At 41.5% G+C, this 238,366-nt stretch overlaps 4 protein-coding genes across 26 annotated transcripts; all 4 read right to left on the reverse strand.

Annotated features, from left to right (window-relative positions):
* Window positions 1-29,776: 29,776 nt before the first annotated feature.
* Window positions 29,777-123,075, reverse strand: BIN1 (bridging integrator 1). 13 transcript variants are annotated; one of them, XM_068195461.1, is made up of 19 exons: window positions 122,886-123,075; window positions 84,374-84,454; window positions 78,565-78,619; window positions 78,020-78,114; window positions 76,116-76,211; window positions 72,103-72,210; window positions 69,364-69,456; window positions 64,159-64,244; window positions 62,744-62,819; window positions 60,626-60,708; window positions 57,851-57,895; window positions 53,033-53,183; window positions 48,784-48,912; window positions 45,829-45,936; window positions 44,258-44,281; window positions 40,127-40,219; window positions 39,225-39,335; window positions 38,320-38,421; window positions 29,777-35,334 (listed from the first exon to the last, which is right to left on the reverse strand). In XM_068195461.1, the coding sequence occupies exons 1-19, from the start codon at window positions 122,967-122,969 to the stop codon at window positions 35,227-35,229; spliced, it is 1,728 nt and encodes a 575-aa protein (XP_068051562.1). In that variant the 5' UTR covers window positions 122,970-123,075; the 3' UTR covers window positions 29,777-35,226. The 13 variants fall into 13 exon arrangements, with proteins under 13 accessions (XP_068051562.1, XP_068051566.1, XP_068051563.1 ...); XM_068195465.1 differs by lacking the exon at window positions 69,364-69,456; XM_068195462.1 differs by lacking the exon at window positions 44,258-44,281.
* Window positions 123,076-137,564: 14,489 nt separating this feature from the next.
* On the reverse strand, window positions 137,565-156,089 carry CYP27C1 (cytochrome P450 family 27 subfamily C member 1). 7 transcript variants are annotated; one of them, XR_011000760.1, is made up of 10 exons: window positions 155,647-156,089; window positions 150,865-151,055; window positions 148,973-149,172; window positions 147,015-147,224; window positions 145,601-145,764; window positions 142,872-143,038; window positions 142,035-142,113; window positions 141,155-141,358; window positions 138,537-138,746; window positions 137,565-137,777 (listed from the first exon to the last, which is right to left on the reverse strand). XR_011000760.1 is itself a non-coding variant. In XM_068195477.1 (10 exons), exons 1-9 carry the CDS (start codon window positions 155,968-155,970, stop codon window positions 138,630-138,632), a joined length of 1,656 nt encoding a protein of 551 aa, XP_068051578.1. In that variant the 5' UTR covers window positions 155,971-156,089; the 3' UTR covers window positions 137,565-137,777; window positions 138,585-138,629. The 7 variants fall into 7 exon arrangements, 6 of the variants coding, with proteins under 6 accessions (XP_068051578.1, XP_068051577.1, XP_068051579.1 ...); XM_068195477.1 differs by having other exon boundaries at window positions 138,585-138,746; XM_068195476.1 differs by lacking the exon at window positions 137,565-137,777 and having other exon boundaries at window positions 138,427-138,746.
* A 6,924-nt stretch (window positions 156,090-163,013) lies between these two features.
* ERCC3 (ERCC excision repair 3, TFIIH core complex helicase subunit) lies at window positions 163,014-189,254 on the reverse strand. Of its 2 annotated transcripts, none has more exons than XM_068195483.1 (15): window positions 187,567-189,254; window positions 182,524-182,729; window positions 181,359-181,595; window positions 180,679-180,728; window positions 179,654-179,789; window positions 179,280-179,444; window positions 178,114-178,318; window positions 176,803-177,117; window positions 175,470-175,654; window positions 172,702-172,904; window positions 169,284-169,380; window positions 168,978-169,095; window positions 167,703-167,821; window positions 164,292-164,444; window positions 163,014-163,933 (listed from the first exon to the last, which is right to left on the reverse strand). In XM_068195483.1, exons 2-15 carry the CDS (start codon window positions 182,563-182,565, stop codon window positions 163,799-163,801), a joined length of 2,160 nt encoding a protein of 719 aa, XP_068051584.1. In that variant the 5' UTR covers window positions 182,566-182,729; window positions 187,567-189,254; the 3' UTR covers window positions 163,014-163,798. The 2 variants fall into 2 exon arrangements, with proteins under 2 accessions (XP_068051584.1, XP_068051583.1); XM_068195482.1 differs by lacking the exon at window positions 187,567-189,254 and adding an exon at window positions 182,813-182,950.
* A 437-nt stretch (window positions 189,255-189,691) lies between these two features.
* MAP3K2 (mitogen-activated protein kinase kinase kinase 2) lies at window positions 189,692-233,737 on the reverse strand. 4 transcript variants are annotated; one of them, XM_068195487.1, is made up of 17 exons: window positions 233,396-233,737; window positions 217,087-217,156; window positions 214,611-214,729; window positions 212,999-213,039; window positions 210,536-210,635; window positions 208,681-208,794; window positions 207,972-208,071; window positions 206,939-207,069; window positions 204,853-204,932; window positions 202,894-202,961; window positions 199,842-199,934; window positions 197,127-197,333; window positions 196,250-196,398; window positions 194,306-194,437; window positions 193,047-193,176; window positions 191,768-191,945; window positions 189,692-190,024 (listed from the first exon to the last, which is right to left on the reverse strand). In XM_068195487.1, exons 2-17 carry the CDS (start codon window positions 217,088-217,090, stop codon window positions 189,799-189,801), a joined length of 1,872 nt encoding a protein of 623 aa, XP_068051588.1. In that variant the 5' UTR covers window positions 217,091-217,156; window positions 233,396-233,737; the 3' UTR covers window positions 189,692-189,798. The 4 variants fall into 4 exon arrangements, with proteins under 4 accessions (XP_068051588.1, XP_068051586.1, XP_068051587.1 ...); XM_068195485.1 differs by having other exon boundaries at window positions 199,842-199,937; window positions 233,396-233,736; XM_068195486.1 differs by lacking the exon at window positions 233,396-233,737 and adding an exon at window positions 233,045-233,144 and having other exon boundaries at window positions 199,842-199,937.
* Window positions 233,738-238,366: the final 4,629 nt, after the last annotated feature.

Below are 238,366 nucleotides of genomic sequence, written 5' to 3' on the forward strand. Positions count from 1 at the left end.
CTGCAGTCTGGGTGGCTAAATGAGCTCCAGTAACTGTAAAATAAACAAACAAAACAAAACACCAGCAACTAAACCAAACAAATACCACAAACAAACAAACAAAAACCCACATAAACCTCTTTGGTATTAACTCTTACGATCATCATAGTGCTGATTCCACTGGTCTTTACTGCAAGACTTTACCACAATCGATTTTATAAAGGGAGTGGGAGTAAGAGGATTATTTTTGCTTTAATTTCCTTGGCCAGGCGATCAGCTCTTTGAGGTGAACTAGAGTAAACGTTGAGGGGAGGGAATGTATATACATAGGAGGGAATCTTCCACCTTGAGAACTAATCAAACCTCTGCGGAAGTTCAGAAACTTTCCAAAAGCCTTTTCCAGTTTTTTGATCATTCCAGAAACCTTTTTTCAGAAATGCACTGCAAGTCTGATCTTTAAATTGGATTGTTATACAAGCTTTTCACTGCCTCTAAACAAAGAAAGATACAATCCTGTGGCAGTCTGCAATGTACTCAATGTGAAATATCTGAGCATTAGCAGAACTTGCTCTGCAAAGGCAGATCTTTTGGGAGCTCGTAGGACCACCTGAACTGTCAATAACCTGGAGCAGCCTGGCAAAACACAGACTGACAATTGCTACTAAGATGTTTTATCACAGTTTTCTATTGAAAGTCTTAAAAGCTCAACACACCCATTAGTATGAAAATTGGACTCACTCACATTTGCTCAAAAGCAGGCTGGGGCCAAGTTGAAAAGGCATTGTGTGCATTACACCTCTGCTTAGAAACTAAGGCTTATTGGTAAAGTCCATTTTGCAGTAGTAAAGAAATAAAAAGAGAAAAATTCCCTCCTCAAAGTCCCTGCACAGCCTCTGCCTGTTACACACATAGTAACTCCTTCAAAAAACAAAAAATGTTCTATCTTCTCCTAAGCCAATGCTCAAAAAATGTAGGCTTTAGTTCATATTTGCTTTTCTCTCCTGCATCTTTTTTTACAGTTAACATATTAAAATCAGAACTGGAAATGTAACAAACATCTCAAACTGAGCAGAAATTTGAGAATATTGTCAAAGTCAGTTCATAAATTCAAACAAGTCCCTTAAATTTTACTAGGATTATTTGCATCTTGTATGTGCATCTATATCATAACACTGTGAGACACAGGGCCTCACATTTGATTGTAACACTTAAACATGATTTGTCATGTGACCTGGCAGCAAAAAATTCCTTGTTCTGGTAATTTAAACAGCCTTTCCTTTGTTCTTATTCCTGTAACAACTTTATTCCTTACTTCCTACTAAACAGATAACATAGCCCAGAGATGTTATCCTTACGCCAGGACACGGGAGTTTCCAATGCCTCTGAAGTGGCCAGGGCCGTGGGAAATTGGGAAAGGACTGGAGAGAAAGAGGGCAGAGACTCATTTTTCTCTTTCAAAAGTGCAGTCTCAAGGCCTGGCACACAGCATGCTCAGATGCTCTGAGATGGGATGCAGTGCTACCAGGGCTTTAGAGGAAGGGGAGAACTTTGAAATATCTGGGAAAGAAGCCCCCCTGCATTACCAGCATCAAACAGAGCACTATTCTCAGCAGGCAGGTAATGAGATCATACCACATTGAAAGTCAATGAAGACTTTGAAGTTCTGACTTTACAAAGACATACTGATTCTTACATTTTTTGCCTTTCCCAAGTAGCAGTTCTGGCAGACACCTGAAAGGAAACGGTAACTAGTCGTAAATATAAACAATTACTATATTTTACCCCTGTGTTATCCCAGTGGTACTTGGCATTTTAAGAGTTTAAAATTTAATTACATTTTTGGTTTTGGTACATTGGATAGCCATTCACCTATGAAGAAAAGCATCTGAGAGGGTTTCAAGCTCATTTAAAACATTCAGAAGGAAAAACTGCTGAAGCGTGTGAGGTTGGCTCTGTGTTTTGATGTACTATAGAATAATGTATGGAATTATTTATACATTCCCTAAGTGGTGCATTTTTCATTGTGCTTTCAGCTAACTTGCAAACTCCACTGGTCCCATCTTAGGAAAGCTCTCTCTCCACACTTGTTAATGCTTCAAGTAATATGCTGAATTTTTCCTTGCCCCATAGCACTATTGTTTGGAATGAGATATTTGAAAGTCAGCTCAGATTGCAGTGTTACAAGAAAGGGGGAAAGAGATGATCGAGAACATTTCAATCACTTCATTGCTCACAGAATTTCTTATTTATTCAGATTATCCACTCCCAGCTTCCTCCAATTACCTTGGTTTCTGATGCCTTTCCTACCATTGCCTCATGTTACAGGAGCTGGGGACCCTTCATCTTGAATGTCTTTGAATTCATTTATCAGCAAGAAACCCCCGTTACAACATTGAGCTCCAAAGGTCATGTCCGCAAGGTTGTAATGTGCTCCCCACAAAAAGCCTGTCAGGGCAGGCTGTTTCGAGGGACAGAAATGGCCATGTAGAAGGCAGCTTTTGATCTTCATTAGGTGGGCAAGGAGCCGGGGGAATGGCCACCCCCAGAATCACTGCAGAGGTTTCCTACTTGCCTGGTTACATCCCGAGTTCCACCACCCTCATGTGTTTGCCTCCTCCATCTCTCTCACGCTGTCCTGAGCATCCTCCTGCTGCCGGGGCATGGAGCCCCTGCTGTGCTCAGCTGCACCAGCCCGCACTCCGGAGCAGGGGAATTGATTTTGCTAACACCATCTGAAAACACAGCTTCTGCTGCTGTGGTAAATCAACACAGTGCCACAGGATCGGAACAATAAAACACACAGCAAGCTGGGGGTCTATTTCCTCTGCCTGAAGGGTGCTCCATCATGCCAAGCTATGATTACTACATCCCCACACCAGCAATCTCCTCCATTTCTCAGGTCCAGTCTCAGTAGTTTGGTATAGGAGTGCACAGTTGTTTGTTTTAATTTAATCACTATTTATTTTCAGTTATCCAGGAAAATGAGAAAATCTTTCACAATACACAAAGCCCTGGGTTTCTTTACCTCTGGCTCTGAGTGGGCTGGTTGCAGAAAGACAGGACCTGGCCACACAGGCTCTGATTTGAGGAAAAGATAGAAAATGTGTCAGTGAGCAACAAAAACATAAAACACAGCATAAAGAAGCACAGGGAAATATAGGATCAAAAAAATCCACTAAATAGATGGTCAAAAATTTCTTATACATACATGTATACATATATGACTATATTTATATATGCAATCACTGTGTACTTATGTATAAAAATATGCATGTATGAATAGAAAATGCCTCCCTCATCACATGTGGGCTTCACTAGAAAACCCATTGTTTTCATTCTAATCTGTGAGGGAAGTACATAGCCTGATGTGATTTTTCAAAGAAAGAGGGGGGAGCACCTGATGATGCTGACTCCTATACTGCCTCCTGTAGTGAGGCATTTTTCCTCACTCAAAGCTGTCCAACGGATTCACACATGCACATACAGACATATGCTTCTGTCTTTGCTCAGATGCTTGAATGATTGTTCTGGCCAGCAGTTACCCTCTCAGTCACAGAGAAAGCTTGTCTTTCACCAGCAGACTTTGTCAGAAGCCTCTGGACTTCCTCACCGTTGTTTCAGGTTTTGTTACTTTTTCTTATTTAGCTGCAGAAAATTGTTAAAGAGAAGAAGTCCAGCTCCCCATAGTGCCTTTCAAAATAATTTCAAATACCTTACTGGGTTGAGACAGCTGTTTTTATCTTCTTAGGGAAAAAAAAAAAGAGAGAGAAAGAGAGAGTTCTTTTGCTCATTTTTTTCCCACTCTACAGACTCTCTTTTAAAAGGCACGTGTGTTTCCACTTCTGACCAAGGTTTCACAGCAGGAAGACAGCATGTGTCCTACAACCAGCAGCCTCCAAGCCTCACTCGGCAGCCTTTCCCTTCCACATGGAAAGGCTGCAGAGCTTAAGGTGTTACCTCTGTTTCCCTCTGCAGTAGCTGGGGACAAATCCCAGGGTAGCATCACACCATATTGCTCCTTGTCACTGAAGAAGAGAGGTTACAAAGACACTTCCATTTCAGGATCACAAAGTCCAGTGCACCATGAACCAGGACCAGTTTTTGTTGACTCTTTGGAAACCTTTCTGGGAAACCTTCCATGGTGCCTGGGCTCCTGATCCATACATCCTAAGCCACACCGTGACTCCACATGCTCCTTCAGAGCCGCTCCAGAGAAACACCCAGGGTTAGGGGAGCACAGTGACCACCTGCACTCCCAACTGGACAGTCCTACCAGGTCTTGCCTCAGGGACCCACCTGGTATCAAAACAGAGTTTCTCACAGGTTTGCAGAAGGAATCAGGTTGTCTGCAAGACGGAGTTGTGTGCAGGCCAGCTAGACAGGGCTGGATTAGACTGTGGCAGTACTCAGGCTGCTGAACCTGAAAACATTTACAGAACCAGGAATCTATCACCTCACACAGGGCTACCAGGTCGATGAGCAAGCTATCTCCCTGCTACCCAGCTTTCTTTTCTAGCATGGGATGTCCCCAGCTCACACCAGAGAGAAGAAACTCAATAATTATGGTTAAGTCAATTAACCTTTTGGACTCCAGCTCTAATGGGGCTACTGCTGACATCAAGAAAAGGGATTAGGGTTGTTGTGGGATCAAAGCTTGCTAAACCAAGGGCCAGATTAGCAGAATTTTAAGGCATTGGAAAATTATATCAAATATAATTTATAATCATAACTGTTACAGAGCAGATCCAATAAAAAAAAAAAAAAAAAACAAAAACAAAAACAAACTCCTTTGACAAAAATAAAGGCAGCTACCAAATAACCTTTCTGAGGCACTAGCATTCCCATGTAAGAGTCTGAAACCAAATCTATACTGCAATGAAATAGTTTTCTGCAAAACCATGCTGCAGTCCATTGGTTAGGTCATGCACATGAGCTGAACTGTGACTCTGGGATCTAAAGGCATCAGTCACTTCTGTCAGAGCAGTGTTAGTAGTTGTGAAGCAGGAACCAGGATCTGATCTCTGCAAAGGGACATAGACAAGTTCAGTCAATATATTATTTACTGTGTCTACACTGACAGCTGGATTGGATCCAAGCCCCCTGGCCACCCTGTGATTTACTGGAGCCTTTTAGTGACTGCATTTCTGCTTTAGCTCAGTGGTGAGCCAGAATTAGCAAGTCGTGCTGAGATCCCCAAAGAAGGGTGGTGGTAGGTCAGAGCAGCTGTAGCCATGGGGAGAAAAGGCAGGTTTCTGTCAGCATCCAGTCAGGGATTGTGGCAGCTCTGTGAGAAAATTTTCCTAAGATAAAGTAGGTAAACATCTCATTAAGACCCTTTCCTGTTGGCCTTCAGTGGATAATCACTTTCTCATCTTCTCAGAGAAACTCCTATACTGGATTGCCATAGGACCAACATGGAGTTCAGCTATGTCATTCCTGCTGAGACCTGTCTTGGTTCATCATGTCAAAGCCAGCGTGGCCTTCCTGCAGGCTCTCATATCCTCCAGTTTGGAAAAAGACAGCACAGAGGGCAGCAAGAAAACAGATATGTCTTAGAAAGTCCTCCCCAAGCTTAAGTAAAATACAGTGAGCTGTGAACCCACTCAGGGGACACTCAGACTGAATCACACTCAAAGCTCAGGCTCACAATCAGGCTGGAGCACATCATCATGTTGATGATCAGTGTACTATTACACAGCAGCTGGGCAACAATAATTGTACTCCTCCTTAGCCTTGGTAGCATCCCAGATAATGCAGCATGGCTTATCCCCAGGAAAAGAAAAGGTTGCATCATGCTGCTCCAGTCTCTGATTAAAACCATGTGAACGGAGGGGCAGTGAGCAGTGCCCAACTGCCTCCCAGTGACATACTGAACAAGTTTAATTTGGAAAACTGTCTAAGCCCCATATTTCATGGTATTTCTTTTAATATGCATGCTGGAGGCTGTTGTCATGTTAGGCTGTGTAGCTTAGGGCTGATTTGTGGTCTGTTATAGTGCACAGCTTGTTAAGGTTCCTGTGCAGGTGCTGGGGAAGATCACAAGCATTACCCTCCATGACAGGGACACATGCACCACTCCTCTCAGCCCATCTCACCAGCCTCTCCAATTGTACAGGAGTGATCCCTGTGCTGTTTTATACATTTTGAAATCCATTAAGGCTGACACTTATGCAAATGTAAGTGTCTCATCCTTATTAAAAGGGATGCTTAACTTTGAGCTCCTATAAGAATATGTGTGTGCTGTAGCCATCCAGGAGCCTCTCACACCTTCTGCCTACTGAGACAAATGGGGCATTTCAAGCAGCCACCCATCTTCTTCCCTGTGAGATCCCTGTTGGCACAATGGGCACAATGAGGAAAGCCAGAGCCATACTGACACCGACTGACTTGTTCTATGCCTGCACCAAGGACAGACATTTTAATCATCAGCACAAAGCCCTGCATCTCAAAAAAAAAAAAAAAAAAAAAAAAAAAAAAATCAAGCACAAGGAAAGGGCAGAAGAAGCCTGAAAAAATTAACACAGGGCTACCTTCCCACCCCTGTCTTTTCATATGAAGAAAGGATGTTCTATCAGGACTGTAAATGGAGCCCCCAGTTGTAAGAGATGCTGAGATGTGCAATTTTCCTTCATGCTCTGCCTCTCACAGATGTCACTAAATGAGAGTCATGGAAAGCTAAGCTGTCATCCCTTTCCTGGAGTGATTTCCACTTACTTTGCCTACATGTGGGACTTAAGGACATGGTTGGCAGTGTTAGGATAATGACTGGACTTCTAACCTAAACTGTTCTATAGATGTATTTGGTCACATTGCACTGTTCATTAAATGATCTCAAAAACCTTTTTGAAAGGTGGCTCTTGGCACTGACATCCTTGCAGAGAGGGCAAACTGAAGTGTATCATGGTGAGGGACCTTGCCTGTGGTCCCAGTGATTAGGAGCAATTGGAGATGGTTTTGAAGCCTCAGATTAAGTCAGGCTGCATAATCCAGGCTGGTACTAGATAGCTGCTGGCACTGTCAGCTCTTGTTCCTGCAAGGAAATAATTATTTGATCATGAGATTTCTCATACACATATATCTGGCATGAACACATGGAATTAGTTATAACTGCTTCAATTCTAAGCCACATGAACTCATTAAAATTCATTTCAATTAATGCCAATGAGCCGAAAACAAACCCAACACCTGCAAGCCAGAGAGAAATCAGCAGTTACAATACTTTACATATGTCACCCTACCTTGGAAGTTTTGCTGGAGCTTTAATGTTCAGGCTGTGAATTGAAAATGAGAATTTCTCTGCTTAGACAGATCTTTACAACTAAGGAGTTGAGAAAGTTAGGGAAGCCAGTGCACAATTAACCTCATTGTGGCACTCCACATGCAGCTGGTCCAGAACTACCTGCTTGCACAAGTTTGGAAATCATTCCCTCATCTTACAGCGGAGGAAAGTGAAGCACAGAAGGAAAGACACAATGGCACTAGAATTGTTGTCTTGTGAGTCCCAGCTCTAGGAAGAACATGCACACAGGTGTTGACCCGATCAGGGTTGAAGAGGCAGAGTCTGCAGTTCCACTGGCCCACGCTGCTTCATCAGGGAGCTCGGAGACAGGAGTATCCTAGAAAATTGTCTGCCAAAAGCAGGAACGTGCTGGTGGTGAGAACAGCCTGACAAGCTGCTGAGGTCCAGCTGCAGCTGCCAGCCTCTGCCCAGACCTCTATCAATCAATTACAGCCCTCTGGGTAGGGAAGAGAGCTTGAAAGCACAAGAGCACACAGGTTATTCTCAACAGCCCAAAACATCACAAAACCTCTCCCATTTCTGCCTCTGTGCTAGAGGAGATAGAGCCAAGTCCCCTCCACAAAACCATTTCCCTTCCAAGGGTGCTCCACAGCTCTAGAAAGGTTTAGTCATGGGGACCTCACTTTGGCCTCATGCACAGGAATATGCAAATTGCAATGACAGTACTGTTTCTTTGTGTCACATATAATCTGGGCTGATGGAGCTTCTGGGGCAGGAGGCAAGAAAACAAAAAGAAAAGATAGAAACTTCTGAAATTCATGTAAACTATTTCCCATGTTTCTGTAATGCAGCAGCACTTCAGAGACAGAGTGTGCCTTGTGTTTGTTCCTTCTCCTATCTGCAGTGTTGATATTTGCTTTAATGATTTTTTTTTCATTTCTTCTCTAGGTGTTCACTGGGAATTGTCAGCATCTCTTTTTCCCTACCAAGAGTGAATTAACCACAAGTGCATTTTGTATTCAACTTAACAGACTGATTGACTTTAGACTAAGTTTCACTATTTCCCACCTGACTTTCATTACCTAGAATAAGATGGTAAATCAACCTGAACTGAAAGTAATTAAGGGAGTTTTGGAAGGGGAGGGTAAAAAAATTAAAGAAAAAAATAATTCTCTCTTCAAACACATAATTGTACAAAAATAACACAAAATGCAAATTACTTATAGATGTGCCAATCTGGCTCACTTGTTGTCACTTTGAAGATACTAACTAAAAAGGGCTAATATTTGTAATCTACTGACACAGTAGTACTGCTAAAGTGTGCTATTTAGCATCTTCCAAAAACACCTCCTGGGTTGGCCTAAAAGTATCTGAAGGAAGCTTAGAAGTCACTTCTCATTCAGATATTCCTCAAAATATCAAATCAGGCAGGATATGGGATAGACGTGTGAGTTAACATTCCAGCTCTTGAATTTCACACAAAGTACAACCCCTTTGTCAGCATGACTGGCTGCAAGCTTAAGGGTATATGGCTTTAAGAGCTCTGTTCAAGGCCAAAATATTTCAAATGTACCTTGTCCAAACTTGGATCTGCACATGAAAGGCAGGATTTCTTGTGTAGCCATGACCAGTATTAGGAGCTTTCAGTATTAGTAGATAAAAAAAGGTAAAGTCCCAGGGAGCTGTAAGGGACATCACAGAATCATGCTGGAAATTATCTAAATGTACTCCAGTCTGCTTTGGAAAAAGAACCAAACAGACTCGTAGGGACAACCTGAGTGTTAAGAATGACACTTTGTAGCTCTAACTACTTTGTAGTTCTATTTCATCCAATAAAATTTCACTTTTCAATAAGTGCCATTAAAACTCTGGTATTTGATGGCAAACCAGGAATTATTTTGGATCAGGATCAGGGAAAGGGCAAACAGCAGGGCATGGTGCACTTTGCCTCTAACACAATATAAATTGCACTCCTTCAAAAAATCACTTAATGCTGATTTCAGCCTAAACTTTATACTGCTTAAACCGCAGGAAGAGATAAGAGGCTCCATATATGGCCCATCAGTCCCACTAGCAGTGAGAGGAAGCAGCAAAGACAAGTGGTAATGACAGCAAATCTCCAGGAATGAGGCAGAGACCAGCAGTGCAGGAGGAGGGATACACGGCACCACCCCTAACAGCTGATAAATGCCTGCCATTGAATCACCTTTGGTCACTCATCTAAATAATGCTTCCCACAGAGCAGAAGATTTCAGTGAAACAATAACTAAATTCTGACATGGAAGACTTTCTTCATCTCAGCAGCACAACAAATGAATTAAAGATAAAAATTGGGCCAGCACAGAGCACAGAGGTTTTCCTTTCCCCAAAGTTATAGGACAAACAACAGCTGTGGCTGCTGTGAAATGTCCATGAAAACAATAGATTTCTGGCCACTGTGTTTTACTGATGGTGCACAGACTGGAACCACATTGGATGTGTGTCCATAGCCTTTGGGAACTTTTGGATGAATGGCCATGAAAAAAATATTTTCTCTCATTTCCAGATAACTGTGCATTGCAGAAATTTATCCTCTAAACAAGAGGTTTATCCTCTGAATAAGCTTCTCTGTCACATTAAAAATAGTGAAACCTCTTAAAACAAAGAAGAATGCAGCTTTGAACAGTGTATTTAAGCATCCAACATCATGAAAGAGGATAATTTATGCATCAAATAAGGAGCTGTCACTTTGTCCTGTGATGGTGAACAGTGTGAAATTCATCACTGATGCTGCCTCCCAGCAGAAACTGTAGGGAACATGGATGTGAGTAGAGTGCCCTGGGTAGCTGGAGGCTGCAACTAGCACTCTCTACCAGTTTTCTGTCAGGCTATGAGACTCCAGCATGTCCCTTGGAAATTTACAAGCAAGAATTTCCATAGATGAGAACCAGGCAGAGGATACAGGTGTAGAGCTGTCTGCTCACCTGGCTTGTTTATAGGCTCTGAGTCTGCTGCTGCCCACATGCCTTCCTGCCAGGTGAGAAATAGTCTGAACCCCTCCCATGCTGGATCTTTCATTGGTGCTTAAGAAGGAAACTTATCCAATGTCTTGCTTCATCAGGAATGTGTTTTCTTCTGAGTTTTAGCAGGAGAGCAAGATCTGGTTTATCAAAGCTGCTGCAATATGGTAAGAGCACTTTATCCTCATAGCATATCTGGCCTCCAGTGATATCAAAACCATTTATTAAAATTGAGTCTCTCACAGTTGCATGGAGGGGGGAGCATTATTAACTCTGAGAAAGCCAATAGTAACAGTCTATTTTAAACCCTACCCACAAATACCAAATGTATCTATTTCTCTACCATCCATCATTAAAAGTCCTCTGTCTTCAGGCTCTCTCTAGGGTAGAGCTGAAGTTCCAGCTCACATGACAAACAGCCTTTGGACAGCATGCCACAACACTGTGTGTCCATGCACTGACAGTGGCCAGAAACCCTTTCCCACTACCTGCTAATTTCTAGTGATGCCAGGTCCAGCTGAGCCAAACAGACATCAGCTGTTCATAGCAGTAGTTCTGGAAGCAGTGGGTGTTGATATTTTTTGCAAAGACTGTCTTTTCCTTCTACCTCTACAGCTGTCCTGTGACCTAAAGAAAAAAAAAAAAAAAAAGAAAGGAAAAAAAAAGCTTAATTCTTTTTTCATTATTTTTTTTTAATTCACTCTGTTTTCTGATCCTGTTCCAGCGCCTTTGCACAGACAGTGCTGTCTGTGCAGCAAAGGTAAGACCAGGAACAGAAAGAGAAAGGAAAGGTTTGAATGTCTGATTCAGTATCATCATGAATGCTTAACTTGGGAAATCAAACCTGAATGTTCCCACCTGTTTCTGAGATTTTAGCAACCCTTTTTGCTCTAATTGTTTCACTGATGACTGTAATTAAATCAAAGTATGACAATTGTCCCCAACATTTATTTACCTGGAAGCTGGCTGCTTTTGCTTTAGGCCCAAAGAAAGTCTGTTGTGCCCACCAGTTCCTTCAGTATTTAATTTTTTTCCAAATATGGCTCTTGATCTAATAAGAAAATTTATTATCCCTGTCTGCCAATTTTATCTCAAATATTTATAGTGATTATGTTACTAGGGGATGTAGAGTTACTTATCTGTCAATATATGCTCACAATTTATATGTTCATAATATTTTTTTTTATTTACCTGCAAGACTGATTTTTCCTTTTTCTTTTAAGATCTATTTAGCAATAGATATTTTTTATGACAGTGTTTCCAAGCATCAGAAACAAGCAAGAAGGCTCACAGCATAAAAGCCTTGGTTTTTGGCTGCCTTCATGATGTAAGGCCAGAAGATGGGGAACATATTTCTTTTGCTTTTTCTGGTACAGCAGTTTTTGTGGGTCTGTGCCCCATTTCCCTTGCATCCCTGTGGTGTTCACTGGCTGCTGCAATCACCCACATCTCTCACTGGGCACTCTCCTATGGAGAAATGTGATTTCCTCGGGATTTCAACTTACAACACTTACCAGAGGCTGGGTTAAACTTAATTAAATCTAAAGAAGCCAGAGCTGGTGCAGAAGAAGAAATCCCTCCTCCTCACATTCCCTCTAAATTGTGTAAGTGCAAACACAGAACAGCTGCAGAACTACATTTATACAGCTGGTCCCACACACCTCTTGGTGGCTCCCACCTTCAGAGAGCTGACCCAAGGTCCAGCGGTGGGGAGAAGCCCACTGCAGATCAGATCCTGCACTTCTGAGCAGGACAGACACAGCTGGCAGCCACAGTGGTCTCCTCACAGAGAGTTAGCTTCATAAAGAACAACTTCAAAGTTAAATTCCAGGCTAAATAATTTAAAAAAAAAAAATCAGGCTGAAAGCACTGCTGGAGTTAAAGACAAAGGCAAGATAAGAATTCTATGAGAATCTGGTAGGTACAAACACAAAGCCCTTGGGATAATAAAGGAGAATCTCCTGTCAGATCCACCAGGAATCACCTATTTGACATTATGCAAATCTAACAGAGTAAAATTCTGAAAGATCGAGTTTATCAATGTGTAGTCAAAAGGTTTAGTGCTGTCTCTGTCACACAACAAACTCATGCGATCCTTGGCCCTATACAGGCTTGAGCAGAACCTTCAGCTGGAGTTTTACAGATTAGAAAATGTTCAAGTGAGGGGTATATCACCCTTTAAGGTTGCTTGATGTGCTCATGCAGGGAGACAGCTCTTGACTGCTGGGTGCTTTATCTTCCATTCAGCTCCTTCATGCTCCTGGGGAGCTGGTCACCCTTTTCCCACCTGTCCTATTTCACAGTCTGACAGCCAGTTTGGTCATCTGGGGAATGTTTCAGCACACTTTCAGGTTCTTCCAGCAGAGATAAAGAGAGAGAGACTTTTAAGGGAAAAAACAGCTCAACAAAAACACTGTCCTGTTTATTTTTGTAAACACAAAAGCTCCCCAAACCTTTGATTTGTATTTGCTTTTAGAGGACACTTGCATGTCTGCAAAGCACTGCTGGAACACCAGAGCTGAGCAGAATGGACCCACATGCTGGGCAATTACCCAACTGCTAATTTGCACAAACAGCCTCTGATCTGGAATGTGCTGGAAGGACGGGAGCTGCCAACCACTTTGGGCACATGTGGGAGCTTTGTTCCTTTAACTTCAGAGGAGCCATTTTATCTGGGCACCCCAGCAGCGAGCGAGTGGGGCAGCCCTGTCAAATGCAAAATAGAAATGAGCAATGCCTATAAAAGAGAGATATCATGAGAACCTGCCACTTGGGAATAATGAAAGGCTCGGGCAGGTTGCGCTGATTGTGCAACCTACCCGGGGCCTGTCAGCTCTGATAACAATGGCAGCCATCAACTCCTGCAAAAACGGCAACAGCGGGAATTGGAAATTGTGAAGAACCATTCGGGGTCGAAATGAGATTTTCTTCAGAACGCATTTGTCGGCGTGTTCCCGTTCACTTGAAAAGCTCTGGACAGAGCAGAACGAACATAAAGTAGCCAGGGTTGGGAGCTTTTTTTTTTTTTTTTATTGTTCCTCCTCCTCCTTACAAAGCAGTTTTAAATGACGAGAGCTTTCACAAAACAACAGTGGTTTCAAAGCTGCCAAAAGGCAATTTGAAAGTGAAAGGTATTCTCTTCAAATTACCTTGGAAAATGATACATGTTATGAAAGGGGTTTACTTTTTGGAGTGTTAAAAAGATACCAAAAATCCAATTCTATTGTCAGATTATAGAGGCGGGCAGTAGGGGACTGTGTAAAACTGCCAGATCTCCTCTTTAGATTCCACAGATGTCTATTTGTCTTTCACTGGCACCTACCATGAGGTATCAGACAGGACTGAAAGGGACAAAAGAGTTGTGGTTGTTTGGAAAATCTGTTTTGTTAGAATATTAACAAAAAGAGTCACAGCTTACACAATTGTTACCTATTAATAGTGAGGAAAGCACAGCTTGAGACAATGCTGGTCAAACTCCCTGGAGAGACAGGAGCTACAAGAAATTTTTGTATTGGTTAAAAGAAGGTTGAGCCTGAAGAGGAAAATAAGTCTGTGACCCTCTTTATCAGATTTAGATAACAGTATTTAGAATGCAGGTTTTTAATAGGGTTTTCTCCCCACACCCTTTGGTGCATGGAAAGGGTTTTTTTCCTTTTCATTTTTCTGAACAGCATGACATCTATTATTCCCCAAGGGAAAGAGCAAACATAGTAAACCAAGTCAGCCTCCAAAATGTATGTTTTCTAACTTGTAGAATGGATGGATGGAAAATAACAGCACAGGCCTTTGAAAAAGGAAAATTGAGTCTGAAATCTGAATAGGATGAACATAATCACTGTGTTCAGTGCAGAGGAGAAGGCAAACCTCAGGATTGAATTTTGCCCCAAGATGAGCAGGGAAATGTAAACCTGAGGATGGGTTCAGTCTTGCTACACAATAGACTCCTTTTGCTTATAAGTCCTAGTTCTATTTTCCCTCTTTCTTTTCCTGAATTGGTTTTTATCCTTTAGAGAAAGATGGATCAGTAAAAAAAAAAGCTACTTTGCTACTTTTTGAAGAGCCTAGCACACTTAGTTTCCAGAGAGTAGATAGTCCTTTCTCTGAAATCACTGAAGATTTCTTTTGTCTCCTGGTCTAGGCTGACCAGTGACAGCTTTGTCCCTGGGGGCAGAGATGATGCTTATCGATCCAAACCCAAACATGACAGTAATGGATGATGCTCTCTGATAGTTTCTAGAAGAAAAATTCTAACTCAACTAAGTCAGAGCAGTCAAATCCAGCTCCCACTGGAGCCAGGGGGTCCACACTGTGGTTTAAGTCCTTCAACAAGCACCTGGCAGTCAGGTGAAGACATAAGACTGATGAGAACTGGGAAGCCTTTTCCGTCTCTGTGTTTCTTGAAAGCAGGATGTGACAAGTTGCTTCTTCTTCCTGGAGAGTCCCTTTGCAGGTGGAACCAAATCTGATGGACCCTTCCCAGAGGACTTTTCCCCAGCTGTGACCTTTTACTTGTGCTAAATCACAAGCCCCATTAGAAGCTTTTTGAAGGTGGAGTCTGTGACTGCACAGAATTTAGGATGCACTAATATTTGCTTTGCATAACAGGCAAGGAGCCACAGCCTGGGGTAGTGCTCACTCTGAGCCCAGTGGAAGCAGGGGCTGAAAGCACACTCACCTCTAACTTTCTCCTCCATCTGTGACCCTTGAAGGCACATCTGCAATATGGAAGCAGAGCTGGATTTGTGATATCTTTGAGCTCTAACACTTGCCTTTGAGGGAGAAAGATTGCAGTGTGAGCCCGTGTGAAACACACTGTGTTCATGCAATCCAGGGTACTGCAAAGAACCATCAGGAATAGTAACAAGCTTCCAACAGCAACTCACTGTATTACTTCTAACTTGTCCTTTCCTTGCTAACTAAGCTTCTACAAATTCAAGAGTGTTCACTGGAGAATTTCTTTATGAATCAGAAAGGCCAAAAGAGAAAAAAGGGGAAAATTTGTTTCACATTTCCCATTGTTGCTTGCTTTGCTATTGAGGCTTCAAAGCAGGCTTCCAAGCAGGTGGCAGATCTGTGTTTTCTGAGGCTGAAATGTACATGGATGCACACACACACTCACAAAATATCAATATCTGTCAGCTGCAATGAGCTCTTTCTGCCTGTGTTTTTCAGAGAAGGCTGATAACCATGTCCCTCAGCCCATGCTGCACTGAGCTGTTATGCAGCTGAGATAACAGAGTCAGATTAAGGGGGATTGAAAGCTTTTGGGGGGAATTTGCTACCTTAGAAAGATTTGTGAAGTTTACAAACCAAACACACCAAAATCAGGAGCTAAGTCCTTTTGGAAAACAAGCCCTAATTTTTTTGTAAATAACATGTGTGTATGTATGCATGCACATGGACATCCTCCCACCACCAGAAGCTCTGATTGCACCTGCTCTTTGAAAGCCAAAGTTTGTTGCTTCATAACTGCTTCAGGGAGTAACACAGATTTGCTATGTTAATTTGCTGCAATAATTTGACCACTAGTGTGAATCATTGCCTTCATGATTCACATTAGTGGCCAAATTATTGCAGCTTTAGGGGCTGGGGGCATAGAAGGGCCATTTCCTTGGGTGGAATATTGAAAAGCAAGGCAATTGACCATTTGTGGCAAGCATGGTTTACCAGAGCCTTACCCAGAGAGGGCCTGAGGGCTGGTGTTCCTCTGGCTGGTTCTCAGCCTCCCTGACTCCATGCTGCTGCCCACTGGCAGCTGCAACTGGAGAATTTTTTTTCCATTCCTGTTTTATCCTCAGATGCTGGCTTTTCAGTCTTACCATGTGTAGGCAACTGATGCTTTGCTTTACAGTGAATAACATGTTTTGCAGGTAGAGAAGACAGCCTGGGGGAAAGAGCAGCTGCTTTTCCAACCAGAGTCTTTGGGGAGCATTTGTTTGGAGCTGGTTAAAGCCTTGGGTATCCACCTCACAGGAAAGCCCAAAGACACTCAAACTGAAGAGCTGGATCTTGGTGACACCCACAAGTGAGTGGCACTGGGCTGCCAGTGCAGCAGTCATGGCAGGAGCCAGGGTCCCCTGATGGTTCATCTCTGGTAGTACTTGAACACAGCAGTTCCCTTCCAAGACACAGTGTCCTGTGCCACGCTTTGGTTGTCCCCTTCAGATCATGGAGTGATGCAAATCCTGCTTCCTTCCTCTGCCAGGACATTTCTATTAATTTTCATCAATATCATAAACCATCTTTCAGTGAATCATTCCTGCTGGGACCAAAAGGTTTAACCCTTCCTCCTGCCCCTGCTTCCCCATCTGTCACCTGTGGTGGCACAGTGATAAAGAATGCATTAGAGCCTGGGAGATGCTCACAAGCTAGCAGGATACAGGAGAAGGCTGGCAGATCTTATTTGGCCAGCTGGGAAAGGAAAGCCTTAAAAACAGCTTGGGGCTTAGCATGTGCTTCCAGAACAGCAAGAGCATGTGCTACACTATTCACCCATCTTTGATATTCCACTTTTATCATCATCACGAAGAAGTAATTGATTAAAAATTAATATCCCAGCTCTGAGACAAGTGCTGGAGACCTTCATTCATCTCCAACTTCTGGACAGAGAATGAGATGAGGAACCACCCATGGGGATAGACCTGTCCCTTGCACAAGTGTGTGCATACATCTGGTGAAATCCTTCATCCAGCAGCTCAGGTTCCTCCAGGTGCTCCTGGCCTCTGCCAGTGTCCGACAGCCCCGTGAGAAACTCGGTTCCGTTTTACACCGGAAAGTGGCAAAGCTGAAAGCAAAGATGACCAAGGGCAGAGAGAGGATCCAGCCTCCCAGGTGGCAGCCAGGCTGCAACACAGCAGCACACAGAGCCCAGACCCCCTGTCTCTGAGCCCTCTGCCTAAACCACAGGGCTATTAAGCTAATAGGCATTAGTGTATGATTTTTCCCACAGGAGCATTTATTTCCTTGTGTGGTTAACTGCTTTGTCTTGTATTTCTCACTGTCATTGCTGTGTTGGCATTCTGCAAACCTCCTTATTTGCTGTTCTTTGCCCTTCTCTCCTGGTTTTCTGTCTGCACTGGGATTGAGGTAGACTGAGGCGTCTTTCATCTCACCTGCTAAAGTAATGATGTTTGCCAAAAGAGAAAGGGTTTGATCAGTGAGAAGGAAGGGGAGGATTTAGAAGGAGAAAAACAGTGAAAAGAACATGAAGGAAAAGTAATTCAGGCTGAGAGAAGAGATTAAGAATGTTGGTTGATTTGACATCTGATGCTTTGGAGAAATTCTTGGCCATATCTACTAAGCAGGAGCCTTTGTGCTCCCTTTCTAGGGGCAGCAGGAGAGACACAGCAGAAGAGACCTGTGCTGTAGACAGGCAACAGAATATCTCATCCTCCAAAAAAACAACTCCTGTCCTAGTTCTTAGGGATAAAATACCCTGCCTGGATTTTGTGGGGTTTTCAAATCCTGGAAAACTGTATTTGGCTCCATTTTACATATCACTACTTCTCTTTATTTTTTGTGCTTTGCCTTTTCCTAGTTCCAGCCAAAGTCTTTATAGCCTTAGTAAAACACCCCTGCTGTTTATGCTTTGGGGAAACGAACACAGGACCAGAAAGCAAGTCTTTCTGATGGAGCTGTTTCCCCTTAGGCAACACAGGATTTGATTCCACATAGCCATAGAGATACAGAAACCAGATCTGGAAGCGAGTGGAGATGTGTCCACCACTGTGACCTGCTGTGCCCAAGCACTGCTGACACTCGGCTGTATCGGCACGACCAGCCCAGGTATGGCTCAGAGGTACTTCTTCACTGTACAAGGAGCAGATCCAAAGCACAGCACGAGGAAAGGATCTGGTGAGGGAAGCCTCCAGCTGGATGAGGTAAAGAAATAATGATTCCAAATCTAGCTAGCTGCCCTGGGCAATACCAAAGCTTGGGGGAAGCCCTGATGCTGTCTAGAACAAGTGGAGACGCTTTGATTCCCAAATCACCAAAGCTTCAAGGATATTTCAGGCCTTAAACCTGCCACTTCACCAGGATGGGATGTTACCTCAGGCTGGGGTAACCCTGAGTGATGTATTACAGAGAAGAAGCATGGAGATATACACATGTACTCACCTGTATGCTGTGCCACCCAGCAGGATGCCTGTGACAGGACACCTCCCTGCCAGGACTCCTGAGATTCTCCCCTGCAAAGCTGACAAAAAGACACTGTGAATAGCAGTGGGTAGATTCATATATAGACATGTAAATGTATTTCTGAATTTCTTTATACATCATGAGGGCTGCCTTATTTCTGTCTGGGAGCCCCTGGACACATATACATGCTCTTAAGCACATGGGCCACAGGTTTCACGTAAAAAGCACAGAGCATCCACACAGCAGATATGTTGTCAGGGAACAGGTAACAGTACAGCTTAGGTACCTTATGTGACTACACTGGAAATCCAGGAAAAACAAGCAAAATTCTTAACTTCAAACTGAACAATATTTTTTGTCAATAAAATGCCTAGGAATACATATAATGTTCCATTGCCTTTATATTTATTTATACAACTGTGTCTACTTAGGTAGGTATGTAAGTTATATGGGACAAATAGATTTGACAGATAATAAATTGTACAGGAAAATAAATTAAACATACCAAGTAGGCAGATTTTACAGCCATTTATCAGCTGCTTGAAGTTCTACAAACCCATGAAATTCTGTCAATCATCCCCAGGAGACAGGTCAGTGCTGAGAGCACAAGTGAAACAGCAACCAGCAGACCACGAGGCTGTGTCTGTTCCAGATTCATGTGCCACTGCTCCCTCTCAGCCAGACAATGGGAGGATGAAGAGCTGTCCCTCAAAGGCAACACTTTCCTTTGGGACTAGACAGTGCTAATGATCAGTGGGGTGGCATTTTATAGTGCTCCTTTCCAGTACTTCCTACAGAGGTTACACGCTTTCTACCACTTACAACAGAAATGTGTGTTTGGCCACTGGTCACTTGAACTGAAAAAAATAGAGAAAATAGAAATAACCTTCTCTTTTTACATGGCAGTGATTTAATATTGCCAGGTGTGAGCCCAAACTCAGTCTTGCCATAAAGCCACTTGAATCCCAACACAGTGTGACTGGAGAAAGAGAGATGTTACAAAACAGGAACTTTTCCAGAGTGCCCTCAACTAAACCCAGCATGGCAGGACACAGAGTTCTGCAGTTTGCATCTGTGGACTATTTTGTATGAAACCCCCGATGCTCCTTCTGGGGATACAATTCCCCGTGTGTCAGCAAGAAAATGGAATGAGCACAGGGAACAGTGCAAATCACAGAGCAACACTGCCACCCTGAGCTGCTCCTGCGGAGCTGCACAGCAGCAAGGCAGCAAGAAGTTCAGCTGCCTAAGGATCTTTGTGTAGCCCGGTTTAGGCAGGAGCTCCCACAGCCTTGAAGAAAGTTCTCAAACTGCTTTTGGCTTCAGCCAGACAAGTTCCCAAAGTGGAATAGATGTATCTCATTCCTAAAGCCCAAGTAATATGTTAACCAGGCATAGCACTCGTGGCTGTGCTGTCCTGATAAAAGCCTGTCAGGTGTCAGCTGTGACACCAATCCATCAGTCCAGATTCCCTGTGACAGAGCCATTGCTGAGCCTCCCAGCCTTCCTCACTGGGAGGAATGTTGCAGTAAAAAAAAAAAAAAAACACCACAACATGGAGGGTTTGAAGGACAGAGACTTTGCTTGGCATCATGATGTGGACATTTATCTGCAAACTGTGGCAGTGTTTCAGTCCTGACTGTAGGATCTCCTCTCTCCCCACAGTGAAATTCCTCTTCTGCCAGGGCCACCCTTCAAGCATCCTTCCTTGCTCATAACCTGCCTCCTGCAACCTTCCAATGGCTGAGGGGTCGTGGTGCTCCCAGGGGACCTGTCCACCTCACAGGGACTCTTTTGCTTCCTCACAGGAGGTGAGCCACCTTGAAGGAAGAATTGTGCCCTTTGCACAAGCATGTCAGTAACACACAGCAGTTCCCTGAAGTGTTCGTGGAGATACCCTGTCTGCAACGCTCTGTGCAACACTCAGCACACTGACTCTTTAACATTAGCATGAATTTAAGAGGAAAAGCTATTCTGCTCTTTATAATGCACAGGTCAGTGCTATAAATCTGGCTTTTATAAGTGCCTGGTGTGATCAGTGCTTTCACAACCTTTCAGTGTGGCTATAACCAGTCCTGTGGCTTTCACTCACCACAGGGTGTTACAAATGAAGTACTTTGGTCCAGCAGCCCAGGCACTTTTACATCACCAAAATTTGCTTTGTCGCAGAGTCCATTAAGGGGAAATGGTGCTGTGCTGCAAAGCAAGTCTTCTGTACCCTGTGAAATCATATAAATCTACCAGTCTCACTGCTGGGAGTGACTGCAAACAGGCTGAGGGAGTTCTGCAGAGAGCCAGGGCTATTAAGTGCTATTGACTGGACTTTAAAAAACACAGGGAGTTGCTGGTTCTTTTAAAGTTCATGTTAATAACTTTAACACACCCACCCCAGCTCCTCATCAGAGAAGTTGGCCTTGTCTTCTATTTGCTGCTGAAAGATCTGCCCAGCTGCCATTATGCTCTGCCCTTCTCCATCTGATGGCTGGCCCACACTCCTGGGTGTGATCCATCCTCAGGCAACAGAACTTTTATCCTCTGAAGAGTGGGTGATACAACTTGCTCCCAAGAGTAAGAAAGCAGAAAGGAAATAACAACTCTGGCAGCTGTAGGCTTTATCCTAATTACAAAACTCTTTTCCCCAGCTGAGATGGGGCCTGTTATCTTTCTTCCATCCCATCCCATGGACCAGTGACACCTGCAAGACAATTTCCAGCCACAGCAGGAGACAGGATGCAAGAAGCATGCTTCCTGCTGGGGCTCCATAGCCTCCATCCCACTCCAGTTTTTTCCCCTAAACTCAGAGCCAGGCTGCAACACCGCAGGGCTGAGGTCTTTGTGAGCTATTTCTGCTGAAACAGCAATGCCTTTCCTCAGCAGAAACAGCTGCATGGTGGCAGGATCACGGCAAAAACCCCAAATGCCACAGCAACACGCCCTACAAGGGCTGTAGAGAAATGGTTTGCATGTGAGGACTCACTGCTGTCAAAGCCAGCTCCTGAGCCAGCCAGGACCCTGGCTGTAGTGGGAAAGCAAGATCTGAATGTCATAAGGAAGAATGGAGTCTGGAAGAAGCCATAAGAGGAGGGCATTACTTGTTCTCATGCCCAACATCTGGCAGCCTGTTGCCATGTAGTATTGAATTTGAAGAAGCTAAGTCATACAGTGCTGTCCCTAGTAACACTGAAAGACACTTTGTCCCTTCTGCAATGGCTGTTAAAAGACAGACATCTTCCTTCCAGGCTGTCCCAAAAGGAAAATCAACCCCTAGGAGACATACCATGCTAGCCTACTGTGATACTGGACTCTTGTGACAGGTTTCCTACTGAGAAAACATGAATAAATAGTACTTCTGGAATGAGAAGAAGTCTATCTCATTCCATAGGAAGCCAAATATGTTAGTGATTTCAGACAGAACCTGAACACAGTGGCCATCAAAACCTGTTCAAGGAGCAGGACATGGGGTGAGAGACCTATAAACCAGCCTCAGCTGCTGTGCTCTTAAGAGCCTGGAACTCCATGACCTGCTGTGATTATGCAGCAAATCTGGGGCAGGGCAAGGACCAAAGCCAGCCCTCCTGAAGCCCATTCCAGCTGAGCTTCCTTTCCCAACACACCTACCCTTATTTAGAGATGATCTTTGATGTTCCAGTGACAATCCTTTATCAATGGCAGGAACACCAAATCGTACATTTATCTTGTTTACTCTGCCTTGGCACTGGGTATTTCTGTAGCTGCCAGCTCTCTGTGACAGGTGACCAACATTCTTGAAAATGGGATTTCTCAGAAGTGTCTTGGCACCTCTGAAAGCAAAACACCCATGATTTCAATAGGATGTAGGCATGGAGGCTTCTCAGTCAGTCCCCAAAAGTATTTATCTCAATCTTCCAGCACCTAAACACTGTAGAAAATCCAGCCCAAACATCACACTGCAGCCTCCCACTAGGATGTCTGAATAGTTGCATAATTGATATGAAAACCCAGCAGCCTCTGTGCAATTTCCCAGCTGACAGCTGCTTCCACTACAGTGCCTATGTTTGTGTGAGTATCAAAGGGGGACAGCTTTTGTACATCATCACATTTGGCCAGAAGATAACTAAGCAGCTATCAAAGCTGAGACATTTCAACACAGATAACAGAAGATGGTTTCAAAGTACAACACAAATCACCCTTTTCGCCCTCATTTTCTTTGCTTATTTTTCCTTTCTTTTCCACCCAAGCAACTGCCTAGACTAACTCACAGCTGAAGACAGGTGAAGCAGAGGTGCTTTAGGAGTACTGCTGCTGTGAGACATTCCATGTGTCACAAAGGCTTGGCCTGGCTACCTGTCCTGCAGAGAAGGGCCACTGAAACATTGCTCTCTTTGCTACTCTTGTGCCAATGTGTCCCTTCACCTATAGCCATAGAAAGCCCAATTTTGTTTTCTGCAGCTCAAGATCTTTCTGCTCAGCAAGTGTGATGGTTGGCACCATCCCTTAGCACAAAACCTACCCCTCAGTTTTAAAAACCAAGCTGGGTCTGGTCCTTCCTGGAAGGTTGTCATGGGTTGTTGTAGCATCCGTGTCCCTAAGGTGCAAAAACTGCTTGGATGAACATTACTGTGCACAGGGAGGGGAGATGCAGGAATCTCCCTGCTGTGCACACATACTGTGTTACATACACACACAGAGGCTGCAGTTCAGTTGCTACAGACTCCCCAAAGAATGGTGCAGCCACAACAGCAAATACCTTAGGAGGTTAGGTCTTCTTCAAACTACATTTAATTCCTTCACTTATAAACCTACACATTAATAAAAAGGGGGTATTGGAAGAGCCATTCATCTCCCAGTGCAAGTGTTTCAAGAGAACATAAATGAGGCCTTGCAGGAGTTAAAGAGCACCAGAACAGCAGAAAGTTCAAGTGGAAATGAAAAAAAAAAGTCATTACAGATTAAACTGGCTGTGTAAAACCCCCAAAGCTTAGAATTAAAAGCTTTTAAAAAGCTTTGTATGGACTCACTGACTCATCAAAATTTAAAGGCAGAATTATTCCAAAGGAGATGCTAACAGACTTTTAACTCAATGATGGGGAAAGAAGTGAAGCAGGAAAGGATTTTTAAGAATAAATAAAAAAAATTCCTTTAAAGCCTGATAGATTTGAGCTGGTCAAGCCACTGATAGCAGCAGTGCTGAGTGGCTGTAAATCCCTTCTTCGTTGTGGAGCATGAGGCACATGCACAACTGGGAACTGCACGGGAAGTTGCTGCAGAAGGCTTGAGCACACTGGATCCCTCACACTGCCTTCTCCCAGGCAGCTCACGTCTCAAGGGCTCGCAGCCTCAATGCCTGAGGCAGAGGTCCCAGAAGGTCTTTAATCCAAAGGTGTTCCTGCTGTATCCTGTGCTGTATCCACAGCTGCATCGAGTCACAGCAACAGGACTGCTGCTGGTTGTGACTCTGAACATTGGCTTTCATCAACTCCCCTGTCCTTTCATGCTCTTTAGCCTAATAACTGTAGGGAGTGTTGCATTTCTGGCCTGGATACATATTTCTTGAGATTCAGAAACAGAGCTCAGAGAGAAACAGAGGTACAGAGAACCCAACTTTTACACCTGAGAAACCTCCATAGGAAATTTTCTTTTGGGCATCTCGATTCCTATTGAAAAGCTTGGGATTTAGCTCATTCTTTTTCTGGATGTGTTAAGAAGCTCACAGCAGTTGCACTTTCTTTCCCCTTGAGTTTCTTAACACACACTAAGATCTACAGGATTCCCTCCTGCTGCTGGAGATAAAAATAGTGCAAGGCAAGGGCTCTGCTTGGGAGTGCTCCATATCTAAGCTAAGCAAAGCTGGTCAACAGCTGCCTCACCTTACACCAAAAAAAGAAAAAGCTTAATTAACAAAATTGTAAAATTTGTACAATATTTGTAGTAGGAATATTATGTTCTAATGTTTTCATTTTCTACTTTTCACTTCCACAATAGCACTGTGTAATTAAAATCAGGGAATAGATGTTTATAATAAATATGGAAAAAATGGAACAGGAAAATACAGAAAATAGGAGTTCTGTGTTTGGCAGACTGGTATTATGCATCAGCTCACTGAAACTGAATTTTAACTTTTAATCTCAATCTGCTTTTAAGGCAAATTTGAAAGTCTCAGGCTAGCCCAGAAAAAGAAAATCAAACTTGTTTTAATTACAAACCACATTCATTCCTACATCACCCAGGACTTACTGGAGCAGAACAATAATGGCAGAGGAAGACCCCATTCCTGGCTTTTACCCAAATTTCCAGCATTAATAGGCAGTTCTTGAGAAACCTGCAATTTCTACAAAGGGACTTGGAAAATACACACAGAGCTCTGAGTCTGCTGCTATGGCACCTTAGGGTAGTCCAGGTCCTTTGAATTGCACCTAACCCTGCTGCAGATCCCACAAGAAGCCCACATAAGATAATACTGCTTATAAAGAGCTTGAGTATCAAAATTAATCACAAGCAAGCAACAGGCCACAAGAATGACACCTGGAAAGAGGGAGTCAAAAACTTAGTCTAATTCCAGGCAGAGAAGACTTTCCTGGCTGTCTCACACACTCATCAGGAAGCCATTTGTTTATTCGTTATTATTATTATTTATGATAAATGAAGTGTGCTGTAAACCCAAGGCCAGAAGAAGCTGTGCAGCTGGAATAAGATGCTACTCAGATGGCTGCTCTGGGGAGACTGAAATGTTTTTGCAGAGCTAATTGCCTCATAAATTGGTTTTATTCTCCTGGCTGAGGCTAATGTCTTCTTTTAAAGTTAATAAAAAGAACTCAATTTGCTGATTGTTCTGGACTGGTACTAGGAAAAAGAGCTGCTCAGGGACTCTGAAAGGGCCCAGACAATTCCTCAAAGCCATTGCAGCTTGGATGCTAAGTGGTGACAAGCAAGGTGTTCCCTGTCTGCTATTTAATCTGCTTTCCAGTGATGCTGTCACAGTGTGTGCCTTGGGTATCCCCAAAAACGTTTGAGGGGGAGAGATTATAACTGACAGCCTCCTGTAGCAGACTCCAGGGCTTGGGGATTGAGAGAGCAGAGCAGGTGTTTATGCCAAAGAGTGTGTTATCAGCAGGCACGGGTGAGCTCAGGTCCCAGCAGTGCTCCAACACGCAGCAGCCCCAGGCAGCCTCGTGCCGTGTCACAGCCTCCTCACACCCACACATCCCATGGGCCAGGGCCACCAGCACAAACTCACCTCTTCCAGGTGCATCCCTCTGCAGATCAAAGTGTGAGCAGCTCTGCAGAGGCTTGTCAAATGGGGCCTGTAGAGTTACACCTAAAGCTGGTGCACACTGACAAGCCCCATCACAGGCAGGTACTGTGTCCTGCCCCACCACCCCAGAGCCCAGCACAGGTGCAACAGCGCCAGCATGAACATTTTTGTCCTGGTCAGGTAAGAAATGAGCTATTCCCAGTGCTGATCCTTACCTACCCCGACATCCAGAGTGAAGTGTGAGCCCCTCACAACACAGACTCCCTGCCTTCCCAGTCAGGAAGTAAAGGAAATCCCTATCCGTGACCATGCCCGTGCAGTGCCTGCATGCTGCATGCGATCATTGCAGACACACCAGCTGCAGCCACCACACCTATGGGACCTCTTTGATAACCTGAGATAACTGAGAAGGTCACAAACCTACAGCTTCTCAAACCAACACGAATTTCTCAGGAGTTAAGCAGGGACTGACTCTGGAAAATTTCAGCTGAAAACTTTAGCAGATATCCAAGGAGGCTGCTTATAAATTGGTGCCCCTTGGACCCTCACACATTGAAAGGATCAGATCCTCTGCTAGTGCTGAGCACAGAGAACTCAGTTCTGATGCTGAGCTTAATTAAATAGAAATATGAAGTAAGAAAGAAGGGCTAATTAGATAGAAATGCAGAGTTAGAGGATGTGAATGCTGATTAACCTAATAATAGACAATAATGCTGTTAAAGGGAGTTCAATGGATTGCTTAATGGATGGAATGATCTATAGTATATATTACATAAAGTACTTAACAGTAAACATTTAATTACCTCTTCAGTTGCATTTTTCTTTACTGTGTGGAGAAAAAGTGCTTCATAAAAGAGTTATTGGATGGGAGTAATTTACAGTCCTGCAAAAACATCTCTATTGAATGGGAAAGAGCAACAATTTGCCAGAGCCACAACAGAAAGCCTGAGACACAGAGAGCAATGCTGGGAGCTGCCAGATAGGGCAGAGCAAGGCAAATTAAATACCTGTCCTCCTGGTATGGTACATCACTGCCTGTGTGGGGCAGGAGGCACAGCCTTCCCCCAGGAAGGAGGGCTTAGCAAGCACTCGTGACACTTCACGAGATGGCTCCAGGTGAAACTTGCTGAGGATTTAGGAAGGTGACCACTTGTCACAGAGGAGCAAAGCCAGCTTCTGCTGTGTGTTATGGGGAAAGTTCTTAGAGGGCTGGAAGCATCTCTGGTTAATGTGACCATCAAGCACAATGCCATGGCCCAGCCACTAAACACTGCTCCCAGCACAGATAAGCTTTTTTCAGTTTGAGCTTTTCCCAGATTTCCCCAGGGGAGCCAGCCAGAAGTCTGGCATACAGAAGGTGTTTTTCAGACCGTTGGGATGTTTCATACTGAGACAGGGAGCTCATGGATGTCACGAGTGCCTCCGTGTGGCCAGCTCACTCCTAAAGCAGCATCGCCCTCAACAGCAAATACAGCACTTTTTGCAAAATCAATAGTCAGGTCTCTCCTGGAGGCCTCTAATAGAGATGTACAGAGGCAATCCTGGACATTAGAGAGGGGAGATCACGCCAGGAGGCTCTCACAGGTCTCTGAATTGGAGATAGGAGAAATTACAGTCTGTGGCACAGGGGTTTCTAGACATGCTTCACTTCTGCTGTAATAGGCATCATTGTGACTGTCACAGAATGTGCCCTAAAGGGGCACATGATCATGTCCCTTTGGGACAGAGAACAAGGCTTGCACTCCTTACTGGCAGCACAGCAGCAGTCTCAGTCCCATCACATTCATTTCACACCTTGGGCTGTATCATGTTGCTCAAATGATGAAAATGTGTGCAATTTAATTTCTATACCTTATACTCCTGCTAGAGCTTTTCTTTCTCCTATCTTATTGCTAAGCAGCTGGGACAGAGGCAATCACTTGCACTTGGTGGAGCTCAGCCCTCTCCCTGGCAGGGTCACTAGTGGAAAAGATTGCTTCCTCATCACTTGGACTTCAAAAATCAGCCTTGCTTTCATGTCCTCGTTCCAGCACAGCTCTGTCATCTCCAGTGCCTGATGCAGCATAGGTGGCACCTGAATTTCTATATATTAATTCATGAGGAAGTGCTGAGACAAGCACAGTACATGTGAAGAAGTCAGCCTCAGGAAGAGGGAGCACAAGCAGGACGTGAGGTAATACCAGTGCTAGGGGAAAAAAAAGCTGATATTAGGTTGGGGCTGTGCCAGAGTTGCCTACCTGACTTTGAGAACTAACAAGTACCCTTACAGATCTATTTCCCCAGCATCCAAAGAAACAATCTCCCCTCAAAACATCTCAGCAGCACATCAGAACAGCTCACAGAGTCTGCCCATTGCTCCTGGCAGGGGGCTACGCCTCGTCCAGTGGGAAGCGATGCCTGTTCCATTACCTGCACCACAGGGCCAAGGAGAGCAGCCTGGCCATTAACTGCCTGTGATGAGCTAATTAATCATGGGCACTTGCTGAATTCCTGTTCCCACACCGTTATTAATGGTTCTGTGGATTGGGCTGCGCAGCAGAGGCTCCTCCACGTGCTGAAGCAACAATTCTGCTCTGCAAAGGGCACCAGCTTCACCCAGCCAGCAAACAGGAGAAATTGCTGAGTGCTGCCCCAAACTCCCATCTCCTCCTCACTATTGTGGACTGACTCCTAGCTGCCCACAGGGGCTCAATTTTCCTGTCATGGGGCATGGTGGCATGGGCTCCTACAGAAGGACAGCCCTGGTACCAACTTGTTCCTTGATGTGGGCATGTCATGGAGTGACTGACACCAGTCACTGCCAGTCCATTGCAGCACAGAATGCCCTGGCTTCCACCTTGCCACTCCCAGATACTCCAGTCTCACCTGGTGCCACATGTGTCTCCTCCATCTTAGAGGCTTCCTTCTCCAGCTGTGCTCCCAGAGGGAAGCCCAGTCTTCCCTCGGTGTTTTGAGGTCCACTGAGGTTGGACCATGTGTGTGTGATCCAGATGTGCTGCCAGGACTTACGTGGCCACAGCCTGCACATGGCTAATGACACCAACTGCTGCTTGTTTGGAGCAACAAAACTTCACTGGGAATGAATTATGCAGCTGAGCAGAGACTCTGACAATGAATTCTTCACTGCTCCCACTGTTGTCCCACGGATATCTTCTCCCCTCCCATTTCCTTCACATTTCTAGGTGGGAATGAAACTGTGTGAGCCAGGACAAGCAGAAGGCATGCACAGGGTGCCTCTGGGTCTTGCTCCTGCCCTGTGAGCTTCCATCTGCAGCAGGGCTGGCCCAGCTCAGGAGCCACCACACCAATGCAGAGCCTGAATCGCCATCTGCAGTGATACTTCCAGGGGCATAGCCTGCCTCTTGCTCTCCCTGTGCCACAAGAAGTGACTTAGGTCCATCCCAAAGCCATAGAGGTGAGAGGCTAAAAGGCACTAAATCCTCCAGGCTGTCTGGAAGTAAAGGAATTGTGCAAGCACAGCCTAGACAGCTCCCTGAGCTGGATCCAAGGCTTGTGGAGCTGCATCTAAAGCAGTGGACTCTGGCAGTCCATCCAAGTGCTAACTGGCACCAATTTACAGCTGTGCCAAGCCTGTCTGGAATCAGGCATCCGAGGGAGAGGCCCCAAAACCAGTCAGCTATGAACTGTGAATCCCTCTAAACCTGTCCCTCAATACCTGTGGCTGACAGGCACAAACAGCCCTTTTCTACCTACACAGGAAATGTCCGATTTAAAGAGCAGAACCCAAAGCCAGGCTGGGAACTGAGCTCACACAGGTGTGGCAGCAGGCCAGACGGAGCTGAGAAAAGTTTGGCCAGGTGGCATAGAGTGCCCTTGCAGTATCATAATCCCACCAACAGATCTGCCTTAGAGGATGAAGGTCACATCACTTTGGGGTCAGTAGTTAATAAAAAGGAAAGATCTCAAATCCTTCTTTACACGACATTCATTTGGCATCACAATCAACTGGAACAGAGAAGGCTGCTACAAGAGCTCACTTACCCTGCTGTTGTAAGCACCAGCATCACCTGCTCCATCCCATGTATTTGTAAGAATTCCCAATGTTAAAGGTGCCTGGACACCAAACATCTATGAAGCTACTCACCTCTGTTGAGAGAAAAAATGTCCCGAATTGTTCCAGCTTAGTATAAAGGTAGGAAAAAAATAGAGAGAGAAACTGACACAGGATTTAGGATGACACAAATTATATTTCTGAACATCACCAAGAAACAAAATGGGACAAATTCATCTAATACTTGTGGAACTGGGTATCACAGCTCTAAATACAATGGGAATTGTTCAGCTTTGATTAAACGAAACAAAAATTAATTAAAAAAACACTCAACCCCCAAACATGTTTCAGGTCATTGTGATTAAACTCAGAGACTGAATTGACAGAAGGAAAAGAGATTGCTAATACACTGCCAAAGTCGTTCCCACTTAATTCAGCTAAAGAGAAGCAATAAGCCCAGGACTGCATCTGGCAAGTTTCAAGTAGGGACCTTCTACATGAAATGCAGACTAGGGTCACAATAGCAGAATAAGCTGCAAAAGGAGGTGAAGGAATTATAGCCATAGGACACAACAAAGTACAAGCTTATAAAGACCAGTCTTCACAGCTGTAGTTTCTCCATTTAGTTTCATAAGCAAAATTTCCAAAAGAGCCTTCTAATCCTTAGCCCCCATGTGTCAACTAGACCCGATGGTTTGTGAGGGCTGGTGACACAATCCAGCTCTGGGCACCACCCAGGACTCCCTTCCATCAGGAGTTATGCAAAAAGGTGTGAACCAGAGCATGCAAGCAGAGAGGTGTCTGCACCAGTACCAGGTGTGACAATACTTCTGTGGCAAGGAGTAGATTCTCTTTGGTGGCCCAGAAAAGAAAAGCTGTTGCTTGTTTTCCTGATATCAGCACTATCAAGCTGCATTGTGTAGGATTTGCTGATGGACACGTTTGTGCATCTTCTAGCTTTGCACTTTTTGGCTGACAGGCCCAGTGCTGCCATCATCCTCAAAGAGCATGAGAGAGGCTGGGAAGTGAGAGGAGCTGGAGAATGGGGCCAGTGCTCAAATCAGAGGCAACTGTGCTAGATGCACACAGGCCTTGTCTGTGGGAGATCCATAGGTCTTCCTAGAAAGGCTGAGAGACACCTCTGCCTCCTTCAGACAAGGACATTCACTCTTTTGGGGCATTGACTGCACAGCATCCAAAATATCTGTGGAAGAGCACTGCTTGTGTCTGGCACAGGGCAGGAAACAGGAAGCTCTGAACTCAGTGCCACTGGCAGGCAAGAAGCACCTGTTATCAGATTGAACATACACATCCTGGCCATTCATCTTTTGTTCTCAGCCCTACAGAGTTTGTCCCTGGAACTAAGAGGTGAGGGAGTCAGTGCATCAACCCAAAATGAAAAAGATAACTAATCATCCCTCCATCCTCCTCCATCTCCTTAGCTTTGGGCCTTTTCCCTCCAAGAGGCTACTGCAAAACCTAATTGAACTGGCATCCCAGTTCCAGGTAGAATTTGGAGTCCTCACACCTGCTCCAAGTCCCCTTTGACTTGGGGCTGTCTGCCTTGGCCACAGTCTTAGGATAGTGGGACAGGAAAGGGTTCTGCAACAGTGAGCAAAGCTTCAAGGACTGTGGCACAATTCACACAAAGCAGTACCAGCTTGGAACAGCTGGAAATGAACCTGCACAACCCCATTTACTGCCTCACCTCAACAGCCAAGCAAAACAAAGGTGATAAAAGCAGACAGCTGAGGAATTCCTATGGAAAATAACACAGAGTATGTTGGAGTCTCACCTGGAACACCATACCCTGGGACTTTTCCTTAATTCTATCAGATATATTACTGACATTGCTAAGATAGAAAAAGGGGTAAGAAACAATGCCTTATTTCTTCCTCATCAGTTGCATAAATATTAATTCCCACTTCATATTAGGATTAGGCTTAAACTGGAGTAGTATCATAAATCTGTAACCAAACTGAAGCCAACAGAGCAAGAAAGTCTTTTTAAGTTCAGCTACAAAACCAGTCAATGGCACGGGATGAGAGATGCTTTTATTTGTCACCCAGTAGAACAATCAAGTGGAAGATTATTAAATGGGGAAAACAGCAGCTTTGATGGGCCAGATACCAAGTAATCCCTGAAATGTGTCCAGTGTATCTGTCAGTGGAGCAGAACTGGGCTTCTTTGGGTTCTCTTCAGTGGATAATGTATTTGCAAAAAAATACAGCTTAGAGTTAACTGAAACCAGTCATCAGATTAAGAAAAAAGGCAAAGGCAAAAGGACTATTAACATTACAACATTTTCTTTCAGCATTTTCAAAACAGAAGTTTTCACATTTTTGCTTCAAAGCAATTTGTTACAGCCCAAGACATAACATTTGTTAAAATGCAAGCCTAGAAATTAATTTTTCATTTTGGTATGAAAGGATTTGTTTGTTTCATTTTTTCCCTTTTTCATTCCACTGAGAAAATGGAAAAAAAATTGTTCCAGGTGACCCTTACGCTTTTTCTCAGATTTTTCAGTTCAGCCTGCAAACTGAAAAACCAGAAGGGCACAGCCTACTTGGGAGTTTACTGTCCCTCTTTCTATTTGAATCAGATCTAAACCAAAGAAAAGAGGAAGTTCATTTCACCAGGTAATATCAACCAGAATCAAGGTATTTAGGAGATGTAAAAACATTGAAAATGGGAAGAGCCATGGCTGTTTACAAGGGGCTGAACGACCCAGGAGACAGATCTCCTGGCTCTAAAGAACACTGCCATCTACGAGTTTCCTGCTATGCCATCCTACTTTCACATAAGGCAATTTATAAACTGTGGGTCTGATCCCGCATTTTCAGAACCTGACTGAGATGTGCTGAAACCACTCATCTGTGAGCAATGCAAGATCCAGGTAACCCACCCTAAGTTGCTCTAGGCCAGGGGGCTTGGGGGTTTTGGGGTCGGGGGAAGCAAATGGAGAGAGACACAAAACTCTCTCCACCAGCAACACTGGAGCATCACTCACATGACCTGAAAACAACATCCCTTTTTTGCAAAGTGCTACCACTTCTGCAGGGACAATACAGTACTGGATAGTTGCTCTGCAAGCTCAATAAAATGAAAAGGCCTTACAAGGATCTTTGTTGGGACAGTCATCTGGTTCAAGCACAGCAAAGGACAGCAACAGCAAAAAAACCCTCAATAAATTAGGTATCAGCACAGCTTTCTAAATGGTCTAGAACAGTTACTACGAGACAAAAATCACAGCTCTGGTAACTTAGAATCTTGTCCTTTTTTTAAAAAAAACAAAGCTATTATCCACAGGTTTTGCATAAAAATAAACATTTTAAGCTGACAGCATTATGTTAATTGGATCAACCTGCTTTTTTATATATATATATTTCTATGTATATTTAAATGTATATTTTTATATGAATAATCTTTAAGGAGTAATGGGAGTCACAAATGCATAAAAATAGATATTTTGAAAAACAAAAAAGAGTAATAATAAAGACAACCCTGATGAAAAAGGAAAAAAAAGTCAAACCAGTCAGTATTCTAAAGCAACAGCTCACCATACTATAATTTGTGGAGTCCAGTCCTTCTGTATTGTGAGCAGTTACTCCTAAACACTATTGGGGTTTCTAACAGTGATGCAAAATAAATTCCTGCACATTTTTTCTTTTAAAAAAGAGAAGGGATTTGGGTATATAGGACAGATTTAATGCCTGTTACATTGCTGTAAATAACTAGCATGGATCATCCCCCAAACTGAAAGCAGGAGGAACTCAAACAATGCTTGCAAGTATAGGAATATATTTTCTAATCAAAATCAGATCTGTTCCTCCAAACTAAGTTGCTGTGGTTTTTTTTTTAAACAAAATTTTTGCCCTACAATGTTTTTCTGTTGTTCTATAAATAATCCAAACAGACTGGAAAAGGTGACATTTTCAGTACTTTGTCAGCATTTTGTGCAGCTTTGACAAAAGCCAACTCCTACCAGTTTGGAAGATTATTTCAGAGTGATCCTGAGCATGGCATAACCTCACTGTTAAAAATCCCTTCAGGGCAAAATGATCATGGGGGAGGAGAGGAAGCTGTAAAAAATTAAAATAGCCTGACTTGCTTGCCAGCTGCATCAGTATTCAAGTAAAGTTTATAAAGTACCTTTGTGGGACTTTAGAGTCTTGGAGAGCCAGACTGGCTTATATTAACAAGTGTAATATGCACTTAGAATATGCCTTGTCATCTGCTTGTCTAAACTAAAAAAAAAAAAAATTCAAAAACAAACAGAAGCAAAGGAAAGGTAAAGGAAAGGACTCAGCATCAGTATTAAATTGCAGAGTGTCTTTCTTGACACTGACACTTTGATATTCTTGCCTTCCTTTCTAATGCATTACAATAGCATGAAATCACACAGCCATTTTAAACAAGCATTTCAAGAGTCCAGTTTTCATGGAGGTTAACTTGATCATCAGCACAGCACTGGAGAAAGCTGATCTAACGATATTTCACTTACGGAACTCTTCAAAGGAACATAAGAAATACAATTTCACAAAAAACAACGCCAATGAAAAGCACAGAAAGTAATTTGTTTTTATCAGTGTTTTCTCTTTGATATTCTTACAGAAAAAAAAAAAATCTTCCCTTATCTCTGTCTTTAAAAGCAAATTTTCTATCCAGTAGATTTTAGAGCTATTTTCCATCTACATGAATCTAAGCTTTTCCGAAACCACCAATAGGTTTGGGGGTTTTCTGGGGGGGTAGGGGATGGGGATGTGTGTACTAGAGGATTCCCTCTCCTAAATTTCAGAGACATCCAAATGGCATCTGTTTGTTTTGTCTTGTTTCAACTCTTGGATTTGTCCATTCCCCTTTGGATTTCAAAGGCCAACACTACTGTGAGAATTTAGGTGTCCGCATTTGAAAGAACTTTGGACTGAGCACAGCTTAACATATTTCACCTTCTTCATGCCCTTTCCATGTAGTTTCTCCTATCTTTACATGTATAAAATCACAGTTTATGTAGCACTGTTTTAAAGGAAGAAAATAAAATACACACACACACACACATACACTGTAGTGGTGAACACTATACACTAAATTTTTTTTCAACAGCATAACAGAAAGTTTGGCCTACTGTAGGTTGAAGATGTAAGGAAGGCTGAATTTTTATGGTTGCCATGCAAGCCACCTTCAAGACAAAACAGATTAACCCACCCAAGAGCAAATGCAGCTTCTACTTTCAAGCCATTTGACAAATACTGCCTTTCCAGGAATCAGACTGACATCTGACAATTCAGTCAATGCAGTACTTGAAGAACCTCACTGAGTTGCTTCTGCATCAGTCCTTTGAATCCAAATGCTGTTTAAACCAAAGGGGAAGAGGGTATCTGAATTGCCTTATTATTATTATTAATATGTATATATTTCAATAACACTTCGAATTTCAATTAACTTCTGAAACCTTGCCCTTTAAGACGAACACATCCTTAAAGGTGCGTCAGCTTAAAAGTTGACTTTTTTTCAGGCTTCTATTCCTTCATAATTCTCTCTTCATTTCCTTTCGTTGTTCTTTTTCAGTTATCTACCAGAAAACTTGCTTTCTTCCAGCAGAAACGCAGCTGGTGGGCTTGGACTTTCACTGCACCCGTTCTGTGAAATTCTCAGGGAAAACCCCTCGGCATTGGTCAAGTTCCTTATGCTGGATCCAGTCAGACTCCTTCACACCCATCAGCCATCCTTCGTCCTGGAGGAGAAGACAGAGATCAGATGTTAAGGGACAGATGTAAGCAGGGATTTTTCTTATACAGTGCAGGCCAAGGAGGTGTCAAGACATTACCAAAGCCATGCTCTTATTTGGCTTGGAGACAATCCAGGAGGAGTATGGGGGAGAAGGAAAAAATGCTTTTGTTTCCTTTTATACAGAGAAAAGGCTACATCCCAGAGTTCATACCAAAGCTCTCATCTGACCCAGAATGTGAAGACACACTAAAAAATAAGCAAGTGTAACAGAAACACGTCATAATTTACACCCACTGAAACAGGAGGAATTCTGCCAAAAGAGACTCCAGAGCTACAGGATGGGAATCACCTATCTCACCCTTCACAATGCAAACATGATGGGTCTAGCATTCTCCATAGCCATAAAAAGAGACAGGCACCTCCAGCGTGTAATTCACCCCATTCATCTCAGGCACATCTCAGTCTTTGGAAAGGATGAATCAGCCCCAGGAGGTGCTCATCCCTGATCCAGCCAGAGCACCCAGATGATTGGCATTTTAGAGGTGATACAGGCAAAATGAGCCTTATTTGGTGTGCTGAAATCCTGATCTATGGGAACTGGGAGCTGAGGAACCCAACCCATCTTCCCAAAACTCAGCAGTCTGTTTGGTTTGATGCAAGGTGAGGTTAGCAGAACTCCCAAATTTTGGCTACATGTGATTTAGATCTCTCAAGAAGGTCTTCCCTAGTCTCCAAACTATACATCTATAAACACAGTTGAATTTTCACTCAGGCAAAAGGAACCCTGCTTGGTAGAACCTGCTCATGAGCAGAACCAGACTTCCCACCCTCTGCCTGTAGGCTGTCTGGCATTGAGATTTCTGCTCCATCCTAGGCACATGAGGTGCCTATATTCAAGGTGGGAGAGCTGCACTGAGACTGCAGCTCAGGTGTACAACCACTCTACTCTCTGCATGCCTTGGAGCTGCCACCACGGAAGCTCCCCTTCCATGCACATACCCCACTCATTTGCAGTGGGGCAGCCCATGGGTTTAGAGTGCAGCATGAGGCACAAGAGCTGCACAGCTCCCAGAGCCCGCAGGCTCACTTAGCCCTGACTGCTGCCTTAGATTGGAACATTCAGGAGACATGGGAATGACACGAGGTGGGAGCCCATCTGCAGCAGCCAGCTGCAGGGGCTGTGGAAGGACTGACATGCCATAAATCAGGAAGACAAATGACAAGGCAGAAGACATTGGGCCCAAGTGTCTAGAAGGCAGCTTCCAGCTCACAGAACGTCAGGCACAAAAGCTCATCCATTTGCACATAGTGCTGTGCCATAGAGCAGGCATGCATCACTCCCAACACATCCTGCTATGAAGGGTCTCCTCGGCTGTAGGGATTAGACACAAGGATCCAGACGGGGCCTTAACAATTTTAAACCATATCACTTGAAGTGCCAGCTTAGAAGTGTTGCTGCCCTCAACCCTTTTTTCTATCAAGAGAGATGAATCCAGGCCTGGATGTACCCACAAACTGACACCTAAGCTGCAAGGTAGGAATGGGAATCAGTCTAGTATCCTAAGCTCCCTCCACTCACGTGCACAGTTCATGCACATGTTAACAGCCAGCAATGCCTGGCTGGGTATGGTTGAGGTTAGGGAAATGAGCCGTAGCACAGGATACACTGTCGAAGGGTTAGAGGGCTTCAGTGCAGCTACAGAGTCATGTTAGCAACACTCAGAGCTCACCCTCTGCAGCTTGGAGAGTCTTGAGTTCATGGCTGTTGCACCCACATCCAGCTAAAGTGCAAACACAGGGCGTTGAAAAACTGATCCAAAAACGCCATCTGCTCCACAAATGCCATCTCCTACCACAGAAACTGGGGGAGCTGACACTCATTTCCCATCCAGAAAGCTTTCTGAGAAAGAAATGTTTACAAATGCTTGTGCAGGGCAGTCCCACCCAGTGGGGAGTCTTGTCTCCAGAAGGAATTAGTGCCTGTTTCCCAAAAACCTTTCCTCCCCTAGCTGTGTGGGAATTGTTGGCATTTTATGGCTCCATTTCACAAGCATCAGCATGATATGTCTCCATAAAGCCAACAGCTGGGCCACAAAGAGGATCCACATTTTCTCAGTTAGTGAACTACATCACCTTCCCTTTACCCCTTGTGGAATCCAGATTTTATCTGAACTTGGCCACACCCAAAGAGTTGATGACTGTTCAATCAATTTGGAGAATTCTCTTTCTTTTCCAAACAGAAATCTAGAGATGTGAGCATTAATTTTTATAAACTCACCACCTCTCTCAGTCAAAGCAGTAAAACTGTTGCAGATTGTCAGCTGGGTGCCCTCAAACACAAAGTGAGGAGGACTTACTCAAGGCTTCTAGAAATAGCTCAAATTAAAGAAAAACATAACCAAGTAAATTCAGGTTGAAGATGGGCAGCAAGACTTGCTCTCTAGAGCTGAGACCGGTTCTAGCCTTTGATTCTGCTGCCATCTCCTGACCAAACATAGTCATTTGGAAACAGCCACTGCTGTGCTTAAGTGCAAGACATCGCCCACCACCAGCTGCTTTCTCAGAGCTCCAACATATCTCAAAAGAGAAGAAAACATCATAAAGTATGAGTCACTTCTTTCAATGCCACAGTCTGTACTGTAGTGGTAATAGGGAAAGTGCATCAACTTTAGGGGCAGTGAGGAGGCAAAGTATGGGCTCTATTGGGCTCCCTGATCAAGAGAGCCACTGTATTGGCTCAAATGTTTTGATAGGGACAAGAACCCATGGCTACTCCACATGCTTTATGCAGGAAAACGTCTCCACTTTCCAGTAACAAGCAGAGTCCTCCCATCTGTTGCAAGAAGCCAATCTCAAGCTCAAGGCCAACTGGCTCTCTTGCCAGCTCCCAGCCACAAACTAACGGCTCAGGATTCAGCCAGCCAACTGTTAGTGAAGAAAGAAGCAGCTCAGGAAACCCCCTTGGTTCCACCTGGCCTCCCCCACTCACCTGCTCCTCAGGGTTCTCAAATGGAATCACAAGCACCACGTCCCCGGCCTTCAGCTGCAGCTCGTCAGTGTCAGTGGCCGTGTAATCGTGCATGGCCTGGACCTGCAGGGTCAGGAGAGGAGCACTTTGAGCACTACAGCCTATAACGCCACCTGAAACCACCCTAAATGTTATGAGCCTCCTGTCATTCTTCAGGGCTTTTCTATTCTTCTGCTTTCAGCAGAACTCACACAAAAAATATGGGAATGACTAAAGCAGAGATGTGTTTCTATAGTAAGATGCTTTAAATTCTTACTTTCAGGAGAAAGTGCCTTCTGGCTACCACACTCCCTTATGCACATTAAATATGTGGCTTATCCTCACCCAAAATCACTCCTTCCTCCATGCCTTTGCTGCAAGTGATCTTTGGCATGCTCAGAATACCCACCCAACTTCCCTGTCTAGTCCTGTACTTTTCTCTGTTAACCCCAGCTTTCTAACTTCCCCAAACACAGAGTCCTCTGTTCCTGCTGGTGTTCCCAAATCTTCTCAATTTGTCACCTGCACCAAAGTTTAACTTTTCCTGTCAGGAGCACAACATTTAAACCAGTGTCCAGAGTCTGTGACCAACACCACCATACCACCAAGACAGAAACCACTGCAGCAGAGAGAATGGGTTTTGCTGCACAGTATAGCAAGATCTTTAGATGCTGATGCTCTTACATAATCCTTTGAAACATCTGGAACTGCATGAAGCTGTGCTGCTGGAGAGGAAAGCTTATCTCTCCTTCAATTTCTGTTTTGACTTTCAATGTGGCCTAGCCCATGGCTATACTGAGTGCAAGCAGTTAATGCCTTTGGGATTAACTGGGAGGGGAGAAAAAAACCCTCACCAGGAACTCGATGCCACACAAGCACACACTCACCTTGAACAGAAATCCTGGGGGCATGTCAGCTCTCTCAGATGAAGCACCTCCTTCCACAGTGCCATTGACAGTTGCAGGGAAAGTTTCCACAACAACAGCAGGCAGAGAGCTCTGGTAGGCAGTGGCAGCCAGGGAAGGAAAAAAAAAAGCCACTGAGAAAAGATAATCCAAAACTGAAGATCCAAGTCCACCCTGGAGGATCCAGACCACAACCATCCCATGGCTTCAATGGGTTCTCCCAGCACATCAGTCAGCAACAAGAACACCCCAAGGGACAGCAGAGGCAGCAGCAGGAAGGCAGGATTGGTGACTGCCATCTCTCTGCCTAAGGCTGCAGAAAGGGAGGGATGGGTTGTAGGTTTCCTGAGACCATAATGCCTGGCATTTCCCAGTTGCTGTGGTCACAATGCAATCTCATAGAGCCCTCCTGGAACAGCCAACTCAAATTTGACAGCCTGTAGGAACAAAGCTGCCGTGACATGGGACCTATCCCTGTCCCCTAAAAGGGCAGTAGTGTCACCAAAAAGAGAGGAAGCCTAGATATTCAGGAGACACAGCCAGAGCCCAGAGGACAGGGCAGGTAAAGTAAATGGCAAGCAAGGGGGAATCCAGCTGACAACACAGCTTAGGACAGTGTGGGCTGTGGGCTGACTTCACAACATGGGAGAAGGGACAATTCTTTTACTGACTTTTCCAGCAGAACTTCTCCCACTTCTCCCTAAGCATTACACAGACGAAATGTTAACAGCTAAGTCTGGTCCCTGCATGAGAGCACTGTAACTCCAGTGGCAGAGATGTTTTTTTTCCAAGCAGCTACACAGCTCTTTTCCAGTCCAGCCTCCCACATGTGCTGTGTAACAAAGGGATAGAGAAAAGGGATTGCTGTCCCTTGAGCTGTTTACCGATCCTGAGTCAGCTTCAGTTTTAGATGCTTCAGCTCCAGCTGCTGCTTCTGATCCAGCTGCTTCAGCTCCTGCACGGGCTGCTTCTGCAGGCTGCAATACAAAAGTCATCCCAATGGGAAATTACTCTCATTCCAGCTACACGAGTGTGCAGCAAAGTGCAGCCCAGCCTGCCCAAGTGCTCTGTGCCACTGCCTGAGCCATCTGCTGACTAAAAGGTGAGATACTGTAGGGTCTGGCTGCATTTCTGTCTCCCCCTTTCTCTGCAACTCATGGAAATCACAACAAAGTCAGAAACCCTCAACTCCAGCCATGCAGTAGGCAACAATTCAGAGGAAATCAATGAAACGCCAAAAATTCTGTGTGCCTCTTTCTCTTCACAACTCAAACTGCAGAGCTACTTTACACACACACAGTATCTATTATTACACCTAGATTGCCCACTTGTACGAGAACACAAGTTCTCTTGCACGCCAAAGAACAAGGATCTCTCCACAGTCTACTTCCAAGGATCAACAATCACAGAATATTTAAGTACTTGTCTACTCCCAGAAACAAAAGAGCACGGTAATAATGTGTCCAGATATGGCATTTAGTCCAGGCCCAGCATCAACATGGCATTAGGACTGAATCAAACAGGACACTGTGCTAACTTTCACTCCCCTCGATTTTGGACAGGCCCAAAGAGTTGTGAATTTAGATTCTGTTGTGAATATTCTATTATTAAGAATTTTCTATGAGTATTCCAGATGGGGTGTGTAACACATTTGTGTTGATGGAAAGTTTCTACTGCACAAAAGCTGCCACCACCAAGGAGATTCAGTATCATCCACAAATCACTGTCTGGCAAAACCTATTCTAAAAAGCCTGCAGACAGGGGTTTCTGTGCACAACAAAAAACCAATCAAACTCCTATGACAGGCTTCCAGCAGTTCAAATTTTTATTTTCCTTTGTCTGGAGTCAGATTAACTCTTTTTAACACAAAATTAAAGATATTCATTTGCCCCTCCCAGAAACTGCAACAATGCAGGAAGTACATTGGATCTGGTAGCACCAAGGCTGCAAATCAGCCCCTTGGGAGACTGGCCAGGCAGCATCTGGGAAGATTCCCAAGATTTGCCATTTTCAATACATGGCAATACCCATCTTCAGCATGTGTACATGCCTCATACATTTGATAAAAATGTGCTGACCTGCTTCAGCTGGGATAGTTGATTTTCTTCCTAATAGCTGGTACAGGGCTGTTTTGGATTTAGGATGAGAATAATGTTTCCAGTGCTGATGATGTAGTTGTTGTTGAGCAGTGCTTACACCAAGTCAAGGACTTTTCAGGTTCTCATGCTGCCCTGCCAGCAAGGAAGCTGGGGGGCACAAGGACAGGAGGAGACACAGCCAGGACAGCTGACCCCAATTGACCACAGGAATATCCCAAATGTCATCATGCTCAGCGTATAAACTAGGGGAAAAGCTGATCAGGCACCACTGCTCAGGAATGAAATGGGCATCAGTCAGCTGGTGTTGAGCAACTGTTTTTCATTTGCCTCGCTTGGGTTTTTTTGGGTTTCATTTATGTCTGTTATTTTCCTTTTTATTACTATTGTTATTATTTTGTTTGAATTAAGATGGTCTCATCTCAATCCACAAGTTTTATTACTTTTATCCTTCCAACTTTCTCCTCCATCCCACCAATGGGAGGGAAATGAGTGAGTGCCTGTGTGGTGTTTCACTGCCAGTTGGAGTTCAATCAAGACACATACATCCCTGCATACAATCATATTCAGAACAAGGCATTATCCAGATTCCTTAATTTTGCAGTTCTCATAGTACCAAACTTATAAAACCCCAGAGTAAAGCAATCACCATGGAAGACCTTAAATGTACACCCATCTGGCTACTAACCATGCATTAGCACAATGCTCCAAGCAGTATTCTAATAACAGCAGCAATAACAAAGAAATAAATCCTTGATTTAATAAAAATCCATTCCTTTACCTTCAGCTGCTTCAGTGGTGTCATCTAACACATGCTTTCCTCCCCTATCACATCCTTCCTCATGTCTCCCAATCACCATGTCCACAGGCCTACACTGCCAGAAGATATTATAAAGAGCAGAACTGTTCCCATCCTACAAGGATTCCCTCAGCAGCTTTGGTGGAGCTAAGGTAAATATATGCAAATGAAATGCTACAAAGGATTCTTCTGTTTAATTGGATTCACTCCCAGGTTTTCATTTGGGTTCAGTGAAACTGGAACTGGGACAAATGCCAGGTCAGCTCTATCTGACCAAGCATGAGTTTTATATGGACAAGTGAAAAGGAGCTCAATGTGAGGGTTTGGGTTTTTTTTTTTAAAGCAGCTAATTTGCAAAAATAGTATGGAATAATCAGAGAAACTGGATCTAGATTAATCCACTGATTTTCAACAAAGGGCATTTTCATGTCAACTATTAATTTTTCTATTTTATATACCTGTGGGGCACCCTGAGGCCTATAAAAGCATCTACAGTCATGGAAAGAGAGTACAGGGAGAAGAAGAATTGCTCACTGCTGTTACCAGGTTTAAAAGCTTTGCTTATTCCAACAGCAGCATCATGCACACCAAATGCACATTTCCCAGTCTGCAGAACTAAGCCAGCTCTGCTGCACTCAACTTTTTATGCAGTTGTTAACCTCACGGCCTATAGGACTAAGGAGCCCCAAAAAATGTCTCCTCTCATCAACAGCTAAGAACATTTATAACAAAAACACTTCAGAAGACTTGAAGAGGAAGATTCCCCAGCTTTAGGAAGCTCTGTTCTTCGTGTATGGCATGCCAAGGTGAGAATTGGTATAGCGAGAACACCTTGACCAGTAGCATTTCCTGGTTGAGCAGGTTATCTTTTGGGTAAAATCAGTTTGCAGGATGAAAGAAGTGCTCCAAAACACTTCTTACAGCCAAGACTGTAAGCACAGCTCAATCAGATACAATCATACCTTACCCCTGGCCCATTCACCTGAAAGGAATGAGATTTTTCCTAGCTAAACCGGTCTCTTCTTCCCTATGACAGACTGACAATGCACCAATGCACATACAGGGGAACGACAGATGTTAAACACTGGTGGCTGATAAAACACACAGGGGAAACTTTCTTCCTTGACATCACCCAAGCTCATGTGAAGGAGAGTAGTGGCCACAGTGAGTCCTTAGGCCAGGGCTAAGTTGTGTCCTTCCAAGTGCACTCATTCTAGGGGGTGATCTGGCCCTTGGGAATGGAAGGTTGGCAGGACTCAATTCTTCTGCTTGAGCCAAGGCCATGAGCTTACTCGGTGAACACAGCCCGTTCCAGCAGCAGGCCTGAGTACCCAGACCAAGCGTTTTCTGTCCACACTGCTGGTTGCCAGTCCAGAGGGACTTAAAAGTAGTTGTGCTTGAAATATCTCTCAAGGGGCAATCTGCAGCAACCTGAGACCTGCCCAGGCCACATATGTAGAGAGGGCATAAATGAGGGTCAGGTTTTTGTTCAGATGCAGGGCATGTGCAGGGTCTCCCTGTCAGCAAGCTCCAAAGCTGAGGTTGAGGCAGATGCCAGGCAAGTCTTGGGCCTGCAGTTAACTTCCAGTGTAGACACAGAGTGAGCAAATTCACATCAGCCTTTCTGACAACGATGGTCATGAACAGCAACCACAGACAATTCCAGATGTGTACATATCTAATGGTACAGGCAGTAATACATTGATACATTTATGATAGCTGAGATATTTACGCACTGCACGCGAGACCAACAGGATGCAGAGAGTTTAGGAAATGCTGTGTTGTGGAGAGTGAGGATGATGCCACAGTGGTATTAAGTATGAGGTGAAGGTCACAGCATTAAGCCAAGGGAAGGATGAGTGGGATAGCAGGGAAAGGCAATGGGCACGTGCATTGTAGAATCATAAGTCTTAGAGTGCCAGACTGACTTGCAAACATGTGGTTGGCCCTGGGACTTCATACAAGGTGCACAAGTGGGTCCAGCAGCACATAGAGCAACTTTGGCCTGGGGTGTGCAGGAAGGAGAAGCAGTGAAGGAAAGGAGACAGACATGTGAACAGAGCTGGCACTGGCATGTGAACAGTACATGATGAGAGACAAAAGCCGTATGAATTTCTTACCTCCCATAAATCCCAAGGTAAAGACTAAGCATGTCAAAGAGCAACAAAAATAAAACATGTTTATACGTGATTATTTCAGTGAGTACAAACATTACAGACACTGATCAGACTGAAGCAGACATACACATTCAACAGCACTTATCTCTGCATGTTCTGAAAATATCTGTTAGTATATGAATTTATACATCCCTGGGAATAGAAGATCTTTAAGGTCCCTTACAACCCCTTAACGTTCTATGATTTGGTGGTGTCTTTGGATTAGCAGTAAAATACCTTAACTTTGCCATACTGCCCACCCTATAGGAAACAAATCTGATTGTTTTGATAACTCGGTAGAAATTATTGATTTTTGATCCTCTTTTAATGACTTCTGAAACTAATAATAATTAGGTTAGAACACTAAATATGCTATTGCTGAACACTTTTGAAAAACCCACTTAGTGTAATATTTGTTGCTTGCTGGAAGGATAACAATTCCATTTTAAGTCAAATTTATACTTGTATCCTGTGTCAGTATAACCAACTATCTGAGTTCTAACTGGTGATTCAGGAAAAAAAAAAGTAATTTTTTTTTAAAAAAAGCTTATCCTGATATGCAGCTTGTCCTGAAGGAAAGTAGACACAATACCCATGTACCCACATAAAGTTCCAAAAAAGGACAGCTTTGCCATATTGATCTGTATCAAATTATGATAATGACTAGTATCTTGCAGATACAGTATTTTAATTTAGAGGAATCAAATGCCTAATATTTGATCACCCTGACAAAAAAAGTCTTATTCCAACAAAAATCTGTGCCATACAGACCTATTCACCATGGTGATACTGTGTACCATAAACAACCCAATTATGCTTATTACAAACTTTAGTGGCATCCACAGGCAAAAAATAGCCAGTTCATACATATAAAATGGAAAAATCTCAGTGAGGACAACAACCATATTCAGGATGCACTTCAAAGCCTCCAGTCATGTAGATATAACACAAGGCACAGTCCACCTGCCTCTGACAGAGGAAAGGACCAGGTACAGGCCAGAACAGTATTAGGCATCTTCCTTTTTGATACCACACTGTGATAGGCAGGAAGCTGCTTCTCAACTATGAATGCAGGCTGTGTCATACACAGCAAAAGAAGTGCTTCACATCATTTGAATATCCATTTACAGCCTTATTCATCTTAAGTAACTGCAGATTATCAAAGTGTCTTGTTAATTAAAAATCCATTTGAGAGCAATTTAGAGCAGGAGCACAGAGCTCAGGCTGAATTCCCATCCACAGAGCAACAACTTCAATACATACAGCATACAGAGGATGCTGCTCCAGGGAGGGACATACATTAAGTGGATCATCAGAGCAAAGCCCAAGCACCCCACAAACACCTCGTGCCTGACTGCGGCCAGGCCAGCAGCCACCTGATTCTTCCTGGACTTGCACATCCAGCAGAGAAGACCAAGGTCCCCATCCTGGGCACCCACACCCAAGGCCCAGCCACCCACAGCTCAGGTCCATGTTATCCTTTAGGTGGGCACAAGTCAGTTATGAAGGGAGAAGGAATGGCGATATGAACCAACCTGGGAGGCGGGTGTGGGGGTCTTCCCCACAGTGGCATCTGGTTTAATGGGATCAAAATCCAGATCCAACAGGCTGGCTCCCTCCTGGAAGGGCCCAGGGGCATCAAACTTGGCAGCAGTGAGGGAGAAAAGTAGTATGAGCATTAGACATGTGCGTGTGCACGGTGGAGGGAGGATGTGTGATATCCCAGAGCTGAGGCTGCAAGCGCAGAAGAAATGGTGGCAGCGCAAACACCGGATGCAAGTCCTGACTGCCTGGTGCCCACAATCACAGGCAGCTCACATGAGGGCCCTGCAAACCAAATCTGAGCCTTTTCCACAGCACTCATTCATCCTCCCACCTGGCCAAATGAGCTGACATGGTGTGAGCACCTGATCTGCTGTGGTCAAAGAGACCATGGCCACTGATGAGTGAGAAGGGCTGCTCCTCTATTCCCCACAGCTGCCTTTACACTGACAGCCCAACTTCCTCACCTACACATAAAAGACCTCCCATCCATACAATCCATCTCAGGAACAAAAATCCAGGCTGAATACCACTCAAATTGCTGGAAGGGAAGTCTGAGAGACCTCAGAGCTAATTCCCAAAGCTGCTAATTTCTCCTGCCTTCTCAGTCAAACACAAAATATGGCAGCTCATCTTAGCTAAGGGATTTGAATCCCCACCCCCCCAACTCAAAAATGCTGTTTTCAATAGTTTTCATTTCTAGGCATCCCATAAACTTACACACATAAGTCTTCTATATAGCATACATTTGAGAAGCTTTGCTACTTTATTCAAAGTCATCAGAATAACTCCCTTTGAGTGAATAATGCTCTACCTAGAGACAATGATCCAACATTTGATGATTACCATTAATAAGAAGTCACTACAAAGGACACAAATTATTAGCATTTAATACTGGACTATCACTTTGGTGGTTTAGATTTAATCTAACCACAATATACTGCTTTCTACTCAGCTTCAGAGGAAGCTGCTGTCTCCAGGAAGTCAGGAAGACTTGCCCCTGTTTCCTATGACCTCCCAGCCCCTGTTTCCTATGACCTTCCCACCTCCCAGCTAAAGCAGGCCCTACTGCTTCAGCTACCTTTTCAAAAACAAAAAATTAGTTGTTCATGTAACTCCACAGTTATATGAAAATCCCACAATGGAAAAGCTTCTGGAAAGTAGCAAGCACCACCATTTAAAGTAAGTCCTCTGAATACCACCAACATCAACACCATTTTCACCTCTTCTAATTTTCTCTTACCCCAATTTTCTTACAGATTTTTCTCTGCCTTATGATCATGCCTTCTTGAGACCCACAAGGATGAGGACAAGGAACCAAGCTCTCATCTCACAATTACGAGCCCTGACCAGCATGCAAAAACCAACTAGCATTCTAGTATGCTCTTCCAGCACATCCAAGCCACCATCAGAGAGGTCACAACCCCAATCTTTAGCTTTGTTTAGTAATGAGACCTCAAAGGCTGCAGCCATGGAATAGTCTTACCTGTCATTCAAGACTTGAATGCAAGGGCTAACACTCCTTGCATTTACCCAAATCTTCCACAAGACAGCTCACTGGAACTAAGACATCTGACAGGAATAGCCCTGGGCAACACACTGAGTGCCAGGAGCTGCTAGACCCTTCAGTGAAGATTGTTCTGGAAACCAGAGTCCTCCCTCAGAATTCCCATCTGGTCAAAAGTCACAGCAGATCCCATCCTGGCTCAGAGCACTGATCAGGTGCAGAAGAATATGTCTAAGGGCTGGCATTCACATGGAAATACATGATAGAGACCACGGGGCAGACAGAGCTGTCCATTACAATACAGGAGAAGGAAGCACAGATGATGATAAGGAGTTGCTCAGCTGCCTGCAGTCCCCGCCTTCCAACACTGATGTCAAATCATCTCTCCACTCTGCAAGTTTTATCTATTGCCATGCCAAATCTAACATGGATTTCCTTCCCTCCCCACTTCATCTCTGCCCCTCAGCAGCTGGGTGGAAGGTGGCAAACCAGAGGCAATGGAGCAGCGTGATGCAAGGAGAAATTAGGGAATGAGTCACAGATGAGCACTGATAGAGATATGATTTGTGTTTCAACAAGCATTTAGGGAAAATACATATACACATGTGTATATATATTTAAATAAAGTAGATGCAGGTATCTCATGATACAGCCAGAAATCTGGTCAGGCTCCTATATACATAAGGATTGCCATTCTCCTAGATCCAACAGAGAACTCCCCACCTCAACAGCTTCTCTGGTAGTGACATAAATCAAAGAGAAAGTGAAGAGGAAAATCCAGAATTTGAATTTTTTTTTTCCTTTTTCAGGGCTTCAGAAGGTGCCAGTTGACAATACTGACAGGCTGTGTCAGCAAACTTAACTACAGGCACAGTCCTGCCTATCTAACTGCATCAGCTACTCTTTGCACAGGGAACTTTGGCAATTCCTTTTGGCCTTTCCTGTGCAGACATGGGCTTTAAACCACAAAGCCTATGGGTGAAGGCACTGAGAGCACAAAATTGTCTTCTCCAAGAACTGGCAGAGATGCCAAGGTCAGCAGTTAGGGATGTACATGAAAAGAAAAAAAAAGTTTCATCCACACTCAGTATTAGTGGGTTTGGAGAAAGCATAGCACACCACAGGATATGAAGAGAGTCATAAATCCACGTGCACTGCTGCTGAACAAATGCAGCAATTACTTCCTGGTATCTTGACCAGGTGCATTTCTCCTGTTTCTTCTATGAATGAAAGCTCTCAAAGGGCAACCTGTTATGCCTTTTAGGTACTCTCCCCTTTAAGTCAGCACCTAAGTAATCCTTTGCCTTCTGAGGTCCAATGCTGAGCTTGCCCTTCCTTCTTCACCTGACCAGGTTTCATGGCTTGACACCTCCAAAGAGAAGAATGGTCTGAAGGAAGAGTTCAGAGGCAGAGAAAAATTAGGCAGGGCATAGCAGCTAACCTGCGAAGGGGTTGTCACACTTATCTCGGGGACAAAATTGTCATCAAACAGACTGATGATGTTCTCCTGCTTGATCTCCTTGGAGGGGGTGACTTTTGGAGGCGGAGGCACCGGAGGCCCTTTCCTCAACTGCATGCAAGTGAGCACATGGCCACAGCACAGACGGCGACACCCAAAAAAACCAAAGACAGGAACCAGGTTAGTCACAAAAACTGAAGGTGAGGGAAATCACAACCACTGGCACAGAGCAGGGTCCAATCAACTCCATCTGAAGAGAGAGAGGAAGGGGTGAAGGGCTGAACTGAAACAAAACAAAATAAATAACCACACGCCTCCAGAGAAGGTTTGGCATCATTAGTTACACTTCAGCCGTGGGCAAGTTTCCCTCTGCAGAGGAGAAGCGTAACACAATTAATATGCATTGACAGGACATGCATACATAATTAAAGCATGTGCAACCTTCAAAAGAACCACTGGGAAGGGAGCAGATCAATTACTGAGAACGTGATCCAACAGAACAGGCCAGCACTGCCTCCCTCTGCCATACTTACCGTACCTAAGGGAATGAGAGAACAGACTCCATTTGTCCCACAATGGACAGGTGGCCATGAGGACAGACTGATCTGCCCAGTGCTGGCTCCCTGGTGCACTGGTTTTCAGTGTGCTGGAAGAAAGGTCTGCAGGAGCTCTTGATGGCATCTCGGCTTTAGACAAGAACAACTCAAACCCCTGAGAAGCCATGACTGCTGTGAGCCCAACTCTGCTCTCAGTTTCACCAGTGAGCACTGACAGTAAGGAAGTCATGTTTCCCAAATGGAGACCCCAGTGAATACATAAAAACACCTTGCTCTGTAACTGTAACCATGCTATTACCCCTCATCATGCTAAAGATTCAGCCTGACACTGCATCCATAACCCCATGGAAGTTATGGTAGGCCCTGCCTAGATCAACCCATCCACGTACTTTTCATATTTTGCTGTGAACAAGGCTTAACGATAATTTCTAGATCAAATCAGACTTTTGAGGAGCTGCTGCTGTGTTGGAATAAATCAGCCATACGAGTTCCCAGCACCACAGCAATGCTCAGCAATGACAATGCCTTCCATTTATAATGAAGTTTTCCAGCTACTTGATCTTCTTACTGCATTCAAGGCAGGAGGACCCAGAGACCTGACAATATGTACCCAGTGTATCAGTATTAAGACCAGATCTGAAACACAGAAATCCATTATTCCTAGGTCTGTGTTCACACTCCTCCAGCACATAACTGAGTTCTACACAGCCTTTATTCAGATTTCTAAGGACATGTCCCGTTTTCTACAGGATTAACCTACTTTAGACAGAGTGATTGTGTATGAAAGCACACTTTCTCTCTCCCAAACAGCTAGCTAGGGGAAATAACGGAAGCAAGTGTATTCACTTCCAACTTTTCACTGTTTGCAGAAGGTGGTGTGTCCATATTCCCTGAGAACAATCTCTTCCTGAAAACCTCCTGCCTGCCAGTTGCAAGATGGGACCAGAAATTTCAGGGAAATGCTGTTTTCAGAACAGAACCACCCTCTGCAGAAATGGATGGCTCCAATTACTAACTCTCAAGTCAAAAATATCACAACTCTTCTACTATTATTTAGTAGAATTAGTACTATTTAGTACTATTACTCTACTACTATTTATTCCCCTAATATGAATAGTCAGTCTCCTTCATTCCAATACAATAGTGTCTTGGAAATGGCCACTTTCACACTATCCAGCATTATTTCCAACAGCAATCTAAAACCACATTTCAAAGACAAGATGATTGTATACTGACGTTGGGTTATACTCATAAATTCATCATGCACTAACAACTTTGTTGCCTAGAATAGAACAAATCCTCTAAAATTATTCTGCTGACTTGGATCTCACAGAGCTTTATCTGCCCAAATTCCACACAGTTGCACTGATTTCAAAAGTCACATTACAGAGTTTCAGTGGTGTAACTGAGAGCAGAAGTCCGACCTTTTAAGTTTCCCAGATCCCCTGAAGTCTTGTGGCATCATGAAATTATTCTGCGGAGAGCTGAGAACATTCACTTCTTCCAAAAGACAGAAATAAACTGTTTTTAAAAATTAAATGACAGTAAAAGAGTTTGAGGTTGTTTTGGGTTGTATAGGGAACAGTTCAAAATTTAGTTAGTATTTATTTAATCACTCCTGGCCTTGTCTTTCTCTCCACAGCCTTTGCTTACATTCTGCATTGGTATTTCAGATGCAGAGAGGCCAGACAATTGTTCTTGCTTGTTGCTTTGTGCTCCATCCTCCCAAAGAGGGTGAGACCTCTCAGCCTCCCTTGGAGGACCACTGAACAAATCACTTACCCATAAGTCAAAAGTAATGCCACCTGTGAAGATTTCAGTGTTAAAGTTGGGCACTGTTGAGAGAGCGGACACTGTTCCCAGCTGCCCGGCAAGCTGACACACACTTGGTTTCTAGATTTTATCCATACAGACACCAGGCTCGGCTCTGAGAGTGAAACTCCTGCCTTTGTCTTCCCTGCCTCTGGAAACAGCTCCAATTCTTAGCAGCTACTGTGAATACGGAGTGGAGCTCTTCATAACGCCTGGGGGATTAATTAAACACAGACTGGGAAAGAGGTGCCAGGCGGTGGCAGCATTCGCTGCAAATGTCATTTCAGTCTTGCCTGTGGCCCATCCATGCCAGGGCTGTGCTGGAATATCCTGCTTGTTCCTCAAGGGGTGCCTCCGGCCCCATTCCTGCGGGCAGGCAGGCAGCAAGTGAAGGAGAAAGCACTTTCAGGCTGGCAAAAACAAGGGTTATGTGTGCTATTTAAAGGAAAAGGAAGAAACCAAACTCAGCAAGATGAGTCCACAGGCAGGGTGAGTGAAGACTGTTGTGAACAGCTTCATAAATCTCTATACTATATGATTTCTCACTCCAAATTTTAGTCAAGTTCTGGAAATCTCTGGGGGAAAAAGAAAAAAGGGAAAAAAAAAAAGAAACCTGCAACAGAAGTGCAATTCTGGATATCCTATCTTGTCTCCCCCATATGCACAGCCTACTCGACAGGTCCTAACCAGGTTGGTGGTGAAGCCACGGTTAGGCTCTGCACTGCCGAGCTGTTCAGAAACCCTGAAGGAGTCCTGAAAATACACTGCCAGGCATCCACACATCTTACAGGGCTGGAAAAGAAATTTTGCCACACACCCTCTTCCTGTCCCTCAAAAATCCTAAAAATCAAATATGCAGTGGAGAGAACAATATAGTGAGAGGCTGTCTAGAAACAGGAGAAAAACTACCCCACAGGCTTGGATTTGGAATCACACTGTTATGCATGGGAACACCAAGGAAGTTCTGGGTTGCACCCATCTCTTTTCAGAGGCAATGGGTTTTCTTACCAGTTTGGCCAGAACCCCTCTTAGCTTTAATTCTTCCTGGAAGACTTCTCCTAGTGTCCCACTTACCGAGATACAAGGATTGGAACACAACGTAAATTTGACCTAGTTACTGCTTTTCCTTACTAAGCTTTTCCCTCACTCAGCAACAGAGGGACAAGAAGACGAAGTAGATGTTCTATCTACCCACAGTAAAACACATAGATGATATGCTGAGTAGCTGTATCTACTATTTTGAACATGCTGCTGGATATTTCCTATGCAAGGAAAGGCCTAATGAAGGCCATATGGAAGGTTCAGACTCCATACAATGGATTATCTTCTTCCTGGAACCCACATCATTTCTTCCCAGTATAAAAATATAATCCTTTTTTTTTTTTTTTAGCATGATATTGCATCTTGATAGTAAAGTGAAACATCATCCAATGTACAGATGTTCTTCTTATAATATTAAGCTTTTTTATTTTAATCTTTCTCAACTACAGAAGTTCTTGAGAAGAAGCTGGACCACTGAACTCCACAGGTTAATTCAAATGTTAAGAACAAACCTCCTCGCCTAGCTACAACTCCATCCTCCCTGGATATTCTTGGCCATCCTGTCAGACAGCAGAAAGTATCACTGGCTTTCCCCCTGTGAAACCATTCAAAGACACTCAGTTCTTATAATAGAAAGACGGCAAATAAGCAACTTGCATTCTTAGGAACTTTCTCAGGAACCAGTGGAAGAGAACAACCATCATGTGATATTCTGCGTGCTCAGCAGCGGGATGAGGTCTAAAAAAACAACTGACGGATGTCTTTGACTCACAGAGCTTGTGCCATCAGCAGAGACATGGTCAATGTCATGGGGACACTACCTGAGACGGTGACTTTGGGATGCTTGCCCCAGGTGCTTCCAAAGTGGATGGTTCCAGCTCATGGTTGACAGTCTTGTTCTCAGGGCTGGTGATGGGAGTTCCATCTGGTGGAGGCGAGGGGCTTTTATTTGCTTTCGCTGGGGTGCTGTCACTGAAGGACGTGGAGAGAGGAAGGGGGAGACAGGGGGAGAGAGAGGGGAAGAAAAAGAGAGAGAAGTCTGAGCCAGGCCTAGGAGGAGCTGTGCTAACCAGCACAGTTCAGTGGCCTCCATTATCTCTTTGGTTCACTGCCCAGATACGCAATTAAGACATTTGGAGCTCCTGAGAAGCATCTTTGCTGAGTCACTTGCAGTCCAACACACTGCAGCAGCATTACTTTGCAGCAGGCTACTCACTAAATGCCTACAGAATTTATATACTTGCTTCAAACACAGAAAAACAAAAACAAAACAAGCAGGCATCCTTAATTTTGCTAGATTTTCATATAAGTTTCTGACATTAAATTATAGTCTTTAATACTGGGGAAGCAGATGGGGAAAGGAGTTCAGTGCTGCTCATTTAGTTTTAAATGCCACAGATTAGAATTTTTCTGTGTGGTGGTCTAATCATGTCTGCGTGGGTTATGACTTATAGACTCTCAACACCTGAACTAAGGCTGTAATCACAAAATATCTTATTCCTTGATGTTTTATGAACTGAACAAGCTAGTAGAGAGGCAAAGTAGCCAGAGGTTTCACAGATCATTCCAGACAGCAAAGGAACAGTGAGGCTCTGCCTACTAATAGAGATTTCTCTATTAGGAAAGGTGTCACTAGTTGGTCTTTATTCCAAAACTGTTTCTGACACACAGTCAAGAGGGATTCTTCAGGAAATCAAGATGCAAGAAGCATATGCCAGTGGCATTTGTTGGTTCACAGCTTGGACAGATTTGGGAGATTTTTCAAAGGAATGGCAAGAGGTACATGCCTTTCCCTACAGGTGTGCCCTGGCTGGGTGTCAAGTCTCTGCTTCAAAATACAGAATCATGAGAGATTTTGTAAAAAGTTGGTTACCAGAGAATTTCAACAGGGAAAATTCACTGCTGGGGGATACTTTAGCAGAAGTGATTACAGTTTGGCAAAACCATACACAGATGAAAATATAATATCAGATCATATTGCAAAAGGGCTGTGCAACCTCATCTACAGGGAATGGTATTTGACTCCACTTCAAGTCACAGTTCCTGTGAAATTCAAGGCCTTGAGAGAAGCTGAAAGAAACAGACCCTTTCCTACAACTTGAGACACTAAATCCTGGCCTAGAGTCAGCACTAAAGCACGGCAGATGATTCTGCAGGGAGATCAAGTAATTTATTACTTTGCTCTGTCCCAAGAGAGCCCAGAGCCTCAGATACGTACACCCACTCACACTTGGATGCCTGAGTTGTGGTGGTCACTGGCCAACATGCATGATGGCCTCATTCCTAAACATTTGTTTGCAAGTTGGGGATAGCAAGAGGAAGAAGGGATAGCAAGGCATTTCAACAAACTCCTCTCATAAGCAAGCATCTCACTCTGCTCAGCATTCCAGCTTTCAAGCTCCCCATCCCATTCCCTCTTCATTCAGTTTGCCCTCAACCATTCCCCCAACTTTCTCCCCCCATATCCACACCCCACACACACATTTCCCCACAAAGCACTTTTTCTCAGGTCCACATGCAGGTTGGATACTTCTGATGACACTGATGCCAGCAGCACACCAACATGATGCAACAAACCCAGTGACATTCTCTGCCAGCAGCTCTCAACCAGGGGCACACACACCAAGGGAGAAAGAGGGACATGAAGAAGGAAAAGGGAGGAGGAGAGACTAAAGAACATGTATGCCAACCACTGCAGCTCTAAAGTCTGACTGAGCAGCGTCCTTCCACAGAAGTTCTCAGAAATCACTTCAATACCTGGGGTCTGTAAAGAAATTTACTAAGTTGTGCTACAGATTAAAAGTAGTAATTGTAGGAGGGTGAAGGTAAAGTCCTGATCTAAACAGGAGTCACCAGGAAACGTCAAAGAACATCCTCTAATGCCAGAGTTGAGGGAAAAACAAGTACATGTTACCTCCCTTAGAGTTGAAAGCACTTTGGAGAAAATGGGGGACACAGTGATATACATCTGGAGTGCCAGGACTTCCCAAATGCCCAGAGTACACTGGGAATGCTGGGACTACTGCCTATCAGCTGGCCTACCAAGACAAGGGTAGACTTTTCCTTCTAGGGATTTTAAAAGTCCAGTTCTCCCAGTGAGAAAGGAGTTCAGGCTTATTTTCTAAAGGCCATGGAACAGTTTTGCAGTGACTTATTTCCAGTGCCTGGCAGTGACTTAATTTGGAGATATATTGGTAAAGACTCCCATGTGAGTCAGCCCCTGTAGGATGAGGGGAAGCATTGGGCTGTGAGGGCCCAACACTAAAGCCTTCATTAAGTCACTACTATTTACAGCTTGTTTGATGTCTTGGCCAGTCCCCCTAGGAAAATGCCAGTGCTAATTTTGGCTGAGCCTTTTTCAGCCCCTGAGCAGCACCTTCATTCCTGCACTTGTTGCTTTGCAACTTTGCTGAATTTAGCCAGTGCAACCAGCATCAAGTGAGATGGTCACCAGGATCCTCTGTCCTTCACACGTCCCCAGGAAGCACACACTGCCCACAAAGAGCAAAGTCTGCTCTCCAGAGAACTACTTGCTCCAGGAAACACAGGAAAAAGCAAGAGTGCGGGGACTCTACCTACTGACCAAACATGAGCACCACAGTAAAAGCAAGCCAAAACAACAAGGTCACTGCTCTTTTTCCTTCCCATGAGCAAATGGGAAGTGATGCCAATTCCAGGAATATGGGGCAACAAAAGGAAAGGGGTGTCAACTTTCTTCTGCAAACAGAGAGCTGGAAAGAGAGCTGGGTCTAATACAGCTGAAGGGAAACTCAAAATCCCCCAGCCTCTTTTAGTGCTGCTGAGCTCCCAGACAATCCATGGTGCTGCCTCATTTGTTCTGGAAGGGCAGAGTAACATCCGCAGACGAGTTTCCCTTGCACTTGTAACAATCCTACATCAGAGGATAAACCTACTTTCCAATATAGCAAAAACAGATCAGTCATGTCCTGCCAAGTTCTCAAGTTAAAAAAGAAAAAAAGGTTGGCATCTCAGTTAAGGCTCACACTGGGCCTTTTAGCCAAAGATAATTAATTTTTTACCACCAGAGCATGCTGGAAAAATTATTTAGAAATAATAAAAAAAAATTAAAAAGAGCAGGTGGGAGAAAGATGGAAAAAAGAATCTACATACCCAAACATATGGTGGCACAAATGTACATTCTTGCTGCAGATCAAAGACTGACTGAGTTCCAGATCCTCCTTCCCTGCACTAGGGATTGCACATTTCTCTGTGACTCCAGCAGCTGCTCTGACAGCAGAAACTCCCAGCAGAGCCCAGGTCAGGCACCTTAACTACTGGGGCAGTTGGACTTTACCAAGGCAGAGCAGGAGCCCATTGTGAGTAGAACTCATCAGAGGGAGATTTACTAGCTCTCCTTCTGTTGTATAATCCATCCATTCTCAGTGACTGGAAATATTAGACCTCCTGCCTGGTACAGATACAACATCAGTCCAGCCAAGACCAGAGACAGACATCCAGAGAGGTACTCCAGTGAATCCTCCTTTTCCTACAGTAGAAAACCTCAGAATAGTAACAACACAATATAGTGCTTTACCACTTGCATTTTGCATTTGAAGATATAAATATCTAAGTTTGCCCATCAGCTTCCTTGTGAAATTACCACTCTTCACTCTCCAACTTCCCACTTTACAAAGTATGCACAGCAGACACGAAGAGAAGGGCTGCATGACTTGCCCTAGTCAGTGGGAAACCAGATCAGGAAAAACAAGGACCCCAATGCACCAGCACTTTCTTTTATTGCTGGCAGGACACCATCTTGATTGATTATAATTTTTTTTTTCCTCCCTGTAAGGATCCCATGGAGGAAGTACCAACACAAAAAGTAAGAAAAACAAAAATCAGAGGAATTTTCCATGCCATTATGCAGCACTTCCCACTTTGCTCCAGAGCATGTTCTTGTCAGAGTCCTTGACCTATCGTAACTCCAGGATTGTAGCAATCCAGTTAATCAATGCCATCACTGTTTTGAAGGCAAGATGCAGACATTAGTCTTTATACAAGCCAAGAGGCTTCCTTTTCCTCCAATCCTGTTCAAAATTTTAAATGGACAGAGCAAGATACTGAGGATCCTCAACAACAGAGCAAGTAAGCAGCAAAGTTGGAAGTATCTTTCTTCCACCTCATCATTCTCTCAGTTGCAACAGGTAGATAGGATAGGACAGGACTTCTGAGTGTGAAAGACCTGCCTACTGGTCCTCCCTGGCTAGACAGGGGATGAGAATGCAGCATTTCGGACCTGTTCAAAAGGACAAACCCACCAGCTAAAACTAGAAGCTGTTAAACACCAAAATCGATTATACTTCCCATGGAAAACCCAGCACTGCATTTTCCATCACACAAAAACAACTGGACAGACAATGCCTGAGTTTTCACACTGCCTTCTTAGATAGGAAAAGAAGCAAGGATTCAAACCAGGCACACAAGCAGTTAATGGGATTATCCAGACACAGAGAGATCTCAGCAGGACCCAGCAGGCCACAAACACATCATATCATGCAAAGGACCCCTCTCCCACCACAGAGTTAACACGTGCTAGGCTGTTAGAGTCCAGCAACAGCCTCTCCAGTTTTAGGAACTAAATGAAACATGTATCGAAATGCTGCTCTGCATACCGGTACCTGCTCATCTTTTTCCTCAGCCTGGCGAACAGTTTAGTTTTCTTTCTGTTGAGGATGGCACGCAAATCATTTCAGTTACAGGATGGCACAGTCAAACCAGGGAGGAAAAGTTAAGCTTCCAAGTACCCATTTAGTTGGTGCCACAAAACTCACTGTAATTAAGATGTCAGGATCTCTTCTCCCTCTCTCACACACACACATACACACTTCCCTTCATTACTAGAAAGCTATGGTCTGGTTTGGAGAAAGTAGAAGAAGGTTCTTTATGCCTGTCAAAGATATACATCTATATCTATATATATAAGCAAACTAGAACTTTCCCTGCACTTTGGAATATGGGGACAGGGTGCAAATGGAGAAGAAAAAAAAAAGGAAACTGTACAGACCATCAGAGTACTGTAAATGTCCTTTCACAGCTCCTCACTCTCCCCTGTGAATATTGCTGCAAAAGAAACAAGCTCCCCATTCTTCTTTTCTTATGTAGTCTGTGCAGTCTCATACATGGAACCAACTCAGCAGCTTTCCTACCACATCTTTTTCCAGTTTGCCCAATCATACCAGGATAATCCCACAGATCTCCTCAGTCTTTTAAGCATCTGAGCCCTGAACTCAGAGGCTTCTCAGAGTTCAAATTCTTTCAGAAGCAAATCCCAAACTGAGGTTCCCAGAAATATACCAGCTACTGTGCTACGCTGCCAGCTCCAGATGTATCAGCCACAGTAGTATTTCTGTAGGGCCTCACATGAATGCCATAATGATGTGCACAGATAACTGCCTCTCTTCTCACACTTCCTCATTCATTTCCTGCCATTGTATCAATCTCCAGTCCCCCTCCCAGTAGAAAAGGGTCAGGGAAGCATCTGCTCCTGCTGCAGACCACAATAAGCTATCAGATGAGTGAGGGCTATTCCTTCCTGCACACTCTCACCTCAGCCCTGCACCACAATGAGAGGCCAGATGTGCAGCAGACACAGAAGTGTCTCACAGCATTTCCTGGTCACTGCAGAACTACCCTGGCAAACCTCTGCTGTATCCTCCTACAACACCCTGCTCCACTGTTCTCAGGAGGAAGACATTCACTCTGGGACAGGTCTGGCACCTCAGCTGAGATGAAGGTGAAATGCAGGTGATGAAGCAGCAGCACTCAGACTGCTGCCCACACAGGGACCCCTGTGCATGCACTCAGCTTTGGGTTTTAGGGCCACGTGGTCTCCTAGCCAGCCAAAGGGCACAGAACTGCAGCTGAGACAATTGTTACAGCCCCAGAGGAAGCTAGCAGGTTTTGGGGGGAGGGTGTAGAAATTGTACAGAGATGGGGCAGGAATTGTAAAAACAGGTAACTTGTTTCTTGAAAGCTCTTTAAGGCCAGAAACTTTCTGCCACAACAGCAGGAACATCTCTGGGCCAGGTGTCCACTACTGCCTACAATCAGTTCCTCAAGGAATAGAGAAAGGAGGAAAAAGAAGCTGGGCAAAACAATAGCTACAGCCTTCATCTGTCCTGCTACCTCAATCTCCTCCAGGGCTCCTGGAGGATGCTGCTAACAGAGACAACACAGCCCACGGCAGCAAGAGGATGGCCACCACAACCTCCTCACAAGGCTTCAGTCTGGTTGGGTTGTGATGACCAACAGACACCACATGGTAACTTGGGAAGAAGACATCATTTTCACAAGTAGCATTCCAACTCATATTACTCAAATCTGCTGTCAGCAATCCAGAATAAAGGGGCCAAAACTCAAATCAAACCTCCTCTTTCTTTATAGCTGGCAAAGACCACACTGGAAGAATTGCTGGGAGAAGACATGCAAGTCATCTATGCATGACTGCAACAGGTTAAACTGGGAGGAGACACAAGGGAACACAGAGGTTCAACAGCTGATCTACTCCTTCTAAACCAATGCACTCAGACCACAGCTTGCTCTTACTTCATGCTGACTTCACCACGTCCCTCCATCAACACACCAGTTGAGGACCTGGGCTGTGCTCCTGCTCACCCAGCACATGGGATTAGCAGCAGCTGGAAGCCAGAGCCCAACACTATTTCATCACTCGTGCACTTGGATGGGAGCCAGTCAGCCTAATCCAGAGCCCAACCCCTCCCTTCTCAGTGCTAGGGAATGTGCAGACTTGCACTTACACATGCAGGACAGGACCCAGCTGAGGAAAGAAAACTGAAGGCCCAGAGGACACTCACTCCTTGCACACACACAGATTTGGAAGTGCTCTGAGTTCAGGAGACCTCGTATTAGTGATGCTGCAGCTACTTCCACAACACACAGGAAGGAGAAACTCACTGCAGCTGGGTAAACAGGATGGGCAGAAGGCTTTGGCAAAATGGTGATTCCAAGTTTGGAGGGCCAAAAAAGGGGCTGGGGAAATGGGCTCTAGGTGCTCAAGCTGACAAGCTGCAGGTACATGGTGGGAGCTTTTGAGGGAAAGAACAGGACTGGGCAATTGGATCCAGAAAGAAGGGCAGCTCAGTAGCTGGAATTAGATTTTAAAAGCAGAGCTGAGAGTCAGTTGCCTAAATATCAGGACCTAGTAAACATACAGGCCTCCAGATGCTATCCTAGAAAGGTAAGAGGCATTGGATTACATCATGCAGTGCCAAGTGTAATCCTGGGCATGGCTCTAGGAAGCCTCTGGAGGGCACTGGCAGGTGGGCAAATGACTTGCAACTGACAGCTTGGAGGTTTCAATACCCCTGGGTAGGTAGAGATATCCCTGTCCCACCTCCCCTGCTGAGGGAAAGACATTACCCACAGTTACTGACCTGGGCTGTGCTTTAACAGGGAAGGCATTGCCTGAGTACTGCTTGTCTAGACCCAGCAGGACATCATGAAGATTTTGGTTCAACTGCAAAACACAAAAACAAAAGACAGAAAAAGAATGAGAAAGCAGTTTGGATGGCAGAAGAGAGCCTGGGCTGGCCTGCACAGACTGACCAAACACAAGCTTGTGGCAGGACATGCACAGTTCCTCAGCTATCCCAAGAGAGGACAACTCTAAATTTGTTTCCACTTCTCCATGGGCTATGCAGTGCTACAGCACTTGAGCTGTCAAAGAGCTGCTGGCATTTCTGGGAATGCTCTTTCTCAGAGACCATCCTCTTTGCTTCCCTATCACCTGGGCCCACCAGTGTGCTGCCAGGTACCACCGCAGAAGCAGGCTGATTGTTTATCTAAGATCTGTGTGCTTCAGCTGGAGCTTCACTCAGGATTTGTAGCCAAAAGCTGTTTCTCAGGCCTGCTCACCAAAGCCTGGGACATGGCCATTTCCACTGGGGAGCCAAAGGCAGCTGGCCTTCAGGTGAACAACCCTTAACTTCACCAGCTGCCTGGGCCATCTAGGCTTGGGCAGAACCTGGATGTCTTTGCAGAAATGCAATACTAGGGGTTAAACTCTCCCTGCCACTGAAGGCTCCAACAGTCACTCCAGACACTCCTACTCTGAAACTGCCAATCCATGAACAAGACAAGACGCCAGATTTATCACTGCTAGGAGGAGGGATCCCATGGAATCAAGGTTGGAGGCACTGTGCAGGCAACACCAGCAATTAACTGGATGCTGTAGCAGTAATAAGAAACAGATGGTTCTTATGGAACAAAGCAAAAGCCCGGCCCTCATACAAAATTTCTCAAGAAAGAAAATATCCTGACAAGAAAAATCATACAAGAGAATTCCTGTCTAACAAGCATCTTTCCCATGTTTTGTTGAATGTAAGTTAGCAGCAACAAACTAGTAATTATAACAATCCTCCTATTCTTAACACTTAGTTCATCCCTCAGTGGAGAAGAGCAGGCTATTAACTGGAAAAGACCCCAAAAATGTCAGCAGGGCTCAAAATTGATGCGTTACACCACGGCAGAGGGCCCCTGACTGCTGGGAGTTGAAGGACTATAAAGTTTCCTGTTGCTTAGTGGCTGTTTTGTTGTCAGGATGACATTAGGGAGCAGAGGGAATATAAGGGTTTTCCAGCTGGGCTCTCAGTCCCGCCTCAAGATTAGTGCTACATTTACATTTTCAAGCAGCATACAGACCTAAGGAATTCAGGATTTCTCTAGCTCTTAACTGAAAGAACAAGATCATATTTGTAAATGACAGTGGCAATGGCGGAGTTTCCCACAGACTGGTGCTGAGGTCTCCTGTGGGTGCTGCCACACAGCACCAGGATCTGGCTTGCCAACACTGCTCTCTGTTGCGATTCCCAACTCAAGGCACACTGGTAGCCCATACAAGGCCCACGCTAAGTACTTAAATGCCTTCTTTTGGGTCACAGGGCAGGAAAGAAGCCAAAGCACAGAGGTACTGTGGGGGAGAGCCTTTTTGAGGGACTGGAGTGAGGCATGTCTCAGTCTTCAGTCGACTTGCAGAGTCCCTGCTGGTTTTAACCCCACACCTGGCTACAATGAGGGTACACAGCAACTGGCAGCCAGGCATCAGAGGGGGAGGAAAACATGCTTAACCAGGTTATAGGTCACAGATTCATAATACAGATGAACTAAAAATGGCAGCAAGAGATAGGTCTAAGAGTGGCTTCCCTTTCCTCTGTGGATCTGGAAATGAGTTCTGTCAAGTGACATGAACTCCCCACTGCTGCCCATAGCCCTGTGGTCTCTTCCCTGTGCTCCATCCCTTTACATTACTATGTCAGACTGCCTTTGCCCGAAGTGGCTCAGAAAAAAGCTAAGGGTTTGTATGATGCTCCAACATAGGGACATTTTCTACAGCTGTTTTTCAGCTTGAGGTTTTGGGGGTTTTTCGATTGGTTTGGGTTTTTTTGCTTGTTTTTTCTTTGGTTTTGTTTGTTTGTTTGCTGGATCTTGGGTTTTGTTTTTCTTTTATTAACAGTGAAGAGACAGTAAGTAGGATAAGCTGTTGGTTGCCTTACCTTGCTCATTTCTTTATGGAAGTTCTCTTCTAGGCCAGCTATACTCTGGAATGTGTTGACATAGAAACCAACACGACTGCCAAATGAAAAACAAGACAGAAGAACTTAATGGACACAGTGCTCTCTCAAAATCTTTCAATCCTGCCCTTTCTGCTACCTCCCCACCCACCATTCCCATGCAAACTCAACTCTGTCAGATATGGTACATGTGAGAAGAGAGGGTGGCAAGGAAATGGAACAATGAGCAAAGGCCAGACAAGTCCAGGTGAAAGAAGAGACTGAGAATTTATGCTGGGTAAAGAGAGAGGGAGGTATAGGGTGGGGAGGAAAAAAAGAAATAAAAAGTACAAAAGAAGGCAGGGGAAAGCACCAGCAGTAGGAAGATGGGAAAAAAAAAGGAGAGAGGCTGTGATGCAGACAGAGCTGGGAGAATTAGCAGGGGGACAGATATTAATTCATCCAGAAGTCCCTTAGCACCAGGGAATCAAAAAAAGCATGAACTGTTTGCTTCATGGGCAGAAAGAATAAGAAAGCAAAGGACAGCACAGAGAGCAACAGGGAAGCAGAAGGATCAGGTGGAAAGCAGGAGCCTGTGAAAAACCTGTGGTGCTTCAAAATGCCAGCAGCTGCCTGTAACCAGCCTGCCAGCTGCCAACAGAGAATGCTCTACCATCACCCAGCCGAAGGGGCAACAGCAGGAGGGAGAGGCTGTCCAAGGCCAGCAGCAGCAGGGCTCTGCACAGGGAACCACCCAGATGGCTCCATCCCTCCCAGCTCCTTCCCCAGCCAGGCCTGAAGGCTGCTGTGAGCAAGAAGTCCTGACTCAGGCTGGTGGAAAGGGGACTGAAGGCAGACATTAGCACTTTTGCTTTCCCACCCCACTGCTGCTCACTTTCTCAATCCTCACAGACCAGCACTGTCAATCTGGACAAGACCACCACATTTAAAAATAAGAAACTGGGACACTGCTAGGAAGATTTTGCCAATTTTCAACTGTGTTGTCCCCATAAATCAGCTTCTGCTGCCCTACAGTTCATCCCCCAAGCTAAATATTGGTCTTTGTTTCACCTCCCTTTTCATCGCCACAGTCACTGATATGACAAACCCATGGTCTCTCAAGTCTTTCAAGAAAGTTGAGCAGAGTTGGTAGGGCAAAGGGATTAAACAGACAAAGCAGAGAAATACAGTTTCTCTTTGTGGTAAAATCTTGTTTTTCAGGAAAATCATGAAGTAAAGCACAAGAGTGAACCTATGGCTGGGGGGAATCCTAGGGCAGACAGAGATGATCCAGAAAAAAAAAAAAAAAAAAAAAAGAGCAGACACACAGTCTAAGATAAGAAGAGAAGAATTGTGATCCAAGAGCTTGGATATTCATTTCCTTCCAACCAGCCCTTGGAAAAACTTCCAACACTCACCTATTCCATAGTGAAGGCAGTTCCTCCTGCAGATCAACATTCATCTCTTCAAACACCTTCTGAGCCTTTACTAACTCCTCTTCAGCCTTAGCAACAGAGAAGGGAGATAGTCAGCTCCAACACAGACGAGTACCCTGCAGGGCTGGAACAACTGTGACTCTTTTGACTTCTCTGGGAGACCAGGCAAAATTCTGGCATGAAGTAACCAGCATCCCAAATGAGTCTACCAGGAACCAGGGTTGCACCACAGGTGACCCTTTAGTTTGAATGTGTTCCTCTCAGGTTCTCTCAATGGATTTCCCCATTTATACACTCAGCAAGTAATTCAAACAACCACTAATGTGTTTTGAGTTCTTTAAATTTCCCTGACTTCAAAAACTGAATGGAGTTCGTCAGGCAGTTCAGCCTCCATTGGATACAGATGAAGGTAAAAGGGATCTCTGTCCCTTGCCAGATCTCAGAAAGAGTTGAAATCCATCCCAGATGGCATTAGAGAAGAATCCTCCCTCTTGGGGACTCTCTGCTGAGGTAAGGTCATGCCAAAGCCCCGTCTCCTGTGAGGAAGAGAGGAGGTCTGCATCCTTGGCTGATATGGCTCTCCCACAAAGCTGCCTGGAGAAGCAAGGAAGGGCATGCAAAGCATGAGTTGTGCCAGAGGGAGGCCAGGCTGCAGGGCTTCAGCAGCACGTCTTGGTTTCTGTGGTCTCACACAAGCGCAATCCCTGGCTGGCTGTCGGCCCCAACTCCAGAATGGACCTCCTTCTGCCAGATGAGAGTTGAAATTTGATCTGTTCATTGGACCTAGACACTGAGAGATCCCAACACTGATGGACAATTCTGTCAGGTTTCAGTGACAAAAGGATGCTCCTGGTTTCTGTTGCTGACAGCAGAAACCAGCAACAAGCACATGCCCTTTCCTACATCTGTCCTAGGTCACCTCTTTCTCTTTTCAGTGCCCTGACTAAACGTTTTCTAATTAAAATGTTTCTATCCTGTAATCTACAGCAGCACAGCATTCTGCCATGCAGTAGGATGTAGAATGAAAAAAAAAAAAAACCCTGCATGAGCAATTTGGAAGGTCAGCACAAGTGTCTATACAGCAGGAATTGCACAACACCACAGGCCTCTGCAAAGAGGCCACAAGCTGTGGAAGCTGGATCTCCCTACCAGCCTGCAGTCCTATTCCTGCACCTTCTATGAAATCAAATTTTGTCTTCTTTGTGTCATCTTAATTAAAGAAATCCAGCTTACTGCTCCTTAGTGACAGTTATATAGTGACAGGAACGATGGGAGAAAGGGCTTAAAAATATTTTGCAGTTCCGAATCCTGTTCTTCAAAGGAATCATTTTCCATTATATAGGGTAGGATCCTTTCACTCTCCCTTTCTCTCCTGACCCAAGAGCAAACCACAGGAGCTCCTACTTTCCAGCTAGCTTCACCTGTCAAAGGGTTGCTCATTGCTGCCAGAGGCATGGCTAAGGCTCTGTACTCAAGACCAGAGGAAAAAGAGTCCTCCATAAAAAGACATCTGGGAGTTTAATTCAGAAATTAAGACCTGGTGAGGAACAGGCAAGGGGAGAAGGGGTCATGATGCTTCCACCCAGAAACCCCTGTTTCGCTGCTACACTCACTGAAAAACTCAACATTTCAAGACGGTTTGCACAAAACAAACAAAAAGTCTTTTAAACAGAGACACAGTTTATGCTGAAAGACAATGATCATAAAGACTCATTCTGCCTTAAAACACCTTTATGAATGAATGTTTCTAATGCAACCATTTTAAAGGGAGTAAAAGAAAAAAAAAAACAAACCAACAAGTCCACCCTTTGGCTTTATCTTATTCTAACTTCCAAACTATACTGGAACCAGAATCAACCCAGGAAATGTGAAAGCTGGGAGATGAGGCATCATTGAATGCTGTTAGTTTTTCAGATGTGGTGAATATCATTAGCATTCTTTCCCTCTCTCATTTACTTGTTTATAAGGTCAAAGAACCTAGAAAGCAATGCATGAGTATTGTGACATCCTAAGGCAAAGGCAAAGCCAGTAACAGGCAACGTTCACTCTAAAGTAGTTGTAGGAATCAGGGATCCATCCAGCAGGGCCTGTGGCTCAGCTAGTGCTCTCATCCCCAGGTAGAGCATTGAAATAATTCTTCAGTCCTTAGTCTGCCCAGGGATCTTCTCACCAGTGGGATTTATTTTGCTTGGAAGCCGGAATACTGGCACTTGATAGCCCCGACTGCTTCCAGCCAGAGCCAAAACCAGAGATCAGCCTGGTGACAAGCCCTTCTAGAGAAAAAGCCAGCTCAGGGAGTGAGGTGGGGACAGGCAGAGACAGGTTCCAGGGCAGAGCCCACTGCCACATCTGTGCACTTTCTGTTTCAGCTGCCATCCTTGCCACTCTGAAGGGAAACTGAGGCAGAAGGACTTAATGCCCACACCCATGAAATAGGATCTCAGAAAATCTTTCTTTCCTCTCCCTGCCTGAAAGGGGGAAGGTTTGAGCAGATGGACAACAAATACTTTCCTGACCTTCCACCTAGCCAAAGCTCAGAGTGCCAAGCACGAGTTCAGCTGTGGCAGGGGACAATTTGTCCACTCTATTTCTGCTACTACCACACATCCGAACCCTCCTGAGTGTCTGGTTATGTCCAGCCTCCTGCTTTCAGGCAGTCTGGTGATCATTTCACTTCAAAGACTATGTTGTGAACTGTGGTAATTAGGCACTGCTCAGTAAATAGCTTAGATATCCAAGAGGCAGGGATAAGGAAGAGAGCAGGAAGACTCTCTCCAGGCCCAAGCCCCACCAGTCCCAACCAGACCTGCCTCTCAGAAAGACTCAACTTGCTGACTTTTTCCTACAGAGATATTGTTCTGTTATCACTGCAGCACCAAGGACGTTGCTTTTTAGTCTGCATTAAACATGCCAGCAGAGCTTAGTCAAAAGGCAAGAATTTGCCGTTCTAAGCCATTTTCCTCTTTGTTTCAAAAAGCACAGTCACTGACATTTCTAACTGGGAGTGTGCAATAGCAACTCCCACAGCAGACTTAACAAAAAATCCCCACTGTGTTGTTTTTGTTTTTATCTGCTAAAGGCCTAAAGAGCCAGAAGTTTGCACACTGGAGGGAAGGACTTTACAGTAGAAACACCAGAAGTTACTGACCCCATTTTTGCATGGAGGCTGTAAAAGTATCAGGCAAGAAGAGACAGCAACACAGCTGCTGGTAAAAGGAGACATTTTTTAGTCTTAACATTCTGAAGCTTCTCAGTAACTCCAGCGTCATCAGCCCTCCCAGTTTTATCAAGAGGTTAATGAGATTTAGGGCTGTCATTAACACCTTCAGTCTTGAAATCACACAAATGTAAAAACAGAAGCCTTTTTTTGCCTACCTACTAATGTTTGTGAAGGCAAGCTGGAAAACCTACAGGTTCAGAATACAACTAATGTTCTTTATTAGGGTTTTTTTTTTATTAGTCTCCAACCAAAAGTAAAATTAAAATAAAGAATAAAAAAAACAAAGAAAAAAAACCCCAAATACTTACACAAATAGAAACAAAAAATTAGGGTTGGCAATAGCATTATTTAGTGGAGGAATAAAAGGGGGTGTTTTGAAAATATCTGTGGTCACCAAATACATTAATGCCATGTACTGGGAGATTAACGCCCCCACACCACAGTGGGTGGAAAGATTACACAGTCCCTTGCACATGCTGAGCAAAGTGACCCAGTACAGTGAAATTATGGAGTAACTCTTGGTATCCTGTCAAAGATCCATGGGCAATGGATGAGGGGACACTCATAGGTACTGCCTCTCTGGGCAGCCTGTGCGTGCTGCTATTATAGCCATCACCACAGCCAAGTCTGAGGAGAGGAAAAATGCCCAAGAGCTGATAGATTTATATATTTATTTGTGACTTGAGAAACTTCCCATACCTGTTTTCTAGTCCTCCAGAAAAACCACCAGAGACCAGTCAAGAACCACAACTGTGCAGGTAGTTCCCAGCTGGGCCAGCAGAGGCACAGGAAAAGCCCCTGGCAGCCTGCCATGTGTCCTTCTCCCTTCAGTCAAGAACGAATTTCCTCCCTTTGCTCTGCATCTCAAGCAGGGCTGCTAACAGCTGTTCTTTCCCCGAGCTTTACTGATGTGGTAATGGAGTCTTTTACCTGATCCAAAGTCATAAAGTGACTGGGAAAAACCCGGGGCCTTCATAAGGTGAGAGGTGTTTCTAAACTGCAATTCATTCCCTGGACAAGGAATGCGAAGACATGGGAGCATTTGAATGAGAGCAGATGAGCTCACCAGGAACTTGTGAGCAGATAACTGGTGCTTTCCCAGCCTGGGTAAGGATTTATTAGCCCTTGCTCACTGAAAGCATTTTCTTCTCACTGACTGTCTTCTGACAACTCCCTCTTATCCCTTAAGGTGCTCCAACAGAAACACTGATCAAGATTTCATCAGAAAGTCACACTTCTATGCAAGTAGGATTGAAGTTTTTTTCCCTCAAGCTCCTCTGAGCTGCTCATGTCTCTCAAGATGCTATAACCTAAGTTCTGCCACATGACACCACCTTGATCTTAGCCTGTTCAAACATGTCACACGGGGTACAAAATTGCCTGATCTGGGCCCATCTCTTCTCCTGTGCAGATCAAAATTGTATCTAAAAATGGCTCTTTTAAACCACAACAGCCAGGACAGTGCTCATTTGGGAATATCACAGGAGAATGTTGCAAGCTAACTCAGCAGCCACAGAAATCACAATGTTATTTTTTTGTGACTTTACTCAATGACATGAATCCATAGGCCAATTTTTCAGCATTTCCTTTTTTCTTTTTTTTTTTCAAACAGCAACAATAAAAATGCACTGCTTCTCTTAGAGCAAAATGGAAGCAGTAATTGGAGGAACTGTGTACTACATCACCCTCTGCCTCCAAGTTATTCTGCAGCCTTTCTTCATCTACATTTCATTTCATGGGGAGAAAGCCACCGTCCAGTATTAACACACCTGACTAGAAATCAATTGGACAGGCACAGATTCATTCACTGCTCAGCAACTTCCACGTGCCCACTGTGGCTAAGGCGTGTCAAGGACACACTTATCAGACAGGACTAGAGTGAACGTTGCCTAGAGATTACTGGCGTGGTACAATCTAGAGCCCAAAATAGCGCATGCAGGGTTAGAGCCAGGTAGATCAGCAGTCACCTGATTTCGGAGCAGATTAGTTTGTGCAACGAGGTGAGCTTGTAGCTTCCCTTGACACCACTGAGGCGCAGCTTTCTCAAGCAGCGAAACAGGCTGGGGGAGGGAGCATGTTTGAGTGGGAAAAAAAAGAAAAAAAAATAAACAGAGAACAAGAGAGACACAAACATATACCTTTTAGGATAAAAAAATTAAAATCACAACAGAGTGTGTATTTAGAGGCTGGGCCAAACCAGTATCACCAAGGCGAGAGAAAAAAAACAAACATCCTGGGACTGATCAGTTATGAATCCTTTGAAGCATGCCAAGTTTAGCAATAATTAATGTTCCCATGTGGGCTGGATACTGCAGACCAGCCAGGCAGCTGTAAGAGCAACAGATACAATTGTTAGTGACCTAGCACACAGACAACCCTACTCCAAGGCATGGCTGTGAAGTTGGAGCTCCTTAAAGAGAGGTCAGGATTAATTAACCACCATAATTATATGCATGCAACAGCTGAAAGTCCACAGTGATTTCTTTTAATAGCAGGATGCAAGTTTAGCAATAAGAGGCAGGGATCTTGGGTGGGAAAAGAACATCCATATATTAGAGAAGAATAAAAGAGACCATGTAGTGCCAAGAAGTATTTGCACTGCTGTTTCTGTTACTATACCATGAAACCTTAGTCAAGTCAGTTCCCACTTGTATCCTGTGTCAGAAACATGATTTCTCTTTCCTAGGGGTCTGTCATCATATTCCAAAGTAACTTACACTGGAACAACCCTACTTCAAAAGGTCACAGGAGCAGAACTCCAGGCACAGAAACAGAGAGGTGAACTACCTCCAGCAGCTGAGTGCCCGCTGAGCCCTGGCTGCTGCCCACAGCCCTGCAGAGCTGCGTGACTGCAAATGCCAGATCCCAGGCTGGGCCGTGAGAACTGCCCACTTGGGAAGGCCATGCATACATAACTCCCTGGGACTCGCTGCTCCCATCTCTGCAGGATCAGGACAGTGCAATGTGTCACGTATTATCCTGCGTGTGAGCTTATGGCCTAAATTACAGAGGGTGGAAAGATCTGATCCAGTGCACACTTTGGCTAACAAGAACAGTTTGATCAGGTACTGAGAGACCCTTTCACAGGCTAAATCATGACTAGAACACCAACTCCTAACTCTCAACATTTCACTCTTCAAGCTGTACTTTTTTTTCATACCTGTTGTATCATCTTAGCTGAACATTTGGGGCAACAGTGAATGCAGCGGTGATAAAGGCAGCCAACCTCTGCTGCAGAGCACCAGGTGCCAACCTGAGTAGATCAATTCCTACAAAATCCATTTCCACTGCAGCAAAGATCCCACTGGCATGCACCAATAAAATAACATGCCCCAGGGAAATTCTGCTCCTACCCCAAACACAGTGAATTACTGCTTTGAACTGAAGGCACAACCAGCTGGGCCACATGCCTTGCATACAGAATCAAGACTTGCTTTGCCACACAAGTGATGCAATGACACTTGGGCCATCAATCTCTCTCCCCTTTTGTCTGTCAAGGTTAATCACAGTGCACACGGTGCACTGTAGATGACTGATGACCTGTAGCTTAACAATAAAAGCATGTGGCCACTAAACACACATCTTTTACTCAGGGTAGAAATGCATCTTAATTTTTTTCTATGCAGGAAAAACACCAGCATCTCTTACATAACTCATATTCCCCCTCTACCAGAAATAACCCTAAGCAAAGGATGACATCTCTTGTCAGCCTGGTTAAGATACATATCCAGGGTCTTTCCTGTACTTCTTCTACCCTGAAGAGTCACAATTTACCGTGAAGAGAATAAAAGATGTCTCCCCAGCCCTGGACTATTCTGTTGTGTCAAGAAGTGTCCTGTGAAGGGAAGCACATGGGTTCAAAAACACTTAGGGTACAAGAGGAATTCATAACTCATTTTAGGGGCAGTATTCAATCCATGCACCTACTCTAGAACAAAATTTCTATTACTTTTCTTTTGCTACATTAAAAAAATGTAAACTTTATTTTTAATTAAAATAAATATCATTAAAAATAAAATCCTTCACTTGAATATTGGGCAAGCTATTCAGAAGCAGGAAAGAAACCTGACAAGAAAAAACTCTTATGCTTTCAGTCATATTTATTATCCAGTAATTGTGACCAACAGACAATAGAATACATTCATCAAGTGTGCATAGAGTGCATTTCCATCTGTGTACTTGTAATTCACACTCTTAAGGGTCTCTCTCCTAGGATATCAGAGAACTTCACAAACACAACCAACTTCAAGTTGGTTGAAACAAACCAACATTCTTACCACTGCTCTAGGATGGGGACAGAGTCCCAAAGAAGCAGACAAACTGTAACATTTTTCTGGGGCACTGCAAGATTTTGCTTCTCCAAGGGGCACACAGGCTTTTCTGCCAGAGGTTACTGGTCCTGTTCATGTGATGAAACCCATGCCCAAGCATCTGGCCACCAAGACATGCAGACTGATGATGGTGGGTCTGAACCAACCCAACAGAGGCCATCCTGCCTTCCAGAAAAACTAAACAAATGAGAAGGAAATACCTAGCAAAACCTCACCAGTTCACAACACCTCAACGATCTTAAAGGTCATTTCCACTATGAATGAATTCTATAAAAACACAATGAAGAAGTACAGGTGAACTTAAAAGCTGCTCAGCTGGCAAATGCAGAGCTCCCAAAAAGAAAGGAAGGCTGCATGTCCTCCTGATTGCTTTACCTTTGCGATTTTGGTTTCATCCTTCTTCTTTGCAGTTTGCAGGGCTTCAAAGTGGTGTCTGGCACTGTCATAATCCACAAGCTTCCTTCCTCGCTTTGCGATACGAGACTAGAGAGACAGAGAAAAGAGTCACACCAATCTTCCCCAGCAGCCAAAACTGCAAAACCTCACAGGAAAAAATCCCTCCCAACTTCCAGAACACCCCACACTCTGCCCATGCAAGGACTCTCCCTGGATCCTCCACACAGGCTGCCCAGAGAGGAGGCCCTGGGAGTCACCTGTGGCAAGCACCATTTCAGAGGGAGCACCTCAGGAGGAGAGAGGAGCCATCAAGGGAAGGTGAAGGATCCAGCCAACAGGTCCCACCTCTGGGTGCCACGTGTGTTTTCAGAACTTGAGCTCCACTGCTTCCTAAGCCCCACAATGTGCCTGCATCCTACATCCCTCATTATTTTCAGGGCTTCCTGAGGGTTGCAGCCAGTCTCTAACTAACCAGCTCATTAGTTTGTGTGGAAGCCTGAGAGATTAAGTTCAACAAAAGAAGGCATTTCTGCAGCCAGCACAGCAAAAGCACTCATCCACATGCTCAGGGATAGGCCATGGACAGCCTTTTGGACCCCGTGACAGAAGCTGCAGGCAGTAGTGACTGCAGCCACAGGCAGAGGTCTGCTGTCACCAGCATCCAAGCAAGGGAAGCACAAGGGAAAACCTGCAGCACTGGGTCACCAACATGCAACACTGAAGGCAAAACAAATACAAGGAGGGTGCTGTGTACCAGATGTAGATTCAGGAATGGAGTCCTGACAAATCCATGACTGAGAATCCAGGACAGGCAGTCAGGCCTGTGGCCTGATCCTGTATTACTCTTCTTGAACTGAGGAGCCTAAAGCTCTCTCTCTCAGCAGAATTGCACTTCGCTGGGGCTCTGGCCCACTGGGTTTCCCTGTTTTAGGAACTATCCATCCCCTCAACCCCCTGCCTCCCACACTGTCTGCAAACGCCCCAGACTATCTGGGCTGGAGCACACACCTTCCCAGCCTTACCATAACACTTCCCCCCCTGGATCAGAGAGCCTGGACCAGCATCAGTAATGTAATTTGCAGTCCAGAGACAGGCTGGATCAGAGAGTGAAAAGACATGGCAATGAGCCAGGAGGATTTCTAATTAATCACAAAACCCAGGGGCATTGTGCAGAATGAGGAATCAGCACTGGGATTTACTCACAAAAGCAGAATCCCCTTCTCTCCTGCCTTGGCAGGGAGCTGTGGTTTCCTCTCGCCAGGCTCCTGCAGATATGCTGCAAAGCCATGCTCAGGGTTGATCTCTGCCAGACTAGCTGGAGCAGCTCACACATCTCCCACACAGGCTCCTCTGCTCTTCCAGCAAACGCTGCTGCAGCTCCGGGTGAGGCACAGCAGATCTGCAGGATCTCAGCCACATGCACACCCAAACTCTCCTCCAAATGCTCAGCTCACTCCAAGAGAGGAGTCACAAAGAAGCTGAGCCACCCCACAGTCAAGGTCACTAGAAGACACCTCCCAAACACCGCACTGCCAGCCAGGAGACAAGGTATTGGAGGGGGCTGCACAGCAATCTGAGATGCAAGTTAATGCATCTTACAAACACACCAGAGGAAACATGGCCCCATCTGGGATTTAGAGATACCATTTTGCCTCCAGGTCAGCCTGGTAGAGACAGCTGGAGTTTTCCCCACCTCTGACATGACCACACAGCCACTTCAGGTGTTTGGGTCACCACACCAGGGAGTCTGATTCAATGTCACCCATCTTTCAAACAAAGTCACTCCTCCATGTTTATATGCAGCTCCCAAACTTCTATGTTTTCCCACCCCCATGTTTCTACTGGAGTACATAGAAATGCTGCAAGGTACAGATCCACAGGGTGTGAGCCCTCCTGGAGTAACCACTGAGCACACAACTGCCAGTGATGGCACTAATAGGATTTAGCCCAGTCCTGGAAGGCTCAGGGCTCCATTGTATGACTCTAGGACAGCTGCAGGTACCCACTATCACCCAAACACAGCAGCTGAACTCGAGCAGACTTTACTACTTTGCAACAAATCCATCTTAATTTGAGCCTCCTTGAAACAAACAAACAAACCAACCCAAGCCATCACAAAAAACTTTTGCCCTCCACACTCTTCTTTACTGCTGTTTGGTTTTACAGCTAGTAGAGCACCAGTTCTAATGCAAGACAGAAAATCCCCAATTCCACAGCTATTCAGAACTTGGGCTGTAGTTTATCTTCTCTGGCCTCACTACAGAGACCTGTACTATTATTGCAAATTGTGCAAAACCAATCAAAAACTCACTCAGAAATATCAAAGATTATGCAAGAAGAATCCTACTCCAAGAAGTACAGACACTGACCTACAAAGAAAGCTTAAAGTACTTTTTGCATTCCCATTTTTCAAGTTAGAGAAGATGGAGAGGCTTTGTTCAGGGGTGAATATCCAATTATTTTCTTTAACACACAAAAATTCCTAACTAAAGGCATGCTCTGTTTTCACATTCCTGCTGTGGATCCCTTTTCAAGTCCAAAAAATCCAAGGGAATTTTTACAGCCTCTCAAGTACAGATGGATTGAGAACACGTTAGAATGTAACAAAAAAATAATGTGTGCATGATCTAACTCATCACACATTTTAATTACTGGGCCATTAATAAAAACGGGTCTTTTAACAACTGAATTAAAATCCTCTTCTCTCCATTAATCAACTTATTTTACCAGAGTAATGCCAGAATTCCAGGAAAAGCAGAAAATTTCATTTTGTGGAAAACAAAAACCAGAAAACAAATACCTCAACAAGAAAAATCAACTCAAATACTCTGTAAGTGACATAAGGCTGGAGCTTTGTTGGCCTGCAAGTCTTAAGAACTCTAATTCCTTATGTGAAGCCTAGCTATACATCTGTACAGACATAGCAATGTTCAACAACTGGTAAAATGCAATTTAGACCAAAGCAGTGCCAAAGTCTAAATCTACAGCAAGCCCAAAGTAAGCCATCCTGCTGAAGAAGCAGCACAGGTTGCATTTCTGACTGAGGCACATGGCATCACACCCCCGAGAAATCAGCCCTACAGCCTTCAGTGGGTGGAAAGCCACAGTCCTTCCCCACTCCAGACTTCCAGGGGCAGAAGAGGCTGGAAAAATGAAGCAAAACCAGGGAGTCCCAGGAGACAAGGCCACTGCTGTTCAGGGCTCATTTTACAAGCCTGTGACCTGCCCCCATGTGATACAGCACAATCCTCCTTAAGCAATAAATATTGACAAACGTTTTAAGAGACGTGTTGGGGAAAGGGCTGCTTTCACTGGAAAGTAGCCAAGCTGATACTTCCCATATGGTGATATCATTACCAGTGCTTCCATATGGTGAAGACATTTCCTGCATAACCTTGAAACAAATAGAGAGGAGATAACTGTGGGGGAAGGGAAGGTCACAGGCCAGCATTCAAACACAGGCCCTTGGATACAATCTCCCCCCAAAAGACACTTATCCAGCATTCTCCCCTCCCTGAAAAAAGCTGATTACACACATAGCAGGACCTCAAGGATTCACAGAAATCTGCCTTCCACACCAGCTTCTACTCATAAAGTACATTTGCCACTAACTGCTTCATCAATGTTTTCTACTTACAAGGAAGTTATAAGACAAAAGGACCAAAAAGAGAGATTGAGACTTTCTGAGCCGCTGCTGACACTGCCCCCCTGCACTCTGATGCAATAGGGAATTTCATGAATCCTTCTGTTTCACACTTATATTTTCTCTTCAGCATCTTTCCCCTGGATTCTTCACTCTTATGTTAGGCCCAAAAATAGAACAAGACATTTTCAATTAAGCCAGAGCTGGCAGAGATCTTGCTACTTTCAAAGAAGACCTTGGAGAAGCACAGCACACATTCTCCTAAAGCAGATGGGGATATAAGAAATTGATCTTCAGAGCTTTTATCTGCTGTGACTCTGTAGAGCAAGTAGTTCAAAGAGAATCTTACTTTAATATCTGGAAATTGGCCAAGGTATGTATCCATGGTCAGAAGTGCTTGATCCACCAGCTTCTGATGGAAATCCGTCCATAGGAGATCATTGTTCTGAAAAACAAAAGTAATGAGTTAACTATTAAGAACACAAGGCTCCACATTTCTGTTTTTCTCTGTGAGTGCTACAGCCAACAATCTTGGGCATTCAGAGCTCTTAAGAAACAGTAAATTCTTTGGAAAACTAATGATAACAGATGTTGGCAGAAATGAAGAAGCCTGACGCTGCTAATTCAGGTGACCTCTCCAAGGACAAAATGCCTTTGAAGCCCTATCTTTCCCCTGCAATGTTAAACTCAAGTCTGTACAATGGAAGGCAATTGTCAGGCTGGTTTTGCCTCCTCCTCCCAGCAGCTACAAAAAGGGACACCTGACATCACAAGGCACCATTTTCTGGTTTTATTACAATGCAGCTTTCTGGACAATCTTGAACAACAGAAAGCTATACTAGCAGTCTTCAGCCCTCACAGCACCTGCCTCCACAGCCCAATGGAAGACAAGGCTTGCACCCTGAGCTGTGCCCACTTTATCCTTGACCTTAGCTCAGGCACAGTAATTTCCTATCAACACCTTGAATTAGGTGAAAATTAACCCTCTCTCCTGTTTTTCTGCTTGAACAAAGGGTTTTGGCCAAAACATTCAGGAAAAAAATCCCATTTTATGCTTTCTATTTGGCAGGAATAACTCATCTCTCTCACCTGTCTTTTCACAAGCAAAATATAAACAAGGAATTAAAGGGGAAGGTGGAAAGCTGGAAATATTCTTGCAGACCCAAGGGGTAGTACAGTTAGTTCTCAGGATTCATGTCCCTTTTGATCTCTCTGGCTCAAATTTTCTGAAGGGTGAATCTCTCAGGAGGCACCACAGTGGCTCAGGAAAAAACAAGGCAAACAGAGACTGTGAAGTAAAACCAACTGAGATATAAAACTCCATTATTTACTGCAACAGCACTTCCTAATGCAAAGTTCCCATGTTAATGAAAAAATTGACCTGGAAACTTCAGATTTTGTTTGAATTATCTGCTTTGAAGTCATTATTTCCTGGGCAAGATACAGATGTTATTTCAGGTGAGATTTTCTGCAGGGCAAAGAAGGAGAAGGCGAAGAAGGAGAATCCTCCTCCTGCTCTCCTGTCTACTCCATCACCACTTCTCCAATGGCACAGACAGCTGCAGATAAGCCCAGTCCTGCAGCCTCACGGCAAATGAATCCAGAGAGCTGAACTGCCACAGCTGCTGCTCAGCAGAACAGCTGAGCAAGAGAGCAGAGAGTGCTGCCTCCAGCTGGACCCACCCCAGGCACAGACCAAGGGGATCCAGGCTGCCAAATGACAGGCTGTGGCCTGAGCTCCACAGAAAATACCTGGGCAAGCTGCACAGGCATCACCTCGCCAAGGCATGAGAACATCAGCAGTTTGGGTGACACATGGCTCAGCCAAACAAGGGAGCAACTGAAACAAGGCAGCTGGTGGCACTGCCATGAGGGGCTGCTGCAGCTACACAATTGGCTGCTCTGACTTTAGCCATAGTTCTATCCGCCCCTTTCTCTTGCACAGAACATAAGCAGTACACCCAAGTTCTCCCTACGGAGTTTCTGCCCCCATTCAGCCACTCTAGGGGGCATAAACAGCTTCTGGGCATAAGTGTATAGTTCTGTGCAACATACAAGCATCTGGCAACAGTCTCCTACAAAAATACAGGCCACATCCTTTCAGCCTTCCTTTCTTCACAGTGTTGAGTTTGTCTCCAATTCTTCTGCAAAGTCATATGCCTGAAGAAATGTGGTACACAGACACAGCTTCCAAAGCTCATCTCTGCTGACAGAGCAAGTCTGGACATCCCCACATCCTGGACAAAGTCTTACCTCTGCTATTTTATTTGTATCATCTCTCCCAGGCCAATCTGGCTCATAAACTTCCTGCAAACACTCTGTCAGCTTCTTGGAGGCCTCATGCATAGCTAGGAAAGAAGAGGGAACTGTTCAGACAAACAAGAAAATAATGTGTTCCTCACAGTTTAACCCTTATCCTGAGGAATGGAGGCACAGGAGCATTACAACAGATGCTGAGGTCTTCCTTACTAAATGTCTGACCCTTGATGGACACAGAGATGGAAGGTAACCAGAGGGAGAAAGGAACCAAGGGTGCAGTTGCATCAAGCCCTTTGTGTTCCTCCTCCCCTAGAAGAATACGTGAAGATCCATCCGCTAAGGCAGCACCACGTGTTTGGCATCAAAGCACAACCCCATTCCCAGCTGGTCCCAAAGGATTCTGAAAGATTCCCCCCCTGACAAGCTGACCTGTCCTGCAACTCATGCCTGGGGAAACACCAGGGAGGGGAAGGCTACAGAAACCCCACTGTGGAGGAAAGCATTAGAGGGGAACAGACCTGTGCTCGTGCAGACCTTACCTTTGACAGAAGCCAAGTAAGTTCGGAGGTCCTTCTGCAGCCTCGTGCCTTCAGACTGTGAACGTAAGGGGATCATCAGTTATTCTCTCAGTTGAAGAGAGGGTAAGAAGCACTCAAGCATTTCCAATTAAAGAAAACTTGCAGACAGGCTACACACCAGTCCTATGATCACATGAAACTTCAAGCTATCTTTTTTTTTAATTTTTTTTTTCCCTGTGTGTTCTAGGAACTTCTAGGACTTTTGCAGCAAACGTAATCGTAACTCCCTTCCTCTTGTACTCTCTCTGGGTCAGTTCCCAACGCTTCCCCAGACTAGGAGACTTTGTTTGTAAAACTGGCCAGCTTTTTCCAATCCCTCATTTCCTTTGCTGATGGCAGTAGGAAAAGAACAAATGTGAACTCATCCAGAACTTTTGAGGCATGGAAAACAATTTGGGCCATGCTGCTGGAAGCAGATGGATTTCTCACAAAGCTGTGCTATCACTGCCACCTCAACAGCTGGGCAGATTTAGCTTCTGCTTAGAGAGCACAGCTGCACTGGGAGCACAAAGGATCTCAGCATGAGCTCAGTTGAGACAAGAGGTGCCTGAGTGGTGGGGAGAGCTGATGGGAAACATCTGCTTTTGAAGTCAGTAGCTCTGAGGCAGCTGTTGAAGATGTCCTGTGAGCTCCCTGTCTCTGGAGTTGGCTTCAGCTGTCAAAATTCATTATGCTGGGGTGCTCCCTCAATGGGGCACAAACTGGGAAGAAGGAAAAATGACAGGAGGCTGTGAGGTGCAGTGGTCTCTTTTTTGCATTCTCGTTTTGCAAAAGATATGCAAAGTCCCACCAATGGATACATTATCATCCTGCAGCTGTATCATTTTTAAGAATAACTAAATTTGAACTCAGAATTTGGAGGCTATCAAAAACTGTCAGCAGGGTAGGTCCTCTGCAGAACTTGCCCACTACACACTTGGGCACTGCAATGTCTGGAGCAATAACATTCAAAACTGTAGCATCTAAAATCAGAAGCCACTTCTAAAATTGTGTCCATGATTGCCCTAATCCTGCCACAGCAGCAAATGACCCAAGCCAAACTCAGAACTCTTCAAGTCTCAATACCCAGTTCCAGAGCCATGGAGACAAAAGTAACCTCTGAGCAGAAAACTGGCACCACAATTAAATGCCTAATCAATATTTTTTAGATAGATCACCTGAAAAACCTACATGTCAGGGCTGAAAACTGGAGCACTCAATTGCAGCAATGCAGAACCAGCTTTCTGGGCTCTCCAGGCATCCTCACCAGTATGTGCTGCTGCCTCCTGCACCTGGAGTGGTCTCAGTCACCTCTTGCTGATGTTCAGACTCAGCTGATCTCCGTCATTATGGAGTTACCTAAGTCTCTTAAAAGTACTGAGCCTGACAAAGAGAGTGAACAGACCTTAAAGCCTGTAAGATCTGCAAGCAGAAAGATTTTCAGTGAGAGACCTGTGTTGAGAGTTTTGCCTTGAATCCTGTTTTCCCAGCTCCCCTGGGTACCTGTGGTTCCTGTCCAGTTCCCTCTCTGGCATTTCTGTTTATTTTTTCTTGTCCACCAGTAAAGCAGCTCCCTTGGCACAAAGGCTTTTAAAAAATTATTTTAAACATTAATGCTTTCCCATAAAACTTTGGGTTAACTTTGAGATCATTGCTTTCTGTCTATGCATGCAGCACCTGCTTTCTTCGAGCAGCCTTCAGTGAGCTGTCAGGTACTGCCACAATTCTGCATAAATCAGAGAATCATTAAGGCTGGAAAAGACTTCCAAGATCCCCAAGGCCAAACTTTGATTAAATATCACCATGCCCACTAAACCAGTGCCACATCTATGTGTTTCCCCAATACTTTCAGGGGTGGCTTCTCTGGGGAGCCTGTTCCATGCTCTCTCCAAAATACCTCTCACAATGCAGCTAGACACTGTCAAGTACTATACAAACCAGAAACTTTCAACACTCTTAAGTGCACATTTAAAAGATGCTTCTTAAACTGAATGGTAAAAAATGTAGGGAAAAGAGTCAAACTGGAATTAGAAAGACAAATCCACTTCCCAGTTATCAAAGAGCTGAAGGGTGTGCAGAGGGAAGTTACAGAGGTATGGCTCAATATGAAGATGTTTAAACACACAAGTGTCATCTTGTTTGAGCAGATACTGCCACACTTGCAATCACAGTGCAATTCAAGCCCATGAGCCTGTAACACAACAAGGTATAACATGAAGGACAGATGGATATTTAAAAATAAAAATGCTATGCTTGGAAGGCTGGAAGACCTCTCTCTTCCCAAAGACTTAATGAACCACCTATTACTTACAGCTCTGTAAAAAAAGAAAAAAAAAAAGTAGCTTGATTCCTTTCTGTGCTTTCTTATCTTAAAACCAAGCCCTAGCTAAGTGTGTGATTTTCTGTAGAGCTGCTTCTTGGTAGTAGATAGGTTTCCTAAAACCCTTTTTCCCCATTCTTAAAAAAGAATTATTTCATCCTAATATTAGACTGCAATCCTTTTACATAACCTCTCTGGTTTTGCAGTTCTAGTGGGAAGAATTTTATTGTCAGCAGGGATGTTTGACATCTGAGGGAGCAGGAGGTAATGTCCTGTTCTGGATTAGATTAACGTAGGGCTGGAAGAGCAGACTGTATAATTACAGGGAGGGGAAGCACTGAAAAAACAGCTCCAGGTAAGCCCCCACTCAGCAAAACTTTAGAACTGTTAAGACAGAGCATGAACAACTGGTGGGAAGCTCCACCCTGGGGTACCACAGGGAGGCTGTTAAGCTTGTTTTGCCACATAGGGCTGAAATGGGAACTGCTTGGTATGAAGGGTTCTTGTCAGGGAAGAAACCCTCTCTGAGCTACTGACTGTAATGGGAACCCACTATGCAAGAGCCAAGGTGCAGTCCCCACTGCCTGCCCTGCAGCAGGGGCTGTGCCCAACACAGTGTGCTGCAGGCAGAGGTGGATGCAGCCTGTGCCACCCTCTCATGTGCTTGGCGTGGAAGGCTGTAAACCAGCCCAGAACTTCCACACAAGTGGCAGCTCATGAAGGTTATCAAAACCCAGCTGCTCTGCCAGGCAGAAACACACACGGTGCCAGGTGTAAGAGCTGCCACCAGCCTCACACTGTCTTCTCCAGTGAGTACTTCAGCACAGGGCAAGAGAAGCCAAAGCCTGGCACACCTCAGGCAGTGGCTGAGTTGCACCTTTACAGGAGGACTCTTGCTCCCAGGTCAGCAAGGACAGTATCTGGGACAGATCCTTGTGCCAGTGACTGAACACAAGTGACACTGGCAAAGGGAAGGGGGAGGGAACCTTCAAATGGCCATTTGGGAAGTTTAATAGCCAAAGAATCTCCATGAGGGAGTAATGAGGAGCAGTTCTGCTGGTTGTCAAGCCTCCAGGAGACACAGGCAAGCCCTGCACCTGCATGGCTGTGCCCAGCTCTTTTGCCACAAAGCAAATCTATCTGAGTCAAAAAGTTCATACCATTTAGGGACCTCAGACTGGTGCTCTTATATGAGCCTGATGGACAGAGAGTTAGGAAGTGCAATGCCCTCCCTTATGTACACTCAACCATTATTTGAGAGAACCACAAATACCTTGGTTGAAAATGATTGACCTGCACTCCATTCCTCAACAGACCACACACAGAAACGTGTCAAAGTGGTCCAACACAGTCATTAGAGTTAGAGAAGCCTCTAATCAGCCAGTGAACAAGGTCACTGCCTGCTCACACCCTAGCCAGCTCCACAAGAGAGCAGTGCTGGCTTGTCACCAGCCTGCAGCAAAAGGTCAGCTTTCCTCCAGGCTTCCATTCCCCACTGGAGCAGACTTTGTAATGAAGGGCCATAGAAACCTCAAAGATAACTATACTACACACACCTCATACATATAAAAATATAAAGAAGTGTGTATATATAGCCGATTTTTTATTCCCCTAGCCCTCAGCTCTGGATATCCTAAGAACCCAGCTAACTCACACTCATGGTCTGCCCCATAAAACAAGCATTGTCTACATTTATTTTAGTAATAGGGAAACTGAAGGCCTAAGCAAAATCAGCAGACCCCAAGCAGCAAATGCAGAGCAGCCTCCAGCTTCTTTGATTAATTATTTGGGGAATTTAGTTCATGGTCTGCTCCACAGGACAGGAAAAAAAATTCAGATGTAAGGGATACAAGATGCAGTGCTTCTTTAACAGGCTCCTCACTGCACCACTGGAACGCGTGGCTTTGGAAATTGAAAAAGCCAGCCCAGAGAGTCACATCTAGAAATCTGGATTTGAGGGTTTTTTTAATTTTTCATTTATAAAGGTTATTTCTTAATTGCTTAAAAATTATACCCAAAAAGTCACATGTGGTAATATCATGTTGTCAGAAAGCAGTTAGAATGTATTCTGCTGTGTACAAGAGAATATCATTGCTGGACATGCTACAGACTTGCTGCATGAACTTCTGGAGCAATAGCTACTATTGCTGCCAAGAGAACGAGCATTAGTGTCCAGGAATCTGCAATCAGCTCTGGTTACACATAAGTCAAAGCCAGACTGAAGGATTTTCATTGCATTCAGCTGTGGCAAATCCCTACTCAGCTGGTTTTGCGACACATAACCACATCTGCTGGGTCTCAACAGACATGATGCAGCTGCCACTAACAGCTCTACAAAAAGGTCCTAAATGTGTCAGGCCACAAAAGGGTAACAGATTTCTTCATACCACCTGAGCTATGCTGTGGCACACACTTCCTGCCACAAAACGGAAGCAATGACCCCTAACAACAAGCACCAGCAAAATCCACAAGGTAACTGGTTTTTTTCCCTTCTGGGAGGCTGAAGGCTCTAGATAAAAAGTAAAACAAAACACACCCAAGTTGAAGATGGAAACCTGCTGCTGTGGAAGTAGGAGGGTGGGGGGAAATTGCTACACTGTTAAAATATTTCTGTACACTAAAATCGTGGGGATGAGGCAGACACGCAGAAGAAGAATGACTCAGGCCTGACACAGTGATTGTGCAAGTATGGGGAGGAAGTCAGATTTAGGTTTTAGCCATGGAAGGATGTTCCCTTTTCACCATTTGCTTTCTTTGTCTCTTCTGCCCTACACTGTGCTTAGGAAACTGAAACTGCCGTGTTCCATTTTATTTTTGTATTTCTAATCTGTTTCCCAACCTATCCCTCGTTCAGGGATCCAATGTTGCTCTTATATCTCCACTTCCAGCACAGCAGCAAAAATTACATTACAAAGCAGCTGCTAACTGAAGAAAGCGTTCCACTTGAGCTATTCCTTTTTTAAAATTGGGTCTAGAACAAGTATTATTTTTACTGATCTCCTCACTCTCGTGACCAGTGACAGGACTAAGGAAACAGGATAAAGCTAAGGCAGGGAAGATTTAGGTTAGGTATCAAGAAAAGGGTTTTCACCCTAAGAGAGTCTGGGCACTGGGACAGGCTCCCCAGGGAAGTGTTCACAGCACCAAGCCTGACAGAGTTCAGGAAGTGTTTGGGTGATGCTCTCGGGCACAGGTGTGACTCCTGGGGTGTCCTGCACAGGGTCAGGACTTGGACTTAGGATCATGATGGGCCCCTTCCACCTCAGCACGCTCTATGATTGTCTCATTGATTCCATGAAAGGGGCCCTGGAAGTCAGTGTCATTTCTTGTAGGTCAGAAGTTATGAGTTATGGGTCACTTCAATAGGCCTGTGCCATTGTTTAATTTAATGGCCTTTAATTACATTGCAGCAGATGACTGGAGGCTAACACTGAAACCCAGGGTGCAATTACATATTGACAATTATCTTACCAGCTGTTTGTTGAAGTTTTGCACACACTGTTCAAACTGCTCATCTTTTGTTTCATCTGCTTTACCAAGCTTCTGAAGGACCTGGAGAGAGAGAGAAAAAAGCAGACTTCAAACATAGCTACAGCAAAGCAGAGAAAGAAACAGTTGCACATTTTTGGTCCTGAGGCCAAAGTTAAAAAGTCACCCTTATTCTTGCATTCAAGATTTTCAGAATATTTTTCCACACAGTCATAGCTTGAAAACAGGTTTACAGATGAGTCAGGAAGAACTTGAACCTCTTACATTCTGCTGTACTGAAGAGCATGACTGAGGCTTCTCTTTCACTGATCTAATGTTTTTTGCAGACAAGGCAACAGCAATCCAGATACCACCTGAACCAGCAAGACACAAACCACATCCCTAATATGCCTTGTGTTATGCAGTTACACTTTTCCTGATTTAACACTAGTGTGTAGTCCAGACAGGGTGGGGTTCTGCAACCAGAACAGCTGGATGGTCCTCAAACACAGAGAGCTGTACAGAGATTTCAAGGAGCAGGGGGTGGCTGGAGCAGTGCAAGTCCCACCTTCTTTCCACCTTTTCTCACTATGCACATGCTTGGCAAGTGCTGGCTGCTGAGAGCCACTGGGGACCTCACACCATTAATCTGTGTGACACTCAGTCCAAGTGTCACTTCTGAGAGTGTCAGCAGCCACCTCCCTGCACGGCACAGCTCCCCACAGCCTGTAAAAAAATCCTTATCAAACTACTTCTCTTATCACCCTTCTCTCTTAGTTCACTCTCCGTGCAGCTAAGTGGATTGCTCCCAGGCTCAGAACAAAACAGCATTTCATGTTCTGGACTGGCAGGTACATTCATCACAAGAAGTCTGGACAAACCTGTGGAGGAGAGCAGCAGCTATTTGCCATGCCCCAAGCAACTCCAGCCGCAGGGAGAATGGGATATACTCTGTAATTGGTTAAGGCCAGTTATATCATCTCTGAATGCAAACCAAAACCTAACCATGCCAAAAAAAAAAAAAAAAAAAAAAAAAAGCCAAAACAAAACACAACCCAAAAAAACAAGCCTTGTCTCACAGGGACAGTAAAATCAGAGAAAAGCCCAGCCCTCAGCCACGAGAGGTTTTGGTGAGCCAGAGGTGAGCTAGAAAGGGAACTGAGGGAGCACCTCAACAAGCAAGGCAGCCCTCTCTGGAAAGAGCACTTCAATTTGAAGTGACCTACAACAATAATTTAGTCCAACTGGCCATGCACCTACTGGCCCACTCTCATGTGGTTTTTTTTTACTGTTTTTTATATTTTATACTGTTGAGGTGGAGAACACCTGTTATGTCTATTTCACTAATCTCAGTTTCTCTCTCCCCCATACATGAATGGATATTCCCATCTCACCCCTGACTACAGAAACTGATTGTAGTGGAACATGGGATCAATCAGTGCAGTCATTCAGCATCCAGCTCCTAAATTTCTTTATTTCAGCTGGGATTAAATGTCTAGGAGGGAATCACTGGTTTTCATTCTCCCTCTGTTCAACAGCTTCTCTTCACCTCCAGAAATTCCTGAGGTATTCCAGTGTCAGCAAAAGGAGGGAAAGGGACACACAGACAAAGAGTGTCCTCTTTGTCACCAATAGTTGAATCAAAAACTACCACAATTCTAAGTACAACTTTCTACAGCTCAAATACCAGCAACAAACACTGCAGCCACAAATGCCTAATGTGCTTGGTAAATCTGTCTACACAGCAGGACAGAGACAGCATGAATATTCCCTTCATCCTCACAAACCCTTGGCACATAAGAGCTTGTTGGAGAGAGAAGAGGCAATGTTGTTTGTACTGGCAGAGTCCTGTACACCAGACACTGGTGTCTCCTGTGCCCATCCACTCTAGCAAAGGGGAGCACATCCCATGGCAACACTGCTGCTGAGGTCACACATTCCTCTGCCACGCCAGCAGGAGACAAGCATTCAGTATGGCCTCATCTTTCTCATCAAGTGGTATCTCCTTCAGATATTGTTCGGCTGCACTCCCCTAGGCTGTCAGATCTATGGAGCAGGGGTTTTCCACCTACTGGGTGACTTACTAGGTGTCCAAAGAGCAGGCACACCAATAGCACCTATCACTGATAACAATAAAGTATGCAAGCTGTAAATTCCAAAGAAGAATTACATTCTCACTCAATGTGCAGATCAATAGAATTACTGGAGATACATAGGAGATTTTTACAGGGCAATGCATCTATCTGGCTATTCAAATGATGTGATGCTTTCAGGCCTGGAGGGAAGGGAAGGAGGGCATTTAACTGGCAGGAATCTGGAGTATGTCACCAGGGTCAAAGATTTACAAGAGCCTCAGTGCTTCCTGGTGTAAAACACTGAGCAGCACTCACAGACTATTCATTATGGAGCCACATGCCTGCTTTCATCATATCCAAGGAGTTAATTTCCAGTTCTACTGCCCCTTGGGAAACTTGCACACTTAGTCTGGGATCATGTGGCCAGCTGGGAAAATCTTGTTCCACTGTGCTGAAGTGCTCTCCACAATCCCTGTAAAACACTGGGCACTGCAAAGGGCTCTAACTCCCAGCCTAGCTCTAAGGAAAAAGCTCCTGCTATAACAGGAAAGCTCAGGTGAGGAGCAGCTCTGTATGAGGAGGGAGGAAGTAAGAAGAAACCCTGCGTGATTCCACAGTGGTGACAAGGGATCGGTGAAACAGATGACTTGGGGATCCCTGCAGAGAAATTAAGCAAGGAAAACAAAATCAGGTACAAGAGAGAGCCTGTGAGAAGTGAATCCCTGGCTACAAAAAAAAAAAAAAAAAAAACACAAAAAAAAACCCAAAAAAAAAACAAAAACAAAAAAAAAACCTGTTCTTCCTTCCTACACTACTCCCTATGTGGTAGATGAAGGCTTGTGCCCCACGTTTACTGGCCCTTATGAGCAAGCCTCACCATACAATGACCCCCTTTTTTTACCTGCTGTGATGCAGCAGAGAGACAACAGCCCTGAGCTGCAGCAGGACAGTGCTTATCTCCTCATAATGCCCTCCCTCATAACAGATCTGCTCCACATGAACAGCCCAGAGGTCAAACCCCAAGTCATCTGAGCAGCACAGAGGACGGTGCCTCAATGCTGGCCCTCAAGCCTACTCCCAGCTCCCCCATCAAAGAGCTGTGCTGGCAAGTCATACTAACAAATCCCTCTGGACTCCCTGAACCAGGGAGGATGGAGTAGCTGGCCCTGGGTGTGCTGCTGACTGCAGACATGTCTGTGCTCACTGCTAATAACCCGTGAGCTCACAGGACAACTCCCCTCCCCAGGCTGGTACTGCCGTCATAGGTCAGGCTATTCCGGGTGAGCCGCGGCTGCTCCCTCCCTTCCCCTGCGACAGGTTTTAATCCTCCAGCTCGCTGCAAAGCCAGATAAAGTTCGGATGGAAACTTCAGGCTCTTTGATAGCTATTAATGGAGCAGATTTACCAGGGTAGGAGACAGGACTCCACCGCAGCTCCCAGATCTCAGGGCGGATCAGAGATGGTGTGATGTGTCAGCTGCTGTCTGGTGGCAAACCACACCAGAAGTGGGCATGGATCTGGCATTTAAAAGATTAAGCAGCAACCATGGCTAGGCTCCTTGGTCTGCCCTTGACCTCAGGAGTCCTGGCCCTGCATAAGGATAGGGACCATTTCAAGATGGTGCAAGATAGGGTGAAGGAGGGAATACTTTGTATGAATCCCACAGAACACCTTGTGAAACAGATTTCAGAAGTGGCTCTAGTGTTGCTGTGGGTTTCAGTCTTGATTTACTATGGCAGTAGTAAATTGGTTCACTATGATTTATTGATTTGCAGCCTTGATTTACTATGACAGGATGGAGCTGTCATCCCAGCCAGTGTTTTTGGCCTCAGGCACCAGGTATCTTTCCCAGTGTTTCTCAGAAACCAGGTCTCTTCTAATAATTATAGCTAGACCAGCAAATGTTTTGCATACACTAAGACTAGCAGTCACAGACCAGCTACTGTAGCATCTCCAAAGAGAGTCAAATTCAACCCATGGTGCCTCAGTTTTTCCTGCATTTGAATAAAAGCAACAAACAAGACAAGGAGACTCAGAGTTCAACCAAAGTCTCAAAAGCATTTTAAGAACCTAGAAGGCAAGATGCTATTAACAAATCAGTAAATAATCACATTCATATCACAGATGTGTTTGTAATCTGTTGCTGTGGGCAGAACCATCTGCAGTAAACTTGGAATTGTTACACTTCAAGAAGTAACACAGAAGAAGTAAAAGGAAAATATGAAAACCCTCATACCAGAGATGTGGCAGTTGCTAGCAATGGTCAGAAGTCAAGGCATAAAATGGCTTTAAGAACAGCAGCTATTCCTAGCAAATTTGAAAATTTGCTTTGAGCTATCCAAGTTGCAGGTTTTCCCCAAAGACCATTAGATTCACACAATGTCTGATCATTACCTAAATACCACAACTTTGTGGTATGATTTCTCCAAAACATATATATGATTTCTCCAAAGAAATCATCTTATCTGGCTGCAGTTTACCCTTTTTTTCCCAGGTTTGTACAGGTGGAAACATTCCTGAAGGACAAGCCCCCAGTGCTGATTAGCACAGGGTCTTCAGTGCTCTGCTTCAAGCCCTGGGGCAGGAAGGGGACAGAGATCTGGGCACCAGCCCTGTGACCACCAAATTCTGATACAGAGCAGCAATTCCCAGTAAGGACAAACACTTGCTGGCAGTGCAGCAGCTGTCAGCATCAAGAAGCAGTATCAGACCAACTCAAATGCAGTTCTGCCTTGTTCATAAAAGCAACTGCAACCACATTTATGCTTTCTAATAAAGAAATATATGCCAGCTGCTTAATGCAGCCAGAGTTCTCAGTCAGCACCTTCCCTCACTCCCTTTGAAATATCAATGCCACAACACAACAAAAGCCCTGAAACCCCAAATATTCTCCACAAACCCCATGTAGACTCATTATGTGAGCCAATAACCAAGTAAAAGTCTACCTTCCATGGCATATGGGTCACCCAGACCAAATACCAGTTTAGGGAATGCAAGTGATGAGCAGGAAGGCTATAAAATAAATGCATTTATTTTGTGGGTCTCAAACAAAGCTAAATCTGGCTCTGAAACATCTGAATTTAGAGCGGTCCAGCCCTGATGAAGGGGAAGTCATTAAGCCCACAGCCAGGGAACTTCAGCCCTACAAGTCCACATCTTACTCCCCCCTCACAGTATCAGAAAGGGGCTGCACTTACATCTTACTGACATGGGCCCACTGCCCCTAAATTACTCCATCTCCTGACCTCTCCACCCCTTATCAACAACACCTCTGACTGTTGCTGTGTCTGCCAGCTCCAGTGCATAATCTCCAAATACCAAGTGGGCACTGAGCCAGTAACTACTGTGACTAATTTTGAATTGCAATAAATTGGCATATATCAATGGGTCAACTAACAACAGAACAAACAGACCTTTGATCTCAGGCTGCTGCCTGTTATTCCGTGGAAGACATTCTACTCAGAAGAGGAAGAGAAGAAAATAGTGTCCAAGTCAGATGGAAAGCACAAAGCCACGTAACTGAATAAGGTACAAACAAAGGAAGTTTCATAAGCTTTTTTAAGCCTCATTTCTTCTGTGCCCAGATGCAATGTGACTTGTTCACTTAAGTAGATTTGTGCTCATGGAATACTTTGGTTATTGCATTCAGATTTGGGGAGAAAAGCATGAGCAGCAGTGGGAATCTACTCCCCCTCCAGCCCTCTCCAGGAGAAGGGCACGTCCTCCTGCCCTCCATGCCTGACTCCAGGCTGGTTTTGGGGACAGCCTGGCTTTCCTCATGCTACCCTGACACAATTAAGTCTTTCTTTCAAACAACTGGACAAAGGAAGATGGGGGTGGAGAGGAAGAAACTCCAAATATATTAATGCTTAATTTTAAATTGAGGAAATTATTCCCATAGCTGAGCAATCACCAAGGCCCTTGGATCACCGGAAGATGGGAAAGGGCAATGTCAAACTTGGCACAGACAGAGCAGTTCTTGTTTGTTTCTTACTTGCTAACAAGGTTCAATAGATCTCACAAAGACAGGACACTGCCTCTGCTACAGAGCTAAGTGTTGGGAAATTAGGGTCCAATACTGCATTTTGTTAGCGACTTCCCAAATGACCTGGAAAAGCCATGTCTAAGGTCACGTCCATCCAGCTGTAAGGAGGAGTGTTTGGTCAGCATGTCAGAGTCACCAAATTTATCTCTAGCATTTCCAGCTGGCAAATGGGAAAGAGGAACAGAGAGATGAGATGACCAGTTTTCAGTGCTCAGTTCAAGGCACTGCTTGATTTTTACAGATGTCCCTACAGTTTAACTATGTGAGAATTTACATGCTTAGAGCCATATTCTAAAACACAAATTACTAAAAAGACAATTTTCTGTACACACCCCCTAAAAATATGTTACCAATGAGGAATTTAAATCATTAGGGTAGATTGCATGAAAGTCCTTTGCTAATGAAAGACTTTAAGGCAAGCATCTCAATTGTGATTTAAGCCAGATTGATCTCACTCTACAAAGGGATCAGACCTTGTAAGGCCCTTCCAAAGCTATTCTTTCCCAAATCCAGAAGATGACAGCTTCAATGAAGGTCAATCACTTCATCTCCAAACAAATATCCTACTCAAAAAATCTCATTCCTTCTTCCATACAACATGAAGTGTAACGTAAACCCAAGTGTGACTACATACAAACAACATGCACAGCCAAAGAAACTGCATGTATGTGTCAAAGAATCATCATCTCCCCTAAATAGCACTATATTAAAAAATTTCTGTAAGAGCCAGTCATGCTGCATTGCCTTGAAGACTTATCTCAAGCATTTGCCTCTGACAGCTGTTAAACAGCAGCCTCACCATGACCTGCACCTTCAGGACACACCTCTCAAGTTTAACATGACTCAGTGTGGTCATATTGCAGTGTCTTTCATGCTTCATCCTCTTCTCTCACTCTGTAGTCAATATAGGAAAAAATCAAGTTCCAGTTTTCTCACTTAGAATTATTTCCTGGAAAACCTGCTTCCCCATAACAGACTCAAGAGAAAGTTCATGGCAACAAGTTTCACCAGGCTGAAGTCAGCATCTTAAAATACACAGGACATCGAGTGTGCTTAAGACCATAGGTGACCACAATGAGAAGAACCAGGTCTAACCCCAGTTTTTGGACATTCCTCCCACAACTACCTCCATGGGTTTAGTGGATCTCAGGCTGTTCCTGCACCTGGAGCTCAAGACACTGTCCTCCATGCTATTGTTGGAGAACTCCTGACCAACCTGGCTGGTCAAAATTGCTATATCCATAGGTAGAACCCTATGCCCAAGATAAAAATCCCTCTTTTAACTGGGCTTTTGACCCCATGTCCATCTTCTGCTCTAGGAAAAAGTCCAGGATGATTTTCATTTACCTGGTTACCTCTTCTCCTCTTTCTACTGCTCTCAGAACCTGCTAACCCCATTCTCTGTCTCAGCAAGACCAATGTCCCTGAGGGCCCATTAAAAGCATCTTTGTTTTTGGAGTAGAACCTAAGGACAGTTTCTCCCCAGGCTATTCCCACCCTACTGACAATACTCAGTTTTTCCTGAAGCAGGTACCAAACACTTTCAACTTCCATGCTGTGATCAAATCACTTAGCTGAAATGGGCTTTGACATTTCCCTGCCTTAATGCCACTCCCACTCTGGGAAGCCTTCACTATCTGCTAACACTGTCCCTAACTGTGCAACGCTTTAGAAAAATGTTCACGGTCCTTTACATTATTGCAAGGCTTCACTGCTACTTCCCACAGAACTGGCCTACAGAATCTAAGTGGGATGGGCTGATCCTTGGCTTCCCAGAACACAGCAGTGGGACTTGCGCAGGTCAGAACTCTAAACCAAAAGGCACAGTAAATTCTCTACAGCTAATCTGTGCTGATTCTAGTCTCATACAGACTCATTAAGGAAAAAGATAAAGATGGCACTCAAGTGTACACAAAGCTCAGGAGCTCAGTCAATTTTTTGCAGCATCAGCTTTGGCAAAAAGCCTATAAATAACCAGCTCTTTGAAGAAATGGGCAAGCTCTATATGCACTCCCTTGCTTTTACTTCAGACAAGCCCTTTCAGTGGGAAAAAAATTGTTCCTATTTCTCTTGAATAGCTCCAATTCAGTTCTAAAGAAAAAAAAAAAACAACAAAACAAAGTACAAACTTAAAACCAAAACCACAAACTCAAGAGCTCCCCAATCACTGAGATATATTTAAAAACTCCACCCCAAGCTCATTATTCCATCTAAAGTGTTAATTGAAGTATTTTTTTAAAAAAGAAAAGGAAAAAGCCACAAATAGAATTGCTCCCTTAACAGCAGCATGTCCTGCATTTGTTATTAGCTGTCCTAAGAAAAGTTTAAAATTTGCTTGCAAGGATTTTTAAAACTGACAGTGTAGGAGCCTTCTTTTATTCAAGATCCTAAAGTAACATTGTCTCAGTGGTCAATAGTGAAAAGACATTTCTGAAGAAATTAGCAAGTTTTTAAAGTCATATGACCAGTCCCCAGATGTTCTTCCATCTAAGAAAAGGTTGCCAAGCACAAGCTCCCTCCTTCCAGCAACAGCTCCTGTGAACACATCTGCATCAAGCAGATTTGCTCTGTTAGATACCAACAAGATGAACCCTGAAATTGGAGATCTTTAGAAGGAAGATACCATGAAGAGACTAAGTCAAGACCACCTTTTTGGCCTGGCAGCAAATGCTTTCATCTTGACAAAGAGCATACCCAGAATGCGCCACTGTTTTCTCCCAAACACACAAATCAAGGTGAAGGACATTCACCACACCTGTATCAGGTACAATACAAATGACATTTAGTGATTGCACCATTTGGGGAGAAGAGGGCCCTTCCACATTTCATTGCCTACATCAGGTATGGATTTCCCAGCAGTGTGAAAGGAGACGCTGTCCCCATGCTACCAGTCACGTATGTTCCCAGAGCAGACAACGACATGAGTTCAGCTGCCCCCCTCTTCCCAAAGGATCACAACTATGTCCTCAACACAGAGCTGTGCAGACTTCTCAAGTGTCTTTCTTTCATGGAAGAAGATACCAAGAGCTGCTGAGAGATCCCAGCTCAGCTGACATTAGCACAGGGCAGCAAGGGTGCTGTGCTGAGGTTCTGTCACACCTGCACCAGACAGCAGGGACTGCTGAGTGTCTGCATCTTGTGAGTTTGGCAAATGAAGCCAGAGTGGGAGAGGCACCTCAGGGTGCTTTTGCTTTTTTTGTTTTGCTGTTTTTTTAAAAGAGAGAAGGCACCTTCATATGCTAAAGCAGCAGCAATTGTTTGCTAAATCCTTAAACATGGTACATGGCAAATTATGCTGTGCTCTGAGTTATCAACTCAGTCACTTCTGTCCTTCACAGTTTCCAGTTCTCAGATATCCAGATCTGGTTCAGCTCAGCAGCTTTTATTTTTGACAGCAGTCTCAGAGCTCAGTTACCAGCCTTGGACAAGATGGCTCTGCTCAGCTTCATGCTGGAAGGGTGTCGACAGATGCGGAATATATTATGAACAAGTGGACCTGAGTTGTCACTCCCTAAGGAGAAGAAAAAGGCACACAGGAAATTTGGTCACTGTAAATCAGTTGGAGGGGGGGGTCTGTTAAAAGATCCTCAGATTGTTGATTGTTTTTATTCCTGTTGTGCACCATACATTCATCAACATTAAAACAGGTCCAAGAAACAACATAGCAACAACAATTTAAAGCTGCTGCAAAGTACTTCAAGGAGAGCACTATGCAGCTAGAAATGGTTCAAAACATCTCTTTATTTGATGAAGTGTGGTGGAAAGAAAAAGTATTTCCTTTTTTTTTTTTGGTCCAAGAAAGGCAGTACCAACTGAAGATATCTTTATAGATAGACAGATATCGTAGATATCTGTATCTATAGGTGTAGATATCTTTCCACTCATAGCTTTATTGATGTCACATAGAATGCCTAGGGATTTTGGTACTACCCCATACATAGCTACTGAAATAACAAGATTCATCAACCAGCAGAACTCAGTACATTTCAATCACAGGAGTGTTGATGGATCAACTCTTCTCTCTCACCCTGGTACTCCACGCCCCAGAAAATCCCAAATCCAGGCAACCAGGATTACTGATTACAGCATCAGCACAGCTGCAAAAGCTTGGTCTGCTTAGTATCTTCATTCATCGTATGCAGCCTCAAGGCAGAAGGCCTTTCTTGTTCCAGATTTGTTTATAGTGGGATCCTGACCCTGGAGCTTTACTCTTCAGAAGTGCTGCAGTACTAATGCACTATCAACACTAACAAGAATGAAACTGGACCATGTGTGCAGCTTAGCAAAGGGCAGAAGGGCTGCAAAGCATACATAACTGAAAATCCTCAAGTCTCCTACAGACAAAAGATGCAGCTCACTCCACAAATATCAAGTGACAATGGATAACATTGCTAGCACTGCTTACATGTAGTTTTGCAAACTTGAAGAACAAGGACTGAAAGAAGTGGAAACAGAGGGGAAAAGGAATTATAAGAGACCCTTTCGAGGAAGTTTTTCCCACCTGTCATAAGCATCCAGTTGTTTCTGACCACGAACACAGAAGTGAGGTAAGGTAGCTACAAAGACATGTGGACTGCTAACATGACAGAACAGTTCTGAGGGGGTTGATGCAACCCAGTCCCTCTACCCTGATTGTACATTTGCATCTTCATTTTAGACAAAAGGGAGCCAAACCAAGGAGCTTTCCTGTCTTATAAAGAAGAGATAAAATCACTTCTCTAAATGTTGGTGTTCTCAGTTCACGTGGTTTGTGCATATGGCTTCTCTGGACACCACTCAAAACCACACCCGTCTGCCCAAGTAACTGTCAGCACTGTCTGAAGTGACAGGTCAACTCCAGAAACACAAGGCCAGTAAGTTGTTCATGATGTTCACAAAGGGTTAATGAGTTCCACCAGCTTTTATAATACATTTTTCACCATAATGTCAGGGGAACATTAGTGCAAAGCCTTCACACATCTAGTGGAGGTTATGGAGCATCAGGGCCTACTTGAAGAGACAGACATTTCTATTTGGGTTAAACACCTGCTGCCAGACCAAGCCTTGGAGAAGACAGCATCAGAAGAAAGTCATGTTCCTGAAAGAATGAAAGCATACCAAAGGTAAGGAAAGAAGACAAAAACATTCCTCTTTGGGTCATTCACCTGAAACAACCTTGTATGCAATAGTGACCAACAGGTGCTCTCACCCAAGCATCATTTAATGGTGTCAAGCTATGCATTAGCTCAGGACATTTCTGGCTCAGCCATCACTGGACAAGGATCTGCTCCTGTCTCCCTGTGCTACCACTCGCTTGAAGATTCAAACAGACCAGGCTCCCCCGATAGTCCTCATCCTTCAAGGCCACCTCTGTTCTTTTGGTCTAGCCTGCTGTGGGAGGCAGGAGAATTTTTGTCTGGCAACAAGGTTCATTAACAGGAGACTCTTCTGAAAGAGTAACAGGGATGCAAGGCAAGGAATGACATCTCAGCAGTCAGCTAAGAGCACATGCTATTTCCAGATGGCTTATGGACATACACCCACAAAACACATCATTAGCTGTGCACAGGTGGGGCCAAGGCTACCAGCCAACTCTAAGCTCAGCTTACCCAGAAAACCCTAAACCACACAGGCATACTGACAGCCTCAGAGTCATGAATATTTACCACACACTTCAGGACAGCAAAGCCAAAGTCCCAAAATAGGTAATAATCTTTCAACACTCCAATATCTTAAATGAGAAACTACGACAACTAGCCCATGAAAATCCATGAAGGTTTAACACCTCCGTCTTTCACATTCAGCCATAGTTTGAAATTCCTGATACATTTTCATTTGCAGAAGGCCTCCCCTGTTTTTGTATCTTATTAAGCACACACATGCAAACACAAAATCACCACCTAAACTTAGACCAGAGAAGTTAACTCTGCTGTAAATGTCACCAGGTTTAAGCCATGGCTGGGAGGAGAACAAGTTTGTGTTACTGTCAATCAAAAGCCAGGCAGAGACATATTGCTGTATCAAACACCATTGTCAGCTGTCTCCCCCAAAGCAAACACAAGGTCTATTCTCAGAATCTGAGAGCCCTTGCTGTGGCCATTAATAACCAGGGAACTGTCAACAACCCGCAGCTCTCCCAAAGCCCAGCTCCACATGCCTCCACTTGATGTTACAGCCTCACTTGGAAAGGGCTGAAATTTCAAGTGGATTCACAGAAAACAAGAACATTTTCTATATGAATCAGTGCAGCTGCCCCTGGTTTACAGAGCAGCACACATGAGTGGACTGAGCCAAGCACAGGCTCAGTTCACCTGCATCATCACTCAGGGAGGTGTCACAAAGAACCAGCATTTGCTTTGCACCATCCCAGTCACATCCTATTACAGAGTGACACAGAGGCAGCCTGGCACTCACAGTCTCTCATCTCTCCAAAAGGGCTCACTGAGAATCTGAGATTCTCTAGGAAATCGGTGGATACTCAGTAACCTGGGAGCAAATCCCCCTCCTTTTTATTTGATTCCAGCTTTGTGGCAGTGCTTGTGGACAAAACCAGGCCCACTCATTTCGTTTTGCATCTAGGATATGAGTGCAAAGAAGGAGATGCCTTGTTATACACTACAGACTTTAAATTTCCAATACAAACCTTTTAAAGCAGAGCAGAGACAATACCTATAGAAAAAGTAGAGCAACCAGAAAGAAGATATGATTTGTGGTATTTTGCATGGGGCAAAGCTGGGCAATACCTAAAGGAGAGGAGTTACATCCCTCACCTTGGTCCCTGGGTATGTGTATCTCTGGAACTACAGCCACCAGTGCCTGAGCACCCCCTGCCCACCACATTACTTATCTTCCTGTTCATCCACTAAAAAGCACCTGTATGTCTACAAACATGATCACCATTCCTTCAATCCTCTGTCATAACTGAAGTGATACAAGTATCAGTCAGAATCATAATGGTTGCTAAGACCCCCACATGCCCAGTGATGCCCCCCTGCTACACTGTCCTGGCCTCACTCTTGTGTTCTGTTCAGCATCTTCACATGCTTTTTGTATACATCTGGCACCACAGCTCTAAGTGGCACCAACTCCTGCAAGAGGAATCAAGCACACAGTTCTCAGCCTCCCTTGCACAGCTGACTTCACCCTCAGCACACTTTCAAAAAGTGTTTAAGGGGCCTCTTGGAAATTCAGGGGTCAGTCTAGGTTTCTCTGTTCACTCCCACAAAAAATGTGCAAATCAAATTCCTCTGCAAACCTCTTGAGCTGTTACAATGAAGAGCCATAAAGTTACTGTGCCCAGATAATAAGCAAAAAGGGGAAATATGTAAAGTTACAAGGAGGACAAGTTACCTTGCCAGAAATTCTTAACTCCAATTGCATTTTCATTATCAACCCAGGATCTCAGCTTTTAAAATACAACTCCCATTACAGTATCTGATAAGCAAAAGACACCCAGTATTTACAAAGGTGTTTCTCATTTTAAAAGGATGGGATTAGCTTCATTTCAACATAAGGAAAACTCCAGAATAGTTTCAACATGACATATGAACGGATATTTTCAGGATGGTTCTGATTTATTCCTTTGACTTTGTCAATTGTGCTGTTGACAGGAAGCTTGAAATAGAGACAAAATAAAGATATTCTAGTCTGGATCCGAGCTCACTCCTGCATGGGGCAAACTGCTGTGCCCTGTGGTCTTGCAGCATAAAGGTCAGCCACAATCACAGGAACAGTTAATACAAAAGGGACTATCTCAGTTGTTAAAGCATAAACTTTATTTAGCATAGTCTTCATTTATTATGAAGATTCACCTAATTTTTAATACTACAAACATTACATCATGCTGGAGCAATCACTAGGAGCTTGCAATCTATGGGTACACAAGTGAAAGTATCCCAGCAATCAGAAAGGAACCTGCACTCCAAAAGGAAATCTCATAACTTGTAGCTTCAGCTGTGATATCCACTGCCCTCTCAGTCAGGAAGTTCAGCACCACCTCTGGATTCACCACAGAGATTCCTCTTCCACCAAAAATTTTAAGAACTTCATGGGTTCCCTGTGGGAATTTTCATCTTTTGGAAAAAAAAAAAAAAGAAAAAACCCCACCAAAAAAAAAAACCAAAGAAAAACAATCAAATAAACACCAAAAAAACCCCTACAATCTTTCAATGTTTTGTGTTTAATAAAGTTGAGAGTTCCCACAGAAAACACTTGTCACTGAAGACCTGATTTTGTCAAAGTTTTCAGCCAACATTTGTCATGGTAATGAAAATGTCTTCATACCAACCCAGATACAGAAGATTAAAGACCACCTGGCTTGTTCTGTGAGTCATTTGGTGCTAATCTTGTTATGCAGGCTAACAATAAAATCATAATGTCTGTCTGGAGCCCAAAGGCCTCGCTGACCTTCTGTGGTTAAAGCACACTTATTTCATTGCTAGCAGCACTCACAAAAGGAAGGCTGGAACTGCATCTAGTTGCTTTTATCTCCTCTTGCCCAAGAGTTTATTTGTAAAGGGTTACCAGGAGCCAGCAAGTCCAGATACAACTCAAGCTGTCTCTGGATCACAGCAAGCCTATTTAACCACATCACTCCTGTTCAGATCTCATGCACATTCACTGCTGCTCACCTTTGGTTATGCCACCACCAACTGCACAGCTTTGTAAACAGTCAACTTGTCTGCAAGAACCCCATCAGGACATCTTTATGTCTAAAGTCACTAAATCTTCTATGCCAAAATTTCTGTACTTCACAAACTTTTTCTGGATTGCCTTTGAAGTACCAAGAGCCAGTCCCTTGAAACCCCACCTTACACAGTTTTTAAGTCACACACACAGAACAAAGAAGCCCCTGCCAGTATCTAAGAGCATTCACATCCTCTTACATTACATTTCATATTTCAACTTGTTGAATTGACATGCAGTAGACACCCTTGCACTATGCTGGATGACCAGGAAGGATTTGAGTGCACAATCTACTTAAGAAGTTGGACCAAAGAACCTCCTAACACATCTCTAGTCCTGGACTCACTCTGCAGCAGTACAGACACCTATGTCCCAGCCTTGCAGCAACTCTGCCCCCAGAGCAAAGTGGCCAGGCTCCTTTTCTGCTCTGTGCTGGCTGTGCAATGCTGCTGCAAGACTCGATGGCACTGTAAAGAAAGACAAAAAAGCTGGCTGCACACACTGGAACAAGAGCAAACTCAGCATAGTATACTTTCTAACTCATACTTTGATTCATTACAGCCCTGTCCAGTAACCACTCAGGCTGTGATCTGAGTTACTGTCAGTACAGGTCACCACCACAGTGACAAAAGCACCAAGCTGTGACCTTCAGGTAGATTCATCACTGTAGGAATACTTACATGACAGTATTCCATTCAACTCATTCTGCTGCACAAAATTTACCATGAAAACCAAATAAAAAGAAGGGGCCAAACAAGTTTTTGTGCTTCTGTCCCACAGGATACATTTAAATGCTTTGTTACAACAAGCAGGACAAGTTATCTGTTCTAAAACCTGCCTCACTTAAACATTATCCATCTCCAGACAGTCATGTATAACTTTGTGTAGTAATGATCGGTCTCTCAAACAGCTTTCTGAAAAACTTGTCTCTGGAACAGAGCCATGTTTGAATCTTTATAGTAAAGTCAACATCTAAAGCATTTTTATTCCATATAATCACATGCAAGCGATTTTGCCCTTCTTAATCCCACACACAAAATACAACAGAGGCCTTTTCCATTTGCCCAGTTCCTCGCAGTAGATTTTTTTTCCATAGGTAGCATAAGATAAACTTTTGTTTTGACATAGACCCCCCCCCTTTATCCAGGTGGTTCCCCGAGCCTGCTTCTGTTCTTGCTGCTGCTGAAGTGAGGGAAGAGCAAGAATCAGCAAAAGAAGGGAACAAAGATTTCAGTGACTAGAGTGATTGAAGGTTTTGTTCACCTACCCAGAAAATGAAATTCCCAGAGAACAAACCCTGCAAAGGAGAGTCTAGATCTATGCTCAAGGGGAACAGGAAGGGCAAAGGCTCAATACATGAAGTAAGGTAGAAACCACAACAGATGATCTGGCACTGTAGGAAGTATCAGAAAGCAGCCACATGGAAGCTGCTGTAGAAGTTACTCCTTCTCTGATTATCCATAAAAGCAATTTTCAGTCAGGACAGGAGATGAACAGTGAGAGCCAGGCAAACATAGGCATCAGCCAAACAACCTCCACCATATATTACCAAAAATCATCCTTCTCAGAAGAAATAAGGGGATCAACAAGGGAAGCATTCAAGTGTAAAGCCATCTCACCACTCTGGGAGCCAGATCTGAGCAGGCAGTTTTACTTTGCTCATGTTTGGATGGGAGTGTCCACCTCTCACCAACATACTGTGTTTCTAGTGGTTCAACACAGCACGGGTAGGGGGTGCCAGGGTTTACTTAAGAAGTACCCCAAGAATACAAAGGGCACATGAAAGGTACACTGTCATTCATCCAGCTTCTTCAGAATGGGGAGAAAACCCCACTGAGTTTTCAGACCATTGCCACAATCAAATCTGTTACATCAGCACAGGATTCCAGATACAGGAGACCATGTTAGGAAAAAATGAATGTCTGAGCTCATTCTGCAGCAGTCATGCTAGACTGTGGGATGGTGGTTCAATTTTTTTTTCCCAACTGTAAACAGCACAGGGAGTTAGACAGCAAGGACAGAAGATACTGGGTTGAAATTACAGATCTGGCAATAAATACAAAATAATGTCGCGTGATTTTCAGCATGTGGTCTGCAGACTTCAAGGCCAATGAAGAACAACTATGGAAATCAAGCTGTATATTTGGCATTTACAGAGAAGGCCAAATCCCTAGAAAAGAAAATTAAGGCCCCATGACCCAAGAAAAGGTTTGAAGCCCTGCTCTAGTTCATCTAGAATATGGATGTCACTTTTTTCATGAGGTACATTACACTCCATAGGTTTAACGTAACCTCCTTCAATACCACTGACACATTCACATACAACTCAGCTATGGGAATGGGAAAAAAGCCTCCTTCACCTTAGACACAAATCACAGTCTTCCAGGTCTAACCCCTCCAACAGGAGCCAGTACCTGGTGTGTCTGAAAAAAACCCCAAACACCTCATTAAGACTAACACAACACAATCTGCTCCAATTATGAATAAAGACTTAAACCTGAAGTGAGTGTGGTATGAAACAAAACAACCATAGTGATAAAATTCTTGCTCAAAACCTTATAAAGGCTTCTCTGTTTTCCGTAACTCCCAAGCAGAAGAAAGGGGAACTAAGTAATATTTCTTTCTTGGTCTTTAAACACAGAGCCATGCCAGGCCTGCCAGTACAGCTGTCCTAAGTCAGGTATCCAGTAAGGCTCCTGCCTCAGCCACATCCAGCCACACCAGTGTGTCACGGCTGTGGTCACTGCAGCTCAGCCCTGGGTGCTGCAGGCACCAGCACGAGCTGGCTCACACGGGTGTCCTTCCAGCACAGTCACACCAGCCTCCTGGGCAGCTCCCACACACTAATTTTGGCTCAGCGTGGTTTTAATAAAAATGAATCATGACAGCAACCAGCAAGCATTCCACGGCTGCAGCTATCCACACTGGTAGTTCAGGAAAACAAAAACAGAATGTGCACACATCTCTGTGCCTTCCTTCCCACGAGACAAGTGCCATTGCCTAAATACTTCTGCTGCCACCTGCAAGAATGTGGGTAGGCACTGAGGCTGCTGGCAGCAGCTGCTCCATTCCCCACCACCCTGGACAATGCTGCAGATATCTGATGGGCACAGGACACTTACAAAACCTCCCTGCTGGATCCTATCCTGCCACAGGTTTCACTTCCCGCTCCTTAAACAGCTCTGCGAGACAACAGCCAAGCAAGGACAGGAACTGGAGAGCTCCCATGGAGGGGAACAGAAACCTGAGAAGGGAGGAGAACTTCTCTTAACAGGTGGGTGTTCCCCAGCTCATTCCAAGCCCCAACCTGATCCTCCAACACCTCTCCCCACCAACCACCACACTTGAGTTTCAATTATGTGCAGCCTGCAAAGTTTCAATGGTGTTAAATGCTACTACTGAACACAGTGCTACTACTGAGTTAAATGCTACTACTGAAAAACAAATCAAAACCCAAAAACAAACACACAACTGAGATTAGCAGCATAAAGTATCTTTAAGAGTGAAGGAAGAAGATAACAGGGAATGTCTGTCTGTCACTGTCCATTCACTGTTTGTTACCTGCACCTGGCCACAAAGGGTCACATTCACCCAATATTTAGCTTCCTCCTGTGCAAACCTCAACCTCATGATGCCTTTTCTCCTCTCCCAGATATGACAATAGGAAACACTCTCTGGTCAGTGTGGTGACTCCAAGCCAAGGCACACGCGCATCCCAGGAGGCTCCGAGATCCCACTGGAATCGCTGCGGGATGCCCCAGCAAGAGGCAAGTGCTGAGAAGCACGTCCATGCCCCGGGCTGCAGCTCCCAACAAAAGGAGCCTTTGTCCCCCGGTGGCTTTCACAGGACTGTGCCAGAATCAACAGGGATCGATTCCAGCAGCGCTAGGAAACAGGATGGGGCAGGAAAAAATAGGTTGGGCTGCTCCTACCTTCTGCTCACCTCCGACTTGCGCTGGGGGGAGGGGGAGCTGCATATCAAAGGAACCTGGCTTTTAGAAAGAGTACCATCCTACAAGCCTTCAGGCACTTGAGACACAGGATCCATCTTCTGTAGACAGTTTAAATACACAAATCATTCAAAAGTACTGCCCCCTAATCACTTCCAGGCAAGACACCTGATGGTAGCAGTTTCCAAAGTTCTGCTTTAACTCATCTCTGCAAGAAACAATAGGACCTTCCTTTGATGTACATTCCCCAGCACAGATGGATACAGCATCCCCTCCACCCTCATTTCCAGAATGGAACTATCCTGCTCAGGGGATATAAAGAAAATCTGTTTTGGACTGGGGAAATTCCCAAAGCACAGAGGAGTCTCTGCAGAGGCCACAGTTTCATTAATACTTAAAAGCTTTCCCAAGAAGGCCACTGAAAAAAACCTCATTTCCCCCTCTCTCTCCTGCCTCTGTATCACTGTCCCTCCTTGTGCTTCCCCAAGAATGCGAGAGCTAAATGCTGAAACAGGATTGACAAGCAAACCTCAACTCAAAATAACAATTTAGGTCGGGTTGAAAGTAACCAATGGTTTCTGATGTCTCAGCCTGGCTCACAAGGGGTGCAATTGATTTTCCAAGTAGCACTGCAGCTCTTATGCCCTCTTGTTGGGCCTTCGTTTTCTCTAAATCACACCAGTGAGGGTGGATTTTGGGCTAAAGGACTAGAAAGGTCCTGGGCTATTTCAGCAGAATATCCCGTTTTATCGCTCTGGAAAACACCAAGCTTTAGACTTGCTAAACTTGTATAAACTTGCATTTCAACACTAAACATTCCCCACCCATTCCTAAAGAGGGAGAATCACTGCCAAGCCTTTTTGTTTTTCAAGATAAGATGTTGAATTCCGGTCTCAGCATTTCAATTTTTTTAAAACTCTTAATTATACAAGGGAGATGCAGATAAGTCAGCCACAATTTGAGACAAACCCATTCAAATTCAGTGGTTTAGGAACTAGTTTATTGACTGAAAACTTTGGCTTTGCTCAACAAGAGTAATTTCCAAACCTCAGTATTTACATATCTTCCGTAACACTTGAAGTTCTCACTGAGATTCAAGTGTTAAAAAAAAAAAGTGTGAATCTTCTGTTCTAAGCAACACAGTATGACCCAATATTATGGAGATAAAACTGTAATGGTAAAGCTCTAAACCAACTTTACCACATATCTTCACAGTTTGTGTAACTTCTGGGGTAGGTTTTGCTGTCCAGTCAGGACAAACCTCCCAAGAAACTGAGTGCTGGGTTTCTGAGACTTCATCACTATCAGATTTTTAAAGAGACACCATCTAAACTATTACAAAAATATTTTTATATCTTAACTGTTTTTAAAATTATGTAGCTTTTTGAGACAGTTTCTCAGGCTGATGAGGCCACTCTGCAATTGGAGTAGCTACTCTCAGGATGAGCTTTGGAAAGCAGTTAAGAGGTTAAAATGACTGTATATTATCCAAATCACTAATTAAACTTTTGAATGAAAGAAGAGCCAATGCACCTTGTAATGTTATTTCCTCAGTAAGAACCAGAGCCCTATTATTAAATGCAGGCTAGGATCAAAGAGGCAGCCCCATCTGGATTCTGGTCTGATTGTACAGCTGCCACAGGCAAAGGTTAAAGATGATGGGAAGAGAGAAAAAATAGAACAAGGAGGATCCAGATCAACAACTAAATACATGTTACTGTGGAACACCACAGAGCCCGAGACAGAAGCCTTAACTTGGAGGAAGAAGGGCCACCTGTGTTTCGGCTGGTCTATGATTAGAGGACAGAAAGCTCTGAGGAGTTGTTTGATATGACAGCTTCAGGTTTTCCAAGAGCAGGAAAACACAGTCAAAGCAGTGGCACTCCTTCTGACACCAAAAAGGAGCTGGGAGCACAGACAGGCTCCTAGGGCTTCCCTTGGAGCTCTCTGGGAAAAGCCCTTCTCCATAGCTGAGGAGGGTATCCCGGCCTTCAGCACTTGGCTGTCTGCCACCTATGGAGATGGCTGGGGATTACCATGTGGGATTGAAAGGAAGGTGGGATTGGAAGTAGGAACTTTAACGATGCACAGCTGATGCTATCTAGGCCTTAGGTGCTTTACTGAGCAGATGAAAAGAAGAAATAAATGCAGAATCAGAGGTGATCACCGGTTTCTTGTGAAGGGGAGGGTCCAGCTGCAGCTATTTTTTCCACATGCACCTGCAGGCAAGTGTAAAATGCTTGGACATCTTCCTCTGAAACAAACACAGAACCTTCTTCTGTATCAAAATAAACAAGCACATCACACAACAGCACTGGTACTGCCCCAGTGCAAGCACAAAATACTTTCTTTCTCATCTCTGACTTCAGAGCAGGGACACAAATAAACCAAAGATGCTCACTGAAAGCAGGCACTCTGTCTGTGCCAATCTTCACCAGCACAGACAACACAAACCCAGAACACTTCTGCTGCAGAGAGCAGGGCAGTCTCACCCACACCACAGCAGCACTGCCAGGAAGAGAGCAGGCTACGTGTGAAGCCTTGGCACGCGTGTGCTCAAAGACTTTTCACCCCGACACAGAACCACTTCCTCTCCATTATTTGAAGAAGTCAGCATGAGACCTCTGGAGAACAAGTAACTTGGCCATAGCTGTACAAGGAGTACACAACAGTGCTACAAAATAACCCTACATTACAGGTAGGTCAGTAACAAACAGTAACATTTACCACAGAAGGAATGGAGAAACTGTCAGAGTTCCCTTCAAACCCAGGAAAATCTGCACTGAAAACTGCCTCTGCCACAGATGCACTGTTTAGTTTTGTACAATTATGCCCTTCTGCATCATTACCTTTCCTTTCTGTCACAGGGGGGCCAGTATTCTCACACAGCTTCCAAGGAAGCATGATATAAAAAAAAAAAAAAATCAGGTGCTTAATTTAAGAATTCCAAGCATTTTCCCTTACCACTGCTGGGGCCATTGTGTATGGTAGCACTAAGCTCATGCAAGATAAGATTTCTGTCAGGTAGACAAGTCCAGCTGGCTTCTTCAGCTCCTGCTGAAGGAGATAAAGATATTGATTATATTCCTGGCTCTCTTTCAGCCTTCCAGGTTTGAAACACTGGGTAATGGCGAGGGTGGAACAAAAAACTGTTTACTTCTGCAACCTTGAGTCAGCTTTGCATAGGCTACATCTCAGCCACACAGGGGTTTTTCCTTCTAAAAAGAAAGGATATCAAGTAAAAAAAAAAAAAAAAGTGAAAACCAGTCTAGAGTGTTCAAAAGAACATTCCCAAGTGGTCATTCTCAAAGTGAGATTTCCTGCTTGGGCAAGACAGGATTGAAGCATCCAGGATGCACAGATACTGGTCCCAAGATATACTAACACAGGTAAATAAACACAGCTATTCCAACCCTTCTCTTTTTTTCCTGCACCCACATGTTACTAGCAAGAACTAGTTCTGAAGCCCAAAGAAATGAGTTGCACTGGTGCAACATGCCCCAAGTAGAAAGCACAAGGACAGGGGAACTGACTGACCTCACATCATCTGCTCCTCTCCTCACCCCTGCAAGACCCTCCCAGACAAGTCACAGTTGATTGAACAAAGGATATCCTGACTTGTACCTTTCTTTTCTTTACAAAAATGGCAAAATCAATCCAAGCATGACTGATGACTAGAAGGAAAACTAGAGAGAATGACAGCAACAAACAGAAAGCAGATCAATGGGTTTTAGTAAGGAAGCTGTAGAGCCAGACAGCAAAGGCAGCAGAAAGCACTACACATGAATTTTCATCTCTCAGCCTGTCACCACAAAAACAGATTCTGTTTTCATACATTTTCCTCATGTTTCCAACAACTTGTTAACATCCCTGCTAATCCTGGCCACAGTTTCGGGATAACACACTAAAAATCCATCTGGGTCGGTACAGGCACGTGGGGTTAGAGTAGCAGGGGTACCATCACTACTGGAGACAATATCCTGTGAATAAAAATATCAGAAGGTTACTATACTCAGAAAACTAAGGGAGGCAGCAGCAGGAGGAAGAAATTAAAGAATAGTTTGTTGTCTCAACACACAGCCTTTTTCCCACATTTTAATCTCCCATCATCCAGAGACTCCTTACAGGTGAGTGTTTTAAACATTGCACAGGTGTCTGCACATCTTTCAGACCCCAGGTTTCCCCTTTTTGCATCTTCCCCAATAGCTTCACCACAGAAAAAAATCTTAGGGATGGAAGGAAGGAACAGGGTGAGGGGGGACAGGTGAGGGAGGGAACAGGAAGGACTTACAAACAGCCCAACACCAATAACCAAACCTACAGTAACAGACCAGAGCAAATGAACAATGCTCTTTGCTTGAACAGCTTTCCCTCCAACTCCAACCCTACTTTTTTTTTAAAAAAAGAAAGGAATATTACTCAAGTCTTTTGATTTTCCACGTGGGAGGGAGCTGATTTTTACGTTACAAAGTCATGTCTTAGTGCCATAGATCCACCAACAGCTCAAGGAAGAGCAGAGGAGGAAGCTCTGAAGGCAGCAGGTTCTAAACATGACAATTTTACCTCCAAAAACAAGTACCTTTTTTACCAGAAGAAAAAAAGCTTTTTTTCTGTTCTCCATTCCATGAAACAAGGAATTCGTCATCCCTTAAAACAGACACCTGGCTCCTCAGCACCAGGAGACAAAAAAAACCACAGGAATAATTCTTTTTTTTTCTGACCCCTTCAATCCTTGCCACTACTCATTCTGGCTAAAAATATCCATCAAGGCTTTTGATACCCTTCCATACCTAGAGCATGTCTGGCTTCGGGCCCATGCCATCCCTGGGCTCGAAGAATGTGCTGCAGGGTTCCTCCCTGAACACAGGTCAGCTGTCCCCTTCCTTCCCATCACTGCAGGCTGGCAGGCAGACACTGCAGGCTCTCAAGAAGGGCTTTATTTCCAAGGCCTGCCACTCCACTGTCCCCTCCTGGTTTTCATTAACAGCTCCATTCATGATGGTGAAACCTTAACTCACCCAGACAACCAAGCTGTGTAGCTGTTCCTTGCTGACCGGGGCCCAGGATCCGTGTCTGCAGGGCTCTGAGGACAGGCACGGGGCACACTGCACAGGCAGCCTCCGCCAAGGGCAGCAGTGGGGTTAAGAACCTGTTCAAGAGCAGGACTTGGCCCCCACCAACACCTGCTGCAGAAAAGCAAGGCAGATCATCACACTCTAGGGATTTCTTTGGCAATCCTTTTCTTTCCTGTCCTTCTGAAAGTAGCACTTTTTTAGATAAGAGCTGGCACTAGTGCCATTTCCCCTAAAGCAAAAAGCCTTCCCTGGAAGCCCCAGTCCAGCCCTCACTCTCTCCTGTTCTTCATTACCCCTGGTGCAGCTGGACTACTGTTTTTCTATTCAGCTCCCTAAAACTCATTTGTTCCTTTTACACAATCAGATCTCCTGTGACAAGGAGAACATTTCCATTCCCTACCTCAGCAGCCTGTGCAACTCCCAACCCAGTGTGCTGCTCTCAGACACTGAGCACCAAAAGGTTTCAGATGGCCAGGCCACTCCTTCACCCCCTTCTGCCCCTGGGCCTCCTCTGCCCACCACAGACACGGCAGCTCCTCACCGAGCCTGCCCACCCATGGATGGCAGAGCATCCAACTGCCTCCCATCGGAGATCCCCGTGTCCCACCAGGTGGGACTCTGCTCCTTCCACCATGGGAGAGGGCTGGAGCTAGGAAACAGAGGTTTTAGAGCAATTCCAGTATAGTTTCCAAGATTTGGCAGGGCAGAAGGATCTTTTATTTTTCTTCTGTTTTATTCCAGAAGACTTTACTGGGTGCCTCAAACATCACCACAACTCACTGGTGACAGTTTTAATGACACAACTTCCCACAAGCACCTTACTATCTGTCTCCTCAAGTTCTTCAGGGCAGAGCAGCTCCCCAGAGCTGCTTCTTTGGTTGACTTTTTCCCAAGCAGAACTGCACTGTTTTGCTAACAAGTCTGCCAGGTCAAATTCACCTTCTGAGCACCTCTCCCTTCTTTCCTTCCTCAAGTATCCATTAATTCCCATTAATCCACCCTCCTGGATAATCAGAATAATGCTCTTTAAACATGCAACACAGGGTAAAGCCACTCTCTGTCTGCAAGTTGTGTTAGAGGGCATGGTGACCCTGCAGGTAATGTGACTGGGAATATTATGCTCCAGAGCTTCCCAATAATCCATTTGTGGAGAGGGGTCCCCAGAGCAGGACACGACTACTGCAGAAAAGGCACTTTTGCTGAGTCTCCTGGCATACTCAAATACACCTGGCTAAACAGCAACTTACTGCAGTCCCAAAACAAAGTGTTCCCTCCCCTCCTCCAACCACCCTGGACAACATCTCACCTAATTTAAGAGTGACATTGGATGAATCACTTCTGTCTGTGTGAAAGAAAATCATCTTGAGAAGAGCTGGCAGCACGATTTTCCCCTCCTTGCCTGGTAAATTGTCCAGGTCATTAGCAGCCACACCATACAGCACTTGTCAAAAAGTCAGTGCACTGGAACACCAAAGGAGAAGACACTGGGACTCTTCACCATCACAACAATCTGCTTTTCTGCCTCCTTGACCTTGGAGCAGGAACTGAAAGAAGGAGGCTTTGCAGGAGAAACCAAACTGGTGCACCATGAACCAGCAGAAATGGAAAGCTGCTGCCAGCACCTATCAAATACCTTGGAATTAAGGGGCAGGGAACTGTAACATCATTTAATTATCTTTTGTCCCAGGAAAAGAGCCAGTCAGATTTCATCAATCGGGGCTGTTGTATCCTCATCCCTCATTCCCCCTTCTGTGCAGTAAGTCACAGTCAGCTCACCACACTCATGAACCTGGAAGGGGGGCAGGTTTCCCACCCATTCCTGACAGCCTGAGAACCTCAGACTGAGTGAATTCAACAATCAAGGATAAAGTTTTTCATCCAACAGTAAAAATTGATTTTTTTTTTGCTGTCGTTTGACATTATAAACAAAACAAACCAAATTAGATTATGACATTAACATTAAGGATGTGGCTTCTTACATAAAAAAACCTCAAGTGACTTTCAGAAGTGACTGAGATGTAGCACTAACCTCTGAAACTGCTCCAACAACAACAAAAAGGCCAGTGCAAATGGGAGACTGGCCCAACAGCATGTATACAAAAAGCCAGCTTTGGAAATAGGTGAACAGTAGTAGTTTGACCTAAACTGAAACCCGAGTAGAAGCAAAGATCTATCTTAAAGTCTGTATTTGCTGTCATAAGAGAAAATTAATGCGCCTTCTCTATGCCTGATATCAGCTTTTATAAGGATCACTTTTCTCTAGAAAACAGCCATACTGACAGCTTAGGAAAACACAAGAACAGATCTCCAGGATGCAAGAGTTATTTTCCTCAAAGCAATCTACAGCATGTTTACAGAAAGATACAAATAAACCCCCGGTTCTCCGGATGTTTTGCACGCACTCTTTGCACATGGCCAATCAGTTAAGATGAAAGGTTCTTTTACCTGCAAAACCACAGGCTCAAGCCAAGCATCTCCTCTCCCACGGAGGGCACTCAGAGACAAGACAAACCTCGAGATGGTGAACTGGCTGGTGTGCAGCTAGTACTGACACAAATCCTGACATTCCAGGATTTTTCTTATATGAAGGTTTTTGTCCCTTCACTATGTTCAACATTTTAGGTTGTTTCTCCCTCGCTCTTCACCCACAGTTTTTGGAGTTTAGCTCCTACCGTCAGTCAAGTCTAAATTAAGTGATGCTACAGCAGGAGTGGGGCTGTGACAGACAGCATGGAAAAGCAATTCCCTGTCTCCCTGGCAGGATGCTTGGTCTCTGCAGTCACACTGTGCTACACTTGCAATGCAGTTCAGTGTCTGCCTACCCCGAGGCCACTCAAGCACTTCCAAAAGTAGGTTCCTTTTCAAGGCTCCTCCTACATTAGTCGATTTATCTTAATACTCCTTTCTCTCTCATTTCTTTAGGTCATTTTGCATTATGCCTGCTGTGCAGGTACAGCCCAAGGACTGTGTTTGTACTCCAGCATGAATTCTCAGTTATAACCAACATTATATAACAAACTGAAACAAGAGTTATTTCTTGTTTTTTTTTTTTTTCTTTCTTAAGTATCTCTATGTTCCCACCCTCCCATCCATCCCCAAATATTCAACTGATAGGTCACGCTCCCTCCAGGTCTAACTTACTCTGTTATTTAGTCGACTTTTTTCTCCCTTCTATAAATGCATGAGCTTGCCTTGCTAAATAAAAGCTTATTGTGAAAAAAGTACTGGGTTTTATTTATTTATCTTTTCCTGTTCTTTACAGATTTTAGCAGTTAAAAAGAAAACATAGATATTTCCCTCTTCTATCCTTTACTCTTCACACTCCCCCTCTTCATTTATCTTCAAGGACATGAAAATATCCTTTTTCACCACCCAGGCTTTTGAGAATAAAAACAAATCCTGAAAAATGTGATTTAAACTTCACTTCCCATTTTTTCTTCATCTGTTTTATAGCCTTCAGTCAGGGGTTCCAGAGAGCCAAAAGATAAACTAAAGAGAACATAAAATTAAGAAGTTGGGTGCTAGCTACAGGTCTGGTTGAGCTGAGCTGGGACAGAGGCCAATGCACCAGCTCAGGCACCATCCCACCGCCCTGTGGTTCTGTGGACTGCTAGTCTTTTCCCTGTTCCCACACTTTTTGCTGCCCTCTAGTCCCCCATCCAGAATTTACCATCAAAACTACCCATGAGAGGAGAGATTTAAAAGAAAAACAGGTAAAGCAGCACAACCAGAGGGTTGATAATGGAGCAGCAGAATGCAGAATAGAGGAGAAAGAGGTGCAGCTAGAGATGACACATCTCAGTGGCAGAGGTGGTTTGAGAGTGATGTGAAACAGCTGCCCCAGCAGGAGTAGCTGGGTCAGTTTAAACTTCAGTCTGTAAAGGCAAGACTTTATTTAAGGCAGGCAGATGGAGACACAAAGAAAGTGCTCCAGCAGCAGAAGACAGGGCAGCAAGACAACTATTCAGAAGTGGTCACTTCTCCCACCAGAACACACCCAATGCCAGAATCAGGCACCTGCCTCAGGAAGTGTGGGAGATTGAGAATCTTAAGAGCTTATGCCAGAGTGGCCCAGTTCCTGAGGTGCTGAAAACACAGCTCCACCAGGAGACAGGCTCTGTGAGGGTCAGCCTCAGTCTGTCAAGTCTGGGTTGCACAAACTGCACACAGGTACCACTCTGTGCCTGGGGCACATCACTGTCCCAGAGACAGACCACTGACCCCTCAGCTCTCAGGTGTGCTGGTGACACCTGGCCATCTGAACCATATTTGGTTGTATGCCTAAATCATAACTTTGGGGGCATTTTTTTTCTACTTGGTTTGACCTTATTCAAAGCAGGCGGCCAAAAACACTGCATTTCCGAGTTCATGCTATTCAACAAAGCAAAAACTGGACAGAATATGTATCTATCAACATCCTAAAAATAAAGCAGGAGGAAATTTCAGTCTCGAGAAAGAAGGTAAATTTCCACTCTCCCTTCTATCTGCCCCAGCCTTAAGCAGACACCAAACAGAGGCCAAAAAATGTGTCACAACTGTGGAGCTCAAGAGTCACTACATCACAGTTCTGTAGTTAATAAAGCCAAACAGCATCATTTAATCCAGCTGGCATCAATGTGACATTCCAGGCAACAGGACTTCAACAACATCAATGTCTATTATTTGGGTAGGCATTTAACATAGCTTAATTAAACCCTATCTATAGCCAACAGTAACACTAGCAAGAGGAATAGATAGTATAAATAGTGTTGTTTGCACAAATTCCCCTTCTCAATTCCTCTGCCTCCTCCTCTGCAACACTCACTTTAAATGCTGATACTTTTGCAAGAAGTATTTTTATTTTTACACAGGCCCTGATGCAAAATGAAGCAACCAAATCAGGAAAAAACATAAAAGGCATTTGAGGCCATGACTGAGCTGGAGAGAGACATAAAGGAGCAGGTGCATGCTAGGAGGGAGGGGGCCAAAGAGCTCTTACAAGGCAAAACAATGTTAGGGGGGGGACTCCAGAAGAGACAGGCTGGATGCAGAGCCCTTAAGAGGCCAGTAAAGTTACCTCACAGGTTCACAACCACCTTGCTGAACAACAATGAGAGTTTCTCAAGTGCAGGACAGATCTGGAACACGTGGCATGCACAGTGGGGCACAGGAAAGACATGGGCATCTGGATCAGCTATTGCAATTCTCTGAGCTGGAAGGTGATAGCTGCAAGGGATCAGTCATGGGGGGGATTTCGGAACAGTGCCCTCCAGGGCCAGGCTGAGTTACAGAACGTGGTTTGTCCCATCAAAGTGTGAACATATGGATCAACAGATGATCAATTAACTACTCTTGGTTCTTCCCTAGCAGCTTTTGCACAGCTCTTCTCCTTTTCACCCAAGAGGATTGCTTTTCCTTCAGCAGAGCTGAAGGGCAAGGAACAGCAAATTAGAGAACCAGGCTTGATAGGACAAGTCCTCTGGCTGTGGATGAGTGTTAAGTCCATCAGCTTCTTTGCCAGAGCACTTGTTAAGAATCTGGGCCACATCAGTTTTGGAGAGGAAAATCACCACAAAGTGCTCCTCAAAGAGCATCCTCAAAAATGAAGGCCTCAACTGGAGACTTGAGACTGCCAGCTCAGGAGACATTCCAGCTCCAAGTCACCTTCATCCAGCATGACAAAGCAGCTCTTTTAACCTACTACATCCACAGCCTCATGGTAAGGGCATCCAGCCCTGATAACATACACTTCCTCCCTGAATTATTTATGGCCACCAAGAGTCATGGAATAAGGAGAGCAAAAGCTTCCAGCTTGGCAAAAACTTCTAGTCTGGCAACTGACTCTGATATCCATTCAGAGAGAAGTCCCAGACCATGAGCAATTGGGTGCAGCACACCATTCCAGAGCTCTATGATTGATGGATCACGTCACCCTTCTGACTCCCACCACAGTCAGGTGTCCAAACCCTACTGTCCCAGCCCTGCACAGAAACTGTTCTTCCTCTCCAAAGAAAGACAATCTCTTTTTCCACTTTCCACAGCTATTTCCACAAAAATTTTACTGCTCAAAAACAGTCCTGAACCTTTGCCTACAAAACAATTCACATCAAACTTCTGCAAAAATATCTGAAAACCCTTTTAAGTCTTTTGGAATACACTTTTACTGAAACAAACCAGAATCACCTTTATTAACTGAGACTGTCCAATATTTATATTGGAATTGTTTCAGAATAGGCAATGGCCTTTTTTGGCAATACATAATGCAATCACACTGCAGATACTAACAAATAATCATACTGACTGCATGCAGGATGTAGGAAACATTATCAGAGTGAGTACATCCTTTTAATAACTCCACTTTATTAACACACAATTAAGCTTGGCCTTTTACAATGGCTGTCCAGCCTAAACAGACCAAAAAAAGAAAAATCCCTAGTATCCTTCTACTGCAGAGGTCAGTTCAATACACTGAAGAATGGCCATTTCACTCCTCTGCTGAGGAAACTGTACCTTAAGGAGCGTTTCAGTCAGGACCCGAGTGTATTTCCTGCCTGAATGTTTTTACACTCTCCTTGAGCACTGTTCCTCTTATGGAAGCTGCCATCTCTCAACAGAATTTTTCCAAAAACATTTTCAAGCAACCTTTGAAATATGCTGTCCCTCAGTACAATTACTCAAAACCCTTCTGTGCCTCATGACACAGACTCAACACCTGGACCAAGGGGTCATGTTACACCCACAGTGGGGACAGACAGTAGCTCTCCAAGACAACACTTTACTGCCTGAAAATTCAAAATTTTTGAGCTGAATGTTCAAATTCCAGGACAGGAATTCCCTGCATTTTTTAAAGCATACTTTTTTCCCCCTCAAGTTTTTCCCCATTTTTCCCCACAATCACTGTAGAAGCAGGAATAAGGAAATAAGGTTGGCCCTTCCACACTCAAGACTCACAGAGCTGGCAGGATCAAGACTTAAGTAGTTATAACAACTTACAGGAATGGTTAACCTCGCCTGCAAGGGTACTGGAGAGCTACAAGACTAGCATATCTGTTAAATAAAGAGATGCAGTGATCTACATTGTTTTCAAATGTCAGTCTTTATACCTCCTTGGTAAATTTTACATCTGGTGCTGGCACTGTCCCAAGTAAATCCAATGGGAAGAATTGCTATTTCACTCTGCAAACACCATCCAACTCAGTTCTGAGTCAGTTAAGTCACACATTATTGTTCCTGGCCTGATAAAATGTGCAATCACGCCAAGTAGTACAAAGGAAAAAAAAAAAAGTGTTAACACTTTTAGCTGTGTCTTCAAATACTGTAGTTTCTGTACCACTGAAGTTCTTTCTATCCCTGCTGGCAAACAAGCATTCAGCTCTAACACAGTTCCAAAGCAGAGTATTAGCAATTGCCCAGTGAAAAATGTTTGCACTTCAGCTGTATCAACTTCTAATCTCCCTCCTGAAGAGCTAACTTTGAAAAGAACTGAGAAACGAATGTGGCTCTTAAACCAAGTTTAACAAGAAGTTCTAAACCTATTTAAAATAAACAAACCAACTACAATCAATACAGAATTACCAAAAAATAAAGAATTTCAGAACAGGTTACCAGCTTTCTGAAACTGCCTATCAAAACCTTGCAGAGAGGGCAGCACTTCTGCATATCAAGAGATTAAATACAGCCCATGATTTTCACAGAGGGATTAGTTGCTATTAAGCACTGCTTTCTCCTTATTGGTGAAGTTTGCACTCTCCATCCTGCCTGGCAGCATATATTAAGAACAAAGTGCCACCCAGACTTCTTTCTTATAAAGAATGGGACAGAAAGAAAGGCAACACTGTCTGGCTTTCAGGACTCTCCAACAGCACTTCTGTGGAAATGCTGACTTTCAGAAACTTCAACCTTCCAGCCACAGGTCTGAGTAAAGCTCACTCCAACCCAGCCTAAACAGTAGAAAATTCTATGTTGCACATATGTACTGGCAGACATCTGAGCAAACACAGTACCTATTTCTCATTTCATAAAGCTGCTTCATAGTGATTCTGTGAGACCTCTGTCCAGGTCTGTGAATGCCCCAAGCTCTGGGTTCCAAGTTTGTCACAAAATTCAACTCCCTGCTCTGGCAAACCCTTCCTAAATGCAAAAATGCAAGCTCCCAACATAAAAAAGGAGAAACCCAGAAGAAGAAGGAGAAAGAAAAAAAAAAAAAAAAAAAAAAAGCAGGTTGAAGACTTTCTATTCCCTTCCGTTCCTTCAGATCACAAATCCACAAATCTAAAGAGAACTATTAAGTCTACAGAGAGGTACTTTCTGAGTAGCAGCTAAGAAACAAAACTATACAAGCAAGTAGGCATGATGACACAAAAAAAAAAAAAAAAAAAAAAAAAAACCCACACCTCATCAATCCTATTTTCTGCTAATACACACATTTCAAGTTTTTCTCCAGGAATGTGGCACAGGACCTACCCTGCAGTACTTGCCAACTTCATGAAGATCAAATGGCTTCAGAGGCTAGGAAAGTGCCCAGGGGAACCTGAACAGTCTGAGGTCCACCAGCCACTTGGATGCACCTGCTGAAAAGACACCTGACAAGATTTATGCATCCCCTGTGCCACTGCCAATAGCTCAGGCAAATGTGCAGAGGTTCCTCTCTCCTGTTCTGACAGTATTAAGTACTCAACTAAAACCACATTTAAAATCGATTTTGACTAGTGAGACAACGGGAATTACTTTCTTCTCTCCCCCAACCCCTTCCTGTGAGAGATGTCCCATTTTATCTCAGCAGTAGGGATGCCAGAATGGTACAGGTTTGCTGGCACTAATGCATTCAATATTGCAATTGCTGGAGAAACCCAAACTCCCTCAAGAGAATCCTAAAACACAGCCTGAAGTCAGAATAGACCTTTTTGCACAATTCTACCTGCCAGCAGTGCTCCAAGGAAACTTCATTCATATTTTAATGTTTGTTCCCTTTTCATTGCTCTGGGGTAGAGAATGCACAGTCTCCTGGTCAACATTAATACAGTCTTACCCCCATAAGAAGCCGCTGGTCTGCACACCCTGAATGTGTCACTTAGGGGGCTGAGCTGTGGCCAGTTCAGGGTGACAGACCTGCCTGTCCTGCTTGGCAAATTGAGTCTGGCTTTGTGATCATGTCAGGTTGCCAGCAGAGAACTTGTGGGAAGACAGGCTGACCCCTCTGTGTACAGGTAGACGGCCAGGACTGTAAGATGATCCTTGCAAAGCTGCAGAACTCGCACCATGGGCAGCTCAGGTGTCTGGTCACCATTGCAACAGCGGAAAAATATAGCCACTCTAATACCTGTTAACCTAAGGGACCCTCTTGTCATTCCAAATGTTCCAAAGCTCTAGAACCAGAGCTTTATTATACATTTGATCCCAAGCAATAGGGTCTTGTGTCTCTATCTAAAGAGTCACGAACAAAGGAAAATTTGTGTTATTCCCAAAGGCCCCAGTCCAGTTAGATGCTGAACATCTAAGGCTGCACCCAGCTTTCCCCAATGGCTTGGCTACAGCCATGTCATTTGCTAATCACAGTAAAGAGCAATCATGACATTGGAAAGAAAACAAACATCTGTGCCTGGAAATACAAACCTTGCCTAAGAGCAGGCAGGATAGAGGGAGAGGCCAGCCAAGCTTTGATGTCACCCCCTGAGAGATGAGGTCGGTGACACTCTGTATGGCCTACAGCTTCTTTAAAAGTCCACAGAGAAAAGAGATCTTCCAGATCCTACTTCATAAACCAGATTTCACAAGAACTGCACTGAAGAGGACTGTTTGCAAGACAAGAACTTCCAGAGAAGATAAATTGACAAGGAATAGGGTTGGGCCTTTTCCAGTCAGAAAATTCATCCATCCATGAGATTCTGCTTCATATAAGAAATCTGTTGCCAATAGCCAGACAGAAGGGCACCTTCAGTGTGGCACTGTAAGTGCCCTGCCAATCAAACCATTCCATGGGCAAGGAGACATGTGGAGCCTGGTTTCCTATTTCACCTCCTCCCTGTACCATGCAGATGACCTGATACCAGTTATACAGTCTGAGCTCATAGTGGAATCATCTGAACACTAGGGGCATTAATTCAGATCTTCCTGCTGTATCCAGTGCCTGTTTTCCAGCAACCTTTAAGCATGAAGTACCTTTGAGACTCTATCCATCCCCTAAACCCTGCATTCTTAAAACAAGCTAACAGACATAAAGTAAAAAGCCCTGTCTTTGACATCAGGGGAGTCCCTCAGGAAAAAAAAAAAAAAAAAAAAGGCAATTTTCCTGCCAGATCAGTAGGCAAACAATACTTGTAGCTCTTCAGGCTGTTTGTTCTTCACTGGCACAACAAGGCAGACTGCCACCACACCATCCTACCCTATGCAAAGGCATGAAAGAACCATAGAAGCTTTGCAGAGACACAAGGATCCTGAAGGAAAACCAGTAAGAACTTCCCTCAAGTAGGTAGATTATTACTTCTCAATAAGAGAGCTTTCTGCATCTACCATTTTTATAGAAAGACTCTCTCCCCACCTGCAGTTTCTACAGAGCTGGGAGTCTCTGACAGGTGAATCCTGATAACAGCTGTATTTAAATTTGCTTTAAGGTCCTTGGGTACTGCTCATTTGTATGGTCTCTCACCTGCTTCAACAGGGCTGAAATTTTATTCCAGGTGTTTTCTCCTGTAATGCTCCACCTATTGGAGCTTGACTTAGAAGGAGGAAAAATGCCTTATCAGGGCAAACTCAAAATGCAAACCATGCCTCCTGCAAACCCAGTTCCACCCAAACCACAATCTGTGAGACCAAGACTACAGCCCAGCCTCCTCGGACTGTGCAGCCAGAAGAGAGCAGAAATTTGCTCTGACAGATGGTTTAACCAGGAAAACTTCAAACACATGTGGGTAAACATCAGTGGAATTAACAAAGCCAAGAACAGAAAACAGAAGTGACATTTCGTGGCAACAAGGCAAGCTAGAGTCTGTGACTATAAACAGCAGTCTATGCCCTAAATGTGACACCCTAACACAAGGGAGTTTGGATTTCCAAACTAAACTTTGCCAGGTCCCACGTGGAAAACAAAGCCTTTCCCTTTGGTTAGGGATGGAGAAGGAGAAAAAGGGGTGCCTTGGTTTGTTGGTACATCAGAAGAAAGCCATGACAAAATACAGCAGCCTGTTCATGTCACAGAAAACAGACTCCTCATTTTGCCCAGCTTTGTAACAAAAAGAGAGACACCACCACTACTAGAGGATAAGAACTCCCCACTCTCAGTCTAAGTAAAAATAAGCTCATTCCTTTCTACTCCTCTCCACACAAAAAAAAAAAAAAAAAATCTCCCAAGGGAAAAAAATAAGTCTTTCTTTCAGGTGTCAGTCTTACAGTTCATCTCCTCAGACAAAGCTATCAGTCTGTATGCAACTTAAATCAACAGTTGATGCCCATGCAGCCCAGAACATCTTTACACACTGAACCTCTGCCTAACATGCAGAAGGAAACAAAGAGCCTGATCCTGTGACAAGGACCCTCACTACCAGCCAAGCGACTAAACCCCAAGTCATTTGCTCCCCAAGCTCAGATCCCTGCTGGAACTTCAGAGGAGTCATCCTCACCCCAGGATAGCATCAAGTCACCAAGATGCTGTTTGAATTTTTTCAAACAGAAACATGCATGTAGACACATGCAGAAACAGGACACTATTAGAGCAAAATGGGAATTGTGGAAACTGGGGAGATTTTTAAAATTTTAAAAAGTGTTAAGCTAAAACACAAACTTTAACCAAGAAAATGGATTACAGACATAAAGAACAAAAAAATCTTCATAGCCTCACTGGAAAAGTTTAAAAGAGCTGCAAACACTAGGCTCCCTCTAAGACACCATGACACTGGGGGCATTACATTTTTACTCAAATTTAAGAAGTTTAGAATTATGAGAAGTCCAGAGCTCAACATCTCAGTCTGAAAATCCTTCAGCTAAATTTAGGAGGAACAGATCAGGATTTCCAGTCTAAATATCCTAATTAGTTGAAAAAGTTGATGTGAGTTCGAAACAGTTGCATGAGTTCCTTCTGCAAGGTGTGTTCCTATGGATAGCAGCATCAACTTTGCTACATTTCACTGGACAACCGGTAAGTTATAGCCAAGTATTGTACTTGAGGCTGCCTCTGAGTAGAGATGGAGGTTAAACGGGTGTCCACCCCATTTGTAAAAAGCACAGTGGACCATTCCATCGTTTATTTCCTGTGGAATTGCTCAAGTGTCTTCCAAAAATAGCCAACAGTTTTGCTGAAAGGCTCAAAACAAACAGCACTTCTGAAGGAATATCTTACATAGTTTACATAATAGGCATCTCAGAAGGGGAAAAAAGGATGTGTACAATGTTTCAGTGTGAATTTCGCACTGAACAAAAAGACATCATTCTTTGCTTAGCACAAGGCTGAAATTCACCAGGAAAAAAACTGCTGAGGTCAAAGCCTCAGGGCTCAAGCTAAGAGTGAGATATTCTCAAGGAAAGAACTTTTTTATCCTTGAAACAAATCAGAATATGATATGGAAAAGGAAAATTCAGCTTGTTTAAGCCTCAAAAAGGAGAAGTTCAACCCTAGCCAAAATACATTCACGAAAATCTAACACATTTTTAAGTTGCTACCAGATCCACCCCTACACACCTTGTATTTTATTATTTAACACCTGGTCCTTATCTCCTGACCCACAGTTCACCCTTCCTGCTAAACACAGTGTCTCAGTTTATAACTACACACGACAAGTGTAGAGTGCCATAACCACTGGCCCTTCCACATCACTTTATATTCAGCTGTATCTCTCCTGACAAACCTGAAAGTTAGCACTAAGATATTCCTCAGTGAGAGTCTGTCCTTCAGACAGACAATGCTTCACAAGAGAAGAATCCTTACAAACAATCCTGTAGCAATATGAAGAAGCAAGTCAGATGACAAAGCAAGCAATGCCATTTTATTCTTTTTCTGAGAGCCCAGAGATTAAAATTGTATTGTTTGCAGCAGGGTAACAACAGCTGAAGGGTCTAAAATTTGCGCTAGCAAGTGCTTTGGGGTTGCTTTCCTTTCCTCCTTAGAGGAAACCAAGCTGTGTTTTTCTCTTCCCAAAGAGACAAACAACTGTTTTCAGATCGTGCAAATCGCCTGCAATACACAGCTAAGTCTTGATTATTATTGTCATTCCCATGTCCCCAAACACCACCAGGGCATGAGCAAGGAAGTGAGCTAGATCAACAGTTGACAAATTTGTGGAAAATCCTTCCTAGGAAAAGAACCTGTGTATGTTCGATAAGAGACAGGGCAGGGCTTGGCAGGACACACTTGGTTCCAAGCTGCACCACTAAATACAATAACTCCATCAGCAAGCCCAGGAGCTCAGCCTCTACCACCTCCCCTAATGTTAACTACAAATATGGTTGCCATCTGCTGGCTAACACAGAATGAAGTTCAGCATCTGTGACGAGTTCAAGGTGGACCAGATTCCCTGGCCTGTCCCCTCTGTTGGAACAACAGCAGGATAAAAAAACCACAGATGTGGCCATGCTCACTCTTGTGTACAGAGTGAAGCCAGGACCTTGCTGCTGCAGCTCCATACTGCATCTGGTAGTCATTGGGGTGTTTTTCACAAGCAGTCGGAGAAGTTCAAGGGATGCTCCTAGTCTCAGTAAGTGAGCTAAAAGTAGAGGATGCAGCATGGGCAACATCAAATCCAAGAGGTTTGTGCTGCCATTCTGGCCCAGCAGCGTCAGAGACTGGTGCAAGGCTCAGGCTAGCACCGCATTTAATCCCAACCCTCCTAGATTAAATCTAGCTGCTAAAGATAACTCCCAGGGAACACGAGCAGCAGTGGGCAGATCTGCTCGCCCGCCCTCCCTCAAAGATGCACCAGTCCTTATTCAGTCAATGCCATCTCACAGCAAACCACTGAAAACCAAGACGAGCGTGCCCGCAATAAAAGCAGCTGATCAATGTCCCTGCGTAAAACGCCCGATAATCCCTACACAGAGCAGGCATCTGGCATCAGATGCAGCATGCCAGAGAGATGAACAGGAAAAGTATCCATTGCATATTCCTGGCCCCTTCTGCTGGCACACGGGTGGGCGGAGAGCAGCGAAAGGGCTCCCGGGATTCAAAACTCCCCCCCTCTCTCAGCAGACCGGCACAATCTTTAGAGGCCGTATGGCTTCGGCTGAGCCACCATTCCAAAACGAGGAGTTCAAGGTCAGTACAGCAAGCAGCGACTATCACGCGATGCTGCTGGAAGATAAGGGGCAAGGATCCATCTCCTTTCCCTCACCATCTTTGAGGTTACGCATTTAGCGCTATGGCAAAATACAGAACCGCTCTCGAAAATGCTGCATAAAGCACAACCTAAAAGCCACAAGGAAAGGTCTCCTCCTGTTGAGACAATAAGCATCTGCGGATCCAACAGGAGCGTGCGGCGCTCCGTCCTCGCCGGCGCTCCCGGCCGAGCCGATGCCGTGTTTCCGCAGGCGGACGGACGGTGAACCCTCACCGCTCCCACAGGGATACTCGGCATTCTCAGGACGCAAAGGGGCCCCAGTTCCGCAGGCAGGGAAGGCAGCTGCCACCCCCCCGCAAGCACCCACTGCGAGACGCATCCCTGCTCCGGGGAAGGCTGTCATCCCCGGTACCCGCGTCCCCCCCTCCCGGCCCCGCATCCCGGGGATGCCCGCCGTCTCCCCTACTTTCTCCTGCGCCCGGGTCAGCTTCTTCTGGACGTTGCTGGCGATTTTCCCGGCTGTGACCCCCTTGCTGCCCAGCTCGGCCATCTTGCCTCCTCTTTTTAACGGGCTGCAAGCGACGGACCGGCAGGAAGGGGGGGAAAACCCGGCGGGCAGGCGATGGCCCCGGCCGTCACCGCCGCCGCCCGCCCGCCGGCCGCCTTTTAAAGGGATAGTGCTGCCTTAAAGGGACAAGGATGGGGGCAGGTTTTGGACGGGCTTCCCCCACCCTGCCTGCCTCCCGCAGGTCCCAGAGGAAGCCAACAGGGTGGGAAAGCCTGGGAAGCATCGCAAGGGATTAATCTTAGGTGGCGGAATGAGTTTGCTGCCGTCTTTCATCCCGCAGCAAAACGACACTCTTGTTTTAAGATACCTGTACCGCTAATTGTTATCGCTGATTGTTCAAATTCATAGGACAAAGGTACGTTTCAAATTACTCACGGATCTTCACAAGCACAAAGGGGAAGCTTAATTCCTTAAGGAAGGGCACCTGGAAGTGAATCAAACCCCTGATTTTAAAAGGTGACATGAAATTTCAGAAGATTCCGACCTTTAATCATGGAATTATTAAGGTTGGAAAAGACCTCTCATGTAATTGAGTCCAACCATTACCTCAGCATCATTGTGTTCACCACTAAACCATACCCCAAGTACCACATTCCCCCACTCTTTGAACACTTCTAGCGATTTCACCATATCCCCAGGCAGCATATTCTAATGCCTGCCCACTCTATCAGTGAAGAAATTTTTCCCTAGTATCCAATCTAAACCTCCTACAGCACATCCTGAAGCCATTTCTGCGACTTGTTACCGGGGAAAAGAGAACAACCTCCACCTTTCTACAATCTCTTTTCAGGTAAGTACAGAGAGTTATAACATCACAGCTGAGACAACTACGATAACACAGAGCATCACCATACAATTTCAGAAGGCTTCAACCCATACAGAGTAACACCTTACCTCATCAGAAGGCTCCCAGCATCTTCTCCTCTTGTTCTTTAGCCCAACCTTTTATATTCTTCATCTTATATGCTTTACACCCGTGTGCCCTCTGTTCCTTTGGTGGTTGGTCAGTGCCCCTGGGCACTCCATGGCTCATTGCTGTCAGTGCTGCTCACCTGCTTCTCACAGCTGTGCCCACTGGGGATGAGGCTGGGCCACAGCCCCACTCCCAGTCACCACAAACTCTGTACCTACATTATGAGGTCTCCCCTGAGACTCCTTTCCTCCAGGCTGAACCCTCCCATCTCCCTCAGCTGTTCCTCATGGGACTTGTGCTCCAGACCTTTCACTAGCTTTATTCCCCTTCTGTGGACCCACTCCAGCACTTCAGTGTCTTTCCTGAATTGTGCAGCCACAAAACTGAACACAGGATTTGTGGTGTGGCCTCACTGGTGCCAGGTACAGGGAGATGATCACTGCCCAGGTCCTGGTGGCCACACTGATTCCATTTCTGATGCCATTAGGCACAACACCATTGGCCTTCCTGCCCACCTGGCTTTGGTTTTGCTTTGCTAGATCTACTGGGCAAATACCTTTTGTGAAACTGTATTTCTTTACACGTCAGGACAGAGTTCTGTTTCCTGGAGTACAGGAAGCCACCTCAGTGCTGTTATTCACATCCTAATTCTTAGCCCCCAAGCTTCCCTCAGTACCACGCACCAGGGCCTGGGCAAGTGGTGGGGAAGCTTCCTTCCTTCCTATCCTGCTTCTGCACACTCATCCCAGTTCTTTGTGGGAGCCTGGGACTATGTGCATTCAGTACCCAGTACAGTACCAACCAATCCAGTGCTCTGCAGGAAATTGAGACATATAACAATTACCTTTTATATAACAATTGAATATAGCAATTAGCAATACATTTGCCTTTATTTAAGATGGAAACACCTACTTTAATTCAATGATGGGACCAAAAGCTCCACGTGTCTCCAGACCATTTCACACAGTCATTATTTTTCCAGATGAAAACTGTTATCTCCAGTTTCACACACAGGAAGAGTGTAGCATGCACTACTGCAATATAAAGCAACAGATAAATGTTGAAGGTGATAACTTAAGAGAGCTAGGCCAGGTCTTCCAACATATATGTCATTTATTGTTTCCCTTTTCTGCTTCAGTACTGTTTCTGTTCATTCAGAACAGAAAATAAAAATAATTAAAATAAAAACAATTTTCTTGCCAGAGCTCTTAGAAACTGTGAGCAGAGAAGCTGTCAACACTTCTTTGTAAGGCTTCATGAGACAGTGCCTCTGCATTTCTTTCCTGTTTTGACAATGGCTTTTTTTAATGACAAAACCTTCATTCAGAATCTAGTTTAAATCCATGGTATACTTCAATTGTGTTAGTAGACATACTGTTCCCATTTAATAAAATACTAGGGCACATGTTCCAGTTGTGTGTAAGAAAAGTGCAGTGATACTGAATGTACTCAGTGTGTGACTACCCATGATGCCAATCTGTATTGCAAACTGCAAATTTATTCAATTCCTTCCTGGTCTTACATTTAGTATTCATCTATCTGTAAGATTAGCATTTAGTATTAATTTAGTATTCGTTTTCTGTAGTATTTGTCCCAAAGGCATCTGATTTTTTCCATAATTTCAGCCTTACTAGTTATTTTCATATTACCTTTCTTCTGGGGTATGATCTGCAATTTTTCTCTCACCCCCACCTCCCCCGCCTTAGCTGAGTTTTTAAGGTGGAAAGATGCACATGTGGTTAAACATTTGTAACATCACGTTTAAAAGAGCAGATGTTTCAGGGTCAGAACACATTCCTCTCTACCCTACCTCATATATTTGCTTCTGCTTAGGTCTTTTCTTCAGTGGAACTGGTTTTGAGGGGATTTTTGTCTGATTACGTCCTTTCAAGTGAAAAGCAAATTAGCTGAGAAGAGAGCCCACAGCAAACATCAGACAACTGTGAGACAAAAGCAGCCAGACACACATGTTCACCACAATGAAAAATGATGACAAACTGTGTACCCTTTAAAAGCTGGGATTAACAGCAAGTATCCACCTCTCAGCATGAGTCATTTCCCAGATATTTCTGTACTTGATTGGATCAGCACCAAAGCTGCAAAGCATTTGCCGGGCTCCAGGTGTGTTGCAAAAGGTACTCCCCTGGCATGACCCACATATTATGAATGGCCATGCAACTGAATGACCATGTAAGCCATTTCAGTCAGGTAATATATGCAGGAGGTTGTTGCTTTGTGAAGAAGAAAGGCTTCAGTCTCATATCTATCCACCATTGTTCTGTTCTTAAGCTTACTGTGCTTTACAAGGTTATAAATGTAAATAATTTCAATTAGACTGCAGTGCAATAAGGTAGTAAGAAACATACAGGCTAGTAACGTAACGCTTTTATATTTGTTTATGCTTTGTGTCATCATGTGACAGAGCTGTCAAGCCTTTTGGAAGCCATTAGTGACAGATTCTGCACAACTGGAGTTAAAAGAAATCAACTTAATGTTTATGAGTATTACCTGCAACGACATTAAGTTCAATATGTGCATAGCTGTCTAATGTATTCTAACACTGGACCCCAGAGCACTTCATTTTGCCCAGCTGTAACCAGCTAAACGTATTTAATTTCAGCTGAGTCACCTTGGCTCCTTTTATAGTCAAAAGGGAGAAATCCATATCTCCAAAGGTGAGGAAAGGCAAAGCAGAAAAAAAACCCTTCCCCCTGAGCTACAGAGGGAGATTAGCTGGATAGCTTAAATAGCTGAAGTTAAGAAAACCAGATGGGTTATGAAACCCACCTGTGGTCCATCTCCCTGGTGACAGGATGACTCATTGCCACAGTTCAGAGGGAAGAAGCAAATCTGTCAAACACTCCAGCACAAACAGGCGTATTTAACACGTACATACCCACCACTGCTTTCTTATGGCTCTCTTAATTGATTAATGCTCTAGTCAATAATAACTATGTTAGGCTTCAGCCCCATAAGTGCATTTAGCTTCTCAGTTGTCTCATTAAAGGGAGATGAACTGTTCACCTGCTTATAATTAAACATATGCTTAAATGTTCACTGGCTTGGAGTCTATTATTTTGTAGCTTAGGTACAATTTATTCCCTTCATTGCACAAATTGTTGTTCCAGCTCTTTTTTTCATTATTATTAGTATTCCTGTTTTGCCAGTTTTGTCCATCTGGGAGAAGGATGTTTTCTTCATGATTAGAAGAATGATTGCAAAGAGTGATTTCAGCAATGTATCCATTCACTTTTTTTTTTCCGACTTTAACCTTTTAATTGTAGTTTGTGGGTTTAAAACTACAAGCTGTGATAATCAAAATTTTCCGTGCTACTGATGGCAAAATCTTTCATAATACAATTCATTTAAATAAAATAATTCTAAAATTACAGCGGTAGTGGTTTCTACTATTCATGGAACTAGAAGTATGTATTCTCTGCTCCAGTTACAAAGAAGATTAAAAGCCAGTTAAATTGATTTTTGTTTCTTTTCTGCAAGGAGTTCTGATTTTAAGTGTATAATTACAGTTTTTAGAAAACATTTTGTAGCGTTCAATTAATTAAATGTTTATGGAAAATAGAAATATATCATTATTGAACTCTTTAAATTTTTATATTTATACTAAATAATATTCGCAGTAAACAATTTGAAGAACTCTAAAGCCCTTTACCCAAGTACTTATATTATGCAAAATGGGTCTATTTCAATCACAGTTTCTTGTAGCATTCAAAGCTGAAGTTCAGCTATTAAACAAGCTCGATGTTCAGATCTGTAGTTTTGTTCTAACTGGCTGTAGCACTACAGGTCAGTTGGCCTCACTCCCTGCCAGCACCACTCTGGCTTTAGTGATGTCAGTGGAAGGACTAACTTGAGACAGTGGATCCAACATCTGGAAAACAACAAATTGCACTAAATATACTATGTAACAAAATCTATTCAAGTTCTAACTCCAACCTTGCCCACCTTTTTCTTTCCATTGAAGATCATGCATTCTTCTGGAACAGCATTCCAGAAGAGCTTGCAAAGGTGACTTCTGTCTTTTCTTTTAACCTGATAACATTGTCAGGGATAATTTGATTATCAATTTCACTATTATCTAGTTTGCTTTAGAATTCCTTTCTGACTGACTATATTCTCTTGCAAACTCTCCCTTTGTTCTCCAATAGATAGGTGCAAGAAAGAATCAGGAAGCTTCTGCCATAAAAATAATAGTTAAGAACTTGCTTGTCCTTTAAAACAAGAGCAACATGAAAGAATTTTGATTTAAAAATAGTGTCCAAAGGTGTTCTCTCCCACATTTCTCAGACACTCAATTCCTGTTGAATCTCTCCATTATCTTTTATGGGAAACACAAGATGGTAACCAAGTTACTCTTCTCATGCTCTAAACATCCAAAAAAAAAAGACCAAAAAAACTAATTCTATAGCACCTGGAAGGCTTCAAAGCTGAGAGCTTGCCTGTCTAGTCCAGACTCACCTGTTCAGAAACAGGGAGAGGCAGGAAATAAAATTACATTAAAACTTTGTCTCATGTCTCATTGAAAACTGTCCTGTGATTGCAAAGCTTGCTTGAATTCTAGGGAATTATGTGGTGCTCATGATGTGCCTTACTGGGACCTCCAAACTTTGGCAGATTTTTCTTCATTTCAAAATTCAGAGTGTATTTCTTTTCCATCCACATACCTGTTTGGGTGCTTGATACACATGCATGTAGCTTTTTTTTTTCTCTGCCTGAATGGATTTAGTCATTACAAAGTGATCTTTGGCCCTGAATTTGTGACAGATTAGCTACCCTTCACTGTATTAAATGAAGTGAGTAAAGAATGGCAATGGTCTGTAAGCTTTGCACAAATATATTTCCAAGAAGCTTATCAAAATTTCTGTGTACCCTATTGTGCAGGAAAACAAGGGATTTAGCAAATATGAAATGATTTTGGTTTTACTTTTTCATTATCATCAGTCAGCAAGGAACATGCGAGTGAATAATGTGTTTCCTTTGGAAAATATTCTGAGAATTCTGGAAGCCTTCCATTATTTATTAAAATATCTTAAAAATCAGGAATAATTATATACTCAAATGGACAGGCCAGTTTATCCCCATCTATAGCTACAGTAGAACATATGGGCCAACTGGTGGAATCACACAAAGGATATTATATCACCAGGATACCATATCAACAGCACAACCTGTCACTGAAATGCAGGAGGTATTTAATATTTTCTATAAAACACACATCCACAAGGTTCCACACTTGTGATAACCATGCCAGGTGGATTATGTAATGGTAACAGTTGGCCCAGTTGCAATGTCTTCCTCCTTGCTTCCCTTTACCAAGAGCCTCATTTTATTTCCTTGGCAACGAAATAGAATGTCTTATTCACTGCACATTACTTACAAGAGCCATCTCTCCTTCAATTACTGCAAGCTTGCTATAAATTCAAATCTTTGCAGTTTTCAAAATTATCCAACTCTTTACTTTTGAGGTTTGAGATTTGATTTTTCAGAAAATAAGGATGGTAACTTTCCAGTCTGGGCAAATCCTATTTTCTGCACATATCTAATAAAACATTGGATACAGTTTATTCATACAATCTATTCTATTTAATAACTACTGAATTTATAATAATGTTTTCCTAGACCTGGATCAGAGGAAAATACAACACAGAAAAATGTAAAAAAAAAATATTCTTACCTGTAACAATTCAGCCATTTCCAGAGCTCTATCAACTCTGTAAAAAGGCTTTCATAAAGATTCAGCAAAAAACAGTGAAGGCCTCAAATAGTTAGAATTAGTTAGAATTGATATATTTCTCATCCCAAATTATGTGATATCATAATCTATCATTCAATGCTGTGGCATCTTCAAGTTTACCTGCCAAATTTGTCAGAGAACATTCACAGTCCTAAAGCAAGCATCCTCTACAGTTTAATGAGTCAAAGACATGTGTATACAGATACCAGGGTCATCTGCATGTAGAAGAATAAACATAAATTTCAAGCTAAATTTCTGCTTTGTTTCCAAACTATGTTTTGAAATAAGGCAACACTACCAGATAAATGAACCAAATGTAGTAAATTGTGAAAAATTTTCTTCACATCACTCACTGCACAAGTGATGGAAATACATGTCATTTCTACTACTGTACTCTGAAAGCCAAAGCACAGGTCTGGAAATGTTGCAGCATCTGAGCATCTTTACTAGGAATTTTCAATACAGGATGTTCCCTCAAAACCCCACCTTTTGGAATCACATGAATAGGTGTCCAGACAGGAAAAAAAAAGTCAAAATCTGAATCACAAAACTCGAAAACCAAAGAAGGGCAGGGGGAATAAAGCCATCACTTCAACATTTTCAATTATTTTAAGGAATTCACAGCCTTGAGTCACAAGCTAAGGAAAGACAAAACATGACACTACTCTCTTGGACATGGAGGTAAAGATAAATTTATTATATATATTGCAGAAATGTGCTGCTTGTAAAACAAGCTTCCAGAAACTGGTAGCAAATTAAAACCCAAAAGGCAACTATTAACAGAGAGCAGTATTTTTGTCTACTTAACAGCAGTAAGTTACATCACAGCAAAACAAAGCAAACTGCATGGATAGGAATAATCTTGCCCAGCATTATCCTCTGGCTGTATGTGTGCTGTCAGAACTTCTGAGATCCTAGATTTAAAACAACCAACCAAACAAACAAAAATATCCCTTCCTAGCATGCCAGCATGATCCAGATTTACCAAGACTTACACAGTAAACATTCAGAAAGGCAAGCAGCCCTACATTCCCTAGACAGAGCAACAAATAGGTACAAGCCTCTTGCAGATCCTACCAACACTACACCAACTCATAGCCTCATAAGGGTGAGGTAATCCTAGAAACCACACAGTTCTTTCCTGCTGAAATGACACATTTCCATTCTATTCAGAAAGATTTTCTCTATGGGGAAGAACAAGAAGGTTTGACCTTGCCATTAATGAAATGTTTCCTGGAGATATTTAATTAATTATCCTATCCTATCCTATCCTATCCTATCCTATCCTATCCTATCCTATCCTATCCTATCCTATCCTATCCTATCCTATCCTATCCATTCACAGCAAACAAGTCTTCATCTTCTTATATAAATATCAGAATATATAAATGGAAATGCATGCAATTTGTGCTTTATACTGAAGAGGATGGAAAAGTGCCCCACGCATGTTTTGATAAAGCTAATCAGATCAGTTATGATATTTTTATTAAAAAAATATTTTACAGATTCCTGTTTGTTTATATGTAATATTAGAGGCAGTTGTTTGGATACTAGTCCCACATTATCTTGCAATTAGAGGTTGCTGTTCATCCCACAGGAATGTCCAGCTGATCACAAAGACTTTATTTACTCACTGCTGTCTTTGATGTATTTCTCTTGCCCCCCCCCCTCCTTGGTTACAATCAGTAGTCACTAAAAACACCGATCACAATCACAAAAACCAACCAAAGAATGTATATTCTAGCTAGCAGTTCTTAACCTTTTATGAGTTGCCATCCCCTTAAAAAAATACTTCAAAAACATTAAAGCATGACAAGCCTTCTTCGTTTTAGTCCTTTACAGATCCTGGAGAAATGAATAATGGATTCTCATTGCTCCCTGGTGCTAACACTAAACATCCCTCTTACCAGTCAAATTGTTCAACATTAAACTTCCAAACTTTAGATGTCAAGTGAATGATGATAACCAATAAAGAGAATGCTTCCATTTGATGCCTAAAGACATCTAAAATTAATGAGCTCTTCTCTTTTTTTTCTTATCACTGTACAGTTACATAATAGTCATAGAAGTAAAGCAAAGGCCTAGGAAGATTTTCTCCTCTGAGAAGTAGCCAATTCAGTGGAAAAGCCTGGGACCTAACCCAGCATGTGGGAAATGTAAGGTTATTCCCCATCCACTATATGTTTTTTCTGTAATTCAATTAATTTTAATTTTACATGAATTGCACAATTGATATTTCATCACTTCTCATGGCAGAAACTCATTAGTAGCCCACTATTTTCTGTTCCAGTAGAAAAAGGACAATGTGTTATTTGTAATTATTTCCTAGCCAAATAATAGCATAAATTTCATTTGGTCTTGCCTATAGTATCGTGTGGTGGAATGCCAACAACAAAAATAATAATGAAAGTACTTAATACTAAATTATACATCAACACAATTGCAGTAATTACAAGCAGTACTCCTGCATTCCAATGTGACCCAGAATCATGACAGATTTAAACATTAAACAAACCTGCAATTGCCAATGAAGCTTTGTCACTCAAGTTGACCCAGTCCCAGAAGATGCAGAAAGAGGAAATCAACACAATGAAGCTGTTCAGTGTGGGCCTAAAATTTACATCCTTGAAAACATACAAACATTATAGACATCTGCTCTGATGGAGCAGCATGGCTGTATTAGATCTTTCCTGCCTCAATTTAATCTGACATAACCAGTGGATGGATAAGTGTAGCCATTCCCTGCAGAGGTGATGACTGATCTCTGCATCACAGGATGAGTTAGAAAGCTTTGCCAGCTGAGATTTATGTCTCAGAAATCTGCAAAGTTGGGATGTTTTGTAACCATTTAAAAAATACAATGTAGGATAGAGGTGAGACAAATGGCTGCCCACACTTTCTGGAGCTGATATCTGTTTATATTGCAAAACTAAGCTGACTAGCAACCAGTGAATGATTATTTCTTGGATGAATTTGATGCCTTCATTCTTTGTGAAAAGAAATGCATGTTATTTCATACAACTTCATCTGAAAATAACAGGTGTTTGATAAAATTATCACTATTGCTATGCATTTATTATTTATGAATTTGTGACCATAAAAGAAGCATCTATAAATATGATAGTGAAATACTAATTGCCTTTTCAGTGGTATCTTCTTAGATGAAGTTTTTTAGCCAAGTCCCTCCAGATATGTGTAACTGATTCCCTGCATACCTTTCTGATTCTCTAATCCACTAGACTTAATGCTTCTTTTTTGCATCTGGGATGAGACTGTCCTGCATTATTTAGTCTTCAAGCAAATTCAAGTGTTCACCCCTGTCTGCATAAAGGAGACAAAGAGCTTCACGAGTTGAGCTGCTGAAAGTAAGAAAGGCTTGTCTAAATGTTTCTTATCCCATACTTAACTGTGGTGGCAAACATCCTCTTGCAGTCATTTATCCCTTGACACTTCTTTCCAAAATCCCTGACTCCAGCCTTCCTTTTGTCTGAGTAAAGTGGGCTGCTTCAGTGAGTTTACACTTCACTGTAATTGTTCCCCAACTAGATAAACATTTGACAGCAAACACTGTTTCAAACATTGCCAAGATGAGTACAACACCCTCTAAATGGTGTCAGATGATCTCATGTTTACTGCAATAGTGTCTGAAACACAAAATATCCCCCTCAATTATTTCCTGTCTCCTTTACTCTTATCTCACCTAGACTGTGATCTCTTCAGAGTAAGAACTGGCTTTATTTTGAATTTTACATGATAACAGGTAGAGTGCCAAAGCTCAATGATTAACAAACTGTTAAAGACAAATCTCAGCAGGAGCCATACGGGACTGCAAAGGTTGGATTTTCTCTAACAAAACTTTTCCCATACATATGAAACTTTGGAATACTCTACTTTTTTCCACATGCAAATTCCCATTTTGAGCAAGGATATGCAAAAGTTGAATAGAAATTGAGAATGTTTTCATGTACAGGGTCTAAGAGACTTTGGCAAACAAGTGTAACCGAATTCCTCTATCTTTAAGAAGCCATAATAAGTACATTGCTTTTAGCTATATATTTTTTTTTCTTCCATAGATACATAATCCCAGACTTTCACTAAGGAATACTATAAAGGCAGCACCACCTAGTGGTACCAAAACCACAGGGTAGTAGTTTCATTGGTTTGCTGAAATTCATTTAGGAAACACAGGGGAAACTCAGCTGAAATTACTTTTGAAATACCCACATGACATTTACATGTTTTGGTCTTTTTTTTTTTTTCCAGCAAGAACATGAAAAAATATTTGCAAGCTCTTAGCATACATACATACATACATACATACATACATACATTTGTTTTCTGTTGTAAGTACCCTTTGAAAAGGAAAAGGGAAGTGAACACGTGCATTAATCATAGCAGATAAAATACTTTTAAAAGATCAGGTACCAAAATAATTACTACTCACACCTTTCCATCCAACTTTATTGTTTACTACTGCATGTGTAAGGTTTAGATGAAAACCTACACAGGAATAAGAAATACCTGGCAACTTTGGACCACTTGCCAAATATTTTCCAGCACACATTCCAGGGAACTGTAGTTTATCTTGCTTCAATACTATAGTCCATGACAGAGGTGCTCACTTTCAAGAATCAGAAGAGTCCAATGTGCAAGAGCAGTTGTCCTCCCCAGAGATGGTATTGGCACAAGCATTTACACCTGTGCTCAGTAGCTGTACAGTGCTGGGACTACCATTGGCAGCACTTTAGATCATCCTACCATCAGCTTTTCACTTGCCCCTGTAAATCCTCTATTGACACTTCTGTGACACTTCAGGAGGTGAGAAACCCTCGGATGCATCTGCATCCATGGGAGTCTGCCAGCATAAACTACCATTGTTCTGAACACTGAGAATCAGTGGTTTGTTACAGCCCTTCCAAGTCTCTCTCTAGGCATGCACTGGCGAAGTTTGGCATTACGAAAGATATAAATCTCTAGTAATTCTATGAAGTTATATGATAGCATGTTTTAAAGTTTTAAACATTATGTGACAACATAGCATAGGAAGGAAAAACCTCAGTGATCAAAACCAGTAGTGGCCTTTTTTTTTATACAGTAGAAATAGTACACATCAGGCACCCAAACTAGTCCTGCCCCATCCCTTTTGTCTCAGCATGCCCCATCCTCCATGCAGTCCACACCTCTCCACTTCCTCAAGTGACACCCAGTGCGGTATTTGGTACAGCCACAAAGCCTCCACTCAGTGTGGCTTTCCCACTCCTCCCTTCCCAGTCCCAAGTACCAGCACAGCTCTTCTGTTCCTAGTTCCAAACACACCCCCAGTGCCTACTGCTCTCCTGTTCACAGCTGCCAGGCATCCTACTCTCCGTCTTCACAGCCACCTCGCAGCTGGGCTATTTAAGCTCCCAAATTTCGTTCACCACTGGCATACAATGTTGCTGGCGTTGTGGCTATTTCACCACAGACCTCATAGATTCTTTCCTTGCCTACAAGAGAGCATGGAAAAACAGAAAACGAACTGACTGAATAGAGTAATTCTAGTTAAACTCTTTTTGGAATTTTTTTACCATGCTTTATCATTTCATGGTTGGGGATATTTTTTTTCTAGTCTTCCCCATGTCTCACAATGACTTTATTCTAAACTCTAATTCTCCTGAGTGTTTGAAACCTTCCACACCAGTTTATTTATTCCTTGTTACTGGTGGTACTTATTTTGAACAGGCATTGTCCTTAACCTTAAGGAGTAAAGAGCTTAACCTGAAAGTAGTTGAAGAGAAGATTTATGTCCTCTTACAATATTCACTTTTCTAGACTAATTACATTAACTTTTTGAGGATAAGTTTAGTCTTTTGCAGACATCCATGTTTCCACTACCTGTTATCTAATCCAACTGGAAAGAGCAAAATCAACTCAGCATTTTTGTGTCCAAGAAAACAATTTCTCCTAAGCCCATGGTTACATAGCTTCCAGATGTGCCAGTGCTTGATCTGCCAGCAAACCACAGGGAGGCAGAGCAAAAACTATTGTAGCATAACCCTTTCTCCACTCACAGAAACTATTAACCTCATAATCTTAGTGTATCCTCATCTGTCCAAATCAAACTCCACCTCTCTTGAACACTGAAGCACGCTGTATTATAACACTTGACAAGAAGTATGTGTGATAGAAGCTGGGGAAGAACAGGTCAGATTGCATCTCATATATTGCAGGCTGTATTTCTCATTATTCCCACATACTTGCACTTTGTAGTCACCTGTGATTATCTAGGCCTTCCTCCACATATTACATTTTCAAGTGGTGAGCTCCTCAAATAAATTATTTTTATTTCCTACATACATATATTTTGCTATTAAATCCTAGCCTATTTCTATTACATTCTGGGTTGTTTTTGTTGATGTTTTGGTTTGATTTTCACACTTTTTTCTTTAGATCTTTAATACCCTTCTGTGTATTAAGCAATTAATCAAAATATTAACATTAGAGTCAATCCTTGAGTATTTCTTGGATAAGTTTGCCAGTACCTTTCCTCCACAATGACAGTACTCTTAACATAATGTTATCTCCCATTTTGCCAAGTCATTACACATCTTAAATTCTTGTAAGAATCCCCCTCTTTTCTAGCTGAACTAATAATTTTCCATGGAGTAGTGAATCTTTCAGTTCAATGCAACAAGTTAAAGACTTTAGGCTGCTAAAGAAAAGTGCAAATATAAATAGTAATTAAAATAAGAACAAAGATTTGTAAATTCTATATAAATATTTTATTATGTATAAAAGACAACTTACATGGATAGGTGCTCTATTAGAACAAATACTGGCTGTTTTCATTAAAAGATTCAAATGCTATAAAAAGCATTTTAGAATGTCTCTTCCATCTTCCGCACTGACGTTTTACTTAGGGACTCATACCAAGCAGCAAATGTACTGCAACACAGCAGTGGCTGGTGTTTCTAATGATGCTATGACAGAGCAAAAGGAAGGCACCATATGGCATCCAAATTTGGATTCAAGGCAGGAGTTCCTTGTCTCCAAGTCAACAAAACCAGGCAGAGTTATGGAGTCAAATACTCAGTCCATAGATTTTTAAACAGATTGTGAAAAACATCTCCTTTGGGATGTCAGCTGGCTCTGACAAATACAAATTTCTTCATTGAAAATAACAATGGGAAAGGAAAAAAAAAAAAAAAAAGCAAGAAAGATGGAATAATTGGAAGCCCTGGAAAAATCAGAAGGCAGGCTTGTTCAAGGAAAATACTCCCAACAGAATACCTGGTTTTCTTACAGTACACATATATGCTCAACACAAGAATAACATTTTAAAGTCCATATGTAAGCATTTAATTCTCTCGTAGATCAGATCAATTTTGTCTTTAGTGTTATTATTTTGTATAGGAGATCCATACAAAGGAGATTTTGGTTCTCTTTTGTCTGAACCTTGAAAAGGCACCACAAAAAGGAATCAAAATACTGTAAGAGTTTGACTGTAGTAGCTAGGTAGCAATGTGAAATTTCATGTACACCATTAAAACTACAGTGTTATTTATTTTCTAGCCTGTCTTTGTCTTCCAAAGGCTAGACAATCAAAGAAAATTTTTGTCATTTTAAAAAACAAGTTGCAAAAGTTTCGCTAAGTTTATTTAGCTGAAATATTTATGATTGTCAGTATGTAAACTACATCCCAAAAAACAGTCAGAGCCTGACATGTAAACAGTTAACTATATATAATTCCATATGTATCGTATTAGGATATGCAGGTTTGAACATTGTTCAAGGCGTAACGTGGACACACATTTCTCTCAAAAACAGGAATGTAAGCTTAGTGCAGTGATACTAAAGTTATCCAAAGTATCGTGCAAGGGAGAGTTTTCTGTTGGCTGCCAGGAAAAGTAGTAATAATAAAAAAAAACAACCAACCAAAACGCCCCCCAAAAGACCAAACCCAAAGTTCCAGGTGTCCACTCTTTCTGTAAGGCACTAGACAGTAAAAGAACTTCTCTGAATACTTCAGTAGTCACATTTCCATCCTACAGAACTCTGTATTTGCCTATGGGTTCAGCAAGTTAAAATGGGAAGTTTCCAGTTCTTACTGTTGAAGAACAGTAAAACTTACTGTTTCCAGTTCTTACTGTTGAAGAACAGAATAAAATTAAAAGTAGTATTTTAATTAAATGATAAAAATGTAACAACTACTTTCTTTTAATATTTACATTTGGGTTTGGCATATTAGCTAGAACAATGAAAGTGGCTTGTGCTTTGGTGATGAGAACAATGCCTGGCTTCAAACTCTGCAATATGACATTTAAACTTTCATTTTTAAGACTTTTATTTTTTTTTAACTATATAGAAACATTTTATGGGGATTATGTTTAGATAAATTTGTACCTGTTCTGCATTTCAAGTCTAAACATCGTGACTTAAGTTGTATTTTTCCTATCCTTACTTTTCATATTACTGGATTTTTTTTAATACATGCAGAGTAAATGTTTTTACATATTAAAAAAAAGATCTCATAATTTCATTGTTACATGGAAACTTTTAAAAAACACTGGAGGACAAGAAACAGGAAAATACAAACTTATACATGCAGCTAATTTCCACATATTTCATAATAATCCCCTTGCTCTCAAATACACTCACCGAGTAGCAGCGTAACAAAACCACTGAATGATACTGACATGTCTGAATTTACTTTTGGTTGGCTTTTTTCAATGCATGGGTTGTTATTACAAGGAATTCTCCCAGATAAAAGGAGATTCCCAGTGCAAGAAGGAATCTTTTTGGTATATATTTTCATATGTGTAATTAACTGTTATGGGAGAGGTAATTGCTCTTATGTACTGCTAGACTAAGGCAGAACATAATACTTCATGATATTGTCAAATACCTGCAAACCAGAGAACAAGCATATTTTAAACTTCCACAAAATGCAAACCTGTTTCCATGAAAATTGTGTAAGTACTTCCAAAATGTTTGTGTTTCACTTCCTGTCAGAAAACCTCACATTGATGGAGTTTCCCGGAGTCAAAAGTCCATGAGTTTTGGCATGAACTGGTTCAGTTTTGGGAGAAATTTTGATTTCAAAATTCTGAAGTAGCTGTGAACATAAACAGGACAAGTATTTGAAAAATTGCAAAATTACCAATGAAGAGTAGCCTTTAAACAAGAGGATATAACAGACTGTCACAAGCAAAATTTGTGTTGCCAGATTGGCAGAGTTTAAGTGCTATGATTCCTATCCAGGAAAAAGAAAAAGAAGGTGTTAGAAGGTAAAGACTATAGTTCAAAATCTTCCTCCTCTGATGGAGGGAGGACTGAGCAAGTCCTTTCTGAAGAAATTTCACAGAACCAGGTTAAACAGTCTGAACTATCAAAGAAACTAAGGTCTCTTCCAAACTTTGTGAGGTTCCCCTGTATGTGTTTTTGATTTCACTTCCTTTAATATCAATCAATATGTGAAATTATTAAGAAAGCTGTAGGAACCCCCATCCCATCAGACTCATTTTTCTGAATGAAGAATAACTCAGCTATCTACTTTTAAGAGGGAAATACTGCAACATCCTCAACTTTTCCTAACAATAACTCTCAAACACTTTTTTCTATAAATTAAGTAATTTTCTCTTATTCTTCTCTAGTGTGACTGATAACCAATGCATTATTTTCCTATGCATAACTACATTTTTAAGTGTCAGATGTCTGATGAAGCTTTTATTTAATTTTTCTCTTTGTAAAATCCCTCTTGTTATTATCTTTGTCTTCCAAATTTCCTTGAATTTGGCTATATTGTCCTTAAAATGCAGTGCATGGGGATGGCTGTTTATCATTGCTTAGTGAGGCTATATCAGTGTTTAGCAAGACTGAGTAATTCAGCTCCTCTTTCTGACATACAAAATGCTTGCTAATGCTCTTAATATTATCTAGAATTACATTGCCTTTTCAGAATTGACTGATTTTTTACGATATCATTCCAGTCTGTTCCTATGGTACTAAAATTACCCAGACAGTTGTTCGTAAATTTGTATTTATGCATTTATTGCTTCTCAAGGGCACTAATTTGCAACTGTCATTAGTTAATAATTTTGCATTGCTTCTGGAACATTTCTCCTTTTTTTCAAAATTCTATATTCACATCCCCTGATTTTAAATTAATTCATATCAGCTTGGTATCCCGTGCAAACTGTAAAAGTATTCTCTAATCCATCCCTTACACTGTTAATGAAAATAACAGCCTAAATCAAATGCAGGACAGACTTTTACAGAATTTTAATTAAATGCTTTCCCAGTTCAACAGCAATTACTCGATAGCTACTGCCTCCAGCTATTTCCTTTTTCCAACCAGCTGTGAGTGCATTTTATGGGCAGTCCCATCTGTAACAAATTTTATTAATTTAATTCAGAGAAAAACATACAGGACATGTGAAAATACTTCCTGAAGTCAGACTATATGACTTACTTTATACCCCTACATGAGGTAAGTGATCAAGTCAAAGAAAGAAATCAGACTGGTCTGAAACAATTTCTCTTTGATGAGCTCCATGTGTTTCTAATTTTAACTCACTTAAATATCATCTCTGTGTTTGTAAATAGGCTGTGTGCTGTTTTGCTCTAGTTTCTTTCCTGAAAACAAAGCAAGTTCTCCATTGCTTCCTTGAGCCTCCTATTAAAAAAGATTGTGTTTGCTTTACCAAGCCCCCGGGATCTCTCTCACTCTCAGCTCCAAAAGACAGGCACTAATTGTTCAGAGTTTGCTCTCGAAGTTTACTGAAGGAAATTGAAAGATAAATTCTATCAAGCTTTCCTTTGAATACATAAAACTGTAAAATATTTTTATAGTTAAGTAACTATAAATAGTTACCAAATCTTAACTATTTGATTGCACAATCAGTACTCATTATTTGAGCTATAGGCTGTCTTGTAAATTACAAAAAATGTAGCAGCTCTTGGGAACGTTTTCTTTATGATCTGAACCAATCAAAAACAATATATCTCAATATATACTATTTATATAACTATAAATTATGTATATCTAAAATGATAATGAGTTAGAAGAAAGAACAAGAAGAGACAGAAAAGAACACAGAACAATTCTACTGTTTGTCATCACACTGTGATCTGTACAAGGATATAAAATCTATTTTCCATCTTTGTAAGTTCCGAATTCTTCTAACTAAAACACAGAAACTGAGCAGGTAATCATTCTAATATACATTAAGAAAGATTTCTGATTTGCTTACAAAAGCCTCCTGTACCAAATCTATATATTTCCTTACCAAACTTACCTTGAGTTTTACATCATGTGTACCATACCATCTGCAATGTAGTTTAGGTACTATGCTACATTTCAAGCATGATTATTTTCAATTTTTAAAGTCTTTGCAGCTCAAGTACATTAGACAACATTCCAAAACAAAGGTTTTGAGCACTGTGGGATACCCAGAAATGGCATACATAAAAAAAATAATACCAATTCACTTTCTTCTTGTAATGCTGTCACATAGTTCTAACCTGAATCAGTGCAAGATGGATTTCCAGTTCTGCAATTCTTTTTCCTATACAACTTCTAATGCCATAACCAAAGGGGATGGAGCCAAAGTTGTCTACTCTGTCCAAATTATCTTTCCTCAGCCAGCGCTCAGGTCGGAACTCATTTGCCACTGAGAAATTTTCTTCACTGTATGAAGTAGCATAATGACAAAGTGCCAGCTGGGTCTGAGGAAATAAATGATATTTATATTTAGCCAGCTCCAACGCACATAACAAAATCAAAAAGCATTTGCAATCACTGTAATTTCTGCAATAAGAGGTGATAAAAATTAAGCAACTCTGAGTAATTCTAAAGACAAAAGGATACCTAAAAAATCAAATTCCTTTCTCAATTGGTAAAAGGAAATAATCCTCAAATTGTTTCCAATGTTGCTGCATATATTAGAGAAGATGCAGTGGGGAAGGAGATGGGAACAAGTCACAAGTATTGGGAATTGTTTCGTGAAGTTGCTCTGAGAAAAAGGGAGAAACTTTCCACAAAGGGAATTAACAGACATAGAATTAGAAAACTGCAAGAATAATGAAATTCATGCTTTTTTAATTGAATTGTACCATTACACAGATATATTATTAATAGACTCCACCATCAAGAATATTAAGAAGAAGTCATGATGATAAATTTCATTTGCAGGTGAGGACCCAAATAAAAAAATATCAAAACAAGAGCCAATCATAAAATCTATTTGTGCCATATAAATGGGTATTCCTGAAATACTTTCCTCTTAATGTTCTAGCATGATGAAATCTTTTAAAATCAATGAAGTGTATATATGTTGGAGCAGATCATATTTCATTTGCAAAAATTCAACTGTTCTCTGCAGAGGACTGCAACAGAACCTACCCCTTTAGGTATAAAGTATCCTCCAATGATCAAGTCTTTTTGGGTCACTCTTCCATTTCCTGGCAATACTGGATATAACCTAGTGAGAAATATTTATCTGAAGTTCAACAGTAGTAACTAATACCATTTAAAAAATGTTTAGATTCCAATTTGCATTCACAAATATGCAGGATGAATGCCATATTCATTCACATTAAAAATGTTTTTCAGGAGTACAGAACACCTTGGAGCTCCAAAGACCTTGAATCATCTGTGAGAATATGACCATCATCTGAGAAAAGCTATGCATTTGTAACTGAAGATTGAGCCATTTTGTCTATGCATTTATTTGCTTTATACATGTACAAGCATGAAGGTAGGTGGTCAAGCTGGAGACATTTCAGCACTACTGCTAAAGTTGAAAAAGCCTTATTGATGCCTTCTCTAAAATCCTCTTACTCCCCTCACCTCATGATGAACATTTACTATAAACACATTAAAAAAAAAAGGAATGTCACATGCCTTTAAATCAAAAATCTTAAAATTATTGAAGTGGGACTGCAAAGTACTAGTGTTGGGGAGGAGGTTGTTACATTTTGTCATACAGGCTAAAGGGAAAAGTCAAGCTTTCAATTCTTTACCTTAACAGACATGTCCTACATATGTGATACCACTTCTACCAAACTGAGAAACATTAAACATTATATAAGCTATCTTATTCATTGCTTGAGCATCCTTGGACACAATACTGCTGAAATAAATAAAAGTAGAAGTAGCAAATTGCAGTAGCAACAACAAACTACAAATGCTAAAATGGACTCAAAATGGAATTAAATCTTTTAGTTGTCTGCTACTTACCTCAAGGTTTCTTTCAGGACAGCTCTAATCAAAGGCAATTTTGGGACATCATGAGCCACTGGAACTTGATCTTTTCTCAGTTTATTGACTATTTCCTCATAAACACGTTGCTGCACCTCTGGGTGCTTTGCCAACAAGTATATGGCCCAGGACAAAGTGAAAGAAGTCTAAGGAAAAACCACAATTATCAAGTCCAACAAGATTACATTAATAATAATTTCAAGCCAAGAAAAACAATCAGCTTTCAACTATGTGTTTTATATCTTTAAAGTTATGAAACAGGCTGGCAATGATTCACATCTGGATTCAATAGGATGTTGCCAGACATTGCCATCCCCTCCTTCATCCCTTTTCCATCTAGAAGTCCACCACATATCAAAACAATCCCTGCTGATATTTTCCCAGTGAAATATAAAAAGCAACAGACAAACCAAATGTAAGACCAGCTATGTAAGCAATATTGAAACATAAACACTCTAAACAGCAATGGATTAAGTTAGCTCTTAGTTTTCAATATGCATTTCACCTTTTCTTCCAAGAAAAACACTTCACAGGAAACAAGATAAGAAAATTCTTCTCAGTACATTTGCAACCCCTTTTAAGCATATGGTGGTCCCCTCATAGCATCCACACAACAGAATGGATATCATCACTGCTAAGATTACACTTTATCCTTTTGGTAAGCAATGCTACACCACTATCATTTAAAAATATTTTGTGTGAAGAAGAAACAGAACACGAGGCAGGACACAGTTCAACTTTGAGCACGAGAGGATTTAAAGAAACCCATCATCTAATCTTTTTTCACCACAGCTGGAAAAAAATCAGCTTATGGAAATGCCTTATTTTGGTCTTAAGTTTAAGATCAATTTAGAATGCAAATTCATCATGATGGTGACCTTTTATGTCTTGTCTTCAAACTGGGGTATAATGCTTGAAGTACCATTCTCATAAGCTTTTCTTGATTTCTTTCCACTATTGAATGGCTGTGCCTTCTACAATGCAACCCAGTTCTATTCCACTCAGAGGAGCTGGCAGTTGTGCCAGCTGTGTACAGATCTTCTCTGATATAAACAGTGTTCCTTCGCAGGTTCCCAGTTCCTTCATAACTTCTTAAAAATTAGACTGTTCCAGCAACAGACAAAATGCTTTGTAGCCAACAACTGCCTCACAATTCTGTTGAAAGCTTTTGTAATCCTCTAAATCTCTTTCAGTTTCTATGATAAAATGAGATCTGAATTGACAGCAGTAGGAAAAATAAGATTCCTTCAATTTTTGTTTCGTACTTGAAAATGAGGAAGTCAGAAGTATAGTCCTCTCAGAAAAAGACTGTTGCCAGCTGAGAAAGCTGAGTCAAATGGAAAGGGAAACTCTTGTTGGCATGAATACTGTTCTCTTATTTTAATGAAAAATGTCACACACTAAAAATGGAAAATTAATGGTCTGAAAGATTAGAAAATGAATGGGATTAATAACTGTGTTTTACTTAAGAACCAACATCAAAAAGCTCTGCAACCTCATAAGCCCTTGGGACATTTAACCAATGGAGTAATATTCAGCACATAAAGAAGTTTTACATATGCTCCTTATTTTGGAATACAAAAGTGATTGCTGTTGGGTTTTTTTTTTTTTTTTTTGGTTTGTTTAGAAATCTTACAAACTTTCTTAAGCCAAAAAAAATCTGAATTCAATTATGCAGAGAATTTTTCTTTTCTTTAAGACCATTTTACTTTTTTACTTATTTTAAACTTTTCTACTGTAAGACTATTTAAGTCCTACCTAGCACTTCTTTATCAAATTAGCATAATTTCTTTAAAAAATTGTTCAGTAACAATCATTTATAGTAGCAGTGTTCATTGATATTCTAAATAACTCTGTATACATTGTACATACAATAACTCATCTTTCTTTTTCCTTATTCTTCCAGTGCTCATGCTGCAGTCAGTACTGAGCTACACTGATTTCTTATGCTAGGAATGAGAGGGGAAGAGACACACACAACATTAATGTTTCTTCAAATGTATGGCAAATCAGAAGAATAAAGAATGAGAGACACTTGAAACACTTGAATATGTTCCTAGGTGTAAACATATTGGATACACCAGCCCCATCAATCCTGAGCCTTTAGCACAGCTCTCTGCCTCAGCCTGACCCTATGTTGCCAGCACAAGCAGAGGTAGAGTGAACTTATGCCTTATCTCCATCATTGCTGGCCTAACATCCCCCCCTCAATGGATTCCAGCAGAAAGCAGGTATCTGATCCATAATGTGTGTCCCAGTTGATTTAATTAGCCATACATGAAAATCCTTTACCAAACTCTACACATGAGCTTAATGGTCAATTTTTTTCACACTAACATTCAGCTAAGCTTTCTATTGTGGTCTAGCTAAAGTAGCACAAACACCAACCTGATAAGCAAACTAGTAAAAGCAAATGTATGAAGTACAAGCTGAATGTAAAGACAATTGCTATTTTATCAGTTTAATAAACTGTGGAACAGACTCCCAAGTGATGGGTTCCAGTAAACCACAGCTAGATCAGAACACTGATTTCATTCCAGTGGAGAGATTACACAGTCCAGGAAGTATTTTGTATCACTTTAAAGGCCTCATGGCTTAAATGTGTTAAAATTACATCCTTATGAGCAACATAACCCCCCTGAAGAGAGCTGCCAGTAATACTGGTGTACAAGAACAACTATGCACAAGAAAAATGGTAACAAGCTTACTGTGTCCACTCCTGCCAGGAGCATTTCAGTCATGTTGGCATAGATCTCTTCCAAAGTAAGTTCCTTACTCACTAGGAGGTGTGTAAGTAGCCCACCATTCACTATTTCTCCTTGGTCCAGCTGAGACTGAATAGCCTTCAATTTGTTGTCAACATGGATTTGACCTTTGGAATTCAAAAAAATTGTTAAGCCTCCATTTTTATTTTTCTGCTGGTTCCATTCAGTAATCATATTTCTCACTTATGCTACACTGCACATCCAGGGAAAAAAAGATCTGTTTTCTTAAGGAAAAATCCTAGAGTGATGGTGGAGGTCCTTGGGTAGTCATGGCACAAAAAGATTGCTGAGCACAAAAAAAGAGACTTCAGTTCCCTTCCTTGAGGGAAGCTCGAGGCCAAGTTTTTATGCCCACCTGGTTTGTCTCTTGGTGACTCTGCAAGAATTGCAGCTGAAACTCAGCACAGAGAGGCTGCTACAAGATGCTAGCAGCAACCAGAAGGTCAAAGCCACAGAACTTAACTACTTTGAAGAGAAAGATAAGGACCATCAATAACAAAAATACAAAAACTTCAGTGAATGACATGCTGAGCAATTTCACCCACAGCTCCATGAACGCTCTAGTGACTGCAAACAGCATCTTTGGTCAAGCAAGGGATTTAAGAAGACAAAAACTCCTCCAAAAGTTAATGGCTCACAGAATGAGCTTACAAAAATGAAAATGCATGCAGCTTTCTAATATTTGAGAGAGAAAAAGGGTTCAAGTCTTTTTAACACTCAAGAACATTAAAAAAAATAAAATTGCAAAGACAGCTCCTTCTTCCTACTTACATGAAAACTGATTCATAAAGTAGCCTGGAATGTTTCATTTACCAAAAAAAACATATTGAAGTACATGACTGTACTTCGATGTCAACTTATACACTTGTATGTGTATATATATATATATATATATATATATATATATATATATATATATATATAAAAAAATAAACTTTACAAAGTTTTAAATTAATTGCCAGAGTCTAGTTTATTAACTTTCTAGCCAGTTTTAGCGGTGATTATGTCAGGGTGCTTAATTAGAATTTTGCTGAAGTCAACAAAACTACCCTCATTAAAATTGAAGTGGCTTAAGATAAAACCTTGGCAATGCACTTGGACCTGGAATGACAAGTGGGTGCTGAAACAGATGAAGATAAATAAAGAAAGAGCAGTATAAAATAGGGGAATGTACTGGTAAAGTTTGTTTTCAGTAGATTTTTTAAAACAGTTCCCCTGGCCAGTCTGCATTTAATATGAAACTTACTTCTGCCACAATATCTTCTTATAATTTTAGAAGAGAAATGCAGCTTGTCCTGTTCAAACACACACAGAACCTGCAGAAATACAGCTGAATGTTTCTACTATTAAATCTTACTAAATTTGAAGAGTCCATCCCAGGATCTGCAGAACTCTCTCCAGGGTTTTGGAATAAGTGGACGAAGCCATTTGGGAATAGCACCTGCATACATAGTGGTCTTAAACATACTAAACATCAATTCCAGAGCCTCAATATATTCAACAGTCTGCTGTGGGATGTTGTTTTCCAGGCAGCCCAGCCGGCATTCATACAGAATAGTCGCCACCCCTGCACATAAAAAAGTGAAAGAATTGTCAATACACATGCATGAATACATATTAATAATTTTAAGGAATAAACTAATATAAAATGGAACTACTTTACAATAAATTTATTAATATTATTACTATTACTACTTCAGTTGGGGAACAGATAAAACAGAAATTCAAAACACAGTAAAACAGCCCAGCTAAACATTGCAGCAAGACAGTAGTTGCTATGTCAATAATGCTCAGCATGAGAAGACAGCCAGGAATTCCACCAGAAGTAGAGCAGCCTCCAGCCTGTTTGCTGTGTTTTGCACTGCACTGTTAACCCTGAGCCTGCCCTGTTGGCCTCTGAACACATAGGGACACACGAGTCCAAAGACATTTCTGCTAACTGGTGACAACAGAGGAGTTTCTACCACTGGCTGTGGCTGTCATCAGCTGGTAGCAAATGAATACTGAGTCTGTGTAAATGGATAAAAAGCTTGCACTCCAGAGAGTGCTTTTACTGCACACACCATTCTCCACCCGGCCCTAAAAACCAGCAAGTGTGAGTGACACTGTTGCAAGTGACAATGTTGACTGTCTCTTGTTCTGACTTGCTGTAATTTTCATAAATCTTTTTCTGCAGTTCTGCAGGCACCCCCACTAGACATTATTGACAAAAATAATTTTAAAATTTGGTTATTTTCAACTCAATCTTCCTTTCCTAATTTTCCTCCCTGGGAAGATATTTTTCTGTATCCCTTCTTTCTTTTGTGCCTCTTTCAGAAACTGCTAGTTCTTATACATCCTCTCGCTGCTTACTTGGTCTCTTCAAAGAAATCTTATGTATTGGTTCTCTAAACAGTTACAGTGTAAGTTAAATAAACAGCAAGTTCATATAGAAAAAAAGCGTGTGCCAGGCACAAGTTATAAATGGAAAACAAAAAGAATGTGAAGAATTTAAACTAACCCATCAGTTACAGTGAATCTGTAAGCTCGCAGTTTTAAATTCCATAAACTGGTAGTTAAATGCCATTTTTAGACACTATTAATCTGAAACAGACCAAGCAGGCAGCCAGCAATTTGACAAAGTGAGCAATCTGGATATTCTTCAAATCCCAAATTACTCAGCTGCCTGTCAGCAAAGAGTACCAATGTTTTTAAAAGGCATTACATATAACAAGATGGGGTTGTGTGCAGTCAGTTAGAGAAATACAAGAAATATGTATCACCACGAGATTTCCGTAAGAATACAGGAAATGCCATACAGGCTCAGGCCAGGGTTTCATTCAGTATTCCCTCATTAATGATAGCCAGTGGCAGATGATCTTATGGCAATCATAACAATCCTATACTTGGCATCTGTAGGCAGGGAAAAGCAGTATTTTTTTCCCATATTAAGCTATGAACTGAATTTAGATACATCACATGGGGATTCAATTGGAATTTGGCTGGTATATTGTGAAATTAACATGTCTTAGAAGTCCCTTGTTAGAAGGTCAGCACCCTTATTCTTGAGGAATTAATACAGAAATACAGAGTACCGAGACTGTTCAAGACCTTGATTGAACATTTTACCTGTACCCCATTATTTCCATGGGAATTGCTCCTTAATACAAGGACTCTACAAAGGACTTTTCTACTGATACCCACTGCACTAACTAGGAAGACACATGAATGCAGAATATCAAACTTCCTTTTTTAGATTTATCACACTGGGGCACAGTCATTTGACAACCACACTGCTTTACATCCATTTTATTTACAGATCCAGCCTGGGCTTACCTTCCATTGAATACTTGAAGAAAAGGTTGTTAACATTGGTCACTGTTTCCCCATCCTCCTCTTGACTTCTGAGGGTGTGGATTCTTTTAATTAAGTCTGTGATAACTTCATTGACTCCTTCAGAGTAAACAGCCACATCTTTGGGTTTCAGAATTTTTTGCCTCAGAACACTTCTCATTTTTAGCCACTGCTCCCCCTCCCTAGAAGAAATTATTAATAATGTCAATACATGGTTTTCCTTAACAATCATCAGCTCGGTAAGAGCTCTGCAACCAAATTGCAATTTTTCATGTCAAATGGTAAAATGAAAATTATGACAACGTCTATTTTGTATTATGCTCCTAAAATTTTATTCTGTATTTATTGCATGTCCTCATTAAATTTCAGTGTTGCAACATGTATCTTAAGGTGTAAGTCAACCTCTGGGTTGAGTGACAGAACTTGCCCACTCAGTGATCTGAATTTGATGAGTGTCCTTTTGTGAGTCTGTTTGTAGTGCCTAATGCAAGAAATTAGTAAAATATTCTATTAAAATTACTTTAAATAAGCATCCAAATGAGTAGTCTGCAAAGCTGCTTTTCCAGAGAACCAGTACTTAATTACCAAATAAAGGTCTCACATTCACATCTGACAAACCAACAACTTGAGCTGATACCATAAATTCCATTACTGATACATGACTTTCAGCTATCCCAGTTCTAAACCTACAAAGCAATAAAAGAGCAGAGCTACCAGTAGAGAAACAACTTAAAGCTACACATTCTGCTTTAGCTGAGCTATGCATGGAAACCTTGATGCTGAAGACTAAAAATCTGAATTGTCGTATCTACACGCTCTGTATGAGCAGAGTATATGGGAACAGTGCTTCCAGGGATACCTTTCAATTCCTCATGAACATGGGCAATTATAAATATGTGTTTATTTTATAAATAAATAAATTAAACAAACATTAATTAAACAAGAGGTGTTTATTTAAATAAATTAAATAAACACATTTTATATTTTATGTGTTACTTTTTTTACCTGGAGCAATGCCATTGCAAGGCACAGAAACTTATCATCCAGCAGAAGAATTTGATCTCTTTAACAGATATTTCCTGAGTCTCCTGATTTGAGATCACTTTTCACTAAATATCAAGGAATCGTTATTTTGAGTCTCAACTGCAGCTTAAGATTTAAGTCTGCAGTGCAATACACAGAGCCTTTTGCTACCATGAAAAAACAGACTGTCCATGACTCAGGAAATTAATTTCCCTCTAAATAAACATCCTATGTCAGTGGGGACTGTGAGTAGTTCCCAGTGGCAATTAACCACACCCACATGTGCTGCCAGGTTATGCAAGCTGTACAGACAGATAGCTCCTCTGGAATCAGCCAGATTCAAAACTAACTGTGTGGGGATGCACTACAGTGTGAATTGACCATTCTTTACATTAGTCCACTGAGGGGGCACTTCAGTGAACAATAAAGCTAAAACCAATCTGAGCCAACAATTCCTCACAGCACACTGCCTGCTAGACAGAACAGTCTAGAACTGATGCAATAAACCCACATTCATGCAGTGCCGTGCCAAAGCCAGTAAGCTCTATTCTGTAAAACTGCTTGCAGGTGAGTCAGCTCAGACAGCTCCAGCTGATACACACTCCCAAAGAATGTCTTCATGCAAAGCAGCTCACTGCACATTCAACTGCACATCATTACCATCCCTTTGAAACTTCACAGCAGAACAAATTCACAGCATTCACCACAAATACCTACTCCCTTCTCCCCACTAGACACACAAATTTCTCTACACAGAAAAGCCTGATTTCCCAGATGACCTGTACAGTCCTTCAGAAAATCACTAAACTTACACAAGAAAAGCAGGAAAGTGAAGGACTGACAACACTTACGCAGAAATGAGCCCCGTGGCTCTGCCCCGTAAATCTCTGTACTCCTGCCAGGATTCCATGTTGGCTCTTTGTGGTGCTCTGCCTTCTGCTCGGAGCACTTGAGCAACCATGTCTCGATCTGCAATGGATACAACAAACTGGGGACCAAAGTGAGACTTGAAGATCTTTCCATATTCCTGAGTGTGTTTTTGCTACAGCATCACCAACAAAGAGAAACAGAAGTCAAGTATTACTAAAGAAAACTATCACAAAATGAAACTGACAATTTGTCATACACAAACTCTCACATCAAGAATTTGATCCCCAGCCTTCCAGTCAAGGAACAGTTTGAACTGTCAGGAGAAGCATCTAAGCATTACTGTGAAATATTCACAAGGAAAACAGAGAGGTCACACAGTTCAGGACCCTGACTGAAAAGACCCAAAGCTTTAAGGCACAGAGTGTGAGTGAAACCAAACAATGGGAAGATGAAAGGACTTCAAAACACGTCCCTTCAGATCAAACAGGTTAGAAAGAATGTCTGCAAAGATGAAAAACGTGGGAGCATATAGGGTTAAATTGCCAGTATAATACAAAGATATAATTTAATATCTTTTGGGAATAAATGCTTACTCTACCATTTGATTGCTTATAAAGAAGCTATGTAAGTTTCTCACACCTAACCAAGAATAATGACAGCACAACAGCCTAGTGAAAAACTGCATTTTAGAACACATTTGTCAGCAGTGAACTTGAGAGAGATATATGCTAATTCTGCAAAAAAAAGGAAAAGGTGGGGTGTTATTCTTGCAGCGGGGTGTATTGAGTAGTTAATCCACAAATTATGTGATTCAGGCTGGAGGCAAATGAGAGGATTGGAAATTAATAAAGAGGATTGGAAAACATTAAGCTGTGTATATATATATAAAAACAAACAAACAAAAGCAACCCAAAAGGTTTTCCAGTAAGGCTGCATTATCTTTGTCCCATGAAATCTCACTGATTATTTCAAATAAAGTTCACTCTAACATGGTCACAAATTTAAACTCTCAACTCTTACAAATTCACTTGGAGTTGAGGTATGTCCTCATTTCAGAGGGGGGAAAACCCACCAAAACTGCAAAGCAGTTATTTAAAAAATATTATTAGGACTTCGAAATTCAATTTTAAAGCCTTTATTACTGGTTAAAGTATTAAGACAAGTTAAACTGACCAAAGTTTAACTTTGACACATTACCTACATTCTAGTCCAAAGACATCTGCACAAAGAGTTATGCTGATTATAAACCAAAGATGGTTGACACCAATTGCACTTGTGAAAGTCTAGTACTGACCCAAAATTAACTTATGTGAACTATATTTTATTCAATCTTAGTTACAGAAATGAATTGTTTAATTGCCAACAATAAGTTTAAGACACATGAATCACTCTTCAGAATATGATACCAAGTACACTTTAAAAAATGTAATTCTTTTTGTCTAGTTTCCAAATAAAATGAGTTGTGCAATTGTGGTCTCTGCCAGTCACCTCTTAACTACTTTTGGAACACAATGGCCAACTTCAGTTGAAGTTCTAAAGGTCTCCCACAACAATATTCTCACAATTTTCAAAAATCAGCATCTGGATTCATATGAGACACATGTATTAGTCATCCTGATGAGGGAAATGCTACAGCAGGAACTCAGTTGTCATTTCTGCGTGGTCTGCTCCTAACCAACACCACAGACAGAGCAGTGTATGAACAAGCACTCCCAAAACCCAGTCTCTTGCCTTAGAAATACTTTAGGGATACTGAACTTGGAGATAATAACTTTGAGAGTGTCTTGAAAGGAAAGCATGAGTTGGGAAAGAAGTATGGCAAGGAAAAATCAGTGGAGTGAGGGGAATACAGGACACCAGTCACAGAAAAACAGGTTCAACAAATTTTGGTATCTATGGAGCAGTTTATTTTTTCAATGACGGCGAGGTTTACATGGGACAACAAACTTCAACAGGAAATAAATCAAGAGACAAGCTATCCAATCAAACAAATTAAATACTCGTTTTAAACCAGAAATGGACAGGGACAAAGTATTTGGACATCTCTTTCTTTCAATAGACTGAACACCATTCAATCAACTTTATGTACAAAAAAAAATGCCCAGGATTTCTATTTCTGTGTTTTCTATCACAACATAGGTTTTTTTCTTTCCCTTGTTCCAAACCTTGAAAATGTTCCACTCTAGTGCCTCACACACCACTCTCACGCCAGTCATTCTTTCACACATCATAAATTCAAACTGCCAGCATCCAAATCCCTCCTTCCTCACCTTTCTTTTCTTTATCCTTGCAGAGCACTGATGAGACAAAAGAGATCCAACCCCATCAAATTAAAAATACTTTCCCTTTGTCATAATTGCTGTAAGCATTACTACTTTGGCCAGGACTAACTGGAATCATGTTACTGAGAACAGAACCTCCTTTGTGAAAAAGCACTCGGCTTCCCCACCCCTTCTGCATATAGCACACAAATATTTGTGTGCACCAAAGGACATCGGTTAAGTAGCTGTGCTGGTTACCAAAGGGTTTGGGATTAATTCATTCCTGGTGTTCACTGTATTGTTAAATTTATCAGACTGTTAAATTTAATGCCTACTTGCATTTGACGTGTAGGCAAACAGGGCATCCTGTGATTCTTGAGACTCTAAGCAGAATAAAAACTAGTATTACATTGCAACTTCTCCTTATCCTTCCTCACACTTTTCTTTCTAGGAATAGTATTCACTAAAGAAAAAAATACCAATATCAGCTAGTGGCAGCAAAAAGGATATACTATTTAGGATGTCTTATATTCTTTTTAATATTTTGTTTAATAATTTGTTTTGACAATGAAAGAACTTGAAACCAATGGTAGCATCTTTTTTAGTGTTATGAAACTATGATGAGTACCTCTCAAATTCTGTACACCACCACAGAGTTAGAGGAAAAAAAGAAACAGAATGAAGCAAAGAGCTTTAGTTGTCTTCAACTTTCATGTGCATGTCTTAATTAGCAAGCAATCAAGCTGAGCAATTCATCATTAGCAATCTAGTTTGGCTGCCATGGAAGCATACAGCATACACCCTAACATTTCTTCTTAAAAATCTAAATGGCAATTATAAGAAAGCTGGACAAAACTAAGCAGCTTATGTGATTCTTTTTTTTTTTTCTGTCTCCCGCCTCTTCCTGTTGTTTTAAGGCTCTTTGTAAATCTTAACTTTCAAGTTTTGATCCTCATACCATTTAAAGTTTGGTTTTCTTTACTTTCCCTTTTCTATTTTTATTTCCCTTTCCCTCTCTTCTTTTTTCCTGAAATTTCAGTAATTTTCAGGCAGCAAACCTCTTGGGGCTGACTGTGAATTTCTTCCTAGAGATTTGGGAAAGGTCACTAAGAAAAGCAAAATAATAAATGCCCCATTTGAGGTATTCACAACGAGATATGTACTGCCGGTGGAAATCTTATGGATGCACAGCTGCAAAAGAGTGAAACACGCAGCTTTACTCCCTTATACACAAAGCGCTTCCTTTAGAATCGCTTGGACTACACGGGGAAAGGGCCCCAGGAGATGCGCTGTGACTTTTTAGGAATGAAACCCACATGTTTGGCCGAGCAGCTAAAAGAATTCATCTCCGGATAGCGACAGCCTTACGGTAAGATGCTGCCTGCCCATGCCAGCGTCCCCGAGGCGCTGCACAGAGATCCTCGTCCCCCCGCTCCCGCAGGGATAACGCGCCTCACCCACCCTCACCAGGTGCGCCCGACGGAGGGGCCCCGCCGCGGCCCGCGGGCCTCCTCAGCAGCGGAGGTGCCCAGGCCAGAGGACGCTGCTCAAGCCCCACGCGGGCTCTGGCTCGCTTGGCCGCCTCCCCCCGCTCCTGCACCGCCGCACGCCAGGTGACAGGAGCCGCTCTCGGCCCGCCCTGCCTCCTTCCCTTCCCTCCCCTCACGCCGCCATCCGGCCCCGCTTCCCGCCACCCGCTCCCCTCCCCCGCGCCAATGTGGCGGCCGGGGAGGGGGCGGCAGGGCCGGCAGCGCCAGTCGCCGCCACCCGCGGGCCAGGCCCTCGCCCCCCCCGCGAGGTTCAAACCGCCCGCCTCCCGCCGAAGGGACGGGGGCGGCCGCCGGGGGCCGGCCAGCGCTGACGGCGGCGGGGCCAGGCGCATCTACCGCTGCCTCAGGGCACCGAGATAGGCAGAGTGTATTTATGTAAGGGGAGGCCGGGGTAGGAGAGACAAAATGGTCTCTGAGCACGGCGGAGCAGCGCCGGGCCGCGCTGGGGCGAGGACAGCGGCGGAGGCGCCTCGGCCACGGCGCGGCCGGGGCGGCCCCGGGTGCCGGCACAGCCTCACCGCACGGGTGGGTGCTGCGGTCTGAGAGTCCGGGGAAGCCCACGTTTCCCAGCCCTGGCCGCCAAAAATAAGCCTTGTGAAACAGCTCAGTTAAAGAAAAAAAAAAAAAAAAAAAAAAAAAAGTTTTTTTTCTCCTTCTTTCAGCTTGAGGCACCTCCCCAGCGGTTCAAAACGCGCACAAAGATGCTCGCGGGCACGGGGAACCGGGATCGTGGGATCCCCCGCGAAACAAAACTGCCGGAGCCGCCGGTGCTGCGGGAACTGGAGCGGGGCATCCCCTGACACCCGGCTCTCCCCAGCGGGAAGGCGGCGCGGCGATGCCCAGCTGCGGTGCTGCTAGCCCGGCGATTCACCAGCGCTTTAGCAGGGGAGGAAAGGAAAGGTTTAAGTAATCCTGGCGTGATTAAAGCATTAAGTACCGGAGGGAGCTGTACCTGGATTTCATGAATGCGGCCGAAGCCGTCCTTCCAAAAGAACTCGTAGAGGTTGTAGAGGGTGTTGGGTCCGGGCATTTCGTGCAGGCTCTTCACCCTGCCCAGGCGGCGCGGGGGGGGCTCCAGCAGCTCCGCTCCGCGCCCCTCGCCTTTGTTCCCCGCCGCTGCCCGCGGGCTGCTCCGCACCTCCAGGGACTGGCTGCTGCACGGCCGGGGCTGCCCGGGAAACCTGCTGCTGGCGAAAAGCGCCTGGTAGAAGTAAGTCCTCTCACATTCAAGTGTCTGCTTGCATTTCATCGTCAAAACTCTGGTGAAGAAAGACATGTCTTTTAATTTCAGAAGGGTCCACTTTGCTCCTGCAGCTGCTTTTTATTTGGTTGCTCTTTCTTCAGTGCCTGCTTTAACTTGTACAAGCAGCACTTCTCCAAACTCTTTCTGCATGAGCATCAGTTTACACAGACCATTATTTAACGCTCCCTCCCCTAGGGCTGGAAAAGGGGGGTGGGTCTGGGATGAGACTTGAATAGAACGAACCTATTATTTTGTATAATTCAAATCAGATAAATTTACCCATTATACATGCAGCCAAAGTCCAGTTTTTGCCTCTTTCACCCATTAGTTTGGTGAAAAGTTCACCCCCTCTTTCTTCTGTTTTTTGAAAAAACAGGATTAGGCCTATTTTTTTGTGTGTGTGGCATTAATTCATTCCCCTGTGTTAGAAAATAGTATATTTTCTGCAAGAAGTTCTCTCAGAATCATTCATTATCCTGTAACGTATATGAAAAACATTTATGCATCCATATATAAGTAGCACTGGTCTTACATGGTAACCTTACACAAAAAATTCATGTAAATTACAATATTCAGAGATGTTATTTGTATTGCAGAATGATTTATCTTTTGGACAGGATATACTGCATAAGCAGTTTGTGTCAACTTTTGTAGAAATCTGCACAGTTTAAAAAGTATTTGTGTTATTTTCGTATGTATTTCTATATAGTTCCAAAGGTGTTCATGATTATCTGTAAAAAGTTTATTAGTTTCTGAAATGATGTGGAAGAGACTATCTTTTAAGAGAGTCAGACATTCAGAAGTTGAGGACAGAGGAAAGTCCCAAGGAAGATCCACATTTCTAGAACAGAATTAAGAATAAACTGCTGAAAAAGCAAATCTAATAAGCATGAAAATTATCAGCTTTTGTTTTCCTTATTTATCTTCACTAAGATTTTTGAGGCTGTATTCTGATTAAGCTCTGTGCTTGCTTACTTTGGGCACTGATAACTCCACTGAAACAAGTAACTCTGAAGTTAGCCAGGCACATCAGTCTTTATGGATACAGCAGTAAATATTACAGGAATAAAATTTGTTAAAGTGCATGCTGGCTTAAGCTAAAATCGTGTCTTTGAAATGGACTTCATCACACTTGAAAGGGTCCAGAGAAGAGCAACAGGAAAAAGAAATGAGAAGGTTTTTAAAAACTACATAAGAAGGTTAAGACTTATTTCATCTGGGAAAGATGACTACCAGAACCATGACAACAGCCAACACATGTGTGCATCTTTTGTTAAAAAAAGGTGCATGTCAGAGAGAGAAGAAAGAAAATGATGGGCTTAGCTTGCAGCTACAGGTTTCTTGATTACTTTTTCAAGTAGCCTCAGTACCTCCCAAGGCAGGACGTTACATACTTGCTATCGCTGAGCTTTGCTAGAGCAGGTTTGAGAACATCATCAGGGAACCTCTGAAGTTCTCCTTCCTACATTTCTGTGTAGTGTAGCTACATTATTTCTTACATATACATCTAAAGATGCTTGGAGAGAGACAGTTACACAGATTTTTTAATTATATTAACATTGTAATTTCTAGATTGCTGGAGGGAATATGTGCACCCTTCCTAGAAACTTCTGCTCACAGCTATCAGTATGGTTGATGATTTTTTTTTTTTTTTTTTTAGTTTTAAATCATACATGATTAAGGTAAAGCATCTGCTGCTATTAATATGCTAGTGAGATAAACTTAGATATATTGTGTTGTAAAGGTTACAGTTTTGCAAGTGGTAGTAGCTTTCTCTGAGTGTACCTTTTTCCAGTTTCCATATATAGAATTCTCCATTATTTTCCCCTGTTACCCTTTTTCCATGAAAATCATTGTAGGACATATTGTTTCTAGCCACTTGAAAAAGCTTCAGAAGCTTTATCCTTTAAGAACTTCACCAGAACAGTACCTGCTTTCCTTCTCAGGAATTTCTGGAGGTGGCAGTAGTCCCAGCATAGGAACTAAGTGTTGTATAACCCCACCTGCACTCAGTTTCTTCTCAGTTTACTTACTGTTAGATTTCTGTTTGTTTGCAATAAAATGGTCTGAAACACAGACCCTATTTTAAAAAACCAAAATGTAAACACTCAGAGAATCTGAAATTTCAGTGAAACAGAGAGCTCACCTGGTACAGCCCATAAAACAGCTGCAGACCTTCAGATCTCATTACTGGCTATCCTCAGCAAATTTTTTAAAATCAGTCAAACATTCTGTGATTACTGGCTATCAAGTTTATATGTGCAGCTTATACAATTAAAGTAGAGTCAAATTCATGAAAAGATGCTAGCAATCCACTGTTCTACAGCTCCTGAGGAACTGGATGGATTCTCTGCTGTCTGTATAGATTATTGAGTTTTAATATGACACTCAGCAGTGTGAGGTCTGAAACACTTTATTTCATTAGTCATATGCAGATGTTTATTTTAAAAAATCACCAAATATTACAGAAAACCTAAAATAAAAATCCCAAACTCCCACCAAAAAACAACACCAACATATAAAATTAATTTTGAATAGGATTTTATACTTGGTCTAGTTTTAAAGAACGAATGGAATGTGCCTTTTGAGAAGAGTCGTGACGCAGGAGTGTCTGAGACACCTCCATTACTGCTTACCATCTTGTAATTTTACTACAAGGAGACATCAGTGTTTGATAAGCAAAGCCAAAACCACACCATCCTGAAGAATTTCCGAAGTACATTATAGGCAAGGGCAGAGTGTAACAAAGAAATAAATGAAGAAAGCATGAAGTGGCAATGTGTTAATGATGAAAATTGCCAAATTTCTCTGATATACCAGAAGAATTTAAAGGGGTGTAAAGGTGCCATTATGCAAATCTGTATAGAGCACCTTCCTTGCACAAAAGGGGATTAATAGATTGACATCCACAGAAACTGGTTTTTTGTAGTGCAGGTGGTGCCCAGAGGTAAGTCTGATGACCAGTGGGCCAAAAATATTTATAAGCAATAGATATTTCTAGGCAGTTTGCCAGAGGGAGTAGAAATTCAGAGCCACTAACAGATGCAGCTCTGGTGGACTATTAAAACCTTGCTCTACAATAATCATCAGTAATACCACAGCAACCCATCAGTGCAGATACAAGTTTCTTTTTCTGTGTAAACTGTAAAAAAAGAATACTCCAGACAACAAAAGCCAAATTGTAAGATGGTTCAATAGCTGAATATAGGAAGGGAATGTTTATGAATGTGAGTGAATACATGTGGGCTACCACAACATGGAATGTGTAATTAAACCATTCACTTCTCTTTGCTATGCCAGATCATAATTGTGTGGTTCTGTTTGACTTTCAAATTAAGAGTTTTAGTGTACATATGTGCCACTAATGTTCCTGCTTTACTGACACACTTCTCATCCTTACTACTGCAGAATCTGAGCTGGAGGTCAAACTTGCAAACTGCAGAATCTTCAGTAGCCAGCGAGTAAACACCAAAATTTACGTGACAAGAGACAAATGAAACTGAAATAAGTTTCCTGGAATAGACTTGGAAAAGAGAAAGGAAGCGTAAAGGAAAGGAGCCAACAAACATTTGAAAAAGCAGCAGAGGGTGAAAGGTTTAGAGGGCAACTTAAAGTGGTGGAGGGGTTGGCATTGTCTGGTCACATTTTCCTCCCAAATATGAACACAGACTTGTTTCAGGTAACAGAAGTCCAGTAGTAGTGCCACAGAATTCCCAGGAATAATGGTGAGTATAGTAGCCATTATACAAAACCTCCTTCCAATTCCACATAAAGCCACCAAACCATAATGAAGGGAGGAGTTATACCATCAGCACAAACCAACCAAAACACATTTATGTGACTTAAAAGATAAATATTTTCTCCTACTTGTACAACCTACCATTATATATATTTATCAGACATCTTAACACTGACTCAGAAACACACTCAGAGTTCTTTAAATTTAAACAATGACGTTTGTCCTAGCCTGTTGGTCCTTGGAGTATGAAAACATGTTTTATGTAACAAGTCAGTTGGGACTTTTGTTATTTCAAACAAGTTGGAGCACATGCCCCTTCACAGCAGACATGCTTCAGTTTTAGTTAATTTTTGCTATGTAACGGGATCACAGTATAAACTAAACTTGGCTTATTGATAATTTAGATTATGTATTATTTTTGGATAATTTCTCTTCAAACCCACAGTCCTGCTGTCCTCTCAGTCTAGACCCCCCAATGGTTTGATTAATTGTACTTTGTTACCTTCGTTTAGTTATTTCTAAATCCAATTTAAACTTGCCCTCCTCTTTGCACAAACTCTGACTAAGTTCAGTCAAAGCTCCTTATGTCAATAACACTGGTATTCAGAGTCAATGGTTACATTATCATCTTACCAGGAATTCTGTTTTCTTAGAATTATTCTCACCTTTTAACAGTCTTGGCTATATCTGGTTTGTAATTATTTGAACATAATTTTATGGTATCCAGTATAAAAAAATATTGTACTGTGTATTTTAGATAACTGTTGAAATAGCTACAAATATAAATCATTTATAAGTATTATTTATGGGCATAAAAGAGGTTTGATAGGAGGCATTTAACTTTGCTCAGCACTTTCAGCTAAGACTGCACAGACACACTCTTCAGAACATTTGCAAAGAAAAGCTGAAAAAGGGCTGCAATGTCAGAAATGTAAGCAAAAATTTTCAGTGTAGTTTAAAACCTTTTTACTGAAAAAACCATACAGTTAATCATATTTTTTGCCTTTTCTGACTGTCCTCAAACCCATCTTCTGAAAGATTCTTTCAAGTTGTGAAGTTACTTCTTCTGAATTTTAAATGCTTTCCAAATTCCTGGTTTTTCCTGAAAACGGGATAAACTTGAACTTCACAGGCTAAATACCAATAGAAGATTGTTCAAAAAGGTATTTAAATCAGAACAAGCAAGACAATGCTGCTGTGACTTACTGTTCAGCCCTGGATAAAAAACCCATGAATCAACTGTAAAGAATCCAGTTGTACTTGCAGACTTATAGATTTAGATCTTAGCCCTGTGCCTCCTAGAGCATATGACACTAAGTTATACTGAGAACCACTTGCCTTGAAGTCCAGAGCTTTCAAACACATAGAGGAAAGTATGGCATTATGAAAAATGACCATCAGGAGGGCATAAGGAGACACAGAAACTGGCTGTAGTTTGGTGCTTTGGTGAGCTGTAATGCTGTGAAATTGCCACCCCATCAGCACTGCACTTTTAGTCTAGAATGCCATTTTAATGAGTACCAGCAGCACCCTTCAAGCATGAACAGCTTCACATGGACATTTGCTGGTTTGCCACAAGAAGGAAGGGCACATAAACACAAGCTTCAGTATTGTAGCCTATCAGAAACACAAATATTTAAAAAAGACAATTCTTGAAGATTAAGTCTCCTCAGTGTGGAATTCAGACCAAGGAGAGGGCCAGGGAGCAGTGGCCAGCAAAGAAACCTGAATGACATCCAAGAAAATCACACCTCCTCTATCCAGACACTTCCAAGAAATAATTTACTTACCCCCAAGTTCACCTGTCTCTGGCATCAGTCATAATCTGAATCACACTTCTGCCACTCTATCCGTTCTTCAGTGAACAGTTTAGTTTCCTAGAGGGCTGGGATTAGAGATCTGGAGCTGTCTACTGTGAACCTTGGGTGCATTGCCAGAGTGCAGGGGTAGTGAGGGGCCAGCAGGACACAAACCCCAGGAGCCAGCAGCTCCTCAGTGACTGACCTGCCCGACCCCTTATGGTCCAGGTGCTGCCACGTGCAGCAGCAGCTCAGCTGAAGAGAGTAAATGCACCAGTCTGCCACTTGCTGCCACAGCCTGGAGTAACAGCAGGCAGTAATTACTGCACTTAATTTTATCAACATACTGAATTCTAAAGTTTGAATACCAAGATGCTATCACTGATGCATGAGAGTCATTCATACCTCGTAAAATTATTCTGCTTTACTTGATGCTGAATGTATTGCATCCCACACAGGCATTACTTAAAGGAGTGAGATCCTTAGTCATGATTTACTACACATGAACTACAGCAGTCCTAAATCCAGCTACTACTAGTGATTCCACAATTACAGGAATCAGTATTAAGCCATTTGCATTTAGTAGGTGGTTGTGAGTTTTTTCAAGTTTATGAAGGGTGGCGAGTAGTTTCAAAGTAGTTTCATAAAGCTTTTTAAGAGAGAATTATGCAGAGGGACACTGCCTGACTTGCTCAGCTAAACCTCTGTCACAGGCCCCTCCCATTATACTAAATTACCATTTTGCTACTAACTTTTGCCATTAGAGCTGGTCCAAACTACTATCAGAAGTAAACAGTGCTTTAAACTGGGGGAGGAAATCAGCACCAGAATACTGCACAATTATCTCTTCTGTGTAAGCCACTCCCGCACTGCCATGGCTGGTTCCAAGCTGTGCGGCAGAAGACTCAGCACGAGAGAAAGAATCAAGTGTTACAGGATAGGGCTCAGAGCCTAAACAAAGTTTAAACTGAGGCAGATCAGTTCCCTTTTTAAAAATTACCTGATTCTGATACAGAGACCAAGACCAAGCACCATCTGTTCTCAATTATTAAATGCTTCCAATATTTCTACATTCTCAATTTGTGAATTCATGCTAATAAGAAACAGAATTCAATATTCTTCTGAAGCACATTTGTCATAAAACCAGAATAGCTGTACCATGCATGCTCCTTCCAATATGGTAAACCTCTATACCAACCTATTTTCAACTAACAGAGGATGTTCCTAAAGCTCTACAAACAACCAGCGAAATAACACCTCTAAATACAACACCAAGTAGTGTGTTACATTATTAAGCAGGTGCTACTTAAAAAGCATTCTTCTGCCACAAACCACCAACATTTCCCTATTGTCTTCTAGAATTATAATGCAGTCTTCATTAAAAAAAGGAAAGTCTGGAATCTTTCTTTCACACATTCTTCCAACTCACCTTGTGAGAAGTCAAAATGCTTTTTGATTCAATAATAACCTCTGTGGTGACAGTGCACTGTTTAGCAGTTACGAAAGTTTTATTGCATGGTTAATAAATAGAATATAAATAACAAGAGAAACAGCTTTTATTTGAGCAACTTCTCAACAGTAGCAAGAAAAATTAGGAAAACAAGGACAGAATTCATTTGTATTAACTACTAATGCTTTCCTTGAGTTTACTTTGGAGACAGAGTCTCTTTTTCTTCTTGTCTTCAAACTCCAAAGTATTTCTGACCTGTTAGAATTTTAATACAGGTAAAGTCACAAGTATAAATTAGCTCTTAGTTTAAAAATATAATGTAAAGTGCTCCTCTCAGGATTTGTTCAGCTCACTGAATGATTTTATTTAAGCATTTTGAAAAACAGTATATTGTTGAGCAGACACAAGAATCAGATAAATAATATCTCAAACATCAGTACAAACTTCATTTACAAAACCTTTTCAGGACTCTTCTGAAAAAGGATCTTCAGCTGATAAAAATAAAATCTATTAATTACCCTGAAAACCAGACAAGTACTTCCCTTGAATGAAGTGGCCCATATGCTTCTGCCCTCTGGCCATGAGGAAATGAGGGCATAAGACAAGGAGCACAGTGCCACGCAAAAAAAAAATATGTGCCATGACATATTTGTATCTTAAAGTTTCTAAAAATATTTTCATGGTAAGATTTAGTTCCTTCTTTGATTTCCCATTCACCTACGAGAGCACATACATTGGTAAGTAAATATGTGGCTGTACAGATGCATATAAAAAGAGTCTTTTAAAGGAGCTGTCAGAAATTTCAACTCCACCTTTCCAGTAACAGGAACAAGTACAGGGATGGCGTTCCAAGGAGGCGCGGGGTGAAGGACGTCACTTGCGGAAGCGTTTGAACAGGGGGTGGATGTGCTTGTTTGAAGATGCCTTGCTCCGTGAGGAGTGGTACTCCATGTAAACGGTGTCATCTGCCCCGGACATGGAGCTCATGGTGCCTGTGCGGCGGGACACCTGCAAGGACAAGGAGCACAGGCACCTGCTTACTGTGGGATCAGAGGCTTGAAATATTTTCATTGCATGTGACTTAAAAGATTTACTTCAAAATCTGTAACAATAGATCTGTTACCTTCTCCTTCAAATATGATGGAGAAGGACAAGAATTCCATGTTGAATTTTTTCTGAGTGCCCAACAAGTGAATTATTCCAATAGCTAAAGGCTAATACAGATTAAAAAACCAAATCTGTTCTCTAATGTTTCACAAAGCTACCAGGCAATCAATGACATCACCACATTTAGAATTGGATGGAAGTAAAAATGGCCTAGTTCTGTCCCACCTGTGGCCATCCTTTTCAAAGAATTCTTCATTACCTGAGCTGACTTTGAACCATATTCTCCAGCAACTACTTCCTCCTCAGCATCCAGGTCAGATGCTTGCAGGACTTTCTGGAGAAGCTGCTGCTGTTCTTCTTTGGTCGAAAATGAAAGCTCTTCTTCTTCCATGCCTGCCAGCTTTGTGATTACCTAAGAAACAAAGCACACGACAAGGTGAGGGCTCTACCTCCTCACTGTTAGCTATTCAAAACAAAGATAAGTATTTCTGATTCCATATCCTGTCGGAACTGCCTTCAGCTTTTATTAATGGTTGGAACAACCTTACACTACAGATAGCACAAATACGTATAAAATCTTGCTAAGTGATGTACATATACATACACTCACAGCACTTGTTATATTCTGGCTGGAAATGCAAAAGACGAATCTTTGTGGGGAAAAAAAAGGAAAAGAAGAAAGAAAAGATCTGGACAGAGCTTGTCAGCTAAACATTGTTTATACCAGCTTGGCCAATAACCTGACCAAAGCACATATAACCCAGACATGTGTTCAACTTACTGCAAGGTTGGTGTCATGCTGTAGGCTCTAGATTTGTCAAGTTTAAGAACCAGTATTTTATATTTAACAAAAAGAATCCACTAGCTCTGCACAGACTTAGAATTTTAGCAAGAAGCATTCAGGACAATGGGGGGAAACCTCTAACAAATTGGGATGTACAGCTGTTGGGAGACAGTGCAGCCACCTGCAACAGAGCATCAGTCACAGAGCAAAAGGACTTTTCCATCCTTTGAGTACTTAAACACTGGTAGCTTCAGTTAAGTTTGTTCTCCTTGGAATTCTCAGTAACTCAACTAGTAACTGTGGGTGCAGGGCACATGTGACCTACTGGCAGTGCAGTGCCATGGGCTCCATCAGCTGACAAACCTCCTCTTCTGAAGAACTGAAAGATCTCATGCTTCTCTTATGTTCTGTTATAAAGATTTGCAACAGGCAGCTTACTTTCTAAACCAGAAGTATTTTGAAAATTTCACAAGAATTTCCCCTGTAGTTAAAAATGCTTTTTGTAAGTATATGTTTATACACAACAATCAGTTTTCCCACTGTTCCCAATTTGACATGGTTTTGAGAAAGACATTCTAATTCAACCATTGATGATTCAGTACAAATAGAAACTAATTACCTCAGCAGTCTGAGTTGGAGCAGATCACAAAAACACTGTGAATAAAGTTTAAGGTAGAAGAAATCCATATTAGCTGCCAAGTACCACTTTTTAAAAATTGGGTAGAGAAACACTGGAATGAATAATCAGTGCTGTGGGCTGTTATTTGTGGGAAAGTCTAGTCTGAAAAAGGATGTTTTCATGAGAAAAAGTCCAAGCCTGAGGAATCCATTCATGGAAGGAATCAGTCCTACCTGGCTAAAGGAACACTACGGTATTCCTTGTTTATTTAGGAGGATATATGCTATGGTCATCTCAAAAATAAAGAAAAAGGAGTCACAAAAATCCATTTTAAATAGTTTTTGCCTGTTTCCAGCTCTGGTTGCAAAACAGTGGTAGCATGATTCATAGAATGGAAAGAATTCCCACTGCATCATCTTTTAAGCTGTCCAACTGATGCTCTGTTTAAAAGTTACTCCCAATTCTTTAATATACAGAGTTCTTCTTCTACTGGTTTAAAATGTAGTATGTCCTACATTTGGTCAGTAGCAAAATACACTAGCAAAGGCAACTGGTTAGCTAACAAAAAAAAAAAAAAAAGCCACCAAAAAAAAAACCCAAAAAACAAACAAACAAACAAAAAAACCCAAAAAAACCACCCAAACAAACCAGCTAGCAGTACACTCCAAGCAGTAAACTGTAATAAGGCTGATATTTAAGAGGCAAAGACAAGATACGTGGATTTAGCAAAAACATATTACTCCAGTTCACTTTTTGATGAACGCCAGAGAATGAAGCCATTGAGAGACAGCAAGAAATTAAGTTCTAAACAAAAAGTGAAAACTGTTACCCTTATAAACTAGTAATGAATTTTTAGTTATTTAGGAACATAAATTCTGAAGGACAGGACATTAGCATTGAAATAATTACCTAAAGAAGAGGTAGAGTCTCCGTATTTGGAATACTAAGAAGGCAGACATCTATTGGGAATGGCACACTCATCCTTGCTTGGAATGAAGAAACACAATAGATGTTTTTTTTGATGTTTCTTTCAGCCCTATTATTCTTTGATGCCAGCTATGACAAGTTTGGCAAACAGAAGAAAATAGATATTCTAATGTTTTGTTTCTAATCTGCAAATAAAGAACATTCCAGTACTGGTCAGCAAAAATGTTGCTCCAGATACTCAGCTGGCCACTTGCACTGCTTTTGTGCACACCACACCAAAGCTCCTAGGACTAAGAGCTCCTTCCTTGCAAAATGAAATCCCTCTGTTTTATCCTCCTTAGTTCTAGAATCCAGGGCATTCAAATATAAGTAAAGGGATTGCTCTAATCTCCCTGGCTATAGCCACACAGATGCATTTGCTTTAATTAGTTGCAGCTTAGTACTGATCTACAACTTTGTTGAAATACATTCACTACAAAGGGAAACAAAGTTTTCACCTATAAAGACCATGACAGGTCTGTTTCCAAAGAGCTCTTTAATGGACTGCTCTTTCCAGAGCAGTGATTTGCTCCAGCCCAGCAGTTCAGGGGGATGTCCCGTACTGGTGCCTCACCCAGACAAGCTCTTGAACAGCCACATGTTGGAGTCTTGTTTTTCATTCTCCTCAGCACTGCTTCTTATTGGGAAGGTTTCTAATCAGAGCAGTAAGCTGCAGTTTTTCAAAGGAATAACCTACCTAAACCCAAGAGCTATCATGACACTCTGCTGCCTTTACAGCCTAACAGATGAGCATACAAGGTAATCCATGCATTTAAAGAAAAATAAGTGAGATACACCATGAAATCTACATTATAGAGGAGTTTTAGCTATGTTTGGAAGAAGATGACATAGTGAAATACTGGTCTGAGACTGGAACCCTTTGGAAATTGTCACTTCCTAAGTTTTGCAAGTTGTCTAAATTGGTGCTGACCACTCTGACAACACTCAATACTGGTTTATGCAACACCAGTGTGATACTGTATAATGGGAGGCCCACACAGATGGACAACTGAACAGCACAAACAAACCAACCACCAAGGAACATGCACTGCACTCTGCAGGGTGCCTGCTTTCCAGTTACAACACTCACCTTTCTAGAAGCTGGACAAAGCTACTTGTATCTGCCCTCACAATAATATAGATGATAAAACAATAACAGAGCAGTTCTCGCTTGCAAGGAAAGCCTTGATTAATGCATTCCACAACCAGAATTCTCAAGTACTGGACTTAATACTAACACTAAACAATATGAAAATTACATTCTTAGGCCTCAAGCACAATAAATAGAAGGAACAAGTTACCTTGAAGCTATAACCTTGATCTACAAGAAACCGTTGTCGTTTTGTTGAGTATGCCATTTCCTGAGTGTCTTGGGATACAAGGGAATAAAAAAAGGCATTGTATTCCTCTGCAACCATGCCTAGGAGACAAAAACCCTCAGTGATTAGTTTCATTTGGAACACTGCAACAAAGAACAACCAAGGAATAAATACCAAAAACAGGTACTTAAGTAACTTGTCCCTAAAAAAAAAGATTTGCCTTGTCTAGCTGCACCCAGTCCTTGCACAAACTGACTGACACAGCATGGAAACTCCTACTTTTGGTCTTAGTAACTTGAGGATAGGTGAAAAGACAAAAACAGAAAAGGAAATGTAGTCTAACACAATCACACAGGTGCTCTAAGGAGAATCTGCTGCTTTATTCTGCTAGGCAAGGTGAAAGATAAAATTGTTTTTAAGTCTATCATGTCAAGAAGAAGTGAAAAGTCAAGAGCAAGGACTGCAGTGCATGTCAAAAAAAGTCCAACAGAAAAAGATGAAGGAAAAGTTTTATCCATGTGAACTAGAGTTTGCAGTGTTTTTGAATTAAAAAAGTAAAGCAAAGATACTTAGCTAAGAATTCATAGCCCTATTTGAAGACCAGCATATACCAGGCTGTGTATAAACTTTTTTTTTACACTTACAGTCCTTAAGGTCTGTTACCCTGGTAATAGGGTTCTCTTTTAAAACCCACGGTTTCACTAAGAATTTGTCAATTCACTAACATGAGTTCTATTTGCATTTTCAAACAAAGGCTTACCTGTAACAAGCACAAACTGCACATAAAATAAGTGTGTGCAGAGCTTAAGTCTGAGTACAAAGTATTTTAAGGGTAATTGCTCTAAACAAAAAAAAATTCCTTTGGCCGTGTTTTACAAAAACACACTAGTCAAAAACCAAATCCAATTTTTAAAAGCAAGTAATCTACAGTGCTAAGAATGTGATTGCTAGAGGCTTGCTTCTCAGAATAATACTATGATCCTACACAAACAATTTCATGTTGAAGAAAACATCAATGAATGAAAAAGTGAGAGAATTGCCACAGAAAGTCAGTTTTCTTTCAGCTTTTCTTTAGAAGTTTTCTCATCACTAAGTTTACTGACCCAGAAGATGCTTCATTTTCATTCACTGGTATATAGGTATACTCTCTTTGACTAAAACATAAGGACAAGATAAAGAACCCTCATGAACATCCAGTTTCTCCTGCTCTAGGTTGCTATGATCCAAGGCCCAGAGCCCAAGCACCACCTCCTTTACCTTTTTTGGCTCTCAGCACTCGTCCCAGCCTTTGAGCCTCCTGCCTTCGTGACCCACCATGGGATGAAATCTGAATGAGAACATTGGCCTCTGGCAGATCGAAGGATGTGTCTCCTACCTGCAACACAGCAGCACCCTCTGAGCAGTCTCTTATTTCCACATCTCCCCAGCCAACACGAAATACAAAGCAAGCTTTCTTTGTGAGCTGTGATACGAAGATGTCAAATGCACACCATGCGTGTGCAGCTGCCTCTAAAAGCTGACTCCAAAGATAGGCACAAGGACAGAGTGAATGTACACCCTCACCTTGGAAATGAAAATAGTGTTGATTTTTGGATTGTGCTTGAAGTTTTGTAGAATTTGCATTCTTTCCCCTTGTGCAGTAGGACCGTAGATATAAGGTCTGAAAAGAACAAAACGTATACAAATGAAATAAATTCAAGATTTCTCACTCATTTCTTATGAGGTACCATGGCAAGGAACGCAGGACACCTTTGAGCAGATATGAAAACAAACCAGATTTTGGTACAGATATCAGTTTACTTTTAACTTGTTTGACTCTTCATGGCAGCTGCCCAGGGGTTTGTGGAACCCTCTGCAGCAACCCAGTCAGCCAGAAAGAAATTCTGACAGTTACAAATGCCTTGCAATTACGTGCACCAATGAAGCTGTATATCAACAGACTGAACACATTTGCTAAGCCTACATGAAAGACTGAAGGCAGCTGTTAAAGACTTTTTTTTCCTCAAATGTACTGAGTTAGCACATTTACAGCTGCAACCTTTGCTTCCTATTTAAACACTTGAAAATACAGCCTTCTCTACCAAGGATATGCTGGGTGTCACAAACTGGCTGCTGGGTGTTGTTCTGGGAAAATTATTTTTGCTTTTCAAGCTAACCTCTTGCCCCTTCTAATACCTTCTGGGCTTTCTGAAATGATGCAAAGGCCTCAAACGTTTCATGAGCAGCTCTCAGTGGCATTTCACATATGGTTTGTAATGTCCGACAATGAATTACATGGAACATTTAATGTCTCAATCCCAAAGGCTCACACAAACTCTCAGTCCCTCACAGACTTCATGAGTAACTTGGACTGCTATGACTTTTCCAGTGTCTGGCTGTTTTACTTCTGCCTAAGCAGAGTTAAAAAATCAAAAAGCTAAAAAGAGCAAAGCCCACGGAAAAACAGTGAGCTGCATGCAGGATAGCACTGCCACTGTTTGTCATCTGTTGTACTACTTTTCCAAATGAAGGTTACCAAGCGTCTCCAAACAATAGGAGTTCAATTTTCCAATTACCGTTTCGCTCACAGTTCCATAAATTATTTCTAACACAAGGAACCAAGCTCAAATTTTCCATTTAGTATTGCACATACATGATGACTGAACACAAACATGGCAGTGCACAGGACTCAGGTTTTCTATTCTTATCAACTAATCCCTGTGCCCTGGCTCCTCTTGCTTTCTTTACTACAAACTTTATTTTAGGGTATTTTACCAAACAATCCTAGTAATCTCTAATCTAATTCTTCTATTTAGTGTATTTAAGCAGATGTCTGAAAAAAAAACAGCTAAAAAATGAAAGTAGTAAATGAGTCAACTCTGAAAAAATACCTTCATTATTCATTTTGTAGCATTCAGTAATTTATTAAGTCTTATTTTAAATGTCATGTAGTATTTAAATTGTGAAGTTAAATGGCAGATTTAAACTGAAACTAAAGCATTTTTGAGCCTTCCTTTTCTTAAGGCCACCAAGAAGGCACTCAAACACATTTTGTATTAAGAACAGAATAATCCTGAACTCCTGGCTATCAATCCTTCATTTTAACTTGCCCAGATTCTACCTGACAGTGATTCACTGGCATTCCTGAGTACTTTTCTGAATCTAGAACATCAAGTGCTAAATGGATTCTTTTTTTAATGACTCATTATCCTCCCTGCGAAAATACATTTGAGGGATTTGCAAAGATAGATTCCCCTCCCGTTAATTGACAACTGACAAAACCACAGAGGCAGAGTCCTTCAGAAACAGCGATTTAAACATATTCCTAACACCAGTGAAACCAGTCAGTACATGAGCTATGCTATGCTGGATGACAGAATCATGACAGAGGGAAAGCTGGCCGAGCAAATTTGGATTCTCTGGCCTCAAAAATTGCAGACAAAGTAATTCCTGTCATGTGCATGGTCTTTCCCTGATAGTTCCCCACTACCAAGGGCAAGGGGTTAAGGGAGGAGCCAGCAGAGGCAGTCGGACCGTGGCCACCTCTTCCCCCATGGGGGAGCCCACCCAGCCCCATCAGGCCATGAGAAGGGCAGTGGGAGCTGTTCTCGTGCTGGGCACACAGCCACAGCACTCCTGCTCTACCCACCGGGCTGCTGTCTCCTCCACACACGGAATTCCTGCCCTGCTCAAACTAGCAGTTCCTTTCAGTTTAGCCTGCTCACGGCAAAAAACCTGTGGTTAAAACAAACCTCACCTTTGTCCAACACAGCAAGCCTCCTTTCTTTCTAAGAGTGGCAGCTGGATCACCTGGAGCTCCATAAATGATGTGAGAAACATAGAATTCACTCCAGAATATAAAAAGGGGCCACCTACTATTTCTTCAGCTGGTTTTCCTGCCACACTTCCACAGCATCTACCCCACTTACAACTGCTGTGCTCCATAACATCCCCCGCCCCCCAGCATTGCCTGTGCTAAAGGCTTTGTCTGTGGTACCTTGAACACTGCTAGAGACATTCCAGAGGCATCATTACAGCTAATCTCTGTCCAGACAGATTAAAAAAATGATGAAAGAGACCACGGGTGTTGGAATTCATCCAGCACCATCAGCTCTGCCTGCTATTTGATGTCACAGCATGCCAGCACAACACAGCCCCTTAAACTGCAGTCAGAACTGATCACAGATTTTGGAAAGTGTAAGGCTTGTTTGTCGTTTTGCTAAGGAGTAATGCTGAAATTCCTAGACATGAATTCATACACCATCAAAATGTCCCACAGCTTCTAGCAAGCAAGGCATTATCTGGGCTTGTCAAAGAAAGGATGAGGCCAGCTTATAAGGTTATGTTTCCCAATAACTGCTCTATGCCCAATCCTGACAAACTCTCCCTGACCATCCCTCCCCAAATCCTACCAACAGAATGATGCTGACCACCATCTCCAATAACTGCACTCATGTTACAGTCATTTAAGGTAATCAAGGAGCTCTAGGGAGAAATGTTCTTTAGTTTATTAAACAATTACTGCACTTCTAGGCAGTGCACTAGTACAGCACAAATACCAAAAACCTTGTCTCAGTTTTTTTAGACAAGGGTAAGACCTTTTGAGAACCTGAAGAAGGCGGCCCTGGGTCTCGAACATCCTGAAAGATCCAGAGAGTATATATTTGAAAGCCTTTGTCTCAGAGAGACAGGGGAAGCCACCATCCAAAAATGAAACAGTTCTACTGATACTTCCAAAAGCCCATCATTTTTCCATTGGCTTTTACTAATTAAAATAAACTTTTCTGAAACAAATGCTGAACAGAGACTCTTTTCGAACACTGAAATCATGTTGCAGTGCCAATGAGGTCCGTCCAAAAATACCCTCCTAGCCTTTTATGAAGGAGAATTGGAGTTACAGCATTACAAAAAATATTAAAGACTACTGAAAGCTGTGACATTGCAAGGAAATTGTCATGGAAGGAAGAAAACAACAATGCCATCATTGGTTGTGAACACTTACTTCCCAAGTCTGACTGCATATTCCTTCAGTGCAAACACATTATCAGCAAAGACGATGATTTTATCATTCCGTCGCTCATGAAACTTAATCAGGAACTGACAGGCTCTGAATTTATTTGGGTTCATGGTGTAGAGCAGTATCCTTTTCTTTGTTTTAATAGCTACATATTCTCTGTAAAATTCAGGTGACATCGGGCACCAGACCTACAAATACAAAACACACACAAAGTAGCACTCCATTATTTACTTATTTAATCCTAGTGGGAATTGAAAAGATATTGGGGGATGGTAATGCATTAGGACTTTCTGCATAGGGCAGGTCACACATTTTAACACAGTCATTTCTGTACCAAAATGAAAGCTACCAGTCACTGAAGTCTCCTGCACTGCTAAAATTTGTTTTTCCAAAATGCTTTGGTATTGAGGTCCATGACAGAAATAGGCAGTGGGATTGGAACAAGACTGAAAGAGAGTTACTTCATGTTCACACTAAAATAATTTACTGAATACCACTACTTCTTATAAAGCAGTAGTTAAGGGAATGAACTGTGTAGTCTCCCTCTCACAGCAGTCAAAGCTTTTTCCAATAAAGACTAATTTTCATCCATATTATGAAAGCTGAGACACAATTTGTCTTCATTACAGAACAAATTCAGCCATCTTTCTTCAAATAATGAAGTGACCTTTATTTTAACAGCTATTGAGTCTAAAACTTCCAAAATACTAGGATTGATTAGAGGTTTTCAACAGACAATAACATCACCCCAGGATATCTAAGCAATTCTTCTATTATGTAAATAACAACCATAGTACTTCAATAAGTCTAGGTTTATTTTTTCTACTGCAGCATGAAAAAAGAAGAAATTATCAAGTTTAAGCCAATGAAGTGACACTATTGAAAACATCTGACACTACCCATAGGGCATATAATTTAGGAAACATTCACTCTGCTGTACATGAGTTATTCCCTCATATCCATTGCACAACAGAAATTAACAAACTACCACAGAGAAAAGCCTCTTTCATAACCACCATTCAGCTAAGGAAGTTAATGAAAATTTATAGTTTATTTAAACAACATGAATTGTTCTGTACTGATAAGACCTAGTTTTTTGTTTCAAAATATTTTTTCCAGTGACTTAAATGCCAGAAGATGCTTTTATTATTCTTTGAGTACACTAAAAATAAACTAATGCACTGAGTAGGCTCTGTTGTTATTGTGTGCTGTCTACATGAAAGGCTTAAAACTCTTGAACCAGAAGAGAATTACATCAAAGTGACAATGAGATACAAATACTGAATATTTGACTGTGGTAAAAAAAATTCAGCTATTGCTCAATGCCTCTGACTACATGGCAAACACATGTATTTTGTATTTGCACTCTCTTCTGGATTAGGAAATGGGCAAGATCTACTTCTCGCCCCAATGCTATTTTCATTTTACATTTTGCAAAACAGGCAAAGACTTAGTATGGCTGCTCAGAAATGGATTATTTGTAAATTACAAAACTCTGCAAAAAACAGGTAAAGAACAGGTTTGTTGTCTTTTTCTAAATTTTATGTAACTTTTAAAACTGTACTGCTCATTCTCTTTTAGAGCAGAGAAAGAGCAACACCTGCAACAACCATGACCTACCCTCTGAGACATCAGCAGTGCCCTCTCGGGTCACCTGGGAAGAACTGCACATAAAGAGTGAGCCAGACACCTTTCCTGGCTGAGCAGAATAAACCAAGTTGATTAATGATGCTACTCCTCAAGGAAATCCAAACAAACATGCAAAGCAGCTGTGCATGTACTGGACTCAACACTGAGATTTTTTATTCTTTGCTTTTGGCAGTCATCAAATGTTAGTTCGAAACACTGGCCTAAGGAATATAAACTTGCAGAATTTTCCCATCATTCAGAACAAAAGGTAGCCCATGCTTAATTTTTCAATGACTAAAGGTCAGTTCAGGGACTGAGAATTTTGCTTGCACAGCAGAACTAACCGAAGTGCCTAAATGCAAATCTGAATTGGAGAGCTGGTTACTCTCCCTTCAACAGTTATTTTCAAGGTGCTTTCCACTTGCATTCTATGAGTTCAAAGCAGTGGATTTTTGTCCTTCTACAACCTCCAGTTTGCAGTGTTCAAAAGGAAAACAGCTGATCTGCATTTGCATCTTTTATTTCAGTACCAGAGCTAGGGAGAATTGCATGAAATTAGCAAGACAGGCTTAAAATAAACCACCACAACAATAACAACAACAAAAAGACAAAAAACACCTTAACTCTACCATAACACATTGCAGCTGCTAAAACTTAACTTCCATTCAATGGGAGACCAAATAAGTTCATGAAAAACCAATCCTCTAATGCTTACATGGAAACCTTGTAAATAACAGAGAGCTTGGAGAAAGATATACTATTCCCTAAGTATCTTCCATGTCAATTACCAGAGATAATACACTGAATTAGGCTTTCCAGAAAGATTACTTTAACATTCTAATGTGCCTGTGTGAAAGACTTTCACTTCTTTTGATACCAGATTTACCTCTCATCCATATGCTGGAAAGAACAGAGGTCACATCTTTATATTGGAAAGAATGGTGAGATCCAGTCCTACGTTTTCAAGTCTCACCCTCATATGTTCAGGCTTGAAATAAGCAGGTATTTTCCCATGTGTTTTAAAATTTCTACTATTGTTCTTTTTTATAAGAGCTGCAAATTTTTTTCTCAACTTTCTAAGCATACTAAATAAACACTAATAGTACCAAGAAGCAAAGCATCACCTCAGCACACTGAACTTTAGCAATGTAGCCACTGTTCTGCAGCTCCATCCAGTTGGCTTCATAGAGCTTTGGTCCAATCAGGAAGTTCAGGTCAACAATTTTATCATCTTCTCTGACCAGGGTAGCAGTCAGCCCCAGTTTACAGTGAGCTTGGACGATAGTGAGCACACGTCTGAACATTTTTGCTAAGAAATCCAAGACAAATTTTTTGTTAACTTTCCTAAATGGTTTTGGAAGACAAATACTGCAAATTTTAAAAGACATTTTCATCAACTCCTGAACATAAGGCAAGCACAGCATTGGGAAATTGTACCCTGTTGCACACACTCCTAACAAATCTGTGTTACAGAAAACTTCACAGCGATTGCAGCTTTATTTTGCATTGTCAAGTGTACTCTGAAAATCCCAGTAAACCTTCTGGCATCTTTAGTATTTCCCATTCCCCAAGAGAAAATGAATATATTCAAAGGTTACATGGCTTGGTTTGGGTCTCTATTATTTCCTAGCAAGAACTATGACACAAGGACTCTTGGCTGACTGCCACATTCAGGACTTGCAGGATATGGCAGAATTACTCATGTTTAGTATTGCTAGAAATCACAGAGCAGTTGCTATACCTTCGTTTCTATGAAACCAAGCAAGAACAAAAGTGACAGAACAATGCCAGCACTATGCTACTTTGATAAAATAGCAATTAATCACCAAGGTCTACTTCTGAAATCCATACTTCTCTGTAGACACCAAAATATATTCAAATAAGAATAAGGAAGAACAGCTAACAGAATCTTAGGTGGTTTTTTAGCCAGGATTATTTCACAGACATTTAAATAGTACATTATTGCTTTTTAGTAGTACAGATCTCAATTACATGTCAATTTCAAAGACAATTTATTTCTAGATGTTAGTCACTATGGTTACTTATAGATAATAAAAGCTGGCCTGCAGTGCCACTGCATCTAAGAGAAGGCAGCAGATGAATTCCTCTCATGCTCAAACATGTTTACAGCAAAATTATGCAAAGGTAATTGAGGCTTTTTAAGAGCACTTTATCAACCTACATGGAAGAACTTGTACTTTACACTGCTATTACAGAAAACACAGTGTCTAATTTGAAGGGTTCAGAAAACTAGTGGTCAGCTAAACTATGTAGTATCGAGGGAAAAAAAAGAAAAAAAAAGTACAACAAGGCAGTTTACTTATTCCAAAACCCTAAGCCATGGGTTTACTCACTACATTAATCATGAGAACAACAGCAAAAAAACACCATTTATATAAGAACAAAAGGACATTAACAATGTGTGCAACATGGAAGGTTTGCACACCTTTTCCTTACCAGGAATGGTATGGACTTCATCCAGTATCATAAGGCCCCACTCTTGACTTTTTAGCCACTCCATTACTCTTTCTGCTTCCCAAGACCTTTTTGTCGTGTGTCCCAACATAGAGTATGTGCTGATGGCAACAGAACAGCCAATGGGCTTGTCTTTGGCATCAGAAGTGAAGCGACAGATCTGGCTGTCGTCGATGGTGGACCACATCTTGAACTGGGCCTTCCACTGCTCCACAGACACGGCAGAATTGCCGAGCACCAGGCACCGCTTGCGCACAGTGCACGCGGCTGTCACTCCCACCAGAGACTTGCCAGCACCTGCAGGGCAGGAGGAGTGACACTCATTAGTCATCTCTCAGACACCACTGGAGTAGGAGGAAAACAAAACAAAAGAGCCAAGGAAAACCATGAGAGGATATGAAATCATGCAAAGGGAAATGTCTTTGTTGTTTCTTTGCTACAATAGTCGTAAAGAGATCAAGTATTCGCTTCTAAAAAATACAGCTGCACTGTCTAGGGGACACAACTGTATTTCCTCAAGAAAATAATTGTAAACAATGGCTTTGATAATTAGAAGCAATCATTTTAATGCTTTTTAATTTCAGAAGAATGTTAAATTACAGGTGGCTAAAGAAAGCTTCCCTAGGGGTGTTCTATTCCTCTGTCTCTGCCAGCTACACATTCCCCCACAAAGCAAGTCCTTAAATCTTCCCATCCTTCACACTTCTCCCAGCACCCCTTACACACTCTCAAGCCCTCATCACAGGTGCCATGCGCTTCCTTCTCCCTCAGTACTGAGGGCACTGGCACACAGCCTCCTGTTTGCTCCTTTCCCCCCAGTTTTCTGTAGGCTCTCTCAGTCAGAATGTTCCTCATTTCTTCCTCAAACTCCCCTGCCCAGCACCTGTGCACTCAAGCTCTTTTCTTCCTTGGACATCCCTTTATGCCACCTTTGTATTCCCAGCTCCCCCCAGTTTCCCTATTCCAAACCAAGGAATAAATTCCAAGGCCAACAGCGTTACATTTCACAGGAGATGAGCAGAGGTGGCAGAGGGCACAGAGGAAGCAGGACTGGCACTGTGAAGGAACCACAGCTGCTCCCCAGCCCCTGCCAGGAGACTGACAGCTCTGTGACCCGGCTCTCCCTCAGCACAACCTCACCACCAGCTCAATAAAAACCACCAGGACTCAGCACACTGGAACCAGAACAGTCCCTGCCGCTGTCTGAAATCCAGGCAGCTGTCATCTTTGGAATTTTCTTTACTACAGGGCAAATAAAGAACAAATTGTCTAAGTACCAACACAGAAACTCACCACATGGCAAGACAATAACTCCAGACCTGGCTCGTCCATTCCCAAACATCTTCCTTAGGCTTTTCTCTTGATAGGGCCTGAGGACTGCAGTAGGTTTCAGATCTATATTAATATCAGGATTCACAGAATCGTTTCTAAAGTCATATTCTGCCAGCAAAGGGTACTCCAGATGGATACAACGCTTCTGAAGTTCTTCAATCATCTCCTGAAGAGTAAACAAAGCTTCAGTTGATAAATTCTCCACATCTGAATTAATTTCTTTTTCCCTAAAAACAACTAGGTTACATAGTACCAAGTGAAGTTACATTTATTTTTTATGCTTATGAAGTCTGCAAGAGCTAAGGCTTGCTCTGGAAACTTTACCCGTGATCACCTCACCCCCCTGAACAAGAGAGGGCTCTTTAGGCAGATGGAAGAACATGACACATTCAGCTCAGATCGCTACTTACCCAGCAATGACTAAACTACACCCTGAGGTCCTGCAACGAAGAGTTCAGCAACAGACATGGAAGGTTCTCCATGCTACAACATGGAGACATGTTGTAGCATGGACAACATGTAACAAATCTGTTACCCTGAAAACCTCCATACCTGTATGGAACTTATTCCAAGACAATGACAGGCTGAATCAGTCACCAAGAGGTTGTTGGTTTGGGTTGGCTTTTTACAAATAAACAAAACAGCTACTAAGTTACCCTTTTTTAAATTCCTTTTTCCGCCACTAAGGCATCATTAGAATCACCAAGTCCAAAATCAACTTGAGAAGTTCTATAGAAGCTCAAGCAAAGACTGTGCTCCAACCTTCAGCTCCCCTTCTCAAGTGATGAAACTGGAACCACCAAGAAAGAGTTCCTTCTGCAACCATGAAAAGGGAAAAAAAAAGCTCACTGAAAGCATCCCTCGACTGAATTCTCATCTTGAACTAAGTAATACTCAGCCATACATGACAGGAACCTCCCCGAGTCCCCGGAGCCTCTGTGGCCTGTGAGCACTGCACTCTGCAAGCAGGGAAGGAACAACACCCACACTGCCACCCTCTAAGATTCTAAACTTTGGAAGGTAAAAGGAAAGAAATGTTAATGACTTCCAGTGATCTCCTCTACCAAAGAGCCACAGTACTTCCTAGTAAGTTCTCATGCTTATGTGCTTCTGTGCAATATTCATACCTGCTTGACTTCAAAAGACACCGTCTGTGTTTCCTCCTCCTCCTCCTCATCTTTGTCCATCTGTTCATAAAACTCAAATAAGTCAGCTGGGACATCTGGCTTATTCTGAGCATCTATTCCCTGTGAAGTTGATGGACCAAGGCCACCTTCACTAGATTTGGAAATCTGAAATAGAGGAACATGAATTTTCACCACAAGTTTCATTAGAGATACACTCTGGCTGCCCTCCTCCCCCCAAATTCAGGCTCATTAAAGAGGCAGAGTTTGTGACTGGCAGAATGAAGCCGATACAACAAACAAACAACAGCAACTCCAAAGTACTCAAGAGTTTACCTGCAGTCACTGCAGTAATTTTAGAATATGGCTGGACATACCGCTGATTTACTTGTGAATGTCTCTGTAATCAGCTCTGTCTCTTCACCTTCAGCATTTCTCAGGCGACATTCTTTAATTACATGGTCTTGCAGAAGCTGCTGAATGACATCAGGGTGGGTACTTTCAACAAAATACCTAAAATGAAAGAATAAAGGAAAACATTTTTATGAACTCATCAAGTGAATAACTCACAGGAAGAGTGGCATAGATGCATAGCTAGATGCACTCTCAAGCATACAACCTTGGGGTGCTAATTTAAAAATAAAAACATTATGGCAACCAAAACTTTTAAAAGATGCCTCACACCAAAAGCATAATGTGCTGTGCAGTCATCCCTCCATCTTACTCAAATGCTCTCTAACCTGAGTGGCAAACTCCAGCAGAAAAAGGCCACACTGACCTCTCACACACATGTCTTATTTGTGACACACATATGAAGTAAATTGTTTAGACTGAACTGAGGTGAGTTTGTGAAAACGCCGGATGTGGTGTTTTCAAGTCCTGTCCACAGCACCAGAAAAGCCCCAAAACACAGACCACCTAAAAATTTAAAACCAATGCATCTTGGAGATTCCTCAACGATGATGCTGGTTAGAGATCACAGTTAAAATATGCGCTGACTTCTCCAGGCCCCTTCTAGCATTATCCTCTAGCTTTAAAACAGACCAGATTCAACACAGACACAAGCACCCACCTCTTGCTACTGGATTTGCATATCTTTCCCAAATGATTTGAAAACCTCAAAGACATATTGCAAGTCCAAGCTATAAAGAAACAAGCTACAATATCAAATTTGCAACCTACTCTTAAAAACATGATGACAAACAGCGCTAGCTCAGGATAGCCAAACAGAATCCATCAGCTAATGTATTAAATACTTCCAAAAGCTGTAAAAGTAATACCTGAGAGCTGTTACACTCAGCTGGCAGCTGTGAGACTCCAGAGCTCCTGAGAGCACTCACTCACTCACAGCTGTGCATCTGGAGGGTTTCCTGCCACAAGAGCTGAGGAAGAAGCCACTTACCTGTTATGTTTCAGAACCAGCTTCACCTTCCCATAGCTGACGGTGCACAGCTACAAAGAGAGCAATCATTAGGGACATGCAAAAGAGAGATTCCACATTTAGGACTAAACACTGCAACGGCTTTAAGTCTTTGTGGGGAAGCACCTTACCACAAAACATTTACTTGAACTGCTGTTATGCTCATGGAACACACCTCAAAAGGTATTTTCAGAAGATGCTCACAACATCTCATGCAGGAGATCAGGCACAGATACTCACTTTTTATACCTAATCTCAAACTGCTTCCAAGACCGTGAGGACACACTTGCAGGATAAGGCAGGCTGTCATATTGTGCCCCACTATTACAAACTGCTTCCCACGTTCTCAGTTTTCCTTCAGAGCAAATCTGAGGAAACTTTCCCCACGTACAAGTTGTACTGGCTGAAATTATCTACACAGACACTTAAATGTACTTTTTGTTAATCCCACAAAGGCTATATTATGAAAACAGTATGTGTACAGCAATATCATATGCAAAAAGACAGAAAAAAAATAACGTTCTCTTGAAACAATGACAGAAGAATAAGACAGTTAAAAGTGATGAATGACTAAAAAATAATAAATCAATTAGGCAGAGGCAGCAGGAAAGAATTCCTTAGTAGAAAGAGATGTACTTCCAATGCCAGTAAAATAGCCTTACCTTGATAAACTGAATGATTCCATCTGGGACACCAGTCTTGCTGAGTTTCTGCAAATACTCAGTGATGTCACTGGTCTGCAAGCCCACACTCACAGCAGCATACAGGGAGTAAGCAGTTAGCTTGTACTCGTGAATATGAGTGGGTCTGCACACAGGCTCAGCAATGGCAACCAGAAAGTCCTGTGCATATTTGTAAACCGGAGAAAAGGCTTCCAAAAATATATGGCCATCAGGAGCCTACAGAAACAAACAAATGCTGAAGGCACGACAGTGTTAGTTTACCTGAATCTCATAATGAAGTTACAAGAAAACAAATAAACATGTAAGTTTTGTCTTCTGAAAGTGGTCCAGGAATTGATTTGTCCATGTTCCTTCCATGGCACTATGAATAAACCACACCCAGATCAATGAAGTTTTTCCAGACATGCTGGTATTCTTTCTTTTTTAATGCTAAAGAAATTGCCTGAGTAGAGGCAAGCTTTCAGCCCCATTCCCCTGGAACAACAAAACTCCTTGAACATTTTACATGGATTGAATGAATAAATGAATGCACGAAAGGCAGCACTTGGGCATCACAGCCCTGGGTGCCTGTACAGCACTTGGTGACAGGCACTGTGCAGATGCTGGCTGGGAAATCACCTCTTCCCTAGATGCTGCACCACTGGCCAGACCTTGGGGCAAGTTTACTGACATCCCTTTCAAAGGGCAAAGAAAACGAACGGCACCAGCTACAAAAGATGAGGCCAGCCTGTCTGAAAGCCGTTTCACTCCAACACACAAGCCCTGCCACTGTGTCCCTGCAGTGACAGATCCCTCTCGTGTCATCAGCCAGCGCGCTGTTTTACAGCCCTCCCCGAGACGTGCGGCTGAGCCGCTGCTGTGCCCTGCCCGGTCCGCAGCACACCCGCGACAGCGGGGACTCGCCTGGAGGCTGCTGGGGCTGGAGCAACTCCCTGGGCACGGCCGGGGCTCCCGTCCCGGCCGCCCCCGCCCCGAGCCGCATCAAACCGCGCTCCCAGGCGCGCCCGAGGCCCTCCACCCGCACACCGCGGCCCGCCGTGCGCTCCCCGCCGGAGCCCGCAGCAGCCCCGGCTTCTCCGCGGGAGAACAGCCCCTCCCCGGCCCTGCCCGTGTCCCGCAGCGATCCCGGCCCCCGCGCACGCACCACCCAGAGCGGCCGCGAGCTGTGGTCGGCCTTCAGGGGCATCTGCAGCCGGTAGTCCTTGGCGCCGTACTCGTCCACCTTGGTGCCGCTCTCCTCCACCTGCTTCCCCGCCGCCGACGGCACCGCCTCCTGCGGCTCCTTCCCGGCACCTTCGTCCTCATCGTCTTCGTCGTCATCGTAATGGCGCTTCTTGGACTTCTTCTTATCTGGGAGCAGAGCGGGAGCTGTGACGAGCCGCCCCAGGTGCCCCCTCCCCGGCCCGGCCCGCGCCGCTCCCGGCCCCGCTCACCGCGCTCCTTCCTGCCCATGGCCGCCGCGCGCCGCGCTGCGCCCGCCCGCGCGTCACTTCCGCAGGGCGGCACCGCGAGGGGAGGAGACACCGTCGTCTCTCTGTTCCCGGGGCCGCCCCCGCCGCGGGGAGACGCGCGGGCGGGCGCGGGGCGGGGCCTCGGACTCGGGGGCAGCCACAGCCCGGGGCAGCGGGAAATGAGGAAAAATAATGAAAAATTAACAAAAGCCATCGAACTGCCGGAAAGCGCACCGGAATAACAATAAAAAAGGCAACTCGGAATTGAGATACGAGAGTGACATTGCGCAGTGTTGTGGAGTACAGAATTCTTAAAAGAGAAATCACACTGTTGTCCCTACAGAGTGTTTTAATATATTTCTAAGTACAATTCGTGTCTGATTTTGGAAATACAAATACATTTCGAATGGTTAAAAACAAAAATTAAAAAAATATTTTGAACATCAGCCAGCTGAAAATATATTTATCTAGTAAATCATCTCTCAAAGCTTTTATATATTTAATTATTCTAACTAAACATAGTACCCTTAAAAAACAAGTTCATAAAAATGTAGAAATGAAATTGTGAAATAAGATTACTGGGATATATACACACACACATTCAATGCATACACAGAATTACAAGGCGGGGTTGGTTGGTTGGTTTTAAGTTTGGAAGGCTGTTAGACAACGGAACCAGCAAGCAATGCCCAACTCCTGAGTTCCTCAACCATGATAACCATAAGCTAATTTTTAAATTGTTTTTATCTTTTTTTTTATACACAAGATATTCCATGTAAAGCAGCAACAGCAGTGCAGTTACTGGTAGCAACATCTCAAAAGTAATAAAAAACCCCATACATCCAGACAGTAGTACATTGCACACACACATGATTCTCATACACCCATCGACAATTGGTCAGAGTATTAAATCAGTGTACAAATTAAATATTTCCAAAAATGTGCAAAAAAGTCAACGTTGATAGAAAAAAACACCTTTGTGTACATACATTATAAACTGTGCCCAGCATTCAACTGAGAGTAAAAACATTTACAGTGAGAAACTGATAGATTAAATAGAGAATTTAATGGCTACATAAAAATGTACATTAGATCAAGAGTAAATTTACAAATTTTTATTCATAGCTTCATGAAACCTAAAATCCTACATTCCAATTAATCTACGTCTCCTCCACATATTTACAGTGATACTCCATTATACAACTCCTGCGAGGTCTGAGATGACAGACACTATACTTTAATAAACCATTCCAATTTTAGGGTGACACCACCTTTTTTTACTGGTATTAACAAGAAACAAACACTAGGGAACTGGCAATCTAATGGCTGTTCAGAAAAGAAAATGCAATCCTTGTTTTTATATCCACATTATATAAACCTCTGGGGAAAAAGAATCATCTATTTTCGGGTAAAAATCACAAAGAAGCTCTGATGTATTTCCTATGACTATCCACTCATGAGCTGGAGTATCCTTTTTCTTATTTCTCAACAGAAGACCCTGACCTCCAATTCTTACCTGTGGACTCAACATAAGGGCTGAACCATGAGATACAATTTTTATGACGTTTAATCCAGCTCCTCTCCCTTTAAAATAAGTTTCTGCAAACTAAGCCCTAGCCAAGATGTGACTGCTCTGAAACATGAGAAATATCATTTCCTCCACCCCATCTACCTCCCAACTGCATACACATATATATTGCTAGAGGAAACCAAAGGATTGCACCAGCAAACTGGGAGCTGCAGCATCCTGGGTTCAAGTGATGGGCTCCCTGGTCTAAAGCTGGACACACACCTTACTCAGGAGCTATCACACGCCACCACCTATGCAGGACTTAAGCTTTGCCAGCTAGAAAGAAAAATAAATGGTGTGGGCCAAGTGGGGGATATCAAATGAGAAAAGAGCTCCTTTGTTTCTGATCACAGATTTTGATTCAGGAACCCTGGCTTGAAAGCAAACCTGTCTGACCCCTCAGTGCACATTAGTGGGTCCTCTTGAAGGCAGCACTCACACTCAAGTAACTGTGGGTGACATCTGGCTGTCACATAAAGAGGACTGGCCGCTTCCCACAGCTTTGGAACATTCTCACTATGGTGCACAAAACAGATCAGGTCATAATTTTACCTTCATGGTGCTCCTGAAATGTCCCAAGGCTCAAACCCAGCTACAAAAGTCACCAGATTTTAGTAATCAAGCTTATGCAGTAATTTTAGAATAACAACAGTAAGATTAAATTAGAAAGAGCTTTTAAAAAGAAAACTCTTCATTTTAATACAAGCACGAGTTTTGCATATCAAACAGCAACTATAAACACCCACATGTTTGAAATATGGGCAGTGTCTATCACTTTTTACTAGTACCTGCTTTACTCAGTCAGCAACAGCTTACTGGTGGATATACACTATTTATAAGAGACATGAAACATCACTTTTGGCTATATGTATATGGGATAGAAAAGCTTTGGTAATTGTATGTGATTCTACACTGCAGACTTGTCATTGCCACAAGACAGCAAGTTACCAGCAAGAAGAAATGACACTGGCGGCAATACTTTCGCTTTTCCAGAAACACCATGGGGACTTACATTCAAGCACACACATTATACTTTTCTATATGCGTGACACAGTCTTTCAAGATTAAAAAAGTAAGAAATTGGTTATAAATAACTGTAGATCTGACCAATTTGCTCAAGTCTCTGAAGCTGCAGTTAGACATTGCTCGATGCTGTCCAAAAGAATGGCTTGCTGTACTGCACTGTACCTATGGGTGCTACACGGCTTTCAGTCAAGACAACGGCAGGATTAGGATTATCCACAAAGCACAGGAAAGAAATCTGTTGGTTTGCTTGACAGATCATATTCCTGTGCACTGAAAGTAAACAGCTTTCAATACAGTACCACACTTAAAAATGTACCAACTTTGCTTTCAAGCCCAATAAGAAACTCTGCTACAGAGTCTGGTACCAGAGCCAGGAAGCCAAATCCTGACAATCCATTTACTTAGGTGCATGCAGACACATCCTCTTTCTGGCATGTACATTGGTGTACAATATCCAGAATGCAAACATGAAACATGTATTAGCACAGGAAGCCAAAAATCACTTTTAAATTCTGAATTTGAATGACTGCTGCAGACTCTGCTGCAGACTCCAGCATACTTTTCAATGCAGTCAGGCAAGCTCTGCTTTGGGCACTTTGAAAAAACCCATTCTCTAAGACTGCTTTGGTGGCATGGAATTGTCTGACATATTTCAATATGGTGTTCCAACATGAACAAAATTAAGGCATGCAGAGAAAAAGGCACTAGCTAAAAAAACCCCACACTTTTCATTTTATTTTACTGAAAGGACTATTTAGCTACAAATCGAATTGGAAATCAAGTTAGAAGTTTTAATACTGTATTTAAACTGTCAAGAAAAGAAGTCTGTAGATTTAGCTATGCAATTATTAGATCCATACCTTTTTGGGTTCTTCCATGGATATTTCTCTCATCCAAATAAAAAATAAGCAACTTTCTCCAACACAACACAAGTTAAACCTTGAGTCACGCTCTAACAGGGCTGTTAGTTACACCATTAAAACCATACCACAGAAGTAGCTTTTGTCACTTAGTATGTGCAACAGAAAGAATACTAAAAATCATTAGATAAGTAAGACTTTTGAAAATACACATACTCACCATGAATTTCAACCCTTATTTCTAGAGATTACAGCTTCATTGTGGCATTTACAGAAAAGCAAACCAACCCTGCAGCAGTATTGCTTTCACTGGCATTTTTTTATAACTGGATTCAACAATTAAGACCAATTTGTGATTGTAAAATGCTGGTGGCTTTTTAAGTGAGATACAAGTTGTGAGTCGGTATCTTGGCTCTGCAGTCCTCCTCCAATGGAGTTTAAAGCATGAAATTCCATGCAACCTCACAAATCCTAGAATGAGGGGTCACTCACCATCACTCCAGGAGTCCCTGTAAGTGTTTAACAAACCCTGTAAAACAGCTTGTTTTACTACATTACCCCACTAGGGGTAAGTAATAGCCAACCTCTTGGTAAAAGTCTGATTTAGCTTCATAATTATTTCTGCTTAAATTATTTCTAGCTCAAAAAATTTATTCTAAGTTATTTAAGTCAGCAGAGAAATTCTCCTTAGGGTGAAAAAAAATAGCTCAAGCCTAACCTTGGTTATATTTGTAACATTTTACTAGAATCACTCAAACTGGAAAATGTCAACTTCATTTAAGAAGCACAGTCTTTACATTGGCAGCTTTCTGACCTGCCAAAGACATGATGAAAAATGTATTCTGAAAGTTGCTTTCTTCCTGGCTCCAAAATGCTGTCCGTTGTCATGACTGAATGCCATTTTTTTTAGAAAAGGCACAAAAGCAGCAAACTTGATTGTTCAGTAATTAAAAATCACAACAAGGAAGTGATATTGCAATATACATTATCCAGCACTGTCTCACAGAAAGGTCACATTATAAGAAAACTAGATTCTGAAAATTTTCAAGCTTCAGAGAGTGCAGTTTCTCTTTAGAATAGTATATTTAAATGTTATGAATGCTACAGATAAACCTGGTTACATTTTCCCTTTAATGTCCTTTTTTGGTAATATAAAATTTCCTTACCTTTTCAGGAATCACTGACCACTACAGATTTTTATATACATTTTCACCTTGGTTTTGGTACCTTCTTAGTCTGAAATCAATTATTTCAATTACATGGTCTTGAAAAATACCTACATAAACTATTAGGTTCTACATTAAACTTCCCATTCCTACTGTCACTATATTTTGCTTATAAAGCAAAGGTCCCTTACAGCAGAGTACATACCAATTCTTCTTAAAGGCTGCTTCATAGCTTTTATCTAGTGACAGAGAAACAAAAAAAAAAGTCAGTACAAGCTGCCTTTCCTTTCAGCTTTTTACACTTTTCCTGGTCTGACTAGTTCTTCCTGTGCTCAGGAAACCTTGCACAGCTGGGGACCCTGACTGAGAAAATTGTAAGTTGCGTAAAATGCTCACATAAACTGAAGAAGTCACCACTCTCAGTCTCTGGAGAGATGGCCAAAAAAAGGCATTCTTACTCCATTACAGGTAAAGTGATTAGGATAGATCCATACTCCTGCTTATGCTCTGGTAAAACATATGGAATTCAGCAGAATAAATTCAGAAATCTCATATGTGAGTGACTGTGGGAATGGGTAAGCTTATTGTTCTGTCTCCATGCATTCTGTAAACCTGATAGTCCTCTAAAGATGCAGAACAGGTAGAGCCTTGTCAAACTAGACAAGGGTCACAGTACCAGCCTGCTCTGCCTTTAAAAAACAACAAAAGTAAGCAATGAATCATCCAAAACAGTAAACATAATTTCAGTTCTGTCGTCCAATAGTTTATTTCCAAATGCCCCTTTAATTATCTATGTTCTGTTCTTCTACAAAAACATGAGAGTCTGATTTTTCTGTTGTGAAAGGACAGTTATTCACTACACCTGATCAGTACCTGGGCTTCTCAAGTGAGAAACAATATTTCAGATTTTTACTTCTTTTATTATGCTATTTCAGAAATAGAAAAAGTAATTAACGTACACTTTATGACAGTTGGAAATCTGACAAACACCAATCTGGATTATCAGGCTGGAATAATCACACTCATGTTATTTAATTGCTGGCTCTCTCTGCACTTTTGGCCTGTTCTTTGTACAATTTTCTGTGCTGTGCCTCCTTCTTCATACGATTAATCAGTGCAACTTTATTAAAAATATAACTGGAGTCTTAGCTTTCTCAGGGACTCACTCCTGATGTTAAGAGATGTTTGACTTTATTTCAGGAATTTTCAACATATCCTAGATGACTGACCTGCATTACTAAACCATTTTTTTTTAGTGCAGAATGGGAAGAATTCTATATTATTCAGGCACTTGATGTTGACATACATTCCATCCTAGCGCCTCTCAACAGCTTTGCAAACATTTCTTATAGCTCATTCTGAATCCAGTAACTCATATACTGCACAAGGATTAGTAATTTCCTTTCCCCTGCAGCCATTCATGGGACTGTGGAGGAGAACTCTCCCTCAACATCAGTATTTTTTATCAGCTAAGGTAACTGTCTCCCTCAAGGCTTATGCAACAGAGGTTCTCTTTGGCAGGTAGAGCAGGAGGCATTCTCCTAACTATTTACATCCAATAGCTGACCCTTGTCTAGCATGGGAAATTTCCCCTTTGCAGTATAGTAGTTTCTAGGAGTCTGGGCCCATAATCTGTTTACCTGTAATTATTTTCATATTAAGATAATACAATAATTCTACACCAAAACCTCTAACTAGTACATCAGTTTTGAGCTCGTTTTTGTTATTTTCTTTTGGTCACATAGAAGTACCAGCTAGACATGCTGCTGTACAAAGAGTTCCAAGTTCTTCCAACTTCATCAATTTTCATCAAATTTCTTCCAGGTTCATCAGAACCACATGTTCCTGTTTAAACTGTACATTCCAGAAACTGATTAAATGCTAAAATACAGTAAGAACTTAGAACTCTCTGCTGCAAGTACCTACAATATAGATAAGAATCACATAGAAGTAACCTTCATGTCCTTTAGCTGCATGTCTATTTTTCCCTGCACCCTGAGTCAGTCAGCGGTGTCAGAAAAAGTCACACAGTTCCTGACTGTCCAAGCATTTGTAATTTTTTTCCTCTTTAAATAAGGAACAAATATGTACTAAAGTGCTTTATCTACATCAACCACATCAGTACATTATAGAAACAAAAAGTTCTAGTCCTGGTGGGAGCGGGGGAGAGAAGATTCTCATTTTAGATACAAATTTTAGATTGTTTACAATCTAAGTGAAACAAAGATTCAAGAGAATATTCTCTCTCTTGTCTTTTTTCTCCTTTTTCTTTGTAAAAAATAAAAAATAAAAGTGCAGTCAAATAGAAAATAAATGCAGTAGATGCAAGCTGAGTTGAGGCAGGTGTTAGTGATAGTGTGCAAACGTGTGTCTTAGCAGTTCATCTGCAAACGGTCGCAGTTTGGCCTCGATAAAAATCCGTTTCAAGAAATCCCGAGCGTGGTCGGAGACGTGAGGAGGGAGCTGGGGGTTGGTTGGCTGAGTGGCAATTTTAAAGATGGCAGCCATGGCTTCGAACTCTGCCCATGGGGGCTTCTCAGTGAGCATTTCTACCACTGTGCAACCTACACTCCTGAAACAGAGGCAGAAGTGAAACAGCAGGTTACAACAGAGTTATGTCCTTCCAGGAAAACAAGAAATAGCAGAGAGAGACTAAAATATCACAAATAAGCAGGGTCCACGTAACACTAGAGAGTAACTTCAGCATGAAACAGGCATTGGAAAAAACCAGCACATACTGCTGTACCTTTATCTCAGAGTTACACAAATCACTACCTATGTCTCCACTTTACTACTTCCCTGGGCTGAAAGCCACTACCTCAGTGAAGGGATAATTACATATTTATCCAGGCAATACCAACTGTGGTAGGGCACTGCCAGCATCCAGTGGTCAGCAGGCCACACACTCAGCACTGCACTTGGAAGCTTTCCTGCTCCTTGAGGCTGAACAAAAATGCAAAGCACAAGGAAAGCTCCATGCATGCCATGTGAGTTGCCAGCTCATTAGAAATGCACAAGTTTTCACCAGTGAATCGTGTGCAAACATAATATGGTAGCTGAAGAACAAAAGACCTACTTAAAGGTATCTTCTCTTTTAGTAAAGGATACTAAAAAGATAATTCGATTAACAAACAAAAGTTTAAGTTCCTAAACAATCTTTGTTTAGGAACAATGTTTAAAAAATTTAGGAAGGCAGAAGGGCATACATATGGCCAGAGAAACTTTGTTCCAGAAGTCCTTAAAGATCAGCATCTTCCACTAACAAGTGAACGATACTGCAAAATTAATAGGCTGGAACAATTTCCCAATTCTTAGAAAGTTTCGATGTTTTTCAAGATGCTTGAAAAATATGGCAAGAAGTTTTGTGCTTAAACAGACGTACATTGCTTTACCCAGTAAGGATTTACTGACTGACAGCTGTCTAATTTCAGTATTTTTTCTTAAGTTTCCACCAAAAAACACACAATAACCTTGGTACCAATACTTCAAATTTGAACAAGTCAGCTGCTTGATATTATAAGGTTGACCTATTTTCATGTATATCAGAGCAATTACTAAGTAATCTGAAGTAGCCCAAATTAATTTCCCTGAGGTTAAAAGTATTGCCACTGCTTGGATACAATATAGTTCCATTTTAAACACACAGTGTTACTATTCCAGCCCTTCTGCTGCTGCCTGCCCATTACTGCATATTCACAGATCAGCTGCAGTGCGAGGAGTCTCACTGCCAAAGTCATCTGTCCATGGCTGCAGCCATGTTAGACTGTGGCATATATAATGTTTCACTAACCTTCATTTTTGCAAATTACCTTTCCCTACCTTGTGCTCCTAGTTCTTATGTATTTAATAACAACTTAAACCAATTTTTTTTGATACTCCCTTTTAAATCTAGCAAATTCACTCTTTAGTGTTCAACTTTTAGAGGAGTAGCATTTTATTTTCTGCTTTACATCAAAGGTATTTTGGTGCTGAAGTTTCATTACAACACATTGACTGAACTGATGTTACAAAGCTTCACATAGTGCTTTCAGTCAGTACCTCTTCAGAACTAACAAACAGTTTGGTAATCCTAACTTCCTGCAAGGTCAGTTGAAAGGATTCTCTCATGATCTCTAAACTGATGGGCTGAGAAATTGCCATGTGAAAAATTAAATTTCAGTGTTAAGACTCTCCAAATATGACTGTCAGTGTTCACATTTGCCACCTTCTTCAGCTTAAATCCCAGGATGAAACACAGCAGCTTCAGATAACCAACACCTACTCTCTGTTGAAAATGAAATGACACTTTTCAGTAGAGAAGGGGTTTTTAACATACCAGATGTCTGCTTTTCTGCCGTACCCTTCTCCACTAATAACTTCGGGGCTCATCCAGTAGGGAGTTCCTGTGACAGACTTCATTCCCGTACCAGACAGACAGATAGTCTGCAGTCGTTTGCTGGCACCGAAGTCACCAAGCTTCACGTTGCCTGCTGAATCCCTCAGAATATTTGCTCCTGGAAGGAAGGGAACACAGCATTACCTTCATGAAAGACTCACGGTTTTGGCATGGGAAACAGTAACAGAAGTTTGGATTCAGTGATACAATTCAACATCAACCTAGGATTTCAAGCCAGAGAATTTACTTTCTCCGTTCATTCCTACTAGCCTATTCTGGAGTTCAGAAAATGATGAATTGCACACACTGGTTTCCATCCTAAGCCTTTTCCAGGAAAGGGAAGTCCCTTTGTAAAGCTCTTCTGACAAAACAAGGAATGTGGCATACATGGGAAATTAAAATAAATGGGAAAGGAATTTCCACACAACTGAAAATGTCTCCGTGCTATTTTAAAGCAACACCTCAAACTGTGTTACAGATTTATTCAAAATGGTTATCTGCACAAGATGTACAAATTGATACTGTGTGACACAGTGATTGATCACTATGACTGTGATATCTCAACCTGCTTTGGAACAAAACACCGTTGATATAAAGCAACAGAAAAATGGTAAAAATATTAGGGAATACAACAGCATTGTGTTCAACACACCTAATCTGCACATCACCATCTTCCTACATATTCACACCTTGCTTATGCAACACTTGCAAGTCACCTGCACCTATCTACAAAAAGGAAATGTTACACCAGGCTTCCTAGCAGTAAAATGGAAGAAGTCTGATCAGGCAAATCACCTCTGCCAGTTACTTCTTGTACCAGTGAAGTGCTGCGTAATTTCTACATAATTGGTGAAACAAAACTCTGTGAATTTAAACTTTAGAGTCACAATACTTTGCTCTGCACATTCTATTTCTAATGACATCATCTTCCAATTCATTTAAAGCTATTAATAGTAAAAGAAAATCAAAGGAATTTATCCTGCTTGTTTTACAGATGAAGACTGAGGAGGAAATATTGCCAGAACTCTGCTAGAACATCCCAAAGTTGCTTATTTTTCCCTCCCCAGGTTACAACAGTGACAAGATTAAAAGATGGAAAGCAATAACGCTGATTTTAAGTCAGTATTTTGGTATTTCAAACTTAATTGCATTTTAGTGCTTCACATAAGATTGAAAAAGGATCAGTAATAATGAGCACTGTGCACAGAACTCTCATTACCTTTAATATCTCGATGGACAATCATATTACTGTGCAAATAGTGAACTCCTTCCAAGATCTGCCGCGTGTATTTACGAGTCACGTTCTCTGTGAGTGCTCCATACGATTTCAATTGGTCTTTGATGGAACCCTATGGCACAGAAGCATAAAGCACTAACACTTCTAGAACTCAACTGAAATTCAATAAAATTTATGCCTGAAACGTAGACATTTAAAATTACAATTCTTCTTGATTTAACCTTAAAACTTGCAAGCAGCTGAATAGTTCCAGTCCAATGTACAGCAAGAGAAAAGCACCCTCAAACTTTTTGATGGGTAAGTGATGACACTCAGGATGGACATAACACCCTTTGTGTTAGCTCATACTCAGAAAAAAACATTGTCAAGTGAAAAACCACCATGTACTCTAGGGTGGTGCTTTAGGTAAAAAATTAGCGGTAAGCAAATCTTAGCTTAAAATACGATTAAATAAAAACTTCATCACAACTAGTTTTGCAACTATTTTTGTATAACCTGTCTCCATCACATGGAGTTACAAACTACTAAGATTACTTCTGTCACTTCTCCAAATCTCAGAAGATTTCAAGATGTCCCATAAAACAAGACTCAGAACTCAAAAAATAAAAAAAAAAAAAAAAAAAAAGAAGCACCACCACCAAGAAAACAATGCCCAGACACTGCTTTTCCCCTCAGGAGTCTCATAGTAAGTAGACTGCTGTAACTATTCAGAAATACAGAGCCTCTGTTTTTATAGGAGCACATTTTATTTAGCTCTGCTGACCCCACTTGGTAAGAAAATGAAAATCTAGAGTTTTCTGACCTTACAATATTTCCTAACAAAGAAGAACAGCAGTTCAGCATGTACTAGGTGCCACACAAGGAGTAAGCACCTAGATTATTTTCTGTATGCTCTTATTCCCACCCCCATCTCAGCTACTTTTTGTTTTCCAGAAATACTTGAAGTGTGGCAAAACAAAACAATAAAATTCAAGGAGATTTAAGAGTTTACTAATGATAATATTGTCTTTTCAAAGACAATGCCAGGCACCACTTATGCCAAAACCAAACACAAAGAGCTTTTGTACAAACCACTGTAATTCTGAAAACTCAAGCAACCAATGGAGAAGACAGGAGGTTGCACCATCTTTGGTGGCTTTAATTTGGACAGTTTTAAGTATCTTTTACGCAAAGCTGAATGCTTGGGTGCTCATCACACTGCACGCCATCAATGGCTAAAGTGGATGAGCTCTCTTGCTTACCCCAGGCATGTACTCCATGAATATTGAGAGTGTCCTTTCAGGTGGATCTCTCAAGAAGCCATAATACTGAACAATTCTTTCATGCAGCAGATTTTTCAGCAACTGAATCTCACACTCAAGTGCATTTACTTCCTGAAAGGACCAAACAGGACAGATTTACCATACTTGATGTAGTAAAACTAAGATTTTGGATTTGAATTTTTTCAAGCAGAGCAGTGTGTACATATTAAAGTGTTATGCAAACTAAGTAACAAAATATTCCTACAGCTAATGTAAAGTTTTTGCAATTTATAACAAGAAAATATCAATGTTAAATTGAGGTAATTAAAAACAACCAAAATGATGTCTTTTCTATACATTACCTTTGGGATGATTTTGCTGGTTTTTCATTGTTTCTCTTTTCTTGAAGTTATATTTGTTTCAGAGCACAGCAGATATCAATATATTAATGAGGTCAGTGATCATTATGCAACATGTCATAAGCCACACGTTGGGTAAAAAAAAAAAATCTAACAAAACACAGAAAACCACTCCACCTTTTAATCTTTGTGGTGGAATAATAAGCATTAATTCTTAACTTTTCCAGGATGATAGACTATACTTTAAAAATGCCTTTGAGTACCACTTAATATTGTAATAATGAAATCCAACACAGGAAAACACTAACAGCTGGTGTTTTCTCTGAAGCCATCTAAAATACCACAAATTTTGCAAACGGGAAGTAAGATATTTTGAAATGGACTGTACAATTAGATTCTGGAAAAATACTAACCTACAAATTCAAACTTGACTAAACTCCAAATTTCACCTGGAAGTTTTTCATCAAAACCTGAATTTTTATCTGTCATAGCCTGTTATGGATATCCTCATACTTCTGAGATTAGAAAGAAAAACAGATTTTTTTTTTACACACAGAGGCACATAGTACTACAAAATGCTATAAGTGAGCTCAAAAAACTGTTGCTTCTGGAGAGATACTACCATATTTTAACATTTCCAAAACATAACGAGTTGTTCTGTAACACATTTTAAAGAGGTAGCAACAACAACTACACTAGGAATCTACAGCACACATGATTATTGACTTTTTCTTTGATCCTATACCACTAATAGCAGCAACTATAACTGGCAGCCACTCAATTCTGCAATCATGCTTACACCCATTTTTTCCCTGGCCTTGCTCCCCACAGTGCAGAACGTAGTCATGATGTAAGGAAAGTAATAATTCTCTTCCCATCCTGTAAAAACCAGCAAGTATGGGGGAAAAAGAAACAGTGGATTGGTGCTGCTTTTAAATTGTTTATCTACTTCAGCATCCAGTAATTAAAGATAGAGTTTAACTTTAGAGAGAGAATAAACTAACAAGGAAACTTGTGCTCTTTAGGGATAAACACAGTGTGTAATAGCAGCTAGTCTTGATGCACAACATTTAAAAGAAACAAAACAAACAATGCCGCCCCCACCCCCAACCACAGAAATATCACCAAAAAAGATGAAAAAATAGGTAAGAATCTCAAACTGTCTTCATAGCCAAAACCAATTTCTTTTTGGCAATTTGTTTTCAGGAACACATATTAGTACATCTTTTTTGTGCTTATAAATGTAACTTCTTCCCATTTCTGTTAGTAAAACTAATTATCTATTTCAGAGCACACTTCGTAATAGATTGTTTGATTTTAGAGACTGAGACGGCACCAAATCAAATTATGCATCTTCACAGGAGAAGGATCTGTCTGAAAATTAAAAAATATGATGTAATATCGAAACCAGGTAAGCAGACTAATTATCTATAGTAGAAACAAAAAATTCCTAAAAAGGACATGGTTTCCTAACACCACATGGTTTAAAACATGTTCATCCTGTTCAAGGAAAGGAATGAGTCTCGTCTAGAACACACCACTTCAGCAGAAGCCTTTTCCAAGGTCTCTCTTTGGTATCTCTTACCTTGCTGGTTTCTGGACTTTCGGGATCAAACTGAACTTGTTTAACAGCCAGTTCTCTTCCAGTGTCAGCATCGTAACACAGATATACTCTGCCAAATGCACCTTGACCCAGCAGTTTACCAAGTCTCCAGTTAGTTGGAGCTCGCGGTGCTGAAAATATAAGTATGTTTTGGTTTTCAAATGAGCTTGTTATTCAGCTGATCGAGAAAAACTGGAATACACAGAAAATAATTTTTTAAAAGACTACTTTTTCAACAATAGAGACTGTGCATCCTAAACCTCACCATATAAATTACAAAGATCAATAAAACTCCCTGTAAGATGGGAAATATTAGCTACTTAAATTTATTCACAAAATAAGTTGTGGTAGAACTAGATATACTTAAAACAACTAGCAATAGTTAATTTGAAAAACAGAAAAAGAATGTTAAACAAACCACTTTATTTTTTAAAAAATAGAGACATAATTGCAAGGTATGAGCTACTGAAGTCAACACAAAGTATATTTGCTCCTGAAATTCTACCACAAGTATGAAGCAGCACCACTAAAACTGTACAGTTTAACTGAAAACATGACCAATATCTGCAAGAATAAATAGTAAATACAACCTACAAAACCCTTCTCAGGTCCTAAGAAGTCTAAGAAATCACTTTTACAACGTTTTGTTATCACAGATGTAAATCCCAATTGAAAGTCTACATGAAGCTTGGCAAGGTAAGCAATGAAAATACTGATGAGCACAGTCTTGACCTTTGCCTATTAGAGAGATAAAAACATTTATTTAATGCCATGTGTTTGGATGGCATGCTAGGTTTTGACATGATATACTTGAAAAGTAAGAGTTTCACAGCGGGATTCACAAAATGCCAGAACTTACAGCGGCTGGGTGGGCTGATGTCCATGACTGACAGGGTAGGATTGTCTATGTCACTGCCCCTCCTCCTCATTCGGTTATCTTCGTATTCCGGCGTAAAGACGCTGCTCCCACTGCTGGTGCTCAGCGAGTGATCAGTGGGACTGAAACTAACCGGAGATCGGAAGCTGTTGCCCTGAGTCCTTCTGGCTCTTGGAAAAGTTTTACGACCTTCAATGATATACACAGAACACAAAAGTTACAGTACAAAATTATGCTGCAATGCAATGTGTGCATGCAAATACTCTATGAGTTCTACATCATCTCGTTCTGATCTGCCACAGCAGAGGATAGGACACAATCATAATGAAGTTTACTGGTTTAACTTTCCACCTAGAAGAAAACAAACATCAAAGATGTATATAAGGACTAGACAGACTCAAAATCTTGTGTTTAAAAGATGAAAACTGGGACCAAATTCTGGATTTTTTCTGAAATATAAGCTTGAAACACCTGGAGACCTGTAAGAGGAGAAAAGAAAATGCAGTGTCTCTGCTTTTATTGCTCTATTAAATGTGCAGATACCAAATTTCTGATATTTAGGAGAACAAAACCCATGTTTACAATCCTGTAGTGCCCAAGCCAGCCTCTTCCTTCTGTAAACTAGAAAGAATTGAATTCAGAAAATGACTGACACATGGAATCAACAGGAAGACCACGAAAGTATTTTAAAAATCAAAACACAAGCAATGCAAAATTTGGAGATTGCTACAGCATCAGAATAAAAAAACAGAGCACTGATCTTCAACATGCTAATTACAACCAGATATGACTAATACAGTTTATGTTAATCTATTTAGATAACACAACTATTTTTAGGATAGCATCTCATGATTAAGTTTCATCCTACAGAACTCAGCAATAACTGAAGGGGTATCTGATTCATTAGGTACTACACTGGAGGAAGAGTTCCCAGAGGACTAAAAAAGCAGATAAAATATCTTTGAAATAGTAGACTCAGACTTATACATTAGTCTGGACAATTTAAATTCCAAGAAAGATATGCAAACAAGTTATTAAGTAGTTTTATTCACACTGAAAAGATAAAAATGTGATAAACCAGTCATAATTGGTTTGTCTCATGTAGCTAATCCAATTTTCCCATTTCAATGGGACATTCTCACAAGCCAACTCATGAAGAGTTGCAGACCATCTTACTATGCAGATTATACTCAAAACAGATTCAGAGCAGTTGTCAGTGATTTCTCATCAAAGGGGAAGATAATTTAAGTGGACATCCCCAGCAGTTTATGTTCAGTCCACCTCCATGCACTATTTTAATTAATGATGTGCATATGATTGAACTTAACACACTGAAATATTGCAGATGACATCATGATAAGTGTAGCTGAAAGTCCATTTAAAGATAAAAATAAAAATTCACAGTGGTATCAGAAGTTTGAGATGATTCAAAAATCAACAAGATGAGATTCAGGAAGGAAGTACAACATACATACTTAAAGAGAAATCTAATGCAGAAACTTCAAAGTGTAAAGCAATTGGTTGGCCTGATGCCATGAAGAAAATGATGTAAGAAAATGTAACCAAAGTATGAAGAGAAAGTCAAAATGGTAACCAGAAAGTAGGGTCATTTTGTAATGTATTAATGTCAGTGCTACATACAAAGTTCTGCTTATATCCTGTGTTATATATAAAGTGGCCATGAGAAAAGCCTCAGCTCAGGCAGAGGAAGAAAACTAAGGCAAGAAACCAGGTATGTGTGTGATGATATATAAGGGCAATGACCAATTCTTCACTGTGTTAAAATAGAGTAACTAGTTACTATTTTCATTTGGAAGAAAAATGTCTTGGGAGACAGGGAATGTTAAGTTATAAGATAAGCTATCCTGTAAGTTGGTAACATAAAGGAAGTATGTCTTCTGTTGAAGTCAATTTAGAGTTTACTTGAAAATCAGTGTGACAAATCATTGCCTCTTTAAATCTTCCCTTAGAGTAAGGGACTGGACTTTGCAGTGCCTCAGTTTGATATTTCTGTGATTCCTGTAACATAATTCCATTTATTGCTCTGCACATTCCACACTGCAAGTGAAGCCATCTGGTCTTGGGACACATTTCTTTGTAACTTTTCTCAACTAGCGCTTGACACACCCTGAAGTATGAAAATTCTTCAGCTGCTCCTCTCTACTTCCTTTAGAAATTTAACACATGTTAAATTTATATCAATTACTGTCCAAACCAGTTTTTTGGACACATTAGCAAGTGCTGCCTTGCATTCCAAAAAATTATTTCACCAACTAATTCTCAGTTTACATCACTGATCTTAAATTTTATTTACTCTTCTAATCTAAGAAACTGTTAACAGGAACTCCACTGTACTTGGGATTTGTTAAAGCAAAACAAGACGTTACATACCTACTTCAGCTAGAAAAGGATTACAAAGGTCAGAAACTTACACTGTATGGCTTGTGTGTGGCCAAAGATAGCAAACATTTCCACAGTTGTACATATGAGTCAGGAATTCCGTAATCCATAACTTTACCAGAGATAAAACTGCTCAGAGGTTCTATCAATCATTAGAAGCTTAGCAAGTGAGGTTGGGGAAAATAATTTAACCTTTCAATTCTGTCAATGTTTTCACTTAATTTCATTAAGATTTTACAATTTTATTCACATTTTTAGATGAGAAAAACAGATTAATAAAATTGTTGCAGTCCTTACCATCATTGTAGTCTTGTTGATGATATGAAATATGATATCTTCTGGGATAAGTCCCCCCCTTTCCAAATTTCTCAAATATTGGGATATCATACTCTACTAGAAAATAAAATTATTAATTTCAAAATTTAAAATGTGACAAAAGCATGTTAAACTAATCACTTTGGTAATACAAACTTACAATGGGCGAATGTATCAGAGGATATGAAGGGTTGAAGCATCAGAGGAAAAAGATTTATAGAACAATATCACACAATTTGCAAGAACTAAAAAGACTTCAGTCAGAAGTCCCAAAGGATCAAGAATTCAACAGCTCAAGTGGTTTGTAACCTCTTGCTTAAAAGAATGTTGGAGGACAGCAGAATGCCTGATTACTCCAGTTTTAAAAATACTTTATAGAGGAGAAACTATTCCAAAGAATATAATTTAAAGTTGTATAAATATGAAAAACTGGTGAATGAGTTAACACAGCTTGAATTACTAAAACACATTTAAAAGATCCTCTTTTAATAGTTATTGAGGGGGAAAATTATAAGATAAGGGAAAAAGTCCCTCATGCCTAAATAATTGGTTAGAAGATATGTACATAAGGGAGGAAAGAGTCAACAGTCCACAGGAATCTGGGCTAAAACTCATGCAGTTTAATTATCCATGAATTCTCTGTACAGAACAAGGAACAGGGAGGTGACAAAATTACTTTTAGAAATAAAACCAACAGAATAATTAGAGAAGGCCCTTAAGAGGCTATGTGACTCGATAATAAAGTTGCAGATGAAATACAGTGTAGGTTTCTGTAAAGGTTTGTGATAGAGACTTCCAAAAAAGCAGCAGCTGAACTCTTTGTATTAGCTGAGAAGAAAATTAAATGCTGTAAGATACATTGAAGAAAGTTTTGGTGTACTCAATTTCAAAGAATTCAGTAAAACTGGAAAATATTCAGAAGCACAGAAATAATCAAAGATCCAAATTGCTCCTCCATAAGGAATGTAGGCCTCTATATACTAGAAAAGCAACAGCTCAAAGGGAGCAAAAAGGTCCATAAAAAAACCAAACCAAACAAAAAAATCCACTGGAAAAACAGTAACAGAAAAAAAAAAACAAGCCTTAAAAAAAGTTACAAAGCACATACTTCTTCATAAAACACAGTAAATCGCACAACTTTCTGTTGCAACCTACAGCTGATGCTGAGAAAGTTTATCCAAGTTGAAATAGGGACAAGAAAAATTTGTGGAAGGAAAAAAATCTATCAAATCACAGAAGAACATCTTGCATTTACAGAACCCTTGAGCAATACATGACTAGGAATATATTCTGAGACAGGAACATTGCACACCCCTATGTAGAAGCTCAGTACTGGTGGTGGCAGAAGGAAAGACTAGGTCAGATAGATATTTTTTTCTGCCTCTGTTACACTTCAAATCATGAGAATAAATACTGATTATAGAATTAATGATTGCTGTCCATCCCACTGTTAACATACCAGAACACAGAATGGGGAAAAAACCCAACAAATGCCATTAAAAAATATTGCAAGATGATCTTACTAGAAAAGTCACTGTAATGAACACACATAAACCAGATTAGGATTATACAAAAGGCAAAGTAATTTCTGACATTTCCAACTCTTTTGGTACTTATCTCTGCCACCTAAATGCTACTTACACACAGTTTTAGTTTTATTTTTATTTAAAAGTGGTGCAATCTGTTAAGCACTCCAGAATTCTAAAAAGAAAAAACTCACCATCACAGATTTATCTGGATAAAACTTCAATCAAAATAAAAAGAAGCCTCAAAATATGTAATAAACTGAAGAAACACAAAAGCCTCTTGATTTATTGGAAACTAATTATTATTCAACAGCAAAGTTTTGTAGTGAGACATGACTGTGAGAAGACACTTCAGAACACTTTCAAGGTTACCCACTGCACTTTGCATCCTGAGCCCTGCATAACAACTTAGATTTGAGCCAGAGTATTGTATGAAAAAACATTAGTGGTGATGATTAACTTATAGGCACAGCACACAGCTCTCCATCCTTTCACTCTGCAGTGCTTTCAAATACAGAAGTCATGAGCACTTCAAAGTGATACTTATTTCACAGAGAAGAAAACAAAGGCTCCATGAACTTGTTTTGGCTGGGATAGAGTTAATTTTCTTTATAGTGGCATGTATGGTGCTACATTTTAGATCTGTGGCCAAAACACAGCTAACATATTTTAGTTATTGCTGAAGCACATTTACACAGAATCAAGGAGCTTTCTTGCTTCACATACTACCCTGCCAGCTGGTAGAGTGGGCTGGGAGGCACAAGATTTGGGAAGGAACACACCTGGGACAGCTGGCCCCAGATGACTCAAGGGATATCCCATACTATCTGAGGTTTTGCTCTGCAACAAAAGCTGGGAGAAAGACAGAGGAAGGAAGGACATTTGCAGTGATGGTGTTTGTCTTTCCAGGTAACCACTAGGAGTGATGAAGCCCTGCTTTCCTGGGAATGGCTGAACACCTGCCTGCTGATGGCAAGCGGTGAATGAATTCATTGTTTTGTTTTGCTTGTGTGTGCAGCTTTTGCTGTACTATTAAACTGCCTTTATTTTAACCTATGAGTTTTCTTACTTTTCCCCTTGGGCTCTCTCATGGAGAAGTGAGCAAATAGCTGTGGGGGGCTTAGCTGCCTACTGGGGTTAAACCACACCACCTCCAAATTAAATAAATTAACCACAGTTAGACACCAACTTAAGAGAGAGATATTACAGTCCAATTTAACTAAGTGTGCATGCCCCTATGCACTGCAACATTTGCTCTTTTTACAGAGGCAGACAGTTACACTACACCCACTAGGAGTGGTGTCACACATAATAATCTGGAAAAAACGAGAAATTTCTTGTATTTCCATGGTATCTTTCACTGTGTGTGCTTGGTGTTGCTTTGCTTTGTTCTAACATACGTTTGTGTAATACAATACTACTCCAATGTGAACATCCCTTCTAAGCCCTATTATTTGCAAGAGGAGCAGTTTTGGAAAGCTAGTGTGTCTCCAGTGATTTCTGCCTACCTGAGAATTCCTGATGATTATCTGGATAGCTCTGTGCTCTTGGCATCCGAGACTTGGGATAGTTGTCCCTGTAAGTGTAAAAATACACAGAATCTAAAATCTGCTGTTAATCTAGACCTAAGCTTACTGTCCTCTTATTGATGAAAATCCAATGCTATACAGATTGCTGCACCAGTTTACAAACGTGGAACTCAATTCTGAAACTCAATTCTAGTAGGTAACTGTAACAATTAAGGATCAGCAACGACGGAAAAGCTTGCTTATTGAGCTGAATGTAGGTAAGAAAGCAACAGACTCTGTTAATGAGCAATGATATTAGTAAAAACACAAATTATCACAAGTACAGCCACAAAGGAACACTGTAATGCTTAACACCTTTATGGCTGAACACAAAGGTTTATAGACTGGCAAGATCAGTTATACAGACTACAAAAACTCTTGAGGAAATTTAACCAAAGAAATGTAGAACCTTTTAATGAGGAAAAACATTTCCTCTTCTCTCCATGAAAGTCACAGGATTAAGAGAGTGATTTTATTGAGTTATAGAATGATGAAGAATTTTTTGGTTCTTACATGATCACATTGTTTCTTACCTACAGTTGGTATGTAACTCCCAGCCACCAAAAGGAATGGATGGGATTGCCAGTCAGAGCAATCGATAACAGTTTATTTCCATAAACATACCAAAACAGTGTCCTCCTTTTTCTGGTAAGAATTTCTCTAATGGGTAACAGAAGCTAAATGGAGACAGAAAACCTACATCTTTGTAGAAAATATTTAAACGGAAAAAAAAAAAAAAGGAAAACAAACTAAGTAGAGGTGACAAATTAAATAAATAAAAACAACAAAAAAAAGTTTTGAAGAAGAAATATGAGTTGCATTAAATTTGCTTTGTTTCCCCTTCTTACACTCACTCTTACCCCACAAAAACCCTAAATTTGACAATTAGATAAAATTTCTTTTCTATGGAGCTACATTAAATACTGTGTACGTATAACCTACCACTCTAAGACCACAAAATACTTTTCATGTTTATTATCTTCTTGCTTGTGAAATGCAGACTTATTAAACTCAAAACTGTATTTGTTAGACCAAATCTATTTGTGTCCTCAAACCACATATTCTCAAATGAAATAGTACTACTGAATAATAAAGCTCTAATTAATTGCCACAGGCAGTGACCTCCAACTCTTCACCTTTCTTCCAGTTAAATAAAATATTTTATTAGCAGTTTTATTAGTTTCACAGTTTGAAATAAACAAAGATCAAATCTGCACATTAAACCCAAGGTTCTTTGCCCGACCACCATAAACCAATCAGGAATATGTTCTACTTGACTTGGCTGGTGGACAGTGACCCCCTCAAAACACAGGGGTCTCCTCAGAGGTCAATCCAAAAAGACCCCCCACAGCACACACTGCCTCTTGCTGACTGGTGGGCTTGAACAAAGAAAAATCAGTTGAAAGTTTGCAACAGTAACAAGGGGAGAGGAACAGACAGTAATTGCTAAGTAAAGGAAGGGATTGACTTTTGAAGCCAGTAAATGATTCTACCCTCCTTCTTGAATTGGGTACCCCCTGCTTTGGCAAAGGAAAGCCTACTTCATGTGGCAGTGCCTAAGAACTCTAAATTTAATGGAGTGGCTCACTGCCAGGGTATATACACCACCCATGTGAAAGACCTAGCAACATATAGTAAAAACCTTCAATATATTTATGTAGGACCTTAAATCTAAATTTTTGTGGTTTAAATACAAGTTACTGAAAAAAAAAGCACTACAGTATTTTCCATGTATTAGTAAGCAATTAAGTTTCAATAAGCTTTTATAAACATTCTATAACTTACAAAGGAATTTCTGGAAGAAGTACTGTCACTTGAGAGCAGTTGTATTTTACAACTGAGATATTATGCAATCTAATCAAGACAAATAATTAAATAATGAATGTAAATAATTTTTACCCATCTAATGGGCTGTCAAGCGAGGGACAGCTTCCCGAGCCAGAGTTTTCAGGACTGCTCAAAGACAATGGATCCAGCATCTAATAAATAATAAACAGAGGAAGATCAACAAGTTCAAGGTGGTTTTTCTTTCAATTTTTTTTTTCTAAATAGTTAAGGGGTTTGCTATGAAACAGCTAATAAGAAACAAATCCAATCAGATATGAGCTGGTAGAAACAGAGTGGAAAGTTCATCTGTTGCCTTAAAATGAGCTCCTTGAGGAGGAGGGGAGCAGTTACCCCTCCAATTCTTATGGTCTGTGTTGCATCTTAAAGGTCCTGGGCACCTATTTTGCCATACACCAATCAAGGACTTATTAAAGAAACAGTATCCTGAAAGTGAGTTTGCACTCCGCAGACTCAAACACTTAAATGAACTCTGTATTGGGGAGGACAACATTTATCACAGGTTCAGCACTTTTATTCCTCTTGTCTCATGCTGAACGATATTGATTACCTCTCTAAGCCAATGCACTATGGCCCAACTGGCAGCCCATGGGTTTTATCCAACCCCTCATCTCTTACAGAAAGTGTGGGGTCTGCAGTCAGAGTGCCAACAGCTGTGCTCAGGCAGATCAACAGCAGAGCAGAGCAAAACCCTGCACTCCCAAATTCCCTTCTTGTCTTTGCTGGGCAGGCTGCGACAGATAAAGGCAGCATGGCCAACACTTGCCAAGGTGATGTGGCAATGTAGGTGGGGGAGTAAACAGAATTTGTGAGCCCACCACCCCAAACTGGCCCTTAAGGCTGCTTAGGTTGAATTAACCTGGTTTCTTATGAAAGTAAAATTCATTAATTTAAACCTGCTGACAGCTCACAGAGCAATGCATACATGACAGGTTATATATTTCTGGAATACTTAGGAATAAATGGAGATCCCATGATTCAGGGATCATCTGTCTATCTGACCAGTCAGAGACCAGAAATTACTTTGCCCAAAAGTAACTATTTCACTGGAATGAATCCAGACCTGGTCTGGATCTGACCACATGGCTATGATAATGAATAGCCCTGGTCTGGAAAGTAGGCTATTCAGTCCCTATTCTCAGCTCAGTCATTAAAATTGTGCAACAAATTGCACTATCCCCTTGCCTTTATGTTATCATCTGTCTCTCATTTAGTCAACTCATAAAAACCGTTGCCTCTTGCCATTTGTAAATACACTGCCAATGTCAACAACAACTTGAACTGATTTGTGTATGCAGCATTATTTTTCTTTCCTCCTTGAAACATCTCTTTCTCCATTGCCAGTTCTGTGAGTAGTTACATTCCTGCTCCTTTTCCTGCTGTTTTGAAGGGCAATTTTTATATTCTGAGAGCAGAATTTTTATTTTGCTCTGCGTGCTGGTATCGTACACTAATGCAGGTGAGTAAGAAGAAAAAAATAACATACACCCATTTAACATCATATAATAGCATCACATTTGTGATCTTTGCACACCAAAAAAGTGAATTTGGGAAGTATTCAGAGCTTATTTATACCAGGCCTACTGCCATCCCCTTGCCTCTACCCCAACACAGTACCTACCACACAGACTCACAGAGTATTCTGAGTTGGAAAGAACCCACAAGGATCATTGAGTCCAACTCTTAAGTATCAACTAAGTCCAAATAATTCTGACAGATCCAAACTCTTTCTTAAAATCTCCTTTTAATTACCTGGAAAAGTTGTAAAGCTGGTCCTGCTTACATGCCACTCTCAGTAAAATAAAGGGGCTTGTGCTTTCTAATGTTTTCCCCTGGCACCTCTGCTGTTATTTGTACCTATCACTATCTCATTCAACTATCATGGTGATTAAGAATATTATCTTTCTCCTTGTAACAGCATATTTTAAAAACTGAAGAGACACAGGAAAAAAAAAACAGGTTCTGCAAGACTAAACAGCACAATTCTTTCAACCTTATGTCAAGGTTGAAACCAATCAAGTTTTATAGAGTTATCATCAATTTTTTGCTGTTCTTTCTACTAATTCCATTTCCTTCTTGAACAGCAGTATTTCACAAATAAACTGAACTAAAACTTTAATTTCAATAATCACAGACATACCTGATCCATACTTTCCGGAATGAATTCACCCTCACTGTTGATACTGGTGAAGGATCCATTTCGAGCCACCTGATGCAGCTCATCTGGAATGTACCCTGGGGGAGGTGAACTCCTATCACGAGTATTAGAACCTTTTGAAAGAAAAGGGCAGGTCAGAGCCTCTCCGCTAACCCAAAATTCAAGGCTTTACTCAAATGCTTCACAGGCACTGAACCTGCCTGGATCACTTCTTGCTTTAGGAATCCCCCAAATGCCTGTGCAATACAAGACTTAAGTATAGCATTTAAAATCCGCAATCCAGAAATTATGAAAAATCTTGGGCAGAGTTACCTCAATAACATTAAAGAGAATTTTCATTATACAGGAACAGAAACATAATTTGCCCACATATCTAGCTGAGTAAATTTCTTCTTCCGAACAAAATCAAAATCTAATCTACCCATGTCAACTAATCCTTTCCAGCTCTTAGAGAATTTCCATTTTTCTTTGTTGAATATTAAATATGCAAGAACACAAATACATATATTCATAATAAATGCATAACAATTTATTAAACTGTCTGGAAAATTATTCATTAAGCTCTCTAGTTTCATAACTAAATTTGGAAGTTAACATCACCCAACTTTAAAACAAGATTAAGTAAAAAGGTTACATCAATCCCAAAATCAGTATGTTAAACAAATGCTCGCACAGTAAAAAAATATGGGGGTCCTAAACTGAGCAAGGAAACACACTGTCATATAAGCAGATTTTTCAGTAGCTCATTCCTGTATTGGAAAATAAAGGGGGGTACTAACATCAGCTTTTTAGGTTATCTTGAAATAATTCTACATACAATTATTAACCTGTGGGGTTTTTTTGATCATTTTCTGTATTACATATATTTAAAACATTAAAACTTTAGTCTTAACATTCAAAATCCACTCCCCCAAATGCAAATTCTATAGTAGTCATTGATGAGTAGAAGAGACAGTCTGTGTTGAGAGCAAAATTTTCATTTTTACAATTAAAGCTACTGAAATGTGCAGCTTACCTATTACAGACAGTCGCCTTTTTCTGTCTGTCCCACCAAACACTGTATTATCTAAATCTTCCAGTGAGGGCAAGGGTTCCACGTTATTTACACTGGGTGACTGAAAATGCATAAGTATTACAACCTGCAATTATTACTTTACATTCCTGACAATGAAGATACTTTTTAAACTTTATAGGCTTTGTGCAGTACATTCCTTTTTAAGCAGTCAAAAAAGTAGCTTGCCAATTTACATCACAATTCATCTACTTTAGTAGCTCATTTGTAGTCTTTAAAATTCATTTTCAATATGCACAAGTATACAAAGCCTATGAATATCAATCACATGATTTGTTAGATAATACCAAAAATATCTCAGCATTTAGTCTGTAGACTACTAGTCTTTGCTACAACAAATATTGAACTTCCCACATATGACTTAAAGATCAGTTTCAAATAACTACCATTACTTAAATTCTGTATGTTTTTTTCTATCATTCTACTGAGGTTCACTATTCTACCACTGTAGGGTAGGCAAACAAAAAGACAGGAACAGGATCTAGGAAAGACTTAAAACTGAATCAGTACAAAATGCTAATGGATGCTTACATGAAATGTAGAAGCAATCAGTATTATATTCAACAGGGAAAATACCATCTTTAAGAAAAGATACAAATTATATTTCATTTTGAAGACCGAGGAAAAAGGCATTTAGCATGTCTGCTCATACCTGTGTATTTCCATGTATTACAAGCAGTATCTTGAGACTCTTCATATGTACACTGCGGTCAAGTAGTTCAACAGCTTTGTCCAGGTCATCCTGTGTGGTTAATGGAATTACAAGCTACAAAAAAAGGGGCAGAGAGAAAAAAGTCTTAAACAGGACAGAAGAAAGAAATGAGGAATTCAAGTGCAGAGAAACAAACAGAATCTTTCCTTTCATAGCAAACAACTTGAAAATAAACCTTATCAAATGATCCCTTAAGTATTAAAAAGTCTGGAGTTCAACCTTAACTCTTCCTTCAGATTCCTCTACTAAGCAGAACAAGTCTTCACAAGAAGCAACCATTTTGTATATGTAGAACTGAAATATCCAAAAGTTTCAGCAAAATGGGTACAATTGGGTCAATGCCTAAATTAACACAAGTCTGTAAGATAAACATAAGTCCTATTTCATAGAATATAAAGCAGATTTTTGTATATTAAATGTAACAAATATACTTGTTTAAAGTTAATCACTGAAGTTAACAGAATTTCTCCACTGAAAACCAACATTTGTTAAGGAAGATGTGACCCATGTGCAACAACTCAAGTCCTCACTAGAATCTTACTTGGATCTAGTTAATTAACTAGAATTAACTTGGCATACGTGTATCTTTAGAACAGGAAATTATGCCATTAACGGGCAGTTGAAATCTGAATTCTGTAACAATGAAAATCTGGCTCATGTTTCAGGAGTGTAAATTACAGCTTCTGCTTGTAACAAAGGAAAACAGAATACAGATTTTTAAATCTATTCTACTTGTAAACAGCCTCAGTCAATGATGCTTCAATACAGTGCTTTTATACAAAAAGAGATGGGATTGAGGAGGAAGATCTTGATAAAATGAAGAATATGCTTATTTGTTAAATTGAACTTTTAATACTAATGACACATTATTACCATTGCATTTCTGAAAGGTGATAGATGATTTGCCAACTAGTGCAGAAGGTAAGAAGCAGAAAACCTACTCAAATGCCTAAAAATCTACCAGTGGAAGGAGCTGAGGCTAATGCATTATGAAGGGCCATTTCACCTGACCTTCCTAACATCCAAAAACCTTCTGATGGAATTCTTCATTTTGAGGATCAATTTCACAGAATTGTCTGGTAATGTAATGAGTAACCAAGAAACAGCAATCACTGGCATTTTCTTCTGCAAAGATGCAGGGTAGATACAGGAGTTACATTGTGCTTAACCAAGCAGATGAATAAGCCTTCATGCACTTTGCTGAGTCCAGGAAAAAGCCAGATGTAACCCCTAAGAATGGATCCTGCATCTGTAAATACATTTGCTATTAATAATCCTATCCCTACTTCTAAAGGAAAGCCAGAAGTAATATTGATCAGGCATAAGTGGCTTGACAGTGCCGGCCCTGTTACCAAGAAATCTTTGGCAACCAGACACTTTAGAGGAGCAACAGTTAAGCCTGGTTCTCCAATATACATGCATTGTCTAAATGCAGCATTCTAGCAATTACCTAACAAGATTAATCCTTAAAGAAAATTATCCATAAGAAAGGATAAAACTATTTCAAATTTAAAAACATGATAAAGCTCAAAGAGGAAGAGAATTTCCCAAGGTCATTATGGAGGCATCATTATGATATAATACTAATCATGAAACATTTCATGCATTTCCTGCCATCCTCATTCAGACAAGACATACATGTTTGAGAAAACACACATACACACATTAGAAATCAGGGGTTTTGTCACAGGAGTAAGTTTGGTGACAGAAGTGGTTCCCACTTCTTACAAGAGCAAATTTCAGCCTTAAAATGATCAACGGCCAAGGCAAGAACTTAGAGGATACAGAATATTACCTCATTATTGCTGTAATGTAAATCCATAGTCTGTCCAAAAGCAACTTTAGCTTTAGCTGCAAGATCTTCAAGTTTAACAGGCCTTGGTAATTGCAGGATCCTGAAACACAATTTAAGAATTTATGTCCATTACTTTTGAAAATCTGGCAACTCATTACTTAGGAACTATCTCAGAACTAAATTTACTACTAAAAAGACTATAAGAGGCTATACGTTTTCCCTGTCCTCCTTATTTTGAGACTTTCAAAAAGAAAGAAAAGCAGTGAAATATCTAAAAGGGATAATCAGATACAGAATTAGATGTCATTGTAGCTATTTTACTTGCTTAATGCTTTCCCTCCATTTCCCTCCTTTCCTCCATTTCTGAGGGAAATTCTTAGAAACATCTACATTTTTCCACTTCAGAAAATTAAGACAATGCACTAGCATAGGCTGACAAGCATAAGCATCAGAAAGGAATTACTCCTGCAGTCCCCGTATTTTGGAAATCTGAAAGACTATCTTACCTGAGGAAGGTAACTAAATGTCACCATCTTTACCATAATGAACTACACACTCAAACTGCCCAGTCCATCACTAACTGTGCTTCAAGTGTGCTCCTGTAAGAATGGTGCAGTTGTAGGTCAACAACTTCGATTTTCTTTTACCTCAATGTCCCATTCAACCAAGTAGCTTGAACTGTGTATAACTAACCTTTTACTATAGAAAACCATTTCATTTTCGAGATACAACACCATTAAACAAAAAAGAGCTTTTAATAGGGACTAAGCTATTAAGGTACATTCAATTCACATTGAACTGACAAGAAAGAGTACAAGAAAGAGTACTCAAATTCTGTGAAGTAGAAGAGTTAGCAAAGGGTACCTTGTCCCTTTCATCAGTAGTTCAGGTAGTAGTACTATGTGGTTTGGGGAATATTTTTTCTCACTGAAATGAGGCTAGAAACCAGGCCACTTCCAATTAAAATTTATTTTAAAAAAATAAAATCTTTTAAAAATACCCTAAAAAAACCAAACACACCAATCCTCACTGTAGTTAACAATTTGGGCAGCAAGCCTGCAACTCTACACATCACACTACATGCTCCTTGGAACAAAGTGCCACCACTGAAAGCAAGTCTGGAATCACTTCTCTTTTTCACTTCCCTTCTTAAAAACTAGTGAGAAAGCCATTGCATTTTTTTTTTCCTGCATGATTTCTTCCCTTGATCACTAGAGCTACACGCTCAGGCAAAGCAAAGTATTGTAACTCATGCTGAGCAAGCCTAAGCTGCCCATTACCCTCGGGCAAGCAGGCTGAAGTCACCTGGGACAGTTCATCACATACCTAGGCTCATGAGTATAAAAACTTGGGAAAGGTATCATTCCATGCACTTACTTTATGCTTGTATTAATATTGAACTGGTTAACTTAGTTCACTGTGAAAGTGAAATATGATGAATTGCAAAAGGCACCATCTGTGCAGACCGGCAGCATGTAAACATTCCTCCGTTTTTCAATTCATGCTTCCTCTTACTTCACTAGAAATTGTTAGGTAGATGAGACCTCAATTCTCAAAACCATCAAAAAAACATATTCCCTCCAAATTATATACAGAACTCAACCATTACTGATGCACTTTTATATGTGATGTTCAGAGAGTGACACTAAGGGCTGCCCAGAAATAGTTTAGTTTTTACTGAAGCTAATTTTCTATAAAAAATTTAATATGTGTCTTGAGAAATAGCATGCCCAGGATATTACTTTGGTTTTTTTTTAAGTATTTTCAAAGATCTTATTCTATCATAACTTCTCTGTAAGTAGAATGAAATTTGATACTTGCAGACAGAGACAGGCAAAATGAATTGTCAACAAACCAGTTCTGCATGGAATTACACATCCAATTCTGTAAAAGCTTTTGAGCAGCCACCAGAGAAGAAATTATATAGAGACAGATTTTTGTATACTTTAAGCAGGTGTATCATCCACCTCTCATAAACAAAATTTAAATAAATTTTAACTGATTAAATGAAAACAATCTGAGTCTAATAGATTTTCCCCTTACAGTTGTCAGACTGTAAGACCCCTGAAGTACAATCCAAACTCCTCCTCTAGGTATTACAGTAACAATAAATTATCACACATTTATTACACACACAATGAAGAACAAAAACGTATATTCTGTATTTCTCGAGATCTATTTTAATGACTTAAGTAATTATTCAAAGCTACAAACATCTATCTGAAGGGTAACCAAATGAAGGATACTACACCGGACATAGTTACAGTACGATATTTAGATGTTTATGCATTCTTAGAACTCACATTTTAAACAGTTAATTATCTTTAAATTGTGCTCAAAAAATTAAATTTAAGTTCAAACAAAATAAACTTAGAGATCTGAAACACTTGAAACTGTTATTTTGAAACTTTATGACAGAAGCATAACAAAACTATAAACAAGGAGACAATACTGTTTCTTTACCTTTTTTCACCTCGATGTTCAAATTTGACTCTAACATCATTCTGTAAGAAGACAGATAAAGGAACCACTATTAGTTCATTATTACCACTTTTGATGAAGTGGATGGACTCCCATTCAATACTCCTACACTAGAACTAAATTCCATATTAATTTTCTGCCCTTTCCAATAGATCAAGTATTTTAATAAGCTGCTTCTGCTGAGGTACATGATAGAGGCTTAAAGAGTTCAAAAAGTGTTAAAAATAACTTGAAGTGTAAAAATACAAAAACGTATTCTGAAGTGCAATGAATGCTTCTGTAAATAAATACATTATTTTCTATCAATACGTGTTAATATTATAACAGATTTGTGATTTCAAATTTAATGTGGAACTGGCTACCAAAGAATTCTCTATCCTGAATAGACAGATGCATTTAGCTACCAATAACATGTTTGTAAGTACACTTTGCAGCTGAGCGTTCCAGGCCTAAGAAACATCTCTTGTTTCATAAGCATTACCATAGAAACCCATGCATACAATTAAGCCAGCAGTCATGCAACACATCTCCCATAACCATCTCTATATATACTTGCAGTTACTTGGAAATAACATTGTTTTGCAAAATCATAATTTTAAGAATCAAATTTTATTAGCAACTATTGCAGGCAAAACAATAATGCATTCATCTTCCAAAAGAACTGAGTTTCAAATTATTACTTTCAAAATCCACAAACTCAAACAGTGATAAACATTTCTTCTAACTTTCTAAACATGGATTATACTCAAATCATTTTGGATCATATATGCATGTTACCACAACATCTAAAGTCACAGCTCAGATGTGAGTTTCATGGCAGTAGCAAAGCACCACTGTGTTACACACTGAACTCTCATAACTTTTAATGCGTGGACTGAAAATTATGTAGACATTTGGTTTTGACACTTTAAGAGCCAAATATATCTGAATATTTTGATTTTTAAAAGTTTAAAATAAGCACAAACTGAAGTATATTGAACTGTAAATTAAGGATCAAATCACATGAACATACAGTTAATTCAATTCAGGTAGAAGTCTACATCTTCTACTAAACTCTCCATATAGTAATTCAAACCTATCAACTAAATATTTACTAATTTTCTATTTGTATTCAGTACATATAGAAAAAAAATGCAGCTGGAAAGAACTCTTATTTCCAGCTGCATGAACAAGAAATTGAGGCAAAAGATGCAGTGAAAGAGTTTAAGCATATTTCTGCTGCTGTACTGAAATTCTTTGGTATGATACAGGTGACAATTGGGTAATCTATTAAACCTGTAAAATTATTCCTTGGTATTTTATAATAGTATAGTTTCAATATAATAATAACAACAAATATAAAATCACTTTACATATGGTTTAAATACCTCTATAATCTTCAATTTATTTATTTAAGCACACACTATGATCTGCTCTGAAATGCCACCATTTCATTTTGCTGTTAATATAAGAATATGAACAAAGAAAATGGCAGCACACATGGGAGACTAATAGCTCATTCTGGTATGCTCACTGGTCTGGCAAGATAAATAATTACAGAAGTCACAGCAGGACATTCCTTGTTCAGTACATTAGTGAGGATATTGAAGATTACCTGTTTTTTAGGGGAAGATGACTTTGGTTTTCCTGTTTCTTGCTGGGGCAATACAGGACGACTGGCCTTATGAAGCACAGCCAAATCCTGCATGATTGAATTCAAAGCTTGCTGCTCATCTGCTCAGAGAAAAAGACCAGACAAGTGTAAAAGATTGTTACTTCTGAAGGGCATTGCTGCCTCATTTCACAATTAGGCAGGCATTAGTCTAAAATCTAAGAGTCTGCATTACACTTCAATACATAATTGACAAATTAAAAAAAATGTTGCCACATTGTAAACTTTTTTATTTTATTTATCATTAACAGTGCTTAAGGAAATAGCTTAATCAGTAATCCCAATTCAATAACAGGTTTAAAAAAACTGAAGTCATAGCAAAGGTTAATCTTTAAGAGAAAGGGGATGCAGAGGAAAGCCTTGTCTACTTCAATTCAAACAATATCCATATATGAGATGTTGACTTCCCACTCCTTTCCATAAAATAAAGAATGAAAAGAAAGTTCTTTTGAACTATTTCTCCTCTGTCGTGAACAGGTATGATCATGCCTATGAGAGGCATACACAAACTCCCACATGAACACCTCAACTGCCTGAGCATCTGCTGATAGCCCATGGACCATTATAAAAACCTGAAACAAAAACCCCACCACAACAAAAAACCAATAAACAAACTAAAAATAAAACACCACAGAACTTTTCCAGGACTGAAAACACAGAGGACTTTAGGGCTTAAAGGAAGAATTCACACGGAGAATCAGAAGCTTTGAACCCAGGGGACAATTTAGGGGCAGGAATGCTACATAATTTAGGTTTCATGTTGACAAAAAAATCCTAAATTCTGACAATCTGCTGCAGCTGATGTCATGATAGACAAAATCTGCCCGAGAACTGGGATGCTCCTTTAGACAAGAAAGCACTTAGATCAAAAGCCTGTACATCCATCACTAAGTGTAATTTATTTCCAATATTTTATATTAATTCCTTGCTACAGCAATAGTACCACACTCAGTATGTATCTGGAACACTGGATAACAAAATTTATCTCCACAGGTGTTGACTGTGTGCCTTCATGCTCCTTCACAATGGATATGCTTGTTGAAAAATTCATTGCTAAATGCTGTGATTTACAAAGAACAACACTCCTCAAACATGGACCTGAGAAAAGCTCAGCATTAAAAGCAGCAAGAATCCCATGTATTCAACAACAATGAGAATTCCTCATTCTACTAAAATATTACCAAACATATTTATCATATACGGAAATATAGGTGTTCTAAATTAATAGATTGCTTATAGAACAGAAAGATGGTCTGAAAATGAGCAACTTTGATCACTCATGCTGTCATATTTCATAACTCTACTAAGATATGCAAATCTATAAAAGAAAGTTTTACCAGTAATATTTAATAGCAGAACTAAAGGTGTTCTTGCAGCTCAGTTATTCATTTCTCACACTAAAACACACTTCAAAATTTGCCACAATTAAAACAGTTGAACTATTTTATTGTGTTATGGCCTATTCCAGTGCTCAGTAATGCAAAAACTAAAATAATGCTATAGCAATTGGTTGGAGTTTCCAGTGGTTATTAGATTGCATATTTTATACAAAAGAAACCAAAGTACTGTGGCATAGCATCTAGAGTTACTAAATATCCAATATGACTCAACAATAATTTCTCTCACACAAAATGTTGGAGAATATCAGAAATCTGAAGAGTGCTGTATTCCTAGGTTGAGCAACTTGATTATTAAGCATAAGGTTAGAAAAATTGGCAAAACATTAAAAGATAAACAAAAGCAATACAAAAATGTGTGTGGTGTGGTTGGTTGGTTTGTTGGGATTTTTTGGAGAGGGAACACTGAGAAATTATTACAATAACAACACGGTCAACTCAGTAAAAACATGCAGCTTGAAAAACTGACACACAATTTAAAGTAATACAAATGTGCCACATAAGTAGAACAAGTCCAACCACCTGCACAGAAGTGGCTTTGCACTGTAATGACACAAGGCAATAAGATAAAACTTTTATATTATATGTAGATTTTGTGTTTTGAGTTTGATTCTTTTTAACACCCATTACTACTCAGAGCACAGTAAGTATTGCTCAGTACCTTAATACCATGAACCTCCATTTCCTAAACTTGAATCTGTAAGTACAGCTGAAGACAAACACCTCCTGTTTCACATACAAGAACTGCGAACATGGAGCTAAATCTGATGTCGTGTTTATGTCTTTTTGTTTTGTTTGCCCTCAGCAATGCAGTTTTATAATAAAAAAAAAGAGGGAAAAGTACTACATTATAAGGAAGGGGGGAAAACCAACCAAACAAAAAAACCCCAAAAGGAATATTTAGAACACTAGTGAAGCTGCTGAACACTGCCTTTCATATATAGATGTCACATTGCGTTAAACAGCCAAAGCACGTTTCCCAGGAATTGTAAATTCTTATATAAGTTACACAGAAGACTTACCCATTATGGCAGTGAGTCTGAAAACTCAAACTTCAGGGAAATGGTTGCTTCATTAGTGTTATTTTATTTCCTAAAACACAAAACCAAAACCCCCACAATTACTAAAGTTGTCAAAGCCATGTAACACAGTCAACTTTTCATTGTTTATGGGCAGTTTTTCTAAGATTCTATATAGCAAACACACACATAAACTACAAATAAGCTTGCAGAAGACAGACATATGATATGTGGAGAAAACAGATATTGCCCCCTAAGCCTCACCAGCCTCTGAGTAACATATAATCTCTGAAGACACCAAGCCTGAACTAAATATTCTTCCAGACCAAAGTTGATTTTAATCTCTACCTACACCCCCAAATGATGATGAGTAGCTTAACAGTAACACTGTACTACATGGGCTACCCACAACTCCAGATTATTATGAACCAATTCTTTTTCTACAGGTCCCTGTATCTGGTGTTCAAAGTTCTGTGTTCAGAATGACATACATACAGTTCATATCTATAAATACATATGAATCTCACAGCACAAATCAAGAGTCATCAATGCCTACTGACTGCATAAATTAGAAAACTTCTGCCTTTTACCTATCAATCAGATAAGTCACCTACTACCATCTATTACAAGCTCCAGAATAACCAAGAAGAGCTTAAGGAAGACCCAGAGCTCCCACTAAGTAATCAGAAACCTGTTCAGCTAAAGAACACACAAAAAGCACATGAGAACTAAATGAATGCTAGAAACATAATTGAGGTGTATTCCAAGTTACATACTCCTAAATCTATGCACAGCCTCCCAACAGTACCCGAAACAGCTTCCAAGTGTTGGGGGAAAGAAACTCCAATTTAATGCTTTGTAAAGTATTACTAAACCTCTAAGAGTGCGAAAAGTAAACCTGGTCTGGGCTGCTCACAGCCTCAAGGCACAACCCCAACTTTTACTACTAATGGGGTCTTCAGCCTCCTGATGCCACCACAGCAGAACACAGAAAAATCTTTTTCCAAAAATCCCACCCAAAACAAAACCAACCAACCAAACAAAATGGTTCTGCTGCTCTGTAACAGAAAAGGAAACCCATGAAGACAAAAAAGCAGGGGATTGACATTAATCCTCAGAGAGGAAAATGGGCTGAATTCTCACTTATTTGCAGAATAATAGTGGCCAACTGCACTCAAAATAAGGACTGTATCTTTGAACCTTGCTCTCACACAAGATGTCAGGAGATCTGGTTTACTTACTGAACAGGGATGACCTTTATGGCCTAAAATACTGGAACTAACATTGCTTCCCCATGAGAAATTCTTTGCAGCTTTTGCATCCCTGAGAGTCCAAAAGACCAGAACTTATATTAAATTATTTCCTATGCTATGTTTTTTGTATTAGCAGTTGCCTTGGAGAATCTTCCAAAAAATTATTCACTAAAATGCTTATTAAACATTTTTTAACTCTGATCCAACTATCTTAAAATGAGAGCTAATGTAATTTTCATAAAAATGTCTGTTTTAATTAGCTGTCTTAATACATTAAACATAATGTATTTCATGATTTTAGATGAAGCACTTCTGTAATATTTCTTTGTAAGCATTTCAAAGAAATACAGTAGTTCTGTGAGGCATTTTAAATCTTCTACCACACCTGAAGAAAACAAAACCAACTTATATCTCCAAACAAAAACACTCCAGCTGTTCTTCCTCAACCTAGCTTAAAAAAAAACAAACTTGGAAGCTGAAGATATTTGTGCTTAAGGGCTTACACAGGGCTGAAGAAAAAAACATCTCCTCCAAGTTCCTCCAGCTACAACTCATTCTTTAGTATTAATCTGTGATATGTCTCACTAGAACATAAGCTAATAAGTGAGATTATTTTCCCCTTCACTTCCTTCTTATTCATTAGAAGAAAAAAAAACCCAACTTAAGAAAATTAAATTTCTCTGAATAACTTATGCTTCTTATTTTATTGCCCATTTTAACCAAAATTCTCTGTTCAATTATGAACTATAATCAGTCACCTTAACAACCTTTATGTTACTTTAAAAATTACATTTAATGTTACGTTAAAAATAAGCTAACAACATTAAAATTTCAATCAAAAACATGACTCAGACCCAATTTTATTAAGACCTTTAGGAATTCACCTTGTGAAATGAAAAAAGACTTCTGTTTTTAACTTATCATTTTCACAATGGGTTATAACAACAGGGTGGTTGTGGAGAGTGAGTACAAATAACAAAAATCAACATCTTTCAAACAATTATATATAAATTCAGTAAAAAGGTAAAAAAGCATATCCTAATCCCTGGCTGCAAAGTAGCATTAGTATAACACACACACAAGAGTAGATTACAGTCCAAGACAAAAAAAAGGAAGCAAAACAAAACACAAACTCAGAGAAAGACTCAGGAGAAGCAAAGGCTGCAAACACAAAGAACAGATGCAAAGGTAGAATAAAATTATGTCAAGGTCTTGCAGAGAGACACAAGCAGCCTGAATTTGAATGTAATTAAAGAAGGGATGACAGAGTGAATTTCAAAAAGGTGTTTGCTACACTCTTATCACATCATCAAAGAATATCCTAGCAACAGCATTTTGTATATAAGGGTGGAGAGATGTTGATTCATATTCATGATTTGCTTCCCACCAGCCACCTTCCAGAGTCTGGAAGTCTTTCAGAATCTGAGAAAGCTAAAACAATTTCCAAGAATCATCTGGATATTTTCTTTCTTCTGTGGATTTGTCAATGCAAATGAAACAAAGCCTGAGGACAAGTAAGCCATGCAGACGATGCAGCTATTTCATACACCCTGAGCTAACTGCCCATTCTCACACACTTCTATAATAACCAGGGTGCCTCTCAATTACTAAATCAAGAACAAAAAAAAACCAACCAAACAAAAAAAAACAGTGAAGTATCTAGCTTAACCTGATGTAGTAAGGAATTCAGACTTACACCAGAAGACTTTACCTACATAGAAATGTGAAAAGTCCATAGAAAAGTCCAAACCTGTTGCAACAGTGGGGCAAGAATTTCAAGGGTACCAATTCCCTCCACTAAATTGTTACTAAAAAAAATGAGTACAAAGATAAATGGTTTCCAACCCATTCAGCAAAGCAAAATGACATAATGTGAACTCAAAATAAGACAGATGCAGTGTAATTATTTCAATCATGGGTAAAGATTAAATCTGACTTACACTGTATTAGACACAAGCAAGTTAAACCAAGACAATACAAAACCAGTATCTGCTTGCATTGCTATTCAGAGACGCCCTTGTCTATAACACATGAAGCAAAAAGAGCCAAGTAAAAATGAAGAGTGAGCATTCACAGGTGATTTTTCAGACTGTAGAATGGACAATCAGAATATCAAGTAAGACTATAAAATTTTATTTCATAGCAAGAAGAATGAGACAGATAAAACGGTTTTACTCTAAAAATGTTATTCTTAAAAGAATCAAATGCTTGGTCTCACACAACCAACATCCTATAAATCACAGCAAGCAAGGCTGACAAAATCTCAAGTCAAATATACTTAACCTTTCACCATGTGCAGCACTGCTCATTAAGGTTTTTATTAAAAAAAAAGAAACACAGTATCTGTTAACAAGAAAAAGAGTAATACCTAAATCTGAACTTCTGTAGCATTTTTCATAACTCAGAGCAGCTGTTGGCATAAATAACAATCATGACACTACATAGGGTGATGAGCATAGAAGACAGTATTGTCACAAGACATTAGAAGATACCTAAAAGAAGCTAACTCCATAGAAATGAACATAAAGAAGAGGATTGTATATGGACATACACACAAATGAACACTGGACAAAAAGCCAGCCTTTTCAAAGAACATGAAAGCAGCAGCAGTAGGACAAAATCATGAATGACAGAAAAAAAGGGCACTGAAGAACAGTAATGAGAAAAAGCTGAACAGTAACACATCAGATGTGAGATCAGCTTTAGAAAAATTTGGATCTTTAACATATTGTAATAATACATTAAAAAGGTATTCACAGGGAAAGCAGATAAGGGAGAAAAAGATTAAACTAATCCAAACCAAAAGCCAATGATACATTGCTAAATTAAGGTAACATTTGGAAAGAAAACCATAGTAATAAATGCAAAACATAGCAAATGCCTAGATTTCAAGGTTTACTGCCAAGCAAAATATATCTTCTTGAAACAATTACAGATTAGTTAACAGAACTAACTGCAGCAATCACCCTATTTAGGTTTCTTCAATATATTTGACTAAATATCACATGATATTCTAGTTATTTGCTTTAAAACCTCAATTACTTAACAGGAAACCCAGCTGATGGTCTAAAATAAAAAAAAAAAATCCATATTCCTACTTAGCAGAAAACACCAATGAACACGATTCTTACTGCAGGCCCCTGGAGACCAACAGTGATGAGGCAGGCACAAGAAGGTAGACAAGTCATGGCCTAAGGAAACTACCTGCATCATGTCTGAAAATAGTTGCAGTCCAGCAAAATGTATTTAAATACCATTAAGTGCTTTAAATACATACAATAATTTACTGTGGTTACTCTCTATTTATTATTAATTAAAAATAATAATAAACAATTTACAACTGAGATGAACTGCATTTATGGTACTAAAACTGATAGGACTGCTTTCTGAACTTCTATACTCCCTGCAACCAGGAGGGCATCACCCACAATTAGAAGCTGTATTTCATGCAAGTCAGAATATTGTGGTTTATTACATTTACTCAGTAATGTTTCTGCATTTAATGCAATTTGACATACAGACAATCATTCAGACAACTGGAAAAAAGTTGCAGTCACAAGACTAGACAGTCTTAGCAAGAAACAATTGAGAAGAATTATTAAATCACAATGTAATTATCTAACATAGGTGCAATACACATTAAAGAGGCATAGTGAAATCCTTGCGTGTATAAAAATGCAGTGAATGCAGAAGCCATCTTGCTTCTATACACAACCTGCAGGCACAGTGCTCTGTGCAGACTGCACGTGTGGGATGGCTGAAGCAGCAGAATCTAAGTGGCTGGTACAGAGGTATCAGGTTAAAATGGGCAGACTTGTGATTTCTTACACTGAAGACTTCTAAAATTTTCCTGGCAAGCAAAAAAAACAAGTGAATTTATGTCTCACTGAGCCCACAGGAACATGCAGACTTACCTCATCTATACAGCTACAGACATTATTTGGTATTTGTTTATTTTATGAAAAGAATGGCTACTAGCTGTACTCCTTTCTGAGTTCCATTTAATACACAGACAAACAAAAAAAGTAACAAAAATCTCCAAACCAATAAAACAGACCAGACTTGCATAAAAATCAATATCTATGGATGGTGCCCTCCCACTTCCAGGAAGAGTAAAACCTCAAAAATCAGTGCTGTCAGTTCTAGCACCTTAAATGCTGCTCTCACTCAAATTACCTTGGGAACCAGATTTCAGAATTAACTGAAGCATCCAACATGCCCTGTGACAATAGCAAAATTTCATTCAGATTAAATCTTTAGTTCCTGCTGTTCAATAAACTGTAATTTGACAGAGTCATGTAACATCAGCTGGATGAATTATGATCTTGACTTGAAAAACTTACAAGGTGCTGGAAAATTTGAGAATGTAAGGACAGTTTTTAAAGACTGTTCTTATAAAAATGGAAAGCAGCAGTTCAAAATTAGATTTTGAGATAAATATCTTAACACTTACAGCAATATTCACAAAGAATAACCATAGTCTACAAAAGCTAATCTCTCTACACTTCCTTTACAGTTGACAGGGAGAGATAAGCATATTTAGAGAGTTTCAAGACACTTAAATGCAAGTTTCCTGCTTTGAATGAACCTCTTCTTTCCAAGTAGTATCAAGAGCCTCTATTAGCTAACCCTTCCTAGGCCTACTCCATTTCAAGTGTAACAAAAAGATGACTGTAATTGGCCTCAAACAGCAAAACATCTACTTTCCTCAACAAGATCTCTTTCCTCACCTAATTCGAGTTTTACAGAACTTGTCTATTTCCTGTATCTGTCATTGCCTCGGCAGCAGCCAAACCACTTGACAGCTCACTTCTCAACCTAACTGAAAAACTATTTTGCTGATACATCAAGCAAATCTTTCAAGAAAGTCATGATGCTTTCTTAAGATCTGTTCATGATTTTTAAACTTAAAAATGTTAAATTGAGGAAGGGTCACAGCAGCTGAAACTTGCCGACAGGCACCACAGTGACACCTTGCGAAATATGTTAGTGCTGCCAATTTTGCAACAGAACATAATGGCTGCAAATTGACTGTTCATCCTCCTCTCTTATCTAGGACCAGATTTTCTCACAAACATATGTCAAAAAGCAACAGACACAGTTCACTGGGTTACACATAACTGCACCACTGCCTCCAGAGCATTCTGGCATCTTGGAAATTGATCACCACCATCATGGCGGAAAGCCCCATCACCACAACAAGAACCCTCCTTACCATCAGCTGGGCTATATGCTAAACAAACTGCTTGGTGCTATTCATGTCATAAAAATGTTTAAGGCTAACTCTAATATATTAAGATAATATTGGAGTGTTAACAAACACACATATAATAAAACACTAGTATGATGTTTGTAACTTTATCCTAATTCACTATCTTGCATTAACTGAGTAGTGCATAGAAGGTGTCTCAAGCAAAACAGATGTATGAAATTTTTACACTCTAGAATCCCATGAAACATGCACTACAGTGAGCATCATAATGAGATTTAGGTGCTTCTGTGTCTCCTTCCAAAAATCCTAAGTGGAGTTCTTGACTCAGCACTTGTCACTGCCATTTAGAGCCCTTATGCTGAAACTGTCATGAGGGGCACCAATGTTAGTTTTTCTCCAAACTTAAGACTTAACAAGTCAAAATACTTGTGAAGAAGGGCTAAAGGTGTTACAATGAAAACCATTCCTCTGTCCAAACGTAACTGCTTGTGCTCTATCCAAGGTCCTACAGGACGATAACTGTTTGGAGGGGGTTTTGCCCAACAGACAGTTCACAGCATACGCCCTAAAAGAATACAGTTTAGCTCTAATCCTTGTGACAGCATTCAAGATCACCAGTTCAGCCAAAGAACTAACTGTACACAGTACAAACTTAATCCTACCAGAACTGATGATTCCTGCAACCTTCACTACTCTAAGAATGGAAGACCATGCTACAACCAGCAACAAATAAATGAATTTTAAGAGTAACCACTTACCAGAGGAGTAAAGCTATCACAAACCACTTGTATCAACAATATTCTACAACCATAAATAAAGTACCTTAGAAAAAAATGCAGTCTTCCAGCAGCTACTGAGTGTTGCAAACAACTGCAGCATTTCAATTAATGTACAAGACTGATTACACACAAATCATCAGTCAGATATGGCTTTTGAGGACATACAGAAGAAAGCACCTCCTTCAACTTCAGTAACTAGTTCTATCCTTTTCACTTAACCTTCCAGTTCTGTGACTGTGATGGGTTGAAATACAAGCATTTTGGGAAATAAGCCAGACAAATAAACCCACTCTCAATTTCTACACCTAGTCTTAATATCTACCTTCAGGTACTGAAACTGCAAAGCTTTGTTTTTCTTCAATCTAACAGTCATATTTGACAGAATCTTCCATTCAGAGCAAAAACTATTTTGAATTTGCATCAGTTAAGAGTTTAAATCACAGCTGCAAATCACATCACCATTTCAAATCGAGTACCAAAAAAGATTAACACAAGGATACATACGAGCCTTTTTGATTAATATGATCCACCTGGCACTTTGCTGTGATGCCAGTAAGAACAGAATCTAAGTCTCCAGGGACATTTCTGTGTCTCCACCATGAAGACAGCTCAGTCTCAATTACTCTCCATCTTCCAAATTTTTCAAGACATAAAAGAGAAATTGTCCTCAGTGAACAGTCTCTGTTATATACTTTGATCCTCAGAGCACAGTTCTTCCCGCACACTACTCAAGGCAGTGATACATTGAGGAAATCCAGAGTACAGTAAAATAACTATGATTTTTTCTCACATTCTGCAGCCTTGCTGTAATGTTTTCCCACTCCAATAAAACACCAGCACCTGAAGCTTCTGCCTAAAATGCATTTCCTGGCTCATACTCAATTCTTCCTCATTAAGTACCCCACGTGCTGTTCTCATCGTAATTCAAATTAGCTTTGTACATTCAGAAAGTTCCTTCATTTTTTCTATCCTCAAAACAACTATAAAATGCAAAAAAAAACCCCTCATAATATGCTAACATGGAACATTTAAGTAGATAAGACATTCATGAGCCAAACAGATTTCCAACACAGAATAGATAAAACATCCCTGAATCCATCTCCAATTCAAGAATAAAACACGCAACAACAAATAGTAATGAATTGAACCAGGGCACCCCAGGTATGGACAGACTGAGACTTCTCACACTTGGAACTGTACAGAGAGCCCAACAATACCACCAAGAAGACAGGTAAGTGTGTAATTAATATACACTGATGGAAACTGAGAAAACCATGTGTACATGCACAGGTAACACACAGTATGTAAAATCCAAATATCCTTTTATATGATTGTGCAGCATTTTTATAGCAAGCAGGTTTCACTGCGCAGGCCTAAATGGACAAATTTCTAAGTTTGTACCCATATGCAGTAGGCATTGTGTTTTAAACTGGATGATTCAGAGGCTAAAACACTAAGACGTTGCTAAGCTATCAAGTGCACAAACTCTTCATCACTTTACACTTTGGTAATAATCTTTAGCTCCCTGTGAATCAAAAAAAAAAAATCACAATTCAACCCAGACCCTCATAATAACATTTCAACCAAAATGTAAAAATAGAAACCTAGGTTTGTCAAAACACTCCAGAATTAAATGCAAAGACACAAAGACAACATATTGTCATAAGGTTTCCTTCTCGCACCTGCACTAGCACAGCCCTTAGCAGTGTGTACCCAATTGTGAGGACATCTATGATGCTTCATTATCATACTTGCTCCTCAAGTGATAAAAATGTAAGAACCCTCATAAATACAGCTAATAAGGAAAACTAACTACAGTTCCAGAGAAAGGATTGCTGTCTGTGCCCACTTCTTTCTATCAACTTTAAGAAAACTGTACCACTGCTAAGGTTGCATTTGTGTCAAGTGAGTAGTCCTGCTTGTCTACGCTAACTGCTGCTGTCCAGCTGAACCTTAATGACAAGCAGGAGATCTGGATATAACGGATGATCCAGCTGAAAAGATTTACATTTTAATTAATAATCAGCCTATCAGTTTCACATTCTACAGTATCAATGCCAATACAAGAAAAGAGCAAGAACTTGTGCCGGAATCAACTTTCCTGGCCACTGCACAGATGTGGATCTTTTAAAAAAGACGACATGCATAATGCAGGGATTTCAGGAAATTATACAATATTAAGTGTGACATATAACAAACTACAAATAATGGACATATGTGTAATTGTGATAGAGCAGGGAAGAGAAGATCCAAAAAGAGATCCTCACTTTCAAATCTTGGTGCACTCTGTGTATAAAGAACTGATCTCAGTATCATGGTCTACTTGGATTTACGGTGCTGGAGAAGTGTTGCCAAAGGCCTTCCTGCAGTCACAGCATAAGAAAGAAGATCTACCCTTGCATGAATAAATTGGTTAAAATATAGAAGACATAGGACAGACATAGTTGTTTTCAAAAGGAAGGATACCAGAAGGCCTCCACAACTGTGTGTGTTGTTCAATATATTCTAGATTACCCAAGCAACAGGAGCTTTCTGAAACTCCTATTATTTGGGAGAGCAAGGAGAGGACTGATGACAGTAGAGGTGGTCATCTTTATCAGAGAGAGGACTGAGCAATAAAACAGGTAATTAATTAGCAGCACTGATGAATGAAAGTGCAAGTTGAGTGGAAGGGAGGAAGGAGAGCAACAATTCCAACTTTGTACATGAGAAACCAATGGGCTTTGCACTAAATACTGACAGCACTCAGAAATAAAGCCAGAGTTAGGAATTGTGAACAAAAAGTGTGAAACAGATCACTCTCTTCACATCTTGAACACCATTAGCATTCCTGGGAGCTTCAGCTCCAGAAGAGGATGTAACAAAAAGGTACAGGATGTAGGAAAAGGTACAATCAAAGGCATAGAATGGGTTCTACAGGGGAACAGAAATAGGCAAATTAGGATTCTGGTTTCAATAACATTTGAGTGTGGAGAGAAAGTGATAAAGGGCTACAAAATTGTACAAGGAACAGAGAGATGTATTATTATAACACACAGAGAATGTCCACTCTCCTCCAAAAGAAAGATGGCACCAAAGGAATTCAGTAAAATTTTTTGAAAAGTTAAAAAAAGAGTAGCTTTTACTAGAGCCACTCACATACCTATAGAATTTCTTACAAAAGGATATTTGGATGCCAGACATTTATTTAGCTGCATGCAAAAAAAGTCTGAGAAAAAAATCCAAACATTACTACCTACCCAAAAACTATTCCAGATTTAGAATCAACCTTTACTAAAAATAATTAGGGATTGAAAGAATATTCAAGCTAAGAATGCTTACACTGTTCTCACTCTTCCACAAGCATTCATTCATGCTCATCATTGAGGGATGAATACTGGATTTTCTGTTGTTTGATTCTATCACGGGTTAAGATTTTATCTAAAACTTGCCAGACAGTTCACCAATAACATACAAATTTCATTTGAAAGTCTCATTCAGTATTCATGATAGTGCCAGTACCACAAACACAGAAGCATAACAGATATTCCATGAAGGAACTTGCTGCAGCAAGGCATTCATTAAGTCAGTCATTAAGAAGTCATTACATTATCCACCTCATCCCTGCCTGAAGTTACTGTGCTCACTGCTACCAGCAGCACAAAAAACACTTTTCTAAACCCAACTTTACACCAAGACAGTTATCATCAAACCATTATGGGGAAAAACCCCCATAATTCCCATGGAGATTTGCTGTTCAAATTGATTTTTATTTTTAAAATAAAGTCTTATGCTGGAGTTACAAAAATTGTGGCACTGCTAAAATCACACATAGTCAGTGTGACGAAACAACAATAAAATACAAGTTGAACTTTACCAGTTTTCAGTTGCTGCATTAATACAGTATTTAGGATGACAAATCTCATGCTCTTCAATAGAATGTTGTATTTTTTTTTAGATTTTATTTAGAAGTTCAATTTCTGCTTGTGTCAGTATTTTAGCTCCCTGTTCTTTTTATTATTATAAATTCAAACAGCTTGATCCAGATTTTTCCAGTTTTCAAATGTTTGTTCAAAGATGAGACTATAGTTACTTCTGGTAACATGGCATTTAAACTGTTAGCATTTACAGACCTCTTATCTACATTATTTTAAAATAATTTTAAGGGCAGGTGTGATGTAATCTACACTGACTGCTTGAATACTTCTTCCTGCAAGAAACTAAAAAGGGACTTCACAAGCAACCATTATTCGTCTCCATTTAAATTTTTGTAAAGAACACACTGTTGAAAGAATTGTAAAATTTGCCCCATCTGTGATTTAGCCTCAAAAATTATGGATAAAATCATTTACATAAGTCTGATAAAATGGAGTAAAACCAGGGAACATGCTAAACACATCTGTTACATAGCTGACTCTGCAATTCTTCCAATCAAGCATGCCTGTAGGATTAAAATTTCTTCTGCTACGTCACTGGACCATATGACATATCAAAATGGCAAAAAGCTCGTTCAGGTACAGTTACACTAACAGATGTTACCTCAGCAACATAATTTACTTCAAAAGACAGCACATGTATAAAACAGACCAGTAAGGACACACTTGTGCCAACAGAAACTGCATCTAACCCTAGGAGAACTTGTCCTCAATCAAATTTCCTGTTGTAGAGCAGGCTTATGTTCAAAAGCCACAGGGATTGCACGTGCTGGGAAACAGATGTGGAAGAGCAGCAAGTGCATACACTACTAAGTCTAAAAAAGCTTAACAGAAGAAAACTAACCCAAAATAAAGATTGAATTCAATACAGTATAAGGTTATATTCCTTAGAAAGATAACTCCAATTCATATATATGAAGGAAGAGATGGCTGATACAACAAACACTAGTACGAGCTCCTGTGTTAGCAAAAGCAGGAGCCAGGAACCTGATGCTGCTGGCAAGAAAAGAAAAAAGCCCCAACAAAACAAAAACAAAACCCAGCCATACCTGCATGCACACACCCTAGAATGATATTTTAATAAGGCCATCATGTTACTTCTGCTACTTGCAGAGTAACTTAATTACTCTGTTGCTCAAAAACTGTCTGTAGAACTTTGAAAAAGATGCAGACAAATAAGTGCATAGTGAGACTGAACAACAAAAACCCTGTTTGGACAGTTTAGTAAAGAGAAGTCTAAAATAAAAGGAGACAGAGGAAGAGTCTTCATGTATGAGTACTTGGTGAAAAGAGCACAGAAACCATTATCCTGCATGAGTAGTAAGAGTTGCATGAGAATTAAACGGCTTAGCTAGCACCAAGACAGAGTTAAATGTTAAGAAAAGCCTCCTAACAACAGTAATAGTCATATGTACTAGCTATAAATAGATCAGTGAAGAGGTGTGGTATTCCCCTCTTTTGAGCTTTTTAAGAGAAGATCAGACAAGTGTCTGTCACACATGATTTCAGCATATTTCCTTCTGCCTCTGGTGGGGGATGACCTCATGAAATCCCTTCCCTTCTTACACATCCATAATTTCTTTCTTCATCCAAATGAGAAATATTAATCAGTATTATCATACCTGAGCTTCAAAAGTACAGTCTTCCCAATACAAACATAAGAAGGCTATGAATTTTATTGCACTGTTGTTGTCAGATTGTTCCTGTGCTTGGCACAAATCATCTCAGGAAAACAAAAAGCAGCATCCTTTACTGTTGAAAATAATCCACAAAAATGGACAAATGATGATTTGAAATACAGGAAGAGAAGCAAGTGAGAAAGACATAGTGAAGGATTCAAATAAAAAAATGGCTGAAAACAAAGTCACAGCAAAGAAAAAATACTTCAGCCTAAAGAAAACTATTTTCCTCTTACATGAAAAACTGAGTTTAAGTTTGCTGGTATATCTTAAAAAATATGCAATAATTTGAGATACAGAAGTACACATAAGTAAGACGTCACAGATGAGAAAAAGACATATCTCTACAGGACTCCCTGAATTAACAATTCCCAACTGCCAGTTTTTAAAGAAAAATGCAGATACTTCTGCTTTGGTCCTGCTCAAGTAACTCCAACTTCAAATAACCTCATTAAGATGGGCCCTAAACTATGCCACATGTGTATTTTTCAGCCAAGTATCTCTAGAGCAGTAGTTCCCATTTCCCAGGGGAATCCCTGCAATATCACAATACAGAACTTCATCTTTCCTTTTCTCTTCGTCACCAATCTTCCTCCTGCTTCTCAAAGATTACATTTAAGATGAATGTATTAAAATATCCCAGAAAACTCTGCAAATAAGCATGGTTAGTCTAAGAAAATGGGTTTACATAGAGCCATAAACTTCATTTGTCATATTATTAAATCAAGATGTCATGTCAAGATCCAGAAGTGAAAAGTGAATCACAAATAACATGCTGAATTCTGAACACGTTCCCGTGTTTCCAATGTTATTCTACAAGCTGTGTGCAATTATAGCATGCATGATCTATTTTGACCTTAGCACTACAAAATACAAAACATTAAAACAGCAAAAGAAGCATTTCTTCCTAAAAAGATTTTTCTTTCTTCTCACAGAAAAATCAGTGTGTTTAACAGAATTCAGTGGGTTTTTTCCTTATTTTAATACTGTGTCAGTTCTACTTGAGAATTTTAAAAGCTTGCATTTAGAAATTAAACTTTCATGACAGCAAATCTAATAGTTTGCCTAATTAGATAAACCTAGAGTCACTAGGCAATACACATATTTACATTAGCTTGTCATGTATATGAAAAAACATGTCATTTTCTGCAAATGTATTTAAGATGTACTTAACTACATCAGTCACATTTTCATCATTCATTTATTTTTCTCCAAGAAGTCTAAACAAAAGATAATGTTAGTAGTACAAAATATCTAAGAAGATATTACTATAAGATATGCTCATTACTCCAAACTAAATGGGGATCTATTGGTACTTCTCCATAGATCAGAACACCATTGGCTGTGTGATGTGGAAGAGGGGGAACAAATGAAGGAAATCAAAACTAGTATCATTCTCAGGCTGCATTTTGTAAGAAAACATTACTTTTAAGTTCAGAGGATGCCCAGTTAGAGAGCCACCAAACAACTTGTCACAAAAACAGATTACTCATTACTTTTGACTTAGTTTGCTGAGGTAAAAAGTCAGCCTACAGTTAAGGCAAAAGAAAAAAATATAAAACTTTAGATTGCCAAGATATCAAAGCCTTTTCCTCCATAGTTCTCCACAAATATTATTAATGACAATGTTTTAAAAACCAGTAATTCTGATTTGTATCTAAATATGAATAACTTCTAGGAAATGATCTGGAAAAAATGTGAAGTAAAAACTGTAACTGTGGACTAAAGCTTCTGCTTGACCAACTTGCTCACTTCCTCCAGAGAAAACTATAATAAAACAATCTCTCCTGCATTTAGAGTCACTAGGCTTTAGATTCCACAAGCCTGTAGACTGACTGGCTTTCCCAACATTCATAGCAAAGAACCCCTGACACATCTATGACCAAAATTGAAAGGTTATTCATTCTTACCTTAAATTAGTTTCATCAACACAAAACAAACAAACAAACAAAAAAGCTTGCTTACTGATATTAAACAGTAACATAGTGCTCATTTCACCATATGAATAAATTCTGTCACAGCTCTCTACCTAACAACATTTACTATAAAACTCCTAAGATTACCAAGCTATCTTGGAAAAAGAAGATTCCTCTGACAGTTTAGAAATCTCAGTAAGCCAAGGCAAGCAATGCAAAAACTTCTGTTTTCTTCACCTTGCTCTTCTATTAGTGCCAGGTAAACCACCTGTTCAAACACCAACAGAGAGTTCATCAAGGCAAATTCTACACAGATTTTTCTTCTCAAGCAATGAGTCAATCTGACAAATGTTATCTTCCTGTTCTGCTTTATCAACATACACTAAAACCTCGGGGAAAAAATCAAATTAATTATACACAGCTTTGCTACCTGAATCAAATCTGGGTTCAATACGTATGGTGGCAGTCATGAAAGAACACAGTGTAAAGGAAACAGGAATTATAGCAAGTTCTGATTTTTAAATAGATTTCTGAGGAAATCAGTTATTTACAAAGTCACTGTAAGGAAAGGTATAGGTGAAAGCAGGAAAAAATAGAGACAAAAAAGAATTATTCTAAGGTTTTTCAGCGTGGTACAAATACTAGCTCATCAATGTCCCTTCCCTTAGAAATATTCCCAAGGAATTCCACAGGAAAGAATACTTTCTAGGGTATCTCCTTAATAAGTGCTTTGCCACAAGAGAACCCAAGATATTGTGCAAGACAAGCCTGTAGCCATTCACTCTGCTAATATGCTTCTGCCATATACACAGCAATACAATTCTGAAGGCCTGCAACGCTCTGCAACGTGCTGCATTGTTTAAAGAAAAGAAACGTAGTAGTTGAGAGACATTTTCTGCGCGGACTAGAAATCCCCCTTATTTCAAGGCAGGCTTCTATTATCTTTTACCACCCTCTTAGAGGACACTGCATGATACAATACAGCTTAGAAGCTCCCAGCTAATTTAGCGCTTTGATCTTCAGTAATGCCACAGCCAAAAACTAAAGGAGATTTATGAAGCAAGAGAAACCAAGGGGAAAAAAAAAGGCAAAAAACCCTCCCAACCTCGTGGGTGCTGCAATGCACTTCAAAAGCGACACGGGAATAAATAATCCAACATTCACTTTTTCCCTTGACAAAAACATCTCGCAGAATCTGACCTACATACCCAATTCACAGCACTACCACTGCAGAGCAATTCAAAGACGAGAAACCACAGCATCAGCGAGCAATCACGGCAAGGTTCAGGGTGACATAGAAATACTCGCCAGGCACGTAAAACGCTTAAGGTACTGCAGCGGCAATGTAAGTGAGCAACATTAGCGTGTCTCCCGGCACCGCAAACAACTACACCGCCGCGAAGCTCCACCTGCACCGGGCCGGGTTCGTGCAGCCCCCGGCCCAAGCACCTCCGGGACGCCGGGACCGCCCCAGGGCCCCGCAAGGCGCCCGGGCAAACCCGCCCCGGGGTTCCCACGCACTCGGGCCGCCCCCGCCCGCCCCCTCCCCGCGCACCGACCTATGTCACGGCGGAGGCCGGGCGGCCGCCGGGGATCCCCCGCGCTTCCCGGCGGCGGCGGGAGCAGCCCCGGCTGGGCGGGCGGCGCGGAGGGAGCGGCCAGGATTCCGGAGCGGAGCCCACCCCCCCGGGGGAGGGGGGGAAAGGGCCCGGGGCCTGCCCGCGCCGGAGCACGGCGGGGACGGTGACAGGCGGCGCCGAGGCCGGCGCGGAAGGAGCGACGCGACTCGGCTAGGCGGAGAGGAGCGGGCAGGTGCCTCGGGGCGCTGCGGCCGCGGCCGGGCCGGGCCGGGAGTCCCGTCGGGCGTGAAGCGCCGCGGCCGCCGCTGCTGCCGCCCGCGAGCTCCGCCCCGCGCGCGCCGGGCCCCGTGACGGGGAGGGAGCGCGAGGCGTCACCGCGCGGCGGCGTCACGGCGGAGGGGCGGCGGGGGCGCGTGCGCGCCGGGACCCGCCCGGGGTTCGAGTCCCGCCCGGGACCCTCCGCGGCGCCCCCGGGCCGAGGGCAGCGCCGCCGGACGGCCCGGTCCGTCAGCTCGCCGCTCCCGGAGCGTCAGAGAAGCCCGGCCTAGTGCCGTTCCAGGGCAGGATGGGAAGGTGCAGCGCGGTACAGCCATTGCCATTGCTCACGGCAACAAATCCCCCGCGCTGCCGGGCCCGACCGCAGCCCAGCGCCCGACGCGCTGCCCTGACTTGCCTCGTACGGGGGCCGTGCGCGCTTTTAGGACAATTTTTTTGAACGGCGCTCTGCCGCCTTCAGGTCGCCCATTTCTCCCGGCACAGACTGACCGCTCTGAGGAGGCACCTGCTTCCCGCAGGAAGTCAATGCGTGCAAGGAGGAAGGATGCTACCCTCAATTAATCAGCGGGGAAGCAGTCCCTGATACGTAGCACGGCAGCTATTACAGCTACCCTTGCGATGTTAAGTAGCCGATGACGGTAAATAATAGCATGGCACTGTAATTAGTTTTGTACAGATTTAACAGTAACCGTACAGGCATGAACCATTGTGTGTGAGATGCACAAATGACCTGTGCGCATTTAGCGGACGCCCTTGAGACGCTGCCAGGCCCGGTGTGTTCACACAGAGCTGGACAGACAGCAGTGACCTGTGCTGGGGCACCTGACTCCACTGCTGCTCACATGCTGCTTTCTGGGCATGTGCTAAGAGGTGTTTAACGTGTAAGACATCAAGAGGTTTGCAAATCCTGGACAACCCCTCAAAATCTACCCAAAACAAGGGTTGGGGGGCTACTTTGGTCACCTTTAACAAACCAGTGAAATAATACTTGAACAGAAGTTTAAGATTTACATGTCAATTTGCAGTGGGAACCACATATAAAACGAAGTAATTGCCCATAAAAGTCCATAACCTGATTATTTTGAGATCTTCAATCAAAATAGGCTGCAAAGAATGACAAAAGAAAATACCGTCATAGTCTTTAAAAGGCACTGAAGAAGACAGTGCTAAAGAGCATCTGATGAAGCACATCCAAGGCACAAGGCACTGACTCACTGATCCCAGAGCCATCATGCAGGAGACATAGTCATCTCAAAGCTAAGACACTTTGCTTCAGACTTGGGAAAATTGTCAGTGGTGTTCATGAGACACTTGTCATGACCAAGAGTCTTTAATTAGGAAGTTGAAAAGGTGACCTTTACTGCCAAACAATAGGGAAACAGCCAAGAAAATGCTGACATGTGATGCTCCTGCACCATCAAGCAAAATCAATGAGCCACAGCTGCTTACACAGCTTTGAAAACACATCCAGTGTTTCCCTTGCCTTAATGTTCCATTTCGTTGCCATTTGTCAGCTTTAGTGTTTTGTAACTGGATTTAACTGATGGAGGAGGGCTTAGCAAATGGTAGGTTTTGAAGTCAAAGTTCTTTCACTACAGAAGAAGCCAGCAAGGATTGTGGAAGATCATCCCACACTCCTCTGCCCATGTGATGCTCTGTATTGCTGCACAAAGCCAGCCCAGCACAGAGCAGCGTCCCGAGAGTGCCTTGCAGAGGTGATGTACATCCTGACAGACATCAGTGTGATCATGCCATAATCCTGAAAGCAGAGCATCTTCAGTACCAGGAACAGGATAAACAACTAAATATTGACTTTGAGATAAAAAGTACCTATTAACACCAAGGACCAGCACTTACGGCACTGGTTCACATTGAGCTCAACCCAAAGCCAGGGGCATGGTTCTGGGATTATGTGTCATGCTACCAGAGCAAAATAAATCTTACAGGAACAGTGTAATTGCTGATTTGGGAAAAAACAGTAAAAATAGCTGACAGGGGTTGAAATAAAGTATATCAGTTATTTTTCCATTCAGTTCAAACCCTGTACAGGTTACAGAAGTTGGGAGGTGTGGGGGTGGAAATGATAGAGTAAGCACATCTCAGGACAGTGTACTAAAGCAATTGACTGAAATCTGGCAGAATGGCTCTCCCTACATTCCAGAATCAATACCTCATTGCAGTGAGAGGTTCTCACCTCCTACATGTATTGCTTGAGGCTAACAAGTGCCTGTATTAGTTGACACTAGAGCCACAGCTTCTAAACACTTTAAAAAGGAACAAACGAGCCCCTCTTCAGAGCCATGCTATCATTCTCCTTTTTCTCCTAAGTTTCTTTGCCTCCCCACCACTGCTTCCTATAGATGGCAACATATTACCACAATTTGAATGACATCCAGAAAAGGGTAAGTTAGTGATTAATTGAATATGTATTTAATCAAAGGAGGGGTTAACTGACAGAGGAACAAGCTGCTGGAGACAGAGCAGATAACAGAAGTCAAAATGGCTTCTTCTGGGAACTGCAGTAGGGTAAAGCTTGAGATGCCAGGATGTTATAACATAATCCAGAGTCTTTCCTCACCAGCAGGAGGGCCAACAGTCTGTTTATAAACTTAAATCCAGCTCACATGCATTGAGGAAACAGCAGTATTATTTCAAACCTTTGCTAGTCATGTGTGCTGTGTTCCTCTGCTTTCCATGAGAGAAAGAAACAAGTGCCTGCATCTCATTACTTCCACCCAATCCAAATGCACCATCACTGTAAGGCTGATGCAAAAAGAAAGGAAGAGCAAATATCTTGGGGAGCACAGTCCTAAACCACTGCTGGAAGACTTACAAAAATGTAATACACACTAAGTGATCTTGAGCAGCAGTACTGAAAGGTTTGTCTGCTCCAACCCCATCACTGAAGTTTATGAAGTAACTCATTTACCTTTAGGACTCAGCCATTTTCAGTAACCCAGAATACAGATGCTGTTGACTTTACTAATAAGGCAATTCCCCTAACATCTGCAGCACATCAGCCATTTAACACAAGGCTGCTATTTGAGATGGCAAGGGGAAGCTGGGAGATGCTGATTAGAAGTATATTAAATGACACTATCTTGCAAAGAGCACACTTTCTTAAAGATTATAGGGGATATTCTGTGTGACTGTTCAGAAGGCTAAACACATCCATAAAAGCCTGTAACAAGCAATGGTTGCCTCATATTTGTTCATTTACATCTTAAAGCAGACAAGCAACCTTACTGCAGAATGACACTATACAGACTATTCTCCCTTTAGCAAACACAACTGTTAATCTTCAAGATTTTTACAACACAGACTTCATTTTACACTAAGTAAACCCACAGAATAATCAGACTTCACTTTATCCTAAATAAATACCCTGAATGAACAATATTCTGCTTAAGAGTACAAAGAGTATGTGTATCTTATGTAAAACATAAGGCAAGTGCAGTTGACAGAAATTGACAGAAGTTCCCCTTCAGTGAATTACACTGCTGTCACAAATTTAAAGTTCTATGACACATATTCAGATAAAACACCAGATAGTGGTGTATTGTAGCAGTTGGTAAGCACCTATTCATCCATCAAATGAATATCTGATAAGAGATAGGCGGAATAGGCAGAGGTTTAGCTACAGGTAAATACTAAAGCAACCAGAAAGAGATTTCTAACAGAATGGTAAATGTAACTGTCATGCCAACGTTCTTCTCTTTGCTTATTACAATTATACAGTGCAGCAAATGTTTACATTTCAGTGTTTGGTCAGCAAATCTTGATTCTTCCTGAGGTTCCTTAGCCCTTTTCTCACAGTTGCTTTCACCTCCCTTGTACAATAAATCAAATAAAATAAAGTCCTGTTCTCTGAACTCCAGACACCCCAATCTTAAGGTCAAGGATGTTTTTGCTACCACACCCATTTCTTTTAACCTCTCAATGCCCTTTGATCAAGGGCTGTTGGCATAGGAAGAGCATTGCTACAGTTGATATTATCTGCAGCACTACAGCAGAAACCTGAAACATTCTTGCTGCCAGCTGACACAATACTGGGTTTCTGCAAGGTGCTGCATAACTTTTAAAATAATTTTAATCTACATAAAAATGGACCAAAGAGGCAAGACCAAAATTCTCAAGAACCGAATTCTCTGTTCTGAGAATTAAACACTTCATGTAATCCATGGTGCAAGACAAAACCCACAAAAACAAAGTAAACCCCCCAAAAATACAAATAAAACCCAAAAAATCCCCAAATAATAAAGGAAAGGCTGTGGTTACTGCAAAACCATTACAGCAAGGGATTTACTATCCTAATATCTAAATAATTGTGATTAAAATGTTAATATTATGCACCATAAGCCTCAGCGCATGAGGGAACCTTGGTATTATTCCTGGGGGAAAAAAAAGAAAAAGCAGAGAAAAGCAGACATCACTGATATGTCCCCTTCTCCTTCCGAGGATGTATTTTCTGTATTTTTATAACAGATTTACCCTTAGAGTTTTCTGAATATATTATCCTATTGCATTAAGCTGAGCATGTTACAGCTCCACAAATGCTGCCTATTTCAACTTCCTGCCAGTTAAAAAGAAAAAGCACACACAGCCTCTTCTAAAGAATTAACTTGCATCTTCTTAGTACATCCATTGCTTTGCTGAAAGTCGAAGAAGGCAAGG

The sequence above is a fragment of the Anomalospiza imberbis genome, chromosome 7, assembly GCF_031753505.1.
Source record: "Anomalospiza imberbis isolate Cuckoo-Finch-1a 21T00152 chromosome 7, ASM3175350v1, whole genome shotgun sequence".
Lineage (NCBI taxonomy): Eukaryota > Metazoa > Chordata > Aves > Passeriformes > Viduidae > Anomalospiza > Anomalospiza imberbis.

Bases quoted from the DNA above. Each gene is read 5' to 3' on its own strand.
- MAP3K2 (XM_068195485.1), bottom strand. The intron at 210,636-212,998 runs GTAAAGAAACAG...ATTGTGTTTCAG, and splicing joins GAACATCGAGGTGAAAAAAG to GATCCTGCAATTACCAAGGC. The intron at 204,933-206,938 runs GTATGTCTGTGA...ATTATTTATTAG, and splicing joins TTCCGGAAAGTATGGATCAG to ATGCTGGATCCATTGTCTTT.
- CYP27C1 (XM_068195477.1), bottom strand. From the start codon at position 155,970: ATGTCTTTCTTCACCAGAGTTTTGACGATGAAATGCAAGCAGACACTT. The intron at 147,225-148,972 runs GTAAGCCCAGGC...TTTTATGTGCAG, and splicing joins CTTCAAGTATTCAATGGAAG to GGGTGGCGACTATTCTGTAT. The intron at 143,039-145,600 runs GTAAGCTTGTTA...GTTTTTCCTTAG, and splicing joins TCCTGGCAGGAGTGGACACA to ACTTCTTTCACTTTGTCCTG.
- ERCC3 (XM_068195482.1), bottom strand. The intron at 179,790-180,678 runs GTAAGTGGCTTC...CTTTCATTTTAG, and splicing joins CTGGTTCTGAAACATAACAG to GTATTTTGTTGAAAGTACCC. The intron at 164,445-167,702 runs GTAACTTGTTCC...TTTGTTTCTTAG, and splicing joins ATCAAGGTTATAGCTTCAAG to GTAATCACAAAGCTGGCAGG.
- BIN1 (XM_068195461.1), bottom strand. From the start codon at position 122,969: ATGGCCGAGCTGGGCAGCAAGGGGGTCACAGCCGGGAAAATCGCCAGC. The intron at 78,620-84,373 runs GTAAGATAATTG...TTACGTTCACAG, and splicing joins AAAACTTCAACAAACAGCTG to TCTGAAGGCACGAGGCTGCA. The intron at 72,211-76,115 runs GTAAGATTCTCT...CTGTCTCTCTAG, and splicing joins GCCAATTTCCAGATATTAAA to TCTCGTATCGCAAAGCGAGG.